The 243,790-nt window shown below is 38.1% G+C and overlaps 3 protein-coding genes across 5 annotated transcripts; all 3 read right to left on the bottom strand.

Annotated features, from left to right (window-relative positions):
- Positions 1-18,528: 18,528 nt before the first annotated feature.
- MYF5 (myogenic factor 5) lies at positions 18,529-20,094 on the bottom strand. Its single transcript, XM_055712319.1, has 3 exons — positions 19,555-20,094; positions 18,992-19,067; positions 18,529-18,859 (listed from the first exon to the last, which is right to left on the bottom strand). The coding sequence occupies exons 1-3, from the start codon at positions 20,059-20,061 to the stop codon at positions 18,666-18,668; spliced, it is 777 nt and encodes a 258-aa protein (XP_055568294.1). The 5' UTR covers positions 20,062-20,094; the 3' UTR covers positions 18,529-18,665.
- A 5,888-nt stretch (positions 20,095-25,982) lies between these two features.
- MYF6 (myogenic factor 6) lies at positions 25,983-27,903 on the bottom strand. 2 transcript variants are annotated; one of them, XM_055712023.1, is made up of 4 exons: positions 27,156-27,903; positions 26,825-26,915; positions 26,518-26,650; positions 25,983-26,237 (listed from the first exon to the last, which is right to left on the bottom strand). In XM_055712023.1, the coding sequence occupies exons 1-3, from the start codon at positions 27,672-27,674 to the stop codon at positions 26,532-26,534; spliced, it is 729 nt and encodes a 242-aa protein (XP_055567998.1). In that variant the 5' UTR covers positions 27,675-27,903; the 3' UTR covers positions 25,983-26,237; positions 26,518-26,531. The 2 variants fall into 2 exon arrangements, with proteins under 2 accessions (XP_055567998.1, XP_055567997.1); XM_055712022.1 differs by having other exon boundaries at positions 25,983-26,650.
- A 23,358-nt stretch (positions 27,904-51,261) lies between these two features.
- On the bottom strand, positions 51,262-193,121 carry PTPRQ (protein tyrosine phosphatase receptor type Q). Of its 2 annotated transcripts, XM_055712885.1 has the most exons (63): positions 193,074-193,121; positions 189,779-189,916; positions 189,043-189,178; positions 187,680-187,934; positions 185,962-186,179; positions 182,256-182,442; positions 181,829-182,113; positions 179,872-180,156; positions 178,919-179,188; positions 177,492-177,752; positions 175,872-176,002; positions 175,562-175,691; positions 171,436-171,586; positions 170,853-170,959; positions 170,315-170,409; positions 166,177-166,339; positions 164,501-164,761; positions 161,468-161,628; positions 160,397-160,508; positions 159,356-159,582; positions 155,338-155,407; positions 153,108-153,307; positions 151,488-151,737; positions 148,221-148,349; positions 147,347-147,493; positions 145,521-145,693; positions 142,883-143,093; positions 141,008-141,160; positions 140,715-140,894; positions 139,815-139,922; positions 137,042-137,323; positions 133,919-134,101; positions 133,111-133,212; positions 130,630-130,750; positions 126,685-126,845; positions 124,995-125,140; positions 118,036-118,201; positions 117,301-117,591; positions 116,765-117,040; positions 115,817-115,968; positions 113,855-113,996; positions 111,361-111,630; positions 100,812-101,144; positions 94,102-94,223; positions 90,339-90,525; positions 88,188-88,432; positions 87,491-87,557; positions 86,743-86,901; positions 85,316-85,538; positions 84,797-84,870; positions 79,094-79,193; positions 78,164-78,292; positions 76,884-76,928; positions 70,295-70,321; positions 69,514-69,595; positions 64,572-64,662; positions 63,120-63,196; positions 60,507-60,641; positions 60,269-60,394; positions 57,938-58,086; positions 55,994-56,129; positions 52,191-52,314; positions 51,262-51,905 (listed from the first exon to the last, which is right to left on the bottom strand). In XM_055712885.1, the coding sequence occupies exons 1-63, from the start codon at positions 193,119-193,121 to the stop codon at positions 51,868-51,870; spliced, it is 10,203 nt and encodes a 3,400-aa protein (XP_055568860.1). In that variant the 3' UTR covers positions 51,262-51,867. The 2 variants fall into 2 exon arrangements, with proteins under 2 accessions (XP_055568860.1, XP_055568861.1); XM_055712886.1 differs by lacking the exon at positions 70,295-70,321.
- Positions 193,122-243,790: the final 50,669 nt, after the last annotated feature.

Here is a 243,790-nt window from a genome sequence, read left to right as displayed (position 1 = left end):
GTAACTATTGCTTAATATGGTTAGTGGACTGCACGCAGTCAGGGTCTGATCATACTACACTTGCTGTAGCTGCTGCTGAAAATTATACATGTGCTGATGAAAAAATTATGCAAAGCGCCATTTGGGCAAGTGTATCACCCACACTGAAATAAATGAAATATGAAGCACATGTCTTCATGCCTTGCTGAAGGGAGTCATGTGAACCAGGTGCAGTAAAAATTTGATGCAAGTCATAAATCTCACACTGCAGCAGCTGCTCTGCTTTCAGGGGAGAACTTGCCAAAGATAAGCATCAAATTGGGTTTCCCTTGTAGCTGTGATTTTCTCAAAGATGCTAACAGTCTGTACCACTGCCTGGCACTGTGTTCCTCAGAGTGGCACCCAAACATAGTCCAGATTATTAGATTATATCCAGGTATATCTACAGGCTAGCTGTAGAGGCATTTTATTTCTCCTTTTCTAGACACTCTATAACTTTTTTCCTCTTTCTCCCTAAACTCTAACCAGGGCTTTTATATTTAGCTTAAGTAGACAAGTATTTGAAAGTTTTCCTATTTTTCAATAGGGAAAACAAACTAGGAGCTACAGTTTGTACACCACAGCTTATATTTTCAGGCAGCTTCCTCTCTGAAAGACCTGGGAGGAGGCAATACCCAAGAAGCACGAGCCTGACAAATACAAGGAAGCCTCAGAAAACTGGCACCAGTGTTTGAAAGAGAAAAGGAAAGGACATCACCAGAGGAAGGCAGCAAGGACGATAAAACAGTTCTGCCTTCAGCAAGCTCCAGTGATAAAGTCCAGACACCAACAACCTTCACAATTTTTCCATGAAATGTAAGGTGCAAAGACAGCACCTGGGAGGGAGGCAAGGGGCAGCTCTCCTGTTCAGTCTTCATGTTCTGAATATGGGGCTTAACAGCAGCTCAAATTCTCCAGTTCTCTCAGAAAGGCTTTTATTCCAATAAAGATTATAATCCTGGACAAAGAGTGGTAAAACAAGACCAATGCTCATCCTGGAATTGGCCAATGTGACTACATAACTGTTAGCCAAATTTAAAGTCAAGGACTTTAAGGCTAAGTAAGGCCAAAAACATATTTTGACAAAATGTGTGTTAATTGTTTCAAATAATAATCTTCTGACATTTGTAAATCAGTCTTCTACTGAGGCTGGTGCAACTGAGACTGGTTTCTTCCCTGTGTCCCTGCCTAATCTAGGATGATTAGCTTAAATCTGAATGGAGCAAGGGTGCGAGAAATAAGTAATTGACTCTAATGGAAGTGTGAGTGCTTTTCATGAGATACTGAAGAATTTCCAACCAGATTCTTTGCTGAACTAATAAGCCCTTGGCAGTTATCTGCATAACAATCAGTACACCTCCAAAGCATGATTTAGAAGCAGTCATCTTGCCTTTAGTAAATTATTCTGCTCAGCTACTCAGGAGTAATACTGATCTGGTTTACTAAGGAGGTGAGTGCAATCTTAAGGCAAATTTGCCCTGCAAGCTAAGTCAAAGAATGACAATCTTCAAAGCTGGAGGAAAAAATAGGAGGGAAAAAAGAATAGTTCTAAATGTCAAATCAGATGAAGATGTCACAGATTTCTCTGACTGTTGAAGTGGCTGAAGTACCTCAGGAGTCAGTCAGAACGCTTGATTATTTTTGTCAGTGGAAGTGTGATTAACTGCAGCTACCTTCTCTAAAAGAGAGGTTTCTGGTCTAAGCCAAGCATAAGCCTGTGTAGTTAATGGAGGGAAGAATACTCTCCAAGGGGTGAGTCACCTCATCTGTGTAACCATTACTGACACAATATAATACTTTTCTTTTTTTCCCAGTGAAGACAGTGGAAGGATTTTCTAATCAACCTCCTCCATCCCTCTCACCTCTGCATTGCCAGTCTTTATTCCCACCCCAGCTTTAACATGTTTCTGCTTCATCTGTTGAAGCAGTGTAAAACCTTTCTCTCACCTTCCCTATTAAAAGTACTGTGGTTTCTCTGTAGGAACATCCTATTCTCAACCTGTCACTGAAGAAACCATATTAGGTAATTATCTCCCTCCCGTGTGAGAATATTGTTAATGGGAAATGGCTCTTTTTCTTCATTCACTACAGACAGAACCTAGATGAATAGATCAGATAGGAAGCCTAAATTTTAGATGCTACAGAATGCAACAAGCTAGCTGACAAGCACAGAAACATTTTCCACCAGGACAGTAACTGCCAAGGATTAGGGCACAGAAGCCAAGCAAACTCTCTGACTGCATGAAGTGAATGAGCGATAACTATGACAAAGAACTATGCCTGCATGTTGTCTGTAGCATACAGGTGATATAGAAGCAACAACCACTAGGATGTAATTCTAGGAAGTTGCATGCTATCTGGCTATAAAGCCCTCAAATGATATGTATTTTGTTGGTTTCAAGAGAACAGAACATTAAAGACCAGAGAGATCACACCACCTAAAACCAGGGCTAGGAGCCTTCAACCCAGCTCCAAAGAGCGGAAGGTGGGGCAAGTGTTGCAGTGAGCTCCTGCCCCCCATAACTGTATTCCAGCTTCCCGCAACTTGGAGCTTTCTCAGAAGCTTCTTGAGCCAAAAATGGGTGCTGTTGTATTATTAGCCCTTGATGAATTTATTGTACATGAATTTTTCTAGGGGCTTTTTGAAACCATGTTTTCAGCAACCACCCATCCTGCAGCAGAGTTTCATGGTTTACTTACATCTGGTGCAAACCATTTCCTTTTGTTTTGAACCGACTTTTTTGTTTGGTTTGGGTTGGGTTTTTTTGTTTGGTTGGTTGTTTTTTTGTGGGGTTTTTTTGTGCCCTCTGATTGTCTGCTGGGACAGACATTAAACAGTCATTCTCCCTCTATCTTTCCATGCCATTCATGGGCTTTTATCATGCCCTTATCTTTTCTCCAGGTCTTTTAATATAGAAACGCATCTTCCTTGAGTCATCAGTCTTCTGATGTTGAGTAAATGGTAAGAATTAAAAATAAAACAGAAATCCTAGGTTACTCTGCAACCTACATTCCTTGTAAAGAAGCCATCCGGGAATCTTAAATCACATTTGTTGCCTTGCCATGAATCTTTTCCTATTCTGCTACATAGGTTTTCAGATGGAAGTACTAGACAAGCCTGTACAGACTCAGGGCACACTGAGATTTGTCTAATAGCATAGTGGTATTTTCCAGTTGCTCATTATCTCTTTCTAGAATGCCTAATACCATTTATTATAACTCTCAGATCTCTTTCCCAAGTGGCAATTGATAAGACAACCCACAATTTTATACGTGAAGTTAGCAGTGTTTTTCCCTGTGTACATCATTTTACATTTATGAAAACCGGCTTTCATCTGCCATTTTAACAGCCAGTCAGAGTCCCATGAAGTCCTTCTGCAGCTCTTGCAGACAGTCCTGATTTATTATTTATCTACCTGATTTATTAACCTTAATAAACTTTTTCTCCTTGCCAGTCACAACTTTTTCCAGATCCCTTATGAATGTGTTATACCGCGCAGATCCTTGCAGGACCTCACTAGTGACTCCACTACCAAAAATAACCTTTTACTTCAACCTCTTCTTTTCTAACTTTTCTCCAATTATTTTTTCCACGTACAAGAAATGACAGGATTCCTATACAATTCTGATTACTTTTTTTAAATGTTGTCTTTTTAAGCTATTTATTCAATTATCTTAAATTGCTAAAAAGCAATTTCCAAGTGTAGTAAAATTTGAGGGCTTAAATACAAAGTTGTTTGTGGTGGTTTTCTGTAACTCTTCCTTCCTCCAGAGAAGTTTCATATCTCCCCACAAATCTGAGAGCTGCTGGTTGAGGGGGCTCATATGATTTATGCAAGGATGTTGCTACCTGCACCTCTCAATGCTGAGTTTCTTCTGGGCATGCACATAAAGAAAGCAATATGGAAAGGAAGATTTGTCAAAAAAACAGGCAAATCACGTAGTAAACAAAATACTCCCTGTATTTTATATACATTTTGCTTTGTGTAACGGGCATTTCCCTCTTTTTTATTTACAAAGCAACACTAACAACAAAACCCTGACAAGCAGAGCTTAATCTTACCAACAGACTGAAAGAGACATATGGCCAAAAGAAAAAAGACATTATTTCATTAAAACTTGAGCAAAACAAATGTTTATATTGCAAAAAAAAAAAAAGATTTCATTAATTTTAACTGCTTGTCTGGTGCCTTCTAACAGTTGCTTTGAGAAGAACTAATCAGAATGGCAAAAAAACACAATGACCACATTTACCATAACCCACTTAACCTGCTACTGTGCCTGGTGGCTTCCCAACCCCGGCAGGCACATTATTTCCCCATTGCTGCTGTTGTCTGGTGGTTTGGGACCAGCCTTGGGCATGCCACGCTCCCTGAGGAGCTGTCCTGCTGCCTCTGCTGAGCCCCTGAAGCAGCACTGCTTCTGGAGATGCTCTGCTTGCTGCACACACGCAGCTCCTCACAGCACTGTATGTGTGCTGCCCTATAGGGCTACAATGTCTGTACAATGTTTAATCCTCCCTTCTGCCTGCATACTTGTCCTGAGGCCAAACACTGCCTGTTTTCCTGTAGAACTGCAGTCACACTATTTTATATCTTTAAGCTATAGAATTTGTGATGCTTCAGAGAAAATCAAAAGCAAGTGAGCAGGAGAACTATTTGCTCATTAAATGGTGTCTTTTACAACTAGACCCCCAAATCCTCTAAAAAGACAAATCCAAACTCTATCTGAAATCCATTCCCTAAGTGTTTGAAGCACCACCTGCCTCTTGCTAAAAGAAAACACTAGAGAAACCAACTTCATACTGAAAATGTTAACCATATCTAGGCAGGATAAATTAATTTTACCAAAATTCATAGCAGATGGCACATAACATCATAAATAATTCTGCAGAAGGTTTACCAGTATAAAACTAGATACAATAGCCAATTATCACAGAAACCTTTCACATACAGATTTTAAGATACTATAAAAAAAGGTGACAAAATTACACTTATGCAACCAGCATATGACCAAATGTGCTTAAAAAAGCACAGTTAAAATGCTATTATTTATTAGGTAATGATTATGTCTTAAAGATGAAAACTTCATTGCAATGTATGATACTCAAAAATAGAAGAAATTATTGCCATCTATAGCCCGATGTACACAAGCACACATTTGAATTTATAATGCATGCCCCTGGCTTCACAAGTGAGCTCATGCCATCATAAGCTGGCCATGCACAGAAACGTCCTATTGAATTGAAATCTTACAGACAGATTTTCTAAGATATTCAGATGCCTATCAGTAGAGGCAAGATCCAAGCACTAGATCTCAAAGGCATCATGGCAGCTAGCAAAATCCTTCCTTTCAGCCATTCAAGATCAAAAATGAGATTTTTTTCAGGATAATCCCTCAGATGCCAATAACCCTGAGGGCACCAACATTTACCAGCACCTCAGTTTCTATGGGGAGGTTTCTGGAAGCATGCTCTTCCTGACAGCACCCTTTCTCATCTCACATCCTTTCCCTCCCTGGTGACCCTGAATCCCAACCAGAGAAGCTCCCAAGTCACCCCCTTCCCCAAAAGAGGCAAGTGGCCACTGCAGTCCTGCGTTCACACCTACTTTGTGTGGCCCTTTACCCCTTGTGTAACCAGAATTGCAGGTGCGGCATCATTTACCCTGTACTGCTATTACACAACCCAGCAAATGGATGGTTGGATCAAACAGCTCCTCCTTGTTAAGCATTTCTGTTGTGGACAGCTGCTCTGTATGTTAACAGAGATGCTTGTTTAATAGCCTGGCATGCTTGGAACAGGCAGTTGATGAAAGTTTGGGTCAGGTTGGAGATAATGATTTCAGGAGGGCTGGTCACAGCTTTATCAATGCCGTGAGCCAAGATACAAATATGAATTTTTAAACTGATGAATTACAATTTAACAAGCTGCAGCAAGCCAAATGGTCAGGACAGTTAGGATCATCTCCAAGGGTGGGGTTTGACACTCTTTAATTTGCCACTTTTTGAAAGACTTCTGTTCCTTTCTGTAGTTCCCCAAAAAGCATCCCTTGTTAACCCATTTCCTGTTCACAGTTTTAAAACACAATCTAAACAGCCTGGTTTGTGGTGTTTTTGGGGTTTTTTTATTTCAAATATTCCTATCATTTGTGGGGTTGATTTTGACTGATAAGTTCTTTGTAGATGCAGACATTTCCTAGCTAGAGTGGAGCCATATAATGAACTTAGTTCTGCCCATCTTTACTCCAATGTAATTCCTAATACTTGCAGAACAAAGTCCTGGTAAACATGAGAATGAGATTAAAGGACAGTTTAATCTGATGAAGTCCAAAATTTCAAAAGGAGGACTGTGGAGGGAACCATAATTCTGAGAGACAGTACCATTTGGTGTATCAGCATTATTTATAATTGAGAAGATTGGGAAGCAGCAGAAAAAAGGGCTCAGTTTAAACACATGAGGACAGCATCAACATTCATTAATCTGTTTCCCCAGTGACTCGGGTGGAAAATAGTTTTGTGCATTTTTCTGCCACTCCACCTCACAACTTCTGAAAAGTATAAGCAGCAGCCTGGCTCTTTGTCATGCATTAGTAATAGCAGATGGATTTATTAGGGCAGTGTACACTTTTCAAACAGTTTTTTCTTTGGGGGAAGAGATAAGCAGACACAAGCAGGATAAGCAGTTAGAAGTATCCTCTGTACTGCAAGACGGACTTTGCTGCTTTAACATCCTTAAATATGCAAGATTCCAGGAATCTGACACGGGTGACTGCCACCACTAAGTCACTTCATCACAGGATTTTAAAGGATACAGGGTAAAAAAAAAAAAAAAAAGAAAATGACAAATGCTGGTGCCAGAAAAGTATAGGCATGTAGGGAATTGTGCCACATTATACTGCCTATGATGCAGAGAGAGAACAAAAAAAATCTTCCTGGACATTGCTGTATCCTTCAGAATAACCCCATGAGTGGCTGCCCACATACACATTCATTCTAAGGGTATTCAAGCCACCAATTACTTGAGCACTGGAAAAAAAAAAGACCACTACATGCTGAGCTCTACTGTAGGATCCTAGGGCAGTCCCCAGTCCCTGCAACATGTCCCAGCAACACTGCAGCTGAATTTTCACAGTAATATTACAGACATAACACAACAATATGCTCCAGCATGTGTGCCTGAGCCAACTGCTGATGCTATTTCGTCCTCAATTCATTAACCTACTTGCCATATAGTCATCATTCAATTCAACAACATAGATTACAAATACCTGTGGGTAACACAATTTTCTCTTTCTCCATTTCTCATTCAATGGTCTGGGTCACTGCAGCAGCTACTATGTTATACTATATAATATACTATAAATGAAGATGTATGTGTAATAAATAAAGATAAATAAATAAAATGAATATATAAAAAATTAAATAAAGATAAATACATAAATAAATATCTTATCATCTTTCTTGAACATGACTATTCAAAGTACGTGGTCATAATTGGAAAGAGACCTCCTCCAGTACTTGATGAAGGCAGATAAGTTATTATACATTACTATTTCACTGTGTACACTTGGTATTTATCAGAAGCCTTGCTGCGGTCATCCTAGAGCTCCAGTTTACCCCAAGAAGATCAGGTTTGGCAAGGACACCTCCTCTAGAAAGCAAGAAACTCTTGAAATATTTATCTGAGTCACCCAGCAAACAGTTGTGGTGTTAAAAAGACCTCCCTGTTACTACTGCTCATACTCCCTCCCACACTACAGCAGAGACAGCGGCCATTCCTGCTGCAGCAGCTCCTGTTCACAGCTCAGCATCTGAGCAAAGATCCACCTTCTGCAGCAGCCCAGTGGTTGCAGAACTCTTGGTCCAGGATATCCACACAGACTGGTGAGGAGGCTTCCGTGGGCTGCAAGCCCTAACCCTGCCTGTCCTGCACAATGGGAAGTATGCCTCCTTTGTGACCAAAATACGTGTCTCATCACACAAGGAACACACACAAAAGTCAGGCTGAGCAGATCACTCCCATCACATGCATGAACATACACGAGTGATCTTGTCACAGAACTCAATATGCTCTCATTGCAGAACGGAGCACACCAGTGGTTTAGCCATTTACTAGCTGTACTTCCAGCCACATGACCAAAAAGATCCCCCAGAGCCCTTCAGAAAAAGGGCATCACGTACCACACATTTCATCCATCCCACAATCTGGGGAAAAGGGAAGCAAGAAGCTAAATTAGGAACAAATTAAATGTCTGAGAAGCAAAGCCATCCTGCAAGCTGCAGGAAGGACAACCTGGTTTAGTCCATGCAATGGAACAGCTCAAATATGCACCGAAGACACCATGCCCCAAAACACTCTCTTCTCTTCTAATCAAATCAGTCCCTTCGATGCAGGCGGAAAGAGCCACTGACTCACCTTCACACATCACATGTGAGTGCTGTAAGTGATAACCTATTTAATAAAAGGGAAACAACTTCACAACACCTTCTACTTTGTAAATGAATTGTTTATTCCTGCTTAGACCATGAAATACAGGGCTCAGGCACATGAAAGAAAGAAAAATACTGACTGGGAGAAGACACTATATCCCAGTCCAGAGTAAGAGACTGAAGACATGTTTTTCATCAAGTTCTTGCTATTCAGGCAAAGCCCTGCTTTGCATAATGTATTCCCAGACACGACACTGGGGCCCAGGTGCCTCACTGTACATCATTAATTTCGCCATATTTACAGCATCCTATAAAGCTAAGAAATGCACTTGGCACTGGGATCCCTAACCTCTCCTTGTGGCTCTGCAGTCTGGTTCTCAAATATATTTAAACACCTAATCCCACTGGAGAATTTGAGCCTTCGCATGCCATAGGATTTTGAAAAGTGCCTAACTCCTATAAATTTCAAAGCTTTAAATAGTACAGTTGATTTTTTTTAAGTCATATATTTAAAATTCTGCACTTCAATATTTTAGAGAAACAGGATTATTTTTTTTTAATCCTACATTCCTTAGAAAATCTGCCCCTTAAATTTTAGAACTTTTTTGGGGCGAGGTGGGGCAAGGGGCGAAAAATCAGACCTCAGCCTGCACTTCCTAATTATTCAGACTAGAAGCATTTTTGCCATGATTAGAACTACTACTGGGACCAAAATAGACTTACCATTTCTAAATACTCCCCAGTGACAGCTGAGTAGCATAATGATGCTTTATCCCATGTTAGTGACAAAATAAATTGCTTTTCCAGCACACACACAGAGCTTTATAAAAAGAATAATCCCACTGGAAAAAGGATTCTTCAGCTTTGAATTCCTGCACCCAAAAGGGCCTCAGCTGCAGCAGTCTTCTCTGCAGGCTGGAGGGAGTGAAATCTCACACAATTGTCTGGTGTCACTTAAAGGTGGGCACTTTTATGAAGACCAAAAGGAAACAGATTATCGTACTCTTATGTCCAGGTGCTCCAGAACTGTTTTTAGTTTTATAAGTACTGCTGCATTACACTTTCTGCCAGATCAGTGTTATGCTTATAAAGTCCAATTTTCAGGCTACAGCTATCCGAGTCACATTTGGCTGGGCTGTACAGCATATGCTTCCAATACAGATTGGGTTTTTTTCTGTTCTCTTACCAGTTTCATTTCATTTAACCACAGTGGGAGAATTACAGTGTCAAAATTAATCTAGAAGCTCTTCTCCCCAATTTCAGCTCTAAATTAGAGCCCCAGGTCTGCAAGTCTGCCACGCCGACCTGCACCGACATCAGCAGGCACGTCATCGGAAAATTTTGAATTATCTGGGTAGGAAAACCCACTGCACATAGTCCTTGGAGCGGAGCCCACCATCTCAGGACTGCACTGACCCATCGAATATGATGTATCAAGTGTTGCAGGTTTCCTGGGACATTTTAAAAGGCAACACGGGTGTATTCCAAGCAGACTGAATTGCTACAGCTTGAAACCCCCACCCCAGGTGTGCATTCGCTACAGGGCGACAGCGGGGAAGGCCCATTGTGTGGAGCAGCTCAGTGACCTCATGCTGTATGTGACGGAAGGCTCGGCCAAGCCCCACCACTACTTAACGTTGGAGTAATGCTTGTTTGCTGCTCTAATTCTTACAGTCCAGGCAGCTGTCAGATAACCCACATTTTCAGCCAGGTTACACAGTGCTTTTCTCTTTTTCTAAAGGAAACAAGAAACAGGAACACAAAAGCAGTCATAAAACACAAATTTCTTTCTGGAATTAGAGGAAGAAGAGTTGTAGGTGCTGCTCACAGCTTTTGACCAAGTGACCTTCAAGATCAGAATCAAACAGAGCTTCTCAGGTACTTAAAAGATGCAGAACCTCACCCTTGCAGGGTCAGTCTGCCATGAGCCTCTAACTTCCCTAGCGAAGCTTCTGAGCTTTCCACAATGATTGCAGTGATATAATAAAGCTACTGTGGAAAGATTTTGCCAGAGACACTATGGACACCCATGTCTAACATACCAGGATTATATATGATAAAAATTAACTGGGGGTTAAAGACTCAGTCAAGCATAGGATGACCAATCTCCAAAGTTAAGTCCTATGTCAGTTTACATAACTAATCTGGTAATACTTATACTGTTTCTCTTCCTTTCCCCAAACCATAAAGAAGGACCTCCTCACCTCTACTTTTAAGCCTTGAACTTGCTAAAACTTGCATATATACGGTATGCCTGCGCATAGGTATTTCCACTGGTTCCAAAGGACGTAATAATAATCTTGGTCACATCTTACTCTAAGATCTGATACACACTGATATCTTATTAATGAGCTGAGAAATTGTTTTTAAGATGTGAATAGTTTTATCATATGTTCAGTAAGATTTTCTCTCCGACTATACTCTACTTTTAACTACACAGATGGGAAAAGTTGGGTTTTAAAAAAATAAAAATAAAAAATAGGCTCCAGAGAAAAAGCTCTTCAAGAATTCCTTGCACTTACTACCTATCCTGCTATTCCATAAGAGTTGATTGGCATTCAAGACAGTCAAAAAATCACTGCAGTTATTGTGAGCATAATTTCAGTCTTCTGCTTCTGGAAATCATGGCCAAATAAAACAGAAAATATGATTGTACTTGATATTCCATAGTGTGTGAACAGAGCGTGGGCCCTGGCTCTCAAGCATGCTGCAAGCCGTGTGAACCGCTGTATCCGTCATAATTGCAATAAAAAGCAATTTTCCACTGCAGTTTTCATTTAAAGAAAAATCCCTCTAAAAATGGGGGTTTGGGGGGCAGCACAGCTAATCTCCTGACTGCTGAGCTGAAAGGATCAGCTTGGGAAGCTTCTGCCGCAGGAGCAGGAGGACAGAGCTGGTGGGGAGGGTCCCAGGCAGCACCCTGGCCACCGGCTCTCTGCTGTTAAGCCTCAGCATCAGCCAGGCTAGTTAGTCCTTATTTCGGCTCGAGTACTAAAGCTGTGCCCCTGCCCTTGTTTACCCTCAGCAGCAGTAACCCCCTCCTTTCGAGAGGAAAGGAGCAGTTTTGGATACCAGAGGGTTTGAAGCAGAGTGTCTGGATATTTTAACATTGTTCAGGCTTCAGTCATCATGAATATCAGTTTACAGCTTGGCACATAAACAGTCCATTTCTGAGGCATGAGACAATGAATATATTGTAATTATATTCGAGGCCTTCTGTCCCAAATCTGTTCCTGGTGAAACTCCAGGGGTTTCAGTGGAGTTGAGGCAATAATAAACTTAGCTGTCTACCTGTACTTTATAATGCATTATTTCCGATTAAATGTTTGCATGAAAACAAAGATTTGTTTCCATACGTATTAAACTAAAATGGCATTCAAACTTATTCTTACAACCACATACATTGTTTATAAACAATAAAACTTTTTATAAATGAAAAAAATAGAGAATAAAACCCAGTAATAAAAATAGGACTATTTGTTTTATAAATAGGAATGTAAGGAAGTATGGTAGTGCTGAAACAATGTAGTAAAGCAAGAGTATACACCAAAATAAATACTTTGGGGGGGAGGGCATAGTCCTTTTTTCCCCACATAAAAGAGAGAGATGGGAACATGGGTTATGGGAGGCAGACATGTTGGGACACCCCTCAGAGCAGACCACTTCTGCTTGGGAAGTCCAATTTCATGAGCACTTTTCTAAAAGGAGCTTTCACTGTCCTACTTGTTAGGAAGTTTAGAAATAACAAGTTTCGTATTTCAAAGTTCAGTCATTTTTGCATTTCACCCAGGAAAAAAAAAAATGCGAGAAATTTGTACCCCGTGAAAAATGTGCATTTCAGGCACTGGTAGGATACAGCTGTCTCAGCCCATGTTTACTTGGTTTCCCTTCTACATCATGCTTGGCATGGGGGATTTTAGAGTTATTAAACTTTTTCCCAGTTGCCCAGAGTCACCACCCTTTTACTTCACACTGAGTAGCTACATATACAAACATGTGACAACTGGCCTCCCAGCTTTCGGTACTTACCTTTCTTGGCTTTAGCAGGAGCCCTTTTTACTGTCACCAGGTACATCTTCTGCAGGGAATTCCCAATTTACAAGACTCACTTTCTCCAAAACTGGTTATTAAGCCATTCATGTTTCCAACAACCAAACAGCTTCAGATTACCAAGGTGTCCCCTTTCCCACTGCATGGGACACACCTCCATGGGATGCATCTTCCTGAGCAAGTCACCCAAGAGCAAACTCCTGCACTACACTGTAACCCAGTAGTTCTCTCATAGAGGTCACAAGGAAAATAAGGGTGGATGCTTAAACTCAAGACAAGGCCCAGAAAAATCCCCCTTTAATCATACAGGGATTATGAACTCAAACCTTAGTACTTAAGGGCTGCTCAAGTCTTCAGTACTGAGGTCTTGCCGGTGCCCAGGAAAATGGTGCTCACTCATTTGCAGCAGCTTTGCAGTTAAACAATTAACATTTAGCACTTCCGAGCATTATATACACCTGAGAAAAAGAGGCTTGAAGGACTCCCGGCTGCTTGTTTGAGACACAACTTTCATGAAACCCAGGAGTCATAGGACCAAAATGACAGTCTTCAACAGGCATTCACCCAGGGGAGAAGGGAGTTTGGTGGCCTGCTCCTAGTAACAGCTTGATACTAGCCAACAAAAAGAGAATTATGACAGTGAGGACCAGCACAAAGGCACTCACCTCCCTGAGTAACTCTACTCCGACTACCTCTGAGGGGTTTTAATATTTTTAAAGCTACTGAGATAATTGATGAGAAACCTCTAGTCACTGAGATAATTCAGTTAAATCTGAGAAAGAGTTTTTGCTGTAATGTCTACTGTCTATAAAGGCAGGGATTTCAGGGATTTGAGGGAGGGATTTCAGACATATACTTTGGATGCACCTTCAGCATGACCAGCACATAGATTTCCTCCTCTGCTTTTCAAAGCAGTCAGGCAGCAAGATTTAGAATTGCACTATCAGCTCAATTTTAAGATGTTCCAAAAAAGCAGTTGTAGAAATAAATACTTTTCACAATAGAAATACCGATTGTTTTAGTTTTCCTTCAAAGCATCACAAAAGTGGACAGGAAAACAAACAAATTAGTAATTTTTCATGCTAGTAAATAAAAAAGAGAAACCCACAACATCTTGCATATATGGTTACTTAAAACATGGAAATGAGTGGAACAGAAAGTTTTCAGCAGACCCAAATAATTCCATTCTAAAAAAAATGAATCTCTTTGCTGGAGCAGGGGTGCATTTGCTAATGAGGTCTTTGCACTGAGCTATACACAGGTGTGACTGAAGTTATAGTCATTGTTTGCTCACCACTAATTAAGGAGTTATTAATGTATTCATTTAATAAATTATGTGGAATCAAACAATTAAAGACAATAGGCTGAATTCAAACCTGATTTAATACACAGTTTGGCTCCTTATAATGTATTATAGGCACACCAGCTTGAGTTCTACACTACAGCCAGACCTTTGTCAGGTTCCTGAGTCTTTGCTAGGTAGCTGAGTCCTGCTGCAAGTGGTAGGATTTGGCACTTCAAAAAAAAAAAAAAAAAAAAAAAAAATCAAAGTTAAAACTTTTATGTCTTCTTTATAGGATTTAATTTTTACTTAGCATACATGTTATATAGATTTTTAAACCAGGAAATAATATCACTTCAAAAACATATATTCATAGAAGATCAGAGAAATAAAGATAAAATTCACACATTTATTCCTCTGCTGTTATTGCAGGTTTGAAAGCCTCTCGGAGACTATCAGGTTCAAATGCACTTGATTTAATACAGACATTGAACTACATTTCTGACCTCTCACTGGGCTTACTGACCCTCATATATCATGCCCACTATCACCCTCTTCAAGCTCAGCTGAGCAAAGACTTTGGCATCACAGCAACCAACATCTTCCAGCAGATTGCCAGGCAACCCATAATGTTACTAAAGCTCAAAACGAAACCAGGCTCCAGGACTGGATGGTGCCCATCAGCTGCTCTGGGAGCAGAAAGCAGAAGACCTTTGAGAAAGTAGCTGGACTCTGGCAGTACAGTGGGCCTGGCACGCAGTCCATGAGCATCCAGGGTGCATAACCTCCTGGAGGAAGGAAAGCGGGGCACCTGCTGAATGAAGAAAACAAATATCATACTGTGTTTGGGAAGGAGAATAACTCCCTCAGTCCAGCCCTTGTCTGATAGAGGGGTGTATCTCTTGGGCTGAATGGAGAAAACAGCATGAGATGTAGTGAAGGCAAAGGCCACTAGCAAAGCCTGAGCTAACACCCAACAGAAAACTCAAATAAAGCATACAAAGAACAGCTCTGCAGTCTCATTTTTTACTTATTTCACTAATCCAGTTGGCTGCAGGAGAAGCCTGGCCCTGACACCCCAGGGCAGCACACAGACAGATGCACTGCTCACCACCTCCACATTTGGGGGTGAACTCCTCCACCCCTCACACAAGGTCAAATTAGCTAGCAGGATCCCAGCCCAGTCTCCAGCTGGCCAAGCTCATTAGGTCTTTAGTTGCCAGGAAGGCAGTTGTGGCCAGCTGTAAGGCTGATAGGCTGTGCAGAGCCTGCCAAAGGTCAGCAGTCATCAGCTGGCCAGCTGCAGGTCCTCCTGTGGGACCCCAAGGTCCAGCTGAGAGGAGTAAGGGGAACTGATGAGCGAGTCAAGGTCCTGTGGAGGAGGAGGAGGAGGAGGGGAGGGAAAAGGTCTGGGGTGGGGAGGAGTAAACTGCCTGCTGTTGCTAAGTTTGACTGTTCCTGACAAGCAGGCTGAGCTGGGAAGACGGTGGCACTGAATTTCCCCTGAAATGCAGCCATGAATGTGGGGTGTTTCTAGGCATATTTTGACAAACAGTAAGAATCAAGACCTTTCAGCCTCCAAGAACTAATTACTGAAAGTTTATCACTTTTAAGTCTTACCGCAGGAGAAGAGGTTAATGTTTTCTTACAGGGAAAATTAGTGGCTTTCTGCACAAGTAACTCATAAATACAAACATAAAGCACACAGGACTTTTGTCTTGATGTTATATTCAAGAGATCTTTACTAGGTTCCTTTGTTAGTTTTGTAATCTACAGTTGGCCTTTTGGTCTGAGTTTAAAATATGTATTTCACTGGAGATCTCTTCTTCATTTCTGAACAAAAAGAAAAGATACAAGCACCTCTTCTCACACACGCACACGCACGCACACACATGCGCACACACACGCGCACACACGCGCGCACACACACGCACACACACGCACAGCTGCCTCCCTCAGTCAGAATATAAGCCAAAAAAGCATGATTTTCAGAGGTAAATTAAAATATAACATGAATTGTATTTTTAAAATTGCACAGAATTATGCCCTTCATTGCAGAGAGTGACAGAAAACTTGCAGCTTGTGTGTTACGTTATTCTGCTACTACAAGACATCCCTCTGCCTGCCTGCCTGTGAGATCACTGCAAGCTGTCCTGGAGCCTGCAGCACTCAGCCAGGTGGCCAGAGTGGACAGGAGTGGAGCTCAGGTGTTTTGAACCAACATCTTCTCATGTATTTGTGAGCACAGCCTTCCTTAAATGAACATGTGTTACATAGAATACAAATCTTTCTTTGCATTTCCTATTATTATTATTATTATTATTATTATTGCTTTTATAATATGTGTGCTGTTTTATATATTATATTCTATATGTATATATTATATAATTTTTTTTTCATACATAATTTTTGTTATTAAATGTGCTAAATCTGACCACAACAGCGTATCTCCTAGGACAGCAGCCTTTTACACCTTGTTCTTCCCAATTCATGGATTAAAAGCAGTTTCATGAAGTTAACTTCCATTCCTTCCAAGGATTACCACACATTTTGGCTCATGGGAGCTTTGTTTATAAATGTCCTGTAATTAAGAGTTTGTTTCCTATATGTGTATAACAAAACCCACAGATTGTAATCTAGTCTAGTAGGACTGAGGAGGCTGTGGACAAACATCTGCAGACGGGATACTTCTCACTCTCTGAAAAGCTACTTCTTGTAAGTATTGACCTTTTTGCAACTCTCAAAATGCCTGCCAGCCAAAGAGAGGTGTACATTACCAACATGTGATTTGCTAGTGTTACTCTGCATACTTCACCGGAGATCACTTGCCAAGGTCAGCAGAGTGCAGAACAAAATGCTGAAAGTTCCCCAGCTTAGCTCATTTTAAACCATCGTTTAAAATAATCCGCACTGTATTAGATCCTGGCCATAAGCGGTAGCCTTGGGATGGTATTTTGGTTGAGAGGAGCAAGCACTGCAGCAATGTGTGAGAAATAATTAATAAAACCAGTAATGTTCAGAGTTGTGCATGAGGATTTCTATGAACAGAAGGCTTAGGAAGCGATCGATCGCCCATAACCAGGGAAGACTCTCAGCGCTCAGACACTTGCATACCCCTGAAGCATCTGTAATGACAAAAGTGTGCAAATACCTTGTTGGTAACTCTGCACAACCTCAGTCTAGGGTTTCCAAACCACTTTTTCTGCTTGATGATTACTTGGGACCTATCTATATCCACAGAAGGCCCGTTCTGGAAAAGACTCCTCCTGAATTACTCTGCGGGAAAAGAAAACACTTCCCTCAAGGTTACACAGCTCTGGGCAGAAAGTGATTCTGAGAGCAGCCGCGCAGGAGGGGCAGGCTGGCCTTGCCCTGTGTCAGCAGCACAGACGCCCACGGCCCAGCTGAGCAGCTCAGGCAGGTAGGTGCCACCTCGTTTCCTCTGTAGCCCTTTGTGGGGGGACATGTCCCCTCAGCGTGCTGGGCTTCCTTCATCCTCAGGTCAGGAATGCTGCCAAAGAGCAGTCAGGTGGCAACTTTTGGCAATGTGACTAAGCTGGGCTGGGTTCAAGTGAAAGATTTATCAGAGGTGAAATACCACTGCCAGGCCTCTTGGCCACCCAGTGCTAACAACATAAACACAAATGGCAAATACATCCTTACCCACATTAGCGAGGTGTATATCCCTTCCCAAACAGAGTGTTTATCATAGGAGACATTTCTGGGTGCACTGAAGGAGCCCATCTCCCCATCTCTCCACATATCTTTTTTTTTTTTTTTTTTTTTTTTGGGGGGGGGGGGGAGGGGGGGGTAGGGCTAGAAAAGTTTTGGATTACAACTGGAGCAGTGCAAAGGGCTGGAAATTTTTCATGGTAGAAAGACTTAGATTTAGTGCCTGGAAGGAAATACTTGTTAACTCTGAAGCTCATGAAGACTTGACCTGGCTATTTCTAGACCCACGTAAATACAGTAATGAATTTTCATCCTGGCTGGTGGGACCAAATTCATTAGGAATCTGAATATTGTGAAATGTACCTTGTGGACTGTGAAAGAGGTACTTGTGGTTTGTTCTTACTAACTTTACTAAATTTGTCTCTGCTAGAGCCCCAAGAGTGACTGAGAGTAAAATTCCCCAACAGAGTATCTGAGCTAGATCATACAGACATTTTACAAAGGAGAGTCACCATGCAATTTTAGGGCCATAAGTGTTCCATCTTCATACTCAGAGAAAGAAACAAGGTCTCTGACAAGAAGGAGAAAAAGTAAAAAAGGGAATATGGCTGAAATACTACTTGTACTCTGGCAGAAAGTAAAGGAAACTGCCCATAGCAGTACAGGAATGGACGGAGAATTTGACCCTCCACATTTCTGTCCCTCCATGAGCGGTCTCAGAATTCTAACACCCACTGGTGACGGGAGAAACAAGCTCCCAGGCCCCAGCCCGGCCAAGCCGCCGCATGCCCTGGCCCGGCCCCGCCGCGATGGGACGGGTCCCCCCCGTGCCGGCAGGGGCCGCGGCCGGGGCCGCACACGGATGCTGGCGGACTCCCCGCAGCCGGGTCTCGCTGCCCTCCCCAACACCCGGGCATCCACTTAAAGAACCAGCAGGCCAGACAGCTCTCGTACAGCACGTTTTATTTGCAGCGGGGTTTCCAGCGTAGCGCGTGTGCCCCGAGCCTCCGGGTCTGGCTGCCCCGGGGGGAACCCCGGGCCGGGGCGCTTCGCCCCCAGCCCTGGAGGGAGGCGGGCCAAGCGGCGCCGGCGCGGCCCCCCTCGCCCGAGGAGCGTTTGCAGGACGCGGCCGGGCGAGGGGGGCGGCCCCGGCAGGAGGGCAGCGGCGCCGGAGGCGGCGGCAGGCGCGGGGGTACCGTCCTCCCCGGGCCCCTCATAGCGCCTGGTAGGTCCGTCGGGGCGGCGGCGTCCCGGGCGTCCCCGGCCCCGAGTCGATGCTGGCGCTGGGCGAGAGGGAGTCGGCGTCGCGAAGGGGCAGCCCCGGCTCCTCCGCCGGGGAGAGGCGGTCCACGATGCTGGAGAGGCAGTCCAGGCTGGACAGGGTGCTGCTCTGCTCGGCGCCGTACCCTGCGGCCGGGGACGGCAGCGAGTTACGGCCGGGTTCTGCGCTGCCCTCCCCAGGGGCCGCGGGGAGCGGGGCGGCCCCCGGGCCCCCGCCTGCACCCCCGGCGCCCGCGGCTGCCGGCGGGTCGGGCTTACCGTGGGCCATCTCGGGGCAGTAAACGGCGTCGAAGCTGCTGCCTCTCGCCGACCAGACGGGGCTGCCGCAGTCGGCCTGCAAGACAGCGAGGGGCGAGTGCCGGCCCGGCCGCCCTCACCCCCGGGCCAGTGGAGTGCTCCCCACGGGGGAAAGGGCCTTAAGGCCCGGCGGGGAGGGAGTCCCGGCGCCCGCGAGGGAGCGGGACAGCGGCGCCCCGGCCAGGCTGCCGCTGCGGCAGCGTCTCCCCCTGCGCCCCCCTTACCCGTCTGCGCGCCGCGCTAAGCTGGGGGGAACGACGAGGACGAGCCCCCGGGAGCTTGCTGGGTGCCCCCGGCAGCATTACCGCCCCCCCCACCCCCCCGCATCCCCGGCAAGCCCGTGTGCACGCTCAGTGTTACATCTGACAAGGGGCCTGTTTTAACGCAAACCGTCCACCTTCTCCTGATGTCTGGCTGCGTTCGGCCCGTCCCACACCCATGGGACCGGACGCGAGGGTGAGGGGGACCTGCCCGCGGGCCTTCCTGGGGTCCCCACAGCCCCATCAGTTCTGCCTCTCTCTTACCATCCCATCGGAGCAGCTGGAAGTGGGGCTGGTCGGTTCGGAGCAGCTCTGTCCCGGCAGATGATAGTAGTTTTCTACCTGTTCCCTCAAGAGCTCCTGGAGGCTCTCGATGTATCTGATGGCGTTTCTCAGGATCTCAACTTTGGGGAGTCTTTGGTTGGGGTTGGCAGTGGTGCATCTCTTCAGGGTCTCAAAAGCCTGGTTCACTTTCTTCAGCCTCCTCCTCTCCCTCATGGTGGCCGCCTTCCGCCGGTCCATTGTGGTGGATTTTCTCTTGCAGGCTTTGCAAGCCCACATGAGGCAGTGGCCGGCCTGGTGGTGGCCAGTGGGAGCTCGGACATGCTCTTCTTCCTCGGAGCAGGCGGGCTCGGGGGGCTCGGGGGCGCCGAAGGGAGGCAGGTCCCTGGGCTCAAAATCCTCGGGGAACTCGCCCTCCGGGGAGGAGAGGCAGGAGCTGTCATAGAAGAGTTCGGACGGGGAGAACTGGCAGCTGTCCATCACCTCCATCCTTGCCGCAGAGGCGTCAGTGTGGGCCAGCAGCCACGGGCTCTCGGCGAGGCGCTGAGGCAATTTCCTCAGTAATTAGCGACCTGAGACGAAATGTCCTTCGGCTGATGCGGGGGGCCCTTATATATACATGTAAAGGGAGGCTGGTCCGCAGCGGCCAGTCTTTATTAGCATATCCCACCACATCCCCTACTGGGGGCTGTCTGGGCAAGCCCCCTCTAGTCCCCAGGAGACAATTTGCTCCGCGCTGCTCCTTTGGAGAGTCGTGAGCTGGGCACTTCTGTAATGACCGACCTCCCCACAACTCGTTTGCCACATCTCCGGAGTTTAAATCAAGTCTGGGAATTTGCAGTTTTGGTATGGAAAGAGAAAGAGGGGCAGTGGGCGCGCACGAACCGCTGACATTTCCTGCAGAGCCGTTCCTCGTCCCTACGCTCCCATCACAGGCTGCCGCGGGAGGGGCACCGGCTCTCCCCGCAGGGGGGTTAGCGTAGAGCCCCTCCATAGCACCTACAGTGTCTACTTGCCTATATTTATTCCCCGCAGCCTGTGGGCCAGGTCTAACCTGAAGCAATTTACGCGTCCCTTCAGACCTAAGATTTGCTCGTTTATGTTGAGGAGTGCTTTGTCCTGGAATTAAACTTGTGTCACCAACCGTCTAAATTTACAAACCGAGAGACAAAAAATGCACATCTACCTGTGGCCAGGAGTGCCAGGGAGGGGGGAAACCCGGATTTCAGTGCTGTTGGATCGGGCCACAGGGAAAGGTACTGACAAAAGAAAAGTGTACGTGTTTGCTCCGAGACAAATCCCCTTCCCATTCCTTCTCCTGCTCGTGTGACCTGGTGCTGCTAGAGACACAACAGTCGAGCAGTGCCTCGGGCTTGCTAATTTTCTGCTTTCAGGCAAACTTGTACCGTTACAGATGCGTCCCAGCTGCCAGTGCAACAAACCCCTCCTGGAAGTGTAAAATTTCTAACCCCGCAATCCCTAAGTAACTTTACACAAGTCGGGGACAAAAGCTTTGCAGAGCTCCAGCCGCAGCAGTAGCTGAGCGGAGCGGTGCGAGGGTCATTAGAGTGGTAATGAAGCCATTTAACAGGCATTTGCTAACGCGCAGGAATCCTTTGGTTTCATCCAGGTGGCTTTTGTAGTTGAGGAAAATATTATGAGAAGGCAAAGGAAACCTTCCCTACCTGGGAATAAAATTATGTGACCTAGGTTAACTCAAACGGAGAGCAAGTGACCCAGCAGCGGTTCAAACTCTACGGAGCCAGTCTGTGTGCCCAGGAAAAAGCCGTCTACAACTAGCCTCTCTCCGGGAAGAGGTAATGCGGCGGGCATGGCGAACCGGTTGTCTCAAGGAGCCGCTCTTCAAGTGAGCAAGGCGGGCAGGCAAGCATCTCCCCAGCGCACACGGCTGGAAAGCCGTCCCAGCCGCCCGGGCGAGGCGGAGTGCGGCCGGTAGTGGCTGCCGGGGCGACCCGATCTGCTCCTTCCCGCCCCCCAAACCCCAAAAGGTAGATTTCCACTCCTAGGCTGAAACTTTTCCTAAAAAAATCCCATGCACACACCTTGCTTCCTGCGAGCGGATGCATAATTATCTAAAGGCTGGGGAAGGCTACATCTGCACTGCTTCGGTTTATTTGGGGCCATAAACGGGGGGAACCCCCTTTGAAATGAATACTGTAGGAAAAGCACAGCGTTGATAATGGAGTAAAGTTACAGGAAAGGGAAAGCTCAGGATTTCAGGCTTCTGCCGCTCCGAGGTGCAGGTTGGAGTGTAGTTGGGCCACGTCTAAGACGGGGCAGTTCCCTATTTTTTTCCTAAGAAGCCGGCCGTCGGAAGGCTCTGCTCGACGGTAACTTGAACTCTTCGCTGGGCTGTGGTGTGCAGACACACACTCACACCTTTTTATTTACCACATTTGCGCTGGCTAAAATAGACCTGTTTACAGATTTATGTTTTGCGCACAAATAAACTTGATCTTTAAAGTGCCGGTTGCGGTTCTGCTCAGCTTTCAGGGGTTTCTCTTCAAGCACGCACTGTGGATATCCCGGTGCACAATGCCAGCCCCCTCCGTCCCGCTCTGCCGGCGTGCAGAGCTTTAGCTCAGTTTTAACTCTTAATCCAGCAGGGCTGGGGTTGTTGGAAAACGTGCCTTTTCCCAAAAGTCTTTGAGGACTTAGGAAAATTTGTTTCCTTTCCCCTTACATATTTTGGGGGAAGGGGAAGAATGGATGGAAAAGCCTGTCAGGAAGAAAAAAAAATCTGTAATTAGTATCCCTTAAGAGCTCCCGGCTCCTCTGGTAAAGTGATCTCAAAACAAATTTGCAAAAGTGCAGTAGGCGAGTGAAACTAAAGAAAGGGGAGAGAAAACACAAACTACAAGGCTGGCTGGGGGCGGGGGGGGGGGGGGAAGGAAAATAATGCTGCATTTCAGGAGGCTCAAGTCCGGAAAACGGGAAACAGCTTGAGCATCGGACCTTGCCTGCTCCTGTGGACGGGCAGAGAGAAAATGGTGAACGTGTCAGGACCTCTTTAAACAGTGTTGCTCACCCCAACCGTCCCCGCTCCGCAGCAGTTGCCGTGCCGCACCTATTGGTGGAGGGATTCAATCCCATGTGGGGACCATTTGCGGAACGTGCTATCTCTTTCCAACCCCCATATTTAAGCAAAGAAAATCCGACCGGAACCGTAAAATTTACCGGGCCGGGGGGTGAGCGGTGTTGGGGGCCCACCTGACACGCCTCGCCGTACCCGTCCCCGGCCCTGCGGAGCGCCCTCGGCCAGCACCCCGCACCTCCCCCAAAAATGGCCCAGTGCCCCGCAGACCGCCGAGTCGACGCCTGGGCCCCCCTGCGGGACAGCAACCGGCAGCCAGAGCGTTATTCGGGGGCGCATTTCTTTCAGCCACGGGCGCGGGGAGCCGCAGCGAGCCCCGCCTGTCCCCTCCCGCGGCCGGCCTCCGCCGCGCCGTCCCGCCGGCAAAGCTGTTTCCCAGTTGGGCTGGTGGGGTCGGGCGCTTCCAGCCGTGTGAGAAACGTTTTGTTCCCCCAGCGCTGGGAACCGTGCGCACCTAAGTAAACACATTAGTACCTGCCAGAGGGATTTGTATAGGAGACAGCTGAAGAAGGCATTGGCCTCTGCTGGCACCCTGGACTCCCAGGAGAGATCAAAGGGACACGAGGGGGTTTTTAGCAGCCTTGAGACTGGGAAAAGTTGCTAGTTCCTGCTATCGGAGGGACGTCCCAGCGAGCACATGGTTCAGTTATTCAGCCTCCTCCCTCTCCTGCCCCCTGTTCCCCAGCTCGTTCTCCACAGAAAGGTGGAAGCTCCGGGAAAATCGTACGGGCTCCCCAAAGCAGCAGCGATCCAAGCAGGAATTTTCCCCGTGGAAATACCTGCTGGGCTGACGCCTGCCCGCCCTGCCTTCGACCTCCGAAAATAACCCGAACCCGCTGCCCGCCTCCCTCTCTGGTTGCCGGCGGTGTTACGGAGGAAGATAAAGACGCACAATAAAAAAAACCACCCAGGCTTTCAGCGCTCGGTCGCGTCACTTCAGAGGAGAGCGGTGACAAGGCAGCGGCACGGCAGCCCCCCCCGTCGCCCCCAGCCACGGCTCCCCGGCCCCGCAGGCAGCTGTGGCGGACGGCGGTGCGGACGGGCGGGGCCCGCCGGTGCTCCCGCACCCCTCCTCCTCTGCCGGGGGGCGAGCAGGTGGCTCCCGGGCGGAGCAGAGCAGGTAGAGTCGAGGGAGGCCGGTGCTGAGCACGGGCTTCCCGGGAGCGGCGGGCCAGCCTGCACCTCTCGCGTTAAATGAACCGCAGCGGGGCCGGGGGGGGGGGGGGGGGGCACTAGGGTTCGTGTAAAAACCTCGATGACTTAGTGTGTAGCCCCTCGGAAAAAGGCTTGATTAAATCACAAACCTCTTGTCCTTACCAGTTATTACCCTTTGATTCAGTGATCCCAGGGCCCTGTTTGCTTTGGCTGGGGACTTAGGTAAAGATTATCCTTATTAATATCAAACACAAACATTTTAATTGCAAACACACTGAGGACCTTCAGTGGGAAGCTCGCATGTCAGCCGCAGCCGCGGGGGTCACCGAGAGTCTCTTCGGAGGTATTTTCTTTATTTAATGAAAAAACCCCCCTCCTTTAGGCAAACTTACTCCAAACAATCGCTCAAGTTACCCGGCTGCTGGAGCAGACGTTGCCGTGGGGGTCCTGCGGGGCGGACGGGCCAGTTCGTCGAGGTTAATGCCGGGGTGAGAGCATTAACAATAGGCTGGCCGGGTGTCGGGGTGACACTGTGGATTCGAGGGTGCTTCAGCACCGCTCGTGCTCTGCTGCGAGAGCGGGTCCTGCGGGGCTTGGGTCGGCCGGCGCTGCATCAGGGTTGAGAACTGGGTGTAGCCCTTCTCTCTGACCCGGCGGGGATCGCAACGAATTACTGAAGAAGGCGACGAGCTGCTAACCCCACCTGAAACACTCTGCTGCTGATGCAGCCTTTTCGCTACACAAGCAAAGTCTAACACCTTCGCTCTTTCGCCAAAGTGCAGAGATGACATGCAAGAACCCGCGTTCCCCGTGGCGCTGCTTTCTGAAGAGCCCGAGGGTTCCCCGAGGCAAAGCGGTTCGTTTGAAACGAGAAGAAAAAAAAAAGAAAAAGGGAAAATGCCCTATCACTACGCGCCCACCACACTGTGCCACCGCAATTACTCCTTACAACGGAGTATTTAATTAGCAATTAGAGCGAGTACTTGACTGGTTTCAAACCCAGGCTGCCCGCGGTGGCACGAAGAGGGAGGAAGGACGGCACCGTGATGGGAGAGCCAGCTCCCGGGGCTGTCTCTTTCCAGAGCTTTCCCTTCAGACGGATGTACCCGTGCCCGAACCGGCCGAGAAGGGGAAGACCTTCCCGAAACGTGGCTGTGACATTTCAAACCCCCCAAAATAAACCAAGGGTTAAAGCTGACGAGGAGAGCGCCCGCAGACAGAGGCAGTAGCGTCCCTTTTGTCAGCTCTGCGAGCCCGGTGCGTGCGTAGGGCAGTGTTCCCTGGTGGTCGCCCCTGCCCGGGGGTATAACCAACCTGTTACAAACCGTAACGCTCCGACTGTGAGCAGCTCCGCTCCACTAGCCTCAGAGAGGCTGAGGTTTTTTTACACCACTGAGTGAAAGGCTTCCTGTGTTGTTACCCCCCACCCCCTTTTTCTGTAGCTTAACCCTTTCCTCACTGAGGGACCCCATTCCCTTCTCTCTCAGGCTCAAGGAAGTCCAGGGGAGTTACCTTTTCTGGGAAGAAATCACAGCCCCCCCAGTCCCCAAGGCAGCGGGCTCCTGTCACAGCCTTTTGCTGCCCCATTAGGGTATCAGGCCCGTCGGTTTTGCCGCAGACAAGCCCTCCCGTGCCCATGAGGGAACGGGGCTGAGCCTCTCTCCTCGAGGACCGGGGGGGTGTGGGGGAGCTCTTCACGCTTCCCCATAGTAAGCTCACCCGCTACGTGCGGGACAAGGCCGAAGAAGCGTCCCTGCCTGGCGAGCCTCTAGAGCGGCACTGCCGGACATTTTTAGGGGCGCAGTACTGCCCTCGGGGCGGCAGCGCGGCGAGGAAACGGGGCGTGGAGCGCTGCGGGCGGCCGCAGGGGCTGCGGGTCCTGCCGGCTCCCCCTGCGAGCCGACGGGCAGGCGGGTAAGTAACACCGCGGGTGCGGCCCTGGGTAAGGGGAGACGTTCCTCAGAGGAAAAAAACGAAGGAAAAATCTGTCCCGAGAGCTGCCTCCGGTCACACGGGTCCTGTCTCGACTACATAAGCCTGGCTCTTCAGGGCTTGGTCTCGCTGAGGTCGGCGGCGGGTTTTAACTCTGGGGTCGGGTTGTTACTGAATTACGTGGGCGGGGGGAGGGGGGGGCACACTGTAACACAAAGAACTTTATTTTACAATCCAAGAATTCCGTCTGTTCTTATATACAATATCACATTCCACCATTTAAATACATATTTGTTATGTTTACAAAAGAAAAGACAGTACTAAAATTATTTACAGGAACGAAACGAGGCGGGAACTCTTTAAATAGGATTAACACGAAATACACCCAACAGCTTCACTCAGACAGGAATGAACTTTGCGGTGACTCTCAGCGAAAGCCGATCACCGGTACACTGGTAAGTATCTTAAATAAAAAGAAAAAAAAAGAAAAAAAAAGAAAAAAAGAGGGATGGTCTATGCAGCACAATTTAAAGAAACCAAAACTCAGGAAAAAAAGGAGAAGGAAAGAAAAAAGGGGGAAAGCCTCTCTGGCTGGAGTCTGTGCGAGCCATTTTCTTTGGGATAGGCGGACTCAGACTCGGGCTTAACAAGGCCCCTGCCCGGACTTTCCACTGCGTTAATTTGCTTCGTTACTTAGTTTAGAGGGAAGGGGGTGGGGGCTCCATCTCCCTTAAATACACTACCAGAGCAACCGGATTTATTTCTCCACCACCTCCTCCGCGCTGGGCAGTTTGGGCTTGTCGGAAGAAATACTGTCCACTATAGAAGAGAGGCAGCGAAGGCTGCTGGAGGCCGCCGACTCGACGATGGAGCCTCCTGCTCAACGAGAGAAAAGGGATTAACGAGCAGCGCGTGCCTCCTCGCCGGGCCTGCGGCGCCGGGCTCCGGCCGGTGGGAGCGCGGCCGTGAGGGCGGGGGGGGGGCCCGGCGGCGGCCCGCAGCGCACGGGGGGCGGCGGCTGCGGCGCGGGTTAGCGGGTTAGCGGGTTACCTTCCTTGGGGCTGGCTCCGAGGGCTCGGGAATGGTCAGAAACGCTTTGCCAGTCGGAGCTGCAGGTGCTCAGGAAGTCTGAACTGGGGATCTGCGGCACACGGGCGGGGGCGGGAGGGGGGAGACAGGCGGAGAAGGCGGGGGTCAGCGAAGCGGGCGGCGGCTGCCCGCCGGGGGCCCCGGGAGCGCGCGCCCCGCCAGCGGCCCGCTCGCACCCGGCAGCGGGCCCGGCCGCCGCAGAGGCCGTGGCGGGGAGGAGCGGAGGGGACGGGCGCGGCGGCGTCGCATCTGGATGCCGGGGCGGCGGGAGGAAGCGAGCGGCGGTGCTTACATTTCCCTGCTTGGGGCTGAAGCTGAAGGGGTCCCCCCCGATCTCCTGCATTTTCTCCTGCTGATCCAGCCTGTGCAAGAGGTCCTGCAGCCTCTCGATGTAGCTAATGGCGCTCCTCAAGATCTCCACCTTGGGCAGCCTCTGGTTGGGGTTCGCCACAGTCCGCCTTTTCAGCGCCTCGAAGGCTTCGTTGATCTTCTTCAGTCTCCTTCTCTCCCGCAGGGTGGCTGCTTTCCGTCTGTCTGTGGGGGCCGACTTTCTCTTGCAAGTTTTACAAGCCCAGATCAAGCACTGGCCGGGGAAGTGAGGGGGTTGTAGTCCCGGGGGTGCTAGCACATGCTCCTCTCCGCTGCTGTCACTGCCAGCCTCTGGCGGCATTTGGTCCTGACAGGGGGACAAGGTGCCATCACTGCCTGGGTACAGCGGGGATCCCTCTGCCATCTCCAGCTGCTGCAGGGCTCCATTCTCCCCGTCCAAGTAGAAGAAATAGGAACCAGTTTCAAAAAGGTCCATCATCATGCTGTCCCTCGGCCTCTCTGCCTGCTTGAGTTGGGTGGAAGGCTCAAAAACACCCTGAGGAACAACCCAGATGGAATTTAATTAGTGCAGTGACATAAGTCCCCCCCTGCTTTATATAGGAGCTGCTGAAACCCTATCCAACTTCTAGCTGTCGCGGTGTATCACCCTCCAAAACTGATTCCAGCCAGTCTCTTGGGCGCTGTCCTGAGAACATCTCCTATTTAGAAGGGGGGGGGGGGGGGGGGCACGAGGGGAGGGAAGCAAATTAAAAAAAAAAAAAAAGGAAAAGGGAAACAAGCAAAAAATAAAAAGACAACCCAACTCCCCCCGCCCTCCCCCCAAAATCCCATGAGCTCGGGGTGCAGCGAGGGGACGCGAGGTGGGGGCTCGGGAGCCGTGTCCGGGCACAGCAGTCGCCCCGGTCCTGCTGCCGAGCCTGCGGGGGCACCGCTGGAGGACAAAGGCGCAGGGCTTCACAGGGAGCCCTCCCCCTGCCCACCCCTCACACCCTGCAGCGCACGCTCCTTGCCCTGGTGCTAAGTATAGATCTATACGGAGAGATTTCAAAGGCAGCCATCAGTCTCCAAATAGATGAGTTAATATTTTCAGAAGAAGCCCCTGCTATTCCCCCTCCCTTGAAGCATGCCATTCCTGTGACCCAAGCCACCCGGGCCAGCCCAAGGTTAGGAAACAAGCTCACTGTGCCTCCACACACAGAGGGAGGGTTGCCAAGGCAAAGCTTTGCTGTGGTGCTGAAGCACCCACAGTTACTGCACCTCGGCTTAGTCTTTCAATCTGAGCTTTCCCATGTTGCCTGTGAGGTGACAGGAATGAGTCCAGGTGACTGGGTTACAGTTTGATGGGGCTTTCCGGACAGTCCCTGTCCTTGACAGTGGTTGGGGCAGGCAAAGCCTAGGCACGTGGTGTAACTGCGGCTTCATCCCTTGGACCTGGCAAGCTGTGCAGAGCAAGGTATATAGTCCCTGAGACAGAAATGGAGCTTGTGATTGCTCTGTTAGCATACGCTGTAGTGTCACATCATGTCTAGGCTTCTCTTCAAGAAAGAAGGCATGGGAAAATGGCCTGATTGCCTCTTTCCCTGGACTGCCTTGTGTTCTTTAAATCCCATGTAATTTCTCTCTGTTTATGTAAATATATAGGTGTGTGTATATGGATATATATATGTCCCTAGCTATAGACACATGCACATATCTATGTATATCTGTGTGGATAAGTAAATATATTTCTGTGCGTTAATATGTGTGCATACATGTATGTGTATGCTTTTTCATAGAAATTCACAATAATACGTGAAGGGTGAATGAAGACCCTGGAATACCACGATCTCTCTCCAGTGTGGCTTCTAGCTTCATCCTTTCTGAAGAGAACTGTGGCATTTTTGTTCATTTCTCAAAAGCTACAAGAAATTGATCACTTGCTTGACACTTTCTCCAAAACTGATTGCAAACTAATTTTTCAGAGTACAAAAATCTTAGAGTAGTTGTGATTTTGTTTTGACCAAGGTAGTGTTGTTGGAATGGATCTAATTCCTGCTTTAATGAGGCAGAACAATATCCAGTTTTGGATGAGACTGAGAAATTCAAACTGTTCTCAGCAAAACTAATTTTGATATTAATATTCCAGCCCTGAGGTTTTATTCCTCTTCAGATTAAAGAGAGTCTTGCAGTTAAGGAGCTGAACAGAAGACACAGTTTCTCAGTTTCCATGCTCTGCTATTTGCTTTCTGTTTGGCCTTTGGCCAGTCACTTAATTTCCCTGTGATTTGATTTTCTACCTTTAAAAAGCGATATGATGTTGACCTTTACCCATCTCTTGTGTTTCTCATTTAATTTGCTGACAATGCAGGGGAGAGTCACCCCTTGGCATTGTATGCTTTGGAGTCCCACAGGGATGTTTGTCCCCTATAATTAGTGATGATAGTAATAAAAAAAAAAAGGAAAAAAAAAGAAAGAAAAATCATAAATCTGCTGATTATTTAAAACATTTCCACATTTACTACAGGTTTTTTTTTGTTTGTTTGTTTGTTTGTTTTTTAAATCTTTAGTTTCTTCACTACTGCTCTGGGAATATTTGGAACAAAACACAAACGAGAACAATCTACTGGCAAGGTGCACAAATCAAAACATAGTTGTAAGGGAGAAATATCATTACTAAATTGTCATTGTCCTTTCAAGAGTTTTAACTGGACTTAGGGAGTTGGGAAACAGAAAGTTTAGGAGCCAGATGCTCCTTCTGCTGTCAACAGATTGATTTTTTTTAAACAGGAAACAAAGTAAGTTCTTTCTTTCTGGCACTTAGTGGTAGAGTAAATGGATTTAGTTCTTCACAGTAAAGTGGGCACTGCATCGTTAACCCTTTATCAAGCAAAACTATGAACTGTAACCAAATTCTAATTTTGAATGAAGTTGGCCTTTTTCCCCATCACATAAGCAACCTGAATTTTGCTGTAGTCATCCCGCAGCATCTCCCATTCCAGCTCCTTGGTGAACATAACACAGCTAGCAAACCACCCTAGCAGATTTCAGCAAAATGTCCTCAGTTATGTTCTCCATTACAAAAGTGGATCAAGGGGAGGATTCAGAAGTTGGTGCTTTTTTTCTTTTCATGCCTTGCATTCCAGAGCATGTTAGATATAAGCACAAAGATGTAAGAGTGAGTAAGAGCACATGAATAAGAGCAACTGGACATAGAATTGGAAGGAGGGTCACTGCTGAACTCCACTTGTCACTTTAGTCGGCTTGATAGTCCCTTACAGAAAAACTCTGTCTCAGAAGCCAGTTCTTTATTCAATTGGTACCGCTTCCACCAGAATGCTGTGGTACTCTACTGAGAAAGTACTTTCAGTATATTTACGCATACACATTTACAGAGGTAATACATGAGATGTACTGTATTTCACTGGTCTACACACTCTGTTATCCAAAGAAGTATTTCAGTAAGTGGTAAATTCAGTAAGTGGTCAGGATGACCCAAATCCAAGAAAGATGCACTGCATTTTAAGTCACAGCTGATGTCCTGAACTTGAGTCCCTTTATACTCACTTTTCCACATAAACTGTTATGGATAACTGTGGTTGAAAAATGAGCCTGGAACTCCCCAGGTCACTCTTGACACCTTATGGTTTAACCAGAAGTTTAGTCCAGAATTACAGAGAAGTATTTTGTCATCTAGGACCCACTCCAAATATCTCCTTTTTCACCTTCACTCTCCTCAAGATTCTTCCAGCCACAGGCATTGTGTATTTTTAATAATCTTTGATCTCTTTGACACTTCTTTGCAGTGGCATTGGTAATCAGGGGGGATCAGGCATATCCACTCCTATGTGGCAACTAGGTGAAGGTGAAATTTTCAGCCTCTTTGTTGTAGCCCTATTCTATTTGTACAATACCCTCCTTGATTTGAGAGATGGTGAGATACCTTGGCTACCAGGTAATGATTCCTAAGTTGCTTTTGTAGATTTCTGAAGTGCAGGTTATCAGTGTAGGCTGTGGGCGTACTTGGAGTTTGTTTGGACTTCAGATACAGAAATCTTTCTGTTCATATTCCCACTCTTTTTTTTTTTTCCCTTTCACACTCATGTTTAACAGCATCTTTCTTATCAGAAACTTTCCCTTTCAACATATTTTATTATTAATACACAATGCTGCTGTTCTGCCTTTATTTCTGTCTTTTTCAAAAAGTTAATGTTCTTCAAAACTTGTGTTAGACCAAGTTTCTGAAATCCCTCTGACATCTGACTTGATATCTTCTACTGGTATTTCTAACATGTCCCTTTTTTCACAGGAACAGTAACATCTCCTTTTAAAATTTTAGCATTTTTCATCTGATTTCTCAACAGGCAAAACGATAAACTCTCCTCAATATAGTCTCAAGGCCACCACTTGGGGTACCTCTTTGCTACAGAAGAAGTCTAAGCTCTTCCTCTTGTCCTGTTCTCTGTCAATTCCAATTCACACAGAAGTTCTTCTCACCAGAGTTTGGTAGTGTGTTCAGGTAAGGGTAGATGGCATGTCAGGATGTATGTTAACATCCATGTTTTGTTGTCACTTGTAACTTGTAGGTTACATAGTGAGGACACCAGTATAAGCTATTAGGGGATTAATGGTCTGCTGTTCCTCCTGGTGTGTGAAGAAGTGCGCTCAAATACTCACTCAGGATGTGTTTACATTCTCATTTTAATTTGTTAGGAATGCCCTTGTGGAGCAAATCTCTGAATAGCTTCCACTTACTGCACTTTTGATACTCCTTATGAGGTGCTCTCAGAGTGTGTCATTTGGGTTCTGTTCAGGAGAAACTAAACTGGAAGGCACCCAGAATCTGAAGTTGATGCTAGGTCTTCAGCACTGCCAGTTTCTATGGATCTGCTCCTGATGCATCTATATTATCTGCCAAGGTATTCATAGTCACAGTTCATTGGGAAGAACTAGGGAAAGCCTTGACATGCTGCTGCACTATGAAATTTGCTGCTGAAATAGTATATGATGCCAGGGATTGCAAAAGCTGAGGAGGATGAGACACTTCATCTCTCCTTTCCCTTCAGAAGGAAATTTTAAGCAGATGGGAAGGACTGAGATATCTTAACTTTTTTCAAGATCCATGAAAAGGCTGAGAGATGTGGATACTGTAAGGGGAAAGTTGCTGCACAAAAGATAGGTTGTCTGATAAAGGACATCTATCTATCCATCCCCAAATCTACATCTTATTACAGAAATGTTTGGTGAACAGAAAATAGAGATTTTCCATGACTTTTCTTGAAAGTCTGGGCAATGCTTACTCTAGGGGGGACCAGCATTTCTTATGCTGACAATGACCTATGGGAAATTTAAGCAAAAGAACTTTACTGAAACTTGTGGAAGTGTAATTCCTACTATTGGAATAGAGCATATGGAACTTCCTGGCTTGTGATACGTAGGAGCACCTCTTAGCTGAACTTCATTATAACTTGACTTACAATGTCACAGAGGTCTGCAGGGGTAACATGGACCAACTTTAATTTTTGATTTTCATTTATATATGTTGTTAGACTATCAGCTGATTTCTTGTCCAAAGCAATGAGGTTATTTGCATGTTGACATTGTCACATGCACTCTCACTGGAGATTTAGGAACTGACTAGAGGAAGGGTGTGTACTGTGCCTGCCAGTGCCTGTGTATAAGTATGTGCCATTTCAGAGAATTTAAAAGCATGTGGGAGCAGCCATTCCTCAAATGCAAGTTTGGCAAGTGGAGTAGTCAATGGTGTAGTATGTGCACAGGAGCCAGGAAGCCAGAAAGGTAGAAACCTGAAAAAGACAACTGCATACAATTTTATTGTCTTTGTAGGGGAAGATTTAAAAATTCTTATTGACAGGGGCCTTGGCTGTATAAGCTGTTCCAAATTATTGCTGTTTTCCTTTGATTGGATATGGACTTTAGTGTTCATATCAGTTACAGTCCTGTTAGTATCTGAGGGGTGCAACCTTGCTAACTAAACAGACTTCTCTAGTTCAATATGGTAAGGTAGGATTTCATTACAGCTCTCATGTTGGGCAGTTATGAGACACAGTTCTAAATGGCAGATGCTTTAATGCCTGTGTCAGGGTCTACAGTGACAAATAGTCACCACTGCACAAACACATTTATTTTACTACAAGACGTTTTCCTGGGGAGGAGGAGTGCCAATCAGAAACCAGAGGCGCTGTTGCTGGCCGGGACAAGCATTTTCCATGGTTCTATCCACAAGCAGACTTTCCTTGCAGGAAGAAAGGGAGTAATAATGACAGATGTCTTCTACTTGTGATTAGGCAGAAAATGAAGGACATGAAATGGGACATGAATACAAGACAGATCGTGTGCTATACAGTCATATTTTTGCCATCACATTTTTTTGTAATTACATGAAAAGCCATTTTTACAGTCATAAACTTGTCTGTTTACACTACAAACTGTTGTAAGTGTAGAGTGCATATTCACACTATGTAGTTTCAGAACATGATGACTGTGACATCTAATCCTCATCTCAGTCAAAAGGGCGATAGTTAAGCCATAGTAGCTACTACGAATTAAAATAAATATTCATTCTAATCCTGCAAGTGAAAGGAAGGAAAGGGTGTCTAGAGAGCTCCAACAATCAGACTAATTACATCCCTGCTCTCCATGGACAGAAAGAGATCTTAGTGCTCAGACTGTGGAAAAATGACAGTTTCCTTTTCTGGGGTTCACAAGGGATTTTTGCAGAGCCACGGATCTTCATGGAAAACTGGGATGATAGTGGCTTGGAAGTGGAAGATGTGAAGGTAATGGATGTGGACGACTCCCTCCTCAGCAATAACATAGGGATTATTTGAAACAGCCCATCACAACACCATGAAATGATTATTCTGAATGATTGGGTTTTGTACATAAATTGTTTTAAACTGTTTCATTATCCATTGCCAAATATTCTTTTGGTTACCTGGTGTTAGCTCTCTGACATAGGGGCGTGCCAGTGTAATGAGCCATTTGATTATGGATACATAGCATGGGGTAATTAAGATAGTTCATAAACTGTAGTTAAATGCAGGCACTGCTTGGTCTTGGCTTATTTCCTGGCACTGCATTAATTCAGTCCTCAATTATTCCATGTGCCTATGGATTTAAAATGCAGAAACAACTGAAATGGGAATTTCTTGAGATATTACTGTTGCCAAAATGTAACTGCAATATTGAAAGTAATGCTGTCTGTCAGCCTTATAAAATTCCCTGTTTCTCATGAGATTTTATGTATTTACTCTGTTGTCTATAATTTCAGAAGTTGTTAATTTTATTTTCAGTATTCTTATGCCTTTGTGGACAATCAGTTTAGCTCAAAATTTAGAATATGTGTTGATTTGTACTTTGTAGTTTTATATGATTTGTACTTAAAGGCTTTGTTTTCCATGTGTCATTGTTACCTCTTGCTTTCCACATCCTACATTGCTCCTAATTTAACAAATAAAACTTGTGTCATGTACTTTGTTATGACTTGCTGGAGATCCTTTGGATGGCATGCCATCAATCTTTTACAGTATATGGTAAATACAGAATGTTTTTTTTGCTGTCTTGTCACATTTTGTGCTTTAGCAGAAATAGTTGCTATGTCCTAAGTGTTCTCCTCCAAGTTCTTCATTGGATACAATGGTTAGCTTTGCTGAGTCAATCTCAGCTTTGAAAAGCATGTATGCACTGTCTTAATTCTGATAAATATGTTCCTGACTGATCTGAATATAATCTTCACAACATGTACTTTAGATATTCTGATATATGACCATTCCCTTTCCAGGCATCAGTCAGATTCCTTTCTCTGTGTAGCTTTTCACAAGTCTCTTCATTTCAGTATATCCATGATCCTTAGGCTTTACTGGGCTTCAATGCAAAAAAAAAAGAAAAGGGTTGGTATATTCATTCTTAACAATATTTCCTATTTTCTCCCTACCTTTCTGTGTTGTAGCAAGAAAAAAATGTTTTCACAGAACTACCTTTCTTTATCTCTTAAGAATACACTGATCTTCACATGCTTTTGTTATTAATTCTAACTTCTTCTTGCCTTCTCCCCTCGGTTTGGGCTGATACAGTAGTTGGTGTATTTGGGAGCCCTTTTGCGTCACTTACAGTCTCCTGCATCTGCTGGCTTCTTTCAATCATTGAAAGAGAAATGTACTTCTGTCCCTTCCTGTGATAACCTAGTCAGTTGTCCACCTGGAAATGCTTCAAAAGTTATTAAAGTTTTATCTCCCATCAAATATGGGGATGGAGTGGTCAAGGTGCCACACTGCTGTCCACCAAATCTGTCATCAGTGGAAGATATAGGATGCTCTGAAGAGGTTTCAACAGAGAAGTTTCTTCCTAATCATTTCAGCTACAGTGGTGTGGGCCCTCAAACATGACAGCCTGTATCACCTTCAAACTTAAAAAATAAATTCTGTATCGTGCATCTAGGACTAGAGAAAATGTTAAAACAGAATCTCCAGGTGTCTTATCTACATGGGCTTTCAAAAGGAAAAATAGCTGCTGCTTTTGGAAAATAGGAGCCAATGAGATAAAGTCTTCTGGAAAGAAATTTGTTCTGTATTAAATAGCAATAATGACCGACCTTGAATCCAACATACATTGTATCATGCTGTTATTGGAACCTGTTGCACAGCTGCAAAACTGTTTTAGGATGTGAAGGTCATTGTGTTATTTGGCTATGTGTCATTTAAGGTACATGTTTGTAAACAAGGTTGTTTACCTGTGATCTGTCAGTGCAAGAAATGCAGCAGTCTATACTGTACTCCTTCACCTGTCTGTTCAGTTAATTTCATGTAATTTCACTTAATAAATAACTTCTGCGTGTTTATAGGTTAAGATTTCACTTGCTTTGAGGCTCCTGAAGGCTCAGAAATGTTCTCTTTGAAGTTCGCTGGGATCCTGAACATGCCATAGTTATGTGGCATACAGAAAATCTGCAAATTTGTTGTTAGAGATTTTGAAATAAGAAAATGGCTCTGACCACTAGTTCTGTACCATGTAAAAATACCCTTGTGATGTTCCAAAAATACAAAGGAATCTTATGGTTATCCTAAAAGGGAACATGAAATTCCTCAAGGTATAGGAATAACCTTGGCTGAGCTGACGCCCTTCCTTCCCCATGCAATTCATCTGGCACGTAGGACCTAAGATGGGAATGAAAAGGGGATAGTATTCAGAAATTCTGCGTGACAAAATGGGTCTTACCCTTCTCATTCTAGCCAGACTTCACAAAAGCATGCTCAAAAAATGCCTGTATTTCATTTTTCACCAGACCACTCTGAAAAACATTTCAGAGAAACTGCATAGACTAAAAGATTGCCAGATGCCCTCTCTGTCTGCAAAAATCATTAAAAATAAGGCTTCAACTGAATTGATATAGGTAATTAGATTCTTGGAGAAAATGTACTAATTACATTTTGGGGGAAATGATAATTAAACATTGAGGAAAATTTTAGAAGAAAGAAACACATTCTATTCTGATTAGAGAAATAATCCCTGGAAGAGCAGTCTTAGATCTGTGTTCTGAAACTGGTGACTGGACAACATAGCTATGTTTAGACTTAGAGAAAATAGTGAGAAAATATTTTTGTTGCGAGGTGTGAAACAGTTGGCTTATAACAGAATCTGTTGACCTGCAGTGTCATTGTTTGTAAACAACATTTGTGTGTACAGCAGCTTAATAAAAAATTTTGGCTGGAAGTGCTAAGCTTTACAATTATTACATTGAAGTATTATTGATTACTATAATAATAGAAAAAATAGAACAGACAGAATTGTGCACTAGCAGTACCTAAATAAACTCCAAATGACAAACAATAAATTCATTTTATTTTGATAGGTCCGCACATAGTAGCCTAGTCACATTCTGCTCAATGGGAGCTGCTGAGTGCTTTGGACTTCTGAAAAGTTCAGTGTTTAAATGAGATGACTAATTATAGATTATAAATGTCATTTTATAAGAATACAATTATTTGTAACAACTGTGTATTGGAACTGCTGTCCTGAGCTTGGGGCAGCCATAGTGGAACAACACTAGCTTTTCAGTTAACATCTGCAGGTGTTTTCTGAACCTCGATGGTATATGAAAAGGGAGGAGTTAAAACCAGATGAGTCCAGAGCGTGGCATTTACCAGTTCATGTAAATGCATCTTATATCTGTTTTCTTTCAGAATTTGTTACTAGCATCCATGTTAATTAACAAGTTGCAAATTCGATAGCAAGCAGAGATAATGTGAGCAGTTGTGCTTACAGCAGGGAGGCAGTCTTCAGGGTACAAGTCTAATAGCAGATTGCTTTCTGCTTGCATTCCATTGCTGTCATCAGTAAACCATGTCTTGCTTTGAGGGATCGGCTTCTGTTGAATTAAATAAAAGATACATAAGATGGAACTTGTGTTTCAGGACTGATTTCTGAGACAGAACTGGAGTTTCAGAACTGATTTCTGGTCTGCAAACTACTTCAGGAAAAGAAGTAATCAAACTGAACTGGTTATCATAATCAGGAATATCACTGATAAAACCATTGGTGTAAACACTGAATGCTCAACCCCATTAACATTCAATGGACAGTACAAAATCATCCAAATTTCTGCTTGGGCTGTGGTGGTGTTTTTTATATCAGTTTAAAGATTCTGAGTGGTGTTCCTGAAAGGTCAGTTGAGCCCACTCAACAGTATGAAACCTAATGAAGTGTCTCATCTGCAAGGTTCAAATAAGTATTTAACAACAGGATAAAGAAACTTTGTCATATTTGGAAGACGCATAGTGAAGAATAAAAAGGATCTAAAATATTTATAAGAATGATCATTACCATGATTGTGGGTGAGAGGCATGGGTAAGAGAGAAGCTGTCTCTGGTGTTGATTGTCCCTGAAGATACAGTCTTTTCTATTATCACCTTTCAAGTCCATCCTGCACAATTTACTAACCTTCAAAGACATTACGATAATGAGACTGACATTTTGAGAAGCATTAGATGAACTTTTTCTACAGTTCCTTCCGAGGAAATAACTTCTCATTATTACAAGAGAATTAAAAATCAGCATCCAAGATATCAGTGTTGTTAGTGAAGAATTACCAAGGAAGATTGCCAGCTAATTAATAACTAATTAATTGAAATTGCTTTTTGGAGGAGAGAGCTCTCTGAAGATTCTGGATCATCAGTATTGCTCCATTTGGATCTGAAAGTCATGTCAATTTACGGAAGGACTTGGTGTCTATATCTATATATCTTTTGTCTAGAGTCAGCTGATGCTAGGCCTGAGTATTAAATGGAACAAGGACTTATTAAATGATCATACAATTGTCACCATCTTTACAAGCTGTATTATTCATTGTACTGGCTGAAACGTAGTCTGCGAGCACACTCAAGTAGCATCAGTGCCTCATGGCTGCTATATTTAGCTGTCTTTCCAGGTAGAGGATGTGTCTTTGCAGAAGCTGATTTTACACAGGCAGCAGCAACAGTTTATATACAATAAAGAGCCTGTAGATGCTCAAATTACCACCTCTCATTGGGGAGCTTTCTCAGTGAGTCAAGCATCTCAAATTTGGTGTTTCCATGGTTCCAGGAATGTAACACTTCATGTAAATGGTTTTCCAGAATTCCAACTGTTCAGTACTGTGATTATGTCCTGATGTTGGGTTCAATTAACAGTGAACTTGCTTAGCGTTTTGGGGAAGTTTTAAGCTGCTTGTAAAGTTGTGTATCTGAAGTAAGAGGAGAAAATATGAGACTGGAAAAAAGCAAAGTCACTTTTCTGAGATGTGTGACATTCTCTGACAGAAGTTATGTGCCCACAGTGTCCCTGAACTGAAATTCAAGCAAGAATTTGGTGATCAATAAACTGCCTGAAGGGATCAAACAATTTTTCCTCACCAACATGAGCTATCTAAAGTTGTAACTGTGTTTTTATTTCTGAAAAAAGTCACTGAGCCACCTTAGTTACATACAGCATGCTCAAGAACTGCATGCATGCATGCACACACAGACCAAGTCACACCTGTAACTCTAACACCAATATATACAGAGTTGTAAATAAGACTCAAGTTAGTCAAACTGCTTAATGTGACTTTTCAAGAGCCCCAGAATTTCCACGTAAGCTGTGATCTAGAACAGTTTATCAACTGTAGCGCGGCCTTGCAAGGAATTAGCTGTCTGTGATAGCTTGTGGTTTGAAATACTTGAGATTATGTTAATCACAAATAATCACATGGTAGTAACATGAATTCTTCATAATTTGTTTGCAATATAGTAGTATCAGACAACAGATTACTTTGTGTCTGATGAGTCCAGGTTACACCAACAGTTTTTTCCTGTGAGCTGTCATTGCACACTGCTGATCCCCACAAGCAGTCATGCTGAACTATAGTGAAGACAACCAGAAACAGATTACAGATATTCTTGAAAGATACCGTGTGATAAGACTAGTCAAATTCTCATTGCCCTGCATAGCACTCTTTGTCCACTCAGCGTCAGTTTAGCAGGATGGTGTCTTAGTTCAGATCTTTGTGATCTTAATGCTGTTGTACCTGAGGCAATGCAGTACTAGCAGGAACAGACTGGCTTAATCTCAGCCATCCATATGTTCCTTTTTGTCGTAAGAATTCATGTATGATAGAAGCTATTGAGCTGAACCAAATGACTGACTTCAGCAGTTATCAGTTATATCAGACCTATTTTATGTATAGTCTATGTCCATCATCCACATAGTTCTCTGTCGAAGTAAGCTTACAGAAGGACGTATGACTCTTCCAGGTTTTAGTACAATGGATAAAAAATAAGTCACATACAAGAAATATATAATATGTGAGAAATTCCCTGCTGAGTCAGCCCAGTAGTCCATCTAGCAGAATATACTGACTATTTAGAAACTGGATATGAGCCTGGCCACTTCTCGTCATCCATTCCCTTTGTACATCCTCAGTATCAAGAACTGTCTAGTCAGGGATGTTACAGGGCACATCCCTGTCTAGTTCTTTTAGTATCTGTTTACAGCCATGTTGCCCACGAATTTGTCTAATCCCTTTCTGAACATCCCAGTAGTGTCTCACCTCCTAAAGTATTTTTTGTAATTACTTATGATAGTGCTTGCAGGATCAGGTCCCAAAGGACAGGCCAGCGAAGGGAAACCTAGATAGATAATCCTTCTTGGACTAACCAAGAAGGGTCTGAGAGCTGCCAAGAGGCATCAGGAAATGCGTAGGTTAGTACATGCCAATTAGCAGTAATGCCATCAAGGGCCTGATTCCACATGGGACTTACATGCCTGTGCCCCATTTTGGGTGCCTAAATTCACAATGTAGGCTTTCAGGCCTTGCTGCAAAACCTTAGAGATGTCTGAAAAGTATACATATGAGCCACTTTTTTCTTCAGAGGTATCTATACATCAGCTTCTGGATGTATACAGAAATCCCTCGTTGCTGGCACAGCAGAGCAGCTAGGTGCATTATGTTTAATAGGCTTCTGCCTGGTGTATTGACAGCACCTAGAACAGATGAGCTCAGAACACACTTCCTAGATTGGACTTTGAACATGGCTTAGCCAGGAGCATTTTACGTAGCAGTTCCGGACTCACCAGAATGTCATTCTTCTTGAGACTGTAACTACCTCTTAGAAAAACCACAAGATAAATGGTGACCTTGACAGAACAAGACCCTGAGTAACCTGATTAAACTTTGAAGTTGGTCCTGGGCTAGGTGACCTCCACAGGTCTTTCCCAGCCTAAACTATTCAAATTCTAAACTATTCTGTTCTAAAGTTGAAGAAGAGCAGTCATGAACAAGATAGGGGAAAAAAAACAAAACAGAAGACTGAACTAGGGCTGGGAAAGGAAGGATAGCATAGATATGTTAGGAAAAAATCAGAAAGGCAAGGGGCAAAGCAAGAAATCATTATCAAAAAGACACAAAAAGTTAGAAGAAACTTTCATCAAGCATTGCAGTAACAAGAGAGCTAAGGGAGCCTGAACAGAGAGAAAGCCATTAACAGGTGATGCTGTACTTAATGCCTCTGTCAATTCAAATTGCAATTAAAAGCTGACGTGCATTTAGCTGGTTAACAAAATTATTAGCACTAGTAAAAAAAGGAGAAGGATTCAGGACAGGACAGGAAAACCAAGAGGTAAAATAATTAGATTAATTATTTTAATTAATTAATTACATTGTTGTTACAATTAAATTGTATTACAACTGGTTTGGCCTCAGTATACTTAAAGAATTGGCTGAACTTATCTCAGTGACATTTCCTGATATCTTTGAGGACTTCTGGGGGATGAGTGAGATTACAGAAGAGTATAGATGGGCAAATGTAACGCATATTGTTCAACAGAAAGAAAGAGGGACTTGTAGATGAGGAGTTCAGCCTAAGTTTCTGTGAAATACTGGAATACTGGAAAATAATGCAATATTTGTGTGTACCTGGGAGAATACAAAGGAGTAAACAATGCCAGCATGGAGTAGTTTTGTACCTGTTAAAATATCTTCAAGGCTAAGCTGTGCCAAATCAATTTATTGTGCTGCCATAACAGGAGAATACTTCTCATGGTTATGGGGTAAGTGGAAGTGACTTAGATTTTAATGGTTTTTTTTAATCCAGTTTCATGTGACATCCTCATATGAAGACTAGGAAAATGAAACTCTTATGCATATTCAACTCCTTGGGAAGTCAGCAAAGGAGGACTCTCAAATGAGGGACTTCCCAGGGTTCTGCTTAGGGACCTTATGCTTTAATTAGTAACTTGAATGATGGAATAGAGTGTGCTTATCAGGTTTGCAGGTATCACAGAGGTGGTATGAATTACCAGTTTGTTGGAGGGCATGCTTAGATTTCAAACTGATTGTGATGAATCAGAAATATGGTCTTTAGCAGGTTTCAATTTGATGAGGACAAGGGCACAAATGGGCACTTAGACAAGCCAGCTCACTGCAGAAATGTAGACTGAGTAACTAGGTAGGTGGTAAGTCTACAAAAGAAGGAAACTGGTGGTTGAATCACAAGATGAACACATGTCATGATGTTGAGAAGAAATCCACACATCCCACTAGGACATGCAAACAGGAAGGCGGGACATGAGTGATTCTTTCTGTCCTGTTCTAGGCTGGTAAGACTTCAACTGAAATTCTGTGCCCTTTTTCAGGCACTGGCACTGGACTGCATCTCAAAACAGCTACAGCTGGTACAACTAGAGGAAACACAGAATGCTAAGAATGATGAGGGGCTTGAAAACATCGTCTGAGTAAATGTGAATTTATGTGAATTCTTGAATGAATGTGGTGGTATAGACTAGATAATAGAAACGTCAAGAGAAAGTGCTGGCAGTGATCAAGCAAACAGTGAAAAATTGCTGCAAAGAGGAACAGAGTAAACTGATGCTGGTGATTACGTGGCTAGAAAAAAATATATGCAATTAATTATAACAAGGCAGGTTTAGGTAAATCTGATGGGAGGGAAAACACTGGTCTGGCTTAGCTGCAGAGCAGGAGCTATATAAACCTCTGCTGCAGTGATGTAGCCTTCAAGCAAACTGTGACAGACTATGGGACTTCCTAAGATTCCTTTTGTTCCCTATTTTGTTATGAACTATGCTGCCATTGTTCTCTATTAGAAATAATTCTGCTCTGTTTGGAGTAACTGAGGAGAATTAAGGACAGAAAAAGACAGGCAGTCTAGGTATCAGAGCTCTTGCAGGGAGGGAGAAGATTCAACCAGGCTCCCATAATATTTTTTGATACCGTACTTGGGGTGTTTGAACAGCTGCCTTCCACATTTCGCGTGAGAGCCTGCCCCCCTCAGGCTGCATCCCCTTCTGAATGAACATCCGAGTATTCCTGAACGTGGCACTACTGAGGCAAGACAGACAGTGCGTATGTCATTCCCCAGCAAGCTCAGCCCAGGGATCAGCTTACTTGCCTGAGATGTGATAAACAAAGATAAAGAGATATCAAGCAAATTGTTCTGAATCAAGCAAAGGATGAAAGTAAATCAGTCTCCGATGTATTATTTGAGTGCTTAAAATACAAACCTAGAGATTTACTCCTTGATTCTTTTTAGAACGGAAAATCAGAATTGGCAATTCCAATAGGATTAGACAGCAATGAAATCGTAGATGATGATTCCCTAACAAGAGGGTGTGACAATCATTGAGCTGTGTGGGCACATACATCTGCATTTTCAGTCCTTGATATCTCTGAAGTCCTGTTCATAATTTCTGAAAGTGCCTTTCTTAAGTTGCTGGTTTTGTACGTGAGTTTGGGCACTTACTTGCCAGCTAAGGATCCTGCTGAACAGCAGGATGTGCAAGAGGTCGGTATGTAACACGTATGTGTCCTTGAAATTCTCTAGCACAAGCTAACTCTTATTCTATGTCATTACTCCTTTCTAAATACCTCTCTCTTTGACCTTCAGACAGAAAAAAAAAAAAAAAGAAAAGAAAAAAAGAGGGAGAAAAAGAGAACTTCACAAACAAAAGCACTCCATGGAATATGGAGTGGACTGTAAGCTGCCTGGTCTGTCTGCTGAGAGGTTCCTGTACCCGAGAGCCTCAAGTGTGCCTGGTACACAGGCAGGCAGGAGAGGAGCACACGTTTGGAAAGGCTTGCATGCAGGAGATGGCACCAATGGCCTGCGATCTCACTGCTCCATCGTGAAACAGGGCTGGGCTGCGTGGCTGGGCTATTTCGATGATGTTGGCCTCAACAGCTCCCACTGGCTTGCTTCCTCCCAAAGTCAGGGGTTTGGGTTACCCAGCAATGCCAGGAGACCCTCATTGCCAGTCATGTGGTATATTTTTGGCATGGTAACTTTATTTGGATTATGTGTAAACTGTGTGCAACACAAGGCTAGTCTCTGCTGACATATAAAGCATAAAATTATTTTTGCAGCCTTTCTCTAAGAACTATACGTAATTCTACAGTATATATTCTCTTGCTTTCCTAAATGTGATTTGAAACATTCTCTATAGATCAAAAAGAATAATTTTAAAATATTAATAGTAAATTTTGTTAAATCTGATTTGTAATTTCTTAGAAATAAAACAATAAGGGTTTTCTCACAGATTTGCTTCTTTGGAAAGATGAGCTTTATACCAACGTTCATCAAAATACTGAACTCTGACTTATGTTTTGAATTTCTTTCCAGGAAAAAGGAAAACACACCACATGATGTTGAATATCAGTAGAATATAGTATTTCTATATTTAATTAATGCATTATTCTTTTCTCCTAAGCATTTTAATACATGCTGTGTCAAACATGTTGTTCACAATGGATTTTTGTTAAGTACAAGGTTCTTTTCATACAGATATTGGCTCTATTAACATGGTTTCTTCAAGCTCATGTCTAAGTTTTAAATCCTTCTGGAATTGACACCAACTGTCCATTTTGATGCTTGTTCATTAGTTTTCTCTCAATGGAAGCATTCTCCTTCTTTCAGCTGTTGTAGCAATTTTATATTTCACAAAGTCTCCTTACAAGACCCTGCTGAACATTTTTCCTGGTTTTGGAGAACCAGATAATACGACAGCCCAAAGTATTACACAGCTCTATTAGAGCAACTCACCACTCATTCCAGTGCACATTCAAAAAAAGGGAAGCTTCAATCTGACCCCTTGCAAGTTCTTTTTTTTTTTTTAATCAGAATCAATTACCTCTGTAGATCAAGGCATCATGACTATTAATCCAAGTCATGCTTCTCTTTGCTAACCTGAAGCAGGCTGGTCACACCTGACCTGACAGATTTAGATGTGCGTTTACTTTCAAGAACTTGAGTATCTGCTTGTGCATCCATGTGTGATAAGGGGTGTGTGGATGTGGTATATCATAACAGTGTTCACAAGTTAGAAAAATTGTTAGCATCTTCAGTTAATTCTTGTCATTCTTCTGTTATTCCAGACACAGAGCCAAGACATTTTTGCCCAAAGACTGAATAAGATTCCTTTTGTGAGAAGTGCCTGGTGTTCTCCTGGGGTACTCATTTGGAACCTTTCCAGGAAGATGAAGGTAGCTCTCTGCAAATGCTCTTCTGGCTACTGCCCTCCATATTGAGTGCCACTGCCTACCACTAGTCCTTTATTGTCAAGATGAGAGAACTGGAGGGATAATGAAGGCAAAGCATAGCATGAGTGTTGTGTGGCAGTGATGCTGTCCATAGTGGCTCTTGACAATCTACTGGCCATTTGTTTGTTTTGGGATGATGTTAGAGGAGAAAGACTTTATTACTTTGACAGTATTCTTAGTTGTGATAGGAGTTGTGCAAAGACATTTTGTGTGAAACTGCTTTCCCCACAGGGCTTCCAAATAGAGATAATAGAATGTTAGGGAAAAAAGTTTTAATACTTTTTTTTTTCTTAGGGAGTTGAGATACACAGAAATTAAGTGATTTGTTTCGGACATGCCAAATGTGAAAACTTGGAACTAAGCACATACTTTCTCCCACACTAGCACAGGACCAGCTTTCTCTGACTGCCAGTTGGCCCTGGCAGCGATGTCAGGGATCCCTCTGGTTTCAGAGAGAGCACACCAGTACGCAGGAGAGGAATGTTTGTCTCATTAAATTTTGTGCAGAGTTAGTATAGCTGACACAATTAATCTTCATTAACCAGCAACCCGATATGTCCCCAGAACCTGCCTAGGAGTGCCAGTAAAGGATAAGAAGAATCAGAGGGGCAAAAAGAATGGGAAAATCAAGAAGTGGTAAATGTATCTGCCTTCTTGAGCATTCAGTCACATTCTTAGTGTACAGTATGTTTAGTAGGTATGTTCTTACAATAATGGCCACCCCACAGGAAGTAGGTATGTTTTTGAGAAATTGCAATAATATGGCCATTATAGAACATTTGTAATCAAAGCGTCCTCCTTATGACTGTTTTATCAGGACAGCTTGGTATTTTCCTAAGAAAACCTGTAATTATTCAAAAGTCAGTATTTCCACATTCCCATTCTCAAAAGGGGCAGGGGGGAGATATAAAGGGGAGAAATGCATCAAAACTTTAAATGCACACTATGAAGAAGACAGCATGTCTTTGTAAGTTAAAGGTGCTATTAATACCCATTAAACAAGAGGTTTTGCTTCTTGGTGTCCTAAGCAGCAAAGATGAGTTGCTGACAATGATGACAATACTACCTCTGAATTTTCTTATTTATCCTTAGCAGAGAAAGGTTCAGCTTAAAATCCTACATCTAGAAGTCAGTCAGCTTTGGGAACATTTTATGGACTCCCTGGGACAGTGCCTTGTCAGATAAGTATCCTGTTCTCAAAAGGGTGTAAGATTACATGCTAGGCAGCCAGGCTCCTCAGGTCAAGTCCTCGCCCATGCCTGGAGTGCAGTATTGTGTTATTGCAGCTCATTTAAGAGTTCTGTGCACAACACGTAAGCCCTGATTCACACTATGTGTGTTGTCTCTGTAAGACTGACAGAGAATCAGTAGAATTCTGTAAGAAAAATAGTTAAACGGAGCTACTGTAAATCCCAACAGAAGACTGATAAATGAAAAGGCACAGTTCTGTAACTGTTACATGCTGGATTCTGAGAAGGGGATTACCAATAGATTAATGAAATTAAAAGTGCATAAATTTTATTTATCTGCAGTTATCCCCAGCTGGTGAGCATGTGCAGATGGCAGACTGAGGGGTAGAGAGGGACATACAGGTATAATTACTTTTCTGCTTATGCCTTCCTTACTGGAAGAAAGTTGTCTTCCTTGCCTATACTCTGTCTGCCAAAGTTCTACGCTTGTGGTATCAAAATATTTGTTTATATATTTAAGATTAGTGCAAAAATTGACTAAATAGAGTCCTTTGGTTCCTAACACCAACTTGAATCACAAAAGATGTTACCAGCTGTCACAACAGGCGTCTCCTGTATTTGCGTTTCTCAAGTGAGCTAGAGACATGTTACAGTGAAGCTTACTGAAGTGTGTTCCTGCATGGATGGAAAGAGTGCCCTGTATCTTGCAGTACTCGGCTCAAAGGTTGCGTTATGTTGTCGCAAATATGCTCTGTGTGTTCTAGGACACACTTCCTGCTCAGCAGGCTTCATGGAATGCAACTGTGAATGGTAGAGCTTTAGTTGCATATTAGGTTTCTAGTATCCAAGTATTCTTTTTATATCATTGAGAGCTCCACCTCCTGCAAAATATTTCAGGAACATCCTTGCAAAACTTCCTTCAGCTCATTATTGACTGTAAAGAGTGCTGGAATGGTTTATTCATGATTACAGTGGATAGCTGGGTGCAGCTGTCATCCTACAAAAAGATCACCCTGGTAACACCAATCAACAAGCAGAGTAAGATGATCCAAATATAACTGAAACCTTCTAAATGTTGTGTTTCAACTGAAATACAGAGGCGCAACTTCATTGCAAACTTTGCCTGATGTTGTGGGAAATGTGAAACGTATCCTAGACATTGTTATACAGAGCTGAAAAGCCACTGACTCTCAGTTTTCTTTACACAGTAGAATCTGAGAAAAGGCCTGCACGATAAGGGAGCTGTGAGATAAATAATTAAAATAAGTAATTAGTTCAGCATCGTTTGGGAAAAGTTATTGGGAAAAGAGAATCACCATGCAAAATATCAAACACTGGCTCCATCTTGCTGTCTTCAGCTGGCACTGAACAATGACCACTGCTAAAATTTATATCAGAATTTATCATAGCAGTAGAGGGAACTTCTGGATAGGAAGCCGGTTTATCCTTACAACTGTATGCAGTGCCGATGCTGCAAAGATGTGCAACTGATACCACAGTTCAGCTCTGAGATCAGCACAAATGTGGGCTTGCACTTGTCTCATACCTCGTAACCTCAGCCACATAAAGGACAGGACAGAAAATGTATTCTGGGCTAGAGCCAGTGCAAAATGCAGCTGATATTCCGTGATGTCACCTGGATATTGACTCATAGGGAAAGGGATAGAGAGAAGGTGTGAAGTGAGGCCACTACACACCTTACCTGATAACGATGTATGCCTGTAGATCATGCCTGTAGTATTTGAATTCAGGAGATCCATATTACTGTTTACAATTCCTTCTAATATAGTCAAGTATAGACAAGCAATACAGCATTAGAAAACAGAACAAATCATAGAGAACAATGCTGGGAGGGCTTGTCTTTTCAACAACCCACACAGGGTGGTGACACAACAGTCATGGAAAAGTGGTAAACCAGTGGATCACATTTAATACAGACTCTGAAACAGGTAGTTTTCAAGTTTTATTTTAACTTGCTGTCAAAATGTTTTCACAAAAAACCTCTTCTGCCCACAGACCTCACAGGGTTCTGTGTCCTGAAACTGCAAATTCATGTCCACATCTAGGAGGCTTTGTAATTTCTGTATGCAACCAGGAGAGCTCACTGTCACGTTACCTTAGTATGAAATATGATTAATTCATTGTCTTTGCTGCTTTGTCTTAGTACTTCTGCATTTGAGCAGACTTCATATTGCAGCAGTACACAGGTGGTATTACACAGATTAATACACATTCTTTCACATAATTTTATGAAATTAAATTACTGAATTGCTCCATATATGCAGTAAAAGTTTGAATGCATAATTATTTTTATCAACACCTTTAACAGTATAAGAAAGTGCTTTAAATTCAACATGAATATGATATTCTGCTGTCTATTACTTCTGTAAAATAGAACAGATCAGTTTTTAAAGGCACTGGCAGTAGCCTCTTCTAATGATAAGCAACAGAACTGGCTATAAATATATATAAAGACTGTAGAATTTCTATAGAAATATATTTCTATATAAAGACTGTAGAATTTCTATAGAAATTCCTCAAGTAATTTAATACAGTATGACCTAATTTCAATACACTTGTAATCATCCTATAGAATTAGCGTATTCTCCAATTTTATTCATTCATTGATAGAGTACACTCTTGCCATATTAGTAGTGCCAAGAATCTGTAGAAAATTGAGTGGTGACCTTAAAAATGAAAATGGTGTGCTGCTTTATATATTCATATATATTCTTAAAATATCAATTGGACAAATTCTGCTTGCCTCCAGCTCTCCAGCTGTGTCAGTAACACCACCATAGGTGTCATTGCATATGGGAAGTAGGGCTGGAGGACAAGGGACTATGTGGAAATTCTTTCATGACTGAACAGAGAGGTCTGGGGGATCTCCTGTTACACAGATGCTGCCCTATCCCTGTACATTACTGGCAGGCACATGAGGAGGTCAGTGAACTCTGCTGTATTTATACTAAAAACCAGTTCTTGGAGAAAATCGCTTGGAGAAACTCCTTTACCTGACCATGCATCTTATAAGTTGTGGCCAGTTTATGCTGAATGTTGGCTTTTGCCCTAAAGACAATACAAAATGTGTCAAGGTAGCATGTATCAGATTGCATTCATCAAATTGTACAATAATTACTTTTCAATTTTTCACTTTGCCTCTACAGAAGAGAGTCACATTTTCTAGTATCTTGCTAAGTTGTCAGACAAGCGTGCTGCTGAATGTAGTGTCTGACCACCAGCAGGTTCCCTAAAGGAGGATGTAGGAATCTTCATTGTTTAGTATTTTGTAAAATAGAAAACACTTTAGCACCTTCAGAAATCTGGAGTTCATCTGTAAGTTGTATAAGGCTTCTTAGCTTTTTCCTCCAATTGAAAAAAGAATGACACACATCCAGATATTCCACCATGGTGGATATAAGATTATACAAGATTATGACTCCATAATGTCAATTTATTACAGTGCTCTGTGTACTGCTACCAAGTGCAAACACAAATCATGAAAAACATCTGTAAGTCCCTATAAGCAATTTGTCAGAATACTTTAAAGTACATGTATAATAAATGAAGAACACATGTTTCATAGGAACCAAATGAAACTAGAGCTGTACCGAATGCTTTGCCAGAGACTTGAACAGCTGTGGACATCACCTCTCTCCCTCTCTCCAGCTTTAAAAGGCATTGTTTTCTTTTTAGCTTGACAGGTGATGTTTACAATACTGTCAGTCTTCTTGAAAGATCGCCCAGAATATCTCTGTAGACCATTTTCATCTCCTTAAATGCTGTCTTTTGATTTTCATTTTAGGTATTTGGCACTTTCTGCTAAATTACAAAGGCTCCTCACTGCACCATCCTTGCCAGCTTCTAAAAAGACATCAAACACCTACCATCATTTACTTACGGAAAAGTATCAGGTTACATACTGTGTAGTATTTTCTGTCTGGTAGCTACAGTTAAGAGATGGAAAGTTTTGTTCATTTACTACTCTGTTCAGAGTGTGTGCACACAAACACACCCCCACACATACCTCTTTCAAGGTTCTAACGAGGTTTATCTGACTTCCCTGAGCTCGATGCCCCAGCAAGGCTATGGATTTCTTCTGTCTAAACAGAATATAAAAGGGCAAATCCAAAGCCTTTTTGCTATTATGTTTTGTATCTCAGATTAAGGTAACAGCTTCAGTATTCAGAATTTCTGTACACAGAGAAAAAACTTAGTAATCAACCCTTTTCCCAATAATACCAATTGAATACTGTCACTTCCACATAAAACCAGGGCACACAGTTTAGTTACCTCTCTAGTCTTCCTACCCTATCAATTTTTGCTTTGCTTCTCAGATGAGAGCTTCCTGCTTCTCATTCCTGTTTAAGATATATTTCCAGTAATGATAACCAGTGGGAGTAGAAGAGGTCTTCTTTTATTAAATCTCCAAATATTAGTTCTCATACTTTTCAGTGTCTACAGGGATTTGCCAAAGCCGGGGAAGGAGCAACAACTTTTTTACTTGACAACTTTATGTTATAAAATACATTGTTTCTAAATTTTGAGCAACCTTTCAAAATTCTGAAGTGTTATATTTAAGAAATTTGAATCAATTATAAACATTCTATGATGCAAGTCAATCTAACATGCATTAAATATAAAATAAATTTATAATTTTACTTTTTTTTATCTGCTTGAAAAAGTAGCAGGAATGTAAAATACTTTCCTCAGCACTGAACATATGCAATCACTACTGTATATTTTAAAAAACAATCCGCTGATTATAAGATAACTTAAATAGCCCCAAGTGTCCCTGAAGAGCTACTGTGTGCTGTGTAAAAGCTGAATAATCCTCCCTATGTCAGAAGGTGACTCTTCAGCTGTTCAGGATCACGAGCTGATATGCTACCACTCATAAAAAAAGATTCAAAACACAAGAACATACAGTTAGGTAAAGATCACTGTACTGGTATTGGAATTAATCTGCAAGAACTGACAACAGTGAAACCAATCTAGCAAGAATGATTCAAGGAACTGTAGCTTTTACTTAAAACCAAAACACAAAGAACACAGCAAATTCACACCAAAATAAGTTCAATGGGAATATGAAAGTTTTACATCATATTTGGCTCAGTTTTCTTCTTTTACAAAGATAACTGGAAGAAAGGAATATGTTCAAACACACTTTCTATTTAAATACATACTGAATGCAGTATTCATGTAACACCAGAAATGCGGTCTGTGCAAAAAGTACTCCAAATCATTATTGCTTGGTGATCTGAATAAAACACTTTAACATATTTATAAAGGCACATTGATAGAAGAAAAGATGTTTCAGTCATCTTGTGTTTTTTTAATTGTCAAAATAGGGGAATTCACTTTGGCCCCTGTGCTTAGAAAAATATGACTTTGACTTTAGTTTCAATATTTAGTTTTAGTATTTACATGGTAGTTTCTTCCCATTCAAGCTCCACATCACCTACAAAAGAAATAGATACATTACATTAATCTACCTTGTAAACAAAAAGTCACTAATGTCAGCTAACTGTTTTGGCTGAATTTAAAAGATCTTGTGGGAAAAAAAGTGGAAAGCTTAAGCAATGACTATTAGTATGAGGGAAACTAAAGAACAGCAAAATGCTAGAAATTTATACTTCTGAAGCCAAAAAAGGCATGTCAAATTTTTTTTTTCTGCTTCCTAGTCTGGACAAGTCAAGGCACCTGCTATGAAAAAATAATTCTGAGAGAATCTATATTTTGTTACCTTCCATGGCATCCAGGGAGTCCATCTTTTGCAGCGCTGAATAATTTACAAAACATATGGGCTGACTACTTCCCTTGCTTGTCAACAGATCCAATACACACTGATGCAAAAATATATATTGTGCCTGTAAGATGTGAATTTAAAGAGGTTTGGTTAGAAGAAATGTACTTCTAACACCAAAAAACTTAGGATTTTTGTATAACATCTAGATGTTCTCAAAGTAACTGCAGTTGAACTCAGTTAAAGTTAACTTAGCAATCTCAATACTTCAATGACCATATCATATATGCCTGATTTGATTTCATACATTATGAGGCATAATGTGTTAAAGTTTGTCAAAACATGTTAATCCTCATGTCCAGTAAGAGATATGAAATTAGAGTAATCATAACTGAGACTAATAGGCTGTTCCACGATTTTCTGTAAAGGTTTGTTCTGTTAAAAGATGTTGATTATTTTTTGCCACTAGATTCAGACTGGAGAAACAGAACCACACAAATGTAACATTCAGATAAGAAAATTTTCCTCTTTCCAGCATAGAGAAAACCAGCAGGGTGCACTCAAATGCAAAAGTTCAAGTAAATCTAAATCTAGGAGTTCTAGGAGCATGCACCATTAGTAAAAGTAAAACCCCCACATTATTTTTAGTGATACTTCTTGGACTGTAGCATCATTTTTAACAGACTATAATGTAAAGCGTGAGCAACTAAAGTTAATTTGACACTTTCAAGGGCATAAAGTAACTCTGGGTAATGATTGCTGACAAGAGAAAAACAAAATAAGGCAATGTAAGAATAAAGCAAAGAATGAAATAAACTAATGAAAACATAGAAAGAAAATAAATGGATTGTTATCTTCACACAAGAGAAGCCCTATGTATGTAGATGCAGAAAATGAGCCAGATCACAGTTCAGAATGGAAGAGACCTCTTGAGACCACCTAGTGTAACCCCCAACTGCTTAAGCTGGTTCAGCTAAAGCATGTTGTTGAGTACCTTGTCCAGTATCTCCACAGACAGAGATAACTCCCTTGACTTTTGCACAGGTAAATAAATTAGTGTCATTTTTCTGCTAAGTAATTGCTATTTTGTTACTGAACTGCCATCAATTTTCAAATCAAATGTCTCAGATTTATAAGATAAATTTGCTTACGTGGATATGTTTTAGGGTCACAGCTCCAGAGCCGTGGGTAATTAAAGCAGACTTTCACAGGCCCCTGAAGTACACAGTACCATTATGCTTTTGAATAGCTTGCTTACTGAAGCAATAGCACGACATTACTTCAAACTAGCCTTTGCACTTGACTTGGCAAGGTGGTAAACTTCTAACAGATTCACCAGACAAATATGAATTTCTAGAATGAAGGTCTTAAGTTTCAGTGGAATTTAGATTGGTTATTCCAGTTCAGAAGGAAGACTCTGAAAGCTCCGTGATCTCTTGCATTCATACAATACATATGATTCACACAGCTACTTGTGAGCATGTAGCAATGAAAATCTTTCTGGGTTTGCCAGGGAAGAGTGAAGCAGGATACTTGGTAAACATACACATGACAAGTTATTTTTCCAGTTAGAATTAATGACATTCTTAATTATTTGAAAGTCTTTTTATGATTGGAAGTGGGAGAAAGAATAAAATAGTTTACTTAAGATTAGGTTATGCACTTTACATGTAGTCCAAGGGCAGGCCTTGTTAATGTACAGGCCACCACGCAGAGTACCAGGATATTGAAATCATATCTACGTTATGGAATTAAACAGTGTCTGGGTAGATTGCCAGCCAGTGGAACTTGATCATCCAAACTACTTCAAACTGCTTGGATAGTCCCTACATAGTTTTAATCCACATGAACCAGCGCTACCCCAAATACTTTCCAGGTGTGTTCCAGGAGTCACTGCAGACTATGGGTCGTTCCCTATAGAGAGCTTGTGAAGGAGCGTAACTGCAGAGGTGTTTAATTGCGCAGATGTGGGCCATTCTGTGCCCATTGGCACAGTAACAGAGAGCGACTCTATTGGCAAAAGGAAAACCACTTTGAAGCTATAAGCAAGCAAAAACCAGGTCTGAGAGCAACCAGTTTTTAATTTTACTCATAGGTCTTACAGTTTGACCAAGGGATCTCTAAACTGACTTTTGGGAAGGAATTGCTTCTCTCTTTGTATCTTCTGTGCTGATCACATAAAATCTCTATCATAGACAATTAAACAGTGTTTTATAACAGAACTGTCAGAATAGCTTGATTACTGAATCTGCCATAAAACTTTACAAGATTCAGTTCCCTTTGGGCAAATTTTGTTGCTGATCTGTCTTTTGTAGTCTTGCAAAAATGATCTAGAAATGGCATGGGCAGAGAACAACCTGTCTCAGGATTTTGCAGCTAGCCTTTAGATCAATACTTAACTTTTTTGGATATCAGAACTATAGGGCTATCATCTTCTACTGCATTTTGGTGCATTTTTCGCTACTCTCTGCCAAAATATGCAAATGAAGAGGTACACAAAAATGATGCGCATTTTTACAATGTACACTGATCTTATCAAATGTCTCACTGTTTTAAGATTTTATTTTGGGAGTGCTCCCATTAAATTGTCTTCCAGCCTTTGCCTTATTTTCAGATGATTCTTCAAAAGTGTAAAGCAACAACCAAAAGAAGTATTCCCAGAACTCAATCTTCACAGCAGAGTCCTGGCAATTGTTTAGCTCCATCAAGACTGGAAAAGGAAAAATTGAAAGCAACTGGTAATTGGACAGCACCTTATAAGAAACAGCATGATAAGGTATCACCACAAGGTCTCACAAAATCTTCTGAAGTGCAGCTGCTGAAAAGTGGTTAACTGTTTTTTGCATATTCTGACACACTTTTCATATATTCTGACACGATATAGATCAGCAGAATTGTATTCTTAACGGAACAAGTCTTCTTACATTAACATAATTTTAAATCCATCAGTCACGTGGAAGTTCATCCTGAAACTGCTCATCCATACTGAGATGTTGGTAAGTCATGCTGTAGACTCAAAGACTTCAGGCAGCAGCCTTGAGCTAGATCTGGCCTGCAAGAGGCTTATACCAGATGCCTCATGCAAATACAGGTGGATTTCCGTTCCACTGAGCGTTTAGGATAATTTTTGAATTCGGCTATTACTCCTTTACATATATACAGATCTCCAGATACAGCAGAGGTCTTTCTTACCAGCAAGTCATCACTTATTTATATGTATACCCAACAAGTCTGCAAAAAATGCACTTTTTTAAACCCAAACCCCACCACTGCCTTGATTTTAGAAACTCTGAAGTCTGTGCTTCATTCTATCCATATGTGTTATTTTATATGAAGCAATCTAAAAAGAATCAAGGAATCATTAATGAGGTCAAAGGTAAATTAATATTTAAAAGTTTGGAGGACTATGCTACATATACATACTCAAAAAATGCAGTTAAGTAGTAAATAAAGTCAAATTAAGCAGTGTATAAGCAAATCTATTTTTTTATTTAACAACTGTTCATCCCCCAAAACTTGAAATTAACTTTCTCAAAGTCTGAGAAATTATGTTAGGTTCTAAAAATGAAATATGTCAGCACTCTTTTCAGCACTTGTCAGGACTGCTGGCCAAATATAGTTAAACAGATACAAACTATAGGTTCTTGAAATATACATGCTTGAAATCCAAACAGAAGCAGGATTTGGTAGAAAATGTATTAGACAACTAATTGTTATGAGCTTTCTATCCTTCTTTTGTAGGAGATCAGATGACTAACTTTTCAACAACAGGAAAACAGAATAGATAAATATAAAAATCTTACCAGATTCTGTACCATACACATTCTTTCACTTCTTAACTCAGCTACAAGTCCATAGATATCCACAAAATCGTGGTCATTTATATGTTGGGTTAAATGGTCAAGTGCAATATAAACACCTGTTCTTCCAACACCAGCACTGCAAATATAATAAACAAGATAAAATAAAGGGTTTATGTTCATTTTTGTAAGTATAAAATATTTTATTAGAATAGTCTTGTTAAATTCAGTTTATTGTGAAAAAAAACCTTCAGAAAAAATTAATTAATTTTTAGTATTTACTTGTGTGTGTGTGTGTGCATGTCCTTGCTGAATGAGGGATCAAGTGAAATCTGAATTTGAGCCTTGTTATGACTTTGATTTTATGAGGGGTTGCATCATACCAACGAGATATAAGTAAAGCAAATCTATATAAGTGGAAAAATGGTCCTACAGCTTTTCTGTGAATTTTCTAGAGCTCCCTAATTCAAAGAAAATAATATCACCAGATTTTGTGAAATCACACTTGGATTCTGTGATGCTTTTGGTATTTGAGACAAAATAACATGGGATCTAGCAAAATATTTTGAAAAATACTTTTAAGAGGAGGATGAGTGTGCAATACACACTAGTACCTAGTGTTATTTTATTTAAAGGTTTGAGAGCGAACAGGATTTTCTCAAAGTCACTATCAGGCATCTCTGCAATTGTGTAATAAACACAAGGTATATCACTGCAGATAATCAGGAAATGTAAAGCAAAACTCTCTTGAACCTGCAAGATCAAATGAGCAGAAGGTAACAAATGAGTTTTACTGGATATGAGAGCACATAATGCTACTTTATAACCATCAGGAATTTGAGCACAGGTGGAGTATCTGGCCCGTGCTAGACCCTTTATGTATCTGTGTTGTGAAAAACGGATAGGATTCATTGCAGAGGGGCCCCAGGGAACATAAACGTCCTCAAAACACGAAGACCATATAGTTCTCTCCTGTAATAGTCTCTCTGGCCCCTGCAATATATGGAAATGTCAAGCTGTCAATGCCAACAATATCAAATAAAATGAGGCTTTATCACCCATAGTGGGTGGCACCTGCAGGATACTGAGGACAAATAAAAAGAGCTCCCATGCATGATAAACCGGACAGCTACGGAAAAGATCTGTGGCACCAAACCCACCTTTTCCTTCCACACATTTCCAGACTCACACCGAGTGAGAATGAGTCAAAGAATCCATTGCAGACCTCTGAGTTCAGATCGCTATTTTGGAGTGTGCCCACTCATCCAGTGGGAACACTGACCTGCATATAAAATGCAGACACACTCACCACTTCCCTGAAGACTTAGCTGTCTCCACACACTTACTCTTTAAAATAGCAGTTTAAGGCTGTTGAGTATGGAATCAATGGGAACTATGACAGCTGACCACCTCTAACCACCAGATCATTTATTTAAGAGCCTAAATATAGATTTTAGCTGTTTATAGGCACCTGAGCTTGAAATCTGGTATATGCAAACCCTTGTTCCTATTTTTCCTTCCTTGTGGCTCCCAGTTTCTTCCTCTTGACATGTGACATGTACATTTTAAGTACAATTTTTAATATTTATTTCTTAGGAAGAGCTATAATTATAATAGAAGTAAAGAAAACCAACATGTCAGTTGCTGTTTCTCTTTTTACAATAAAAAGGAAAATTGAGATAAATCCAGCAGTACCTTACGGTAATGGTTGAAGTAACTGTTTCACTGACATTACCTCACTGGGATTTCCATGAATGGAAGAACAGACACACTTTGGCATTTTACCTCCTAGAAAGGACTAAGAACTGCTAGAGAAACCTTCATTGCTGTCCATACTAGAACCATACCTGTACACTCAGTTTTCATTTTCTTCTGGCAACTTCCCTAAGCATTAATATACACTTGAAATTCTAAGATACTAAATGGTTATTTGGTGAATATGCTTACCTGCAGTGAACCACCATTGGTGTATTATCATGTGCTCGACTTGCACGGATAAGTTTTACAAAATGGATAATTGGTGCAGTGGTTTCGGGGACTCCATGTTCTGGCCAAGAAGTAAAGTTACACTGCCGCACCATCATGCAGTCTCCATGCTGAAAAACATAAAATAAGGTAGTTTTGCAGAACAAATGTGACAGAAGATCCAGTAAGCTAAATATAAACTTCTCAGCAATTTCGTGTAAAAAAGAAAGTCAGAATAGCATAATAAGATGTACTTGTATCAAGGGACAATTCAATGTGCACAGACCTTACAGCAGTTTTTTGAGAGATGGCATCGAGTCCATCTTTCAGGAAGTATTCATGATTTCAGCAGTCACTCTCCATTTGACTTCAGTCACTACATCAATGTAATTTGTAGATTACAGGTTGAAGTTTCTACAGCTTGTTTCTAAGTTTAGTGAATCGGGATGACAAATTTATTTAGAAAAAAGCAACCATTAGACTGATCGAATGGAGTGAAGGCAAACACATATGTTGGTAAAGACGGATGTATTTTCTAAGTGTTTGATGCCATCTCAATCAGAGCAGCAGCAATAATAAAGAAAAGAGCAGTTATGATCTGATATCTAAATTAAGTATGAAGGACGTAAGAATAAAAGCACAGGATCATGCCAAAGGCCTGTCTAGACCATTTTCTTCTTTCCAACAGTAGACAAGGAAAAATCTTAGGGAAAATGGAAATTATAAAACATGACAACAATGTATCTATAGTTCCACAGAAAATGATTTCCATTCATCATAGTTTGTGACCTGTGAACTGTCTCAGTCAGAAATGGTATCTTGAAATTTAAATAGTACTTGTCAGAATTTTCTTCTACTAATTTATCTGGATTTGATGAAGCTCTGTAAGTTTTTAGCATTGATAGTATCTTGCAGCAAGGAGTAAAACAGTTCAATCAACTGTTGTGTAATGAACCAGTTTCTTTTTAATTTATTTTGAACTAACCACTTGCTGCAGGAAACACTGAACAACTGTGCACAATTATATGTAGCAACTACTTTTTGTCTGTATTTTTCAAATTGATCAATGTCAAAACAAAAGAGAAATTACTTTGGATGCAATATGGCAATAATTGTGAATGGTCTGCCTCACATATACTTTTTACCTTCACTAGAAGATCATCAAGAATCCACCCATTTGTGAATGGAAGATTAAGTACAATCTTAAAGCCAGCAACATGGCACATTTAATGACATGCTTATCAAGGACATAACTTCTTGTGCAGGGTAGTACAGCTATAGTAAATGAATCACTTAGACAATGCAGGTTATGCTTTATTTTCTTCCAGCCTCACCCTGGTTAACACCAGTGACTTTGCATTTTGCTGGCAAGCATTTTTACTCTAAATAGTCCCTTTTCCAGTCTTGTTTATGTCTTATTTCAACTGAAAATAGTTTCTATTCTCTCAGTCATTTTAAAATGCTCAATTTCCCTGTATTATGTGCACAATACATCTTTATGGGGTGACCATTGAGACAATCCCCTAACTGCTGTTTTTTTCATCATGTGTGCATGCCACAGGATGGCAATACATCTATTGGATAGCTGAGTTCTGGTCCCAGGATCTGGCTGCGCTACATACAACACAGGTCAATGTTGGGAGTGCAAAAGAAGGCTGACTTAATCTTGGGTTATTACGTCCAGATTGCTTTCTGAGCCTACTTGCTTGTCTGACTTAACACTGTGTGTGAATTTTTCCAAAGAGTGGACACTATAGCTGTGGATCATGACAAGGATGAACATCTATGCTATACCCCCCACCTCGCTTCCCACCAGAAAGAGTGGGAGTAATACTGATGATTCTCATTTATATTGGGTGAATCTCCTGGGGGTGGAGGCCATTACGGCTGGTGGTACAATGCAAAACAGCTGCACTGCACCAGAGAATCTTGCCCTTTAATCTGAGAGGGATACATTCAAAGGGATTTGTCTGATCACAGAATGGTTAGGATTACTCCTTTCTAGAAGAGACAACTGAGGTGTCCAAATAGAAACTTCACCTCCCACCAAACCAGAGGTTCAGTAACCTTGATAGGCCCTTCATAGCATGTCAGACAAGTAACTGAGCTTTTTGTAACAGAAATTGGAGAAAATTCTCAGGAAACAAAACCCAGGAATGAAAACAAAATGCAGGAAAACAAGGCAGTACAGTGCACATGCATTAAAAGATTAAAAGAAGAATACTGAGGGGTAGTTGGGTGACATGGAGCACATCTGATGTTCTTTGAGGTGCTGGATGGGTTTTATTCTATCAGACTCCAGTTCTGGCTTACCCTTTCAATTTTTAGATCTCTGATGGTCCAGTCTATTTGAATATCTTCCATCAATTTAGTAATCACTATATCCCCAAACACAGTCACTGGTTTGTTATCTTCTGGCCAGTACTGATGACATCTTATCTGCAGGCAGATGATTACTAATTAACAATGATCATATTATAATCTTGACAGAAACTACATACAGAATTTCCAGTTATATCAAATGCTGTTAATTGGCACACTGGTAACTTACCCGTCCCTTTTCAAAACATTGTGTAAGCATCACAAGTGTTTTTGCTCTCGTCTCCCACACCATTCTCCAGAAATCACCCACTGTTCCTGGTAATGGTCCCTGAGTTGCAATAAACTCATTTGGACATAAATAACCCTAAGAAAAAAGAAAATATTTAATACATAATCGTTGGCAAGGAAAAAAAAAAGAGTTTGCATGTGACTCATAGTTGCGCTTGTAGCTATCACGTATAAGGCTAAAACTTTGTCAGACATACTAAATGACTTGGCATAGGCCTGGCTAATGATTGCATGGCAGATGGCCTTGGAAACCTAAGGAAGTAATGGCATTTGTTCCACTGTATAGATCAGTTATGAACCAATGCTCTAATAAAGTTTGGGAAATGTCATTCTAATAGCAATGCATTTATCAGAGAAATTACAGGGACATCAGGTCAGTAGTTCCCTTTTAAAAATATCTAAGCCTTCATAGGAGCCTTACTGCAGATCCAGCCAGAGGCCACCAAGAACTATGTTAGGAGGTGGCCAACAAAGTAGAATTACATAGTGCTAAGGAGCAGGGGAGCCAGGAAAACAACTAAGGAGCAATCTGAGAGCTAGTGCAAGATACATACCACACTGATGACCTTGTCCTTCCAGTGATCATCAGGGATCTGCTGTAACTTAGGGATGGAGCTTACTCAAACAAATGATCTCTGATAAAAGTTTTAAAGAAACCTACTGTAGGGGTTGCCTTTTGTTTTAATGTTGGCTTCAGCTGTTTAGTTCATTTATAAATTGTTGTAAAACCTGGGGAGAAGGAGGTTTGTTGAAAAAAATCTGTGTAAATGCTATCAGTGCATCATGGATCTGTTTCCCCAAAGAAACTAAGTGTACCCTAAAGGAATTCTCATGTACTATAGAAAGTCTAAAATAACAATAGCAATAATAGCAATACATTTATGCTGTAGAGCTAGAAGTCTATAATATCACAGAGTTCTGCTTATTGCCTAAAACAACTTACACAGTGGTTTATAGCACCACTGAAGCTCCTTGTTGGAATTATAGCCCTATAATTCACAGCTGCCTCTTACTTACTCCATCTATAATATACAGAACAGGTGGCAGTGAGAAACTATGTTAATCCTTCCTAGTTTAAGAGTGAGGTGAGAAACTATAATTCAGGGATGCAAACCTTGCAGTATGGTTACTGACTTTTTCTTGTTCAACCAATGAAAATAAAAGTAGCAGCCAAGTTCCCATTTGTTAAAACCATATACAAGATCTCTTTCCCTCTTTTTACGTGTATGCATATGTATACACACCTAGATAAATAGGTATGTAAATACACACATGCACATCTTGTATATTTACAGCTATATGCATTTATATAATTACACATCCACAAATATGGAAAGTGAGAGCATATAAAGAGCAAAGCTTTAGCCCTGAGAAAAGGTAACATTACAGTTATCTATTCACTGATGAACAGTGGTGACCTAAAGTGAGATGCCTGTATGCAGTAAAGAGATGCAGAATCTTAGCAGGGAACACTCCCTGCAGCTGGCTTTTGCTGCAGCTTTTTGGACGCTGCTCTTAGTGTTCCCTGCCTAAGCCTTGGCATGTCAGTTAGTGACAGGAAGGGTAAAGACTAGGCCATGCTCCAAGCTGTCTGGTCTCCTTCTTGGTGGCTCTGTGTACAGTCCCGGTGTCAAGTAACAACGTGGCATGGCTCTTCCTATCTGCTAAATGTCAGAACTAGGACATTCTATATAAAGGGAATAAATAGCTTTTGCTAATGAGAGAGGAAGATGCTGTCAGCTCTCTTGCTTATTCTCTGTGAATGTCTCTTAGTTACCTGGGAATAACTATTTTTACTTGCCATTTTTTCATCTTTTTAGACTACAGTCTGCATGTCTTGCTATGTGTTTGAATAGTGCTTAGTGCAAATGAAGTCTTGACCTCATGTTAGACAACCAGCCACTGCTACAACAAATTAAATGCACAGTTATAAGTCAAACTTTGAGCTTCAATGGAAAAAAATGAGATAAAAATATAAATGAAGGATTTACAGAGAACACAACTAGAAAATGGAAGGTCCAGGAAGAAAGCTGAAGATGAGAAATACAATACCAGTTACTTCTTCAAGAAGCTTATTTGTATTTTCTTCCATCATAACTTTCACAAAATAATAAAAAAACAAAATCCTGCTCACCAAAATTATTAGCTATCTCTATGAAACTTTTCAGTTCAGTTATCTTTACATTATCCTGTTCATATACAATAGCTCCAGCTCCTGAACTGAGACCAAATAACACCCATCCAAACAACTGACATTGGTAGGAGTTTCGCTGTTGTCTTTAATGATAATAGTATGAGAATATTTATAGAAAGTAATTTGCTGGACACAGTTTTGATTATTACTGAAAATCACTGCTTAGCAATGAAAATGGGATAAATTATATTTTTAACCAGTCATGTTCAATGCCACAGGAGTCACTCAAACAATGCCATGGCAAGAGTAGTTGTAGTGAATGAAAGAAAAATTAGAATCTTGTTCTTCTTTCAAGTTATTTTTTGACTCTCTTTTGCCAGAAAACAAATATAGTAAAAATGTGAGTGACTTTCTACTTACAGACACGTAGCTGGCATTAATGTAGTCAGATCCAGGAATACCAGCATCAGGCATCAGCTTTACTCTGTTGTTATTATCTATCATAGAAATACAGTCTAGTTAAATAAAAGATTTGTTTAAAAAACATAGAAACATGTAACAAGTCTTCCTGGAGTGCTAAAAAAAATAAAAAATACTGTTATTGTTGCTAATCTAACCATACTTGACATAGTAGAACATTAATTACAAAGGGAATGTAACCAATTTCCATTACTGTGGTCATCCTTTACTGTTCCAGACTTATTTTAATATAATACTTTTTAATTAAAATGGTGAATGTGCCAAATCCTCCAATTTGGTGTACATACAGAAGGATCCTCTGCCTAATGATAGCTGGTGTGCTTTATGCCATGCTGTTCTAGCACAGACAACTTCCATGTGAACAGACAGCTGGGTCTCTGTCCTATATATTGTACCCAGGTCACAGATTTGAGCCAGTTCCTCACACTTACATACTTTAACTTCTTTTACATAAGGTAAGTTCATTATTCCAGGAAAAAAAAATATATATTGAGGGTTTCTAATTTGGGCCCATGGTATGTATGCAGAAATGACAAAACCCAGGAAAGATGTCATATGACAATAACTAAATGCTGAAACCAAACATTCCAAATTTTGATGTTTGCCTCCCAATGTAGTGGAAAAAAAAAAGTTAAAAATTTATGAAATTTATCTGTTTATATGTCATGAATATAAATTTTTAGTGACTAACTTAGAGTATGTCTTGAACAAGGCAGTAGATAGCAGGAACAGCTGCTCTGAAAAGTTAATAGCACAGAATGTAGCATTATTAACCAAGGAATGCCATGCTCCCCATCTCACATCACAGCTAATGCCTAAAATAATAATGACATTTCTTGTCTTATTAACTGAAAAATGAAGCAGTGTTGAGTACAGAGAGACAGACTCCTGTCTCCTGTGATAAAATCTAGCCTTGGCTTATAAGTTATCATACAGTCACTCTGATCTTCTGTGGAAACTTTGCAGCACATGTACACATATCCACAAGAAAGCATACCCAGGATCCTGAGGTAGCTGAATGCACAAACATGTGGATTTTTTATGTTTAAAAAAATTACTTCTCACTGAAGGGGAGAAAAAAGAGGAAGAATGTTAAAGAGTTTGCTACATGGCTTGAATTACAAAGCTAAGAAACTATAGAGGCTACAGTTTCTTGCACCTGCATATTAAAGCTTGTGAGAGCAAGTTGAAAGCTACTTGCAAATAAAACTGTCTTTAAAAAAACACAATGAAAAGACAGATTACTTGACAGAAAATTATTTCATAATGTGGACATGATTGTATTGCCATTTCAAAGGCAGATCAAACAAAAATACGGTTGCATTTCAAATACATGCTGCACTATCGAAGGCAGAGAGCAAAACGGAGGAGTTGATCAGTAAGCACACATACATGGCTTTATGTTTGGGAAACGATTCTTAGACCTGTTCCAAGGCAGATCAGCATCAGTTGAAGCAAGGTCTTCAAGAAACTTGGGAAGTTCCTGTAGAGGAATAAATGTTTGTTGGCAAACCTTTGCATTTCACTTTCAGTGAATATAAAACCCAACACAGCCATCCAGCAAGAGGAATTCCTTAGTTCTGCAGGAAAGTGCATTTCTAAGAACAGTTGGAAGCATTACACAGCATTCCACCTCACTGCCCAACCCCAGTTACACCGCAACATTTAATGCACCACTGCAGACAATGCTGTCAAGTTGAACAATTAAAGCTTACGTGCACTTTCACCTTTGCAAGTCTGGATAAATTCAGCCTATCACCTTTTGTCGTTCTTTTCTGTTTTTTCATGGAGTCACACACTTGGTTACCATGTGCTACTGACTCAGCCTTACTCTTGAATAATGCCTTTTCCCGACTCCTGGGGCTTGAGAACTGATGAGAATTTAATTAAGTTGAGACAACTGGCAATTAGCTATTGTTCACAGGACTGTTTGTGAAAGGGGTGGGAAGAGTTATTTTGGGTTGTACTGTAGTTTCATAACTGGTCATTAGTTCTATTACAGAAGGGCAGAGATGGATAAATCATTTATATTGAGGAACTTATTTGATGGGGGTGTTTGTGTACATAAATAGGTATAATTTCCAAAGCTGAGTAGAAGAGCGAAGACGACTTCATAACTTGTTAATGAAAAAAACATATTAATATGGTGATCTCATAGTGGTGATAAAGAGAACAGAAGTCTCAGAAAAGCCAGAATTTAGCCAGAATTTCCAAGTTAGTAACTGCATTAACTGTAATAGGTTTTCCCTTTGTTTAACAAATGTTATATGCAAGTCTATTTCAACATCTGGCTAAGATAAAGACGAAGAGATCTACCTATTGCTTTGAATGAGTACAATAAAAAATTTTGCCGCTAGTGCTGAGTAATCCCTTCAAATTTGTCTTTTAGTATTAACAGTTAGGCACTACATGGGCTACTTCCAAAAGTGGAGCAGATAGCCCTGCTATCAGATTCAATGTTAATTATTTTCAAGTGCTCTTTTGCCCAGGTATTTGAGACAGTTTGTTTTCTATAAATAAAATGTAATGGACAACTATTAGCAAATAAATAAATAAATGAAAGAGGTAACAAAAAATGGAAAAAACAGGAGTGTTTTTTATTCTAGCATTTTTCTTTAATTCAAATATTTTGTCAGCCTTATTTGATGGGTTCAAATACTAAGAATAATTTGATATAAACATTAGCAAAATGGGATCATTAAAAAAACCACGTAATAAACCAAATCAGTAATTCCTTTAATCTGATATCCTATTTTGTACATTGGACAATGTCTGGCATATAAAGGAGAGCTCAAAACACTTGAATTGTATTACATGCAATATTATCTCATAAGAATTTTTTTTCTTTCACCATCTGACAAAAATCCTATGGCCTGAAGCACGAGGCCTACTTCATTTCTATAATTATATCCTCAATAATATAACTGCAGGTGCTTCTGAATAGAAGGGGAAAGAGGTTTTCATGATAAAAGCAAGAGTTTCAGGCAAGGGACCTGACTTCTTTTCCTGGTTCTGACACATTTCCTTGGGGAAAGAATTAGGGGAAGAATGGCAGAGAACAACTAGATGCTCATCTCCCTTTGAAAATTAACAAGGGACTAGATCCCATACATGCTCTTCAAAATCTCTCTAAATATCTATGCTTCCTAAGGATGAAAAGCCTATGATTATGCCCCTTCTAAAAAGAAAGTTTCTGACTTAAAATCACCTTATAAAGAATGGCTGACTTTACATTTATATCCATATGTTAAAGAATTAAAAAACATAGTTAACAGACATGAATTAAATATGAAACTAAATGAACTGTAACATACTCTAGAAAAGTATCTTTAAAGGCACCCATTATTTCAAAATCTTGTCTTTGAAGCAACCTCTACCGTACTCAAGGTACATTTCTTTTACCTATTCTGTTGCCTCTGCCTTTTGCCTCAATAATCCCTTAGAGAAGTAAAGTCCCAATTCTATAACTGAACCTACAGAAAGATCCCCATTCTCAGACACAGTAGAGTGACTTCTGTGCTTTCCTCTCAGGATTTCTAAGAACAGTAAAAGACAGCTAAGCGTTGAGAAGTTAAAATTCCTTTCATTCAGAAAGCTGAAAGTCTCCCACAAAACGTCTGTCATTGAATTTTGCATGAAGGAAGAACATACATGAAATGCCTATGGCATTTTGCAAGTCTTGTGGGCCATGGGACCATATATCATGTGCATGTCATGTGAACTTTAATTTGCCTCATTTGCCTCACTCCTCTGAGTCTTAACTTACCAGCTGACTAGTATAAAAGTAGCACTGTTGTACAGTACTTCGTAATAGAGAGGAAACAGAGAAGCAGATTATGTTATTTTTGTAGTGATGCTTCCATATCTGAATGAGTGCTCAAAAGCCTTGTACCAATTATCTGCATCAGTATGGATTTCAGTCTAAATGATTATTTTCAGAATTGGAGAAAGACTATTTGGATTCCCAAATTCAACAACAGTTTGTCACAGAAACCATATCTCTTTGCAGACTTACAAAACTTTGAAATAATTTGCACTTTGTTTGCTGTAGTACTTTTATGGTACAGTGATGATATTTGGAGGTATTTCACTTTTTTATTCATGAACGGAACTTATCATAAACCACTTATACAAATATTTCTGTTTCAGTAATTTGCCAGTTACTAGGAAAACTTGGTTTCCCAAAGATGCTGAGAGATATCATCTGGAAAGCTGGAAGTTTGAATATCAGCTACATGGAGCCCACCATCAGTTACCATCATAACTGCCCAACATCAGTTATTGTTTCTTTAAACTACTTTACCTACCAAAACATATCTTGGAATTGTCCAGGAAGACTGCTAGCAGAAACAGTCCAAATTCAAGGCAGGGAATATACTAGCAGTTTATGAGTGTAAATTATCATGTTCCTCATGTCCTTTTCCTGGTATGCTTGAATTTACTAGTACAGAGACAGCCAGAGAGCCCAAGCAAGCTCAGCACCATGCTTTTAGTTATGTACTTCAGATATAATGGCCCACGGGTTTATATCTTGAGCTCATCTCGCCTACACACGTTGTAGGAGCCCCGAGTCATCTATGTGAAACTAAAATGATGAATGTGGATGGGAACAATGCTGGTCACTAGGTCTGCTTGCTTGTTGTGTGCATTGCCTATTTCTGTGCATTGTCATTTCTGATGTAATTTCAAGCACATTGTCAATCCCATTATTCATCTGATAAGACAGGTGCTACAGATGCTATAGACATATTCTCCATCAGGGACTGGACCTACCCTGCAATTCTTCCTGCCCTTGGACAAGTCATATGGGAAGGTAAGATATCACTACACTCTGAAACATGGGAGTTGAAGCTCAGAGAAAAAAATTAAAAAATGGAATCCCAAATTACAAATAAAAAGCTGTAGATTGTAAATGGACTAAATAATTTAGTTGGAAGAGGCCTCAGCTACTTGTATTCTCTTAACTTGAAATGGATTGCCAAGATTTTGATTTGATAAAGCACGATTGTTTAAGTTTTAACACTTAGCCAATGCTGTAAGACTTACCCAATGTGGGTAACACCTAAAGAAAGTAATACTAGACACTTTCCAGTGATAAACGTTAATATGTGAAAATGTTACTGCTAGTAAAACTTTTCATCTGTTCAGTCATGCACAATATAATAATAATCACTCTTGTTCAAGTGAAATAACACTTCTGCTCTTGGAAAAAAAGGTTCTTACTTTATTGCTCAGAGAATTTTATGGTGCTTTTTATTATTACATCCAGACCAATTTTACCTAAGGAGCATAACAAAAAATCTGTAGGAAATACCATTAATCTTTTCACACTTTTTTTAGTTTTCCCTCAGAGACTGAAATTTTATAATCTAACAGAAGAAAAGCCAATTGTTGAGTCTTCATTTTTGTTAATCCAACTGGTAAGCAATTTGTGGTAAATCTATAAATCCAAAACAATACCGTCACTGGAGAATGACAAATTATTTTTGTGAGGGCAAATGACTGTATGTGTTACAAATTATGATAATGATGCTGAAATAACAAAAAGAGAAGATATTGCTGAGAAAAAAAACCATGATAGCCATAAAAATATTACCTAATGAAAACTGAGAAAAAATTGAGATTTAAATTTGAAAATATATATGCATTATATTATATGCAATGTATATTTTGAAAGCTGGTCTCTTTTCAGAAAGACAGACAGGCTTGCTGTGTTCATCTACTCACATAAGGAGATGGAAGACATTCACATGGAAGCTATTCTCAAGAGCATGGGAAGTATGACCTGTTATTTGTAGAGGAACAAAAAGCAAAGTACTATGCCCAAACTTTTTACCTTCTGCACTGAAGCCTATGAAAGAAAAATATTTCTGAGTTCTGTAACAGTATGACTGGGGCCTTAACATTTCACAGAATAAATGTCAGCTGCGTTTTTGGGGTCATCATCGTTCAGGAAAACATACTTATTTAAAGCAATTAAATATATCTGTATATATGTTAGAAAACTATTTCTGAATAAACTGTTCTCAGGTAAACTACATGTGCATCACTACATATGTAGAAGCACAAATATTATGGTGTTCTTGCAAAGACTGGAATCTAAAGAAAATCATCTTTTGCTGACAGTTAGGTGAATAATTCTGATCAGGTTGCAGTGTAGACTGCAGAATCCAAATCAGTGTAATATTACTTTCTAAACAATCAACGTGGTAATTGGGTATTGATTATCAAGGCCAGAGTCCTTCACGGCCTTGCCTGCTTAAAATGGACATGAAATGTGACACATGAAACGACTGAAGGTCTTGCGATGTTGTGACAACTGCTAGCAACATACCGAAAATTCTTCCTGAAACTTTAGGTTGTTGTTTGTGCAAAGCTCTTCAACATGTTGTAAGAAGGATTTCTTGCTTATTGGCCTGAAAGTAGTAACAGAAAAATTAGAAGACTATAGTGAAATTATTTGTCATTCTTTTTATTCTTATTTAACTACAGTTTATTAATAAACAATGTTTTTCAGTTCAGTAGAAACTGATACTTATCAGCAGAAAATTAGAAATTGCTACTTATAGGCAGAAAATTATTAATCGCTTACAGCATGCTTATTTGATTTGGTTTTATTCCCTTAAAATAGAAGCATTTTCTCCCCTTGTTGTTCCCCTCATCAAATTTTTAATGTTGGTAGTATGTTAACAGTACTGTAAGAGTGGGATTGTTTTTATAGGTAACAGCATTCCAAGATGAGGTTTTGACATTAATGGAAATTTGTAAAGTTATCATTGCATTCTAAAGTACATAATACTTCTTTGTCACACAGAAAACATTTTATACATTGCAAGGTTTTAGACATATAAAATATTGCAGTGACCTCATTCTCATAATGACATGGTTTTTAAACCCTGAGGAGTTTAAATATCCCTGTATTACTTCCCAAGCTAAAACACAGACATGCAGGCTTCACCCTAGAGAGAGAGAAAGCATTTCTCCAGTTACCATGCAATTAGTCATGCTTTTATGATTTATACGCAGCTTGGAGTTTTCTTCTAATAAACATAGAGGAGGGAACCACACATTAGGACTCACTTATGACCACAACATACAAGCTTTAATCAACTTACTTGATGGATTTTCTATAACTAAGTAACCTGCAACAGAGATTTTTGTTAAATGTAGCAAGCTGAGAGTTAGCCAATATTGTACATTTTGATAGATTTTAGATTAAATACTGAAGTAACTAAAGAACTAGATTTATTTCTCTTATGGATTCAAACATTATTATATGTCAGATATCTTGGGTGATTGTCTTTCTTAGTTTTTGTCTCAGGTATTGGCAGATACGGACATGGTAGTTACAGTTTCTATCATTCTTTTCAGATCCTTTTACAGTGGTCTGGGCTCATATGGTGCAGGGAAGTCCATACTTCCAGCACACCATTTCATATACATTGACAGGCTTAATTTTACAGTGTGTACTCAATATTGTTCTTCTAAGGACCATTTCAGAGCATAAATACTGAATACTGACTGAATACAGACACCTATTTCTGAGTAGTCACACTAGATTACTTTTATAATCAATGAAGAGAAATAGGTGTGATTTCATCTCATTTGAAGCAGATACCTCAAATAAGTTGCAGATGAATCATGCTGTTGGTGTGCCTCTACAGAAACCAAACAGCTATGTTTGGAGAAGATTTAAAAAATGAGTGCCTGTTTTCATGCTCAGTTTTATACATTCACTGCTCTTTCTGGTGCATGATGATTTTAAAAACTGTGCTACATATTAGATCTTTAATTTGGTCCCACAGCAGGTTTCATGAAGATATTACATGAGCATCTATACTCAGGGGACTTTCAGAAGGCCTTGGAACTTGGTCATTATTATCACCATCTCTGAACCCATTTCAAGAATGTCTCAGCATTATGGACTTAGAAGCCAAACTTTGGGCACTCAGACTGACAAAGCTTGTCTAAAAGACTAAGCCAAAAAGTTTGAAGTAATACAGTTTAAAAGATAATTTGCCCCTTCAAAAAACCTCTAAGTATAGCTTTTATGTGTCCGTCTCTCCAAAAATCATACATTCTCACATACAAATATTAAAAAAACTATTCTATAATACAAATACAAATGTCTACTGTTGCCATAAATTTAGTAGAAAAGACAAGTTGCTTTAAGAATATTTTGGGTTATGAAGTTATTCTTAAATATTCAAATTTTAAATTAGATAATAAAATGAGATTATTACAAATGTTTAATCATTTATTATTGAACATCAGAGAAGTTAATTTCAAAGCTACTAAAGATGCCTTTGTGGTTCATAGTTTGTTATGACAGTTCTCTTCAAACAAAGCAACCTGGCTATGAAAGCCTTGGGTCAGTCTCACTGGAGTGAAAAGAAGTGTAAGAATTCACAGAAGGCAGCTCAAACTCAAAGTTCTTACTAGGACAACTGAAGGAGAGCTTTAGAATGAAAAAAGAAGGCGTTAAGATGACAAAGCATGCAACTCTATTCAGAATGCTTAGACTTCTAGTTAGTGTTTATTATATTACTTATGTTGTTTGCATTAGGTGGCAGATGAAACTACCTTCTAGTAATAATGGCAACATTATAGAACTAAAGTTTCCTGAAGAAAAAATATTCTTAATAGCTGTGCCAATGTATTGCGTACAAATACATTTGTCTTTGAGCAGAAAGTAATCATTTTTTAGGACTTTTTTTCAGGAGAAAATTATAACCAGTCTCTGCAAAGAAATTACATTTGTTTTTCCTTTGAATTCACTAATCTTCACCATAGAACAACAGGACAAAAGTCATGTCCCAGCTGACATCCCAGTAATTTTTTTGAATACTGTTGGCTTTATTCCTCTTGAATTGATATCACTTAGGGGCTTAGTGCACCCAATTTGCAGTAAGCAAATGCAATTTGGTCATTAGGGTATAAAAATTACATCTATTCTGTACATAAGCAACCTGGGTATGCCATTTAGTGCTTCAGTGCTGAAGGTACACGGATCCAACAGCAAAGCATCATAGGAGACAAGCAGCAACATTAACACCACCTTACTCAACAATATTTCCTTTTTTTACTTTCACTCAAGGCAGGGAAGTAAAGCACTGAAATAGCTCAGGAAATGAGCAAAACAGCGTTACATATGTTGATTTCTAGTTAATTTTTAATATTAATAACAGGTGATTTTTTAAAGGCATAATCATATATTCTCTTTCACAAGCAGTAAACATTTTTAAAGAAGGCACCTACAGATTGACACTTCAACCTACCTGTGGGCATTTAAGTGAAGAACTTGATTTTTAGAACTACTGAACTCTCACACTTCTGTTGGTAGCAAGTGCACAATGTAGTGGCCTGGCAGCTTGGAAAATAATATGGTTTAATTTAAATGCTTATATGAGAATTAATGTCTACCTTGAAGACTGTGGCAAAGACGCTGGCTTTGTTGTGTAAGAATTTTCAGAAGGGATGAATTTTGTACGCTCACTAAAGACTTACAGCTATGTATAGTTTCAGCATCCTCGAGCTTCAAAAACTAATGTTTTTTCCAAGTCTCTTGACTTGGAGTATGTAATAATAATCTTACAGTGTTTCATCAAATACTTGTCTACCTGTAATCTTGTTCTCCACATTTCCCAGTTTTTTCTATAAAACATAAGAATATATATATCACTACATCTTGATAAGCACAATTTAGAATCAAACCATGAAACTGCAAATTTCCCTATTTCAGCTGCAGAATTCCAGATTCCCACTTGTCTGACTTTGAAACTAGGAAAGAAAAACATTCTCTAAGATAAAGAATGCTTTATTGCCTTAAATCTGATTTTCTTTTAAAACAGTGTATTGTTTCATGTGTGGGATTTTTTTGAAGTCTATCAAAAATCTGAATCCCACTCAGATTACTCATGATAGAGCTAGAAAGAAGCCATTTATTTGTGTTGGCAGTGGTAACTGAAGACTGTATTGTCACACAGACTCGGCTTTCTCCCTGGGTCAATCATCTGAAATCCACAGGGCATTAAAACTTTGTGCACATAAAAAACAACAGAAATGAGTATGTAGGCAAAAGGCTTAACTCATAAGCACCACTGACACTTCCTAGGACCAACAGAGGAACTAATTTTTAGCAAGTTAATTGAAAGCAATATGGAGCTTAACCCTTCTTAAATATTAAAGGCCTAAAGAAAGAGAACACATGGTCATTTCTTCCATTGTACCAGGATATGTACATTCATAAACTTTGTACTCCTGGGATACTAAGCTCAGGAAGCCTGTTTTTGACAGTTCATTACAAAAGGGAAACTTGTGAAGAAAAAGGCAAGGCAGGAGCCATGCCTACTCCCATTCAAAGAAAGAAAAAACAGATGGTCTACAGAAAGTAATGTATGTGCAAAGTGTTACCTCAAATATAGACACCTACTGAATGCACAACATAGAGGAAAGGTGAGATCAGAAAATAATTTTAAATATGATACTTTTACATAAAAATTTCTAATTGCCTGTTATTTGTAAGGGTTACAGTGTCTGTAATTCAGGAATATTTCTTCTGAATCTGTGAATTTGTTTGAAAATCTGTCTCGCATAGAACAAAACAAAAGCCTCAAAGCATCCACCACAAGGTGCAACTTATCCTGGAAAGATTTTAAGAAACAAGGACCTATATGGCTTTATCCTTTCTGCAGGAACCACTGCAAGGTAGAGTACCAGAGCAGTTGTCTCCTAGGTAATGCACCTGGAACAGGGAAGTTACTTGTCTCTTGCCAAACCTGGTGTACCCTGAAAATTTAGTGACAGAATTTATTCACAGAAGATGAATGTCTGTTTTGAAAAGTGACTTTCCAAACCCTATGGACATGTTATAAAAAGTAAGTAATGAGAGCCCCCAGTGTAAGTATATTCAATGTGCCTTATGAACCAATGTTTAATCCAGTTTAGACTGATGGTCTACCTATGTTTTAAACAAGGGTTGGTTTTTTTCTGTTATTGTCTGACTCATACCACCTCCACCATCATGGAGATCAATGTATGTCCCAACCATTCAAACCTAGCATTTGGCTTCATAAAGCAGGTCTCATTTTCCACTGAACTTAGAAGGACTTAATGCCTTGCATCGTCTCTGAAACTACATCACATTAATTAATTGCCTAACAAAGACTTGCTGAGAGATGGTGTATACATACTAGCTAGTATTAGTAGTTGTCAGACACTGAAGCTTTGCAAGTAGTTTTTTTACTGATGACGGTCATGTTAAGAAAAAATACTACTAGGAACTGGGATTTGCCATGCATTTCCCAAGTTGAAAAAAATGTTGACTCCAAAAAAATTTCAAAATTGGCAAAGTTGGATGCTTGGCACTTTTAATTTTGATGTTTTTTCTACTTAAATTGACTTGTAATTCAAAATAATTAATATTTAAAAAGTTACAAAAATGTGTGAAATAATTTTTTTTTATTAACCTTTACTGAACAATTGCTGAGTTTTGCTTCAATACTTCTCAAGCTGTTGAATTTTTGATCTGCTAAGACTGATAAAATATATTTCTAGTCGTATTCTTACAGAACAGAAAAACCTTTTTGCACTTCCTTTTATTTCTCATGTGATACCAGCTGCCCAAATTTTCTGAGAATATGACCCAAGATCATAGGCCACAATCCACTAAGTATGAGAGAATGTCTGAAGAGACAATGTATGAGAGACAGTCAAGAAGGATTTCATGGAGAAGGTTAGAGTATCTTGATTCTGTGGATGAACTGTGTCAGATGCAAGTCCATGCCTTTACTGATTTATAGTAGCTAACATAATAAATAGTATACTGACTGAGAAATGACAAAGCATCTGGTTTGCAAAGCATTTCCTTCAAATGTGTACTGAATGGGATTATTAGCAGATACAGAAAAAAGTCTATACTGCTGTTTTATCACCTAAGATTTTCACACAAACTCCCCATCACCCTTTCAGGGTAGAAAGCATAATTAGTTGGACCAGATTTCAGCTGATTTACTGCTGTCCAAGAAATACAAATAAGTCATCCTGGAAAAGGAGTCTGCCCATGTTTGTTTTCCTCATATAATTACAAGATGACATGAACTGAAACCAGCATTCTGCAACACAGCAAGCTTTGCAAACACAGCTGAGATGATAGCTGACTAAACGTAGCCAACATATAGCAGTAGGTTATACAGATGCAGTGATGCACAGTCCCATTCCAAAAGCACGATAAATTTGTAAAGGTTATACTGCAGTCATCAACATGTAATACAATAATGTAACATGCTAACATGTCACGGCTTAAACCACAAATCATGAGAATGATAAGGACACCACAAGAACTAGGACTGTGATTGACTTCTACATAGCTGTTCCCCAAAGGCAACAGGTACAAAAGTTCTTTTGCAGTGCAACTGTGGAAGTCTGAAAACAGGCAGCGAATATATTTTAGACATCAGGTTTTGCACTAAGCTGCCTTGCTGCATGCTGCTTCTTGGTGCAAGAAGCTTCTAGTAGCTTCTTGATATCACTCATTACCAGGAAGGATGTATTTATATGAGAGACAGCATTAGAGACACCTAAAATGTCTCTTTTGGTCACTGGCATTATCAGAAAAGACTCTTACACATACTGAAACATTCTTTAAAGCTTAAAAAAAAGCCATAATAAACTAAAAAGTTTTGAGCAGATAAAGGATATCCTTCCCCTCATTACTGTATGTATGTTATCTAGTAGAGTCCCATAGTACATTTACTGACTTCCAGTGGAAATGATGGTATGAATCCTGTCCCAAGGAACTCTCAGTTGGTGCCTGCACTTCAACAGCTTCTTGTAATGTCCAACAAAGAACCTGGGCAAGGAGCCTGCTGTAGCTTTAGTACCACTACTGTTCGAAAAATAATAGTCCAAAATTTAACAGCTGCATCATGTACCTTACAAGAATGGCAGAACAGAGTTTGCTTTTGGCCATTGAAGGAGCGGGGAAAGAAGAAAGAGAAAAATACAGATGGAAGGACATGAAAAATTGATAACAAAAATGTGAGACTGACTCATTAAAATAAGGGTGATGTAACTAAAACTGCTGAAGCACTGTTCAGTAAAGGCCTTGCTGTGCATAAATCACACAATGAAGTGCACATAGGTATGAAATATTGTAGTTTGCAATCACCCTATAGAGTTTTGAGACTATACAAATCTAAACTACACACAATTTAGACAGAAAAGTGGCAGAACAGTACTCCGCAAGCTGAAAAAGGATTTGACTCGTGGATATGTTGCTGAGATTGTAGTAGCATAGTACAAAACAGCTGCAGTGTGTGTACCAAAGGCAGCTGAGAAAAAAAGAGAACGTCTCCTAACTACATACATTCTAACTGCCAAAGCAAAGAAACAGCATGTTTCTTATGTTACATTCGCACTACATTTGCTTCAAGGATAGGTTGTATAGAGCAGTGCCGTATTGTCATGTGTTATAATTTCCATGTAAAAATTGCCCTGATTTATTTCAAAATACTCGTGGAACTGTTATACCTTAATATTAGAGACTAAAAATAAACATGATTTCAAAATGACAAATACCACTGTTTGCCATTAGTATAGCTGCAAAGATGGACATTTCGTTTTGATTAACTATATCGTTCAATATAGCACACAGAGAACAGCACAGAAAACACACCACGTTGCTTCAATAATATAAAAACTTACTGGATGACAAATATCTCCTTGCGTCTAAAGAAAAATGAAGAGTATCTGGAAGTAAAATCCATTAACACTTTAGTATGTAAACAAAATTAGTACCATTCTTATTCAGCTAACACTTTGGAAACAAGGCCATTTTGAAGATCCATCAAGATCATTCATATGAGTCACAGTTATCACAGTGCATTGGCAATGGTTCTCTCTTTACAGAATGTTTTCTGCTGTTATTAGCAGGTACTATACAACGCTATCTGAATGACATATACCCCACACAGAACATACCACACGCATTATGTCGATGATTTCCAGATGATTTATAGTATGTTTTCTCATCTGTTACAAGCAGCCATTCTTGTGTGCACTACTTTAAACAGGTTTGTACATGCAATCAGCTTACTCTGTACCACACACATAGACATCTACACACAAACAAAACAGGTCAACAGCTACAACCTTTCATCTTCCAGCTACTCCTAGTCTGCAACAGTAGGATGCCTGACTGCTAGGGCAAGACTACTTTTAGGCTTCTCATCTTTAAGGAGACTGCATACCACAGTGTTTCATCTGTGAAACAGCAGGGAAAATACAGGCAGGTAAAGAATGTTCACCAAACATTTCTAACTCAGTTGGATGTCATGTATTATTTAGAATCATCATTACATTTATTCAGTGAATAATATTCGTATTTCTGGGAGTCTGAAAGAGCAGATTTCCTTTGATAAATATGGCTGACAAGATTCTTTGCTGGACAGAAAATATGAATAGCCTGGAATTGCTGCATATACCTTAAAGGAACAGATGTCAAGATAGCCAATGTGCTGAGCTCCACAGAAACCCAGATGTTATGCAAATCCCTTTGTGAAAAAAACACTTTCTAAATGTCAATTAAACAATGACAGATTTGTTCTTGAATTAGCTAGCCAGGACTTCTGGGAGTTTGACTTTTTCAAAATGCTTATGTAGTTTTGTAGTCTACACAAAACAGGGCCATCAAAAAAACCCAGAAATTCTGCATGTTTAAAAATATGTTGCCCTTTTTTTTTCTAACACAATTAAACAGTGATTTGCACTTAGATCTTTATCTTGCTGTAAAAAGAGCTGAAGATTAAGTGATTTTCTAAAAGCTAGTGAGAAGTGTCTTGAGGATGGAGGTCATTCTTTGAAAGAGGATCTCAGTGACCTGTGTAAATAAGAACACCACAAACACTTCCAAACAAGCAAAGGTCAGAAAGGGGTCATGGCTACAGCCCCTTTGGACTACTGTTTTGCCTAAGGAGTACGCTTACCGTGTAAATCTCTCATCCTTCAGTTCCAGGTCTGCCACTGTGATCAACTGATCCAGTTTGAACTTAGTGTCAATAATTTCAGCATCTCGTGGGGAGTATGTGCCTCCCTCTTTTTGCTTTTGCCGAATTCTAAACAGAAAATAATGGTGAAAAATAAACAGGCAAAAGATTTAAGAACACGTATGCCAAGAACACTTTGATTAGACAGGCTGAAACTGAAAAATGGTTGCCAGGAATCCTTCCTTGGCCTTTATTCTGCTCTTCCTTCCAACAGTGTGATTTAGTCAAGTCCAACAGTTACCTTGCCTAAAATTCATACGGAAGGTGTCTAGCCTATATATTCTTAGCTTTCCTACACAAATTCATTGGGAGTGCCTTAATGATGCAGATGAGGAAGAACAGAACTTCTGATAAATGAGTAAACATCATGTATGCAGTATCCAGTCTGCTCCTTTACATGGACGTTTTGTTCACAATTTGAATTAGAAGTCAATTTCTCTTTCACATGTGAGATGTCAATGTATTTCACTAATAAATGTATTAGTAAGACAGAAACCAGAAGTTAGAGTATTTAATTCATATTGAGCTGTCAAAAGGGTTAGCCATCATGCTAACTGCAGCCAGCTGACACTGATCTGTATCTTCAAGTCAATAGAGAAGTAGCTGTAAAAGGTAAGATAGGCTACTGCTCTGATTTACCCTCTGCAGAAGTTGTTTTTTCTCTTTCATCTATGGAGGTTAGCCTCACTAGACTAAAGCTTTTGTGAGTCCCTCCTTAAGTTTCTACATAGAAGAAAAGAAAAACAAAAAAGAAAATGCAATTAATTTTGAAATGACAGATTGGTTCCATTTATAGGACTGTTTCAACTCGTCTGTAAAACATTTCTGAGTTCTTGCAAACATGGTATGGCATGGATACATAAATCTCACCTGGCAAAAGTATACGCTGCAGCCACCAAAATAACAACTGAAAGTATACACAAAGTAACAGCAAGGATAACTTCTACAGATCTTCCTGACTGTCCTTCACCTGTAACAGAAAGTGGAAATCTAATACTTCGCAGATTGATTACAATTTTGATTTCTGACAGGGCAAAATCAGGGAACAATGAGATACAGACAATTTTCCCTCTGTACAACTGCATCCGTTTTGTGTCAGTTGAAGAGCTACTCAGGAAAGAAAAATGTAACAAAACCAGAAACCATTTATGTAAAGGTTCCTAGGTATTGCTGATCTATGTAATACATAATGCTAATATGTGCAGTCAGACCCTGGCACTTTTCAGTTTTACTGCTAAACAGGTTAAGGTAGGTCTACACTGTAGTAACAACAGTCCTAACACCAGCCTGAGCTGAGCTCCTGCTTCAGTCTGTGTATCCAAGAACAGGCACACTACTCTAGCAGCCAGGAGTAATTAAGCTCCAGAAGCGGAGAAGGAACAGCCGCAACTCTAAAGCTATGAGGCTTGCAGCTACCACTCACAGGCACAAAACAAAAGATGGCTTCTTGGAGATACTCTCCTCAGGGTGCTGAAGGAACCCACCCAGTGATCGGATCTGAACTTTCTGGATTAATCTACCTCACTGACCATTAACTCATGCTCTGTATTTATGTGGGAATTGGTGATATTGTTAGGAATAACCACCAGCAGGTCAAAAGTGATCTTAAAGGTGTCTATGACAAAAAGCTAAAGGCGCTGGTATTCTAATCAGTCAACACAGGTGAGAATGAAGGCTCATTCAGAGACTGATAAACCATGTAAATCAGTAGTTTCTAGACCTCTTTATGAACCTCTTTGGTGCTAAATTTCTGAAGCTCATTTAGTTTCCCATCCTTCCTGGTAATCCTGTCCATATCTCAAAAGTCTCAGCCTCTTTTTTCCTTAGGCACACAGTGAAAATACAAAAACGAAGGGATTGCTACTGCCGCTATTGTCCACCTATGCTGACATTCACCTCCACTTGCTTCCACTGTAGAAAACCTAGCTCCTGTCCATCCTCCAGGAAGGACAGAAAAATGTACTGCTTCCTGCTATATGAAACAGATTTCCCACTCAAGGGACAACATCCTCCCAAGGACACACTGGGAAACACTAAAGTCCTACCTTTGTTTCTCTCAAAAGGCTCTGATTTTTGGATTAGAGAGTATGTTGTGGACGATCTGGACTGCATGTACATTGGAGAAAATGAATAAAATTCAAAATAATCCTGATTTAGCTGAAGAAATAATCTTAAAACAGTAGGATGCAGTTTTGTTAGATCAAGTGCATGGTTCTACACATAGGCAGGAGTAATCAGCTACAATGATACAGCATAGTAAACAGTAGGTTAGGTAGAAATTTATTGGAAGAAAGTCTGAGATTATTGTAGACCAAAACCAACATGAATAAGTAATATCATACCTGTATGAAATGATAGACAACAGAATTAAGTACAGTTTACAAAATACCTGAAATAATTCTTCCACCCCATTAGCAAAGTTTCAGATGCGACACTGGACACTATAAGGTAAGAACAATTTAGGCCAGGGAAAGACAATAGAAAAGCAAGAACATAAACAGCGTTGCAAGGAAAAAAGGAATGAAAAAGTCCCTGCCACTCACTGATCTCTGTGATGAGGCACAAATGTTAGTAATATGGAAGAACAGAAGAATCTACAGAGGAGCCTCTACAACAGTTCTATTTATTTTGCACTAAACAGTGAAGTCAATGTTAAACCCTACAGTTAACATCAGTCCAAACATTATTGATCTTATTAAACAAAACAGTGCTGGCAAAATACCCACCAAGAACAAAAAATTACATTTCCTTCTACTTTGCAACAGGGGAGGACTACACACGTCTGTAGAGATGATCATGGGCCAGGGAAAGGAGAGAAAACAGAAGACATCATGTTGTATAATTCTGAGGTGCTGCAACTCAATACATCATGATAACAAACTGCAATAATAGAATATCATAAGGTAGGTTTTTATGCAAAAGGCAGTGTCAGGAAACCCCATTTTAATTATTTCCTGTCCCATCAGCTTTGTATTTCATATGGAAAAAGTCTACACTTACACAGGACTACCAGCTGCCCCACAGTGATTTTGAACTAGCTACCAGAGTTCATGAAAAGGTTATAGGCTGTCTTGTATTAGAATTTTAAATAGTAATTGTCACCCCATCTTAATTATCTCATGGAAAAATCCTGACCTTTCATCGTAGTATAGATGTTACTTTTGCAATGTCAGTCATGGGTTATGAAGGAGAAACTCCACTTCTCCAGCTGAAGAGGAGAGCTGTGGTACTCCAAGTATGGTTGAGTGGGAGCACCATATTACAACATATCCTTTACCATAATCAAAAAATCATTATTGCAGCTGTGTATTCCAGTAATTTCTGCTTCAGTGTTCCTCCATGGCAAAGTTCCTATTGTTTAACAAGAGCATCTGCACCTGCCACAGAGAAGTCTTTCATAGGTTTTCCATATTTTTTTCTGCTTCAAACATATTTAACATGCAGTATTGAATTGCACAGATACAAGGTTAGCTTTCTGATTTTCCAGATCAAAGACCTACCTATTCTGTAAGTAGACTCAGAAACCAAAATAATGTAGGGTTTTTTGAACTGCCATGAATGCCCCTGCCAAATTTCAAATCAGCGTTTTATCTACTAAAAGGAAAGTGTAATGCTGGAAAAACATGAATTTCAGTGATTATTTTAAAAAAGGTAATTGATTTAAAATTAAATTGCAATTCTGATTTTAGGCAGCATAAATTTCTTCTGAAAAGATGCTGTTGTTACAAGTGGAATAGAAGTAATTTGTCATAGAGATACCTAAGAGCTACTTATCCTTCTGGTATGTTTTCTGGGTTGTGCTTCCAGAGCAAGTCTGAAGTTCATATAACCAAAGCATCATCTGTAACGAAACACTTGGACAGGGTTCTTCAGGTTATGTGTCTCACAAGAAGATGTGTCTAAAAAAATCTAAATTCCTTTATTCTTTTAAGATGACATTGGTAATAGCATTGCCAGTACTGTGTCTTCAAGGCTACTCAACTGCAGTACCTGCATCACTTGTGATATATGAATTTGGTGTTGATTCCACAACACTTGCAAGAAAGCATAGAAGAAACTTTTAATTATCTGTTCCAGTTAAGTTTTATTTTTTGTTGGATAGGCTCTGAAATTTAGAAGTTAAGGCTAGACAGGAGTTTGCTGTAGTGCCTATCTTAAAAGCAGTGCTTGATGTTAAATGTTAGCACAGAAGGCACTGGATGGGTATGAGGAGCCATGGATAACTGAAGAATTTATCAGGTCTATTATTTTTCCTATTGCTTTTTATTCAGCATACAAACAGAACTTGCTTCTTTATGATCTACATCAAAGGAGAATGTGTCAAGGGTTTTCAGTAGCAATACAGAAGCAAATGAATTACACTATCTGCCTGCCACTGAAGCATGATTTCTTCAAGCATTGCAGACTTTTCTGTTAGAAAGGAGAAAGTTGCCCAGAGGACTGGATACAGTTGGATAATTTCCAGTAGACTTGTTTTCCCTGACTGAACACACTGTCTTTCTCTTACTTGGCAAACTATTTGCTTCATTGGCTTAGAACTTTCAAATTCAGAACATATAAAGACAACTTTTGTGTTGCACTTTCCAAAACATTCAGGGCTACAGATACAGTGCCAGATCCTTTCAGAATATTCAGGTAGTGAATTATCATTTCAGGATCTTCAGTATCAGATCATGTAACAAATTTCTAACATGGATTAGATGAATAAGGGAGCTCATATCACAGAAGATGAATGCCAAATGAAAAATATGTGCCCACTAGAATTCTTCTGGGTACTCAACCAGTTGTCTTCGGATCCCTTTTCAGAAAGTCAGGGCTAATGCTTAGCTAAGAAAGTTTTGGCTTACCAATATATTAAAAGAACTTACAGATCTTATTGCGATCTGCTACAAGAGTCTTCACTCCCAGTTTTGGGGGTAGTTCAACACTGCCATGGAGGAATTTATGCTGGATTTGAGACCCCATAACAGCTGGACTATTGGCGAGTGACAACAGAACCTGATGAATTCTATTAGACAATATTAGTTTATTAATATGAAGCTTTGCCTGTGTCTAAAGGATGAAGGGCTAAAGGGTCATGCCCTCAGATGAGCTGCCACTAGAAGGAATGATCTGCAGCCAAGAGATTTCCTACACTAGGCTCACTGAAATAGAATCACAGAATCATAGAATTGTTTAGGTTGGAAAAGATCTCTAAGATCATCAAGTCCAACCATTAACCCAGGACTTCCAAGTCCACCACTAAACCATGTCCTTAAGTGCCACATCTACATGTCTTTTAAATACCTCAACCACTTCTCTGAGCAGCCTGTTCCAATGGTTGAGCACCCTTTCAGTGAAGAAATTTTTCCTAATATCCAATCTAAAACTCCTCTGGTACAACTTGAGGCCATTTCCTCTTGTCCTGTCCCGTGTTACTTGGGAGCAGAGTTGTGTTGGGATCAACACCCATCTCCCTACAATCTCCTTTCATGTGGTTGTAGAGAGTGATTAAGTCTCTGCTGAGCCTTCTTTTCCCCAGACTAAACAACCCCAGTTCCCTCAGCCGCTGCTCAGAAGACTTGTGCTCCGGACCCCTCACCAGCTTCATTTCCCTTCTCTGGACACACTCCAGCACCTCAATGTCTTTCTTGTAGTGAGGGGCCCAAACTGAATACACTATCTGATGTGTGGCCTCATAAGTGCTGAGTACAGGGTGACGATTATTTCCCAAGTCCTGCTGGCCACACTGTTTTGGATACAAGCCAGGATGCTGTTGGCCTTCTTGGCCACCTGGGCACACTGCTGGCTCATGTTCAGCCGGCTGTCAGCCAGCACCCCCAGGTCCTTTCCCCAGGCAGCTTTCCAGCTGCTCTTCCCCAGGCCTGTAGCGCTGTGTGGGGTTGTTGCGACTCAAGTGCAGGACTCAGCACTTCTCCTTGTTGAACCTCGTGCTTGGCTCATTTGCCCAGCCTGTCCAGTTCCCTCTGCAGAGCCTGCCTGCCCTCAAGCAGATCAGCACTTCTGCCCGACTTGGTGTTGTCTGCAAACTTTGTGAGGCTGCACTTCATCCCTTTGTCGAGATCATTGATACAGATGTTAAACAGAACTGGCCCCAGTACTGAGCCCTGGGGAACACCACTTGTGACCAGCCACCAGCTGGATGTAACTCCATTCACCACTACTCTTTGGGTCTGGCCATCTGGACAGTTTTTTACTGTGGAGAGTATGCATTAACAGCTCTACATCCAACACAGAGGGAAACTGCACAAACAGTATAGTTTTTGGCAGTTCTCCAAGCAAGATGACCTATCCTGTTAAAATGGTATTTTTATTGGTATAACTGAATCTCTGCTAACAAACTTTGTCAGTACTGCTTCTTCATGGAACAGTCCAGGCTGAGGTAAGACCACTTGGCAACCTCAAAAGGACACACAAAAGAGTGGATATGTTTCCTCAGCCATTCTGGTTAAGATAGTCCAACAAAAATAGAGAATATTTACTGCAGGGAAACCACTGCACTAAAAAGAAATATGGAATTGTCTAGATTCTTTGGAAGTAGAGAAATACCTTAATAAATGACACTGTCCTTACCTAATGTTTTGACAGGGTCAGAATAGTCAGAATCTGTAAACTGTCCTTTAATGTTAGTTGCTCTGAACTTAAATCTGTGAAATAAAACAAAAAAACCCTAATGAAATAAAATTTTATGTGCATTTTCTTAAATATTATTTCATATAGAAACGAAAAACTATTTTTCAGGTTTAGTAAAATAAAAGCTGGAATCATTATTCACCTGCTAAGTTGATGTTATGACAGACATCAAGGACTCAGTGTCAATATATTAAATGTGTAATCAGACTGTATTAATTACTTATATTGAATTTGGTCTTATTTAATTTAAGAACTCAGTAATCATCTTTTGTTACCTGGAACACTTTAAAAGATTTGTCACACATATTTATGCTCAGCCAAAAAATGTAAAATTAGAGACACACGAAGATCATTTCAGTCTCCACTTTTTGATAATTGAACTACGTTTCATATGTTTGTGTAAATCTGTATTTCACTTAAATCTTTCTCTTGGACAAACATAGAGACAAATGTACTTACAGGTACTGCTTTCTTGGTTTCAGTGGGCCATTACATATTTTGTCTTGACTGCCTGGTATTGTACATGTAGTATCAGCACCTATGACATATATCTCTTCTTTGCCACTCAGATCTTCTTTTCCTTCTATACAAGGTGGGTTTGGGAAGCCTTCATTTGTAAAATATGGCCTTGGTCTGTTGAAGTAGGCATCATACCACTTAGTAACATTCCCATCATGCTGAGCTATTATCAAGAAAAAAAACATTCCCATCATGCTGAGCTATTATCAAGAAAAGAAACAATCAGATACAATTTACATTCTAACCAGACTGTAATTAAAGAAGTTAAATAGGAAATTAATATTTTTAAGAGCTTAGCACACTATCACTGCTGTTTACAAAACTAAGTCTATAACTGTATTTGCATTTGAACCCAAATTTCCTTGTTATCCACACTATCTATATTTTGTTAACTCAGAGTGAGTCACTTGAATTTTAAACTGAGCACGGCTAGCAAAGACAGTAATATGAGTTTACTCTTAAGACTGTTTCATAAATGAAATGACTAGATTTTCATAAGTGGATAGTACCCAGCAACTCAGAAGAAAAATCTTCAAAATGTTGCTTAACATGGTATTTGTATGTCTATCCATTCAAGAGAATCTTCACAGCAATAGCTATGAAGTAAATGTATGTAGGATTAGTGCTAAAATGCAAAATTCAGAAAAAGGCAAGAGACATAATGTGAATTCCCCTAGTGTGAATGCTTCTATGCTTTGAAAGCAAGCAAAACAAGGGAATTAAATAACTGGAATTTGTCCTTTTTAGGTAAAGTAAGCCTGACCATATGATGTCCTGTCATGAAATTCCCACTCACATTGGTGGGCAATTACTCAAAAGAGCATCATGGCAGTTCATATGAGTAAATGTTCATCAGTCCATACAAGGGAACACCCATTCTAACTCACAGTCTACAGAAGGGATTTACATAAATCCCTCTGCCCCCATTCTGAAATGGAAATATCAACTGCACATGACTGCATTCTTTTGCAGGCAACACTAATAGCAACAGAAGAATAACCTTGCAAAAAAAAGTTTCAGATTGATCTACCTTTCACAAATGCCAAACTTTTTTTTTTTAAAGGAAATGGGCAATAAAAAAATACAATGATAACAATAGGGCCAGAATAATCTTGGTGACTTCAAACAGCATGGGTGATTCTTCATTGGCAAGTGTTCCCAAAATCCAGTAGCCAGCCCACAAGTATTGTGAAAGATACTTTGCTCTTAGTACTGTTGCCACAGCTGAAGTGACTTTGTTAGCTGCTTTCTAAAGTGAAATTACTGGGACCCAAGAAAGGAAATAAAAAAAGAAAAGACAAACATCCTGAAAATAAAGAAATTAAAAAACCTCAAAACAATTTTCAAGAGAACTTATAAAATTCTACCTCCAGCTTCCACAACAAGAACCTGTATCTTCTTGATAGGGCCATGATCATCACTGTAATAACATATTGGCATTCTGATTGTAATTGTTGTAGCTGTGACGAGTAATGCCCCATTGGTATCATAAACTGGTGTTGGTTTCTTTTTAGGTCGTGGTGGTTCTGTTTTTAAACAAAGATATATCACAAAGTTTTGTTTTAAAATGTTTTCACTACAAGTACTTTGTTGAGGCACATAGCTGTGTTATGCAAGACAAATCTTCAGCATAGGTTCAGGGAAAACTTAATGTTCTACTTAATGCCTTAAGCCTCTAAAAACTGTATTCTGATAACTGCCTCTGCATATCAGTTTTCAATTAAAAGACAAAACAAAAGACTGAGTCTCAGTTTCTCAATGAATTTCCGTCAATGACTGTATTTATTTCCACAACTGTGATACTGTATACTTAGCTATACCTCTGTGATATTCTTTTAAGCTGTGTGCTGATGGTAACTAAAATACTGGTCAGTATGATTACTTCACTGAGTTTGCACATGGTTTACAGTATTACTCAGATACGAATAGCAAATGATCAGTGTTATGCAGCAAAATTGAGCACTGCAATTCAAGGCTGCCAGTTATGAGTTCCTGCTCCTACATTATGCCATCTTTAAATAAAAGACAAAGGCACACAACTGTGTACTCAGGTGTAACAGCAATTTCTTCAGCATTTATAGAGATTTCAGCTAAAGGGTATTTTATGAAACATACCTTTTATATCCATGGTTATTTTCAATTGAATTTTTGGCCCTGCACCAGCACCATTAATTGCATACACCTTAAAAAAACAAACACTTGTTTTAATGTTTATTTGTAAGAGCTTCAAACTAGCAAAGTCTGGATATATTTGAAGCAACAATGAATACTGAAACACTCCTTTTGCCATTCATACTCTGCTAGAACTTACTTCATACTTCTTTAGAGTCATAAGTACAGTAACACTTCATCACTTGTAGCTCTTACAAAAAGGAGAAAAACATGCCCACTTAAATAGTTATGTCGACTCCTCTCCTGTCCTAGGCTGATTATTTGAAAGGACTTCATGCACATACTTCTAGCAAGCTTCCCTTGCAGAACTGGACCTTTCATCTAAGCCAAATGAGCAATGCAAGTAGTGGAATTAAGAGAGGAATTTAGTCTTGTAGTTGTGATGATGTGCCACAGGCTGCTTTGCTAGCACATGAACTGGTGGTCCACAGTACAAAGCTAACCACTAGTGATGTGTCCTGTTCCCACTTGCTCTACCCTCTCATTGCTCCCCTCATTCCTCAGACTTGTCTCTCTTCACACCCCAGCTAACATTCTTGCCATGAAAATCTCATATTCAGCCTAGGTTTAAGTTCCCTATTCAGACTAATCTCTCACTCATTCCAAAGAAAAATGCCAAAGAAAAAGTAACAGTTCTTACGCTGACATTATAGGTATGTCCTCCTTTTAGTCCTTCTATCATGGCAGTAACTGACTGATCTGTTTTACCAATGACACTAAGGTTGTGGATCTGGATGGCAGCTGGGTCATCTTCATTGTAAACCATAGCTTGATACACCTGAATATTTCCATTTGGTTCAGATGGCGGCATGAATGTTACTTGGAACTTTGTTACTTCGTCTGGTATCTTCTGAAATGTTATGTTGTTAGGTGGGTCTTCAGGTACTGAAATAAATAATTCAATGATCCACTTAATCGGTTTACTACTATTACTATTAGAGTAAAACCTGAAAAGTTACAAATTATATTTTTGTATATCAGTACTTTTTCATTGGTATTTTCTGGTTTTATTAAAGAAATCTCAAATCCTTACTGCATATATAAATATTTATAAGGAATAAAAATTTAATATTTAGTGAAATCCTATTCTTAATGATAGAATTTAATACTACAAATATTAAAAATATTTTTTAGATAGCCCTTGGAATGTCTTTATCAGAAAAGCTTCTTCTGATTTTCTACTCAGAAAGCCTGAAGGCATCATTATACCTTGAAATACATCCGGTGTAAACAAATCGTTGCATGGGTTGACAAGCGAGAAGCAAGTGCTAGTCTTGATTATCCCTTTCTGAAAGCCCTCTGTCAACAGCAAGCTCCCTCCCAATATAAACAAGCCACCATGCTCCTAAGAGTCTCTGCTCATCACAGCTAACTCTTTAGGAAAAAATTTTCCACTAGCCGATATCCAGACACAAACACAACATGCATTTTTCCCAAAGACAGTTTTTTGTCAGAAACTTATTCCAGTAGTTTATTCTCAAGACAGCAAAGTTATAAATCATTTCCCCAGTGTCCCTATTTGAAAAAAAAAAGGCTATAACATTCTTTCCAGGCAGCTAAATATTTATTGCTCTACCTGAGCAGACAAGTATGTAGCATGACCTCTAAATAGTGAAATCAAGCAACTGAAGGTAAACACATTCCCTCAGCCACGGATTTAGAAGCAGTTGTCATACCTTCCAGTTTTTTTACACCAGCCAACAAATGCTTACTCAGACTTCCCTGGAGTAAGTCAGCCATATGCTAGACTATACAAACAGATGAGGTGAGATGAGTAACTCTAAGGTTACTGCACATACTAACATATCACATTTTTACATAAGAGAGAGGGCTACCAAAAAAGATAGCTCATAGGACAGACCCAGTTACCACCTAATTTAATCTTCAATCATTCTTCCAAAGTAAAAGACCATATCAGCCTCCAGGGATATAAACAGGTAATGAAATCCTTACAATTTAATGTATTAAAGGCATTATACATAATATACACACACTCATTAGGGACTTTAAACAAAAGATAAATGATAAATACAATCACTGTGTAGTATGTCTAAATCTGAAATCAACCTTCATATATAGCTAAAAAAGTTGATCTGCAGCTAATCTCACTAGATATAAGGCAACTGTAGTTTATACACAGTTGATAATTAGTCTGAAATGAAACTTCAGTATCTTTTCAGAAAATATTTTTATTGCTTTGTTTGTTTGTTTATATATATCCTTAGTGAACAATTCAAACCCAGCAAAGATAGCAGACAGAACATAACCAGGAGCTATGTATGTAAAGCTAGAATTATGTCTTCCCCATGTACATCTGTTTATATTTTCCTAAGTAAATGCTATCTACTCTTCTGTAATGTAGCCTCTCAGAATCATGAGGTCCTTACACAGTTCCTCACTCTCACCTCTCAGTTTTATTTCTCTGAGTAACTTAATAGCATCAGCAACTTTTGTCACCTTAATATCTACCCCATTCCTCCAGAGTGTTTTGAATCTGTGGAAGAGCTGACTGGAGCACAGATCCCTGTGGGCCTTCACTAGCAACCTCCTTCCACAGAGAATACACAGATTGTGTCCTCAAAAAAAAAAAAAAAAAGTGTCTTACCCTAAAGGTAAGTCTTAGCACTTATCACCATCACTTTTTTCATTGACTGCCACCTTTTTAAATATTAAAAAAACCACTGTGAGTAAAAATTTTCATTAAAAGTGCACCATGTGTTCAAAACTCTCATTTATTTGTCAGATGAAAGAAAAACTGCAAAGTTGGATGTATATAGAGAAAAATACAAACCTGCTTCAAAAGTGGAGACAATTACTGGAGAACTAGCCTGCCCTTCAAGGAGTGCAGCATTAACATCCCCCGTAAAGGCAATGATTACTACCGAATACCTTGTAAATGCTTTTAAATCAGAAATTTCTAAGACTTTACCCTCTTCATTTGTCTTCAGAAATTGAGCTTTATAATTGTCATTATCTACCTGTAAAATAATATTTTTTAAAAAAATTATTACAAGACTTGAAAGAGCTGAAAGCAGGACATTATTATTTGAACACCTTATTTAACTTTTATCTTTCCACTTTTCTAACCATTTACATAAAAGTGTTCACAAAAATTCTCCAGCAATCAAGACCAGAAAGCTGCACAGGTGAGTGCACTCCCATCTCACCCATGTGTTGCCTCTTCACCACTTCACATAGTATGGGATTAAGGAAATGGGCTGTTTGCTTGGTGCTGTCTTCCACCAAGCAAACATGAATCAATTAGTAGACACTGGTCCAGGGGAGCTGTAGCAACCTGAAATGGGAATCAAAGTAGGCAAAGATCCAGAAGATATGCAGCTATATAGCAGAAAATTGTTTGGAATAGCAGAAAATTGTTTGGAATACAAAAAACAAAATTAAAATTGGGCAGCAATATATAATGTTATGACTGCAGAAAGTGGTATTCATCTTGGGATATATTAATAGAAGCAATACTTGTAAGACAGTGGGGAAGGAGCATCCTCTCACTAGAAAAGCTGGAAAGGAGAAATAATTTGAGTTAAATCTAGAAAAGGGAGGGTGGTGGAAGACAGTAACAACTTCAAAATATAAAAAATGATGTTATTAAATTTAAGATATACCATTGTTTATAGTGTTCATGAAAACACAAATAGAAATTATATTTGCACTAAAAAAAGATTAGAATTAAAAACTGCAAAAACTGCAATGATATATCTAAATATCTAAAACCTAGAACAATCTATTGAGGGTTACTGAGCAATTTTCAGCTCTGGACATTTTTAAGAACAGGATAATGAATGATTTGTGAGTAAGACTTTAGGTACACTTGTTTCTGTGTTAGAGCAGGATATGGACTGGATTATGTCTTGGGATCCCTATCATCCATACATCTCAAATAATCTGTAGTTCTGTAGCAAAATCGACAGTGTTGGGCTTTATAGTCAATTAATCACTTTTAATGTTAGCTTAAAAAAAAGAAAAAAATGGGAGCTTTTCTAGTGTTTGATCAAGTATCATTTACAAAATTCTTTTTATGTCTATACCCACTACTTCAGTTAATGATGTTTTCATTACTGTTTCTTCAGTGTGTAATTTGAAAAGAGGATTAGGTAGCTGTACAGTAGTTTTCCCACTGGATGAAATCTGTATTAAATACAGCTGCTAAAATATTAGAATAGTTCAAGCATAACTTTTATTTGACAGTTATGCATACATCCCCACTGAGAATTAACCTGAACTAAACTTTCTGATGGACTAAACAGACATTCATTTTCTGGGATGGCCATCAAGAGCTGAAACACTTTTTCCCATCTGACTACCAAACATCTGGCATATAAATGTTTATAAAGAGCTAAAATAGAATCACACCACTACATCATTATGTATGTCAATATGTAACTGCAAGGAACATCCTAGCAATTTAAACAGAACCCTAATTCACTAATGAATACTAATTACTACCTTTTAGGAATAAAGACATCACAGAGCAGAAATCTGAAATTATTCTGTTCTGTGAGACTAATTTTATAAATCCTTAAAGATACTCAGTTTAGAATTAAAATGAGTAAAGTTGTACATACAAAAATTTTGTGGAATTTGGAGTCTTCATAAAAATTTTCCCACTGGGACAATAAAATATATACTGAAATTTCCACTGAAAAAGGTTGTGACAACTTTATTGGCCTTTAAGAAGGAATAGATTTGTCTACTAAGATGATTAGCTACAGAACTGACACCTGTAGTTATTGATGATTAGACAAACAACATCTGATTACAAGGAATCCCCAAACATAAAGCTAGATATCCGAAAAATATCTGGAAAAAAATATCCATTTTGTAAAAACAAAACCAAAGCCCTTCAAACCGAACGTTTAAAACAGATTTTTAAGTTCCTTCTGGATGCTGTCAGGCTCACATCAAGCATTCCATAGTTCATCTTACTTTATGATTTTTACAGTAACATATTTATAAGGTATTTATACAATTTTCATAGTGTAGAACCAGATGATATCCTTTTTATAATTTAGGAATTACCAGACAGAGGAGAAATTGTTTACATAAATATTGATTAAATATTACACGCACAAAAAATCAAACTTTGAAAACTGAATTTGGAAGTTTTATCAAAAGCATGAAAATAATTTTTTCGGTTGATGCACTATAATGCTGTTTAGTCAAAAACGACAGGAACTTTTGACAAAGAAAAAGTCTTCTCTAACTTTAGTAAAGAAGAAATAAAAATTGTTATGTAGTTTCTATTGACCTATTCAATTGGCCAAGGAATCATTCCTCCCCTGTTAGTATTCCCCTTGTTATTGCACATCCTTCATCCTGTCATATTACTGTTATGGTAGGTAAGTGTGCTCAGAACTGAACAGATTGCACTCTACATACTGTACAATTAAGTCAGAGGAAGAGAAAGTAGCAAGTCTGTACATTTCTATGTCTTTTAACTTTACAGAGGAGCTTAAAAATATTTGGCATTTTTTTATTGATCTCCTTAGAAGTTTTGATTGCACAAAAATCTCAGCATTAATATTTTAGCATATCTCTAATTCTTATAACTGATTCAGAGACAATGAAAAGATACACATAATAGTCTTACTGCCTTCTCAGAAAATTGAAAAAAGCTTTCTATTTAAAGCCTTTAAATAGTTTGATGTAGTCTTTAATTTTTTTTTCCTATTATCTAACAGACTGATTCCAGATTTTTAAGGCTACAAACAGCATTTTCCTGGGTAAAGTCTGGTAAACTGCTCCCCATTTTCACTGATAGCCCTGTCTTTATAATTTCTGGAAGAACAGGGAACCTATATCCTACTTAAAACTTCTCACGTGCTCAAACTTAGAAAGTTTCATATCTTGCCACAGGGAAGGAAATGAGTTATTAATGGTTGTTTTAAGGAGTATTGTAAGGGTAGCAGAGGATGAAAAGAGAAAGGCCACTACAGCTTTCCTCTTATGTCAGCCTTTTTTTGCTTATAAAGGTGAAAGAGAAAGAAGTGTTATTGTTGTGCTACCAAAATACAGCTAATCTGATGGGCAGTGCACCAAGTGGTAAGGGGGAAATCAAGTTTGACTAAACTTTGCCCTCTGATATGGTGAAACCTTATACAAGTCACCTCTTTTTCCTAGGCTCTGCACTGTGGTTTGTGGTTTGTAAAATCATGGCAATGAACTTTTCCTTCCTCTGAAGAAAAATCCCAAAGTAATTATTTTTACAGGTAAACAGCATCATTATTGTTAGAAAGAGGTACACCTCCACAAAGCTCAGCTACTGTTTTCCTGTATACATTTATAGCTATATTTTTTTCATTCCAAGACCTATTATTATCACACATTTTTTAATACCAAGTAATTAATTTATCTCCCATTAAGAAATTTATAAATGTACAGCTAATTCCTATGTGAAGTTTATGTGGAAATAGACACAGCCATATTGTTTTTCAACCTAGTTTGTGTCTGTCCTGTAATTTCTGTAAGAACATCTACTGTGGTATTTATATCACCAAACATCTCTATTACTACCAACAATAAAACAGTTGCCTTACTGAGGTAATGTCTATAAGGTAGCATGTTGGTCCAGTAATGATGACAGGTTCACTCCAGCTGATATTAATACTGTGAGGAGATGTAGCTAACACGGTCACATTTTCTGGAGGACCATCTGGAGCTGTAGAAAAAAATATGTACATGGATCATGGCCAAAGAAGTTCACAAAAAATAACCCAGTGATTTTAGTGGTCAGCAGAGATTATTTTTCAACCTGAAAATAAAACTTTTTCACAAATCTACCATTAGACACTGTTTAGATAATTATAACATTTTTTCTTTCTCATATATAGAGTATGATTTAGAAAAACATTTTCCATTGCAATTAATACTTTTGTAGAGTATGAGCTCCCTGCAATTTCATCTTAAACTGAAATTATAGGGTTTTTTAATTATAAGTAATTTATATATATTTTACATGACACAAGAAAAATATATAACTATTTAGACAAATAGACAAGCATAATATATTTGTTTATGTCACATGAATCATTGAAGAACAAGAAATTGTAAAAACACAAGGTCTTCTGCATGCTAGAAAAAAATTTGTACTAGAACAAAGCATTTTATACAGAAAAAAAATATTTTCTAGATTCTCTTTCAACTTATTCTTAACATGTTGAGAAACTCCGGAAAACACACACACAAAAATTATAGGAATTGCAAGCATGTTCATGTAAGAATGTTCACATTAAGAAATGGGATTTTCCTAAAATTTCCTTTTGTCAAGATGATATATGAATTAAGCTAGTTATCTCTTATTCATGAATAAGAAATTACTTCAATCATAATAACAACACAGCAATTCTCAGTAAGTGGTATTACTTTTTTATAATGACTGTGGTAAAGTTCAGGAAAGTAAAATTTGGAATAGAGGTGACAACAGATTTGTAGATAATGCCAGAACTTGGCTCCATGGTGCCTTTTTTGGGTCTACAATAAAAAAAGAAAACTGTGATACCTATCAGTGTTATAGAAGTAACAACAGATTTGTACAAGAGATTTCCAGAACTTGGCTTCATGGTGCCTTTTTTTTTAGCCTACCATCAAAAATACAGCTATGATTAACACATATCAGTGAATAGTCCATTCTAAAAAATGGTAAAAGTATCATATATATCCTAATCAGAATATGCAGTCTCTTTTCTCAAACATGATTAATACATGAATATGATTCTTTTCACCATTAATCATTAGGTAAGAGGGCTTAATGAGGAAAATTGTAGTGTACACGAGGCTACTTAGTTTTTTCGGTAGAAAACAGGTTAGGAAAAGGAAAAATAGCATGGAAGGAGGTATGTAGCTATGGAAATTATGTGTGAAAGATTAATAAGGAGAAATCGTAAAATTTCACACTGTGAAGGTGAAAATTTTGCACCATGGTTGCAGAATACAACAGGAAGATTTGAGTTGATAAGATGCTATGACAAGTTTAGGGTGTTGGATTACGGGACGTAGATTGCTGTGCTGGGATTAGCAGGAATCTAGCAGACTTTGTAGGCAGGATCAGATTCAACTATTGGAAGCAGTCCCCAAAAATACTGAATAGCATGGAACAACTGAATGAAGAGTGTAACTGAATGAACTCTGAAAGCACAGGAGGGTAGTGAAAGAGGAGACTGCTCAGAGAAGGCTGGCTGTTGGGTGGGGAGTTAGAAGACACAAAGCAAAATACAAGGGCAAGCATGTTCCCCAAAAACTATAGGACTATGAACTATAGTTTAGTTCCCTAAAAATTATATAAGCACAAATTAAGCCTATTTTCCAGGTAACGCGTGTCAGATTTGTTGCTCAAACAGTGCCTTTTAGTGTAAATACTGCCTTCAGTAACTATGGCAGTGGCAGTATCTTTATTACCAGCTGAAATTTCTGAAAAACACTATAAAATTATATATATAGCTTCTTGAGCCTTAGTTTCCAAACCAACCAAGTTTGCTAAGACAATTTTCCTTTACTTTTTTGCAACATTAATGGGGCGTTTTATCTCCCAATACTTTTTTTCAGAAGCCACTTTATGCTTATGCATTAGACATTGATGGTGTGAAATAATTTTCAAGCACAATCTAACCTACAAATTATCCAGCCTGAGGTTACTTAAATGGATAATTTGCCATATGCAGTTTATATTTAAAATGTTTTTAGATCTTTGCAAGAAAACTCTAATTGAGTGTGCTGTATTTAAGATAAATATCTAAAATACATCTATGCATTAATACCTGGTTTATTTTTATCATGAAAAGTACAATATCAGACATTAACTGAATGATACTGAAATTTAGAGAAATTTTCAAAATAACCTGTATAATTAGAAGGAAAACTAGAAAAGGAAATGTGTCTAATGTGTTTTATGTCTTAAAAAATCATCCTTTTTAAAACTGTGTTTCATTCATTGGGTAACTGCCACGTTCTGATTTAGGTTTGTTTGTGAAATGAATCTAGTCAATATGAGGCCATGATATCACTATACCCTTTCTCTTATAAATCACAGCAATTTACTCAGCAGAAATGACCTAGTCTTATTCTCTCATTCCCCCATAATCCAATCACTTCCTCTCATAAGCACTTTTCTCCTGGTTTTCACAATAATGCATTTTCTGTAACTAATAACCATCATTTCCTGATTATCATGCTTCTATCCTTGCACAGGAATGTGGGTCTTTGGAGGTCAGGGTCATCTTTCTCATCCATCTGTGTCCTGATGCTAAGGCAGCAGTTAAGTGTGTTAGCTTGAAGATAAGTCTGGATAGCCCATTATTTACCATAATCCTCAAAAACAAGACTGAACACTCCAGTCTTCTGCCAGAAATTCATGCTTGCCAGTTTGGTTAAGACCGGTTCTTTTTTTCTTTTTCCTAACAAAAATTAAGCTTGAGGTTCAGTTATTTCATTTTAGAATCACCTAGGTTACTTTTACAGACATAAACGTTTAAATACAGGTATTAGGCCATATTTACTTTCCAATGTTTAGTTCTGAAAGAATGAAAGGAACAAAGGAAAACAAGTTGTCTCAATCAAAACCTGCCAGAAGAAAGCGCATACAACAACAACACATGAAATCTTATTACTTCTCACCACACAGAAGCATTTATTTATGCCAAGCAAGTGGGTATCAGCAGGGATTGGGAAAGAAGGTGCTGAAAAGAGATGCATAACCCTCTGCCCCATGCATCTATGTCCTAGCCTTCATGGAACATTCGAACATCTGGGATTTTCCTTTGTATCTCAGTATATCCTGGCATTAGGAAACTTGGCAGTTTACCAAAAAGCACTGCATTGTGTAACTGTATGAGATCCAAAATGAGGTCAGCGATCTCACTGCCATTCATTTTCAACCTAACACTCACCCTCAAAAATTATTTTTTTTTTCTTAGAAAGCACAAGTTTGGCCAATGTTGTTCTCCTTATCAACGTAAAAATGTCTGGGGGTAAGTGCAGGTGTGAGTGAACAAAGTTTCTCTAGCTATGGAAAACATTTCTTGCCCTTGCCCTTACTGTGACACAACACTGTGATCTTCTGTACTGGTAACTATATAAATCTACGTTATGTTGAAAATATTTCATCTTGCAGAGTAGATTTGGCTCTTGGGTAATCCATCAGCTAGGTAATAACAGTGCCATCAGACTACTTTATGAGACAGTAGGACAATTCCTGTGAGGATAATCTGCAAGACAGAAGGTTGAATAGTTTATCCATGTGATGTGAGAACTGGACTGCACTGAACAACCTATAACACTTTCCACACAGTAATGCTATACTCACTTTCACTATGGAATACAGCCATTATATTTGGTTTTAAGCTTGCAAATGAGTTACAGAATCCTAAAAGGAATTCCTGTAGCCTTAAATTTACCTTCATATTGAACAACTGAAATAAGCAGCTAAGATCCTCACCTTAGTTACTGGATATTCAGAATTATCAGGTATTTCTGCTTTAGCACAACAGGCATGTCCCCAACACTTGTAAAGAATATTAAGGGTTTCTGTTACATAATTTTTGCTGTTGTTTTTTTCACCTCTTTATATTCTGAGAAATTAGTCTAATGGTTTTCAGCTTAAATGCTGTAGCTTCCTCAATATGAGTATAATAACTATAATATTTTCTTTAGGATTGAGATAAACACAAATTTCTGAGAACCCAATTATTTCTGAAGAAAAATCATTTGACTATTACTTCACAACCAAGGTAACTTTCCCTTTGACAGAAGCAATCTCATTTATTGAAAATCAGGGAGTGGCTAGCTTCTGCCCTCAAATCTGCAAACACAACTCCCATTGATTTTATGGGCTAAGTACTCAGTGTATTTTACATAGCAGCTAAGCACCCTTAAGCCCTAACAGACCATGTATATTGGCTGTGTACCAGCAGGCTAATCCAGAGGATGCTTGGTCCTGTCCGTGAGGGAAAGGAGAGGGGGATCAACACCTGTTCTCTGGATACACTCCGCAAGGCTGCCCAGAGCAATAGTTCTGTTTGTGCACCCTGAATTTCTCTGCCCTGCTACAGGCAGTACCCTTTGCAAAAGAGAAGGGGGAACTAAGGTTTTTTCAGTCTGTTTCCAAAGACTAGTCTTTGGAATGTATGAGGTCAGGTACCTAGAGACCTGCCCTTGCTAAAGATCAGCCGCTGCTCAGGGAGGCTCCCAGCACTGCTGAAGCACGCTGGAACTGCCAGCTGGCTACCCAGCTGTGACATGTCACCTTCCTCTCTTTTTCCTCCTCAGCTGATTGCCATTACTCCAGGAAAAAGACCAGCACCAAGCTACGATACCTGGAACAGTGCCCATGCTTCCTTGACTCCGCAGTGGTGTGTTTTATAGGCAGCTCATCTCCTGATGTGTCACTGATTTAGCTCACGGAAAACTTGTTGCTGCCCACCTCCCTCACCCAGACACTTGGGCTGGAAGAACTGGTGGAACTTTTTTGACTTCTATTTCATCACCATTTGTTAAACTAGCTAATAGAGCATACAGAGGACCTACTGCTGGGAACAACACTATGTTGGCATGGAAAGGGTTTGTGCAGTCTAATGAGATTTTTATACTTTTAACTACTGTCTCCTCAGTGGGCCTGACAGGAGACTGGTTCTCTCTTAGACCAAATTATCACTGTCCAGAGAGGAAGCCATAAAAAGGATCCTAACTTTATCTGACTGTGTTTTCAATATCTGCCTCTCTGCCCAGTTTAAATCTCTAAACTCCCCAAACTCAACAACAATTTTTTAAAGAGAAATATTTGCATATGTCAGCAGCTGAGATCTGTCCATCTAATAGTAAGAAATCTCCCCCGAGCTGCTGTCTCAAGAGTTTCACGGCTTCTGTTAGCTATTTTTTGCTCCATCTGGGGTTATGTTTTTTTTTTCATTTCCCGCCCCCCACACACTTTCATTTAAAATATTGCATTAATTTACAAGCATAGCATCCCCATAAGAACCACTGGACAAAGAAAGTAAGTGCACATGAAAATGACTCTGCGGTTGATCACAATACTTCTCAGTTCAAAGGACTGCTTCGTGCTTTATGTGAAAAAAATGGGCTGTTGTGATGTTCACTATCACAGTGTCCAAATCTCTTTGCCCTTTGGGGCTTAGAATTTATCTGTTTCAATTTCTCATCTGCAAATGATGACAATATTTCCTTACCTAAAGGAAAAACTGTGAGGCATTTAAGGATAGATGGATGTATTACTGTACAGAGAGTGCACAGATACTATGAGGAACATTATATAAAAGCCTCCTTAATTCATGTCGTATGATTGTAAAAACAGGATTGGAACAAAGGAAGTATGTGGACCATTGCGTAGTCCCTGGAACACAGCTCTTTAAATCACTGGTATCTCTATTATGATTACTTTGGATGGAGAAAGGAGTGAAGGATCTGTGATTTAGTCAGGCCACTCATGGTAATTCTCCGTTGTTGTTCTACATGGGCCAGAGGCTGGATCGCAGATGTGCTCTGACCTAGGCTGGCTGCAGGCTGGGAAGGAAGGTCATATGTCCTCATGACAACTGCCTAAATAATTTATCTTTCATGTCCCCTTCTCTCAAATATGTAGTGATGACTTATCTGTGACAATTAATTCTTCTCTTACTTGGAAACTGCAATCTTCAGCTGAGGCATGACAGTTCTGATATGTGTCATGGCAGACCTGTACTGGTTACTGTACATGGCTACTCTGATCTGTAATGTCTTTAGGTAGATAGGGTATTGGAAAGAAATCTTCCTCTGAAACTATTGCTTAAATTCTATTGCCAGGAACATACAATAGAATTTCAGGGAAGTGTTATGATGTTAGTGAATAGACTTTTAGTCAAAGAATTAAAAAAAGGACTACTTTTCATTGGCATATCCCACATGTGAAGATGTACTAAAGATGGCATAAAAAGCCAAAATAGCCAAAATTCAGACTTACCAATTCTAGACTGGAATAGGGCTGAGGAATGAAATTGCTGTTGGGTAAGCAGTAAATATAGTAAAGCACACAAAAGGCATCATATTCTAAAGCAGTATCAAGTATACATACTTACAACATGATTTATATTGTGATATTTCACATGTGAAGAGTTGCTTATTAACTTCACCAGTTAATCCTTATTAACTTCACCAATATTGTAGGTCTATGAAGAAATAACTTCTACCAAGCGTTCTTGCTTAATTAGGTGAACAACACATTGTTACAGCATTATGACACATGGCAGACATCCTTACTTACAGCCAGGAAGTGTTTGCGTAGAAATCCAAGGTGAATAACTGCCATAACCAACATTTGTACTAGCAGCAACTGCAAATCTGTACCATCTATATTTTTTCAGTCCGTATACTGTCTCTTCTATCCGGTCGTCCAACACATTTTCATATAAATATTGATGCATCTCATATTCAATACATCCCTTAGTTTCCCAGTCACTGCAATGGATGGACTGTAGCTGTGTGGTAATCTTGTAGTTTTGAAAGTAGCCAAGGATAGATTTTGGTGGTCTCCAGTTCAAGGTCACACTTGTTGATTGCACATTGGAGAAAACAATATCCCTGGGAGCACTAGGAACTAAAAATTGAAACATTTGTAAGATATCTTCATTTCAATGAAAAGTGATTGCGACTATAATTCTTCTATCAAGTGTTGAAAATAAAAATTTTCATACACCTGTCTAAAGACCAAGATTCAATTTCATGTGGTTAATAAGGATCACACTGTACATATATAGGTGGTTTACATTTACTACAGCCTTTGAAAAAGAGAAAAGTACTTTTAGGTGTGCCATGCAGGGACAGCTTTGAGAGGTGTGACATTGCTGTTGCTACATTTGGGGCTATGTCTCAACTGAGGGAGGGAATATCGAGCAAAGTTATTTTTGGCCTACCCATAGCATCTTTTACTGTTTTTGCTAACTGGGATTCCTCACCTCTCACTTAGAAATACTCATTTGTCTCCCTTTTCTCTTGGTAACATATGAAATCCTCAGGTAACACCTCAAGGTTTCATAAGCATCCTGATACACTTTCTGATTGGGAAGTATCACTGCATGCAATATGTTTGTCTATCTTTAAATAAGTGCTTTACCAGTTGTTCAGCAAACAACAAATTAAAAGAATGCCAAAGGAAGAGCTAAGTAATATGGCAATACAAAGCAAAAAAAGAAACTTCCCATAAAGTTTGCTTCCATGTATTTGTATACATTTGTATACATGGGTCTAAACAGGTTATATTCTTGTACATGGAGACAGAAGTAGTGCACGTATGTACATACATGCACACACACTGATCCATTTCTATATTAAGCCAAAAGTGTACTCCCAGCTCTTGCAGTCTGGATGCAACATATGGTTTTGTGCTGTATCACACAGTCATACAGTAAGCTAATATTATCTCTAAGACTCTGTAAGATAATACTAATACTCCCTGTGGCAAAAAATGTGCAGAGAAATCAGCTCAGAAATCATTTTGTGCACTTAGCTTTAAAGAGTGCTTCAGAATCTTCAGAGGACAAAGTATCGCTGGTAAAAGAAAAACACATGATACATCCTCAAACTGAAACTGAAGAAGTCCCAAGGCTTACATAAAGAATAAAAGGATCCCAGACCAACGTTACTGGGGAAGAAAGAGAAAACCCTCCATTTTTCGTTTCTTCATCCTTGTGGGAATATCTGATCTCTGCTTTCATCTGCAATGATTTGTTTATGAAAATCATCATAATATAACAAGCTGAAGCTTCTCCACTAAATACGTTTAACAAGAAACGTAAATTCTGAGTCAAACCAAGCTGTGATGTTGAAAAGGTTGAGAAATTCAAATCCCTTTAGATGAGCCCAAAGCAGGTGGAGCCTGCAGGAGAGGGGCCAGGCACAGGAACCGTGGGTGCTTCCCCTGCCCTTTGCTCAGCTCTCACACAGGCGTACACATCACAGGGTGCAATAGCCCCATATGCTCCCACAATGCTACACACTAACTGCAGAACAGGAGCAAAATCTTTCAGAAAAAAAATCTTTGCTAGAGACAACTTCCATCATCAAACTCCATGCTATCAAAATCAAAGTTGTTTTGCTCTGTTATTAGCATGAAGAGAAGTATGGGAAGTAGTAAATACAAATGGAACAGGCAGTAACTTTCTTGGTTGATTACAGTTTTGGGGATGTAATACCCATTTTGTCTACTTTCAAAAAAATAAACACTGCAATATTTTCATAATAGCTCTATGAACTGTATTTGCTACTTGTGTCAATTACAAGAAAGGACTTAGTTTGACCATTAATTAATGGAAAATAATGGCAGAGAAATATTCAATGGTTACTATAAAAAAATCTGTATTTTTCCTGAAAAAAATCATCCACTCTATTGTAATATAAGCTATTAATACCTGTTAAGACACTGCAAAGAATATGAATTTTACACACTCGATGATGATGATGATAAATGCAGGATAGAATGGATAAAATTATTTGAGTGAAGTACAAGTTATCACCCTGTCTCACTCTGAACTTGAATTAAAGTTTTTTAATATCCAATTTTATATATTGCAAGAATTAAAAAAACTAAGAGTCAGCAATTCCAAAGACATCAGAACAGGGAATAATTAAAAGAATGTAAGAAAATTCAATTCTCTTCCTTCTCACTCAGAGGGGATTACTCTTTATTTTTGATAAGGAATTTTGACCTGACCTTCCCAGGCACACAACTCCAGGAACTCTTGCTGCGATAGGAACTGCCAGCGTTTACAGGTCTGGAATAGAAGTGTGAAAGTATGCAACGTGGAGGTGGAAATAACTGGCTCTGATGCCTCTTAGTCTACCATCACTAACTTCCATCTGCTGAAAACTGATTATTGGACTATACTCCAGTTTAAATGAAAGACTGGATCAAGTACTGAAACAGGGGCTTGGACTAAAGTAGATAGTAACTGGTTGCTTGCTGTGTGCCAAGAGGGAGGTGGAAATACACACCTTCACTTGCTCAAATGTGCAGCTGGTAGAGCCATGGCTGGCACAACTGCAGTCTCTGCACCTAACCCAACGCAGGTTAAAGAGGCTAGTCACCGGCAGAAAGAGCAGTGCCCATGTTCTAGCCAGCACAGTGGGCTTTCTCAAGGAGAGTGCCCTGTCCACCCAGTTTCAACAGGGATGATGCCATCAAAAAGAACAGAAAGCTAGAATGTTGCATTGTAATAAAGATGGAAAAGATGCTTGGCAGTTTCACAGAACTAGAAATTATATTAGCAAAAATACCTGTGGCTCTGTTTTGTGGGCTCTCACACAGACCAACAGAAGTCCGATAAAGCCAGCCTCCATGAGCTCCACCAAGTATTTGGTGGAAAGAGACAAACTCCCAGAGAGTGAGGGAAAGAATGGAGGGCAGAAAAAACAGTGTTTCTCTTCCTATCTGACCTTTTTCCCACTGGCTACAGAAGCCCATACACTTTACCCTCACAAGGCTGAAGATAATATCTGTGATTATCCTGGTGAGTAACACCACATGAAAGCTGCCATTTTTAAAGATAAACTTGCAGATATCACAACATACAGATTAGACAAACGTTTTTATTGCTATTTTATGTCACCATTTTCCCAGTTTACTAAGATCCATATAAATCAAATATTTCTAACCCATGAAAGAAAGGGTCAGTCAGCAGAAGAGAGGAAAATTTTCTCTGCCAGTGCCTAGACAGACCCTTAAAAGGAATCAGAGCCTTAAATGTTCGTCAGTGCAAAATATATCCCATTTGATGTGATTGCTCACACAGACAAATCAACTCTAAATGTAAACTTCCATTAGAACAAATGAAAAGATGTGATCTGAATCCGGAGTAAACCAGTTTTTCTCAAAGAGCCACAGTGAGGAGCAGTGACACCCAGTGGCACAGTCTCTCTTGCACTTGATGATTGTGTTCAGTGAGACAATTTCAGGACAACTATGCTATTGGGTTACAGATACAAAGAGGATTACAATTACTCTAGCATGGAGAATCAGATTTCCATTCTTCAAGAATGACTAAAATTCCCCCAACTTTTTCTGTCCACAGATGGTACCGATTTGAACAAACCATTCCATGCTTCCTAGAGTAATCATGCAGCATGTTTAAATTTTCTAAACATGACTCAACTATGATGAAGTGATCACTGTTCAAGCTAAAAACAATTAAAGCCAAAACCTGAATCTTTGTCAATTACTTTTTCAGATTAAATTGGAACTGTAACAAACACTTGATATATATGCTTTTACACACTTTGATACGTGCCTAACAGGAACTTTATTTTTATTCCTGGTTTCCAGAAAGGTACACTTAGAGAAAAGGTATGAAAAAGACAGTGTTTGTGGTGTTGTAAGACACTAATTGTCTAGGACTGAGCCCTGATTAGCTAGCTGGCATTCTAGTGCTAATCCTGTATTTAAATTTCCCAGGAATCACGGGCAGGACTCCTTAAGTCTCATCATCACATATCTGACAGTCTTTCCATATTGAATTAGATTGTATTTGCTATAATTCAGCTAGCTGTGGGAGTAGGGAGTTTTTCAAAGTCTGAAATTTTTGGTGCAATGTACTCTATTGTTTTCCATTTAATAGCTTTTAATTCAGCTTCTGAAAGCCAGCCAGGGAGCTGGTGGAGAGGCTGGCCATGAAATGGTGGTGAATTCAGTTTCTGGACTGGAAGAGGAATGAGGTATTTTCAGGTTCATCCACCATTATTCACATGATGGCCAAACTCCAACGAAAAGTGCCTGAAGCCAGATCCACATGGGATTTTAAGCTCCTAAAACCTATTTATGTGCCTGAACTCCTGCTAAAGTTGACAGGAAGCTAAGCACCTAAATAGAAGTTACTTTCACAGATCTTGGCCCCAGTTCCCTACACTTATCTGGCTGCAATGCTAATCAGCTCTTTGCAAAGCTGATGGACTGCTCTGAGATTAAGTTTTCATTTGAGAACCTAAATGAAAGGAAATTCCTGGTAGAAACAGCACCAGGACTGTGCAAAGACTCAGATCAAATTGAACTGGGCCAGTGGAACTGGTTTAAACCAACAGAAATACTTGGTAGAAGAAATCTTATTCACAGTGCAAAGATAATCTAAGGGCAGCAAAGGACACACAAAAAAAGTCTACTGAGAAAAGAGAGAAGTTACAGCTTTCTGCAAAGACTTCTGTGGAAAGCAATGACTACAGCTGCACGGGCCAGGAACAGAAGACAGTAATATGATACAGCATAGTTCCTAACAAAGTTAATAAAAAAAAGTCTGCCTACAGAACAGCTGCTTGTAGCTGGAGTTTGGATTAAAAGAACAGCGGCAGCCTAGAAGTCTGTTGGGTGGTATTAAAAGCATCAATAAGAGGAAAGTAGAACAGATAGCAGTGGCCACACAACAAAAAGTCTTGAGAAAATGAAGGTATCTGAAAAGTAATATTCTGTATTGATTATCTCTGTTAATTTTTGTAAGTTTAGTTACCCGAAGAAGTTTCCTGGGTTAAGTTGATAACTCTGATCATACTAAATACAATTTTAGAGAGACTGCTAACTTCAGAGGGACTCCTCATGATATAAAGTCCTGCCCAGTATGAATAAGGACATCACCAATAGCTCCTAAATGATTTTACTCACATAAAAATGTACAAAACTGTAGACCGTTTTTCCCATGACTTGGGACTGATACTATCAGACATGCTTTAAAGGAAATTGCACAGTTGAGAACATGTCTTAAAAAAACCCTCTCTGGAACACATTTCTTAGTCCTCAGTACATTAGAAAAATCAGTCTCTAACTCTGGGATCTAAGCACTGAAACATCAAATCCTACAAACCTGGGGACAAATGCACACCTTTAAGCTAAACTTAGAAAAGTAGTGAAAACTGTCAGTTCTCAAGTCTTGGAAGAATGCTCAGCTTTCCAACAAACTGGACAACTGTCTACTTTTCAGTAAAAAAATGTATTTGACCTGTAAATGCTTTCAGTGTCAGCTTTGTATGTATATGTCACCACCATTCATATACATTAATGCAGAGTTGACTTAGTCCTTACAAAAAAAAAATTCCTTCATCCCACACTATGTGGTTCTTCTATTTTTATCTACCTGCTTATAAAAATAACATCAATACAATTGCATTGGCAGCAATCAAGTGATCACTGCATTTGTCTAGTGAAGATCTGCCATCAACATTAAAGCCATTAATTTACATTTGGTTACAAGATCTAATCAGAAAATCTAAAAAATATTTCATATTACATAAAGAATATTGAAAGCTGGAAAAAAAATCAGTTTAAGTCATCTTGGAAAGAAGTGTTTCAAAGATTATGTCATGATTCACTGCAATTTTTGGGTACTTTTACTATAATATAGTTTGGAAACATGAACTTGCTGCAGGGTACTTTTACTATAATATAGTTTGGAAACATGAACTTGCTGCACTGATTGAACACATAAAACACACTGCTTTTATCTGTAGTAGTGATAGGCGACACCGAAGCTCTTCCACTGCCAACGCTGTGGCTCTACAGTAGGTTGATTACTCTGGATAACCAGGCCAACACACTTCACTGCACATCATGCTTGGGGCCCTAAGGACCACTGTAGGGTACAGGCTTAAATATTTCTTCTAGTGCATTATGGTCACCTGAAGTTCTCTTAATGAGTTAATGAGTAAATTCCTCCAACTTAGAGCTGCCATGAGCTGCTGTGTCTTAAGAAAAAGATTTTTGGTGGTGGAAACAGAGCATTTCCTTGGATATGAAGAAGGCTTTAAGTCCCTGCTATGTTTTGTGCTCCTTGCAGGCCTGGGTGAAATAAAGGCCCACATTTTCCAGTGGGCACCTCCATCATGGAGATACAAAGCCAGAATCTGTAAAGGTTCCGTATGCAGACAGTACAGACATTTTGTGCACAAGTAAAACCAGATGATGTTAGTTTGCCACCTCCACACCAAAAGACATAAGAAACTTAGCCATTACCAATCCTTTTAGGCATTACTTTCCTTCATGCACAAGGCATACTTCTGTGTATAGCTACAAGTTAGTATTGGCCAGCAAAATCAAGCACAGATTGAATTAAAAAAAAATGTGTCTTGGACAAATTTCTAGCCATATTTCTTTTAAATGTAAGTTATGAATGAATCTCTATTTAGCAGAAAACAAATGGTAAGGACTGTCACTGCAGTACAACAGGGGCCTCAACCTGTTCCAAGCCTCTGTGTTCAGTTATAATATTAAGTAGTACTAGCAGTAAAGAAGGAAAAATTACTCTGTATGTCTTAATATTTTAATCAATATGATTAATATTTCCAGAGAAGAATAAAAAGTCAATCAAGAAAAACTGAATTTAAAAAATTGAAAGCAGCAGCAGTTTTCTTTTAATTATTCATGCTTTGAAACCGCAAGTGGCTTTTAAATTTTTTTATTTTTATTCTTAACTGGATGACTAGTACACTTGTCCCAGACTTGTGAGCTAAGTGAATCTTCACAGCTTTAGCATGCCTTTTACAGAAGTTTCCTATCATTTTATGGCTCTTTCTCCCTTCTAAAACCTCACTCAATCTTAATGAAATTTCATTTTAATATGTGTGTTTTCTTGAAAATAATCCAAGGATTCAGTCATAAAATCCTAACTCATTTATGCATGTGTGCTTGCTATATTATCTTTCATATCTTTTATAATATATTTAATCACAAAGTAATATTACCACCACAACAAAGCCGACAGTTTTTAATAACATACTGTAGCCTGGCAGAGGTGGTTTACCATGACAATGGAAGTAGATTAGACACAAAAATCTCCTCATAAATTTAATCTTCATGATTCATGTTTAATTGTACCTCGATATGAACAACTTTACCTCAAAAAAAGGCAAATAATCTTGCTAAGAATGTAAAAGTCAAACACTGTGTAGTGAGACACTGAGCCAAATTCAATTTCACTTTATGTCAGAAATAAATGCATTGTCAGTGACTCAGTGCTGGCTACATATCTGTGACTAATCTTAGACCACCATAAATAAGAAGCTGACAACAGCTATAAAACTGTTTCCATTCCCATCCATGAATCTCCAATTCCTAGTACCCAGTCACCACACAACAATTCATGCAAACACACAGTTAAGGAAATGTCCTAATAATAACTAGTTTGTTGCAACTATGACTAAGCAACAACATGTAAGCCAACACTAAAACAGGAAGAAAGGGTCTGTGCAGTGTATGGGCAAAAAATACATGTATCGTAGTATAAATCTTTCACTTTGGAAAACTCCCAGTGACAAGACACATAACCCACATGTTATAAAATAAAATCTGGGGTTTTTTTCTTCAGCTAGTACAACTCTATGTAACATAGATCACAAAAGACTAGCAGTCTGTCTCTTTAGCTCAGGCTTAATACCACATCCACAGCTTCTCCAGGCTTTGCTCACGCACTAATTAATAGCAGATCCCAAATTTCTCAGAAATCCCAACGGTTAACTTTCCCAGGTGCCAGGCTTCTTTAACATTGCTAGAAGCCTCTTCCCCATACTCCAAGAAGTGAGGTACCTCGGAAGCCTTCTGTTCTCCTCTGTACCAGAGAGTAATATGCCTCCTGTAAGACTATCTCCAAAAATTTTGGGGTTTGGGCAAGTCCAGTTTTAATCAGGCATCAGCCCACCTGTCTGCATACCCATTCCCAGTTTCAGTCTTGTTCGAGCTCTGAGTCAGGGTTGGCTGTTCAGTAGCCCTGATTTAAAAGAAAGGGTGGAGAGTTATGACTGCAGTTGAGAAGCGTCCTTAGGTACATGTTCAGCACAGCAGTTAAGTTCTTTAGAGTATTTCCAGCCAATGCTGTAAGATATGAGTATGCTTATCTCTAATATTTAAACAATGCTTAATTCAAAAGTGGATTTTGAACCCTGCTGATGGGCAGGAGCTCCTGAGTGAACAAGAGGGCACATGACCCAGGCAGAAGTCTTAAATTGCCAAGAAGCCAGACAGAAGGGGACCAACAGAGATCAGAAAATGGCAGAATTTGTAGCAGAGCTGTTTGCTGTTGATGAAGAAGCCAATTTGGAGAGAACATTTTTACCAAAACCAGGTATGGATGTGCCACCTCACAGTTCAAATAGGGGATGTGGCCAGGCATTAGTGGGATGAACTGTATTATGAGGAGAGGCAGTCATCAAAGTACAACTCTGGCTGTTTTCACAGTGTTAGCTGCGTTACGCCAGCAAGGGGCTGCTCTGCTTGTCCTCATTTGGAGCTCAGCCATTTGATCTGGAACCAAAGCAGCAGTAGCAGCAGTAGTTCAGCTGACAATACAGATGTGGTCTAGACTCATTCAGACACGCACATCTGCAAGTCTAATTTTAAGAAGTGTGGATATCAAAGCTCAGAGTGAAGCATTAAGGCTCTGTGAATAGGAGAGATCCTATTAGGCTGAACCTAAGCAGGTACATGCCACTCAGGAAGCTACCAGTAGGAAGTCTACGCATAAGGGTAAGTCTGATCTCCAAGCTGAGATGTCTGATTCAAGTCTGCATAGTAGAGTTGCCCCTCTCCACTTGTCATCCAGAACCTGAACTCTGTTGCTGAACAGACTTTTGTATCTATTATTTAACAAAACTGAGCAAAACTCACTCTTTCAGTTGAAATATGTATATGAGAATGAGTGCTGCAACTCATCTTGTAAGTTATTCAATAACTTAGTAATTAAAGTATTACAAAAGCTAGTTTTGGTTTCTAAGCATCAGGGGATACAGTCGTGCTCCCCCATCTCACCCCCATGCTTCCTAATGATCCAGCTGTTCTGAATTAAGAGAGCTCCTCAACTCCACTGCACAAATTGATGTCACTGAAGAGAAAACAAAAAAAGGAACTAAATGCAATCATTGCTCCTGTAATTCAGTAGGAAGGTGAAGTCTTTCTGGATCATGCTCACTGAACATTATTTTTTATTTTTATATTAAACGATCACTGAAGAACAAAAAACCAAAGAGAAATCATCCCTGGAGTAGAAGTCACCCCTAAATAGGAAAGAGGGAAAAGAACTAAACAGGCATTTGCTTCCTGGACTGGGAGTTGGCCTTCTCTCCACTTCCAGTTTAGAAGCTAGGCACACAGATATTCACACAGAAGCAATGCTGTATTTTGCATAGAATTTCATCTCCAAGTTTGAAGTGTCAAATAAAAGCACAGCCAGGACTAGGTGAAGTGTGCATGGAGAAAAGAAGACAGACAGATTTTGGATAACAGTGTTTTACTCTGATGCCAAGAAACCTGCCTACATTCTTCTTTGGATTCAGCTTACGATTTTCTTTCTTGTTGAAAAATCCTATCCATCAAGAGTTATGACAAAACCTGCTTAAAGAAGTTAAATTCTTCTCAATTGCACAAATTCTGAACAGCTTTACTGACATTCAGTGAAGCCATAGCATTGGCTGCTGGTAGAAACAAAAGAACAAAAATTTTGCTCCCCCAAAAATTTCAGACTTACAAGACTAAATATGCTGAGAGTACTAGGAACAAAGCTGAGATTATAAAACAAAGATGAATAGGTGATCAGAAATCAATAAAATAACCATTCAAACTCAACACAGAAAAAGACACTCTCTCTGCTTTTTTAAATGGCAATTAATTATTATCACCAAATATATTTAAAATAGGAGAAAGAGGAAGTCCTCTTTCTTCTCATGTACTGTTAGCAAGAAATTTAAACAACAGAAGTATTTAGTTGCCTGAAATGAAGCAGGTATTTCAGGCTTGCTTGTTTCATGGTCATGATTTAAATTAAACAAAAGAATTAGCTTGAATATTTGTTTACCTTTTTCTGGAAGTGTACTGGCATTGCATATCTGTTCTTCACCATCACCAGCAGACGTTGCAGCTTTTATTTTAAATTGGTAAGTAATGTTGGAAAGCAGATTTCTAAAATTATGCAGTGTATCATAAGATGAAAAATTTGTAGAATTTCCTTCAACTGTTATGATGTAATGAGTAATTACACCGTTGGATAAAGCAGGAGGGTCCCACTGCACTAGGATTGATTGCCAATTCATTGCAATACAATGAACATTCTGGACAGCATCTGGTACTTGAAAGATATACATGCATCAAAGATTAACATTCCCACACAATTAAAATGGTAATCACAGAAAAATATTGTCAGTGAAGCAGATCCAATGTTCACAGTGAGGGTCAAGCATGCCAGTGGCAGACAAATTGATAAAAGAAAAACATTCAGAGAACAAAAATATGTCTTTGTCCTCATTTCCTTCATTTCCAACTACTATGAACATGACTGATGCTAGTACTTGAAACAGAAGAGGCCATCTATCTGGCTTTTTTCTAGTTGTGTGCTCCCATTTTATTTTCACATCTGCTTATATTTTTCCCATGTTTTTTTAATCAAAGTTCAGTAAACATAGAAACCCATATACATACTCCACAACAGTATCAACAGCAGAAGTCCCTTATTTATCTGTTTAGCTTTGTTTCTTTTAGGCACTTTATCATATATCTCATTATCCTTTCAGCAGAGGCATGACCTGCACAGAAATCACTGGGCAGGTTTCAGAGCTGTCATATAAATGGTATTACCTTACTGTTCCCCACCTCCTTGCTGATTCCAGCAGGAAAAATCTTTTTAAGCACTCATAAAAATATAATAAAAGGTAGCAAACACTATACTTATCCTGAAAATAGATAATTTATCTGCAAACAATTGATTAAATAGAACAATGAATTAAAGTATTTCACAAAGGCCTAAACTGCTGGCTGTATCAGCTAAGAGAAAATGAATAGATAATGACGGGTGCCCCAATCTACTTCCTCTACTGAAACATGTCCAGGAATCCACAGAACAGTGAAAGGGCTGTCAGTGAGGTACCAGAAATGGAGGGAAACATGTTCATTATCACCACATAGAGGTAAATTAATCTCTTTAAAATGATTAATTTTCTTTTCTGAGTTCAAAGAAAAATCTTGCTTCAAAAAGCAGCATCTGCAGTAGAAAGATTAACTGGCACTCTTAATAAAGACTAGAGACAGAATCCTTAGGCGAACTCAGTGAGGAACTGATCCAGCAGTTGCCCGAAATCTGGGTTGGAGGGAATAGAAACAATGCTGCAAGAAGCTGAGCACAGAATCTGAGAAAAAGCTGCAAAATGAGTAGACCACAGTCCTGTGGGCAGTGTGTCTCCAGCACTTCTGAAGAAAGTACCATGAATATGGAATGTCAGTGATGAAATGAGACAAGTGACGGATGACCATAGCTCTTGGGCAGGACAACCTCCAGCTGCAGAGATTCAACAGCCAATCTGAACCAGTTCAGTGATGGTCCAAATTTCTCATGGTGTTGTAACTGCTGGGTACAATAAACAGCATAATTTTTCCCAGAACCCTGTTCAGAACTTTTACCAGTTCTGGAAAGAATATTTCACTGAAAGCGTGGTCTTGAAAAGCTGTTGACCATGTGAGATCTTTTGATACTTTGTCTACTCCCTTTGCTGTCAGTATAAAGGAACCTGAGAGTTCAGACACAGCCTCCTAACCCATGCTAGTCGCTGGCACTGGCAGCCCTTTATGAAGGACAGGAATCTGGGGATTGCTCTGACCTGGCAAAGGAGCTACAGTTTTGCACAATGGCCAGTTTCACAAACCCACAGAGCTCCCGGACTCTCTTTGGTAAATGTTGAATGTTCACTTTCACATGATACAATTTTTCATTTTGAAACAACCTGCAACTTCAAAAGAAGACACAAACCAAAACTGCATATAATTAATTAATGAAATCAGCTACACTGCATAGTCTTCCCCAGTTGTCAGGAAGAATAAGATCTAACAAATAAGGATATTTAATTAGTGGCTAGCTCCCCTCCTAAAATAAATCATAAAAAATGTTAAAAATGTGTAGTTGTTTGATACAATGTCCAGTTCATTTGCCAACCTTTTGTCCAGCTGCTTTTGATACTGCTAAAGTTTCAGTTATTTACACAGGGATCTGAATTATCACTTTGATCTGCAAAGACTGATATCTTATTTTCCTCCCTTTATCAGTGATGCTATTAAAATATTTATAGTAGCTATATAAGCCTCTCATTTCAGATGAGGACATGTCTAATTCTACACTTCCGACATCAAACTTCAAACCCAGCCTATCCGGTACAATAGGAATGTGAATCGGTGTTACACAGGCAGAAGACGATGAGATAGTGTTATGTTACATTTTCTTTGGAGAGAAGAGGAAGATTGCTGTTCAGCCATAGAAGGAAAACATATTTAAACAGAACTGCAGCTTAAAAAAAGTCATGTCTAACCTGATTCCATCGTTGTAAACTGGACAGCATTACTGAACTGATTGCCATTCCCAAGCTTGGTAAATGCAGACACACTGATAAAATAGGGGCTAAACGGTTCCAATCCAACAATGTTTGCCTCGTGGTTTGAACCTGAAATGTTCTTAAGGAAGGAAAAATTATTAGTACTCAGTTAATCTGTGTAAACATTGTGGGCCTCACCTTGAACCCACTGAAATGAACAGAAGATTTACAGCCATACTACTCTGAGTACCTTTCAGAGTAGTCCCTGAACTCAACAAAAAGGAATGCAGGGTCAAATTCTTCCTTTCCCTTCTCCTCTCCCTCTTTCATTGTGGCTTGTGAGGAAGATATGCCAAAGGGTGGTATCATAATTACCACAGAATTGTTAGAACAGATTAACTCCACATATGCCTTACTTACCAATACTGAAAACTCTTGCCACCTCCACATTGCCACATCAACCCCCTCTCACCTTCTGTTTCCTTACTACACCTCTGCAGTGTAACAGGTCATGGGTCATAGCTTCTCATTTATTTTACTTTAACTGAGCCAGACACACAGACTGATAAGAGCTTCAAAAAAAGCTTAAAACCACAGTTCAGTTATTGGTAGCTGTTTTTCCCAGAGCATGCATGGCACCTTTTGTGCAAACGTTGAGAAGACTATAATAGCAGCAGGGAAAGAGCTGAATTTCAGCAAGAAAACCTGGTGAACATCTTGTGGGATCCAAGTAATCGGAGAATTATGGTGCCTAAATACAATAGTTCTATATAAATTGCTCTGCCTGTCTTGCTGCCACAACCTAAATCTAATTTCTTGCCCACATAACACGACAAAATGTGAAGAAACATGGGGCATAGTGGGTGCATTCAAGTGCTGTGACCAGTTTCTGCATTCTAATTGGGTTTGAGCCTGCCTCAGATGGACACTGGATAATAACCTTTGGTGGTGCCCATGAGTGCCCTAAGAATGTGTTTCCAAAGGCAGCTGGCTGTTCCTCTTCCATATGCATTGTGCTCCCCCTCTTCCAAGGATTATGGAAGAAACTGGGGTGATGCCAGCACTTCATTCCACAATGGGGAATAAGGAATAACAGCAGACTGTGTAGGGGGCAGCACAGTAGGCCACCCCACAGGGACTAATTTCCACAATGCATATGCTTAACCACAGCACAATCAGTTTCCTTGCATGCTAAGTCTCTGTAGCAAGAACTGTATTGCTGAGGGAGCTGGAGTAATGAAGCTTCTCACAGTCCCAAGTATATCTCACACTGCATGTCTTAAACTCATATGTCACTGCAGCAATGTCTTTTCCCTGCAGCTTTCACAAGCATCTTGGGTGAACAGAATCCACTATACAGTTTCTAAGCCTGAGATGCAATTCTGGCCTCACCTTGCTGCCTTTTTACAGTTCATGCCACATTTCTTGATGCCATCCAAGCAACCACATTTAAGCAAATACAAATGCTGTGATCAAGAGTGTATATAATTTTATAGCATTTAAGTTAAAAAATATTCAGTTATTCAGCAAAAATAAAAAAATGCAAACCTCTAAGCAGTTTTTCAAGATGACTATGAATGTCTGTCTGTCCCTGTGAATCTTGAAAGTCTGCAGACACTAAATAGCTAAACTAAGGTAGCCACAAAACAAGTAACTACCATGATTTTCTAACCTCAAACTTACACTGAAATATGAGATAAAGTTTAATAAAGCTCACCATTAATGAAATATTAGAAGCTAAAAGCAAATTAAAATCTAATAATTATTTCCTATCTAATTTTAAAAATTTAATTACAGGCATGGTAGGAAAGTAAGCAAACTGTCTTAACAAATAGGAATTTAGAGGAACATCCTAATTCTAGGAGCATAACAGACATTTAGAATATTTGTCACCTATTTTGATCCTAAAGCATGAAAAAAGCATTTTAGAAAATTAAACACTGTTAATTATAAACATACCCAATAAAATAGTTTTTCAGTGTTGTTTTGATAAATCTTAAAATTATATCTCATAATAACACCATTTGACTGAGGACTTGGATCCCATTTTAGCCACACGGAATCTGCAGTGTAGTTGGTAATGGTCAGATTCTGGGGTGGAGCTAATGGCACTGCAAAGGAGAAATACTAGTGAGTTCCAAATTACAAATAATCCAGGCAAAACCAAACACTTTGGAGAAGCAGAAGAACACAGGTACTTTTGTTACCATTTGTATCTGAACTCAACAAAACATTACTTCATTGCTATTTTGATCTTTTTTTTTCTCTTTGGCATGAAACAAATTCTGTTAATCTGGAATACATGTTTAGTCAGCAAGAGATATTAGAGATCTCACTAATCTATTTACACATCCGCGTTGTCAGAACTAAGGCATTTAAGAAAATCTGTATTACGTATATTACTGGAATGTGATATACCTCACCTCCTACATCATATATTGAGTGCATCTCAATATATATTTACAAGATATATCATTTACCATGTGGCTGAGAGGAGGATCATGTAAAAGAGACCTGTGTGTGAATGTGTTAGAAATATTTCCATGTTTTATCATTTTTCAGTTACGTTGGGGTATGAAGAGAAAGGTATTGCTGCTTGCTTCAAAATCCCTGACATCTGGCTAACTGTAACACATTCCAAAAGCAAAAGGCATTTCTCCTTGGAGTTATTTTTTTAATCATATGCAGAATGCAACCACCTCTTGCACATTGTGGCAGAAGGAGGAGAACTCAGGAAAGACTTCCTTTTAGTCTTTCCTTCTTCTGAAAGCTCATCATGCACAGACCAATGGAAAATGAATCCTTCATCTCAACTCTTGACAGGTCTGATGTTCAGATCTAAGACAGATGCAGTAACAATGGGCCAATATTTCAAAGTTGGTTACAATTACAATTGAATTTGCTCACCTGACTCATCTGTGTAGAACTGAAGCATGGCAGATGGACCAGATCCTTTTATTGTTCTCGCAGCTGCATAAATACTGTATAATGTGAATGGTAGAAGGTCTCCCAAGATGATAAAGTTATTGGTGGTAGAGAATGAGTTATTCCTTTCTGGCCCAAATAAATTTAAATCATAACTTCTTATAATACCACTTGGCTTAACAGGAGGGTCCCATGAAAGCATAACTGAGGTAGTTGAGAGATTTGAAAATGTTTTGATTATAGGTGCTGATTCTGGGACTACATGAAAAAGTAAGAAAGAGAAAAACAAGAGTAACCTCAGAAAATATGAGTTACAATGAAAAATGTCTTTTAGCTATCAGTTAAACTGGAAAATTCTATTTCATGGTCTCAACACAGAAACGTGTAGCAGTTGTTTGTGTAAATGTATAGCAAAAAAGCTTTAAGTAACAAGAGAAAAACAGACACAACAGTATTTTTTTCTTTTAGAAAACTATTCTTTTTCTACATTTCCTTAGGAATAAATAAAATATACTTACCATCTTCATCCGTTCTTATATGCAGACTAAGAGCATGCAGTTCAGAAGATCCTTTATCAGTGGCTGGTGTGATTTTCAGAATGTAATCAGTGTATTTCTCCAGATTATCAAAAATGATGCTTGTGTTGTAAGTAAGGAAAGACAATGTCTTATTTGTTCCCGGTTGCAGTAAACTTAGAGAAACATGAAAGAAGACTAAGCCATTTGGCTGGGATGGTGGAAGCCAGCTTACATTTACAGAAGATGAAGAAATGTTTTGATAGACCAGATTTTCAACAAAACCATCTGGGACTATGAGAGACAAGCAAAAAATAAATGCATGGATTACAGTAATAAAGCACCAAAACCAAAACAGAAACAAATATTCAGTATGATTATTTTGTACAATTTTAAAAAATCATTTATGTTTCACTATCAAAAGCAAAATATCTTGAAAGCCTATATGAATAATCATCTATGTTAAAGTTGTTTAACAAGAGTCTTAATGATGGTTTAAGACTATTTTTATTGCTTGTATCCAGAGAAGCTTGTGAACTACATTATTAGTGTTACAAAGCAAAGACTCATATTAAAATGTCTTCCTTGCAAAGAAAAAATACTGCAGTTTTGAAAACAGCAGTTGCTGGACTTTTTTTAAACTTTGCCATCATAACAGTAAAACAACTTTAAGGTTAAAGAATATTTAATAAATGGAAGCACTGATATACACTGAGCATTAAAAAGTTATTAACTTACTATCCTGATCTGTATACACATCTATTATTTCACTGGTCTTGTTTCCATCTCCAAAAGCTGTACTTGCAGTTAACCATAGAGTATAATGACTGTATTTTGCCAAGTCATCCAAAATTGCAGACTGGGACATACTGACATCACTGTCGTTACCATAACTTGAGAAATTCTAAAGGAAAAAAAAAAAAAGTGTTGCCATTGAAAATATTATTTATTCATTGTTTTATCTTTCTAGTTTCCCATTTACCCATCACCAACATCAACAGATATGATTCAACAGAGTGTTCAGGAGACATAAATCTACTCTTTGACTCCTAATGAGTCCTGATTTTTACTGCAATACTCATTTATTGTATTATGTTTATTGTTACTCCTTGTAAGTACTACAAAATTAAGTACTACATAATTGACTTCTGCTGCTGTTTGTAGTTGTTGAATGTCAATCCATCTTTTTTTAAAACATTAAAACTGTAATGCAATGTGTTTATCTATATTGCATCAAGAAAATGAAAAATAAACCCCATCATCTGTTAGGTGCTCATAGATTACATGATCACACATGTGGCTGCTTTCCCTGACCTGCATGGAGCAAATCAAAGGATTTCTCTCACTTCGTCCCATCTTTATGAGTAGAACTTACAGAAAATTGTCTGATTTTGAATTTAAAACTTTCACCAGCAGAGATCTTACCACAACACTAGATAAACTGTTCCTTTTGTTAGTTGTCCTTTCCATTAAAAACATGCCATTAATTGTAATGCAAATGTCTATACCCAGTGGATTGCATTACACTGAGGGAACTGACAATTTCTTTTTTTTTGTGCAGTTACTTGCTAACAAAAGGTTTGCAACAGAACTAAGACTCACTTTCTTTTGAACTATATAAAAAATTCTACTAAAACTATGACTATAGCAATAGACTAGTGCTCTATATAGATTAGCCTCTCTGAGGAGGCTATTCCTGTTTGGAATGAACCATTTTGGAAACCGAAAAGAAAAAAAAATATAAATCAGATTATTTATGTAAGGCCAGCTATTCCACATAACTGATTGTGTAAAATCACCCACTGCTTTACAGGAACCTGACTTAGGTGATCCAAAGCAGTTTGGTTTATGATTTGAAAACTGTTGACAGGTTAGGTACTCCATAAGCATATTCAGCTCCAGCATTGTGTAGGAAATCAAAGCTTTGCTCCTGATTCAAAGATTCCGTATCATTCCTCGCCAGGAGCCACATTGCCCCGTTGAGCAGATAGCATGGGCAGCACTTCTCAGGACCAAAGAAATCCTTTTAATATTTCTACATAGCAACATTTTCATGGTAAGATGGATTTTGCTCAATCCCCTGATGAATTGCCTAGTACATATTCCAGTTATGTGGCTTACCCACTGTTTTCGGTGTTTCATCCTATTCACACCCTCCATTTCCTTAAAATCAAAGTTAGCTTTTAATTAAACTCTTTCATTAAAAAAAAAAAAGAGAGAGGCTGTGATAGCAGGCTTAGTAAACCAGGAGAAAGTTGACTGTAATGTGTGCATATTTAAATTCAGAAATACCACAAATAAACACAGGTATACTAAAAGTGCACATTAAAAACAGGTTATATTTCTCTTCCTACAGAAGTCGCTGTGATATGCTCTACAAAACAGCTGAGTCAGTACTGTGCAAACTGATGGTTCAGTATGAAATCTTGATGTCTGTCACCAATACATATCAATTTATATATCTAAAGTAACATTTCATTAATTTTTTTGTACAGGCAAAATTATTTATTTCTGCAGAAAACAATAGGTGACACTGATTCATTTCCCTAAAATTTTTATCTGTATCTGAAGTCCTAGTTTTGCCTACATTCACTAGTGAGTACCTAAAATAAATAAGTAAACTGCTTGGCAATGAAAATGTAAGCCTGTATTTTGCATGCAGAACAGAAGCTGCACAAATTAGTAAGTTAAGTTTCTATATCCACTGATTAACAGATTTAGAGCACACAGGTTTGTCTGAAAGAGGAGGTTAAGTCAACATCAGTCAAAATACTAAGAAATTCCACCTTAATATATGACTTTCTTCTAAATGTAGATGGAAACTCACACTATATTCATGTAAGTAATTGAAAAAAGGCTGGGAAGACCTTTGCTTTACACTTGGGTAGGGTAAGATACAGGAAACAGAGGATCAAATTCTAAGGTATTTAATTAAACTTTCTGATACTCCAGCACAGTATGACAGAAAAAACCTTCTGACCCAGAAGCATCATTCTGCTTCTGTTGTTATTATTATATATTGTAATTATTAATATTTAGTATTGATAATTAGTTTTTTAAAAGACAATTCTCTGAGTTTTGAAGGTAAAAATGTCAAAGGTATCACATAAAGTTTCAGCTCTAGATTTAATGGGAGTTTATTGGTATGAACAGCTGAAAATCCAACTCATAGTTTAAAAAGCATACCTTTACAATTTAGTCAGCTGTCTGGCCGTCAAGGACTCAGTGAACCAATGTGAAGGCTCTAACAACAGGCTTTTTAGTGGTTCAACAAAAACCGTTTTAAGAAGTCGTCCCTTTACTATAAAGGAGCCCAAGGACTCAGGATTACCTCAAACTTGTGATATGACAAAATATTAGATAAGAATGAACACATAATTAAGAGTAAGGGTGAGCAGGAAGAACTGTGTGAGTACAAACTGAGAAAAGATGAAACTTGCACTAATTGTACCCTGGGGATAGAACACTATAGGAAGTTTTACAATTAACTGTGGCTGCAGATGAAAGCAAACAGCTTAGGATCTTTGGCTACAGCTGAAGAAGTTCTTCCTTCTGTCCCTTTCTTCATCCATACATGAAAGAAGTTTTGACATAGCAAAGTATCAGATTATTAAAAGCATCTAAGTGTAAGCAATACACACAGGCCATGAAAGCGTCAGCAGAAAGTAGTATCTTCTTCACCTCAGGAAGCAGCAGAAATTTTCAGTGGCATAAAGCTGTAATTAGTTGTACGCAGACAACACAGTGCTGCTGTTCTTCACTGTTAATCTTCTTCCCCTGTTCTGTTTCCTTCTCATGTTCATGGTATTGTGCTGTTTTGAGTTAGAGTATCACAGACTTTGGCAGTCAGGTGAGACTGGTGACACTGCGAGGGCTAATCCAAGCCAAACCTCAAGGAGCATGATTCACACTGTTCCAGGGCCAACCTAAGTGAAGATAATTCCTCTTTGTGTGCTGTACCATTCTGAGGATAGCTTTTAAAAAACATTGCAGTGTATTTTAGAGAAGTTCCCCTTTTCAGTCATACTGGTGGTGGTGAAAGAAAATGTTTGATTGTTAAGTTAATGTGGCACATTGCTTGCATCCTTTGTCTACACCTGAAAGGCAGACCAAGCCAAATTTCACTCTTAACTGTACAGTCTTGTTCACTTGGCTTGAAGTACGGGGGTGGATGATTTAGGGTATAATGTTCAGTCTCTAGAAGGGCTGTGGGCTTTTTTTCTCCACTTAGTTCCTGGTTCCCCTGTCTGCTTTGGCAGAGCAAGGCAGTTGTCATCTGTACTGAAACTCCACACTGGAGAACTTTTTCCAAGCATAAATTTATATTTGTAATTAGCATCTTTCCCACATTCTTGCTAATCAAAACACAAGTACAAAAAGATTGAATAAAAGTTTATTCAAATCAACAATATCTCTTAAAGATCAGTATTTAGCAACCAGATAATCACTTCCATAGATTCTTTGACTTCATTCCTCAGTAAGAGGGAGAATGTAGGCACTATGATTTGCTTCAAGCACCATCCAAGGCACTGTAGAACAAAACTCGCAAAGCTGCTATTGCAAACAGTGAAAGCTTAAACTGTAGGAATCCAGCAGCGTCATAGAGAAACGATGCAAAGACGAGGTATAGTGCCATATCATCTGTGTAGGAAGTGCCCTTCATCAGAATACGTACTATATCTTTACTGCGCTGGAGCAGAGTAGCAAACATAACCCGAAAAGCAGCATTTTCCCTAGACTTGTGGCAGGAGAAGAAGAAAGATAAAGCTGACCTTGAACCTAGCCTAGTGCAAGTGATGGCTTCTTCTATTTGGCTACCAGTCATTCCTCCCGCTCCGACACTTTTTCTTTTAAGACCTGTCATCATCCCCATAGAAACAGCCTACTCATCTACCAAAATCCTCAAATCTAATCTCCATCAGCCTACTCATCTACCAACATCCTCAAAGCTAATCTCCATCATAAATTTTTCCTTCTGCTGTTCTGGTTCTGAATCCTAGGTCTGAGCATCCCAGGCCTTCTGATTGGACAGCCACAGTGTGATTTTTCATGTAGACCTGCAAATCAAAGAAACTATACATTACTTTTCTGCCCTGTGAAGGTATGTAACTTTTTTCTTTTTAAAGGAAAAGTATTTCTCCTGCAAGTTTCTGCATCATGTCAAGGACTAAACTGCATCCTTTATCTCAGGTCTTTTGTTTTCTTTCCCCTTAAACAAAATGCTTTACTCTGCAGCTACTAAACTCCTGTTTTTAAGCTATTCATAATCAGTGCTTTATATTAACTAGGTTTTAATATGCCTGAGGCGTTTGAGAACATGTGAGAAGAAGAGAGAAACTGAGACAACAGAATAGCAGTAGTTTTAGTATGACTTTTATATCTATTTCAGATCATGCCAGCACTGGAAGATGTTAATTTTCTTGATATTCTTCAGCCAGGATGGTTTTCCAGGCTTCTAGAAGATATACTTTCAGACTTGGACCTCTGTTATTATGTTCTGACAAAGAAGCAGATGAAAGACTGGCAGAGAATGACTGCCTACAAGCAGTGTGCCTGAGAAGGTGGAGTTCCTAGAAATGTGAAAAGATCATACTAATTTTTTAAATCTCCTGTATCATTTCCCAAATTGAAAATACAGATTGGATGAACATAAGCAAAATGGTGACCTAGTTGCAGAGTATTACAGTTAAGGATTATTTCTTTCCAAATGTGTGCAATACAAAACTTACTAACAAACCCTGCAACTATATTCTAAGTTACAGATAGTTGTAAACTGTATGTGTGCATACACTTATACAGCTTAAAACTGTATATATCATATTTATACATCAGGCTGCATTCACACATGCATTTCTCTGTTGTAAAAAGAGTAATATAAAATATCTGACAGAAATAAGCAGGGGAGATTTGTTTTTTTCTCCTGTTTGAAATCAGTCTTGCACCCACAGGAATGCCAATGCACAGAATAGGAGTGCAATGTAGATACGGTAGTTGCCATGCCAAACAGTGAACAGAGAGGCATGTGAAGGGCAGGTGAGTTAAGGGGAGCAGACAGATTAGGACTGGATTGTGATTTGAGAGATTAATGCTGGTCTCCCATGGCCAGTAAGAGACAGATGCAACAGCAGCTGAAACGTATTTTCTGATGACAGAGGGATGGGTTAAAAATCAAAGCTGAAAGGGCAAAAATGGCAGTTTCCACACCTAGAAGTGGAGCTACTGTCAGTGCTTTTCTGCTGTCCACCACATAGCATGCCAAAACTGTGATAACTTCTACCCATCCTTTCCTTCCCAACTACATCACACGATAATGAAACTGGACCCTCACCTTGCTGTGCCAGGGCTACTGTGCTCCATCTTTGCTATCTTGCTCCTTCATTTCCAGTGTCATGGGCACATCCAGATGGATTTTAGCTCTCAAGTGTATCAGTTTCACCTTAATCATTCACCTGAGTTCCACCTTCCTAAAGGCAGGAATAGCTGAAGTCTGTAGTCCTCCTCTAAAGTTGCTTGGGTTGTCCAAGAATTAGATAAATGCAGACACTTCATAGGTCAGGCTAGTTCAGGTAATGCAGTGGTGTAAAGGTCTCTCCAGGGATTTGTTAGGCTAAGAAAAACTCTTTTGGTATAACGGTGCGTGCAAGCAAAGTCTGAAGCTCTGAACTGTAGCCCTGATTTTAATCTCATCAGAATGTGAATTCATGGCATGGTCCTGCTTGCATCTGAAACTATGCAGACTGAGCCTGGCAACCACACAGCTTCACAGAAGTCAGAGAAGTGTATGCACTGAAGTATGTCAGAAATAATTCAGTCAAAGGTATTTGTAATATTGGTGAATATTTTTTTCTAGTTATCCTCAAACACATTCATACCTCACACTAGATATATCTTGAACACAAAGTTATGCAGTAGAAGTAATTTCTCATGCATTAGTTTCTTCATTAATTTATATTTCTTTCTTTTCTTCCACATGTGTAAAGCTTGTAACCAAAACCCTGTAAAGGAAGCTTGTTTCTTCTTATTATATTTCTGTATTATAATATACTCTTAGAAAGGAGAACAGAAAAGCTATATATAAAATTAACAGATGTGGTGCATAATTAAGGATGAAAGTAGCAACAAAGAAACCCTACATGGAAATGTGCAGATCACCAAAAAATTATAAATAACATTTTGTCTTTTATGCTTTAACTTAGGAATCTCAATACCTTTGTTTCAATATACTAAACAGTAATTTCCTTTTGAGAGTAACAGAAAAAAAAGAAACAATAATTTATTCACTACTTTGACATTATCTTCTTCTTTTCGGTACTGTAAATACATGTATTAAAACCAGAACTGTTACAGAAATTCATTCCAATTGATAGATTAGACAAAAATAGTCTTAACAGTACAATGAATGTAATAGGTCTTGTACCTATCAATGCTGTGCATAAAAATGTATTAGATATATGTGTGTGTGTATACATGTACATGTAAACTTTGCAATATAGAATATTACACAAAACCTATTTGCTTTAATGCTTAATAAAATGAATATCCAATGACATGATTACAAGATGTGCTTCTCTCTTTGTATGTTAAAAAACTGCCTTGTGATAAAGGAAATATGAAATAACAATATAATGATAACTATAAATGAATTACTAGAACACTTTATTGAATTATACAAGAGAAGAATACAAAAATAAGCTCACCTGTATGAATATTCCTGAATGATTTTTGAAATAAACTGAGTAGTACAGTATATTTCCATTAGGTTTTTGAGGAGGAGACCAGAATAGCATTATTGATGTGGAAGTAAGGTTTCTGTACACAACATCTTTTGGTGGATCACTTGGTGCTGAAAAAATATTAAGTATTAGCATACCTAACTCAAGGTTTTGTACATTTTAGTGCCCAAGAAACACCCACTACAGATTTGACATCCTATGTCAAATTAAATGTATTTCTGATTATTTCCAGAAGCAGTTTTTATACCATAATGAAATACAATAGTAGATATAAATACATTTTTAAAATGCTATTTTGCAGACACAATTGTATTTAGCTTCATTTGTAAACAGATACGCTTTTCTTATAGAATTTGTCTTGTACTTACTGCTTTGGGCAGATGGAAAAATCTAATTTGCAGATACAGAAATTGACTGAGTTAGGCCTTTATGCTCCATATATAGTTAATAGGGAAAAGAAAGATTTGTTTCAGAAAATCTAAATAAAAATCCTTGTTCCCTCTTTTCTGATTATAAACAGAATTTAGGCTCTCAGCTCATGTAGCTAAACCAGATACTTGATCATTTCTGGTTTTTTCCTCTTTCCTCAGCCTAATAAATGTGCAGGAAGGACCCTGTAAGTCTTCTTCGATTAGCCTCTCCTTCTGTCATATAAAGAATAGCAGCATATGGTCCTTCTCAGTAGCACAGTGCTGTAGGAGACTCAAATTCAGTTCCTGAAGTCATCATAAGATAATTTAAATCCCTCTTTCTCACTATCCAAGAAAGTGCTCTACACAACATGCAATAGAGTACTGAACACTGTAAGTTATCTTATCTCTCTTATTTTGTGCTGTTCTAATTTGCATAAAATACTAAAATATTAATTGAAGGAGGAACTCCCAAGATCAGGTCCTAAAAATTGTGCCCTGGAAAGTCAGTACATGTTTCCATAACATCTTCAATAGGAAAGACTGGGAATACCTACAACCTGATGATTTAGACAGTTTTTTTATGGATGGCTAATCCTACCACTGATTGTGTGTTGGGAAGTCAGTTTATCTATGCACAAAGATTCTGAAATATGCCTGCATACTATCCATCTTGGACCAGATTGTAGCAACATAACTGATGGGAAAACCAGAGACAATAATTGAACTGAATGACTTTCAAATCACAGTATATACTATCATCATTTATAACAGTCATCTACCATGTTGGAAGTATAAAATACTGAAAATATAATAAATAAATCAGTGTACACTTACAGATTTAATTTTCACTTTAAAACTATTTCAGACTTGAGAGACTCTAAAGAGTATTAACCCTAGAAGAAGTTGTGTCATGGCAAGGTAAAGAAAAGAGCTGTTAAAAGATATTATAAAATTAATTGTACTTGTTTCAACATTTAAAAATAAAATTATTTTAATCTTACCTGTTTTGAAGGGTAATGCAAAGTTTTGCTCAGTAAATTAACAGAAACGCCACCATAATTTTATAGAGCTATGGCTATAGGTGTACACACACAGAAAGACACACACAAACAGACAGGTAGAATGTCTCTTCTTGACCAGTCAAATGCCATTTATACTTCAGTAGCTTTATTAAATTAAATAAGGCTGACAGGAATTTAAGGCTGAACAAAATTAGACATTCATACTATAGATAAGCTTACCTCCTTCAGAAGTTCTGAATATTATAGTATCACTTTTTATGTTGCCATCTCCAAATCTTGTACTTGCTGTTAGGTAAGTACTATACTCATAGTTATTTTCCAGGTCTGTGAACTGCAATGACGTTTCTGTTACATTAACACTCCTTTTTGACATTTTATTCCTAAAGATAAAGTATTTTATTAATTATATATACACACTATTTCTGTATGTATGCAAATGTGGCATATGATATACAATTGAAAAATGCAGTATTGTGGTAAATACAAATATTTTAGGCTTTAAAAAAAGACAACAGCAACTTTTGTCTTTTATGTTGCAAAGCTCACTTTTGTACTGTAGCATCACAATAGGGCTTTTAGTTTTGCTTTAAAAAAACAAACACAGAAATATATTTGTAAATTATATCAGGAAAGACAATGATTATATGGAGTATCAAGGACAAGCATGTCCATCTAGTAACTGCTATCAAATGGTTGTGTGGTACCCTTGGGAAGGACACAGTAGGGCATAACTAAACTGTCTCCCTGGACAGGAATAGCGAAATATAAAAAGATTATAGCAGGGAGCATGCCCTACTGTGACTCTGTGAAATTGGTCAGAAGGCTGAAGTTATAAATGGAATAATAGAAGATGATATGGAACAGGAATTAGCTGGTGCTGAGTTAATTCTGGTGGAATGTAGCAGGGGATCAGAATGGAACTCTAGTCAGGTCAAAACCCGCCTAGAAAGACTGTAGGATGTAACATTAATAAAACACTGGTATTAGCATAGGTATGAAATGATTATCAGAAAGTAAAATAAGATATAGAAATAGCTAACTTGAATTCAAAAAGTCTGCTATATCTCATTAAATTTATTTAATCTTTTATGAAAAAAATAGCAGGAAAAAAAAAAGGTAGCTAATGTTCCATTCCTGCAAAAATTTCTGTATGAGTGGGTGTCCTGTGTCTTTAATGGGATTTCATACAAGGATGTTAATTTGACAAGTAAAACCAAATATCTTGCTCCAGGAGTCACTGTGGAGCTCTTCACAAACAAGACAATGAGTTCTTATTCTACAAAAAAAAAAAAAAAAAAAAAAAAAAAAAAGAGAGAGAAAGACTGATCAAAATTATTAGAAGGGCTGATTTTCATCCTTTGATAAATGAATGAATGTCTCATTAGCAAGGATTCACCACCATCTCATACTCTTGAAATAAAGTCACATTAACAAACAATTGGAATGAGAAAATGTATCAGAATGAAAAATCTAAATTTTTCCTATCTCTTTCAGATTTGGAGTGGGATGTCTGTTGACGTGGGAAAGGCTCTTGGTAACAAAGTTAACAACATTTACATTTTCCTCAAACTTCTGACATTTTGAATAATCAGTAAAGAGATACAAAAGGTTGCAGCTGCAGTTATCAAATTCTATACAAAGAAAAGACATCTTTCTTGGATCTTTGCCCAATATATTCTTAGTATAGAAAAACATAGCTGGTTATAATTTAGGTAAGGAGAAAATCCACAGTTTAGTGCTGCAAAAACATCTACTCTGAGTAATTGCATTCTTATGATATATTATTTGCCAAATTTTTTTTCTACAATCAGGCATAGTTAGGAAGAAGAATAAAAGCTTGGGGTGTTTCAAGAAAATTTGATTTTCTGTTTAGAAACAATTGCAACTGCAATCAAAATAATAAGAAATCACTGATCAAAGTGAGTGCAGTCTTCACAGATAATGAGAGAAAAGGTACCTAGCAGAATAAGCTAAGCCAAGGAACTTAAATTAAGAACAATATTATTAAGTTTTAATTGAAATCTTTTAGAAATCCAGAGGTTCTAAGAAATTGCATACATTCACTTGACAAAGACAGGTAACACATTTTCGTAAAAATCTGTACTTTGAAGTAGATCTAGTCAGTCATTATCTTACAAAAATATGCTGAACAGGATAATGCCAAAAGACAAGAGCTATATACAAGTTCAGTAATTTTGTTAATACGTCTTTAATACTCTAGAATTGCAGAGTCAGGGAGTAAGAACTGGTAGACTCAAGGCATATAGAAAGTTGCTTTACTACCTGCTAGCATCCAAAACCATCTTGTTCTGTGATAAATTCCATGAAAGATAATAACAATGAAAACATTACACATATTACCCTTTCTATTCTAGTTGTAGATTCTTGTTCCCAATTCATTAAAGAAAGGTTACTAAATTCTTTATAACTATTGCAATATATTTAAGAGAAGGAATATTTATTTAGCATCTGTATTAACCTTCCTCTTTCTGCTTCATTGAGAGGCTCTTGGATTAATGATCTCCCCCCAAATATGTTGAATGCCTCCCAAAAGCAGCAACTATGACACAGCAGCTTGCCTTGTCAAATCTCACCCTATAATGCAACTTTATAAAATTTTATAAACAATTCTGTTAAATACTCAAAATTCCCTTCCTTCCCCCCTCACCCCCTACCCCCAAAACCAAAAAAAACTCCAAGGAAGGAGTGAATTTGTGGCCCCTTTGAAGGCAACAAGAGTTTTTCTCTAATGGCCTTTGCCTTAAGATGATACCTAATGCCTCTCTAATTTTAGATATGGCACAGTAAGGATAAATAAGACAGAGCAAGGAGAATACGGGAGAAAAAAGGACAAGGCTTACTGCAAAAAGTTATATGGTTGCTTTATTCAAATTTTTAGAAAGATGGATCAATTAACAGTTTTAAAAAAATAATTCTGACTAACTCATTAGTAATAGTAACAAAAGCAGTAAGCTTTAAGGCAATATAAGGATGAAGAGTTGTATAACCTCAAGTCTTTGAACACAGCATCTATCAAAACCATAATCCTAATCATGAAGTAACTCTTCCCTAGCTAGAGGATAGCCTTTAATTTAATGTTTTTTGTGGTTAAAAAGCACCAGATCTTGCCAATATGGTAGAAGTAACATGACAAGCCAAATTTAAATTTTCTAGAAAGAAGAGCTCATTCCCATTCACTTTATCACCAATTTAACTAGAAGCTAAAATTTTAAAAAAAATAAATCAGTAGGAACTGCGGCCAAACCCTACCTCAAACCTGTCAAGTAACATTAAAATGATAAATGTAAGCTCAATAGCAGTCTCTTTATAATGACTGCTGATTTGCATCTCATAAGGTGCACGTTAACATTTGTTTCCTATACCTTAGTAGAGGCAATAAAATAGTAGAGCATAAATGCAATATATTGTGACAAAAAAAAATAAATTTGCACCCCCAGTAGAAGTTATACAGAGATTTTTGAAGAGATGCCACATCACTAGACCAAACTATGTTATGCAGAGAATAGGACAGAAACTGCAAGTTTTAAAGTGTCAAAACTCCTTTTTAAAGATGAAAAAAAATCCCAGAAGGGATGACAGGAGAAAAAAACCCAACACCACAGAGAAAAAGAAAGGGTAGATTAAAAAAACCTCCCTCACAGTAAATGAAAAATATCTGTTAAAAAATACTTGTTTCCTATGAATGTAATAAATATAAAATATAATAGTAGACATAAATGATAGCACATACACTCTTAACATTGCTCTTACTCACTTTCTACAAAAGGAAGCAATATTTCTCTTATTTTAATCCTATTTCAAATCTCCTTGACAATTTATCTTAAGTTTGTGTTCTGCCTTACTATAGGCCTAATCAGAGCACAATGAAAATAGTCACCACACTCCAATTTAAATTTGAATTCATTTACCATAACTTAACTTTTAGAGAAATATTGAAAATACTTACAAAATACTTAATACCCCAATTTTCAGCTAGCACTTTATGTCTGAATTTGTATATATGAAAAGCTAGTATTTTAAGTGCCGGATGAATATTCATTCTCCAAAAAACGTGTAATCAACACATTGTGTAAGAAAAACCTAACATTCCTGATAGGTTACAGATTAGTATTTATCCTCAGAACTACTTCCAGAAAATCTTACCAGACGTAAACTGTGTAATAGAGGATAATTCCATTTGGCTCCAGCGGAGGTTTCCATGACAACTTCACAGTGACACCCGACAACTGTTTTATGGAAAGGGATTCTGGAGGAGAACTGGGAGCTACAAAATGAGAGAATGGGACACAACATCTTGTTAAACAGCTAAGATCGATGGGATACACAGCATCCTTAAATAGGTTTTTAATTATTTGTGATGGAAAATAAACTTTGTGCTACACTGGTACAATGTCCATCAACAAGCATTAAGGCGCAGCTTCTTTTCCTTTTTCTGACAGATGATAAAAGATTTTGCATGGTGGTGTTAGAACATCTGTTTCTGTGATTCAATGGAAAAAGTACTTCATGAGAAAACAAAGCAACGGGTAGGTCACAGTGATTCACCTACTGTCCAAGTACATTGCTGTAATTTTTTTTCCCCCTTCTAATAAAAGCAAGAACTTTATAGGTATGAACACACGTAAAACACCGCAAAATAGTTCCCCTGAGGAAAAAGAGCTGCTGTAAAGAATTATACAAAGCACCAAAAGGTGAAAGAATGGATAAGTATGACATTGAGAGATGATAAAAATGTGGGATACTAGGCAGCAGTAAAATCTATTCACTCCATCAAATAAGGACCACATTCATACATTTAATATGTCACAAGGGCAAATATAAAGATAGACATTGACTGAGACCCTTGAAATTCATTTTAAAATGAACTCTACATGACACCATATCACAACTGTGTAGGGAAACAATGTCAGTAATGACAGTGTTAGACCATGTTTGGTTTCATTCTAAAGTTCATATAAATATTGCTGAGGAAAACCATACTCATGTATGCATAAGTGATACTGCTTTGTATTAGAATGTTACTGAGAAGTAAACCTTTTTCTTCATCCTGATTCACAGATATGTATGTATCACTATGAAGTAATAGTAGAATTACTTTTGTTTTTCTCAAATAAAACCAAAGAGCATCATGCACTAAAAATTCAGGTCATAGCTGTAGTCATGCATGAAAATTGAGAATATGAGCATAGCTATTAGCAAATCTAAGAAACATTTGGTCTGAACCTTGGAACACTGTGTTCCTGTGAAGAAAGAACATGTGGTGTATTATAAATATTGTTTCTCAGTTGTTGTTCCTTCTATCACTACCTCAAAAGTTGGCATAAAGGTTTTAGAACTCTGTACATTTAAGAAAAAAATATTTTTCATGAGCCGAGGTTCACTGAATTCAGTGAATGCCTGTATTTACTAGCAAAAAATGGTAACAGCTGTATTTACTGTTTTACTTGTTATATTACCCTCAGTGGCTCTATAATAAAAGATCTGTCATACTGTGAATGTCATCTCTTTTTGGCATGTCTAGTTCATTCTACAGTTCTTATTCAGAGGGTATTTTTTGCTGAAGAATGAATCTACATTGCTTTAAATAAAAATACTCTATGTAAAAGACGAATTTATCCAAATTGGCTGGTCCCAGTGTGCTGCAGCAACATTACAGAAAGTGTGAATGTAAGCCCACCAACTTCATGGATCTTTGCAAAGATCCACTATCACGAAAACCTGGATCTTAGGCAAGTCAGTATTTCCTAAGACATGAAAAGAGACAATTTGGAAATGGCTGGTGGGATGTTTGTGTCAATGCTGCTTTAGTCTAGGTTCCCAGAGACTTCCTCCCTAAGCCATGAAGAGGGACAGGCACAGGCTCCTCCAAAATATGTCACAGAACCTAAGTTAAGATTCTGCTTTAAAATTTTTTCAGGATTCCCCCTCCAGAAACTATAGAGGGGACCAATGATACCTTCTCAACACTAAATTGGGTACTGAAAGAACAAATATAATTTCAAGGTGGTTCTGCTGATTTGTGACCTACTATACTAATTAGCAGGGGATGCAATAACTTTGTTCCTTCCTCAGCCTGCAGCGCAGAACACTCCCCTGCTCAATTTGGAATTCGAGTACTACAGATGATGGACTTTGAGCATATTCAAAATATCAATAACTCTACATCTATATTTGTATATCTGTACAATGCATCTGTTTAGAAGAATCCAAAGATCTCCAAACAAAAGAACCAGAAATATCCCTGGACCATTCAAGCTGCCTTTTGGTTGTTTTTCCTTTCTCCAGCTCCCACATGTCTGCAGAACCAAACATAATATTTCATTCTACCATGTGGTATATTAGATTAAAATAATATTAGTAAATTAAGATTCTTCAAATGAATAAGACCAAATGTCTATGCATAGCAATTGTGCCATTTCACATAGCTTGTACTGGTAAATACATTAAATGATAGATGACAGCTAGATGAATATATTTGTGTGTAGACAGTTAGATATAAATATCAAGACAGAGATATAATTGCAAAAAAAGTATATAAAACCTACACATACCTGACATGGAGTGTAAGATTAGCTTAAGACTACAGGCAGACAATGATACATTGCAACTTCTGTTCTGACTTACCATCTTCATCAGTCAGTATACACAGAGGTGAACTACGAAGGCCCTCCCCCATCGTGGTACTAGCAGACACTTCTACAGTATATTCTGTATATTTCTTTAAATCTAAATGAAGAAGAAGTATTCAATAAACCAACCATTCCATGGGCCAAATTAGTTTTTTTTTTAATGGACCATAAGTAGTTCTGAAGTGCTAAACAGGCCCATCACTTACACTGATGTGTGCCTTTATAGGCTTAAACAAGCCTTAAGAAAACCAACACAAAGTATTCTGCATGAACAAAAGGAGAAGCAAAGCCCTAATTACCTGCTTATACTTCAGATTCCTAGAATGCTTTACAGTTTTCTATTAGCTGTACTCTGAAAATTTAATGGTTAAGGTACTGAGCTCCCATGCGGTGTCATGCCTCAGCAATAATGACAGAACACAGAAAAAGATGCAAAGGTGAGTAGAATGGGAAGTATTTATTTTTATCCAGAATAAGACCAGAAAGATATGTAAGTGACTTAAGTGTTTACTTTGTCACATTTGCATACAATGATAGATATGCAAAGAAATCTGTTGACGATCCTTGTACTTTAAACATCTAAAATTAATGAGATATATGTCAGACTGTATCATCCATAGCCCATTCCACCACATTACGGCAGGACACAACAGGCTATTTTCTCAGGAAAGGTAGCATATAACTTTATATAAGGACAAGAAGGATCATGTTCAACTAATGAACTAATTGATCTGCATCAGTCTGTTGACCCCTTTTCATAACAATTTACAGTTGCTGTAAGTTCCAGAACATTATATACTGGCCTGTAATACGTAGTGTCAGAAGAGTAGTGTTTATGATTCTTTCCTCAGTTCCATTAGTCCTCTTGAGATATATTGTGTAGGTCTGTATGATTCCATTGGGAATAGATGGTGGAAAAAATGATAATTCAATTTCCATGGATGAGATGTTCCTATAGGTTATGTTTTCTGGTGCAGAATCAGGAACTAGAAGACAAAACTTAGACTCATAAGAAGATTTCAGTCAGTTTCATTGGTTTGTTAAGCATTTCCTTAAACTGGTTTAAATGAAACACATTGTAAACATTTGGATTTTTATCCTAATTTTTGTACAAAATAAATTTTAAAAGAGGCTGAATTGGAAGATGTTACAGACACATACTGTAACAACAAGGTACAGATCCTTTAAAAAAAATAAATTGATGGAAATCATCCTAACATGCCAGATAAAAAAAAATGTGGAGAATAACAGTAAACTTTTCTTCTTATACCCCTATAACTAAGTCCAAGCTAGCTATTATTAGTAGATTTTCCTTGTTGTGATGCCATAATGTACACTTTGTATCAGCAACCTGCATTTTCTTCCTTTTTCCTGGGTATCTATACAGACTGTATGAATACTTGTATAGAAAAACAAAGGGAGCTTAACCTACTGCTGTAAGGGCCCTGAAAGCATCCCCCCCTCCTGGAGGTCTGGCTGCTAGGGCTTAGCAATAGTGTAGCCGAGGGCTGCCTCATCCTTGCTGGTGACATGCTCCCAGGCAATGCCACAGTGAGGCTGCAGCCAGGGTTGACCACTGGCCTCTGGGAGCTGCTTTCAGCTGGGGCTTTCATGCTTTGCCCACCTGAGCTACAGCTCCTGCTGCATCACTGCCATGGCTGTGCTTGGCCATGGACCCACTGATCTAGTCCCTGACTTGCAGAGTGACATTGCAGCCTGACCTCAGCTTGGGCCCATCACTACAGGCCTGCCCAGCTGTCATTGGGCTGCATCTGACTTGGTTAGTGTCACTGAAGCTGCTAACTCACTTTACTAGCTTGACCTCAGACCTGCCTCATCACTGTGGAGTGTTGGCAATCTGGACTCTAGGCTGGCCCTGCCTGCCAGCTCAGACCTGCCCTGCTCCCTTCGCTGGGGGTTGGTGGGACAAGTGCTGGCTAGTGAGGCCCTTGTTCTGCTGGCCCAGGGACCCCCTCAGCTCTTGGCTCCCTGACCGATACAGAGCAGCTGGCCCTTGCTGCATCATAACAATCAGTTTGTGTGTGCATGTGTCTGTCTGTCCCAAAATAAAGACACAAGTATGTTTTCTATTATCCACAATTGGACCAACAGCATAATATCTTATTCCAGAAAGTCATAATCAAAAGCACAATTTGCCCACAAGGTCATGTAAGGCACAGACATATTTTTAGGACGCCCTAAACATTCTTTTAAACATAACTGAAATTTGATGAAAATCAAGGCTAAATAATTTCTGCTTAAGCAAAATCCAAAAAGGAGATAAATGCCATGAGAAGCAGTGAAATCAGCCCATGGTTCTGCCTAATTTCATGGTAGAATAGTAACAGAGAACTCCCAAGAGATCTTCAAACACACCAGCCCATTAATAGGTTGTGTTTCGCTCAAAATGCTCTATTCTCCAGATCCTCCCTTGGTTTTATTCTTCTCATCTCAGAAGATATTTTTGCAGCTTCTCATCTCCATCACAGGCAGCTGGAATTCAAATTTTTGTTCTGAGCATCAGGGCAGTTAGGCACTGAAAAGGAACTAACTGCCTTAAAATATAATTTGGATGAAAGATGTATGTCTAAGTTTAAGAGAGCGATAAAAAAGGTTATGTCTAAGGATGTTGTATCAGTTGGACAGGTGCTTACATACCTATGGTATCTGACCCCCCAAAAATCCTTACAAATAGCACAATGTCTTGGCAGAGCTAGCTTAGTGCTTGTATTATGACTACTGTTTCATACAATCTAAAAACCAGGTGTTTGGTTCCCCGCTCCTTAAGAGCTTGACTTGTTAGGTAGGCCTAGACCACAACTGCTTCACACAGGAAAAAAAATCAAAGTTCATTTCAGAAACAAGAGGGAGCTCAGAGTGATTCCACTGTGTATTATCGATCAAGGTGCCAGAGCACCTCCCTGCCCCTTCTGAGAGACATCCGTATGTGCATGTCTTTCCTTACTAAGAAAAATGTGACAAACGGAGCAATCTGAGTTCCAGGGCTAGCTCTAGGTATAGATAAAGTAGGCTGTTGTCTGAGGTAGCAAATTGGTGAAGATGGCAAAAGGCCCCTCCCAAAAGAATGATCATCATACCAGTGCTACCTGGATATCTCTGAGCCTTAAAGAAAACTAACCTTCATGCTTGCCTCCCTAGCCACCTTTAATTCCTGGGTCTACAGCTTAACTCAACATCTACTCCTCCATTTAAACCCTTATATTCAGTTTTTTCTCCAACACCTCTCCTGTTTAGCTCCACTGAAAATTTAATGACCTTTTGTTGATATTATACATTTCTTTCCCTACCTTGTCCTACCTTACAGCTGCTTACTTATTTCAAGTGTCTTCTGTACCTTGTTATAACGCTTTAATGTTCATCCTGCCCAATCCTCATTTCTAAATGTACTTTTCTTTTTTGGAAAAAACTTTATCTACTGTAAACCTCTGCTATTTTGTTTTATGTGTACCTTCTCCAAAATACTTCTAGTAACATAAACAACTTTGCCTGCTATGAAATAGCAATTATCTGTGAATCCTGATTTTTTTTAACCATTAGGGTTGAATTCTTACAAAATTTCAGTTCATAACTTGAATTCCATATTGCCCTCACTTTCTGAAACCCCTCCTTTCCTAGAAAAAATTCTTTGTCCTGCAAGACACAAGGAATCTTCAAGGACAAACAGTAAAATAGATAATGTCCATCAGGCATAAAACTTCCCACGGTTTTCTTTACTTCTTAATTTTCCTTACTATTTCCTTACTTTTGCTTTGTATAGAGAAGAGATAACAGGGTTCAAATTTTTCTGCTTTGCAAAGAAAATACATACTTTCAAAATAACTAAACTGCTCTCCTGGGCATCAAAGGTCACCATAAAGCAGTTGATTGTGGAAAAACTACATTTAAAAAAAACCCAACACACTCACCAGTTTCAGAAGTTCTCACCAGAAGTGGTAAAGATGACTGATTCCCATGGCCATGTCTGGTGAATGCCCTTATAGAGATGTTGTAAAGAGTATATGGCTTCATTTCACTTAGTGTTATACATGTAGATGAGGCATTTTTAATAAATAAATTATTGGAATCACTGTAAAAAACTTGGTAGTGAGTTATGAGACCATTAGGCTTCTCAGGCGGTAACCATCTCAGATTTATTTCCATTGCAGTTACATTTATTAACTCTACATTTTGGGGTGGGGAGTCTGGTTCTGCAATACAGAAATCAAAGAGAAAAAAAACAAAACACAACCAATTCTGAGACTTTCAATTCATCGAATATAGGACTGATCTCATAAACCTATTGGATCCTAACATTTAGATTAGCTAACTGTACCTAAAGAGCCACACTTGCTCACTCACCCACTCTCCTTCTCAAAGCCTTACCACGTTCTATCTGTTAATTTTGGTATGTCTTCTTCTCCAGTCACAAAATCAGGAATCTTTTTGCATCCCAGATACTAGCTTTTCTGGAACTTCTTTTCTCACCAACTTATAAATCTATCCAAAACTGCATTTATTAAGAAAAAAAAAAAATCTCGTCTACTGCTTTCACACAGACTGATCCTTCAACTCCTCTCACTGCCTTGCTCAAATTCAGGTTCTTTAAATTTAGCTTTATGTTTTCTTCTTAAATAACCAGCCATCTTATTTCACTCAACCAACCACTGAGTTAAGAAAGGGTCTGTGTGTACTGTAACTAAACTCCCTTTATTTTACTGATACAGCTCCTAATTGATGGCCATGAAGACCCCAGTGTAAATATTGTTGCACTGGTGTGAAGGTCATGCGCAAAAACAAGTCCAGCTCCAGGGTAGTGTGTTGGCTAAATCTACTGGCAACGTATGAGTTCATGTGACTCCAGTGAGCTAATAATGCATGGAAGTGTTGAAGGAGTGAGTGGGCTGCACATATTAATAAAATCAGCTCTGAATGTCAACCTTGATTCCTTTGAAGGCTTCATCACTTCAGCCCTGAAATAACCAGTCTATAAAGTTGTTTTTTTTAATGTACTAAGAACCCAGGATTATGCAATTCAGTTTGCATACAAATACCTATATCCAGGTATTTCAGAATTTCTCAGGAATGTTTTTTGTCCTGAAGGTCTCACAAACCACTTTTATTCCTGATTTCTGAGCCCATGAATGAAAAGTGTTAACTGTAACAGATCACTACTCTCTGAATGACAAGGCTGCCCACATGGATACTTCTCATGTGAAGAAGCTTAATTTTCAATTGAAATGCATTTTGCAGTTTATCTGGCACGGTAAAATATTTAAATGCAACAGCCTAATATATTCCATCCTAAAATACATTACCTAAGACAGATGTAGGGAATCTTTTATTTGGAGGTATATCTCTTTTCAAGAGTCAGACAAATTGTCACTCCTAGGTTGGCTAAAGTTAGGCAACATATTAACCTGAATTACCTCAGGAAAACTAAAGAACAAGAAGACGACAAGAGTAATCACATACAACCTTATAAAAAGGCAAGAATTATTGGTGGTTTTCTCAAGGCTTGCATTCATCTCTTACCAACAGATGAACTGTTGGCGTGAAACTCCACTCTGAACAAATTCCTGTAATACTCAAAGGCAAGGAATTACAAACTTTCAGATAAAAAGATATTTGGATAGGTAATTTTCTGTTCTTGTGATATGCCTTTCTTCTGCAAAAAACTGAACATAGAGGCATGCAACCTTTAAAAAAAGTTTACAAGCACTTTAAGTTTCACTGTTTAATTTGATATTTTGATTGGTTATTCAAATAATTTATTTCATAAATCCCCATGATTTTTAATCCTGTAATCCTTTGCTTTCTTTTATTATCACTTAATTATTTTTTCCTTGTATTGTAGCATATTTGGCAATGAGAGAGATAAATGGATAATTACCTTCTTTATTACTTTGGGAAAAACTGGAAGCAACTTTGCTGAAACTACTGAAAATATAAACTACAAATGAGAAAAGACTGAGGCTTAATACTTATGACTGCTCTGTAAATCAAATTTCCATGTTCTCTTTGCAGATGCGAATAGCAACTGAGCTACTGACTCTGCACCTTCATGGGTAGAGACTGCCTTGCAAACAAGCAAGGAAGATCCAGAAATCTTCACATAGTATTATACCCTACATTAAAACAATCTATCAGTCTTAAAATTAATAAAGCCCTGAACCTGTACAAAACCAACTGCATATAATGTCATTCAGTATTAAAAAAATCTCACTTTATCAGCAGATGTGCTTATAGACAGCAATATGCCCTCTGAATTGTTGAAAGCCACCATTTCCCGATGCTTCAAAATCCATCTGATTTCTATATGATAACGTTAAAAAACAAAAAAAAACCCTAAGCTGGGGTCCCACGCATAACTGATTATGGCTTAGATGGGGTCTAGGGACACGTTGTTTTCAGTGAAGAAACCTCAGCTCTGCAGCTTTCTTCAGATATGTCTATCAAAGTTGAAATTAGTTGATCGCTGGTCATGCTGCAGCTTTCATCATTACTTCTAGCACTTATTTAAAAATAGACTGAATGAAGTCACTTACTGATAGAAGACTAATATTTCAACAAACACTGTTTTTATTTGTACGTTTTCTTCCCCTCCTTATGTAGGTGCCCCGACTTTTGAAGAAGTGCAAGCTACAGCACAGTAAAGCACAAATACAGAAATCAAATTATCATTACAAACAATTTATTTACCATCTTCAGGGGTTCTCACAAAAACATCATTCTCTTCAGACAAAGCACTTTCTCCAATTGTGGTAGATGCTGCAACTCTCATTTTATAATTTGTGTACTTTTTTAAACCTGAAAATATTAAGCAAAAAAAATCTTGACTGTTGACTTCTTAAATATATTTTTTTTTCCTCTCAGGCACTTATAAAACTATAAAAATGGTTGCTGTTCTAAGAGGTTTTGATACACATTTGTCACCTGAAAGACAGAATATGTATAATACCATTTATTTGGGAAGAGCCAAATAAGCATTCATCAAATCAATAGATTTTGAAAAAAGTCAACCAGCTTCAACCCTGTAAATAATTTTCAGAATTCATTTGTCAAAAAAAAAAGCATGTGTACATCCAAATATGTGGTTTTCTTCTATATTATTACTCTGATTAGCATAAATAAATGCCTAAAACCTTATGGGGAATGCATTTTCTTCATTTACTATCAAAATTATCACCTTAAAAGAAGAAAAATATTATTTATGTCACACAAATACTGTGAACAAAATTTAAGTCTGAAAAAGAATTGACAATTTAGGCATATTTTCCTACATGGAAAGAAGCAGCTGAGGAAAAAATTGCAAGGAGAAATCTATTTCACAAAGTATTACTTGGCACGTTTCACAAATTACTGCTTATCTTACCTAGTCCTCTCCACCCACCTCACATTCCCTATATACCCCTACACAGCAGACAAGTCTTCCAGTAGTTTACCAACCTTGATTTTACAAGTAGTTGTGGTGTGTGTGTGTGGATGTGTGTGGATGGGGGAGATTTGGTTCACCTACCTTTGAAATGTTTACATTACAAAAAGCTGGAAAAAATAATCTTGTATAATGTATTTGCATTTTTTAATCAAATGACACTGTACCTGTCATAAGTAAGCTGCTATTTGAAGTTGTTATGTGGAATGCTCTTTTTGTGTCCAGTTCCATCGCATAAACAGTATAATGAATGATTTTCCCATTGGGATTTGCTGGAGGATCCCAATACAGCAAAACAGAGGAGGAACTAATATTCTTGTAGGATATATTTTGCACTGAGCTTGGAACTTAAAAACAGACAAACATAACATTAAGTAAATAAATTATTTTTAAAAAATTAAAGCGTTCAGTGAAAGAAGTCATGTATGTTAACTTTAATAATATCAGAGTTACATTTTACCTTGTTCAAGTGTCTTGACTGTAAGAACTGATGGTGGTCCTTCTCCAACAACAGTGAAAGCAGACACACTGATTGTGTAGTCTGTGAAAGGTGTGAGGCCCTTTATAACATATGCCAGTTCTTCAGCCAAAATGTTAATGGCATACCGATTATCTGTGATTAAATGGAGAGACACAGTTACTTATTTGTAAACTCTTTTTTTTTTCTTTTGCATTCTAAACTCACTTTGACATGGTGACCTGGAACTATTTTATTGCAAAAAGATTAACTTTCATAGCAAGAACAAAAATATAAAGAAAATTCTCATTCTACCTCTTAATTCAATCAAGGAGAGGCTATTATAAGTCCATTTTCATGTGTACAACAGCTAGATTGGCCTAGGTGGAAGAATGAATGGGCAAGAACTGAAACCATGAGATTTATACTGACAGCTATCTAAAAAAAAATTGAGAGAAATCGCCTAGGAACTAGGAAAAGGCATATTTGTACGTGGCTTAGTCTCTCCAGAGACTTCATAACCATGGCTCCTAAGTTGATGGAGCTTTTAGTTTTGGTTTTTTGTTTTTTGTTTTGTTTTTTTTTTAATTGAGAAACACAGATTCCCTCTTCCTTGCCCTCCCAATGATGCTATAACTATACTTGAAATTAGTCCCCTCACAGATCCCTTCACACTGGTATTTTTAGCAGAAGAGCTGTCGTCAGCAGAGTTAAGAAGTCACACATGCTCACAAAGAGTTTTTGGTGCATCTGCAATAAAGTTCAAAGTCAACTGCTATCCAAGACTGTGCCAGTCAAAATCACCTGTTATAAAGCAGCCATTATGCCACTGCAACATGAAGTAGTGTTGGTGCTTCATATATTTAATTATCAGGCTCAGATTTTCATAAGAGAAACATTAAAATAAAGGCATCTAAAAATCAGCAGACCCTGTGAAAAATTTGGCTGTCAACAGCTTTAACTACCACAATAACTATTATAAGGTAATACTCATATGCTAGACTACAACAGATGCTGTTTGAAATCAATTTTTCAGCAACACAGACAACTTTTATCAAGTCGGTATCTCAAGCTGAATTAGGTCGTAAAAAGAAGATTCACATTTAAAGCACTCTATGTCTTCTCTGTAAGACAAAGAAGATTCTTCAGGATTAATACAAATTAAAAGAAAATAAAAAAGATCATTGTGGTCTAATGGATTGAATTCTGGTTTTAGACAATTGTGTATATGGAGGAATTCAGTGGCTTTAATAAAAAAATAAAACCTCAACTTTCTCCCCACTGTTCAAAACTCACTATAAAAATTCAGAGTGGTATTAAGTCCCTGCCTGTCAACTGAGACCTGCTTAATGATTTATAAATATCCATACTTGGTAAAGAAACACTGGTTCATTGATAATACAGAACAAGTGTACACACTAATGACATCACCATGTCATGGGGTCATCTCCACCTGTTTGTCACCCATATAGCAAAGTTGTAACTTTTTGACCTATTTACCTTCACTGACATCTGAAAACCTATTAGTCAAAAGGCTCAGAGAAATCAAGGTCTCTGAAGGGCTTGGAGATATGTTAATCCCTGACAATCACACCTGCTTTGGCAACTGTAATAACTGATTGTCTATGCAGCTTGGCTGATGGCTTTCGGGTGCTCCTTTCACTAGGAAGAAGGTCAGCTGGGTGACAAGGGGCTAGTTCCTGCCTGTGTGGCATTCCCATTTGCTTCAGAAGGTTATTTGGTAGTAAAAAAATCTGACTCCAGCAAATGACCCATTCATAATTTGCTTGAACCATGTGCTAAAGATCATATCTGGGACAGCAATGGGGGTCCTTGAGAACAAAAAAGCAGGTATAAAAATATCTTAAAATATCTTACCCAAAGCTGAATGTAATTCTGCATCTCCATTTATAGTAGGCAAATTATCACCAGATATACTTGTAAATACTACTGGGGAAGCTGTCTGAATGCTGGAAAACATTTCAGCTGAGCCCTCATATAATTCATTGGCTGTTTCCATTGAATTCCAAGCGGGAGAAAGTTTGATGTTTTCATTTATCATGTATGGTTCCAAAGAATCAATCAAATACTAAAAATTAGAAATATAAAAATAAATCAAAAAACTTTATCATCAATAAATTATTAAATTAGATTAATATATAATATATAAATAGTGTTTGTATATTTGTGCATATATATACATGCTATATATAAATGTTGGCATACAAACTTTATCTTTCATTACAACAATAATTAACTTTACAAAATACAATATTTCTCATTAAAAAGCTCAGTTGCCAGTAGCCTATAACCTTCTACTCATTTTTATTGATTAAATGAACACCACATTCTTCTTTTTTTTTTTAATTTCTTAAAATACATTTTTTATAGTAAGGTGGCAATTTTAGTGCAAGGCCTTTAACTTTAATCCTATATCCTTGGAGTTATATTGAATGGACAGGTCTGAGGTTGGGAGATTCCAGTTGTACTAAGCATGTTCTGAAACAGGGTTCCAGGCACTGAAAACAAGATGGCTTCAGACAACCCTACCAGACCCTGAAGAAAAGGAATCATAGGTTGACTAGATCACTGAGTGAGATTAAGGGGACAGGGAGAAAACCAGAAGCTAACGAAATAAAGGGGAGAGGGAAAATATGAGAGTATACATATGAAAAGGGAGAGTGAAAGGGAGGTAAGTGATACAAAGGACCATATGATGGAAGGGGCAAAAGACAAATGTTGGAAAGGGATATAGCAGTAGATATCAGGGGAGCAAGAACCACAAAGAGAGGAAAACAAAAGCAGAAGGGAAGAGAGAGACCTAGAGTATAGGTACAAAATGGTGTGTAAGCACTAGATCATTATGCCCCTTCAGAATCTGGGACCGAATCCAGGACTCCAGTGTCTCTAAATTGTTCTGCTGTCATCTGTGAACACTCCCTGCTCACACATATGCCCCACTTCACTGCCAGAACGAGATGCTTTTACAGTGATGTAAATAATACACATGAGCTCTCTCCCTGCAGACTCTGGGTGGAGAGAGGGCAACGCAGCTTTTTTACTGCTTTAGCTAGGGGGGGGATTAATCACAGGCAGAGATACAGTATCAATCTTATCTAAGTACCAACAGGTAAGAGCCATATGCGCCTCATCTTCACGAACATTTTATAGGATACTAGTAACCAACATGGAAATACTTTTTGCTTCTGAGGCTTTTCCACATATAAGACAATGGCTTTTCATTGCTACTAGTTATTGGGTATCACTAGCACTGTGGATCTGACAGTTCAAATCCTGTAGATGCTCTAACTGTGGGTCAATGGGGCTCTAAACAAAGTAACGTTTATTATGATTTGTTTTGGCTTTTAATTAGAAAATTACATTCAATAAACTATAATAAAACAGTAATGATGCTACACTAAGAACTCCAAAATTAGGAAATCCCATCATTAAAACATATCTGTGCAGACTTTCATTTTTTCTGTGTCTGTACTATGATACAATCTTTAATTATAGAGTTATATACTTTCATTTTCCAGGGACGCCTGCTGGCTTAATGAACGGATCCTTATCCTCATTTTTTTGTTCCCTTACTCCTTATTTAATGTTTGGCTCCAGGGCTCTATTTAATGTATACCATTCAACTTGAAAGTGAACTCCTTCACTGAGCTCTACATCAAAAACTTAGATCCTGTGTCAGATCCAGAGAAAGACAACTTTGTCTAAAAAAAAAAAAAAGGAATTATGCAAACTTTGGGCACATATGTTCAAAATTCAGATCAAAAAGTCCTACCTCATAAAGCACTCAATCCCAAGATAAAAGTTTGCTAGCGGTCTACAGTTCTTTGCTGCATGCTCAGAGCTGTCTCATCCAAGCATGTATACATGCCCCATCAGCACCCAAAAATCCAGAAGCTAGAATGACTGACAGCATAAGTCCCCTGAAAAATTTGATCTGGTAGATGTGCGCAGATATCCTTAGTATAGTCACAGCATGAAGTTCAGCATGTAGTATCAGACATGTAAATCCAAGGATACAAATGGGGGCAGAAGGTCCAGGGCTGTTTGCCTTGCAAGCAGAGCACTTAACCAGCCTTGAGAGACTTTTGTTGAATTCACTTCTCCATAGGATTCATACCCACATCTTTTAGGAGTTTGCCTGAGTGGCTATGTATGAAGCTAGGCACTTAAACATGTATTCTTACTGTTAGGTCACTTTATGCCACAAAGAACTCAAGGTCTAGAAAGGATAAGACTGTGGGCTGTGGTTTTGGGCCTTCAGTAGCTAAAACAGTCTGGATTATCCTGCCAGAATTATTTATTGTTTTCATGTTGTGGAAACTGCATTATTAGAATCTCTTTAAAACCCAGCCAAAGAAGGTGTGGTGAGGAAGATGGCTTTTAAAAGCATTGACAACTCATTTGTGGTGGCTAATTCCACATTCCGTATCTACCAGATAAAGCAGAGAAGTAAATTTAATCTAGCAAAGAAATGCATCTAAGGAAACCTAAATACCTTATTTTTTCCTTCAAGAATAGTGTTTTCCAGAGTCACCTCTGTTTCCTGCACATGTACTTTAACCCTGTACTGAGTAATGATTCCATTTGGTTGTTGTGGCTTCCTCCAAATGATTTTTATATATGTGGCTTCCACTTCTGCTAGATGTAAATCTGAAACAGCACCTGGAACTAAATATTCAAGAATAAACTTGATTTAATTAAACATCTGTGATTATTACAAGCTTTTTCAGCACTGCATGCAAAGAACAATAGGCGTTTAATTAAATTTCCCATCCTTATCTTTTGAGTTGCTCCTGTGAAGGTAGACAGTTACTTCACATGTTTTCTTAGCAAACAAGCTACAGTTCTAAAAATATGCACACTGGTTTTTGACATATAGGACATATGTTTGAATATGGTCAGATTCCAAGATATGTAAAACAGGATAGCTCCACTGAGGTCAGTGCATTGGAAGCAAGCAGACCCTTGCCTCTTATATGGAATCCAAAGTATATTGAAAATGAAAACTTAATTCTAAATTCATCAAAACCATAGCAGAATTAAGTAAAAAGCTGGAAAAAATATCAAATGTGATACATCTTGTTAATTTTCCTTTTATAACAGGTTTTGGTTCAATTTCTTTAGCTATTCAGTAATAATACTACTGTATTTTAGGTAGGACTACCAGGTACCAGATACATTTACATTTGATAGAATGACATTCAGATTTGATATGAAAAATAGATTTTCTTCAATATAACTCAGAAAAAGACAAACTTAAAAATACTTGCATAATGAAGATTTGTAGATTTGGCATTAAAATGAGACATTCTATGTCACTCTAAAAAAAAACAACCCAAAGCCACCAAAAATCCCCTTTGACTTCTGACAGCAAGTTTAGACAGGTTAGCATGACTGTACGGATGCAGGTCATCTCTGGGAATTGTCTCTCAGAGCTGAAAAAAGCAGATACACCAGGAAAGAATACAATAAATAAGGATAGGTGTTCCTCCTGCTGTTACACCTTGACAGCAACCGTTGCAGCGATCACTGATTGAGCTGTTTTCTAAATTTGTGCTGTGTGATGTAAACATAACACAGAAATAACCATCTTGAAACTGCCTACCTATTACAGACTGATTCTCACTTTTTTCTGGTTGCATCCTCACATGCAGACCAACAATTCTGAACAATCTCACACACGTGTAAGAGGTAAGAGAAACCTGCATTTCTATAAAGCAAAAGACTCTATCACCTGGTGAGTGACGACTATTGGGAGTCAGAGCTCCCTAAGGACAGATAGCTCAGGGGCAAAACCAACCACTTTTCTGCCCCAGGACAAGATCCCGATGTTGAATCTGTCTCAGAGCTATGGTCCCTGGTAAAGGCGGCTCCATTAGAGACTGGTATGGGAACTTGGATTTGGTGAGAATTAGTCAAACGAGGTTTAACAGGAAACATCGGGGCTGAACAAGCCAGCCGTGGGGACGCTTGCATTGTTCTTTCTTTTCCACTTGCTGCCACCTAACGGGTAAAGATGGGACCTACAACTTAATTACCGTATCTAAAAAAACCCGACTTAATTCAGACAGAAACTGTTTCTTTCACAATCTCTGAAGGTTTCTGATAGCAAGTAAATTTAGTGGTAGTCTATGAACTTGACAAAAATGGAGAAATAAACCGACATAATTTTTCACCTAATGTCTTTCAGTTTTTTATCGCTCTCTTGTAACACTTACAACACACCTATTCCTTTGCAAAGTACCTAGAAGGCTCTGAAGGGAAAACTGAAACCAGTTACCATGTATAGCTCATTTACTTCACTTCTCTATGCTTACTTACCATCTGCAGGAGTGAAAACTGTAAGGTTAGTCTTTGGCCCCACCCCAGCACTTGTCTCAGCACTGATGTACACTTTGTATGTTGTAAAAGGCACAAGGTTACTAAATACAAACTTATGATCTTTTGTGCTGTTAGCCAGAATATGACCTAGAATAAAAAAAAAATAAGAGATTCTAGCTCAAAAATATAAACTGTCCACATCTACTTTCCAGGATGAGGAATGAGGAAAAGCCAAATTTGTTTGTGAAAAAGATAATTTGGCATCAACCTAATTGGAAATAATACTGACTGTCTGGGGAAAACAAACAAGCAAGCAAGCCACCGCAAGAAGGTAGGGGTTTTAACAGGAAGTTGTTTTTTTGTTTAGAGGTTAATTTCTATTTGCTTTTCCTGTGTAGTCCCACAAAAACTGTATACAGCTCATTAACTCGCTTAACTGCAGGCAGTTATAGAATTTCTTTATATATACAGTATGAGTTTAGGAAATTAGAACACCATCAAAACAGACTCACGCAGCTGACTCTATACTACACAGGAATGAAAATCCTCCAGAAATCTTTAATAGAAAGAAAAAAGAGTAAAGGTAAGATACAAAATTATATGGATATATAAGCACCCTAATTCAGCTGCGAGATTAGTCTGCCATCTCTCTGAAAGAGGGAGGAAAGTTGGTTTCCTCCACTCTTAAGGATATCTAGTTTGAATTTGAGTACTCTTTCTCATGATGGACAGACTTCTCCCTTAAAAGTAATCTAAAAAGTAAAAAGGATACATAAGACTGCTTCAAATTCATTCTTGATTGGCAGGGACCCTAAGAAAGCAAGTGTAAGGAAATAATCATAAAAAAGAAATAAAAGCACAAATTCTGACTTACCAGATGGTCCATAGAGCTCAACTCCGTAACTAAACCTTCCTGTTACTATGGTCGGTGGGTCCCACATCACTGAGAAAGACTTTGCTGTAACGTTGCTTTTGGCAAAGTTTTGTGGTGAATCTTCTGGAACTTAAACATAAAATGGTTCATATTAGGATTTCCAAGAACCACATATTAGCCAATACATTTTAAATATAAACATTAAATATTCTGAAGGGAAGCTACATTAAAAGCACATCTCATTAAAATTACTTATTTTTATTTAATTTCTTTTTTAAGGTAATGCTTGCAAAAGGTACCAAAAGAGCTGGCAATATGCAAGTAATCCTTAAAGGACAAAGGTGCCAATGATTCTACCAAGTTTAGCACGGACTTCATCATGATATCGATTACATAGGGAAGATGCTCAAATATGATTGTGAGGCTCAGCAATATGGAGCTCACATTGGGTATGTTTTTCTTCCTTGAAGAGGTTCTATTTTCATATAGACAATATTTCATGCTGAAGATTTCTGACAGCACTAATGATATACATTACTATACAAAAGGTAAATCTGGAACCAATTAAGCCTGAAAAAATATTGCATATTTGAGTAATTTCCTATTTTCATGAAATTATTCAGACCAATTAATCTAATACTCAAGTGATTATGGAATCTTATCCCTGTTCTTTCAAAAAAATACCTTACTGCATTGCTAAGTTAATGAGACATTACTATTGAGATTAAAATCTGAATCCAAAGACAACTAAAGGAGGTAGAATTTTGTACATCCATGTAGAGTAAAAACAAACCTGATTTTCAAAAATCCTGTAGATGCAAGTAAACTTACAGAAACTGATTGATATAAATTTCTATGAAAATCATGTCTTGATATGTTGTGTGTGAGATTTAAGATAATATGGAAATATAGACTGATCTTGTAAACAAATATGGAAGTGAACTAGCGTATTACTCCTTAAAAAGTACTGTCATCTTTTGTAAAACTAATGTACAAATGAAAGAAATGAAAATTCCTGTCAATCCTGAAATATATGTTATAGATTGATCAGTCATAACTACTTATTCATTCTTAGTTATGCAAAATGCATCAGCTACAATTGCACATAATTCTGAAGTATCATCTTAAGAGTCTATTTTTTTCCCCCAAGGTTTAAGCTTTTTTCTCTCTGTAGAAGTATCCTCCACTTGACAGCCATACCCAGCAAAAGAAATATTCGCACGCTGAGTTTTCAAAATTTATGATGAAGCAATTTAAAATACTTTTGAAAAGTAGCCTCTTGTTCAAAAATCAAAGCAAGAAAAGTATCAGCTTTGTCAGGAACACAGGAGAGCTTCAGCACAGCTCGGAAAATTCTGGTTGGAGAGGACAAATAATTTTCAGTATTTTAAAATGAAACACAAACAAGCTATACAATAGGGACATATATCACCTTCATCTGTGTGGCAAAACAGGCATGACAACTCTATGTCATGCTCCTGTGTAAGCAGGAAAGTGGTATTTGAAATAAATGCCTTCTCCGTTTTCCCACCTGCTATCACAAACTATAATCAACTGCTCTCCCTCAAGTCTCATCTTAGACACTCCAGTGGGGGACTGAAACGTTTGGGCCATTAGAGAAACTGGTAACTTGGATGAGGTGGCTAGTAGGATTGTTTTAAGAACCAAAACATTTGGAGAAGGGAAGTGAATTTCAGTAATTAACAAAGAGTCTGGATGATGGTGCTTGTTACTAGAGGGGGAACCTGTTACAATGATGGCAAAGCAACACTCCTAAATCATGATTTTACTATACAGTCTATATAGATAAACACAAACTTAAGCAAAAACCTTTCCCACTGAAGCAAATGAAAGGTAAGAAAATAAAAATAACAATGCAAAACATCTATTAACGCATAATGCCTTCCTAACAAATCACCAACCAACTCTATGGGCACCCTCCAAACAGGTTCCTCTGCACACAGGCATGCAGGACTCAGGAGAGCACTTCAACAAGCACCTGAATGCTCATAAGGTGAAGATCTCATAGAGATGGATCCAGAAGCTTGGGTGTACCGTTGTGTGGCTAAGAGGAAGGACTTGTGAGGCTTGGGCCATGAGGGCTGACTGTGCCTGTGGCCCTGTGCATTCCACACATCCACCCACACTGACCAGTAAGCCAACCTCTCTTTTCCCAGTCCATGCTTTAATGGATGAAACCTGGCTGTACAGACACCTGGTATGCAAGGACTGAAGATCTTATCTTTCAAACAGCTGCTATCTTTCCATGTATTTGGCAGATCTACACCCCATTGCATAAGCTTTTCATCAACTTCCAGGGTTTTCTTATTATCAGCACATCTACCCTAGGATGTTAAAAGGGTGAAAAATAAGCTGGAAATCAACTCTGAGATCATTAGAACAGAAACTATCCAAAACTTCATTAACCTTAGCCAGAACAGCAAACTAAGGGTATTTTTATTCTATCAAAGCAATTCAAGTGATCAGTGCTAGGAAGGAATGAAATTTCTTCTCATCTGAACAGTGCTATGAATTGTGGATATATGAAAGGGGAACCCAGTAATATCAAACTGCGTCAGGCAAAAGAATGGTGTACTTGCAAACAATCAGAATAACTTTCCTCTAGAAAACCTTTTCCATATGGCTCTATTAATAACGTTGCTCCACTACCTAAGCCATTATAAAACTCTTGCTCCTGGACAACCTTTGTTTCCAATTCTAACTCCTTAGTGTGTTGCAGGTAATCCAAAATCAGCATTCCTAGTGCTTAAGGATTTCTTGAGCACTGAATAACTTCCTGCAATAAATCCAGACTGAGGAATCATGAGACAGAAGTTTTCTTTATATTGCTTATTTTCCCACAAAAACGAAGAAGCTTTAAGTGGATTGCTATGTACACAATACACATACTTTTTGAATACAATGCTTAACACCTTTTCCTTTCATCTGTAATAATTCTCCTTCCACTGTGCCATTAATTGCAGTTCTTAAATTATGCTCAGTTTTTAAAAAAATTTGATCTCTCCTGAACATAATGTTTAATGATAACTGAACTCCCACTCACAGTAAATTATTAGATACATTAATAGTTATATACACTTTATGTTGATTCCATCAGGTAAAATTAAGTAGTCATGTAAATACAAGAACCTGATACAGATAAAAACAGATTTGGACTGAAGTATCTCACAACCCAACTTCAAACTGATATTTTGAATTTTTCTTGTAAATCTGAGAATTTTATTTCCATCTGAAAGCAGTATGTACCTGATTCTGGTGTCCGGACAATTGCACTGTCAATGTAGCCTGCTTCAGTGGTAACTGCAGAGACTTCGAAAAGATAGGTAGTATATGGCCTGAGGTTAGTTACAACAAAACTAATTGGCTCATTCCAAACAGAGCTCATCTGACTCAGTGCTTCTGTACTTGGTGTAACTGTTGTCCGTGAAGGAATTGTGGATTTGCCAAAAGTAGTTGAAGGAGTGGTAGTACTCCACAAAAATGATTCACTGTTATCCTATAAAGACAAAATATGAAACATGATAAGCTGCATCTGTAACCTCTAATTGTTAATATACATTGGTGAAAAAGGGCAGACTATCTCTGAAATAAAATCACCCTAAAACTGGTTCTCCAAATTTTAGATGACGTTGCTAGTACGTCCTGTTAATGACAGCAGTACAGTTTCCTCCCTTATCCCAAAAGATCTCAAACCTGGCCGAACAGAAGGAACTCTCTAAGATTAATTTAATTATTCCGGGATTCCATTTTCAGTGTTCAGTCTTTCTTAAAAAAAAAGTCCCCTGGTGAGGTCCTTCTACATCACATGCATGTTATATATATGTATGTGTATATATATATGTAGCATACATATATCACGGATAAGACCAGAGAGGGGTTTCCTAGTCCATACTGTCAGGAGACACCTCTGAAAAACTGCTAGGCATTACAGTAACCAACGTTTATGATTCAGTAGGTGGCAGTCTCTCAGTGCTGCTGCATTAAATCAGGCTGTTCGGAACCTTCACAACGCGTAAGATGATCTTCCAAATAATCTGAAATCAAAGTTCTGATAATATTTGTCACTTAAAACTGCACTTTTCTTTAAAATACCAAGCCTACCATCCCAGAGAGAAAATAAAAAATAAAATAAGAGAAAAAAATTAGGCAACTTGACATCTGAGTAATCACAACACTGCTCAGAATAAAGAGCAAAAGGAGGATAAATACTGGAAAAGAGAATTTTCTTCAAGAAATTCTGAAAGGTATGCATTGGTTACAGGTTTTGATCCAATGAACAGGCAGATTCAAAATTTCAATGAAAGTTTGTATTAAAACCAACTCACACTACAAACACTTTTTTAAAATGCTCTGCTAATCATGGGTCTTTTTATTTTGATAGGAAAAGTATTTTTAAAATGTTGAAATGAGATACACAGAATAAAGCATACATTTGAAATATAAAAAGGACTGTCATAATACATATGAAAATAAGGTATTAACTTTATGTCTGCACTGACCAAAAAGGCCCCACCAATTCTTGCTTTTTCTAATTGTATGTTGTATAAAATAAAAATTTAAAAATTGAAAGCTGAAAAAAATTCAAAATTATCCATTTCATTATTTTCTGTTAAAAGGATGCCAAATTGAACCTTTCTTAACGTTTGTACTTTGATTCAGCTTTTCAAGGGAAAGCATTAAATTCAAAATATTTTGAACAGAAAGGTTTTTCTTCAACCATTATATCCTCCCTTGGGATTAAGTTTGTAAAGTATTTGGGATTCTTCTGAAAAGCAAGCCTCCAAATTTTTTATGTCTCAAAATTCAAATGTAAACTATATTCTGTTCCTTCAGTCTATTTCCAATTTAAAAGGTTATAGCACTTACATTACATTCTGGTAACCTTCCAGACAGAAGTTCCTCTACTTTAACCAAGACATCTTTCACTACAATTCCACTTCTTGCATGTTTCACACTAATCTTGAAACTAGTTATTTTTCCATTTGGTTGCCGAGGGAGAAACCAGATCAGATTTACAGCTGAATAATTTAAGGCTTCAACTGTGAGATTCACTACTTTACCTGGAGCTTGAAAACAAAACAAACAAATGCAGTGAGATATAATTTTCTTCTCAGCACTGGGAAATAAAAAAAATCCCTTTTTTTTTCAATACCATTTCTAGCTTCCAGTCCCTGAAGTAAATAAATAAGAACCATTCACAAACACATGTAAGGTAGCTGATGTGCAACCAGGTCTTCTCCAATCTATTTTAAGTGAGAAATAAAATTATTTCAGTCTCATAATAATACAGTAATTGATTTGGTCAACTTAAAAATATTCTTCCTAGGGGCAACTCACCTACTGTGTCAGAAGTGGCAATTTTTGGCCCATTTTTGGTTGTTGAAGAGCATATGACAGCACTGGGTGGTTTATTTAACTTTACCTGTGTCATCTTTTAAGCTGGATATAGATTTTTTTGGTAGCTTTAAACAGCTCAGTTTAATTAGAGTATCCACTATTATTGCAAAAATGGTGTTCATTGTATCAGTGACAGTTTCTGGGGCCTTTTGTCAGAGCATCTGTATTAATAGGGCACAAAGGAACAGGATGAAGCATCTAAACAAGATTTTACATGCTATCTGAACTTTACTGTGAATTCCCTGTCTGCACAGCACAGTCAGCAGCAGTTCCTTCAGTAGCTAGTCTCAGCCCTTGGGAGAAAAGGGCTATGCTGCCTTAAAAATACAGAACCGTCCACAACTGCAGATCTTCCACAAGTGAAATGAGACAGCTCCTCCAAACCTCTTATTTAGTTCTTGCTTAGGTCCTGCTGAATCTTTTGCAGACCTTTCACCACCTTCTCCCTCCTACCAGACCACAGCCTTTATATTTAAATAATTATATTTTCTGGCTAATCTTCGTACTTTAAACTGCACCTCTTCGTGTTGATCAAGATGTTGGGCTTTCTTTAACTATCAAAACAAGTTAAAAAAATGTTGAGAATGTCAAAATATAAATGTAGTAACGGTGACACATAATGCTCACCCAGAATTTGAAGAAACCTTCCAACTACATTTATAGTAAGGGATTTTAGCTTTAATAAAAATGTAAGCAGAAGTGCATCAGAAAGTAAAAAGCTAATGTTGTCATACAGAGGAATGCTAGTGTTATCCTCTGTCAAACATGAGTAAATAAAGCTCATGGAAATATGGTTTTTACCAGCAATAACATACAAAGAATAGTGGGTAATGATTTTTCATAGCTCCACAGGGCAAGTTTACTACCCCTTCTCATAATTTCATAAATCATTGCATTATTTCAGTAATATCATGCAGAGTGATGATTTCCTACCATTAACTGAGAAATGGCATTCTGCAGTTTGCCCAGCTACAGAAATCAACCAGGACTCCTAAACACAGGGGATGGGTCACTGCCACAGCAGCACAAATTCTATATTCCACTGAGATTGATCCACTACAGCATAACTGGCCTGGTGCCAGCTCTTCAGCCCAGGTACAACTGCTCCTGAAGCGTAAGCAAGACTATAAACACTAAATTAATAAAGATTATGCAAATTCAGACTATAATTATATTTTTTTATTCTTCAAAACCATCAAGTAAAATTTGCCTTTCAGCCATGTATTTTTTTTTCCTTCAGAATTAAGAAGTAAAAACTTAGTCAAATACATTTTGTGCTGGGCTTCTTAGAGAAGGCACTTGACTCCAGCACTAAACAAGATACGGCTTGACGTAAGTAGGCAATGCCAGAGCTGATCCCACAACAAAGTCTGTCTCCTCGTACTGCTACAAGCAACAATAGACAGCTCTGCTGTGACCTCGCTTTGTGGAAACAGCCTACCTAGGAAGTGGCATAGGAAAACCCCAACAGAAAGAGACTTTGCATATAAGAAACCTCCATATGTGCACTCCCTGAATGTTCTTACTAGCAAATAGGACAAAATGTGCCTTTTCCAGTAAGTGAGAGAGTAAGAAAAGAATTAGGATTTTGTTCTAAATGCATCACAATTTGTTCAAGTGCAACATGTACCATGGATACTTTATTTGAATAAATTAGAGCAGCTTTAATAAAAATAATTAGCAACTTCATTAAAATTACCACTTTCTGCTGTCTGAAAAAGAAAAGGATTGCTAAACACTCCAACACCAGCACTGTTCTCAGCAGCAACCTACAGGAAAAAAAAAAAAGCCACTTTAGAGAATCTATAGCATATATAGTTTCATGGACTATGAAAATCTTAAGGATACATAGAGATTCACCTTCCAGCTTTTGAACTAGAACTATACAAGTAAACATGCCTTTTACAGCTCTATTGTTTAATTTATATTTAACATTTGAATGTGAAAAAATAAAATGGAAAACTATGAAACGGTGTAAGAAATTGAGAAAGCCATGTGTGAATAGCCACACTTCAAAACTGATGAGTCCCTACTTTATGCTAAAGTCAACAGCAATAATAGCATCAGTAACACCCCTTTTCCTTGCCACAATTCACCTAAACCAGCTTCCCATTCCTATTTTACTCATATGATAACTTAAAAGAGTTAAAAGGAAAAGAGGTTGTTTTTTTTTTCTTGAAGTCCTGAAGGATAGCAACACCAGGTCAACCTCCCTCACAGCAGAAACCTAAGGAAAGTATGTCTTTTGGCATAAAGACAACAGGTCAGGGAAATGTGGATGCACTTTACAGGGGATGTGCCTCAGTGATCATGATCACAGCAGAGTCTTCCTGTGGAAGGGCAGTACATGGAGACTTTGGTAGAATTTATGGAGATAAATACGACAATGCTATTTGCTCGGCAATTATTGACTTATTGACAATTCAACTCAGTGATGGGCCATGGCATGCAACACTTACAAAGAAAGAGGAATGAGGTCTGACTCCTTATTTTGAGAAGTGGCAGAGACAACAAAAGGTAAGGCACGAGCAAAATTCCAACAGTGATGGTGAGAGGTATGTGAAAGAAGCAAAGTGGAAAGCTCTCCATCAGGGTTAAAGTTGGCAGTCATTCCCTCTTGCTAGTGTCAGGTACAAAAGGTATGGCAGGTGCTGAGGCAGCTGACAGTGCAGACTGTGGGGAATGTGGGCTGAGAAGGGGCAGATGTGCAAAACTATGACATGGATCATATTAGAAGTGACAGACAGCACACTGGGGATAACAAAGGGCAAAGACAGTGGAAGGACCAGCAGGTCAGAAAGGAAAACCGTTCTAACCACTTCTCAGGACTAAACTGCATCTTGCAGATGACTGTAAAGCTATTTAAACTAAGCACTAAGCCACAGCAGACAAACTACAGCAAGGTAACATGGAAGACTTAATCTAGGATATAAAAGGATTTATAACCACATAACCACTTCTCACTGCTGTGCTTGGCGAAGGAGAAACTGTATCGCTGGCCAGCTCCTTCCTAAGCCATACAAACACCCTCCCCATGCATGCACACCTCATGACTCCAGCCAGCTCCAGCTACCTACTTCTGTGTCACAGAGAGAATGACTTGAAACGTCCTTAAGCACCAATGAATTCCACAGTAGTTGAAATAACTGAGGAAATTACCTGGAGATCTTCAGGGGTTGAAAGGCAGCCAGAAAATTCTGACAGTATTAAAATTACATTATATAAATTTAAAGATACGTCCTCACCTGTACACTGGTTTTTTGTTATCTCGTCTCAAAGTAGGTATTGTAGAAAAGGTCCAGAAAGAAAAACTAGCATTAAGACAGACATTGAAACTCCTATTTCATATGCTTAATTCCAAGAGAACTTGAAGTTACCATGACATAAGTATGCAAAAATTTGCAAGGTAAAGGTTCCAGCTATACACCAATTAGCTTTGAAGAGAAATCCAAATCAATGCTTATGCAATATACTATTAGCTCCTAGGGATCACTGCCACAAAGAACCATTCTAGAAAAAAGCTTGGAAACTTTATAAAGGACGAGTTTACTATGCAGTTAACAAAGTACTATGCAAAATTCAAGGAAATGCAGTTTGTATTTGGAAGGAGTATTAATTTTTGTGCTTTGAAGTATGTTGCCGCTAATTATTTAAGTTTACAACAAAATCCTGAGGGCATATTTTTACAAAATTATCAATGATCAGATGTTTAAAATTATCCGTAACTTTCCAACATTTATTAAATTATCACTTGTAACTGCTATTTCTTTGGAAATGTTTTTGTCATTAGATGTAAAGAAATTAAGACTGGGCTGTTACAAACAGACTGGAAACATATATGCAAAGCTTATAAGCTTTGTTGTACTTTCCTGTCACAGTATTTACCAGAAAGAATTTCACAACAGGACCAAGCTAGGACCAAGGACTAAACCAAAAAATTTTCACCTGTGCAAAAATCAAGAGCTGCTTTTAAATGACACAACAGACTCCCACAATTAACCAAAGAACCACAAGAAATTTCTCAAAAGAAGGAAAACATGAAATGTTTCTTTTTGTCCACATCTGTGAGGTAGGAGTGTTTCCATCTGAGTCAGTATTGAGTCCATGGGGTTGCTCATGGGTCAGGCGGGCAGGGCGCCCACCAGAGTAGTAGGAAATGTAACAACCTTTAGCTTGCCAACAGATTGTTACTCACTCATGAGAAAAACCACGTGGTCCCTGCTAGACAGAGGTTGCTGGGTCACAAGTCACTTTCCTGAGTCAAATTCTGCTCTAAGATCAGTGTTCCAGGCACCAGCAACAGGAAGGATTGGCTCTCGTATGTATCAACAAAGGGCAAATCACTGCTAAATAAGTGATTTAAAATGTCTCACAGTTTTCCCAGAGAAGATTCATATATGGAGCAAAGAATGGAATTTGCAGAACCTTTAATAGCGAACCCCACAAAAGTGCTACTGAGGTACTCAGAATTGCAAACTGAATTCTCTTAATACATTAATCTGAGGAGATTAATCTCTTAGAGTCTAAGTGACAGTACTTTTCTCAAATAGTAAATGAACATTTGGGGGGGGGGGGGTTGTTTGTTTTTTTGTTGGTTTTTTTTTTTTTTTTTTAACAGATGACTGGAGGCAGGAGATCAAAGGGTAAACATTTCTCCAGCTGTGGATGCACTGGCTTTTATCAGCATGGTCATCACAACTAGATTCACAGGGAGCAACTTTTCCACAATGGCAAGAATTACATTTTTACACACAAGCATACCACCTTTAAAAAAATCACTGCACAACCCTATTCCTAGACTGGTCAGCTTCAGTATGTTTTTTATAGCTTTGCACCATATGAACTTAGATGGTACAGAATGAAGCAAATCAAACACATAATTTCATTTCATTCTTGATATTGAAAAGAAGCACCTGTCCAAGGTTTTTATGAAAGAGTATGTCAGGTGTAGAACTGCTTGGCAAATACTGCCAAGAGGACAGCAGTTCGTTTCTGTCCACTTGAAGTCATTTATTGTTGAAGAGTTCAGAGATGGATCAGGAGTGCCTAATCTCAATGTAAACAAATTCCACATACAGAAGTCATGAAAATACATGTACTGATTTTGTCAGTATATATTAACTGTGAGTATCTAGGTGATAAAATATATGGAAAGGGAATAGAAAAGTATGACTTTTTTTATTTCAGGAGATAATACCAGGTAAAAATCCCAGGCTTAGGGAAACCAGGCTAAGGTGTTTACAGGATACATCTAAACAGATATTCAGGCAAAAAAACCCCTTAAACTAGTAAGTTTCAAATCAAAGAAAGAAGTACATACCTAAATGCTTTTCTGGATCTAGCTGAGATGATTTAGAAATCTATGAGTAATATCCAAAGTGGACAAGTGATTTGAAAGATTAAATCTCAATGAATATGAAGAAGAATATAGACATTTTTGAAAATTCTATCTTTTTCTTATTGGTTTTTGCCACATAATGCCATATGTAAATAAGAATATCAATAGAAGAAATTTTTAGTACCATTTTGGCTGGAATTTTTTTAAAGCAGATTTAAAAAACACTACTGTAAACAAATACCTGGGTAATATATTTTGTTATATGGCAACATTGATTAGCAAGGTCCTTCAGAAAACACTACATGGGCCTATCATAAACTCACACAATTTACAATAAACCAGAATTCAGAATACTAAAAGGCATTCATAAAGCTTTTACCTTAATTTCATAAGTTGTTCCAGGATTAAGACTGGTAAGAAGAACTTCCAAGCTATCTGGGTTTGTTGTGACCTGTGTATAAGTTGTTTGCACCCATGGGCAGACCTCTTTATATTTAACAATATAGGACAGAATTCTCCCATTCGGATGCAGCGGCGTATTCCATGACAGCAAAATCCCAGCTGAGCCTACTCTTTCACCTGCAAGGAACATAGGGGGCCCAGGATCTAAAAAAAAAAATAAAATAAATTGGTGTATATATATATATATGTATACACACACACACACACCAGTTTTTAATTAAATTTCCAGATAATGGAGACACCTTCACAGTTTCTATAGAGAAATTAAATCATCTACCAGCATAAACCAGTAAAACTACCAAAAAATAATGTACTGTTGAATAAAGAACTTCAGATCTGGCTAGACTCCTGTTACAAAACCAATTAAATTAATTTTGGAACACCAGAGACATTATTTAATAAAAATGTAAAAAATGTCATGTTCAAGATCATGAATAAAACAGAGTTTAATGCCAATGTAAGGTTTGAGATATTCCAGCATGCTTCATTTCAGTTCCTTTCCCCAAAACCATTCAAAACCAAACTGCACTCTCTTTAAAAAAACACATCTGATATGGCTACATTTTTTTGAAATGCCTCCCAAGTCTAGCACTATAAATAAATTGGGGTATGGATATTACTACATGACACAACAGCAAATTTTTCAAAAGTTTATAAATTATTCTCCTTTATGGTGTATTTTTGGTGGTTTTTTTTTTTTTTAAATAGCCAAGCTAACGAATGAACACAACTATAACTCACATCCAGGGCTACTTCTTAAAAAATACCTGATAGAGAAACTCTCATGCTCTCATAGAACACCTCAGATTCAGTGTTTATTTTTATAGTTAAAGATGAAAACTTCTAATTGCTGTTCAAAACTGATTACCATTTCTCAGATACTATTGCACACATAATAAATACAAAAAAGCATAGTTAAAAAGAATCAACAAAATTTCATCAGTCATTATTAACTCACTTGTCACATTTGTTGTCACTGTTCTACTCGCAGGTGAACTGTAGACTGAAGAAGAAACTGCAGAAACTGTAACATTGTATGTTGTTCCAGGGACAGTATTAGAAAAATCAGCCTGAAATAGGACATAGATTTATTTAAGTCTTTGACCAAGAATCATGAAAATGAAAAAATAAAACAAAACAAACCCAAACCCAAAAGTTTAAGCATTGCATTACTAAAAGTGATCTGTTAATAAGCTTTTAGAAATACAACAGTATTTACCACAGTAAAAAAAGTAGTTTATATCTGTTAGCTACAGTACCGTATTTTGCCATCTTATTTAACTACCCTCCATAAGATTTGTGTAACATTCAATATTAAAGAACAACAAAATTAACTATTCATTTTATCAAAGAATCGTCTATCAGTGTATCTATAGAGGTTTTTCTGTATCATCATAGTCATCAAAGTAAATATGAAACATTACAAAATTCCTTTTTGAAAGAATAAATACAAAAGCAGCCTGAAAAACAGAAGTTTTTGATCCTTAAGTTAGCCCATCTTTTGAAATAAACATAATTAACAACGTTTTAGCAAGCATTTATATAAAATACCTGTATCTTTGCTGTTTCAATAAAAAACAAAAGCAAAACCAGAAAAAACATTATTTCTGTTAATATTATATTTTCCAGACAGCAGAATCAAAAAGTGGTCCTGTTTCTTTTTTGATGGCTTAGCAGTGAAATGTTGCCTGCATTAATGATTTAAGCACAGATCTTCCTGGCAAGTACACAATTAATGAGTCTGTATTACTCAATAGCTCTGCCCTTCCTTTGTTAAACTATTCATGAACCCTTGGATGACTAGCTGTACCCTTCTAGCAGACTTAAAAAAAAAAAAAAAAAAAGCAAGTTCACTACCTGTTGTTAGGTAACAAGCTCTGGATTGCTGAAATTTGCTCTCACCAATTTTTCATTAACACTTGCATATTCAAATTTGCATTAAGTAGCTAAGGAGGCAAGCTTGAATTCCTCATCAGCACAGTACGTAAGGAAAAGCTGGCCATACAAGTCCTGTAATAAAAGCACATACTTGATACTCCCTAACTCCAAGATCTAGGATAACAACAGAACCACAATCAGGAATAAGATCCACGTGAAATCTCTCTACATGTCCATACGGTAGTCTCCAATACAGTGAAAAAGAATATGAAGAAACTTTGAAGAATTTAAGTCCTTCTGGCTTTGCAGGTTCTGAAAGAGAATTGTGGAATAAAAGATATTAACTTAAATTACTTCCTTTACAAATATATTAGTTTCAACTGAATATAAAAGCATCCAAGAACAGTTTACTTGCTACATGAAGGATAATGGCTAATTAGCCTGGATACAACAGCATATTACACTACAGTTGCTATACTACCTCTGAGACTTGGCTGATAATCTCCCAACTAAACTGTGCAGACATCCCCATTTGCAGAGAGCAAGCTCAAGTATCTCTGCCCAGTGTTCAGTTAACAAAGAATCTCTGCACAGTCCTGGTGTTTCTGCTGTCCTCAACCTTAAAGTTAGCACTACTACTGTCATAACTACTGTGACAGTTGAAATTCATGATATAGCTGGTGTCTGTTCTATTGCTAGCCTCAAAGTTGTTAACCCTTTTATACTTTTCATGTGTTTGGAATCCCAGTAATCCCATGAAGTCTAGTAAGTCCCCAAAATCTGGATGTTTTACTCTGTTTATTAAAGCCAAGCTTCTACCTGCTCCTGTCATACCATCTCACTTTCTTCTGCTTTTAAATGCACTTTTAAATCTGTATCATCCACTCTAAGCTTAATAATGAACCAGATTTTAATTTCTTCAGTAGGTCATTAAAATGTTATCTACCTATAATATTGTATAATTTATCCACCTGTGCAATATATAGCCATGTGCATCTGTCTGCTTTCTACTTTGGAAAGTATGTGCAGCTAACAGCTGTCCCTATGCTTATCTCCCAGAGCAAGCCCAGTCAGCGATGCTATTTGTCACATTCCAGATTCGCCACTACCCTTGCACTCTGTCCTCTATCTGCCTTACTAACACGGTTCTTCAGAATTCAGACTAAATCTTCTAGTACTGTTTATACACTAATATCATACTGTGCAGTCCGAATATTGTATCACTTCCATCCTGAAAGAGCACCACTCCTGTCCTTTACTGTAAATCTCCTTATATATCTTTCATGAACTCTTTACACTCTACCCAAAGTTGCAGAATCATTTCAAACAGATTACTCCAGTTCTGTCATAAAATAATCTGAAATATTAATATAACCAAAAATTACCTTTAGATTTTATATTCAGACTGTATTTGGCTTATATGTGTGATTTTTAACTTGTTGTTTTATTTTAATACTAACAGAACAAAAAAAAATTAATAATATATGTAGAGGTGTGCAAGTGTAACTGAGATCATGATTTCTTCCTTTTAGTATATTTTTAGAAAACAGTTCTACTGCTGTCATCTGTACAATTATTTGCATGGATCTCAACTTCCTTTAAAGCTGGATTTTATGCTTATAGAGGTCTTTTTATACATACTCATGATTAATCTCTGAGTGTACAGTTATCACAATATTTAAGTCATTTCTTTACCTCAGCTGAATTACTTCTGACTCAGCAGTAGAAGAGAGCATAAAAATGTCCTCATGGAAAGTAAAATTTAGCCCCATGAAGCTAATGCTCTTCCTACTATTATCCCATGACTGAGAATTACCCTTCCCACTAACACTGAAAAAAAGCCTCAGCTCTACCCTTCTGCAGATATCAGGGAATGTGAGCGTGGTTCACTTGAGCCTCATTGCACCTGCTCTGCTACAGTCCTCCCCTCTGCTTCATGCACACGCACACACACATCTTACCAGCAGTGGTCAGCCTATTTGAATGAAGTACATAGCCACTATATTTGTGTAAAGCATAGTCAAAACAATTCACTGTAAATTTCACAACTTCAACTACAAAACCACTACTTAATATCTGCAAAACATGCTCTGAGTGAGTGGACTGAAAATTAGTTGAGGTGGAGTAGATACATCAGTGAATATGAAGTGCAAAATAGAACGTGTATCATGATTTCTTAAGTCCCCAAAATCTGGATTTATAGATCAGCAGGCTCAGCATCGCAATGTTATCTCATTATGTTTAGGTAAATGGAAGTGCAAATAAGTCAACCAAATTGACTTAAATTTTCCCTACATTAGAAAAAAAATGTAAGTTGCAATTGAAGTATTCTAGCATTGCAGTCCTAGTTTAAACTTTAAAAGACATACAAGATTTTTTCTTATTAAATTTATCCTCAAGGTATTACCTTAAGACAAGTGTAAGAATTTTCACCCCTACATCACTTTATTTTAAAGGCTTTCTTTGACCTCTTGCTTCAGTCCCCCTAAGGCACCAACATTTTGTCAAGCACTGATCCCAAAAGCAGACATACAAATGTCATGACATTTGGTCAAAGTAGTCAATCAATGACAACTTCCAGCAGTTTGCAAGTCTCTCTCATACCACCATGTCATTGCCACAAAAATCCCTATAAAATGTATTACAAGAAAGCAGTAAAAAACATCAGTGGAGGTAATTCTGGTGCATATTTCTGCTCTTTAAATTTCATCTGTATTTTACATTAATACATTACAGTAAAGTGCAGACACACATTTCAAGATTGAGATTTTACTCCACTGTTTTAAACAGAAATCTAATAAGAAACAGTCCTTGAATGGAGTAGTTTACAATCTATAATCTTAACTCTACAAATATTTGTAAACCTTTTAACTGAAATCACGTAAGGCAAAACTCATCTAATGTGTAACTCTTTACAAGGCAAGACCTGAAAAATAATGAAAATACTAAAAGTGGTCAAAAGAAATGCAGCACAGCTAATGAAATTATGTTTCCAGCAGCATATCACTAGATGCAGGTTGAATAGGGTGTGAGTAACGTATGTCTATAACCACAGCAAACTATTATATGCAAAATCTCTTGAAATTCCAATGTTATTACAAGTGATATGTACCAAGCCACATGTGCATTGTTACTGACAGCTACCATTCACTGGCAAGGAGAGAAAGCAAGAAACCATACAGACCTGTTACAATTTCAATGAAAGCAGAAGGTCCTTCTATATTTCCTCTTAGTCTTTGCAGTGTGAAATTATAAATGCCCCCAGCAGTCAGGTCTGTAACACTGAAGTCAGTCAGTTCTGCTGGAATCTTGAACTTGTTTATAAAGGTGTTGTTTGATAAAGATGCTTTATAAGAAGTAAAATTAGTCTTGGTTGGATTCCACATTAAAGTTGCAGAGGAAGTATTAACCATTTTTAATGTCAGACCACATATCCCAGCTGGTTCTACAGTAAAAATTATTCAGATTAATAAAGAAAAAATTAATACATAGCCCCTAAAATGCAAGAAAAGTACCACCTTTTAAAAATAGGTGGTTTTTACTTAAATGATTTGAGGGTTTACAGCATCATAAAATACTCATACAAATTTTAGAAGTATGTTTGTATGGATATATAGCTAACACTGTCATTATGCTGCAGAGGGTAAAATCTGGGGATGTGTCTCCTGTGTGCACTATGTAATTTATGAAAGAAAATTCCAGACTTATGAGATCTTCTGTAATAGTAACATTGCTCACTGCTGAAACAGAATGAGAACGGAACACTTTGTAAATAGTGGAGAGTTTATTCAGTTAAAAGTTTTCTATAATACATCATAGGCCATATAATTTTAGAAAACTGTTCATTCGTTCACTTAGAGATACAGTAAATTTCATAGCCTCAGTGATTGTTCCTTTTTTCCTTTTTAAATATTCCTTTTAGTTATATTAAGATCCCTAAATTACAGATAATCATTTACAAATAAGACCTCCATTAATTTCTGTAGCACAGCCACAGTTAGAAAAGAAAAATGTTTCCATTCCTTCTAAAAAATGAATCTTCCAGATTATTGATTTATCTTGCTTGAAGCTTTCTGGAAAATAGTTATTAGCATAATTCCATTAAGGGCTGGCTTATTCAGCATGAAAAAAACTAAAGGTTTGTGATTAAAATGATGGGATAAACTCTCCGTAACCTAGCCATATACTGGACTCAGCCACCATACTCAAGAACATTTGCTTGACGGTAAAAAGCACCTTCAGGACCGTGATGATGACTATTCCACTGCAATTTTCATTAACAAGAATCTGCAGGACCAGATCTGGGGTCTATAAACCTGTTGCTTCAAAGCTCTGCCACAAAGAAATTATCCTCTTTTTATGCTGTATGACAGCAGCATTGAAAAAAACATGTTTGCTCAGAGACAGAAAATGAATGCAAGACACAGTTAATCTTCTGGACCTTGTTAAGCTATCTGAAGTACAATTCTTATTAAGTATTCTGTGGCCTTGTACAGGAGCAATCCTCCAATTTTGGATCATGGGCTTTAGGAGATGCAGAAACAATTGTAAACAACATAGCAAGGTAATTCTTAAAGTATAGGAGGCTATCCTGGCAAGATCATCTTCTGCTAGAGCATGAAGAATTTTGAGGGTCCACCTCTTTTCAAATATCTGCAACGATGTCTACACTCCTCAACTTCAACCCAGCAAGTTACATACAAGGCTCCTGTTTAAGCAGAAATTGCCCCCCAGAGTTAAAGTTTCATTTTGAACTGTGTGACCCTTTTGATTCACTTCCATACAATGATTTACATGTCTCTGAACATTTACTGTTTTTCAAAAAGAAAAAAAAAGACAAGTTATAAGGTATTTCCTTACTTGTGATAACTGTTTTCTCCACAGCCACAGAAGAATCCAAGCCTTTAACTGTCCTTAACTGAAAAAAGTATTCTGTCCCAGGGGCCAGATTTCTCACTATAGCTCTGGTGTCATGAACAGTTCTGGTAAGCTGTTTTTTATTATTCATCAGACAATATGAAAGCTATGGAAGAAACACATTTTCTGATATCAGACTATTTCACTTCATAAAATAATGTTCAGAGATTCCAACTACCTGTTTTACACAAAAATACTGACAATATTTTCCACATTTTAATGACAAAAAAAGAATCAAGAATATGGCTTAAGCTTTATATTATGTTCCACAAGGTTGACTCACTACTTAATGTAAGATTCCTTAATTGCCCCATGGTGAAAGCAGTGGAAGCAGAAGGAGGATATTAAAGTGTAACTCTGACTGCTCAATCTAACAGCTGTACTGATGAGCTGTACAATTAACTACAAGATAGAAAAAATAATAGCCAAGGGGTAGAAGAGCAGCCTAAGGATTAATCAACAGGATGAGATAAAATATTTTTTTATTCTAAAATGGAGACAATTCCAAAATCTCTGTACCTTTCTGGCAAAACAAACAAACAAAAAAAAACCAACAAAAAAACCCCAAACAACAAACCAAAACAAACAAACAAAAAAACCAAAACAAAACAACCTGAACATACAAAATCAAACAAAACCTACCACCAACCAAAAAAACATGTATGCACCATTCAGAGCTGAGATCCCGAAAAGAGTCCCAAGGAATCATCCACTCATAACTGCTCACTGGTATACCTTAAAAACTCATTTGTTTAGAGCCATTGCAGAGAATAAAACTGCTGGAGATACCAAGTAACTGAAATTTGGGCATTTAACTCCCAGAGGTTGTGAGGACTCCTTCTGACCTCCCAGACTACTCTAAGGTGAGAAAAAAATTCCCATCGTAGTCTTTTCTGTGGACATAGAAATCTGTTACTGCAGACTGTTTCCTATCTGCACTAGTGAAAGGCAAGATGCACACCGTGTCTGCCCTGAAGAGGAGGGCTCTAGACAAGCATCCCCAGCACACACACATGAGTTTCTCAGATGTGGCAATTAGTACTCAGAGATCAAAGATTTGCAACTGCCTACACCAGTGTGTCCCAGGTCCTGCCACCAGTGATTTCCTCCAGCAGAACAGGAATAGTCTACACATGGCAATGACCTTAAAGCACTTTGGTTCAGCTGCTATTCATTTGGGGAGGAATGATCCAATTCCCTTTTGTGTATTTTACCCACACAATACCTGTCCATACACACTTAAATCTTGGAAGACTGTCATCACCTTATTAGAATTACTACACTGCAAATAACTAGAAGAAAAGCTATATATTAATTTACATCTAGTATAAACAAGTTAGGAAAGTACCTTTTGTGCACTCCTCGCTCTACAAACTACAATATATTGCATAGAAAGTTGGTGAGCTGGGATAATTAATTTTAAATGATTAGTAAAATGATCCCTTTTATGCAGGTGCACTTTACTAAGCAACCAGTCTACTGAAGCCTTTCTCATTAAAGATTTAAAGACAAGCTCATTTATTCAGACAAAGCACTGTCTAATGTGGCTGCTTGCTCTATGAGATGCTGAACAATAATACCGTGCCATAAAGATCAATATTAACAGATGACAAGTACTTTCCACAGGATGGTAAAAATAACCTGACACACACAAAATTATATCTAAACCGGTTCAAAACATGAATGACCTCACTCAATTTAATTGTAAAATTTGTAAAAAATACTCCAGGCTACATCAGCAAATAGTGCTGTGGTAGGTTAACTGCCTGTTCTTATTCACTCAGATAAATGCAGCTTTACATAAGGAAGAAAGAAGAAATGTCAGGAACCTATACTAAGAATACTCAGATTTCAAGTTTTAGGTAAGGATATAATCAAAGTCACAGGGAAGGGGGAGGAAAAGAATTGGATGTTGTAATATTGGGGTATAAACTGTGTAAGACCATTAAAGCAAAGTACTTTGTTTCATAGTAGTGCTACATACTGAAGAATATCCTAGTCAAGTAAGTTAACTATACAAGGCTATACCTTGAAATCTTTATTGATTCAAATGACATGTTTAGAGAACAGTTTACTATCAAGAAGTTTTATTGACTGCATGACTGTATTTGCAGACACGCAGTGACTGCAAAATGCAAAAGATAATACAAGACACACTGCAAAAGACAGGCTACAAAAGAGAGAGTGGTTGAATATTGTAGTGAAACATCATAAGCAGATGAAGTATTTAGATGTCGTAGTGGATTGCTTCTGATCAGAAAACTGAAAGAACAGAAATAACTAGATTTTGCGCTAAGTGTTGCAAAGGGTATGGTTCAAACTACAAATGCGGAAGAGCCGCTCTGTAATACCAACCATGAAATATTAGTACTCAGATTCCTTGTATGAATAGAAATAAAAAGTCCAGCACAGTGGCATTTCATTAGAAAAGGAGAAATAAAAATGAGCAAACAAATTAATGGAAATTATGAGAAGCAGTCAAAAGTGTCATGGTATGAAAAACATTGACATGCAACTTTAATACATAATACACCAATCAAGAAGTTCCTGGAAGGAATGTGAAAATAGCAAAACCATTTGAAAAGTAAAGCAGATTACTTTAAGAAAAGATTGATTTAAAAACTGGAGGTCATGTCAAAATAAGAAAAATAATAATGATAAACTTGTCTAATACATGCAAGTGAACTTAAGAAGCAAAGGGAAGCAGAGCAGAGCAGAAACATACATCAGCAGACCAAAAGAGACTGAAGAGCAAATTGACAATAGTATAACAACAAATGAAAATGATAATTTAAACACAGAATAAGCTTATCTATGTGCTGGGGAGGCCACTAGCTGACCAAAGGGAGCATTCAGTATAGACAAGCCCATATGAGAAATAGTAACTGAATTATTTGTTTCAGTGGTCAAGGATGTTCCCACAACAGAATCATTATTAATGAACTACGAATTTTGAGTCAAATTGAGTTGTCTGAAATTGAAATGTCCACAGAAGAGGTTTTTAAAAAAGTCTGACAGTAGTCAGAAATGTAGACAGCATGATATTGCCTAGGAAGGGAATAGGAAGCAAAACAGACAACACTACTGACCATTGGACAACTCCATCATGCACCCACATCCTAGGTGAACACCCTAACTCAAGAAGGATATCAAAGGATTAGAAAAATTAAAGAAAAAAATAATAAGAGATGTAGAACAGCTTCCACATAATACTGCGCAAAAGACAATTGAGAAATTAAAGTTTATAAAAATCATGAAAGGTATGGGTATGGTGAAGAGGTGTCATGGTTTAACCTCAGCTGGCAGCCAAGTACCATGCAGCTGCTTGCTCGCTCCCCCCACAGTGGAATGGGGAGGAGAATTGGGAAAATAGGGCAATAGGGAAGTACTAGCTATTTCTACTGCCACAAGAACCTAAAGAATACTGATGTACTCTTTTGACGAGGGCATAACAAAATCGTGAATTATAAAGGATTAAACAAATTCAGGAAAAATAGTCCCTGTTTTTCTTATTTATGTCCAGTTTCAATCTATCACTTAGGAAATGCCTGAAGTATTTAGTGCCCAAGGTTGGGAGGGTATGGGAGGTATCAAATATTTGCAGTTTTGCTTTGTAAATTGCTATGTTTAAAGAAAAAGTTTAATTCTGTAACTTTCTAATAAAAACATTTAGATCCTTCTATACATAATTATTTTTTTTACCTTGCAATTAATTAGTTTGTATTAAAAATTTGGAAAACTAAGAAAACAAGATTACATTGCAGTTGCACTCAATCCTTAACCTGTAATCTTTTTTTTTATTGCATGCTAGCTGAAAAATCAGTTTTTGAAAGCTCTTAAAAGCACAATTTTATATAAAATATTGTAATTTACACAAAAAGTGTTATGTAATATGAAGTATGTGTTTAGCTGATATTCTCCCCTAGCACTATTTCCCTCTCATACTTATGTGGGTTATAAAGATAAATATTTATTGTTGGGCTTACAGTACATACAAGATGATAATTTCATTGAAAAGTTACAAAAAAAAAAAAAAAAAAGAAAAATGTGCTGCATTGGTTTCTTCCCATTCTTATCTCACCTGAAACATATCAAATCCTCCTCTTGGTGGTTTCCAAGAAAAATAGACCATATTTTCTCCTTCAAACACCTGTAAATCTGATGGTGGATCAGGATCTGAGGAGAAGACAGGAGTAGATGCAAAATTTAATATCAAAATAGTCTATATTAATTTGAAGGAAATGAACATCTACAGAAGACACTGCTGTAATTCATTCAGATTTCATTTTGTACTTAAGAAGAACATATAATAAAGTAAATTACTACATATTAGCAATAGAATCAGAAATAAAATAAATGTTTGTAAGTTTTTACGGAAAAGGTTTATCAACTTAACATTAATGGTAATTCAGTTATTGGCATAATCCCATTGACTACAGAGAAAACTTGTAAAAGCTTTTATTTACTTTACAACTTTCAAGGATGCTTAGATTGAAAATCTAGCCATTTTTAAAACGCATTGATGTAATAAGGAATAGCTTTTCTTAGACAACACTTTAAAATGTAACGACCCTAATTATCTGAAATCGTGAAAAATTATTAATAAACCATAAACCTACAGGTGCTAATCTTGAGGATGGTGGGGTGACTTCTTTTTAATCCATTGGTTGTCACAATACTGATTAAGAAATCGGTGCCTGGCAGAAGACTCTCAAATCTGGACATTCTACAAAGATTTAAAAAAAAGATATTGTGTTCTTTAAGATTTAAAAAATGCATGTATCTTCAGATGTTGATTCCTTATAGTATTATGGATGTTATTTACGCATGATGTGTGTATACATGTGTATATGCTGTCGGTCAAAAACTATTTTAGTTTGATAAAATCTTAAATAGGATGCATCACGCTATAGCTCACAGCAAGTTCAAGTACTAGAAAGTCTTAAAACATTAAACATCCAGACTCCAGTGCATTATTTTATCTTAAATCCTTTGCACAAACACATTATATGAGATTTGTAATTTGTTAAAAAATGCAATTCTTAAAATCATCTTTTTTCACATGGGTATAGTAATGTATATCAACTAAAACATCAAATACATATCACATATAGGTAATGCTGCAGGCTAGTTATTTCAAATATACAGTGAAACATCCATTTTGAGTTCATGTCAGTTATTTTTCAAATGCAATCCTCATACCTTACACCAGAAGGTAACATTTTGTCCTCACTGAAGACCTTACTGTTTATTGAAAGAACATATCCATCAAACATATTTTGGGCTGGTGGCCAGGTAACAGCTATTGATTCAGAGTCTCTGCTATAGTTCAGATACTTAACTGCGCTTGGTACTGTGTGACAATAAAAAAAATGCATTACTTTAAAAATACATTTAAAATACATTACTTTACCACAGGATTCATCTGAATGCAACGAAAACTCCGCAAAAGTTATGTCAGGTCTTTGCTTGTCTCAAGGACACACAGACTAATACCATTGTGGTACCATGTATAGGGACTTCCATTATCCACAAGATCCAGAGCCAAACTGCTGGCTGCTCTGTAATGCTACTTCATGCAGTTCTGACCTCACTGATATGGAGTTCCTTAAAAATGGACGATTCCTCAAGAAATGTCACTTTAAGAGATAACATACTGGGCTGAGATCAAAGTCCCCACTAGCACAGTACCTTGTATTCAACAGTGGCCAAGAGCATGTATCCACAGAAAAGCAAGATTTGCATAGAGTGATAATCCCCTTTGGTAACCTGCTAGACTGCAGTTTGCAGCCCAAGGATTTCCTGAACCAAAGGTGATTTCTGAGAATTTAGTAAACCTCGGTGATTTCTCTTTTATGAATGTCTTCAGTCTCCACTTGAACCTACAACCACAATCATCACACAAAATATCATGTGGCCATAAGTCCTGCAATTTACCTATAAATCTGACAAACATCCATTACCTTTTGCTTGTTTTCTACTTGCTCTCTTCTACTTTCAAGTCCTTAGTTCTTGTAACAGAAATGTCAGTGAACTATCATTTCTTACTCACTCCATAACTACCTCTCCAAGACTTATCCTTTCACAAGTGATTTTACATTACATCATTGCTCTTGTCTCAGTTTTAGCTCGGTGGTTCCTTAAATTTAAAACACTACATATCTTTGATCACACTTGATGCCCTCCTATGAACCTTTTTGATTGCATCAACTATGCTTTACTTTTTTCATATTAGGGACCTGTTAGAGGAAAATATAAAACGCCAGATCCAACAGCCTGAGAGGTCATGTTGCCAGGCCCAACCTGTAGCAAGGCTGAAGCTGTATTCCCAGCAGGCACACACACAGAGAACACATATATACACCACATGTATACACATACATGTGGCTGGCCACACAGATCACAGACAGACACTCAGAGCACTCACACAAACACAGACAGCACCAATGGCCTCATCCTGCTCGCCTCTCCAGCTGGGACTGGAGGTCCACTAGTAAGAATACTTATATACATACATACAATGTGGATCTCCCCAGCAGTTGGGCTCAGACACTCAGGCTGACCAGTAGATGCCCTTGGATCCCAGTCTCCTCAGTTGCTGGCACACACACAGAGCTCACCAGGACTTTCCAGGTCCCAACAGGTGACCCACCCTGTGCTCTCACCCTTAGGGATACACAGATGCTCTCACACCCAGAGCTGGCCCAACCACCCCCTTGCTCCTATGCCACTTGACCTACCGACCAACTCATCCAGCTGGATCTCACTAGCAGTCACACACTCACTCACACACCCACACTCACTATAGATGCTGTACCACAGACACAAGGGCCCTCTGACTTGTGGCACAACCCCAACTGCAGCACTCATGCTCCTGTACACACTTGCGCACACAGAATAGGAAGGAGTTAGAAAAGGATGTAATAAGACAGACAGATTGTGCTGATCAGGTGCAGGGCACAGTCAGACATTTACATGTGGTGAGTCATTTTTATCCCCTTAGCCCTCTATTTTCCCAGACTTGTTTTTCCCCAAATCACCCCTCCCTTTTCCTGCCTTTGATTCCTCCCTCAAGCATCCCATAATAAGCCCTGTGCAATCCCAAACTGCTTTTCCATGGCATCCCATAACATGTCCTACACGCCTAGGCAGTAATCCCCCTTAGCACAAAACGTGATCCAGAGAGCTCCTCCTGATGATCTGTCTGGATGGGCTCTATACTTGGACACAGGGGCTGAGGCTGAGAGCCCTGGGAAGGACCTGGACAGGCTGTCCATTCCTCAGGAGTCCGTAGTTAGGGTTCCTGCTTGCCACTGTGTTCCTCTGGGCTTGTGGAGATGGACCTTTGAATTGCTCCTGTGATGGGCCTTGGAGTAGCCTCACAGGGTATTATGCGGGCTACCATTCTTGCCATTGCCTCTCTGGGCACCTTTGTGGGTGTGCAGGTGAACTGTTATCATACAGCCTAACAGCACCAGAACTGCATGCTGTATTCAAGAGGCAAGAGTACCTGGATTCCTATAGACAATACAGCGATGTTTTCTGTTTTGTCCTATAATCTCTCCTAACATCCCAGCTGCTTTTTACTCTGCTGATGAGCAATCGATTTTTTTTTTTTTCACGGAACTATCCATAATATACTCAAGATATTGCTCCAGAGAGAGAACAAGCAGCTCAGAGCTCACCATGTATGTGTGAAGTTTGGGTTATTTTTGCTTTGTGTATCACTTTATGCTTATTTATGCTGAACTGTATCTGACATTTTAACATCCAGCCACTGAGGCATACTCGGTCTTCTCCACAGTTACTGTTTGCTAGTTCTCATCTTTACTATTCTAAGCAACCTTACATCAGCAAACTCTGTCATTGTTGTGTGTGCTCACTCTTCTAGATCATTTATGAACGTGTTGGACAGAAAAAGTCCTAGAAGTCTTCTGACAGCTTCTCTCCACTGTGAAAACTATGTTTATCTGCTATTCCCTGACGTTAGGTCAATTTAAAAGACAGGCTGCTATCAATCATATCTCCTTTACCACGTATTTGATGAATCCTTGAAAGAATCCAAAAATGTTTTTGAGGCATAGTTTTCCTATACTAGCAAGATCTTTCCTTGTTCTGCCTCTAAATGATAAGATACTATGTAGTTTATTATTAGCTATAACTTTACAACAAAAAAAGCAATGCAATAGTGGATGTATCTCTAGAGTGAAGACAGCATCAGAACAACTGCTGAGTTAGTCTGCTAGCCAAGAATAGTGACACTGCTAGTCTATCCAGGTTTTATCTAGAGTTAACGACTAGAACTCTTTTCTTCCCACACCATGAATCCCTACGCCCAAGATGAAGGTGCCATTTTCCATTGGAGCAGGATATCTCAGTATCTATGGCACTGTACGTTACTGGAGAAAGAGAACAGCTCAGAGACTCATCTCTTAATGTAGATTCATTGGAATAAGAACATGACGCTTATTGAAAGAAGCAGCAAGACTGAACTGATATAACTCTGAAATTATTATCTCAAGAAAGTATGTGAAGGTTACTGGCCAGAATACTTACTTCCTAATGATATCTGGATAGACTTATTCACAGTGCTATCAAAAAGAAGCAATATGATAGTGTTACAAGAGAAAGTCTGATACGGACAGAGAGGAGAATCATCATTCCAAAAATGAAAGAACCCTTCAGAATGAACATACATGCTCGAGTGAGAAAAAGCAGCAGAAAAATATGACTCAAAGGGATCTTAACTTAGAAAGGAAAAAAAGTAACAATTTGACATGTACAATGGAAGGAAGCCACTAATAGCAAGGAAAAGAACTGGAATCGAATACAACCATGCTGCTGAGAATCAAATGTCCTAACCCAAAGTAAATGTAAATGTAGAAGCCCAAATTTAGTCCAGATGTAAGGGGAGGTCAATGAGAGAATATCATAAAACTAATTTACTTCTGAACACTTAAGTGTGTTCAAACTCAGCACTGAAGTGAGAAACTAAACATTAAAGAGAAGTCGTAAGAAAAGAGATTTTGTTGTCTGTAATGTTGGTAGCCAGACAGTGTGCAAGTATGAGTTACTAGACTGTATACCTGCTTGATTCATTATGAAGTTAACATTGGTAGTCCTTTGTACACTGTGACCCTATTCAAATTCTTAAAGTACACAAGCAGTTAAAGAATAAGGAAAATAACAATGAAAGCAAATAAGGAGAAAACAATAAAGATGATTGAATTACTTTTGCCTATTAGGGACAAAAATAAAATTCAAGCAGAAAGCAAAACATACAGATGCAGCAAAACAAATGCTAAATTTGAAAACATTGTGATCTCACCTGTCTGTATTTCCTTTGTCACAAAAATACTGTCTCTGAAACCTTCCTTTTCTGTTCGAATTGTAAAGTTGTACAGCTTACCAGGAGTAAGGTTGGAAAATGTTGCTTTTTCTTGCTTGACCTTCTGGACCTAGAAAACCACATACAGCTTTCACAGAATTGCTTGCAAATTTTGCTTATATTATGTAAATCATACCTCCACCTATTTTAATGCAAAACACAGCCTTTAATTTAACCTCTGATTACTTAATTGAAGACTTTGAAAAATAACTGCATTGCCTATATACAAGTAGTCTTTTAAAAAACATACCCTGAAAGCACTTGCACAATTGGCACATGTAACTTCGTATTGCTGAAAATCTCCATCAGCACGGTCCCAAGCAATCTGTATGGAAGTGTCTGTAACATTACCTTCTCGTACATTGACTGGAGCAGCCAGACCTATAGAAGAACATAAAACACATTACTGTTCAATCCAAGACTTTGTTCAATCCAAGACTTTTTATATCTCCTATAGAGACATAAAAATGAAGACAATCAGTAACAGATTCAAACAAACAGAGGACAAAATCTGATCGCAGTCATACAAACACACAGACATTTCAAAATAGAAAAATGTAGAAAGAACAAAGAAATAACACTACTAATATTTTTAAAAAGTTGCTTGCTTGTTTATCTTTAAATTACATGGGGCTGAACAGGCATTTCCTCCTGAAGATAGAGCTGACACTCCTAGGTGGGAAAGTCCTCCAGAAAGAAGTTAATCCCTCCACTGCCACCACCATAGCACTCATAATGTACCTAAACTGTCAGCTTGGAAAAACTGGGTAGACCAGGCAAGACAAATATATTTCATCCCTGATTAGTATAGCCCTGTATGATACCATTCAGATCACATTACAGGGGAGCTTCCACTCTTCTCTGCATCTCTTTCATCCCCACCACAGATATTTCTGGCTGGAATGTACCAAAATTTACACTTCTTTTAAAAACACCTGTATACATGTGAGGGGGCAGTATTTTTTTTCTTCCAAGTTTTTGGGGTCCCAGAAGAGACAGACCAAAACTAGGTGTTCTAAGACAGTTTCACACTAAATTTGGGAAATGCTTTCATAAGATCAATCAAAACCTAAGTTTTTATCAAAATGATTTTAAGAAAAATCAGCTGTCAAGATATTCACTATTTGGGGAAGAAATTGTCTTGCACTCATTCTCCTTTCTGCTTTTGTCCTTTTTATCCTATCTTAATTTTTCCTCTGAAAGAAAGAGAGTAGAAAATAATTTCAAAGGAAAGTGATAGAACAGGAAAATAAAAACTCCTGGAAGTATAATTATAATAAAAAATAAGAAAGTCAAACCATAGAATTTCAGCAGGTATTTTCAAACTGCTTTTAAGTTCTTATTAAAATTCCTTTTTTAAGGCCTTGCTAGAAGGAAACCCCTTTCACTAATACTTTAAAAATGTCTTTGTTATTGAATGTATTGCCTTGAAAAATGGGAAACTCAAGGCATTTATTATATACTTAATTACTTATTACTGGGGGAATAAACTTACTGATTTCAAGACACAGAAGTAACTCCATTGATACTTATCTTCTTGGCTAAAATAAACGGTCAAAATGTGTCTTGTTTCCCATAAGGACAAAAATTTAATACAGCCTAAACTCCTGTAATATTTGCTAGACGATTTATAGGTTTGATATAAAAAATACAATTTAGAGAGTTTAGAAATTACAAGAGAATCATTATATTTTGTTTAAAAAACAGCTAGTGTTTGTATAATTATTAACTGCTTACACAAATATATATCAATGTGATTTTTAAATAGCCTATCTCTTCTACAGCACTGTAATAAAAATAAAGTTAACAGAGTCTACAAATAACGATATATTATGGTGCAATTTTATAGGAATAAACTTAAAATACTCACATGTTTTTATACCAGATACATGGTAAAAGGAGCTCAACATTTTCCCACTTTTTGTGGAAATGCAGAAATCATATTCTGTTCCTGCAGTAAGGTTTTCAATTGTTATTTTACCATCGCTTTTTAAAATGAATGTCACATTAGGTCCTCCTTTACTTGTAACGTATACGCCATCAAATACTCCAATATTGGGCATGTGAACAAATAATACCACAGCATTGCTATAAAACACATAAGGAACTACAATTTGAACAGGCTTGGGCTCTAGAAGAAGAAAAAAAAAAGCCATGTTACATCAATTGAAAATAAATTAAATGAAAACCACAAAGTAAATCTGAAGTAACTGCCCTGAGAAATATTTTTGCTCAGTACAAACAAATAGCTACCATATAGGGTAGCTCAGAAACAATAAACAACCTGATCTTTTTAGGTGTTTATTACTGGAATTCTGCAGCACTTGACAAATCACTTACGAATCAAAGCAAGTTAGGCTTCCAAAGGTATCAAGGAATTACCTTTTCAACCACAACGGCATCAACAAAGTAAATCTGGATAGCTGAAAAGATATACATGAAGGTATATGTGGACGAATGAACATGGAGAGAGACACATTTCATGAATGCAATATCGACGTGTTTTCTTCCCTTACAGCTGGCTCTGACAGCTGTGAAAAATCCCATCTAGAATTCTCTGTCATCTGTGTCTTGAATGGAGTATTAAATCTAATCTTATATAAAAAATAAAAAAAAGACTGTCTGCTACCCTCTCAAATACTGTAATAATTTAGAAAAAAAACAGACAAGGCAGCATTTCATATATCTATAACCTGACAGCTGCAGCCTTTACATACCACATGTATAACAAAATCCTGGCTATTCCTTTCATACATTTAAAAAAAAAAAAAAAAAGATGTTTCAAAAGCATTTAAACATCTTGGTAAACTAAGACTAACCAGAAAGACCCTATGATAAAAAATGTAAAACTTTTTACCTTTCAGCTACCACTGCTTCTAACTCTTAAAGTCCTTTCCCAGCACCTTCTCACCAATAGGGTAATCTCTCTCTCACAGTTCACAGAACAACCAACGCATCTCCAAAAATAATCTGTTTCAACTGTTCTAATATTTTCCTATTTCAGCGCAAATCAATGATTCACCCAATTCCTTCTGTCAGTGGGGACAGGATTTCCAGCTATGGTCCTCACCACAGTTACCAGTACTATCAACGTGTTTTCCAAGGCTGCACCCTCTTTGAAAGTTAACAGCATCTACTTTGCTGTTAAAAATTATCAGCACATTTTACATTCTAGTTTTGATCCTTTGCTATCTAATAAATTGACTTGATCTATCAAATCTGTTAGATGATGGCAACGATAACGAGACTGACGTGTGTATAATAGTCTGTAGTTGCCATCATTAAACAATGTCTTACTTAAAGTGCATTGAATGGTCTTCAGTTCACTCATACTTCCATTATACACACTTGCCACTGCTATTTCATAAGCCATTCCAGGAATTAGGAGATCAACCTTAAACTCTTCTGTGTTGTTTAATAAGATCTTCTTCGTTTCACCTATGTTTGCATTAGGTTTCACTTGAATGTAGGATTCCTGAGCCTCTAGTGGCAGCTTCCAGTGAAGAATTACACTCTCTTCTTGTACATCCTCTGGGTGAATATAAACAGCTGTAGGTGGACTGACAGCTTGATTAAAAAAAATAAAAAATGTCAGTATAAAACCACAGACCAAACTTACTGTCAATTTAAATCACTTCCTAATGATGCCTTCTGGTTTCTTTTTTCTTCTAAAAATGTCATTGTTTTAAGACTACTAATTCATCCAATTTACTTTAAAATAGTTTGCAGACAACTACCTGTTACAGGCAGATTCTGCTTTCTGTTTTCTCATAACAAATAGGAACTTACTTTACAAGCATACTCCCTTCCATTGTATATATACAGAGTAACAAAGATGACACAATCTGAGTCACACTATCTATGCTTAGAAAAATAAATTAATCTGTCTTTGCCTACATAATTTGAGACATCATGGTAATGTTTCTACTTTGCTAAAATTAAATAAACAAACCACAAATCAGTATTTATCAAATAGGATGTCACTACTTCAGAAAATACTAATGTGCTATAAGTAGGTAAATGAGCAAATAAATAAGGGGATAGGTACATCCACCCTTTTGGAAGATTCTGAAGATTAGAATCAGTAAACAGAGAATATAGAAATGAATTCCCTCAACTTTACCCCAATACATCCCAACAAGCCGCAACCTGTACATGGCCTTAAAAATACTTTTGTGCATTGTATTTTCAGTTTAAACTCTGTCTAGAGAAATAAAAAAAACCAAAAACACAGAACATGGATACATCACCTGTTGTGATTAATATAGGCTTCTCATGGCAGCCTAGAGTTTCTTTCTCTGACATGGTCTGTAAATATACCTGATACTGATGATAAGGTTTTACATTTCCTATTACTATTGAAGTCTTGCTTTTTTCAACCAGTAACTGTTTCCAGATGTTGGTTTCAGTATCCAAAACGTTGAGGAGGTAGTAATGAAAAGAAGCACTGGATGAATGCTGTGGAGGCTTCCACTTTAAATGTATTTCTGCAGATGAAACATATGTAGCCTCTAACTTCTGGGAGTGCAATGACCCTATTGAATAAGATTAGGAATAGAAATGGGATAATAGCTTCTGATGCCTTTTACCAGTAACATTTTTCTGTTAAATACAGCCTGAAAAGCTAACAGTACACACTCACATACATGCTAAATAGTATGAGAGCAAATAAAACAAAGTAACTTGGATAGTGTATCTAATGTTGGTAGGCAGGGGAATATTCCTACTGTCTGATTTTTCTGAATCACCTAGCTCTTGAAACAGAACTCAGTCTCCCCACTTAGGTCTTCTCTTGTATTTCAGTCAGATTGGAAACATTAAAGTTTGATGTTTGTAAGACAAATGCTACGAATTACCCAAGCTGGTTTAAACCTGGTCCTAATGATTTAAATGGCAAACTCCACTGAATTTTAGAAGATGCTCAATGCATGCTGTTTTTATCAATCATTTTAAAATAGTTCTTTACATGTTGCCTACACCTCTTCAAACAATTCAGTCACTAGTATAATAATTAGTAAATTGTTCTGATTTTCCTTGCCCGGACAATGATGCTTCTGTAGATAACAATGTTGCAGCTGAAATGTTGATTTCTGAGGTAAAACACATATTTGCTTCTCATAGGAGAAAGCAGGAATATCTTTTCTTCGTTATAGAGGCAACTTGCGTTACAAGGTCTTATACACAGAAAACAAACCATCTGGTTAGAGAAGAGAGAGGCTGATAGGCACAGGAGATGACAGGACTTTCAAGTGCACTAAAGCAGCCCAGGAGAAGAAGTGAACTGTACAAAATGTACTTGCTGGAGAAAAGGAACAGCGTCTTTCCCCTCAGGAAAATATTGTATTTTTTTCAGACTTGAAGTAAATGGACCTCTGTCTCATATTTGACTGCCTTGCCAGAACTGGTAAAAATGTTAGGGCAGTATGTTTTATTTAATTCTGAAAATCAGACTGTTTTCTCGGTACCACATAAACAGGAACATGGAGAAAATGTGCACCTAAAATTGTATCCATGAAGTAGTTTTTCCTTGAGGACATCTTCATTTGATCACCTTTAGATGCAAAGGTATTCTTCATCTCTACCAGCTGGTAGGTTTCATTTGGCTTCATTCAGATAGGCTTTACTTTAACACAAGTTAATTGGTTCACAAGTTTTTCTCATTCCATACTGCATCATGCAACAGGTCAAAACACAATGGATATTTAACCCGTAAAGCTCATCTTAATATTAACTGCAGATATACAGGAATAACCTCCTTATTCCAACAAAATCTTTTACTTCAGATTGGAAAGCATGCTTTTGCATTTCACCAGTGTGGCCAAAAAATACCTTACCGCTACTCTAACATCCAGCTTTACCTTTGGACATCAGTAGGAATCCGGTGAGTAAAATTATGGCAAGAATGATCTTTAAAAATATACTTCACAGAAACATAATTTGTAGCTGGCTTTCTGCTTCCAGCAATCAAAAACTCCCAAGTTGTTTTTTTTTTTCTCATCAAGCCAAATAAAGCATTTTAGCACAAAAGGAAAATGAAGACCTTGGAATTCACTCTACAAACTGGTAAATCCTGGATTCTGAATTCATGTTCAGATTTATGTAAATTTTCAGACAAATTATCAGCACAAGGAACAGTATAATTAAAGGGAAAAATTTAAAAGCGTATGATTGTCTGGGTATTACTGCTATTTTATTTTTCTAACTTACTTGTTTCTACCTTCAGAATTGGACTTAAGATAGTCTGTGCTCCTTCTGGGTTCCTTGCTGCTAATAAAAACCTGTAGGAAAGGCCAGGAGACAACTGCATAATTTTTGTTTGAGTTGTATTCACAGGCAAATTCAGAATGTATGGTTTCCATTGATGAAAATAGTACTTAATTATAAGTGCAAAGTCTGACTTAAGCCAGTTGTCCATATTACTCCACATAAATACAGCTTCAGTTGTATTGACATCACGCACACTAAACGTGAAGTTTTCTGGTACCAGAGGTACTGAAAAAGAACAACAAAAAATGGAAAAACAAATTAAAAAAATGAAAACCTTTTTCTCTTTTTATATTTATATCTTCAAATATAAATATAATTGGGGGAAGGCTTTTAAAAATAAATGCAAAAGATTGGAACAAATAGTTACATTCGTATTCACAAATATATGGTAATTGTATATAGCAGAAAAATCCTGTGAAGAAATAGCCTGGACCAGTAGGATCTCTCTGAAGGGCGTAGCAGTCAGTTTCATTTTCTGGTATCATTGACAAAGTTGAGAGACCAGCCTTTAGAAGATAAGGAGATTCATTTGTCCACAAGAGCTGACCTTCTTCCTACATTGAAAAAAATTAAATAAAACCTCCATGTATTTTTACATTGTATTGATGAATTAAGGCTTTTCTCATTGAAGTGTACCTCCTAAACATCCAAAATTTACACACTTCATTTATACAAATTAATTTTATAAGTAAATATTTCAGTGTAAAGTTATACCCCTTCTATTACAAAAGATCACAAGGTAATAACATAATACAATATAAGCCACCTAAGGTTGATGTAGAGTGTTTGATCATTACAAACAATCCTTTAAAAAAAAATCAACATTAATCACATAATCTAATAATCATGGATGGATAATTTTCTACAAATGTTACTCACTAAAAAAATTGAGTTAGTCAAAAATATTAATAAATCTGGTATGAAAGAAAGAAAGTTTAGCTGAAAAAAATCCAGGGCTAGATTCACAATCAGATGAGCAAATGCTGTCTGTCCCCCTTTCCCTTACTTGCTGGTAGCTCACCAGTTAAGACACTCAATCACACCTGACTCGACGTTTCTAACCTTTGAGGTACTTTCAGTTTCTCCAGCAGAGCTCTACAAATACTAGACTAGGGTAACATGATATTCTGCGGGAAAGATGTTTGCAGAACATGCTCACAGCACTGCAATGCAGACCCCTCAAGTGGGAGACAGGTTTCAGTCTCCACTGCACTAACATCTACAGGGGATGAATAAAAACCCAAACACATTTATGCATGACATCGGAGCACTCTCAGGAGGTATACTAGCATAAGTGCTTTCATGCATAGCAAATCAGTGGTACTACAGTCTAAGTCAGGGGTCCTTAAACTACGGCCCGTGGGCTGGATACGGCCCCCCAGGGTCTGCAATCCGGCCCCCGGTATTTACAGACACACACACCCCCTCGCCGGGGGTTGGGGGGGAAACCAAGCAGCCGCAGATGACTGCCTGCCACTGCATCCGCGCAGGCCCCCTGGTTAAAAAGTTCGAGGACCCCTGGTCTAAGTAAATGCTTTAAGTACTGTAATGGAGAAATGCTGAGGTACCAACGTAACTTAAGACTTCTGTTGCTTTCCCATTTTGTGAAAGATATTCAAAAGGGGAAGCGGGAGGAGGAAAACATTTTTTTTCCATTTCTCTGAGAAAACAACAAAAAATCGTGTTTGTTGAGACTAAGCCTATTTTTTTTCAATTCATCCATTGAGTTTATAAAAAAATAAAATAAATAAGTCTTTCATTTTCCCAAGGCAGCAAAGATTTTCAGCAGTGTGAAATAATTCAACTTGACTTTCTGGAGGACTTGTGTGTCGAGACTGCCATTTCAAAAATACTGTGTAGATCAATGCATATTTTTTTCTTATACTGGTCTTCTGGGACACCAGAGTTAACTACAAAGAGGGGAAGGCACAACATACTACTGTGATACAAAGGTCTGTAGCAGGGCTTATAAGAGAAACATTAGTAAACAGTCTTTGACCACCTTTTCCACTTCCTAACTCTGAAGAAGTGCAGAGTGTCATGACAGATTTGAGGATGCCACCAAAGCGGTTGATTCATTCTTACCTAGTGGACTGCCCTACATCACATCTCCAGGGTCCCTGTTGTCTTTCACAAGAATGCTCACCCTTGCCAGGAAGGGTTTGAATCCAGATACAGATCGAAATAGGGTTAAAGAAGGAGAAACTATGACAACACAAATGCTACAGAACTAATCCTGTTCACAATGCCACTAATTTTTATCACTGTCCCAGTGCTTGGCAGTTTTCCTAAGGCGGCTGAAATCTCCTCAATTAGGTTATAATCTCAATGTTTTTTCATTGAGTATTACAAGTCCCATGGGTACTGAAGGGGAAAAAAAAACTTGAAAACAGATATTTAACTCCCTAATGGTTCAAATACAACAGAGGAAGCAAAAATAATTGAATCTGTGTTTTTTATCTCAGATTTTAAACAAGTCCTGTGATTCCTAGTGTATGCCCCATGATCTTTGAACTCTGGGTTAAGTACAAGTTGGTGCAAGTACAAATGGAGTTCTCCTAAAACAAGAGCAAATTATGACACTGACATTTAGAAAGACTGTAACATGTTCATATGGTACATGAACACACTAATTAAGAACAAATATTTAGGAAAGAAGTGCTTGAAAACAAGCATTTTATAATTTTCCCTTGCTACTCTTAAAACAAGGTACTCGTCTAGTTCATTTAATTGACTAGACTCCCACAAACATAAAAAATGTCTGTAATGATTAAACAGTTAGCCAACAGTCAAATTCCAAGCTGGCGATTAACTTTTTTCTGTCTAATTAGTTTAAAAAGAAAAATCCCCAACCTTTCCAGCACTCTTTCCAACATGCAAAAATATCATGCTTTTATGGGGCATGTATTTCTAGCAGCCTCTTACAAATACTACCTTATTTCTAAAATAAGTTAGTTACGATTAATATCACTATGGTGTAAAAATTACAGCTATTCTAAAATGTCATGCATAAAACTATTACATGTAAAGTGCATATATTACACGTGCTTTCCTAACCAGGAAGGTTACAGTGCATCTCTAACCACAAACCTAGACAGGTCCGTGTTTCCTCAGTTTGCATATTACCCCACTCTGACTTGTTTGTGTAGACCCACTAAGTTATTTAACAGAGCCTGTAAAAAAGAAATTTTCTGTCTATGACATGTTTACCACTTACCTCCTGCACTTACAAATAAATTTTAGGGGTTTTTTACTCTTTTTCACAGAATTTCTTTTAAAATTAATTTTAATAGAACAGTATTACAATTAAATTTCAGAGTATAGATTTTCCAAATTGAAATACCAGTGGCTTTCTCCAACCTGATACTTACCATGAAAGAAGTTTTCACTAAGTCACACCACAGGAAGACAGGATCTCCCATTTCTGGCAGAGTGCCTCCATTTTCAGAGAACTTTTCCAATACTTTTATTTATCTCTGTAGAGATATTTATGTATCTCTGTGTATTCCCAAATCACATACCACATCGCAGTGAGTCATTTAATAACAGCAGAGCTGTTAGTAAGAACCCTCATAACTCAAATATGAGGAGTAGGAAACTTTTTACAAGAAATACCTTGCTCCAATCCCTTCTTTCACTGGCCTATCCAGCATCCATACAGGACAGACCTTGCTGAGCTGAACACTCAACATTTCAGACCTGCACCAAAACTGAGAGCCAACCCCAGACTTTTGATATCCATAGTAACATACATGTAGAACAAGATTTAAAATCTGGTAATGCAGCACCACCTACAGGCAAAACAATATCCCTGTGAAGTACTCATAAACAGAAAGAAAAATTAAACAGGTTATGCATGAACTATGCCTTTTTTTCCCAGCTATGGCCCACTAAATATTTCCACTGTTTCTAAATAGGAAGAAATAACGGTTACTCTTTTAACTACTAACAACTATACAAACAAATAACCAATTTACAGTGTGACATTATTTTATTCCAAAGAATTGGGCTCTACATATCAAAATTTTCCTTCTTCCATATATGTAATAGCAAAGAAGATAAAATAGACTGACCTTTAGGTCATTGAGACCCGTCCATAGCATGATTATTTGACTAAATGTCTGGAGATAAGACAAAATAAAACCACGTTCTTCTTCATTCCCTATATCAAGAAGATGCGCCCCTCGTGAAGACATTTCACATATTTGTTGTGCCACATTCCATGGCTTGCTCTCTTTACCCATTCGATAGCAGCTGCTTTGGAATGCCACCCATCCTTGGGAACAGGTGCCTATAGGTGAACAAGGGCAGGATTTTAAAGATGTTCCGTACCATTCATGGGAGCGGTACAGTTTAAGATATTTTTATAATTACACAGACATTTTGATGATGATAACCCTTAATTCACGATTGCAAACCCCTAAAAAATCAATAATTATGAATCAACACTCCTTCAAAATTCTGACTGTCTTAAAAAATCTGATTGACTGAATTAAGAGTATCAGCTACAACCCACTGAAATAAAAAAGAGATTCATTAATTTTTATGCTACTCTAGGAGAAAATTCATTCTTTAAGCTTAGTGTCCAATGGTTCATTTTTTAAATTTTAAACTTGAAATTAATATGAAATTAAAACAAACAACTGAAGATGGTTTTAATAGTTTCCTGAGTTTTAAAAAAAATAACTATTTCCCTGAATTTGAGCCTATACAATCCTTTTTCTGTGTTCCTAATTTTAAAGATTTTAAATTGCACTGTCAGAATAGCACATTTAAAGCAATGAAGTTATCCAATTGTTATACAATACAATGAAGTTATACAATTCAGAATCCTGCCTCCTTCACAGCACTTCTAACAAAACACCAGAGCTAGGTTAGCCACTCAGCAGTACAAAACCATTCACTTTGAACACTGGCAAAGAGTGTTCCAAATCCTTACCACATTCAGGATTTTCCCTGTCTTTTCATTGAAACTATAGAGCAAATTCAATCCATACACTGAGATAATTACAATGCTTAAGCTCAACATTCACTTGACTATTTTAGACTGCAAAAAATAGTTAGCTTAAAATATTCACACATACAAATTTGAATTCTTGCTCCTAAAATTACTAAGAAAAATTAATGAGAAATAACCTATGCTATTAGCATTCAATTTCTTTCAGCTTTCTAGAAATGAAACAATGCACATCTGTCGCAGCACTATCAAAACTAGCCGGCTGCAACAAGGCTTTTACCATCCCATACCAGGTTAACCTCTGTATGTAGTTCCTGTGCCTTGCCTCAACACAGCCACCAATCCCCCACAAGGTTTCAAAAGTTCATCTACTGTCCATGCTGTTTCTTCATCCTGTTTCTTGCCTCTGCTACATCCAGGTTCTTCCTTCTCCAGGCTCCTCTTCCAGCCAGCCTCTCCTCATCTGGACACCCTTCTCCTCCCTGCTTCTCCCAGGGCCTCTCCTTGTCTCTCCTGCATCCTCTCTCCACTTCTTCCAGGTCTCTCTTCATCCAGAGCTCCTCTTCCATACCCCTTAGACTTAGAGCTATGTAACTGCTTAACAGGAACCAGCCATTATCCACATCAGCCAACCCACCACCCCTGAAGCCAGCCCATAGCTGTGTATTATCTATGTTAATTAACCTGCCTTCATTCTTCTATAATTCTTCTACACACATCTATTATATATTGTAAAATGGAATACAGGCTTTTTACAATTTAATCTTAACTCTTCTGGAAAATATGCAGTGCTCCCTTGCATTCACTGTGACTGCAACAAACTCTAACATATACCTGTTTCAGCTTGAATGTCCAGTGACTGAGACACATTTATAAATTTAAGATGCAATTGTTCAAATATAAACTGAAATGTATGTAAGGTGGCAGGTGCCAAATTAGTCCATACAAAGAATCCACTGGAGTTTTTTATAATCTGAGAAGTATCATTCAGTGAAATGGAGACTGAAAATTCTTTGGTCAGTGTAGTCCAATTAAAAGACACTGTAGTAGCCGTCACAACTGTTTTGATGTCATTTTCTGAAATTCCACCTAGTAGACCAAGAAAAAAATAAATACTGTCTTTAACAAGGGAATAATTAGCTCAAAGTTTTATTGCATTAACATTATTATATATTTCTTTTAAGAAATTATGAGGGATATACACAGTAAAGAAAGAGGTAGTATCAAACCAGAAAATGTCTTACAGAACAATTAAGGCAGCCATGCTTTTCTTTATTGTCACGGTATGTAAACTTATGTCTGAAGCAACCAGAAATATAAGTGCACAGTTTAAGGAATGTTTAACTGTAAAAGTACAGACTTTGCTAGAATATCAGTTAAGTAATAAATGTCAAGTGCAGTAACACATTAGTAGCATAACCATGAATTATCTCCTGTAGCTTGCTGAATGCACGCATCAGCAGAGTCAATGGTTGGTGCAATGTTTTCAACTTACTATGTGTTTTTCACAGTGATGATGTTTGTATTCAGATTCTAGTCTGTATTCCAAAACTAGTATGAGTTTGTAATGTGCGCAAAGGTAATGCTATAAACTTTTTAAAGGGATTAACAAAATTAAGATTAGAAAGCCCTTTCATTCTAGTAATCAGTGGCACTTGTGGTCCTGAACAGATTTACAGCTATAAATGATGTTTTTATAAGTTCACTGGCTAGACTGACAAGTTCTTCTACTAGAAGTCTGTCCCAGGTAGTCACAATACTAAGATCTTCAAGCTATTCATTAACCCTTTTTAAAGGGGGACTCTCATGATGTGAAAACAAAAATATTTAATACTTTTAATTTATATATGACAGACAACCACAACCCCATGTTGATATGAAACTGCCAGGCTTTAAGTAACTTTCTCCGTGGTCTTCTATAAATCTCTTTTCCTAGAACTACTGTAGTATAGCAAAGCCTGTAACATTTAAAAATCTCCCAGACTTTTACATCAGTTAAACATTGCTGAATTGTCAACTAACCAAACAAGTTACAATACAAAATTATTCCTTCTACTCTTCATGATTGTAAAAATACATTGAGGCAAAGTTTCTCAATACATGACTAAGCTCAGGATTACAACCCCTACTTCCTTAAACTTCAGTATTGGACTTAAATATACCAAATACCAGAATATTTTTGTGCTACTCTACTTACGTGTCTTAAATGATTTTACACTTAAGATTCGGCCATTTTTTAGGGATTCTATTGTAATACCATACTTCTTATTTTCCTCAAGCAGAACTGTAGTACTGACTGGTTTGTGTTCAACTTTAGAGATGTTTCTTACATTCTGCAAGTTAGAAGAATTTCTGGATATAACAAAAGTAATAAAAATACAATTCATAACTGATCTATGAATTTTTTGAAAGGGTAGCTTATATTACAGCACAGAAAACTTAAGGCTGCAGTTAAACTGAAAAATACCCAACGCATTTAAAACAAAACATTTTAGAAATCAACTATTAACAAACATCTTCCTATTAAAATCCCCATATTTTCTTTAAGTTCTAGAACATCCTGTGCCCAGAATTTGAACAATACCCTCCCACAGACATCTAGGGGTAGCGTCTGTGCCTCTCCTGGAGAAGTGAAAACTCCTCCTCAAACTACAGTACACTGAAAAACTTGCATATTCTTAACTTTGAACATATGCCTATCTATTCTTATACACCCAAGATACTCAAGAGTCTTTTAAGTCCAACTGGCTTCAATAGGACTCTGTAAGAGTACACATAAATGACATAAATTACAGAATTCAGTACAATTTTTCCAAACTTTATTTGCTATTTTACTTTTTTTTAGAAAAACAAACAAACAATGCTATTAACTACTGCTATCTACAGCTTAAATATGTATGGAACTACTTATCGGTTAGATTGATGAAATTTACTTTTTGACTGAAAGCATCTGCTTGCTGGTATGTTATAATATAATAGTCTGGATCCTCTCCTTTGGGCAATTCAGTCCACTCCATTAAAACTACTCTAGCAGGCTTTTTCACTTGGTCACAGTCTAGACTCTCTGAACCCTGTAACAGAAACATACATGAATACAATTCAGTAGAAAATGTACCTCTACCTAAATAATTACATTCTGTCAATTTTAACTACTTTTACCCAGAACTTGTCAACTAGCAACAGGTTTTATATGAAGCAGTATCACCATCTGTACTGTGTGACACAGAGAGGGTTCATAATTTGTTACAAGTTCTGTAGGTACAGGCTCTATTTTTCTTTCTTTCTCCACAGATGGCCAAACCATGTCAGTTGACCCAAGTATGTCCTACTAGGAAAACAAATCTGTCATTATTTTGGAAACAAGGTCAGAGATTTCACTTGCAATATACATACCGCAATCACAGTTAGCAGTCAAGAGTTGGAGCTCTCAGCCCTATTCTCACATTACACGGTAAAAACTTTAGTGGCATCACTTTCAAAACTTCTAAATATCTCAGAATAATAAACAGCAACATTAAGGATGTAAAGAAATCATTTATTAAACACCTCACTACCAATCCAATTTAGGCATGCCAGTACAAACTTCATTCGGCATTTCAACTTCTTACAGAGGTCAACTCATTCTAGGCACAAGCCTTCCATATTTTTGACACTACTTTTTTAATAATACTACATACCTTTGAAGGACTTTGGCTTAGCTCTTTAGAGAAGCAGGTTCCTTCTGTGGTTGAATTTCATCTGGAACCAGAAACTTATGGGTTCCTTCTAACAGGATATAAACCTGAGCCACACCTCTAAAATTCAGAGAAATTGGGGCATGGGATGCCAATTCCTATCACATAATATTTATTAAAAGATTGCAGTTATGTAACTTAAGTTCCATTTTTATTTTCTATATGAACTGGGACAACAAATAAATGCCATCACTTAGCAATGAACTCAAAATGTAGTTAAAAAAAAACCAACAACAAAAATCAAATAGGAACCTTAGTATACCAAAATAAAAGTTAGGACTTTTATTATTATAATACTTTGTGTTATTCTATAACTCAATCAACCACACAAATAAAAGCAACTTAAAAAGCAAAAACACTCAGTGCTTTCCTATTCCTTAATACAGTATACTCTGGAACTCACTTTGGTTTAAGGTAACTTCTTTTAACTAATGACAAACTAACACAACCACAAATCTATCAAGATCTTAACATTCAGAGTTCAGATGATACTTTTTAAAGTATAAACTTTATAAAGTTTATAAAGCCTTTAATCTCTATAAAACCTTTATAAGAGGATACATACCACCTCTTGGAAGCTCCTGAACTGACTAACAGGACTAACATTGATGGCATACACAAAAGTGTTTACAGAACACTTTTCCATGAAAAGTAGCAGGGTTTTAATTGATGAGTCTATAGCTGGCTTGCGTTCCCTGAAAACAATCTAGTCCAGACAATCCAAAGGGTAAGAAAGTCTGCTTTTAAAGATAATTTAAAAGAAGTATATTTTCCAATAACTGAATTAGCCATTTTTAAAAATTTTCCACCATCAACAATATATATGCCATTTTACCATACTTAAATCTGTACTCCTAGACCCAAAACCAAAAACTGGATTTGCAAGCGTACAAAGAAATTTTACTGTATTTATATCTGAGAAGAAGGATCTAGAATGTCCTTTTTTGTTGCCAGCACCTTGTCAGTTCTTTTTAGGCCCTTACCCAAAGGCTGCAGCAATTTTAAAAGAAAAATTAAACTGACCACTAAGACCTAAGGTTCAAGTCTATCTTCAGGCTAGCTACACACCAGCCAAGAAACCTAAACAACAAACACTTAATAACTGCTGCTATCAACTACTTCTATTGACTACTTCTCAACATACCACTCAAGTAGGCTTCTCAGTCTGAAAAAGAGGCACTTGAGGGGAAATACAACAGAGGTCTATAAAATCTTGAGTAGCCAGAATAAGTGAGCAGAGATTGATTTTTCATTTTCCCTTCAAGTACAAGAACAGTGAAGGATGACATAGCTGGCATGCTCCACATTCAAAGCAAAAAAAAAAAAAGAGGCAGTTTTTCACTATACAGTTTATCTGACAAAGCTTAAAATGAGTACTACAAGTTTCAGTGGGCTTCAGAAGAGGCCAGATAAGTTCATAGAACAGAACTACACTGCAGCTCACCAAATGCACTGCAACCCCATACATCTCAAGACTTTAAGCTGAAAACTATGGGAAACTAACACAGTATAGATAATTATCATATTATGCTATTCTTACAGTCTTCCCCAAGGACCTGCTTTTTGCCACTGCTGGAGGTATGATACTGAACTCACTGAAGTTCTTATTTCACCCCATACTACCATCCTTATGAACCAGACACACTCAACTACTCTGCAACTGTCAGACAACTTCCCTGAGGCAGACCACTGACTGCTGTAGGACAGCTTCCACAAAAAAGCACTTGTTCTCAAGCTCAAAATTGGCCAGCACAACAGGACAATATTAGGACATTCTCAAGGAATATACCAGGCAGCTGGGTACCACAGCAGCATTTCAGCACTCCAAATACATGTCTCTCACCTGCAAAGGAATGGAGTGGTATTTATAACAGTAATTGACAAGAGCTTTAAAATCACCTTTGCTGCAAAGCATGTTAAGCTAAATGTAAAATAAGCCTCCATGTACAGAAACTAAATATAGATAAAAATGGACAAGACTATTGCAAAGCGTACAGAAAATTACATGTGGTTCCTATGCACGCGGTTCTTTTAATAACAGTCAAATTAAACACGAAGCACTAACCCACAAATGGCAGTTTTGGATCCAAAAGTAAAATACTTCTTGCAGAGGTACACTTCCTAAAGGCGTAACCAGAGTATACCCCTGGGTCCCAGAATGACCTTCAATTTCCAGCATCACTGCGCATGTCTCTGCAGTATCCAGAAGGTGACAATTTACACAGCAATATGAGCTAGCTTCGGACTTAAGGATGCTGGTGTCTTTTACTTCTTCTGGGGAACAAAACTGAACTAGAAGCAGCAGGCAATAAAGCAGATGAAGAGCTTCCAACAATTTAAACAGAAGGAAGGCTGGGAACGCTCAGAGGAAATAACAGAGAGTTCCTGTGACTGCCAGAATGACAAAAAAGCAGATCAAATAACAAACCATCAATTTTCAACATTCAATTAGAATATCTATCCACCTTCAAAAAAAGGAACTATTTTGTCTCACCTTAAATATGTATTTTAATAAAAGCAGGAGAAGAATTGTTTGATCCATAGAGAAACGTTGTAGTCCCAGTGCCTGCGTTCGAATCACAACAGCTTCAGAACAAAAATGTGTCACAATGCCCAAGACATAAGAGGAGAAAAACTAACACACATATTCACCTATTTATACTTCACATGGGTAAAGCAGCAGCCAATGGTGCACCCGAGCTTCGTGTCTTTGCTCTGGCCCTGCCTCTTCCCAGCCCTCATATAAAGTTTCCTGAGATCAGCAGGCAGCTACCCTTGAACTTACTGAACTGTGGATGTGCCTGTTGTTTGTTAGTCATTTAAAAAAACCCTCAGTGTGTGCATGTGTGTCAGATTTTTTTAAGTTTTACTAGGGAGTACTGAACCGAAATTCCTTGAAATCAGTGTCACACCTTGCACTTCCCTCACGAGACTCAGGCTGTTTCCCACAGTACACGTTCCCAGCAAGATGCCCCTTTATCTGTGTTTACGACGAGCCTGACAACCCTTTCTGTGGACGCACGTGGCACTCCTGCAGAACCCAGAGACACATCTTGCCAGGGTGTCCAAGAGGGGTAGATATAAACTGCGTTAAGTTTATGATAATTTCTGTTGAGTCTGCTCATCAAAGGACAGGCACAAACCAGTATAGCACCAGGAACTGCATGAGCAAGTCTAAAATTGCTTACAGAACATGAAAATCCTGCTTCTCAATACAAAAGCAGAGCCCGTACGTTTCCTAACCCGCACACCATCCACTTATCAGAGGACTTTTTCTTCAGTTTCTAGTCAGTAACCACGGCACGCGATTCCGGGAGGGAATCTTCACAGCACCCAGACGACCGGGCCATGAACGGCGGCAGCCAGAACCGCCGCTGTCACCGCCCGGCGCGGGCAGGCAGCGCCCCTCCCGCCGGCGGCCCTGCGGGGGAGCTGAGGGAGCGCGGGGGAAGCGCTCGTGGGCCGAGGCCGGAGCCGACGAGGCAGAGAGGCGGACAGCCGCTACCCGGTGAGGGGAGACGACGCTCCACTTCCCCCGGGCGGACAGAGCGGGACCTGCGGCTGTGCGGGGCCTCCGCTGCGGCTCTGCCCGCCCTCCTCTCCCCTCCCTCGCTTTCCAGCCCCCCGCCCGCGCCCCCATTAGTTGTGGCCTTTCCCGCCCTTTCCGGCTGCCGCGCGGCGGAGCGGGGCCCGAGGCGGGAGCGCGGAGCAGCGGGTTCCGCTGGGCTGCGACGTGCGGCGGGTCCCGGCCCTCCGCCCCCCTAAGGCTCAGCGGAGCCGTCGTGGGCGTTCAAATCCGAAGCTTCCCAGATATTTCCCGCTCCCTGAGGTGCAGCCTCACCAGGCTGGCCCCGAGGCGGGCGTCCCCGCCGGCAGCGGCACAGGCTGGCGTGAGGGGAAGCGGCGGCGCGGGGTCGCGCTGCGGAGCCACTGAGAGCCCAGTGCCCATAACACGTCGTTAAAATGAAAAACTGCTGGAATGCTACGATACATGCATATGCGTATATGAAGGCACAGTCGAACTATTCCTGCAGTGCTGGGGTGAAAGGCGACACCGGAAGGGAGGTGGGGTGTTGAGGGGCTGGGTGCAGCCAGCTGGTTATGTGTGAGGAGCTCCTGTGCTTTGTCATGCAGCGACCCTCCCGAGCAGCTCCCAGTCATGTACCTGCCCTGGAATATGTATCCATCTTAAAATCTCAGCAGGCAAATGTTACTCAACTCTTCTACATGTAATAGCCATGTCTTTGGGGCTTTATAAATAAATGCGTGCAAAATACGAAAGTTGCTCCCAGGTTATTTCCAGACAAAGTAATTACAAAATTAATAAGAATTAGTGCCACTGTATATATATACCATGAAAATGAGCAACACTCATATTATTTACTGTGTATTTTCCTAGGTGCTATCATCACATAGTATGTTATTTCTGTCTTGAGATACTATGTTGTTCCGCAGTGGGTTGGGGTCTCTTCCTAAAACCTGTATCCAACTGGACTCTGAATTGTGAAATAATGAATGCAGTTTTTTAGTTAGAGCTTTATTTAGAACTTCTAGTAAACAAGGCAGGCTTAATCTCACCAGAAAAAATACCACTTTGGAGCTTTTATGTTACCCAGGCTCAGAAAGACACAGTAAATCAGAAGCTGCTGCAATGAAATGCCTGATCTCAAAACAGTCAGTCTCTCTGTCTGAGAAACACACACATGCAGAGCACACACAGGTGTATCACCTGAATGCTATTTTAGCTAGCAATGCCAAAAGTAAGCTGCTGCCTATTCATCCATTTTACAAAGCAGACATGCTCAATTTTTTTTTCCAAAGCACTTTGCAATCACCCAAGTATGAAGGGAGGCTTTATTACTGGGGCAATTTTTAAGACAACAGCAGGAGCCCTCATTAAATTAAGTGTGCGTGTCACATTCCACCTTAATCAAAAGAACACTCCCTAAAACATAACCATTTTCCTTTTATTCAGCATTTCTACTGATTAAGTTTTAACATCATTCACTACTGGTTTTCTCCAGAATGCGACATCAGTATAGGAGAGGCTCTTCACATTCCCTCAGTTTTCATACAAAAACTACCTGTGAAAGTAGAAACTGCATTTTCTAAAAAAAAAAACCACAACTTTTTTTTCCAGACTGTCTCCTTTGAGTGAGATTCTCAAATCTCTGATCTTAGGGAATCTTTTACCACTGATTTTGATAGGCATATGACCATCTAATTGGCCTATAGGTAGAATTATTTTTCAAAATAGGCAAAAAAAAAGGCAGTTCTAAAATGGACAGTATGTGGCTGCCAAGAACTAGGCAATGAATCATGTTTGCAGTTGCTAGAGTTTATTCTTCAACTCTGAACATGCTCTTCCAACCTGGTGACTTGTTAAAGACAACAGATAATTTTTCAAGTTTCCTTTTTCTATAGGCAGCTTGCGCATTCCACTTGGCATTTAAAGAAAGGTTAGAGAAAATTTAGAACACAATGTTACGTACAGCCGCTCTTGACCATAATCTTTCCTCAATAAAAGCCTTATTTCTTTTGCATTAATGTTAAGTACTGAAGTCAATCCCTTGAAAGATCTTTTACCTTCAGGTCATGAATGTTTTTTGAAAATACATTTCCCAGAATGGTTGGGAGCGTGAAATCCAACCTAATCTAGGAAATAGCCTGCTGTAACTATAATAATGTTCTTCTAATGTTCTGGCCTTCATGCTGCCCCTCCATGATCGCTATGTTGCTATGTTCATGTTTTGTCCCCTGTGCTAGAATATGAGCCTGTGGGATTTTTCCATAGGACATACACCTGTACATGATTATACCAGCAGCATAACTTCAGGGTAACCTCTGGAAAAAGATTTGATGGGACAGAACTTGAAAAAATTAGTTCAAGTCAATATTACCCACTGCCATAGTATTCCTGATGGGTACCTACGCATTTATTTGGTAGTAAGTTTTTACGCAAAGCTGAACATCTGTAGTATTTGGAAACTGGATATGTCCTTTAAATTCTTATAAAAGGAGACATGGAAGAAAAAGAGATGGAAAGAACTATACAGACCAATGCATAATAAATAAATTATCCAGACTCTGTAAGCTGAGTTTATCAGCAATGCAGAAGGTCAAAAGAAAAAAAACCTGAATTTGTGTCAGGAAAAAACGAGTGCGAAAGAAAGGGGAGCCACATTTGAAGCAGCATTTTCTGACTGCTTAAGCGTTGTGAGCAGTACAGTGACCATTTGTCACCCTGGAGTGCGTTCCTGTAAACACCTCCATTTCCAGTACGTTATGTGGCTCGTAACTGTGTTCAAACACCATACTTCAGGCCCGATCCTGCTCTCAAAATAAACTGGTAACAAAGACCTCAGTTGCAAATGGCTTTTTCACCAATACACAGATGCATGTGTTTGGGAACACCTCTGCCTGCAAAGATGAAAAATAAGAAACCATGCAAATGTATTAAGTTTTACTTTTGCTTTTTAGTATACAGATTTGGCTAGCTAAAAATGAGAATATTAGCTGCCTGTATATCTATACTCTAGGTCTTTGATTTTATTAATGAAAATACACAGTAAGTGGCTTAAAGCCAATATTAAAAGCTGTGCCTCAAATTCTAATTGCATATTGGGGCAAGAATTGGTCTTAACAACCGACCTGGTCATAGGGCAATGCAATTATAAAAGTCAAATATCATAAATAATATGTCAGAAGCCTTACTGTTTCATAGAGGGATATTCAGTTACAATCTGCTTGTAAGTATAGAGATATATTGACATTAATCCCCAGAAGAATCTGCATAGTTTTATAGGTAAGCCTTTATATCGTGGGATTCCTTTCGCAAGCACAAGTAGGAGAAGAGAGCAGTGGAAAGGCAGGAGTGAAGGACAGATGCAGCCAGCTACAGATGGGGGAAATGACAGGGCACAGCAGGACCGCAGCGCAAGGCGTGCGCACAGCCACGCACACAGCTTCTCCCTGGTTCCACGCGTTTTCCGGTGGCAGCGTGGGAGTCTGAGAGAGGCATGCATTCCCAGCTCTTTAGGGGAGTAGTAATTATTTGAGTCTTAGTTTCAGAGGGGGTAGAAGGGAGGGAACTCTGTGGCTGTTAAAGTTCTTTTAGTCAATAATAAACAAAGTTAATTAATTTTGATATTTAACTCTGTTGGGTTTGAGTTGAACCAGCTTTCCAGACAAGCTCAGAAGACGCCTGTGCAAACAGGGTCACACACAGTTCAAGGCTGGGGGCTGAGGCAGAAATGCATAGTTGAAGAGAGATGCGGACATGGAGACAGAACCACGAACTACATCTATGCTTATATTTGTGGAGGAATATTTGGAGCAGAGTTGTTCTGCCACACTACAGGCTCATTCAAACCCTCTATCCGTTGCAAGGCCTGCGAGGGCTGGTTCACGTTATATAAAACATACCACATCACAGCAGTGTCACCTTCATGGAGGTGATGGCAGGACGGGGTGGCTGTCCAGAAAATGGTTCACAAGTTTTAATAGGTCTTCGCTTTCTGACCAGGCCAAAGCAGCCTGAATTTGGAGTTTAATTGTAAAATGAAAGGCAATCTTAGACCGTATCCAGCCCCACTGAAGGTGTAAGATTTTGCTGTAGGGTTCAGGGAGGATCCTGACAAAGTTCCTACTGATTGTTGCTGCACATAAAAATACCAAATTGAGTAAGTGGGAAAAAAATCCTTTAATACCATTTTTCCTATTACAGGTTATCATGGAGTTAATGTTAGGCATAACTGCTTTTATAATTTCCAGGTTTGTCTAAGATTTTGCATCATTGTTCATCTTCAGTGGCACAGGTAAATTAACTGCATCAACACTGATTTATTATCATTCTGCAAAATAATGTTTGTTAATTTATCTTTAATTACAAATACAGTTCTAAATCTTAGAAAAGCACATTGCTTATAAAAAGCACAGCTGTTCAATCAAAGCACGTCAAGTGTTTGGTCATTATATGGAAAAATGTTATCTTGTAGAAGCTTCCTTAAGTAATTTATCAAATGCTAAATTCATTAAGTTTCAAGCCAAACTTTCTTGATGTATATAGGATTCCTATCTCTATGTTAATAAATCAAAAGGTCCTTGGGATATATTACTCTTTTAAAAGTTATCCTTTTAATTTGCTGTACAAGTACACAAACTTTATGGCTATGACTATGATTTATTTACATTTCTGGCCTGCATGAAAAGTTTCTTTACACAAATTCTGACAGCAATATCAGAATATATAGGTTCTAGGCCCTAGTATATAACGCAACTTGAAATGTCTGCCATACAAATCATAAAAACATGCAAAAAAAAGCATATGCTTTCTCAAAATGGCACTTTATTTTGATTGCTAGGTGATCACTATTTCTTTAGAATAGTTAAATATTTTGCTGATAATATAATTTTTAATTTTTAAACCAAGTCACTATTTTTAAGGAGACGGGTAAGTAGACGACAGTCTTGTTAGTAAAGACCGAATTCACTGTATATGGTATTTTTCTTTATAAGCCATCAAACAAACATTTAAAGGTTTTTCATACAAAGTAGCAAAATCGCTTGGGATTTTAAGGGTTTTTTAACTTTTGTATTGCTTATTTTTCATTGTATAAAACAATGTGATAATCCGACCTTTTTGTTATTAAATGATGACAGCTTCCAACAAAAACTGTCAAAATATTTTCAGACTTTTAGATAAGAATTTTAATTCTGAAACAATTTCCTTTATAAGGAAAATACTGCCATTATTTAAACCATTTTCATTCAGCAGGTTTTAAAGCAAAGTCATCTTCTACAAACAAGCCTAAAATTGTATTCTTAGTTTTTAATATAAGGTTATGTAGTATGTTTAATAAAAGGGAGAGTATATTCAGCTTAAGGTGCTGAATTATGCACTGTCACAGCTTGATTGAACATGAATAGCTCACCTGAGCTCTTCAAAACATGTATTTTATCTGGATTTTTTTCTCCCAGACTCAAAAATTACGAATCCTAAACTCAGTCACTTGTCCAAATGTCAGTATTTTTAAAAAAATCCAAATAATTCTAATGTATTTTATAAAAATACACTGAACACAAATTTTCAAACTGAAAACGGAGGAATAAACCCATTATGAATAGTTGAAATGTGCAGTGTCCTGGGTGTTCTTAATAAATATATATATACATAGAATCTTATTCTACAGCTAGTAGATGGACAATTTCTTATTTGTGGAAACAATAAAATGGGTATAAAATAGAATCCTTCATGTCAGAAACAGCTTTTAGATATTTTTTAAAAAGGCACAAAAGCTTGAACTCTTCAGCCTTTGCCTAGTCATGCTTCATATTTATCATATATATGAAAATTAAATAAATGTCTAAGGTTTAAAGACATTGTTATGATTCTATTATATACTCTGGAGATTTACTGCAGGTACTTACAGACCATAGTTGTGTTTCTCAGTGACTTACAGTGTAAGCAGAGTATTGACATTGGCTTAATGGACAAAAGCTAGAGTTTCCAACAAGGTAAAAAATGTTTCAGTTGAACCCACTATGTTTTAATAAATTAATTCAGTCATTCTCAAAACCCTAATGTGTTTCTTTCCCATTTAGACATGGGACCAGTGGTGGTTCTCAGCTGGAAGTTTCTAAGTAAAAGGAAAAGAACCACTGAGAAATTCTGAACTTTGATAGGTAGCCACAATCCAAAATTTAAAAAAACACTGGAAACACAGACATTAAGTAGCTCTCAACTGCTCATCAGAAAGCAACTGAGTAGAAATAAATGATGGCTAAAGTATACCTTGTTCAAAGGATTTATATTTTTCTTTCTGTACATGCCAATGTTTAAAAAGAAAATCTGAAGAACAATGAACAACAGCATCTCTACTCAATTTGTGAAAAGTTACATTATAAAGCATAAATGAGGACATTTTCTGCCCCGCCCCACCCCACCCCAGCCCCCCCGCAGAGTACTTAGCCATCCAAGGTCAGAAAATAGAGTGTGTTGAAAGAAAACTCATTTTAATTCTTCAGGTTAAATTGTACCCACAGTAATGATCAGTTCCATTGGCATGAGCAGTCTATAGGCTCTTGAATGACGTACATAATTTCAGTGCCATTTCCTGAGCAGCGTAGTGGCACAGTCAGATTACGTGTTCCATTTTCTCAACAACATCTACAGAATCTTAAATGGCTATCAATATTGACATTGAAAATTGTTGCAGATGGGCATTTTCCATTACAAGAAGCCACATCTATCTATGAGTAAAATAAGAACTGAAATTAGACATTTCAAATTTTGTTATAAAAATATTACATTTCAAAGTTCTTTCTGATTAGAACTCATTTTTACATTTGAAAAGGACTCTGGTCTTAAAAATTATCTTCTGAAAATTCATTTATTCCAAGTGTAGACACATATTAAATAATGTTTTTAATTAAACTTTTCTTTTGGTTGTTTAAGCATGTATTCTGTCTTAACATTGAGCAAAATGTTGTGCTGTGGATACCAAAATAGAACCCCTAGTTTACAAATTAATAACTTCAAAACAGCGTAGCTAAATTCGTGTTCTTTTCATGCTTTTCAACTGCTGAAAAGTTAAATTCTTCTAAGCAAAATGAAGGGAAGTCTTTCCTTCTTGAATGCTCAAGAGGAAAAGCATATCAGTGCAAAAGCTTTGGCCTTTTTTATTCATACTGCTTGTGACTAAGGGCACACTAATATTAGCTGTGTTACCACTAGCAAATGTACCCAAAAAGTAGATGCAGTAACAAACCAGCAATGGCAGAGACTGGCTATGCAATTATTTGTGCTCTAGACTTTAGCAGAGCAAAGCTTTCTCTCGCTATTACATCATGTGAAGAGTCAGCTGATACTGACAGAAAAGAAATTGATACTTTTTAATTAAAACATAAGCAGAGTTGAAGCACTAGGAAACAGAGAACAGCTGTACTAGATCTAGTTCTTTTTGTGATAGTTTTAAATCTGGTTTCTTGTGCAAGCAAGGCATATGAAAGATGCTTTGCTCCACTCCCTTCCAAACAGCCTGTGAACAAATGGGCCATCTCCAGACAAGTTAGACCAAAAGGTTACTCTTCCAGCTTTCCTGAAACTTGACAGAGCAAAACAAAGACCTTGTCCTAAGCACTAATAATGTCACTTATTAATTAAATGTAATCCTGCTCAGCCCTATCCAAAGTTTGACGCCATTAATATGGCCAAGGAACACTTAAGTAATTGCAAACCAGCCATAGCAGATACTGCCATTTGGTGGGTCAGAATCAAGTGATTGAAACAGAGCGCCAGGGGTTTTGGCATGGGGGACCTGGAGAGGAAAGGAAATGGAGCTAAGGATATGAGTAGAGATTCTGAGGACATGAAAACCTGGAGGTACTTCTGAGTGAAGGGTAAGGGAATCTGGACTGTGGGAAGGGTGGGCAGCCATCAAAGACATGGAGAACAAGAAGATACTGGGGAAAGGGGGTCATAATATAGATGGAGGTGGGATGAGTGTAGGTCTTTTTGGAAGGTGGGCAGAGGGAAAGAAAAAATGAAGAATCTACAATAGAAAGTCATAAAAAGGAAGGCTTCATTTGTTGTGTCATTCATGGAATGAATGGGCCACCATTCTTGTTGCTTCTCTCTGAACCCTCTCTAGTTCTGCAGCAACATAGAGGGACCATAACCGCACAGAGCACCCTCGATAGTATTGCACCACTGGCTTGAAAGAGACATTAGAATTAGCTTGTTTCCACTCCCCATCCTATTCCCTAAACGTCATAACTCTTAAGCATTTCTGTCTGTAGGAAAGCATTTACCAGAGGTTTTCACAGAACTGGATGCAAGAGCAAGGTCCTTTTCAGCTAGCTTGAAAACCTATGAGGTTTTACTAAATCTTCCTTTTTAATATTCTTCGCTTTAGTCAATACCATGTCTTTATTTTGTCATATTGCTGTCCTGTAACCTCGGTTATTGAAGTAACTATGAAGCTCTCCACAGTCTTCTCTGCTCTAACTATGGCAAATAACTGTAATTTCATCTTCATGTTTATACTCGCTCATTACTCACTCTTCTTCTAAAACTGAAGAAATACACCACACACTGTTATTTGTACTATTAAACTTTGGCATGTCACTGTTGACATTCTGTCAGGATGGAAATTAACCTGCTCAGCTTTCAATGTGTGATGATATTTTGCCTCTTCCCATATGACTAGGTTCTTTGACAGAATCTTACCAGAGGCCTTTGGCATTCTTGAGATACTGTGTCAATTGCTTCTCTGTGAAGTTCTATGTGAGAAGCACATTTGCTGCTTGGACATGTCCTGGGTTTTTTAGATGGGGCTACACTGAAGCTGAGAAATAAGGTGTATTAAGCAGACCCATAAATAAATGGGAAAATGAATTTATTATTTGAAGACACATGTTACGTGGAGGAGAAGACACCCAGAGAGTAAAGGTCTTCAAAGACAAATGCAGCAGTGTTTCCATCACATCCTAAGTGGAAGCATTTCTACTCCTCTTTTGGAGTGGAATGTTATTTCATAGTGAAGAGTTCAATGCCTTTGTTAGTCACAAGCAATTATGCTGTGTACTTTTCTTTTGAAGCCAGATGTTTTTCCAGGTAGGAGGGCTCAGTCTTTCAGCCATAGGAACAGCTAATTTCACTGCATTTATGAGTAGAATAACATTCCTAGGGTCAACGTCTGCTTTTGAGAAGATAGCAGATTTTTTTGTTGCTTGTTGATAGCTGTAACCCACTTCTTAATACTTGATTTTGTATGCCATATGCCCAGCAGTAAACACAGGTCTTTTGTGCTTACCGGGCTTTGACTTATACAGTCATTTTTTTCTTATGGCTGTCCTGATTATCATTTTCTGGAAAATTCTTTCTTCGTTTTTACCTAATAAAATACAGAAAATGCATACTGAATCAACACATTTTTGTACTGTGTTTGCTACTAAAAAAGTGAAACTATTAAAATAATTTTTAATAATTATACTTTGTTTTTATTAATGTACACACTGAAACTATTACTTCCATAATTACATAATTTTTTAGTAAAAAAACAATCTCATAGATTAATGAATACTTCTGTGGAATAAATACTTCCTGTGGAGAATTACCAATTTTATAGCTGGCACATATGAGGTATCAAGTGGCCCATTAAACTATACAGTTTATAAACATTAAAATACATGAATTTAAATTACATTTAAATTTAATATGGCAAGACAAATATAAGCAATTAGACAAAAGATGTCTCAAGTAATTTTGAATATTATTAGAATTAATTCTGTTTTAATAGGAATATTGAATGTAAATAAGATTTTGATTCTGTATTTTAAAAAATTTTCAGAATTTAACATTTGAGAAGGTAAAGCTGTGAATGTGATTACAACCATGACCCTTTTGAATATTTAAAATTTAAACAGAACTATATAATTTCAGTATATTTTTTGAGAAAGATGTCATTCAAGGAAGCTTTGAAAAACAGAGATGCATATATTTCCTAAATATGGTGCAGTTTTTGCCACCAGAACTGAAGCATGTAGCACTGAGTTAGCATACGCATCTGGGATTGGGGAAATACTGCATTTTTAAGTACGTTCTGAGAAGTATTGATAGTTTTTTTTCTTTTATTTGAAAAATAAAGCTGTACAGTGCAAACCCATTTTTAACATAATAAAAATCATAATGTAATACACAAAACAATTATATGTACAATCTTTCATGCTGCACTCCATATCAGACTGTTATTACTATCTGTGTAACCGCAGTTATTTAGATGTCCTATTTCACTACCCATCAAAATAATCTATTAGTTTTGCTACACAACCATTCTGGACATACAGCATATAAAATAATAAGCACTATTAAGAATGAGTTTCTCCACCTTCAGCACATGCCTTCATAGTTGGGTGTACACAAAAAGAACAACTTTTCTGTTCACCAGAAGCTTATGAGCACTTTTATAAGAGAAATGAGCTCTGAGTAACCAAGTTATTCTGCAACCACAGCTCCAGTGAGTATTTAAAAATTAGGCTGGCCGCAGAGTACAGCTAGATTTTAAACTGCACATTGCAGGATCAAACAAGATTCTGTTACTGAGCTAGCAGATCACCGTACAATGGAAGCTCTTAGCTAGCCTGAAGCATCTTGGTTTTCCTTCCTCAGCAACACTTAATAAAAACAAGTCCTGTGATATTTCCATCAGAAAGCACTTGCCAGCATGAATATGTTTAGCCTATGCAATCTGTGTACTTGTACAAGTCACAGAGAGAGGTATATGGCATTTCAACATATAAGGTGCTGATGTCTAATGAAACTTCTGGTGCTATACTTTTCTCTCTCCCATTTTCAACTGTCGAGGTGATCTGCGTTCAGTACCAGGTATGCTTTTTTTATTCACTCCTTATTTGAGTAAGGAGTTTCTGTGATTTACCTATCCTTAAAAACAAAGAATTATGATCTTAATACAACAGTTCTGTAACATTCTGTAATTTCTGGTGTAAAGAGTGTTTATTAACGCAGGATTGTAATTGTATGTTTTTTCTCCCCCAACATTTTCATGACTTTGTAAAAGATGTTATTTGTTACAAAGAAATAAAATGTAAATCCGTATCTGCAGAGGTGAGACCAGGCAGTAATGCACACTCTTGCTCTATTCAAGACAAAAACAGTTCAGTCATTAAATTCAGAGACCTGGGATCAGATTTAGAATCCCTTGGTAACAGTATTCAGGACGATGATGTTTTTTAAAGTAACATATTGTATTACAACTATCCTGTACAGTAAGTTCATGTATTAAAACTAATTTCAGACATGAACCGAAGGAAGGACCATCAGTAGCATGTACCATAAGTGGATGAACCTAATCCTGACAGGTGCTGGAGCAGTGAACCCTAACCAGGCTTTAGAAAACCGCTGATTTGGGAAGCCAAGAGGGGATCAGCATCTCTCAGTATCAGGCCCAGCACCGTTAACTGCATGTTAACATTTAATGCTGATGACCACTATACACATATATCAAGCGGTGCTTACACTATTATTAAAAAAAAATACATTATAAAAAGTAATACCTGGTTCAGAATTGATACTATTAGTAGACACTACTGGACTAATTGCAGAGGGAATAGACCCAACCCAGAGCCTGGCAGAATCATTGGGAATATAAGTTTCTCATGAAATAAAAACATTTTTATATAAATGACATTTCATTAATTCTTACACTGCCAGCTGCAATTTTTCTTTTAGCAAAAGATTATGAGCTTTCCTGTTAGTCTTTCAAATTTAGAAACTGCAGCTGCTTCAAGTCTCACTAAAGATGGCCTAAGATTTGTTACTTTCCTGGTTAACACAAAACTACAATGATGCTTCCTTGTAAACCAAACTTTTGCAATCATTCTGTCTATGGCAAGGTAAGAATTAAATATGTGCACTCATGTTGCATGCATTGAATCAAGCTCTTTCAGAAAGATTATTTGTTCCCATTAAAACCCCAAGGTGTTGCAAGCTCTTTTTATAAGTACTTTTTAACAGCTTCACCACAAGGGCACATGCTTTTAGTTAAAAATAAAACAAAATGAAAATAGAAATAAAATAGCATATAATTCTCTGAATTATTTCTGGGTTTTTAGCAGCCACCTCAGCAAGTATTTCTGAAGTATAACGATGCCTTTCCTGAGGCCACAGAATATGGCCAAATTTAAAAATCTTCCTGGTCAACAGAAAACCAGTAGCCAATAGTTCTTTAGACTAATTTTCTAAATAAAGTCAGCCTAATTTGGGGAGGTGGGGTAGTTAAATATTTTTCAACATAGCTTATCTCATTAGAGAAGGAATATTGACTAGTAAGTAAGATTTTAGCACAATTCTGGTGTGTTACTTTTCTATGCTGGTTCTCATTTAAAAAATACTATGCTGTATTAAGACAGATTTTATTTTCTGTTTTGAATACAATAGAACAACAATACTTGTGGTTCACTTTCAAAGCTTTGCATAAGTTGGAAATTTGAGTATTGTTCCATATTTGGTAAATATTAAAATTTCCTCTTTTTTAAAATCACCATATTATTTACAATACATTGCACTTCTGAATTTTATTTAATAACTGTGCAATATATGGTTATAACTCTGTGACTTCCTATTCAATATTGTTCAGGTTTGTCTAAAAAAGTTCCAAAGACTAATTTGTTTATATATTTGGACTCTAATGTTGAACATGAAAAGGCCAAAAAAAGGGGAGGATTTTCTGTGGTGTTCAACAAGTGGCATTCTACACAATTAGTTTTACACAACAGTGTTTTATGTATGCATAATTATATATCTTGATAATAAAACCTTTCCCAGTCAAAACTGCAGATAAAATCAGTTTTTTCTCAAAAGGCTTTTAAAATTGCATAAATTTTGAAACCTTTATAATAATCTTGCATCACAATTCTTCATATTTTACAGTTACATATTCAGAAAATGTGAATGTATTTTTTAGATATTAAAAAGTCAATTTTATATAAGGGTTGCTAACATCACTGTTACTATAACTTTTCCTCATTTGGGATTTTTTTTGAAAAAATTATTCCAGTAGTTCGGCCCTAGAAAATACATACTAGTATACTAGTGATACAAAATAAATTGGTAAGTTTGGAGATGTATTTCAAAACGTCATCGAATTCGGAATCAATTTCAGGGGGGAAAATCCTTATCTTTTATGGTGAAAATCATACAGGCAATATTTTAGAGTCAGATTAGCAATAAAGAGAATGTTTTCATTATTTTAATCAAGATAACTTTTCATCTTCCACGGGTCATGTTTGGAAAGATTTGGTTACACTCCAGAACAATAATGTTAAAAATCACCAAGTCAGCAGCCAAAATGAAGCAAGACCTTTTAATAGGAGTGGTTAGGTAACTATAAACATTTTATGTGATTTATGGTGGACTGCATGCTTTTCCCTTCTTTATGTCCCAGCAACTGAAGTTAAAAAACAAGCCTTCCAAAAACAAAACCAAACTAGCACATACTGCAGCCTTCTCACTTACAGGTCTTGCAGCAGCCATCATTATACATCTGCACAATTCCTCCATTCTAGGAAAATAAAAAAGAATATATCAAAAAAGACTGTGCCCAATGCAAAGATGAATTATATCTCAAGACATTTCAGGTTTTAAAGATGTCCAACTAATACAAAACAGTATCACTGAAATCAAGAGAATTACACAGTTATGTATCAGCTGAAGGTTTGGTTCACAAATTCTTTACAGCCTTTGACATTGACTTTTCACTGCTTATCTGATCTCATCTAGTCTCCTTTGAATAAACCACTTAGTTTCTATAAGCATCTTCTCATATCATCCACTACCATCTGTTTCCCCATGAGGATAGTTTAAAAAATTTGTATGTGTAACTTTGCTGATGATGTAAAAGGATTTACACTGATCATATGTCAAGAAGAAAATTAATACCTAATAAAGTAGGTCTTTACAACATTTAATATAGATATATATGTATACACACTCTTAAAAGTGCAGAATTTCAGAACCATTCTTTTTCTCAATTATAGTCTTTGGTTTTGATTTCTGCTAAATGTACTTGTTAGCTAGAAAGTAAAAATGTATGGATGTGAAGAAAATGGCCATTTAAAAGAGAGCGGCGTGGGGGGAGAGGCTGTCGGAATCTGTCAGAATGGATGCAAGCAAGAAACAGGCACCCACAATTTTAGTGCATAACCTAGAACTGCGTATCAAGCAGACAACTGAACGTAAATAGCACTCTTAAAATCCAGACAAAGACATTTTTAAGCTTCCATCTTCTCATGCTAGCATGCATTTTTTATCCCATTACAGAAAAAAATATGTAATAAGTTGTTCAATAACTTTTTAAATAAGCACTTAAACTCAGCACTTTAAATCCATATTCCTAAATTGGCTTGAGCTGCCTGTCAGAAGAGCTTTCTCTTTGGCTACTGATTCAAGTCTATGGTCGTCACCTCTGAAAAACAGGTCAGATCGATTCAGGAAGTTAATTTTAGGGCTCCATTCTTTAAAATTGTAATCATTATTACTTAGAAAAGATCCTAATAGGTAGTGACAAAAGAGTTCCAGGCAAGAAACTCTAGCATAACGTAAAAGTAGAAAAGGCATTAATTTCAGATAAAATGCTTTCTTCAGGATTGGAAGAAATAAGGACTTTTTTAAACAAGTGGAATGGATAAGTAGGACTTATGCTAAGGTCCTATAAATTATGCTAAATTTATAATCTGTAGTCCAGGCAGCAATGGTACTTAGCCTCTCTACATGTATATTTGCTCTATTACTTGTAGCTTATATTAAATATATGGTATACTGCAAGTGCAAGAATGATAAGAAATATTACAAAATTAGAGAAGTATTAAGTTAGAAATTAAATTGTAAACAAACATGTAATGTATGTAAAGCATCCACATTCTTCAAACCAGTTTATATAAGTATGCCAAATTTACATTTTTAGATATATGAAGTAGGTAGATAGTCTTTCAGGTGTGACAGTTATTTTATGGTATGTTATACAAAGTCTAGTTTAAGAGATAATAAAGTTTATATACACTCTGTCATCTTTCTAATCTTTGCACAACTTAGGGAATTCTTAATATAGCCCACTTTTATATGCAGCATTTCTGAATTGCTTCATCCAATTTATTTAGCGAATGTGTACTATGAACTTGGCAATTCCAAACAGAAATCAGACACAGTGGTTAGCACTTTATATAGTGGTAGTCAAGCATACTTCCAATTCCACAATATTTTAAAAGCAGTCATCGTTAAGACCCAAAACTAACTTTCATACTTCTCACAGATATTTTGGCAGTCAAAAAGCAAACAGGAACACAGCAAACAAGACTGAATTGCTCGTTTACATGTTTTTACTTACCACTTCTTTAGTTTAAAGAAAGTGCATGAGGTATGCATGTGTTGTCAAGTGTAAGCCAATCTCCAGATCAGTTATTGTCACTTACCTCACCCAAAGTACCCAAAGTACAAACCTTGGTGCACTCCCTGTCATTAAAAGGGGGACAGACAACACTTGATCCCAGTATGATAGCCCCTGCAGCAGCCTTTGTGCACTTGTAGTTGGTGCAGTTGGAGCTCCAGGTGCTTCCTTCCTGAATATATAAAACAAAATCACTGTCAGGAAATATAGAACATTTCAGCTTTACCTCCAACCTTGAATGTCTGTAAAAGCGGTGCCCTCACACTATGGTACCTATTGGAGTGAAGAGTTTGTTGCAGGCTGCCCATAAGGGAGCAAAGGGAAAGACCGTCCTCTAATGACCGGTGGCTACTCCTCCCTGGAGCCATGGCTCCGTTCTCCAGCGTGCTGCTCAGCATGGGTGTCCTAGTGCAGAATGAAGAGGCTCTGTGCCAGAAAAAAAGTCTGATGGTTTCTTTTGCTCCAAAAGCAATGGGAGGTATGAACCAAGCTGTGGCCACATTTGAATTCCCTTGTATGTGGATGCTGGAACACATCATCGGGATCCTGAACCCCTGTACTTCAGTTTGTACACTTCCTTTCTGTTGAAACCAGGATGAGAAGAGTGGCCTTGGGAAGAGGGAGACACAGTAGTCCTGATGTAGAATCAGAAGCTCCCAATGCAACTAATGGACAGTGTATGAGTTGGAGTTACAATTTGAACCCTACCCTGCACTTGGAGCATATCCAGCCTTAAGTAAATGATGACATTTGCATATCTTTATGGAAAATAGTACAACCAATAAAATTAAATAAGGTGTTCACCCAGTGTGAAATGGCAGGTCTTTAAGTAAACACACTTTTTTCCTATCATATGAAGCAAGACTCACAGCATGAGTTAACACAGAAGTGACTGTCAGACACATGTTTATCATATCATTATAGTTATTTTCTATCTCTGTCTAGAGGCACTTACCTCATACACAATTAGTGTTCCATTCTTAGTATGAAAAGAACAGGACACATTTTGACAGTACCACAAGTATAGTGACTGGAGGAAGGAATATATATTTGATGCTGGAAAGAAAGGAAAGCAAAAAAAGGAGAAAAAAAAAAAGCATTTTATAAACATACAGTATATGAAAATTCGTTGTTTTCTGAAACTAAAAATACCAAGAGAAACAATATACAGATGGATGGATGGATATGATTATGTATGCTGCTAGAAATTGCCTCTGAAAATAAACCTGGAGACAGAAAATACATATCATCATTGTTAAGTTCTCAAGTTCTGGCTGAGCAAACAGGACTAGCAAAAGTTTTCGCTTTGACTTTTATCCTGATTGTGTAGTTGTGTTCACAAACTGCATCATTCCTGTATTTTAGGAATACTCACAGCTTCACATTGCTGGGAACAGTTCACCATTGTGAAATGCATAGCATTGTATCCTATGTTCTGATCTTTCTCTTGCAAACACTGCACAGTGTCACAAAGGTCTCCATCCAAGTACTGAATCACTGACTGTCCAGGATTCAGTACTGTGACGTCTTGGAAGATGCACACATCATCCTTCTCTAACACCAAAAGAAATAAATGTTACCAAAAGGGGAAAAAAATCCCCCAAGCAAATTAACAGAATCACTGTGAAGACAAAAGTAGGGCAAAGTCCTATGTTCTGCAAAAGTATTCTAACTTCTTCTAGACTTGATTGGTTTGTGGGTTTAATTACCAAACAAGGGGGGAGGAGGTAGAGTTCATCTTAAGAAACTGCTACAAAATGCAAAACTGCCTAAAATTGATGATGTTCCTGCTATGGAAGTAAAAAAATAATATGTTTTTCTTATTTTTAATATTCAACATTGAGCTAAGTACATTATATGATTTACGCTGCACATCACAAAATGTAGCCTTTCTGTCAATTAAACTAGTATGTCTACAATTACCTGTGGGACAGTAATATGCTCAAGCTGTACCGTAACTCTGTTCTGTGCTCCCAGAGGCAGTCTAGCCTGGGCTGCAGTCAGGATAGCAGCATACCTCAAGCACCCTCATGCACAGCACAGCTGAAGTCTAGCCTTCACAGAGTAGCTGAGTGATGGAAGGGAGCAGAGGTCTAATCTTAAGACTGGGCACCTACCCTCGTGCTGGCTGGACAGATCTTTTGCTGTCATGTGAATGTTGTCTTGGTTGTGGTTGATGGTGGACTAATAGCAGTCACACCACTCACATGCAGCTAAGGTTAACAGCCTGCTTCCTGCCTGCCTTGCACCAGAAGGGCCATGCCTGACTCTGAAAGCATGGGCAGTTTTACAACACTCCTGCACCCCTCCAGAACAGACACAAAATGGGTTAGAGGCAAAGCATCATATTGAGAAATGAGAGAGTAATTGCATAAGTAGATGGACACCCATAAAAACAAGATTAAAGGGTGTTTACATTTGAGAAGGTTATCGTGGTCATATTTCTACTTTCTCTGCATGTACGTTTTACTAAAAACTGAAACAAAACAACTAGGAATATGGAAAAGTTACTGCAAATGTAGTGAATGTATCCACAAACACTGGAAATACTACTATCTATTTTTTTAACTTCTCCCTGAATTAAAAAGATAAAAGAGTTTGCAGTCATGCACAATTAAATGAGTACTAAACAGACATTTTTTCTCTAAAAATGTAAAATATTACTTTAATCACTTCCACCCCTGCTTTCATAAAAGAGAAAAATTGCAATGTACTCAAGAAACAGTAGCATGTTCAGAGTTATTAAATGTATTTATCTCTTTAAAGAGGAGCAAAGTACTTAATTTCCTCTAGGAATGCATATGAATAGCAGAGTCCCTAAACAGCAATATTTCCTGAGATACAAAGTTATTGAAATAATAAACATATTAGCAAAAAAACTGTGTCCTATGAATTTTCTTCCAAAAGATAGGTGAAAGCTATTGAAATTTGCCACACCTGTTTAGACTTTACATTATGGAGTCCTCATATAAAGGGAAGAGAAGGACAAGCTACTGGCATTTGATAGGTAAAATATCCCTGTCACTGTGGTAATAACGGGAGTCTGAACATTCACTCATAATTATTTTCCAGATTCCAGTCCCTATTATGAGAAAGTATGTGAGAAGCAAAATATTTATGACTTTTCATATTGGCTAAATTCAATAATATTAAATCATTTTAATCAAAACCATAAATGATTAACAAAATAACACATTTCTCCAGATGATATGTATGATCATAAAGCTCATTCTTCATTACTTATTAAAAACAATTGGGAATTATTTACGTGGAAAACCTTCCAGCATATTGTTTTGAGTCAACATTGAACAGAATAGTATTACAGTTGGTTTTCTTCTTTTGACATCTTACAACACACAAAGTGAAATTTCCCCAAGAATAGCTGACAACACTGTGCAGACACCTGATGGAGTTACACGCTTGAGCTGGGACTGGGAGGTAGTCCCAGCCTGTCCCAATTCAGCCTCATCACCCTTTACAACTGATTGAAACAAGGAATGGAAAGGGAGAGGGTAAGGGAGTTGAACACCATTAATAAATATCTCTAAAGGACAGTGCTTACCAATCTACAGGTCAGCACAGTAGTGTTTTCACAGCTACGTTCTGAGAACAAGAAAACTGTGTTAGTTTTTATTTATTAACTTTTTTAATAAATAAAAATAATAAATAAATAATAATTTATTTATTAACTGATATTATCAATTAGCTTTTGTTAACAGCAGTGGCTAAGGAATAAAACAATATTTACCACAGTGCCATTCTGGACAACAGTGCCCAGGTATTTTTTTCTCCACAAGTGTCATGTCATCTGTGCAATTCATAGGAGGCTCAGAACAAAGATCTTCATCACAAACTAAGTGGGGGGAAAAGACATGTAAGAATTTAATCAAATTTCCTTTGAATTTTCCAGCTTATATTTCTCTTGATAAACTACTTCTAAAATAATGACATTTTAAATAATTTTAATTGTGTTAATTGCCTTAAAGCACGTTTAGATTTTCAAACATCACACAGGAATCATTTAATATTGTTTCGACTTCAGAGTCACTCAAGCTGATAGCCGGTATTAAAGACAAATAAAATCACAGCTTTTGGAGAACATGGTTTTTTTTCTCCCAGCTAAAATTTGCTGTAAAGCACATTTCTATACAACAGAGAGCAACTGTCCTCCTGGAATGATTCTAATAAGAAGATACCTGCCTGCCTTATTGGAGGTGGCTTACTGGGACTCTGAAAGAAGACCACATATGAAGATCTAACTTTCTACCTGCCAAAATGTGGCAAAACCAGTGCCAAACACCTTTGCAGAAACTTTCACCTAAGTGCAAGTACTAGGAAAAAGAAAGGAACAAAATAGGGAACCACCTGAAGCAAAAACTGCTAAGATCCAAACTTACTGGAAGACAATTCAATTCATTAAAATTACCCAAAGACTGCAACAGGACAAGAGTTAATCTAAATTAAGCAGTTACACTTGTAGACATTACTTAAGAACATAAAGCACAATTTCTGTGCTTCACGAAGCTACCAAAGAGACTACATTACACTGCCAATATTTTTCTTCTGGCTGCTCATTGTTCAAATGGCAGTCAGCCTCGCAGTATTTGAAACCCTTGCCCTACTCCTTCCCTTAAAAGCTAAAAGTGCAAAGAAAATGCCTAAACACTAATGAATGGTACAACAGAGGAACAACAACATAGAAGCTATTTTATTACAGGTGTTTTATTATATGAAAAATTATATATTTATACTCCCAAGGATGGGATTCGGTTCCACATTAATGTATTGGTGTTGAGATCACCCTGAAAGTAGCTATATGCTGTCTGATGTACTAAATAACTTCTCCAGACTTCATTTGACTGGGTTGGTTACACCACCACTGAGTACATGAAGAACTTTGAACCTATCTCAAATGCAGACACCCTCTTTTTGATCTCTTAATCTCTGTCTAAAGCTCACCCCAAATGTTGAATCAAACCATTCTCCACACACACAGCCTGTCATTTTTACCAAATTTGCTAAGATACTGAACTGACAACAATTACACTTACTGCAGTAGTAATGAGGACAACAGTAATGTATGGTATTAAGGTCCACAGTGAGAATTTCCCCTTCATTACACAAGGGAACAGGCTTAATACAGGATTCACAAACTAAATTAAAAAAAAACCCAGACATTTACAAAGTTTTACATACTAAAAAGTTAGCATGTGAATTCTTTTTAACAGATTATATAACAAATCATATTATGTTTGGTACCTGGGTAACAGTAACAGCTTTTATGGACTGACATTCAAATACAAAACCATAACAAAGATCAAGTATGATGTTCAAAGTTATGCTGGAAATAAAAGATCCCAAACCCCAAGAATAATTCATGCTAAAGTCAGCCTGACCTGTGTGAAGTCCCACTGACCTATCCAAAAATTCCTGGTAAGTTATTAGTTCTGGAACTACAGACTTTGTAAATACTGACTTTGTAAACTACTGTAAATACTGTAAATAAAGACTGGAACTATAGTATTTGTAAATACTCAACTATTCCTTAGTTATCCATGAAGATATCAGAGGCTTCTTACCACAGAGATAAGAGAAACAACAGGGATCTTCCTGTTTTGCTTCAACAATAAATTGATCTTCTCTGCAGTCCAGCTGGGAAGCCTTGAAACAAACTGAAGGATCACATTCTATAGGATATGAAATAAACACTATTTTAAAAAGAGTCACAGAAACAATACTAAAAAGATAAAGAAAATAAGTTCTACATCTACTCAGTAAAACTAAATACCACAAATAGACTGTAAATCAAAAGTGACACAGAACACAAACACAAAAATGTATTGGAAATTGTGGCCTGGTGCTATTTACAATGTCCCATTCTGTTAACAAAACAACTTGTAAGGCAAATTTTCTTACAATACATAGTACAAGTGTGGAAATTGTCCCAGTAACTGTATTTTTGTATTTCCCTTACCACATCAGTACTGTGGACAGCAGGACAGGGGGTGGTAGCCTATGACTAATTTTTCATTGAGTTTGCATGTTGGAATAATGGCATCACACAATGACATGTTGAATTCTGTGGGATAAAAACCAATCAAATTTAACATATTTGAAAGATGCAAGTGCAAGTCATATAGCTCAAGATATTTATACCATCTGTTATAGAGCACCATAAACTAAGAGCAGCCCTAGTCAGCTTAAAGTGTACTCCATACCATCATGTAGATCTCCAAGCTCAGCCCAGGGCTGGTGTAGCTCTATTCATGTGGCACTGTGCAAGTACAGTTATATCCCTCATCGAGTAGGTATTTACTTGCTCTGCTTCCTACACATGAAGCCAGCTAAGATGACCCGGTGAAAATATTCCCTAAACAAATTGACAGGACAGTGTTTGTTACAGGTAGCTTAGCTAATGAGCAAAAGCAGTCTATCAGCTGGACCCTTTGTTGTTGTTTTCCTTGAAGATGTTATGAAGAAGTAGGTGTCTTTTGCTCAACATTTTCAGAGAAATAAATTTATTCCTTTTTCTAACAACCATGGCTAGACAGAATATTAGTATTCAGTGATCAGCTTACAGAATAATGCTTCTGGGAAACAGCAGTAGGTCAGAGGATACTGCTCTTGACACCAAAGCACTAATAAGAAAAGTGAACAGGCTCTGATGACTGCCCCAATTACCAAGGTACTTCTATCATCACGTATTTATCAATTTCTTTTGAAATTCCACCCAAGAGCTTAAAAACTCATTTTTAACAGAAGATTTGTTTGACTTAGAAAATTATTTCAGTGAGTCACTTCTTACAAAGAAGCCTACTTTGGTGGCTCAACCACCCACAAGTACCTAAAAATCACTTCTGAAAAATGTTACCTTGAACCCTGTCTAAAGATTGTCATCTGTCAGAGAAGTTACTGAAAACAAGTGTGGTACGTACCACAAATTTCCTTTGGGCAGCAAGCGCTCTCTTCACTGACATGGACAATAACTTCCCCTTCTCTTTCACAGAGTGGGGATGGATCCTCGTTGCATTCATGTTCTACAGCAACAATGCTTCCATTTCCTAAACAGTTGTACATGCAACAGCTTCTCATGGACCCATTCCAGATCTCCCCAGCAGAGCGGGGTTGTCCTTTGTTATCTGTACATGCTGAGAGAAAAATCATTACATCCCTTCAACAAGTAGAGTGCAGGTTTCCTGCAAGCAACTATGAATTGCATAAAATTATCGCATAAGACTGCTGTGCAGCATTATGATCAAGGAATCCAAGAAAAGATGATGACCTTATAAACTCCAAATGAACAAATGCTTTGCTATGAGTGAAAATAAATGAGTACAAGGGAAAGAACCTGCCCATGCTGTTCCTTCCTGAGTACTCCAGGAAAGAAAGCCTGAGAGCTATGAAAGAATTACTATAATTTTTCCCTAACAGGAGTACATCAGCACTGGGTCTTGAATCCAAGTGAACTGAAAGCACAAACTGTGATAGCTTGAGATAAACTAGACTCTGCTGAAGAGAGCTGTACAAGATTCACACTTACTGAGGGCTGATACAGAACTTCAACATCACTTACACTGAGCTGCAGTTAATATTAGCACATCTGCAAACCACACTGTCCTGCTGCACTTACTACATTTTTCTTCTGGTATACAGCGGTCAGAGTCTGTTTTATGGAGAATAGTGCCATTTTTACACACACTGTCTTCCCTTAGATAGAAACAGGGAGAATCTTCGTTAAACCATTTATTCAAGCACATCTTAGCTTCACAGGGTTGCACACAAGGCTGGTATTCCTTGCCCTCAGGACAGCTCAGTGCTGCAAGTCATAAAAATAGGACATTGAGTATTGCTGTTATTCTTTCAGCATTTCATTGGATAAACAGTGAGTGTATCACAGAAAGCATGCATTTATATTTTTAACAGTACTTTAGGTAAGTAACTCATTCAGTCAAGATTAAAACTGATTCATGGAACTTTGACTAAAACAATACATCTTAGGATCTTGTTCCCTGATTTACTAATGATGTGATAGAACAAGGTGGTACTTAAAATAACAATAGAAAGAAATATATTTTTAACTCATCGCTAAATACTGCAGCAGTATAATGCCACATTGGGGTATAAAACATAGCTATTTGCTTAAAACAGTAATAAGATGTCCTCCATTTAATGCAGATGTTGTACTTGTTGCATAAAGCCACATATGCAGAAACAGCATCACACTCATAATTCCAAAAAAAAATACTGTTGATCCACATCTTCTCACAAGACTCCTGTGGTGACACCTAGGAACGTACTGTAATTGAGAATTAACAGTAAAAGAGTTTTCTATAATTAAAATAAATAATTAATTACAAGAAATAATATAGCTGCAAGGGAAAAAATCACAAGCAGTGTCTAAAGTAAAAAATACCATTTTGTTCAGAATACGCATTCTGCAAAATTAAACTGCCAGAATTTTGTATGCTCATTAGTAGGCACAGAACACTGTCCTAATGAAACTGTCACAGTACTTGCAAGAACTTTTACATTATAGCTCTGTCAGCTAAAAGTCAACGATCTCAGCTAAACATTGCTTCTATACCCTCCATAAATTCCTGCTGTGAACAAATTATTACCAAGTTTTCTGTTTCTGTGTCTATAGGACCCGATAGCCTACATTACTGGGTCTAAATGCAGTTGATGCAACCTATCTATTTCTGCTTTTGTTTGCATAAGCTTGTAACAAGGTGGAAAAGTCAGATTTTGTTTCATTCTGCCTGTTCACTACTGTGCTGCAGCCCAGCTGTCCCTGTGATTTCAGCAAATCTTCAAGCTGTCACTCATTTCTGCCATGAAGTTCATTAGACAGATGACTGTTATTATCCTTGTACAGTTGCTTCATGCCTGTGAAGCGCATAATACACTCCATCTACTCTGGCTCTGCCACCATCATGTATATGAAGGAAAACAAATTTCATAATGGATTAACCAGATTCTTGGCAATTTTGATGGTATGCCAGGTTTTGCTAAAAAACAGGAAAAGATGCAATTGCACTGTATCTGAGGCTGAGTCCTCCTGGGAATATATATGAAGAGGAATTCTGACTATTCAGATTCTTTTAATTATTTTTAAATGAGATATGTTAAAACAATTATGAAAAGCATCCTGCTACCCACTGGTGCTACTCTCTCCCCCTTCTTGATTCCAAACCCTTTACCACTGCTCCCTCCCATTAACTTTCTGTGGCAAATATCTATTAATCTTTTTTTTTAAAAAAAAAAATCCTCTTTAACCCCTTCCTTTTAGAAGAACTCCCTCCATTTTTTTTCTACCTGGGGAGAGTGAGGAGAGGTCTTGGGAGTTTGAAGGAAGGGGCTCAGCTGCCTGCAGTACCTTTAACAGCATTTGTCTGTCATGAAAACCAGAGAGTAACACAACACAAACCAAGGTGTCTGGACACATCTATCTCTGAGAAAGAAAGGGCCGCTTGAGCAATTAATCCTGATTTTTAATTTAGTGGGAAAAGTAAGTCAGACCTCAAGAGATCTGGGGCTTTCTCATTTCCCATTCTAGGAAGCAGCTGGGCTACACTACCCACCTCTAGGGGTAGTTTGTGTGCTACAGCTATATCCCCATTAGAAAGTATGGTGTCCATAAACGGACTATAATGATTTCTGTGAGAAATGCTACCAAATTGTTAACATAATAGTGACTACATAACATCTGTTTCACTGGAAATTTCTTTAGTCCAATCAGTCTCAGACTGTATGCGTTGCTGTTGTAGGCAGCAGAAGCATGAGGCTTTCCATTCTAGTGACCAATGTCAAGCATAAAAATAATTTTTGGAATGTGTTGGTGTTGAGATGATGAATTGGTGTCTCTCCTTTGAGCTTTGCCTGCTGAATAATTTAAGAAGCAGCGCAATAGCACAGGGATCCATACAGATGTGTTTTTACAATGGACAACATGTCAAAAGTATTAGAAGCCAACATGACAGACGTATTACACAACCCATCCAGCTGTAAACTCATGAAAATAAGAAAACATTACAAATGTACACATATATCTCACTCTTTTCTTAACTATGCACCTTTTATTTAATTTGCAATTGGAATTTCTCTGATCTTTGTACTCACTTTCTTGTGACAAGGGATGAAAATGCTTCTGTTTAACAGTTCCATACAGTATATGCAGTTATCTTCAGTACAGTTTCTTACTGGCCTCCTGGTTGTTACATCAAGTGATTTCTCAATTTCCCAACTCCTAATGAAGAGTTCAATTTCCTCCATATTTGTAATTATTGTCTTGATTTGCATTTTCAGGTCATCAGTAGGGTCTCCATTACACACCCCTGGAAACAGAGCATCATATTCAAAGCACAAACAAACATTCCACATTACTTCCTTTGGGAAAGAAAAGTGCACTTGATAAGGTAAGCTCAATCAGGCTCACCTGTGAGAATTAGTCAACTGAATTTATAAATGGAGCTCTATGTCCACTGCAGTTCCAGCTTTCTACTTGTGATTTTAGTTGTTGGCTCAATGGCTTAGCAAAACAAGCAGAACTAGGTCTAGAACTTTCCTTCTGTTCAAACAGAATACGGCAATTTATTTTAAACACTTTGTTTATATGCGTATATAAACCATATCTGAACTGTTTTGTTTGCTTTTAAAAGTAGAAGCGGTTTAAAAGATTATAAAAAGTTCATTTTCCTGTTCAATATAAGGTAGATTCTGTAAAATTACAATGCACCAGAAAATGAACATTTATGATAGAATAAAGTAACTCTAAAATGCCTGCTTACACATTTCTATGCAATTTATACTGGTAGAGTAATAAAAAGGCTACCAGGGAAGCCTAAAACATGCTAAATTTACTATCATTGTAATTTAAGTCTGGGACACTGCAGCACAGTTTTGGACACTAGATCCAACCTTAAGAGAACTGAATTTAGATTCACTATGCTCAGGGGATTTGGACCCTTCCCAAGAAACACCTTTTACCAGGATTTGCATAGCAATAAGCTGTCACTGCCATTTTCTCCCATAATCACTGAAATATACTGTCACTATCTGAACTTCTTCAGCAACCAGTTTTCCATTGAAAATTTTCCCCTTTACTTGACTTCAACAATATCCTTAAACACAGGCAGAGATCAGTAATTTTTTTAAAAGTTAATTAGATACAATGATCATTACTTGCTCTGCAAACTTTATTAGCAAGCAGTGCTTTGAAACAGAATTATTGATTCATTATATTAATTACTAGAATTTCAGAAGCCCACCTCAAATAGGATTGTCAGTGTAGCTAATGGGGCTTACAAGGAGAGCTATGAGGACAGCAGTTCACAGACAAAAAAGGGAGGTGTAAATTTTAAATGGAATACTATTAAATAAGAAAAAAATTTCCACCACAGCCTCACCACAAAGGTCTTCTGTCTTCATTAATGTGTTAGAGTAATCCATACTGTATATCTATGATGTCTGTAATGTGAGCCCACTTGATGCTAATTCCAGCTGGGGTATTAATGACATACATTGCACCAGTATCCTGAATACCGAGTCCTTCTTTTGAAAATGGTAATGACTGAATTACATAGTCCACTACTATCTAAAATAAACCAAATACATTTTAGGGATAAAAACAGGTTCCAAAGATGTATTTTATACATCTTTACATTTTATGGCAAAATATATTTTTTACAACCTCCACCACATATAATAACAGTCACAGTGCTTAAAGCACAGAGCTTTCCATCAGTGATATTTCCTATAACTGTAAAATAATTAGGCATGAGATAAAACAATGATACAGAAAGGCCTGTAATTAATGAAACAATAAATCTTATTTATCACATATTGTATGATAAAACAAAATAAAAACCCCACCCTCCCAATTATTCAAAATTATCTGTTCTAACCGGTTATTGACTAGCAGGAAAGGCACCCTAAGGATTTATCATGTCTTGGAACATTTCTGTTTGGTTCTAGGGTTTTTGAAAATATGGTCTCAACTATAAATGCTTTTGCAGCTTCTTTAAAATCTCAAAAGAACTTTGAAGAATCCTCTTGGCTAAATGACATAGAAGTGAAGCATGGTATCAGAAGTGTGTATTTTTTTGCTTCTAGCATACCATGAATTACTGGGAACCTGAACTGCAAAAGTAATCCTAATCCTGTAGTACATCCATTATAAATCTAGTCTATTGCATTCTACAACAGAATAGCTCTCCAGCTATCTTTTAAGTGGGCACATGCTATATAGTGGTGATATATACTTACTTTGCTTGCTAAACGATTGGTAAGTACTTTATATGTGCATGTTGTTACATTTAATTTCTTAAAACAGAGTCCTGAAGTGCTTGCAGGGGGAACCTTGAAAGAAAAGTGACCAACAAGTTTAGTTACTATTGTTTTTCTAATACTGCACCAGTGCTATAAGGATTTTTTCCAATATGTGCAATATTAATGTATTTTATAATTAGTAAAAGAAAAAAGTACTCACTAGATTTCTTATTGAATTTGCACTCTGGAAAACATGAAAAATAGATTAGAAGTGCAATGATAACTAGGGGCATTCTTATTTAGCAAAAATAAGTTGCCTGTTTTCTTTGTGTTTGAAGTTCTTCTACAATCAGCTTCATAATTAAACTAATATAGCATATTTGTTATAAATAATAAAAAATACACATTTCCCTGCTAATGTAGTGCAACTTTCTATGAACTCTTTCTGGAAACTTGATTTACTTGTTAAAGATTTAAATCAAAGGGGGTAATGTGGAAAATAACACAGAAAAGATAACACAATGTCCTGAACAAGTTGAATTAAAAATACATAGAAATACAATGGTCATGCCAATAAAATCCCCTGCCTTAACTTTGATATCACTGCTATTTTACCAAGGCATCTTTCTGCACAAGATTGCAGCTCATATATACCATACCTCAGCTGGCTTTTAACTAAACAGCTTTACCATTGAGAGCAACTCATTACCGGCATTGGAAGATTCAGCATATGCCACAAAGCCCTTCCAAAAACTTTTTTAAAGAACTACAGGTACAGACTTCTAAATGTGAGCTGCGTTCACACCTTTAGACTGCAACCAAGAAACAGTGAAGAGAGCAATTTAAAAGAAAACCTCTAAAACAGTGTAAGACTCAGGACTTAAAAATCAAGTGTGCAGTTGCCCAGCGAGAGTAGATAGAAGATCAAATAGGGGTGGGAAGGAAAAAGCCCGATGAAGATCCTCATCAGGAACTTTACCCGCAAACCAGAGATGGAAATACAATCCAATTGTTCAAGGGCTACATAAATTAGAACTATGGACAATGTAAAGGAAATGTATGTACAGATTCTAAGGATGAGACTAAACTGGCAGTCTAAAAATAAAGTGGCTGGATCCCCACTGTAGGCAATACAGAGAGTTAGATAACTACAAAGAACAACTTGTCACACTAATCCCGAACTCATTAGTACCTTCCTAAAATGACTACAAAATACTTTTGTGACTATTCAAAATATTTTAGTATTTTAACCATATTTTAAAGTACAAATTCAAGTCCTCGAGAAGATTTGTGGGTGGAGAGCCTGAAAGAAGACATGCAGATTCAGAAGTTGTGTCACCCTTGACAATTTAAAAGGAACCTGCATTTTAATTTCCTTATAACATAATATAACAATTACTATTTAAACTGAGATATTTTTTTTTATCTACGCAGCATGATTAATCATGGTCCCTGAAAATTAAGTAACTTGACATTTTTCAATGGGTATGGCTTCTACTGGAAAGTTCTAAGTGACATTTTTGCAGAATTTCATACCTATAACACAAAAATATTAAGAAACTTAAAATTATTGTGGAAATGCAAGAATCTTACCTGATTAGCAGGACATTTTTCAACACGAGCAACAATAATTTATGCTGGTAACTTAACTAAAATGTAGGAAGCCATATTACAGAGGGCTATGTTGTTTCCATCAAATGTAATAACACTCAGTTCAGACAGTACAGAACATTAACCTAAAAAAGAGCTGTCATTTAATGAGGTTACCACAGAACTGAATACTGGGCATTAATAAAAACTTGCATTTTTAGCAATATTTGCTTTTATACATACATTCATTTATACATTGATGACCCTGTTCTGCAGACAGCTTACTGAGCTGTAAGCAGAAGCAAGTATCTTACGTTACTCAGTGGAAATACTTTTAACCTACTGCTATGTGCCCAGCATAGGGGGGAAAGCTTAAATTGTTGAAAATTTTCACTGTCAGTGTTTTACAGGCAAGTTCAATGAATCTGTACATTGTGAGATAAAATATATGCATTGAAATAGGCATATTTTTGAGATACTGGTAACAAGAGACCAATCTGTCTTATCTTGAGGCAAATATTTTAAAGTGAGATATATTGGTGTCAATAATGATACAAAGTTTTTAAGCTGACTGCTCTTTGGCCCTTTTGTTCCCTTTGCAGACAGTCACCTGCTGATTCCAGCAGTTTCCAAGTATGAGTAAAAACTGTAGTTAGATCTAACTGAAATTTGGGGCTTCTGTCTTTCAGAAAATGCCAGTATTTAATTTTTTCTTCACAAAATGTTGAAATCTCAACATTTCAACAATAGAAATTCTGAAAAGTCTCAGCTGGAAAATGTTGATGTTCATGTTGCAGATTTCATTTCAATGTTTTTATTAAAAATAAATTATTTTTACTCTCTTGAATGTTAATTCAAAGATACCAAAGTGTTCAGTATATTTCATTCTGTTTTGTTGATAAACAGCTCTTTTAAATTCTTTCCAGTATTCAACCTCATAGTCCCACTGTAATAAACCCTTAATTTGTTACTCGAAATTTACAGATCAAGGCTCTAGGTTGTATTTAAAAATAAAAGAGTGACTTACAGGGACATTCCCATTCTGGAAACAGCTACCAGTGTTAACTTGAACTGGCATTCCTCAAAATCCACAGTCTGACTTCTGGCACATCTTTAGGGCAGTTCCTTGAAAGGTTGTATAGCATCCAACCCATATTAACACACACATATTGGCTACATTTGTTGACAGGTTCAAGGTATCTTGGCTATCATATATGGAAAAAACAACCAGAATCAACTTTACATTTATTGCCCTTATGAAGTCCAAGCGCTTACATGTTCATCACCCTGCTCTGAGACAGAATCACCAAATCTATGTGACCTCTCATCAGTTATTTTGGAATCATTGCTTGCATGTGGTTGTAACAGGTGGCAGTGACATCCATTCACCCACAACCTTCCTGTTCCATCTAGCTTTGGCGGAATACCCTATGTACAGCATTACGCATTGAGGCTACATGTTATATTCAGTAATAATCTGAAGCATTTTAAGAAATACAGAATCATCCATCATTTTAAACACAATGACACAGAAACAAATGGAAAAAAAGGAAGATGGGGTGAGATTATGCAGAAATCCAAAAATTCCATGGACTATGGCTTTTTCTGCACCTCAAATATCTTTCGCTATCTAGAATCAGCACATAGCGTTAAAAGGTGGTTTTTTTGCAAAGCAATACATCCAGGTTGCAAAATGTACCAGGGCAGTATAAGAGCAGTGATACAGAAATCCTCTAAGAATAACTGAGTATTTTAAAATATACAAAGAAACAAAAGTAGTAGATATTTAAAATATCCGGTATTACACACATACCATAACAGAATGTATGGAAAACAATATGTATTTTAACACATAGGGGCAAGTAAAACTGATCATACCACACATGCAGAAGATGTAGACATCAGTGCATGCATCACTGTATCAAAGGAAGCCTTGTCAGCTACAGCTGTAGTTCTTTCTGTGCTTACCAGAGAAGTTTGTGTTTCCACAGACTCTGAAGAGGAAGGCAGAACCATTCCACCACTAGAATGAGATAAATCTGTTGTAGTTCTGGTCTGCAGTTCTGTGGGCTCTGATAAACTGAAATAAGGTTTAATGGTTTTCTGTGTTGCGATTTTGGACCAATCTGATGCTGTTACATCTGGGACTCCAGAAAGAGATTTTTTACTGAGGTGGTATTTCTTGAAAAAGCCACAGTCTGAACTGCAGTTACTGTCAAATAAGGCAAGGAAGACTTCTCAGTTATGGTTGACTTTGTCTTGGTATCATTGCTCTCCTCATGTGAAGTCTGACCGCTTCCAAAATTATCCACAGTTCTTTCAAATGAGGTTGCATATTTAACTTCTGAAGCTGTAAATGAGGTACTCTTCATCTGTGACAATGGACTTGTAGTACAAATTGTTTTCATGATCATAATTTTGGGAGTTTCTTTGGCATTCTGTGAAGCTTGAGTCACTGCAGATGTAAATAAAGATTTGTGTGACACATGCACAGGTGTTCCTATGGTGGTAGGAACTGAAGCCATATAAAACTCCAAATCGGCAACAAAAGAATCAGTAGTTTTTGTAGTAATCCTAGAGGCCGTAGTAGTGCCAGAAGCAACTAGTAAACTGGCTGGAGAGTAGGTGGTGTTTTTGCAAAATATAAGATGATTTTAAGGATGTAGTGTTCACTGTTGTGTTCGTGATCAATGTTGTAGTGGATTCAGTGATGATTCCAGCTGATATGGCTGATATCGTTCCATCTTCTTCTGAAGAACTTACCGAAGAACTCTGTTTTCCTAGAGAAACAGTAAAGATATGAGTGGTCTTAGGAGGAGGTGGGGACATAGAGACCCCACTGCACTGGCTTTCTAAAGTGGCTTCAGGAGCTGTAGGCATTAGTAAAGAGGGCATTACAGTAGATATCTTTAGCGCTGCTGAAAGGCTCGTAGAAGGGTTTAAAGTGAATGTAGGAAAATGTATAGAAGAAGTTGGAAAGTCTGTAACTGGACTTTTTGAAGTTCCTTGTGTATCTAGAGATGAAACTGATGTTTGGGTAGCAGTTATATTTTGTGTTAATGATGGTATCCTACTGACTATGGGAATCAATGAAGAACTTGTAATATACGATGTCACGTAAGATGGTACTGATGTTGATAATGCGATTGTAAATAAAGATGACAACTTTGTAAGAGAAGGATCTTTGGGAATGAAAATGCCTGAACTTTGTGCCACAGAGTCAGTTTTCAATTCCGCGTGTGAACTGCTTGGGTACTCTAATTTCTGAAGTGGTTATTAATGTGGCATTTAGAGGTAATGCCAGTGTCCTAAGGGGGAAGACTGTAGCCATAATGGATTTCATTGGCTTTTTAGAAATAGTTGACATTGAAACAAAATCAGTGTGCATTATGTATTTATTTCTGTCGAAGCTTTCCTTGATACAGACATATCAGAGAGTGCTGGATTGACTAGAAGAGTGGAAGCAGCAGAAAGTATTTTTTTTGGAGGCAACAGTGACATCTGCCATAGCTTTGGGCTTCAGGGAGGTAGTCAGAGAATGCACTGGTATAGATATGCACTGTATGTTACAGAAGGACTCAAAGAAGTGTTTATAGGGATTTGGGAAGCAGCTTGAGGTGAAAATACACTCCTTATGGCAGAGCGGCAGAAACACTGCCTTTTACTAATGGAGATGACTGCTTGGGAACAGTCACTGGAATTTCTACTGAAGATAAAAATGGCTTTGGAGAAAAACTAGCTAAAGAACTTGCATTTAATGATATCAGAGAAGTTTTAGACAAGAGTTTGGCTGTTTCAAAATATGAAACTGTGATTAATTGAGGAAACCTTGTCTCCAAGCTTGCAAATCTAGTAGTCATAGGAATATGAGGAGCAGTTGAAGTCAGTGCAGGAAAGGGTGCTGGGCGAACTGCAGTTTGATCAACACCAGACCTAGTTCTAACAGACAAACTAGATATAGGAGAAGTAGATGTGCTTAGTGTCAACTGCGAACCTAAGAGAAATACAAGTCTTGTGACAGTTGCTCTGCCAGCCAGCAAAGCAGGCAAAGACACTTCAGAGGATACTGCTGCTCCCTTAGAATGACTTACTGAAGGACTCCTACTCTTCCCAATCCCTGAGGGCAGCTCAGAAGTAACAAAAGATCACTTGGAGATTAAAGTCGTTAATGCTGAGTTAGGGGGAACAGTTCCTGAGTGGTTAACGTTTCGAGTGGAAATGGATCTGCCACTAGGGATGTGGGTGTTAGTAATGCAGAACGTGTTGGAATAGGACTTGCACAAAGCAGGGTTGTTGGAGTTGCTGTTGTAATGGGTAAAGTTACAGATGCGGTAGAACTGACAGTATGTGATGTGACTGCTGGTACTTGAAGAGCAGTTGGAAAATCTGTTGAAGAGATGAGTTTGGAAAGGACAGTAGGGCTGGCTGTGCTGTGAAGTACATCAGAAGGCTCCACTGTACTTGGTAATGAAAATGTTGAATAGGCGGCAGCATTAGATGCTTCCAATGACTAAAAGTCTGTAATGGCCTCTGCCCTTATATTCATTCCCCTTAAAGTTGTGTTTGCCTTCACAGTTACTTTGTCTGTCACACTGGTATGAGTTGACTGAGTCCCTGAAGTAACAAATAAAGGAGGTGTCTGAGGAAATCTCTCCGTAGTAGCACCCGTGTGAGAAATTAACAATGAAGGTTTTGTTCCAACTGCTGATTCTGTAGGTGTCACAGGTATGCCTGAAAGGAAAAATGCATGTTTCACTGTCTTTTATGGATTATTGGTAAAGCAAAATAGCAACATCTATCTCTGCTCAAAAGCCACTGAAATATTAGCAAATCAGAGCATCATTTTGCTGAGAAGATAACTTGCCAATGGTTCTAGGTTCACCTGAGGACTTTGAGGAACTCAACTGACTCAAGAAGTTTTCTAATTTTCTTTGTAAATGCAGTAGCTGATTTTTTATTATCAGTGAAGCCTTTGATTTTGCAAAGCAGTTTTGAAAAAACATGGGTATTCCATGGAAAATTTAGTAAATCCAAAACAGTAAAATATTTGGAATAAATATATTTTTGGAAGGTAGTATACTATATGAGATAACTCTGTACTAGCAAATATCAAGCATAATGAATTTAATTCAAAACTTGTAAAGTAAAATAAGAGACAGAATTAAAATTTAATTGCTATGTTAAGAATATTATATCGCCAAAATAAGCAAATTATATGCTAACTTCACTCATCGAAAACTACCAAATAGATGCCCTGAATTTGTTAGTGGTAGCTTATCAACTGAAAAGTCTGAACTTCTCACCACAAAAGTATTTCTTCCATTTGGGATCTTTTTCTCATATACATATGATATGCTAGCAGTATATAGTTAAATATAGTTGTGGTGAGTATAACACTATCACAAAAGGTTATGTTTAACACACTATTAGACAAATTAAAGAATTCAACTTTAGAAATGGCTTGATTGGATGTAGGAGATGTATTTTGGATGACTGGAAATCGAGTCTATGTCCTACAGAGACATTCTTCAAAAGAAGGAAGTTCTGGTAAAACATTTAATAAAAAAACATCAATGTACATTTGATTAAAATATTTCCTGAGATCTCTAGAGTGATTTCTAGGATTAGACCAATATAATAAAATATACTTACAGTCTCCTGGATAAACACATTTAAGCGCGACCTCATCAAGGATCATGTTTTTGGGACAGTATGGCAAGCATCCATCAAGCCTTTAAAATATTGTATAGTTAGTTCTAAAACCATGGTAGAAATAATCTTAAATTATTTTACTCTGGAAAAATGAAACATTTGAATGTCTTTCCCCATCAGAGTTCCGAGAACTTACCCGTGTAATGGTGAAGACAGCATTTTGAGGCATTTTTTAAGGCCAAAAAGACATTGAACAGCACAATTCTGTTTCTAAACTGTTAATCAGTTTTTCACATGGGCTGACAAACATGATAACTTTGGACTATTCTGCTTCCACAACCAGGTGGAAGCTTAGATTCCTAAGCAGAAAGGTTTTCCATCGGATGAAGAACTTCTCTACAAGACTTCTGTTTTACCCAAATATGTTCATTTGAGATGTTAAAATACTTAGACTGACTCCATAGAAAGTCTCATTCTTGTGCACTTTCAGCATAGGAGAATGTAGACAAGTCCATCAATTCCATTACTTTTCATTTTTAGGAGATTTTTAATAAGAAAATCATGATATGAACAACCACTATGCCCATATGGAAAAAAGCTAGGAATACCAACAGAGAAAATTAGCAATATTACTAACATTCCCAATCATAAACTGCATATGCCTAGGGAGGTAGCCTGAAATTTAAAATACAATTTTCCACTCAATTTCATGCCTTGAGTTTTTAGGTATATTTTCTTTTAGTTTGTTGTGGTTCCATAGCTGGCAAAGATCTGGGGAGGCAGGAAATCTTGTTACTAAGTAACAAGATAACATCAGCCCTGTGAAATCCCTCACGGTCATACCAATGAGCATCTCTTAGTGTAAAGTCCCTTCCTCTTACAGGAGAGGGCCTGGTCCACTCTTACCATTCCTACAGGTTTTGATCTCTGTCATATAAACACCAGAAGGATAGTAATTTACAGCATCATGGGATGCTGATGTAGGATGTGAATATCAATCCATAGAAGGGAATAGCCTTCATTTAATTTAATAGCTTTCTACTTAACAACTACCAGAAGCTAATCCCCTGAGCTAAATGCAAACCCTCTTATTCTTCTGTTGGAAGATCACATGTAAACAGGAATGTATACTGTGGGAAATGAGAGGCTTGTTACAGACATTTTCACGTAACTTCTGAGAGTTGCTTACAAGAGTGATACTGAAATTTGAATGAGTGAAAAGGAATGGATATCGCAGCTGCAGTAATTTTCAGAACCCATATGGTACACATTAAAAAAAATTACAGTAGCAATATGAGCTTAATTTTACTTACAGGGGAAGGAATTTACATGCTATTCCTTCAAGATCACTGCATGTTTCAACACAAGGGTTAGCATAAGATTCATATCACCATTCACACGCTCTTCTATAAGGCACAGATGCACTGAGTTCTGAGAAAGAAGGAAAAGGTATTATTTATTGATTGTGTAGTCAAAAAGCTATAAATTTGTAGCTGTTTCTATAATGTACATTGGGGTTTTCCAAAAAATGAAAAAATATCAACTAAGTACAGAAATTCTTGAGAACTTTCAAATAGATGAGGTTTTGTTCATTTTCAGTTTGAAGTATTTAAAATTCAATCAAGCTAAAAGACACTGAAGCTCCAAAGATACAAACAGCTACTCACTGACTGTATATTCTGTTTAAAAAACATAAAATCAGTAAAACCTGGTGAAGGTACTGCTGATTGCAGAAGCAATACAGTTATCCCGTTCATTTAAAAGAACAGCTATCTATAGCTCACTAACAAAACATTAACACACATCTTTCTGTGACATGCCACATTAATTTTGAAAGGGTAAAGCAATGAAAATATGTTTCAAAGATAAAGTGATCATCATAGCTGCAAAAATTAGGAAATAATAGCATTTGGAGGCAGAATGGAAGACAAAGACAGAATAATCATTTTAAATAGGATGAAAAGTAGTTACTATTACTGATGAAAGACAAGTGCTCTGAAGGCAAGCAGAAAAAAAACGTACTTATCCCTGGGCATTATGCAAAATTTACCTTCAATACTAAAGCTACTCAAACATTTGAATTCTTCTGAATCATCATACTTTGCCACTTCAACACCGGATGAGGTAAGAATGATGAAAAAGCCTTTTTTACTGTGCAGTTCGAAGGCACTGAGCCCTGGACTCCAGAGACCTTGGTGGTGGAAGAAGGTGGCCTATCTCCGAAAGGAGGCACTTGCCTGCCACTGTTCCAACCCAACGGTTTCATTGTCGTATAAGTACAGAAAGTAGTTTGGTCTTTCAGCAGATTCAAGGGAAACGAGAGAGCTTCCACAGAAGAAGAAAAAAAAAAAGTAAGATTTTCAGAGAAAACAACTTAAAAGTGAGGTTAAAATCTATATGTTGGCTGTTAAGTGGCTCCTTTTATAGAAATGCTTTTCTCCAAAAAAAAATATTCAGCTTTATGTAACACAAAAAAAGTTAGAAATGCAGAGTCTAAAGGAGACCTCAAGTGATCACATATTCCAGGGCCACCAGACAGCTAATCAGTCAGATCAAAACTACATTCAGCTTACTGCTACCAGCCTTCAAAATGATTCATAAGCAGTCTCAAACTGGAAGGTTTTTATCAAAGTTGGACAATTGTCTGATAGTTCAGCTGTACCAAAATTCCATTAGCAAATAACATCATGCATATATTTTAAGAGCATGCTTGACTTCACCTTGAGGTCAGGCTTTTTTTACCTACATTCATATTGAGCAATACAGTAAGAAAATCTGTGGCCAAATGAAAGATTCGACCATCTATTTGCTCTACCCACGCCAGAAATCAAAGGTGAAGAAAATTCTCTGAAAGTTTAAGAACTTGGACAGAGACTGACTTTATATTTGGTTTTCCAATTGAACAAAATCTTGAAGTGTCTTTAATCTAGATGAATACTATCTCATTCCTTACAGATGTGAAAACTACATGTGTAATGATATCATGATGTACTGATATAATGAATGTTTTACTTCCACTTTACATCAGCTGGAGAATTGACAAGACTGAATTAATTCTTCTGTTCCATATACTTTCTTATTTCAAAATCATATCTAAAACCCTAATTTCTCTACTGCAAAACTGTCAACTGTGAATATAGTTTCAAATCTTACCGTGAAGACAGCCTTTCTCTATGTTGATTTTTGAGGGTATGGGATTTTTTCAACTAATTAAAATCCATGAGAAAGCATTGACAAAATCTGTATTGATTTAATTGGCACAAACCCAATGCATATGAAGACAGGAATATATATGAAGAAGGAAAAATACTTATTTATTTTTGGTTGCATACTTTGGATCAGTCTCTGGTGAGTGAAACATAGAGCTTAAGAATAACTGTTCACCTAAGAAACTCCCTTCTACATTGTATAGAGACGCTGCTCACTAACAATGCAGGAGACAGATTGGTTGTTCTAAGTTGCACATATTATAGTCCACTGAAAGTCACAATAAAGAGGAAAAGATAAAGTAGAAGTGATTTTACTGGAGACAAAAATATCCTGCATTTACCTTCAGTGTTGATATTTGCTAGATACACAATTTTTCAGTTTCCAGTTATAAAAACTCATTTTTTTTTCACAAAGGAACACTTGTATTTTGCAATAATTCAAAAGCAATCTTTGAAAAGTCAACTTTAAAGCTGACAGTGGGGTTTTCCAATATTTTTTAAAAAAATCAAAAAATCAGTATTCCTCCTCAATTTTTAAATTGGCCACTTAATCCTCACCAATTCTAATAATTAAAAATATAGAGACTACTTTAGAAGATGCAGGAAAAATAATTCATATAGTTTGAAAAATATGAATTGCCATTAGCAAAATTGTTGAAAACACTTACATAAATCTTTATCTTTGAAAAGACCTGGAGTAATCATGAAACTGAAAAATACATTTTCATATGCTCCAGTTCTAGGCAGAGGAAATATCCTTCTACTGGACACATTGGCTCCTATAATTGTGTTGTTCTCTCCATAACTTGCTAAAATATAGGGTCCTTCATCAAGACCTAAAGGAAAAAATCAAAGAGAAAAAGAAAAATCCTCCTTGCATAACATATAAAACTTAAATCTTTGTTGACATAATATATTGCCTTAAATATTTCACCATACCTGGAATCAAATCCGTTTGGAACTACAGCTCAGTGCCTCAAGGTATTACACTGGAGCGGGTCTATCTATCTGTTCAATGTACTCCCTTATTCTTTCCTTGCTGCCCGGAATAAAACAGATACAAAGTGAGCACAAAAAAATGTGGGTGGCTGTCCTCACAAAATGACCTGCATAAGAAAGCAATCTGGGCTGCTTTGATATGGTGTGTAGTCTTTTACAAGTCCTTATTTCTATACTTTGAAAGAACAACAGAGCAACTTTAATAACAGACACTGAAGCTACTCTAAGATCTACAAGGCAATTCCCCTCCACAAAACAGTTTTCAGATTCAGCCCTAATTCAACTTTTGGCAGCAATATTGCTTAAGCAGCTGTCTAGTTCATCCTCTCCCACAAACCACTCGCTCCTGCCCCCCTACTGCCCATTTATTATGCCATCCTAAGTGCTTCAGCGGTGAAGTGGTCCAGCTGAAAAATAACCAGCTAATTTTTCCAGTCTGGTTTACCACATCGTAATTCAAAAGCTCATGCCAATGTAACAGTGACAACAGCTTCAGCTGATTCCACTGCCAAAATAGCGCTGGCCTAACCATGGTCCTCAGCAAACCCTTGGAGCTATTTCTGCTGGGCTGGAAAGGCTCACAGGGATACATGCAGATATAACAGCATCCATCTTTGTCACTATATCCCATTGAAAGAACCAAGAGCAGCATACTTCTAAAACCTCACCTTGTGAGTAACAAACAAAATGTGTAAGTTTAATCCTTACAGTGAAAAGACTGAACCCCTTCCCAATCTAAGACAGCTCCTTTCAAATATGACTCTTCCAAGAGGGAAGGAATTCTCATAATGAAGAGATTTGGCTCAGCTAGAAGTTAAACATCAATTTCTGAAGAAAACCGCATGAAATAACTTATGGCTTTATACAGAAACTATGTTGGAGCTCATATACACATGAAGTCCACAAGCTTGCCACAAAATGACCACTTTTAGAAAAGTGGTGAGACAATTTATCTTAAAAAGGCTCTTTATCCTCAAATCTTTCAATGTTTATCCCTACATATTGACTGACATTTTGCCTATGACTTGAGCAAAAGCAGAAGTGAGCTGTAATTGATAAAGTTTCCATCAATATTCAACAGTTTGACATCATGCAGCACAAAAAAGGAATCAGAGGAGCCGTCCTAGTCCTAAAAGGTATTTTGCTGCCACTTGATGGTGAAACCATGCTCAGCACTGTGCTTAACTAACCCTGGCAGGCTGCTAAGCACCACACACCCGCTGGATCACTCTGCTCCCCAAGAGAATCGGAGGGAAATAACTGAAAAAACTTGTAAACTCATAGGTTGAGATAAAGAGAGCTTAGTAAGTTCAAAAAGAAAAACAAAGGAAAACAAACCTAAGAAAAGTGATTCAAAAAACACCAGTTGCTCGCCATCAGCTGACCGATGCCAGCTGGACCCTGAACAACACTAGCCCCAGCAAACTTTCTCCCCATTTTTTATTGCTGAGCATGACGTCTGTAGTGGGTTTGCATGGCAAGGTTTTGATGGGGGGGGTGGGGGGGGTGGGGGCTACACGGGTGGCTTCTTTTAGAAGATGCCAGAAGCTTCCCCCACATCCAATGATGCCAATGCTGGCTGGCTCCAAGACGGACCCTCCACTGGCCAAGGCTGAGCTAATCAACAACAGTGGCAGCACCTCTGGTATAGCAGATAAAGAGAAAAAAAAACCAAAATTTGCACGAGCAGGAGAGAGGAGTGAGACTATGTGAGAACAACAACCCTGCAGACACCAAGGTCAGTGAAGAAAGAGGGGCAGAAGGTGCTCCAGGCACCTGAGCAGGGATTCCCCTGCAGCTTGTGGTGAAGATCTTGGTGAGGCAGGCTGTCCTGCTGCAGCCCATGGAGGACCCCACACCAGAGCAGGGGGACATCTGAAGGGGGCTGTGACCCCGTGGGAAGCCTGCGCTGAAGCAGGTTTGCTGGCATGACTTGTGACCCCATGAGGGACCCATGCTGGCATTCTGTTCCTGAATGGCTGTACCCCATGGAAGGGACACACACTGGAACAGTTTGTGAAGTACTGCAGCCCATGGGAAGGACTCACATTGGAGAAGTTCATGGAGAACTGTCTCCCATGGGAGGGACCCCACGCTGCAGCAGCGGAAGAGTGTGAGGAGGAAGGAGCAGCAGAAACAACGTGATGAACTGACCATAACCCCCATTGCCCATTGTCCTGTGCCACTCAAGGGGAGGACATAGGGAAACTGGGAATTAGTTAAGCCTTGGAAGAGGAGGTGTGGGGGGAAGGTGTTTTTCTGATTTGAATGGTAATAAATTAAACAAATTTCCCCATGTTTTCAATTCTGTTTTCCCCATGATGGTAATGGCCGAGTGATCTCCCTGTCCTTACCTCGACCCACAAGCCTTTCTTTATATTTTCTCTCCCCTGTCCAGTTGAGCAGAAGAGTGATAGAGTGGTTTTGGTGGGCACCTGGCATCCAGCCGGGGGTAAACCACTGCAGTGTCAGATGGTATGGAATATCCCTGTGGTCAGTTGGGGTCAGCTGTCCCAGCTGTGTCCCCTCCCAGCTCCTTGTGCATTGTCAACCTACTCGCTGGTGGGGCGGTGTGAGAATCAGGAAAGGCCTTGACACTGCGAGCAGTAGCTAAAACATGGGTGTGTTATCAATGCTATTTTCATCACAAATCCAAAATATATCACCATACTAACTATATGAAGAAAATTAACTCTATCCAAGCCAAAACCAGTATACCTTATACTTTGTGAGTAAGACAAAATTCCCTATTGCAAAGAAATTAGGAGAATTTAACTATACCCAGCCAGATCTATATGCTGTTACTGTACTAGGCCAGACTCCATGGAGGGGGAAAAAATCATCCACTATGTGATGCTCATTATAGGATGCAAGTCACTAAAAAAGATGTGTCAAAAGTCACATTCATATCATTGCATTTAGTCAAGTTTCCCTTCCTTTTCAGTATCTTGCTCCCGACTGAGCACATGCACAGTATCCAAGTATAAGACAGGATGCCACAGGAATTGAGTCTATTAAATGAATACCATTCTCATTTTAAGGAACCATTCCTTAAGGTACAATACTTGTGAGACCTGTGCATGAAACCTATCAATTTCAAAATATAATAGGCCCCAGTTCTGAAATTTAAAGTACAAGCACAAGATAACATCCTTCTAGGGCATCTCCTTGACTGCCAAGATATGCTGCTTGGTACATTAATCCACCCACACACTGAATATGATGAGGTTATTAATTGAGACATTAGGGATTACTAAGATCATTCAACACAGCTGGGATACTGACCTTCATTCATTAAAACTAGAAGCAATGTTAAAACTACATATACCAAGTCAAAGAAAAAGCCCATCAATTAATTCAGATGAGTTTTTAATTGAACCTGAGCAATCTCTTTTATATTTCAATGAAAGAAAGAAAAATAAAACAAAGTAAGCCACTTCATACTGAAAACCCAGAAGATAATTGCATAGTGTGACAAATGTTCATAAAATTTGAGGCTTTTTTATTTTTTTCCAAAAATCATAGCATATTACTTATTATTCTGTTTAATCTCAACTCAGTATCATCAGAGATGCATCATATCCACCCCATTAATTTTTGCAGAAAAGGACTTTAATTTACCTGTGCCAAAGGCAATTAGTTCAGTGAGGTGAGAATTCAAATGGTAATAACCATGTATAACCTTCTAAAAGGCACAATTCTGTGTCAGCATTTGAATTCCTTACTAATGTAGGATTGTCTATTTGTGTTTATATAGGAAAAATCTCAAGTAGTACATGAGATGTTGCACAGAAGAATGGTATTTTAGCTACCCATAGCAGAACAGGAGAGAAGAAGTCAGTATAATGACCTAATGATATTAAATAAACAAGGAATATGTCACAAAATAATATACAACACTCCAGGCTGCTTATACTAGTCATCTCTCCTTTCCAATGGATTTGAAGGTCCAGTGAGCTCAAGGGATTGTGACTATGCGATCCTGCCCTACGGAACGAGGAGAACAGAAAAGAGAGAACCTCTACCACTGCTGCAGCTGACAGAGGTTCTTCTCAGCACAAGCTATGAAGGCTTTTATTTGCAGTGTGCACTGTATCATATTTCATCTGAGATGCAAGATGTGTTGTTTTGCTTACAACTACTATGATATTTGTTTCCATGCTACCTCTGTCCCTGGATATAAAGCAGAAAGGCCCATGGGGAATTCTTTTGCTAACTTTGCTGAGCTCATTAAACTCACATAACCAAATGAGGAGTACCAAAAAAAAAAAAAGGAAAAAATAATTCTAACCTTTGAAAGAGAGAAATGTTTACTATGTTTTCTTCCAGGGTTAGTCTGAATGAACCAATATAATAATAATATCTCTTGGGTATTCATTTTGAAAGGAGAAACAAAATAGAGGTGGGTGTGCGTGCATGTGTGTGTGTGTGTATAAGATAATGATCTCAAAATAGCATCATACAGAAAGAAAGATGATAGAATATTACTTCAAAGATGCCTTCTGTATTCTAGAGTGGTCAATGTGGGGAATTATCTGCAAATAAATGCTTTATAAAAATGGATTCGATTTTGGAATGGGGAGTACAGGCTTGTTTCTAGCATATAGCTAGCTGGTTTGCTAGAAAACATGAAGAGTAAGTGTATTCAGCAAGGTACACAAATATGAGGATGAATCAAAGACAGCAATATCAAATACTACATACCTTGATTGTAATATTCACAGTCGTAAGCTAAAAGAAAAAGAAAACAAGCACATTATTATTACCAAGTAACAACAGGATCTATGCATAACTGCATCCTGAAAATTTAAAGTTTACTTTCATCAGAGGAAGCTTAATTTCCCATAATGTATTTCAGTCAGTGACTTTATTTCCTTAGGCTTTTGTTCAGTGACATGCAGCTGTATTTAAATAGATGTGCCATGACAGCAGACCTGAAACATGAATTATTCTACAGCCAAGAACGCTTCTTACTGCCATTGAAAAGTTGAATGGACAGAAAGTCCTTGCAGCCCTACACAGACCACTGGATGTACCTCAGATCTGGTAGACCAGTTTCCAACAGTCTCTGCACTGGCACACCCTGAGTACAGCCAGTCCTCTTCAATAAGACAGCAAATTTGGCTGTGTAAGACTAACAGCTAACACACAGACAGCTTGAAAAATGTGAAGAACATTTATTATCCACCTGCTTCTGGCATATTTCTATTACTGGGCAGCAAAAGACCAAAGGTGCCTCAAAGATGACTTCTGGTGTGAGGCCAACCCAGGTACATACCACAGAGCAGAGGAGATCACCAGTGAATCGCTGCTCCTTGCTGGCAGCACTTGTGGGCATAAGCTGCAATACTGGTACACAGGCACTCGCAGTCCCCACCAAGATCGCAGTTGCATGTATCTATGTGACAATTTTTCACAACAGAAGTTATATCAGTCTAGGGGAGAAAAAAAGAAGGAAGAAAAAAAGAGGGCTGGTAATTTAGTTGCATGAGCTGTACAAATTCCTGTGCCACCTCTGGATTGACTGAAAGAATTTAACACAAAAATAAGTATTTTCTAAGGTTGGGGTACATTCCTATACAAAAAGTACACTTCGAATTATTAGCTAGTACTTACATTACAGTCCAAGAGAAAGTTTCAATCAATGACTGTTAATATTGTCTGTCTACACACTTGCTGTTCATCAATTTTGAGGAGTATATTGAAGCTGGCTGTTCCGTTTTTATAAGGCAAATGCTGCCATCTATAGTCATCCTGTCAGTTTTGCATGAACAACAGCAAAGAGCTACAGCTCTGATTATCAAGTAATGAAAGTAATAATTTGTAGAAGGGGTTTTGGTGAGGGAAAGAAAGCTTGAGCATGCTGGTGACATTTTGCAGAAAAATGTTTCTGCACTTACCAAGATTTTAATATACCTTGCCTGTAAACCTTCGTTAGATCAGAAACCACATCCTCACTCTAAAATCCTATCACGTTATTTCGTGGTTTTACACAATACACTATTTCTTGGATTTTGATCATCTTTTTTGTAGTGTTGAGCAATATTTCCAAAATTGTTCTTATTCAACACATGGAATGTTTAAAGCAATGCTTTTCTTTGGTTTAGACTCTGGTCTAGATCAGTTGTAGAGCACTCAAATGGCACACATCAGATTACAGAAATACCATCACAGTAACAAAGCAGCACTTATCTTACATGGAGACAGCTTCTCAGCTGGCAGTTGCTAGAAGCTGGCAGGGATACAAAAGCTGGTTTTCTGCCTTCAGGAGAAAGGTGCCATTTTGCTTTCATTCTTTTTCTAATTTTGAAAATAGGGGTACCACTGGGATGGGGGCATGTGTTTTAGCTCCATTGAAAATGGCTGTAATAGCTTCGCAGGAACCACCAAACCACAAATTGGCTCCGAAGAGATGAACCTCCGTCTCATGTCTGCAGGACAGCATCTCTCCATGGATCAGCAACATCCTGCTGTTGTGACAAACTGGGAGCCTTGGGTTAAAGCTCCTGCTGAGTTCAGGAGTTATGAAGACCTTTTTTTCTGCAAGTGTTGAGGCTCCTTAGCCCCTGTTGAGTTCAGTGCTTAGCTGGGTAACTGCAATCCATCAGTCACTGCCAGCCAGAGATGCAAGATTTTGTCTCCCTGAAAACAGGGTTTTCCAGCCTCAGCTGAACTCTGAGGCTGCCTGTTCCATGGGCGGGAGCTTGGCTTCATGCACAGCAGGGCCCTCCACCGCACAGTGGGAATGAGTGCTAGGGGGCTGCTCCAAGCATGGCCTGAGACACACATCTACACCTTCTGTTCCTTCCATGTCCCCAGTGTCAGTCTCTGCTTGGGCTTTTTTTTCTTGGTACCCAGTTCAGCACCCGTGCAGCCAGCAGTCAGCTGCAGGTATCCTTGGCAGGAGGTCATTTCACATCACATTTGTGAGTCATATTTTCACATGCTAATGAATAGGTTGCAAAAACACCTGAAAGGTGTTTGCTTTACGAGCTGTCCCATACAAAATGGATATGTGCATGTGAAAATACTTGACTACTAATTGAAGAACATGTTTTGCAACTGACATGCATTTTTTAATGTAATTATGCTAATTTTTATGGCATAATGTTTGCAAATTTTAATCACAGCATGGATAGCCTATAGAAAATTAATGTTTAAGAGGAAGCATCTTTCTCTCAAAAAGTTCCATTTTTATTTATTATGTTCCCCTTTGAAAATACACTCATTATTATGTTCTCAGGCACATGCTCAGAAAATTCTTTACACAGTAACTAAAGTCAACATTAATAAATCTCTTGGGTTAAACTACTGCAACCTCCTCTTCAGGCAAATTCCTAACCACGTTGATATCAGACTTCAGTCCTAAAAGTCAGGAGGTTCAGCTGGGACATCTAATGATCTCATTTAGTATTAATAGTCATAAAAAAAAGAAGAGACTGAGACAAAATGTCATAATAGTTCTTGCTTGCACAGGTGAAAAGAAGCCTTCGATAAATTTGGGGGGCTAAAATCTGAAATACGGGAAAATGTATAGAGCATGTTTTGCATTGATAAAGGGTAGACTGAAATGGAATAAAAGATTCCCACGCAAACTATTGTTGTCCCCATCTTGTCTAGACTGAACTTAAGGAAATTCTTGTATTCAAGTCCCAGGCTCAGCCAGGTATTGGGAAAACAAGGACATCAAAATTAGAGGTTTTGACAATAAGCAGATGGTGAGCTGTCAGCCAGTTAAAAATAGTGATAGCTCTGAAGCTGAAATCTCACTTTCTCATATTTATTTTTATATTGATCTGTATGGTTAACAAAATAAAACCATTTGAGATAAGCTGTAGGCACTTTACAGAAATGCTTATTTTAGAATTCTACAATATATACAGAAGTCTTAAAAATGTAGCTACCTATATAAATAAAAGATATAAATAAAATGTAAAGAGAACAGAACCTTGATTATCCAGTCTACTAACTCATGGCTCTCAGTTATCACTATTATGTTTAGGCTCCACTCTTGAAAGGAACAAAAAACTCTGCACAAACGTAGCCCACCCACACAGAGATACTTGCAGGGCTTTATTCTGTATCCTCCACAGCATTCAGACTGAGGGGAATGTCAAGAAGAAATTAATTACTGGAATTTTAATATTTTCCCACATGAGAACACATCTGGGATATTTAATAAACTTCCCACATTGCGACAAGGTGCAAAATGGAGCATTCCTTTTTGGCATAAGGGAACTTGCTCTGATGTACCTCACATGGTCTTAGTGTTTGATTTGGGCTCTTGCACTTAAAACCAAGCAAAACCACCACAACCATAAACATTTATACAAAGGTGTTTTGACCATGGATTCAGGTACACTATGGTATCATATAATTCAATATCTGCATACCCAGAAAACAAAATGAAAGTTTAATTGCTATCTTCATCTTCACCTTTCCCTGATTTGTTGTTATAATTGAAAACATTTGCACAAAAAAGAATCTTTGTGTTTTGCTCTAAGTACTAAAATGTTCCTGGTGTCTGCTCAGTGCATAAAGACAAAATGTTTTCTTTGTGACACATTGTAATCATTACCAGAGCAACCAGCTGTAAGATCACAAACAAATACATGGTCAAATCCATTCCTGGTGGTTTTGCATTGACTTTAAGTGGAGTCACACTACAGATGGATTTAGCCCTGTAAGTTCAAATAAAGAAGCAGCAGTAGGAAGAGATCAACCCATAAAAAAACAGAGTCAAAGATCATCATGATAACTCAAAAATGGCTAAGGTATAACTTCTCTCTTACAGCCTCCTTTCAAGAAGAAAAACAAATGAACAGAAAAATATGACGAAACGACACTTGGCTCAGAAAATACAAGTTCACCCAAAACCATACTGTCTTGGTGCAGCAGGGAAGCCCATGAGGGGTAATTATGGATCCATAGGCATCACTGGGGTGTCTCGACATAGCCTCTGCTGCAGTGCAGTTGCCCACCTACGCTGCCCTCCTGTGTGGATGCTCGGACACTGAACTGCCGTTGGGGGATGTACTGTCAGTGCCAGGAGGGAAAAAACCTGGAAGCATCCCATGCTTCACAGTGCCAAGGCAAGCATGTTTGCCAGTAGCAGGGATGGGTTCTAGGCCTCCGGCTATCATATACTCCTTTGCAGTATTTAGAGTTAGCAGAAAAGATGACCAGGATACATCTCTATGAAGGCCAAAGGTCCTTTCTGAAAAAGTCCCTAGTGCTTACTGCGGAGGCAGACAAAGTGTCAAGTCTGGGTGAGCACATGCTGCCTGTGAGGCCGATATTGAACTCAGATCCTGAGTGCTCAGGCAGCCACAGAAATCAGAAGATTATGTGACAATTTAGGAAAAAAAAATTTATATATATATCTATGGCCAAAAAAAGGCAAGTGCAAAATTGGGCTGCATAAGCAAAGGTCACAGCATCCTAGAAATTAGTGTGCTATGCAAACACTACACATGTTTTTAAAGCAGCCACTGAACTGAGAAATTGGAAAAGAAAAATTCATACACTTCATACAAAGTGTTTACACATTTCTTTACGTACCACCTTCCAGATGAGCAGTATAATTACCAATACTACACATTTGCCTTGCTTGCTCACACAATTTAAACACTTTATGTAAAGTGAAATAGATCCAAAGGGAGAGACTGAGGGAGAAGCTTCAAAATTTTTACTCCAAAGCAGAGTAGGTATCATATTCTTTCATGAGGTGAGAGATTTTGGTTCAATTTCCTGCTGTGAGTCAAGGAGAGAACAGATTAAAAACTGGTTCTCACAGGAGACTGCTATACAAATATTGATGTTTCAGGAGGTTCACAAGGCTATAAAACCTTATATCTTCTCAGCACAAATTAATAAAATACCTGTTCTCCTGTGCTATAAAGCACAGTTGGGGTCATCCACTCTCTACAGCCTCTTTCCTTCTCAGAAACCCAAGCTTCCATACTGGGTTCTGCCTGTTGCTGTTCTGAGCCTTTTCTGTCTCACCCTTTCACCATCACTCTTTTGTCAGTTTGTCCTCTGTTTACAAACTGCAACTAAAAAAAAAAAAAATCACCTTTTTTTTTCTCCAGTATTCAGAAAAAACTTTTTACCCAGCATTCAGATTCTATTTACTTTCATCTTGATGCCTTGAACACCGGAGAAATTACAATCATTTTTAAAATTGGGGTGATTCCAAAATATCAGAAACAATGTATCTAATCTTGTAGAAAATTGGATTCCAGATAGCTTTGATAATTATCTTATGTAAGGAAAAATATTTTCTTCCCTAAAGAGATATTTTAGTTTCATTTACATTCAGTATACTTGCTGTCATGCAAGACATTATTAACACATTTCACATCTACAGACACAGAAATTAAAATGTCCTCTTATACACTGACCACAAGTTTAGAAAATCCCTATACACCATGTGCTTATAACATGTTCATTTATAAATTAAAATATTATCATTTTTTTCTAAATTTTTACTTGACATAGGACTTAACTGTCCTAATACCCAGCTGTCTCCA

This window comes from Falco cherrug, chromosome 5 (assembly GCF_023634085.1).
Source record: "Falco cherrug isolate bFalChe1 chromosome 5, bFalChe1.pri, whole genome shotgun sequence".
NCBI classification, from domain to species: Eukaryota; Metazoa; Chordata; class Aves; order Falconiformes; family Falconidae; genus Falco; species Falco cherrug.
The sequence above is the reverse complement of the archived record's forward strand: the minus strand, read 5'-3'. Positions and strand labels throughout refer to the sequence as shown.

Bases quoted from the DNA above. Each gene is read 5' to 3' on its own strand.
- MYF5 (XM_055712319.1), bottom strand. From the start codon at position 20,061: ATGGAGGTGATGGACAGCTGCCAGTTCTCCCCGTCCGAACTCTTCTAT. The intron at 19,068-19,554 runs GTAAGAGAGAGG...GCTGTCTTGCAG, and splicing joins CCAGCTGCTCCGATGGGATG to GCCGACTGCGGCAGCCCCGT. The intron at 18,860-18,991 runs GTAAGCCCGACC...CCCCGGCCGCAG, and splicing joins CTGCCCCGAGATGGCCCACG to GGTACGGCGCCGAGCAGAGC.
- MYF6 (XM_055712022.1), bottom strand. From the start codon at position 27,674: ATGATGATGGACCTTTTTGAAACTGGTTCCTATTTCTTCTACTTGGAC. The intron at 26,916-27,155 runs GTAAGCACCGCC...CGTGTGCCGCAG, and splicing joins TCAGCCCCAAGCAGGGAAAT to ATCCCCAGTTCAGACTTCCT. The intron at 26,651-26,824 runs GTAACCCGCTAA...CTCGTTGAGCAG, and splicing joins CGGAGCCAGCCCCAAGGAAG to GAGGCTCCATCGTCGAGTCG.
- PTPRQ (XM_055712885.1), bottom strand. From the start codon at position 193,121: ATGGATCAAACAATTCTTCTCCTGCTTTTATTAAAATACATATTTAAG. The intron at 161,629-164,500 runs GTCTGTATGGTT...ATTCTCTTTCAG, and splicing joins TTTCATTGAAATTGTAACAG to AACCTGCAAAGCCAGAAGGA. The intron at 125,141-126,684 runs GTAAGCTTATCT...ATATTTTTTCAG, and splicing joins ATTCAGAACTTCTGAAGGAG to CACCAAGTGATCCACCAAAA.